General features: G+C 39.5%; 6 protein-coding genes and 1 non-coding gene across 11 annotated transcripts; 4 read left to right on the forward strand and 3 right to left on the reverse strand.

Annotated features, from left to right (window-relative positions):
* Positions 1–64192: 64192 nt before the first annotated feature.
* Positions 64193–74829, reverse strand: znf346 (zinc finger protein 346). 2 transcript variants are annotated; one of them, XM_008290044.1, is made up of 7 exons: positions 74757–74829; positions 71949–72052; positions 70159–70251; positions 68627–68774; positions 67643–67879; positions 67407–67506; positions 64193–65261 (listed from the first exon to the last, which is right to left on the reverse strand). In XM_008290044.1, the coding sequence occupies exons 1-7, from the start codon at positions 74812–74814 to the stop codon at positions 65054–65056; spliced, it is 948 nt and encodes a 315-aa protein (XP_008288266.1). In that variant the 5' UTR covers positions 74815–74829; the 3' UTR covers positions 64193–65053. The 2 variants fall into 2 exon arrangements, with proteins under 2 accessions (XP_008288266.1, XP_008288265.1); XM_008290043.1 differs by having other exon boundaries at positions 67643–67882.
* A 1428-nt stretch (positions 74830–76257) lies between these two features.
* On the forward strand, positions 76258–76330 carry trnav-aac (transfer RNA valine (anticodon AAC)). Its single transcript has one exon. It is a non-coding gene; the product is annotated as a tRNA-Val (tRNA).
* A 4303-nt stretch (positions 76331–80633) lies between these two features.
* On the forward strand, positions 80634–84484 carry LOC103363331 (15-hydroxyprostaglandin dehydrogenase [NAD(+)]-like). Its single transcript, XM_008290045.1, has 7 exons — positions 80634–80737; positions 81480–81603; positions 82193–82299; positions 82416–82512; positions 82637–82713; positions 82828–82985; positions 83442–84484. The coding sequence occupies exons 1-7, from the start codon at positions 80645–80647 to the stop codon at positions 83557–83559; spliced, it is 774 nt and encodes a 257-aa protein (XP_008288267.1). The 5' UTR covers positions 80634–80644; the 3' UTR covers positions 83560–84484.
* A 966-nt stretch (positions 84485–85450) lies between these two features.
* Positions 85451–93359, reverse strand: LOC103363332 (15-hydroxyprostaglandin dehydrogenase [NAD(+)]-like). The gene is made up of 7 exons (XM_008290047.1): positions 93182–93359; positions 90960–91083; positions 90217–90323; positions 87817–87913; positions 87148–87224; positions 86146–86303; positions 85451–86040 (listed from the first exon to the last, which is right to left on the reverse strand). The coding sequence occupies exons 1-7, from the start codon at positions 93272–93274 to the stop codon at positions 85920–85922; spliced, it is 777 nt and encodes a 258-aa protein (XP_008288269.1). The 5' UTR covers positions 93275–93359; the 3' UTR covers positions 85451–85919.
* Positions 93360–107661: 14302 nt separating this feature from the next.
* On the forward strand, positions 107662–169858 carry larp1 (La ribonucleoprotein 1, translational regulator). 4 transcript variants are annotated; one of them, XM_008290048.1, is made up of 21 exons: positions 107662–108716; positions 135489–135553; positions 138167–138232; positions 144155–144226; positions 147827–147977; positions 151224–151358; positions 151871–152023; positions 155283–155445; positions 157058–157202; positions 158417–158591; positions 158792–158973; positions 159682–159801; positions 160726–161052; positions 162123–162246; positions 163006–163211; positions 163344–163450; positions 164457–164614; positions 164758–164902; positions 165021–165130; positions 165249–165376; positions 166282–169858. In XM_008290048.1, exons 1-21 carry the CDS (start codon positions 108326–108328, stop codon positions 166477–166479), a joined length of 3321 nt encoding a protein of 1106 aa, XP_008288270.1. In that variant the 5' UTR covers positions 107662–108325; the 3' UTR covers positions 166480–169858. The 4 variants fall into 4 exon arrangements, with proteins under 4 accessions (XP_008288270.1, XP_008288271.1, XP_008288272.1 ...); XM_008290049.1 differs by having other exon boundaries at positions 159697–159801; XM_008290050.1 differs by having other exon boundaries at positions 158792–158958.
* Positions 169859–169931: 73 nt separating this feature from the next.
* On the reverse strand, positions 169932–187402 carry faxdc2 (fatty acid hydroxylase domain containing 2). Its single transcript, XM_008290052.1, has 9 exons — positions 187334–187402; positions 184940–184977; positions 181766–181863; positions 178853–178956; positions 178155–178276; positions 174707–174912; positions 174205–174310; positions 173298–173464; positions 169932–172103 (listed from the first exon to the last, which is right to left on the reverse strand). The coding sequence occupies exons 1-9, from the start codon at positions 187356–187358 to the stop codon at positions 171947–171949; spliced, it is 1023 nt and encodes a 340-aa protein (XP_008288274.1). The 5' UTR covers positions 187359–187402; the 3' UTR covers positions 169932–171946.
* A 10148-nt stretch (positions 187403–197550) lies between these two features.
* Positions 197551–221358, forward strand: macroh2a1 (macroH2A.1 histone). Its single transcript, XM_008290053.1, has 9 exons — positions 197551–197669; positions 199498–199698; positions 200389–200495; positions 200617–200808; positions 202090–202197; positions 207587–207677; positions 209929–210018; positions 217160–217334; positions 219720–221358. Exons 2-9 carry the CDS (start codon positions 199527–199529, stop codon positions 219883–219885), a joined length of 1101 nt encoding a protein of 366 aa, XP_008288275.1. The 5' UTR covers positions 197551–197669; positions 199498–199526; the 3' UTR covers positions 219886–221358.
* Positions 221359–249922: the final 28564 nt, after the last annotated feature.

A 249922-nucleotide genomic window follows, 5' to 3' on the forward strand; every position in this document is an offset into this window, starting at 1 on the left:
CCATCCACGACTCCTGCCTCTTTAAATCTGTCACTTTTTCAAACTGGCTGCCTTTCATACCACATGATATTTCATAAATCACATTCCCCTTAAAAGCATAATAGAGAATGGAGTTTAGTTTTATAGGAATGTAATTTTGTGGAGACAGGATTGGCCTACAAAATGTTACTTTATTGTATATAAAAGCACACAATGGTAAAAATCTGTGTTTAAACTTCCATCCATTATCTATACACTGCTTAATCGTCACTTGGGTCGTAGGGGGTTGGAGTCTATCCCAGCTGACTTAGAGCAAAGGCAGGGGACACCCTGGACAGGTCACCAGTCTATCACAGGGCTACACTTAGAGACAGACAACCAACCACACTCACGAACAATTTAGAATCACCAATTAACCTCAGCATGTTTTTGGACTGTGTGGGAGGAAGCCGAACAACCCGGAGAGAACCCATGCTGCACGGGGAGAACATGCAAACTCCACGCAGAAGTGTCCTCACCGGGATGCGAACCGGCAACCCTCTTGCTGCAAGGCAACAGTGCTAACCACCAATACACCTTGCAACCCTGTGTTCAAATATGGAAAATAAATATACCTTTTATTCAGAAGATTACAGGCTATAAGATTATTGTTTTCATTATTGATGCTTGAAAATGTAAGCACCATTTATTGATTATTATTATTTTAAGTATGCACTCTGTGTTTGGCATCAAGTCTATATTATATGACAGCAATATCAAAAAGCTAAGCTAGTGACTGGTATACTAAAAAATGGTCTCATACCATTGTAACTGATGTTAGACAGGTGTAGTGTTGGATGTTCACCATCTTGAGAAACTGGTGTCTGAATAGTGTTTATTAATATAAAGCTTTACCCATACTTGTAGTGCCAACAACAGATTGTATGCAAAGATGGATGAACCCTACATGGCGTCACCTGTAGGTTTCATGTTCAATATATTAGCACGCAAACATTTACTGACCAGTACCTGACAGGTGTGGCTGATGGGAACGTCATTAGTTTTGCAGTAATTTGGTCAAACTTTTGCATAGATTGACTGTTTTTTTTCTAGCTCCGGTGGGAAATTGGGGCTTTGAATTTCAAAGTGTCGCCAAAATGTTTGTACAATGTATGATTCCAATCCAGACAGCAGATATTTTACTGGATTAGTGAAAAATGTGACCTGATGGTTTTTTTTAAGGAAAAGTCAGTTCACTACCGTAATCATTAGGTTTCACTCTCTGGGAACCACGAATACCTTTTCCAACTTTCATCAAATAGTTATTGAGTTGTTATGAGTTATTTCATTAGCTTTTTTTGTTTGATTCAAACTTTCAACTCCTTTATGTCTTTATCTGACCTCTTGACTGCTTTAATGACTCTCTGTGTTTGTGGCTCTTTCATGAACTGATCGTTTTTGGTCCAGTTGTTTTCCAGTGTCAGCTGGTGTCAACCACATTTCATACTTACAGCCAAAAGTGAAAACAGAGAAAAGCACTTGGCAACATTTTAATCCATCAGCTAGTAGTGATTCGACCACAGCGGGCTCCATCTACATGGGAAGCACAGCGGGTGAGTAGTTTGTGGTGGATAGATATTCCAGCTTTCAGGAAATCCAAAACCACTTTAGGACTATTTTGTGATTGAACTGAATCGCTTGTCAGTCGGATCACGCAAAGTCAAAGTCATTTATGCAATAAATATATTTCTGTGACTGTTTCATACATACTTGCATCCCTCACATGCATGTTTGAGGCATTGAGGAAACTGAGTATTGAGGTCTGGTATTTCCTTTCACCTTTTCTAATTCAATAGAGGACAATTTAAGAAATAACATTTAGACCTACAGGGGTAATGTGCCAAAAAAAAAGGAAATACAGCAGCATTTCAATAATAAGAGGCTTTCAGTCTGAAAATTAGACCGCGCTCTTAGGTTACCTCTCTGCAGGCTCTCTTCATTTACTCAAACAAGCTTTTGGCATTTCAGTGTTGGCTTTTTTCTTCATTTCAGAGTTTTTTTCTCTTAATTTTTTCCTTGTAAATGTTCTCTAACATAAAAACCGGAGAGCCTCCTGGATAATTCAACATTTTTATGGGTTTATGTTTGGTATAGTTTCTACAATGAACATGATTTAGTCATAGGAGCTTCAGAAGAAATCAACTGGACTTCTCTTGTAGGTTCTTAAAGCTGTTTAACCTCTCATCGAAGAGGTTTCTTCAGTTCTGGCTAATGGGGAGTTACAGGATTTACAGTCACTCTAGCTCACATGGCTTTTCCTGAGAGAGCCGCCATGTTAGTCCAGTTTGAAACCCAGGAGCAGGCAGCCTCTGAGTGAAGCGTCCATCCAATCAGGTGCCCCCAATGTTTGTGAGGCCTTAGGGGGGGAAGTCCTGTGTTGATTCCTCTTAAAGATTTTCTGTCAATTATTAATCAGCACACTGCTGAGCTGTACTGCCATCAAGCATCCAATGTATCTAAAAGCACCCCAGTGGACACGTACCTTGGTCAGGTTCCTCAAGCGGTTTCTTAGCAGTTTTCGCTGTGTGGTGGAGCTCATTATCTGGTTGGGGAAGGCCACTGCTATGGAGGGTCTGCAACAAAGGTTAGATGGATGACACGCGCCAAAGTAACATCCACATGAATTCAGAACTTAAGGCAGAACTATTGTTTTTCACTTCAACAAACGGAGGAGAAAATGTTCACAATGCGGCTCTGACAGCAGTAATATTTTCTTCTCTTCTTATGGGCGGCTGTGGCTCAGGTGGTAGGGCAGGTTGTCCTCTAATCGCAAGGTTGGTGGTTCGATCCCAATGGCAGGCAGCACCTTGCATGGCAGCTCTGTCGCCATTGGTGTATGAATGGGTGAATGAGGAAAACATTGTAAAGCGTTTTGAGTACCACTAAGGTAGAAAAGTGCTATTTCAGTGAAGACCATTTACCTGTTGTTGACTTCAGCGTTGTGGCTGATTGGTGTATGCATGCATGAGGGTACTTTGGAAAGTTCACAGGAGAAAGATTGTTCTTGCATTATTTTTCAACATAATCTCCAAGTGTCCTTGGTGCAAGATGTTCAAGCGTCACTATCAGGTCGTGGAAGAAGCTCACATCTGGAGCCTCCAGATTCACCTAAACGGCATGCATGACCTCATCATCAGTGTCCCAAAACACAGAAGCCATCACCTTGCAGATAGATTCCACTTGCGGAGAAGGATTGTGTTTCCATTATTTGCTTTGCTTGTATAATTCCGGTTCAAAGTGGGGAACCAGTGTGTCATCCTGTGTCACAAATCTCAAGGAATTTGACTGAATCAGCCTGAAAATGAGCCAAAAATGTTCTCGAAATTACCATTCTGTTCAACTTCTGATCTGGTGTCAACATTCAAAATAGATGACAACAAACATTTTAGTTTTTGTAGACAGTGACAGACTTAATAGTAAACAGTTATGCACCAAAATGAGAGTTACACCCCTTGTTTCTGGGTGAGGCCGAGAACTATATGTTGTAATTCCCAGGGATACTGGGCTAAAAAAATGTTCCAGCTGTCACCCAGCGTCTATGCAGAAAATGAGCAGCCCTCCAGCTTTCTAAATAGCGCAGATAAAAATAAAAACATTGCCCCGGTTGTGACTCGAACACTGCCCTGTACTTTTTCCTCGCTCTCTTCCAGGTAAACTGACTGTGACTGTTATCAGGCTAATTATCACATCTGCTCTTCCTCTCCGCCTCACTTCTCCTGCAGGAAAACAGGAAGGCAGGATTAGAGCGACGCACTGCGCTGAGATCCGGAGAGGCCGGACGAGTCGCCGGGTGGAATGCACACACACACATACACACACACACACACACACACACAGTTTGAGTCACTCTAAACACACAGTCTGCACATTCACCGCTAAACATACTTTCTCCCAATATCTGACACACACGCACTTCCCCATTAAACCCATTAAGTGATCATGAGCAAACAAATAGCACAAACAGCTCGAGGAAAACTCGCAGGATTGTGGATCCAATAAAAAAAATCACGGGGTGAGGAGGACAAGGAGAGAGCCAAGAAACAATAAGGACCTCAGACTGCAGCCAAGAACACCACAGTAATGTTTACGACCTGCATTAGGGTTCAGACCCAGTCATTATAAGGAAGAGGTGCTCATTATATCCGTTTATGGGAGGAAACAAATAGTCTCCTGTGACTCACATTTTAGTTGAAATGCAAAAGATGCTAAACAAAGTGTAAAAAAGAAAAAAGAAAAAAAACGCGTCTGCAGTTGGCAGAGAAAACACGCTTAAAGTTATCTTGGACAGATATCTGTGACCTTGAGAGGCGGTAATTGAGCGGAAAGGGGATGTAAAACATCCGCTGGTGGGGTTTAGTGTGACTGTGTGGAGACTCACACACACACAGCAGCAGTGGCAGTCGTGTTAGTCCCAGGCTGGCCTCTGTCTGGCATTATCTCATAGCCTGAGCACTCCCGCTCCCTCCGAGGCCGGCCAGCTCCACACACAGAAGCATTACGTGCATCTGCATCACATTAATCGGCAAATTATAGAAGAACTGCGCGTCAAAAGACATTACCGAGGATCGAAGGAGAGAGATTCGGAGATCCAAGCACGCATCACAACCTTATCCACCTCATTTGTCGTCTTATTTGCACCCTTCCTTTTGTTTAAAGCAGGTTTTGTTGTAGGTATTATTTAATTTTTCATCATTTGTGAGCACAACTTCCTATATTTTTGTGTGTAAGCTTTTTTTACAGCAACACATTGACTAATAATAGTAAAAATAGGCCACGAGGGCCCCACGTCCATGTTCGCTGCCACCTACTTTGCTGGGGGGCCCCTCATGACGCTTGTTGCCATGGCTACCATTCACCGCCACATCCATGAACAGCTAATAACAGATTCTCATGACCTCATCCCAGCGCAGGTGGTTTCTGAGTCGTTCCTTTACATGCCGACCGCCGAGTGAAAACAATCAGCGGGAAGTTGCAGATTAACGATGACAGATCAATACATTTAGCGAAAAACAGAAAAACATTCACTCCTGATGGATTCATGTTCTGCCACTGGAATGATTTGCTGCAACATCTAGAAGGATCTCCAGGGAACAGTGTTTACCTTCAGATGATCACTTTATGAAGTATTCAAGATTATTTATGGTTGAAAAGAGTTCTTGCTTCTTCTCCTCCTAACTCTGCAGATCGCCAAACTAACCTTCAGCAAACTAAATGAAAGCATTAAAACTAACTGGGTTCTGTGTGTGATGATGTTTATTTACTTGAGCTGCTCCAGGTGATGACAGCTGCATATTTTCCCCTCAGGACTCTCCGATGAAATTTTAAGAATCTAAGAAAGCTGCTCGTGTTCACAGTTGCTGCCATCAGCACTTTGGATATACACACAACCTGATTCAATTTGTTATTTATCAACTTTTTTACAAGTGCAACCCAATGCAACACTACCAACGTCTTCAACATCCAATTATCTGAAAACCTACAGGTATTTTTTTTTTTTTTAAACAGTTGTGGGGTTTCTCCATTTCTAATCATCAGGGCCTTCTGTTCTTATTTACTTGACACTCTATCAGTGAAATTTTAGCTTAAGATATATCAACTATTTCTGAGGTTCCATTTTCAAAAAGTTGCCCGTCCACCCATTTTGACACATTGTTTTTTTTTCACACATTAAAATTTGAGGCTCCGTTTGAGTTCTGCTCAGTTCTACTTGAATCAGACCTTCTACTTATGTTTTTGTTTTGTGGTACTTGTACCTGTTCAATCAGTTATGAGAGTTCAACACAAATAACTTCTTCGTTTTTGTGACCAAGTATTTCAAAAATAGAAAGTATTCATCAAGTAAACATCACTAGTTGATTTTGTTAATATGTTCTTAAAGATGGGACTTTTTCTCTCTTTTTTTGGTCATAATCAGTAACTTTATGTGCTATTTCAGATTCTGAAACAATGACATCATGAGAAATAACTGAAAGACTAAATCAGCTTAATTAGCCTTCAGTTTTACATTTTGGAAGGATACTAAAGTTTACAGAGCTTCCCTCAGCACCAACACCTTCTGTGAATGTTTCAAGCTGCTGACAGACCTCATTGATAACAGACACTTTTGGCCTCATTAGTAATTTGTGACATCCATTAAATCAAATTTAATGTTCATCCAGTGGTTTGGTTTTCACCGCAGCGGATCTGTAAGTGGAGGAAACTTTTCTAGGAAAACTTTAAGATAAAGTGCAACATTTTGCAGCTGTGACCGTCCTTTTTTTTTTTTTTGCTAATCATGAAAAAAGCTCCATAAATTCTGGCAGCTTTGCTCGGTCTCTCCTCTGGTTTTGCCACTACTCTCTCATCAGGACAAACAACCAGTGTCTCTGTCTAACCGCTGAATGTTCTCCGTGGTCGGACCTCCCCGTCCCTCCCATCTCTCAGATATTTCTGTAATGAATAAACTTTCTCGCCTTCGACGTTCGCTCTCAGAGTTTGTGTTTGTCAGCACTTATGGTTTACCCGTCGTTCCCCGGGGTCCTGACTCACCCTCCGACTCGTTTATTTAAGCTCTGAAGCATCACTTTGTTGCAGAATTTTTCAGATGACACTGACTTTCCCAAGAGAGACGCTGCATGGTTTGTTTGCCCGTTTGTTCGTGTGTCAGATTTTAGACGTTGCTGGTCAGAGTTGTAGAAGAAACGTGAGGGAACGACACATTTCAAACAAAGCAGCTTGGTACATTATAAGGCGCCTTAAGGGGAGGATATAATGTAAACTAGTGACTCAAAAGCACCTTTATGAATCTGATTATCTTTATTATGAAGACTTAGGATTTACTGTTAGAATTCAAGGGGCAAGTTGCATTATTTGATTTTTTTTTTGGCTACTTGGGGACACCAGAACCAGACAAAGACATCAGATACACTATACGTTTGTTGTAGCTGAAGCAGGTTATCAAGAAAATGTGTGATAATCTGTCATATCAGCATATGATGTGATAACACAACTCATTCTTTTTAACTTTTCCCACGTGTGAAAGCAGAACTCAGTGTCTCTCTGGGTCTGTTTGTAGCTCTTTCTACACTCCGTCTTTTCCTCAAATAAATAAAGAATAAAGTCGATGAACAAAATCTAACGTGTACAAAATAATTAGCCAGATATGTTATTTACAAGGCACACAGTATTTTCTCAACCACTTATGCAAGACTCTTCTAATCTCCTCAGTTCTCTGTGTGTTCCTGCATCATCCATGAGCTGTATTTCCATCTACAGGCATCAGAGCATTTCATCAGACTTTCTGTTTTGAACTGGAAACACAAAGTCCCAATATTATCATTAACATTTTCAAACGAATTCCAGTCCTGTCTAACTTATTGTTATTATTATTATTATTATCTTTATTATTATTATCTAACTGCATCCAATCACTCTCAGTAGTCTCATTTCAAAATGCTGCAGGACTAAAATGCCTCTGAATAGAAAGGAAATGTGCACTTTTTATAGCAAATAACTGGTGTTGGGGATAACAAATTACTAGTAATTACTATAATTACATTTCGTTTGCCTGTAATGCATTAGTAGTTCTAAATTCATCAATCACATTACAGTTAAAGTCGTTACTAATGTTTTGAGGCAGCACAGCCTTCTGTCAGTGTCACATCCAACTGAGACGTGCTCTTGACTCACTCTTTGGGCTGCTTTCTGCTAACTTAATGGTAATAGTTTATTAAAGAGCATAAGAGAAACGTTCTGTGTATTTCTTCCTTATTAGGATGAAGGTCGTTGCTGATATGTGTGCATATGTACGGCTTTATGTCATATCATTAACTGGCAATTACACGATGAAACAGAAGTAATTAAATGCTGTAAGGAAATATTTCCTACACAGACTAAAAATTAATGTTTTTTTTTTCAAAAGACATAAAATAGCAATATGTATTTCACAATATTTTTGTGTAATGACCCTCACATTGCAAATTACAAAGCAGCTAAGCCACAGTAACAAGTTCATGTACAGCTTTAGTGTTTTCTGAACATGTATCAGACATGTGTAAGTGCAGATAACTACTATTATTGTTTATTAGGACTTGATCCCGTCAAACTTTTTCATTCCTGATAACTAGTGGGTATGGTGTTTACATGAAAATAATCCGTTCGTGCGTTAAAATGTCTCAGATGTAACTCTCTACAATCTGTCTGTACTCGCTGCAGCTTTGAGCACACCAGCTCACCTACAACTCTGGTCAAACAATGTGAAACTACTCTGCGCTACACAACGACAAGTTGTGTTATTGGTGTAATTCAGCGACATGTTTGACACAGGAGAAGAAGAATAATGATAATAGGATTGATTCCTTAAATTTGTTATGTATGAAACCCCAGCAGTCTGAATGTGAGTTTTTGAGACTCTGCCTTAAGGAAAAGCTCAACCATAACATCTGGCTGCTTATTTCACTCATGTTGTGTCTTCTGGAATATAAAAACCACCATATGGACATGTTAACAAGGTAAAAAAAAAAAAAACAACAACTTGATTTTCACTGGAGGGGGTCTTTAAATTGGACATATAAATATCAACAAAGACAACAGTAGAGATAAAACTCTACATAACCAACACTGTCAGTCATTGGTTGGCAGGATTTGGTTTTGTCAGGGGTCACTGTGTCTCCAAACAACATAAAGTGACACCCACACAAGATAAAATACAAATACATAATGCCCCTGCACTCTTGTCTCCAGGGTGAAGCCTCAAAACTCCCCCCTCAGATCTGTGATCGTTATAATTCCAGACCTTCTTGGCTTCATCTCTCTCAATCTCATTTACTCCCCAACAACACTTGTTGCTCATTTCCTGCAAACTCCAAAACACACTTTAATTTGCCTCGTTAAGACTAAATGTGGAATGTATGCAATGTGTGAGTGTGTGTGTTCATGTGTGTGTTTGTGTGTTCTCATGCCGTTCCCGAACCGCAACGAACACAAGCAGCAATAATAAGAAGGAGGCAGCGAGACACGAGAGGGAAAATGAGAGAGAAAGTGAGCGAAGGACAGACGGACAGATGTGGAGTAAAAAAGAAAGATCTGGAGAGCAGCCAGAGTTTATGACCCGGCGGTTAATCTCTCGCCCCTCTAACTTCTCCTGATGGAGTTCTGCTGGCAGGGAAACACCTGATGAGCCAAGTTGTTTAACAGGACTTCCTCTCCAATAACCTTCACACTCCTCATGATTAAACAGTTAATTGGGGAGAGACGGATTTAACTCAACAATACTGAGCTTTACTCCTTTATTATGTGTTTTATGTGGCACAGTATTAAAGCAAATGTGAGTTTAACACAATCAAGCAGACAACACAGACTTACATTAAAATGCTTCTTTGGTCCACAGTGTGAAATGTATTATTTTCACACAAAAAAAAAGGGTTTAAATTTATGGGATGCCTACATTTTCTGGGGCCTTGTCATCCTCACAACCTAGAAAACAACCACGGCTTTGTTTTTAGTGTTTATATGAGTGTGTTTTAACCCAAATCGTGATCATGTCCTAAACCTAACCAGGTTCATTTAGTGCCTAAACTTAACCAATAATTTTGCAGCATAAACTGAAGCAAGCAGTGTCAGAAAAGAGAGATTCAGATTTAAATTTGTCATATGCAGTTGAGCAAACAGTCAACTATGCTTTGAAATGCTTTGGACAAGAAGAACCAATCAGCTCACTGTCGCAACACAAGAAATAAAGTCTATAAACACTAGAGAAACAGTAAATGCAAAATACCCAGAAGTGTTCAAAAATAGAAAAATGTCGATATTAGGGTAGAATATTTATATATTTAGTTTTCTTCTTTCTTTTGGATACATTTCACTGCCTGTTATGCTGTATATGATTGTTTTTGTGGCAAATACATGTGTTGAAGCTTGACTATATAGATGTTAAGACAATGAATTTGTCTGTATACTTGTACAGGGTCCAGAGAGAAAAGACAAGAATGTAAAGTTTTGCAGGGTCTAAAATGTGTGTGCATGAATTGTGTGTGACAGATATGAATTCAGTGTAGATGTACAGTTGTGCAGTTTATATTGAGCTAAAATGGTAACAAAGTGCTATGTTTTTGGTTTTAAATTACTTTGTCCTTGTGTTTCATAGTTTGTCTTTTAAATTCCTTGTTAAAACATACTTTTTACCGGAGAGCCTTTCCTGATTTTACATGAGTTTAATTTTCTTGAATCGTCTTTTGTTTAATTTATTTGATCTTTTTACCGTTTCCACCCTGGAAAGACACAGGGAGAGACGGGAGACATTAAAAATAAAAGAAGGAAAACATACAGCAACTAATCCAAAAAAACTAAACCTAAAATAGTGACTAAAACCCATAAAACATGACAAAAAAATCAATCATTATTCCTACATATTAGGAAAATCAAAGAATTTTAGAATTCTATGAAAGTTAACCTTTTTATTTTAACCGCTCAGTGACTCTCAATGTAGCTGCAGATTAAAGCTGTTAAACTTTAAACTTCATTCATTTAAACATGATATTGAAGAAGTGCATGTTGGTCTGATATTGTCCCATAAGGAAGGAGACGTGGAAATCAATTTGACCAAATCAAAGTGAAGTCAAAGTTATCGATTAAATATTAGACTTAGGATCCCTTATTGTTTAAATCAACAACTAATAACTAATGCTGACGATGCTTCACACTTATTAATGAATGTTTTGAACTTCATAGAACTAAATCAATATTTTTCTCAATCTTTGCTTCAGTCTTGAGCTCCTTCTGCTCTCAGACAAACACAAACTCACACACACATGCGCACACAAAAACCATCTTTCATGGCCGATTCATCAGGTGGCGTAAACTGATTCCCACCCAGATACAGTCAGTCTTTCAGGAATCTGACAGGAGTGTGAAAGTCTCAGTGTGAGGTTTAATGTCAGATGAAAAAAAAGATTACTCAGGGGGGAAAAAAAGAACTAAATAAGCCCCAAAAACACACAGCGTGCACAACCCGACTACTGTGTGTGTTTGTTTTTGCCGAAATACCAGAAGTTCTTCTTTCAGATGTGAGAATGTGATGCTGTTTGACAAACTGTGAGGCATCAAACTACTCACTGAGTTCATCGGTGACTCTCTGGTGGCTCTGTGTCAAGTACAGGTTAAACGAAATAAAAGACTTAGAAAACAAGACGAGAACATAAAACTATGCAGCAGATTTAAGCAGGTGAATGACTGAGAACCTTCTGCAACAGATGTGCTTCATTTCAGAGATTAGCTGTTGAATCAGCCGCTTTCAGAGTGAATGAGATGTCTGAAAAAAGCCATTAAAGTGCATTTTTTTTCCTCATCACACAGCTTTATGAGCGCACACATGCATCCTTTATAACTGAATCTCTGTGTTGCGAATTGGAATGAAATAAGCTTGACTCAACTTGTTTCTGAAGGTTTAATTGTGCTTTGACTGCTTTATTACCTCCTGAGCTCCAGGTACTTGGCTCCCCTTAATTCTCTCAAGTGGTGTGTTGACAGTGAAAACAAGCCGGGGGAACAAACGCCAGGAGGGATCCAAGGATCTGATTGCGCTGCCTCAAACCCCCTACTTGGCTGCAGCTACAATGGAGGTTTGGAGGGAAAGATGGACGGTCATACAAAGGATCTGGAGGTCTGCCAACGTGTAAGTGCGCCAGAAGTTTCTTTAAATATGCCTGCTGGAATGTCGCCTCACAGAGAGCGTTTTCACGTTTATGACGAAGCGTGGCTTGATTTTCTTCCAATTAGAAGCTGTTGGATGAATGGATGGATTCAGATTCAAAGAGACTGGACTTGTGCCACCAGGACTTTTGACGCTTAAATGTTTACCTGTTTGATCTTCACACACAGAAACTCTCATTTACAGACACGTCACTGTTAATGTGCTGTTTTTTTAATCTCGTGTTTTCAGTCAAGGATGAGTCTGTTGATATTCTACACTTCACTTTTCTCTTTGTAAGCAAATCCCACAAAAAATCTGAAATGAACAGACGGGTTTTGGTCTTCTTTGGTTGTCTTTTACAGTCAAAATGGAACATAAAACATACATTTATAAAATGATTTGCTATGTTGCTACCCTAAAAAATTGGATTTAAACATTGTGGAAAATATACGTCAGAGGACCTTCACTGTCACGGTTACAATCATAAGCATGAAGTTAAGGTCATAATAAAAAGAAATGTTGACTCTCTTTTGAGAGCACAAAATAAACCCATTCTCCAACGTTCAAATCTTATGGTTTGTCAACCCATCCATCCACCCCAACTTCCACCCTACATGGACTTTTTGGCATTATAACTATGCACAACCACTGGAGGGTGCTGTCACTTGAATGTAGCATAGTTTATGGTTTTGGGGAATTGACACACATCTGCTGTTTGTTAGTGACATAAAACAACCTCCGGGTTTCTTTCATGAAACAACTCATGACTCCAAAAATGACGTTCTCTTAAAACATCATTCAGAATGCAGTTTAGTTGTGAGGGAAACATATTTTCTGCCAGATTATGTTTGTTTGTGATGTCTTTGTCATTGTGAAACCAATAACACATTATGTGGGATGGGACTCATCACCATGGTTACCCAGAAAATATGTTGCGATAGAGTATTATGTTTTTTAACCCAAACTATGATTTTTTCCTAAACCCAAATTGTTTTTCTGAACAAGCTGACCAAACCCTTTTAACTACTGTGCGATCATGACCTCCCTGATGCTTTAAATATTCACTAGAGCAGCAATAGTGTATTAATCCACCTCTGAAGGTCATCACTGACAAATGCATGATTTACTCCTACGTGAGTAACATTTGCTGAAAGCTTTTGTGCAGAGGTGTTCTAGGAAATTATTGCAGCTTTGCACAAATTAGTCTATAAATATAGACTATTTGTGAGTCATTTTTGAGAATTACTAGGCCAAAAGTGAGAAAACTGCTTATTTTATTTTGTTGACAACATAAATACATCACAAGCCTGATCATGTGACGCTCACAGGAGCAGCTGATAGATGTGATTCAAGAGTTTAACTGTGCATTTGTTTTCAATTGACTTTCCTCATTTATGTGCATTCAATTTTCATTTGGAAGTTCACACCTCACTTCAACATTTTCAAACTAGGTGTGATGATGTCAGGTTAGTCAAGGTCAAAACAAAGCTGCATTTTTACCTATTTCATCCTCTTTTTATTGTGAATAAGCACCAGAAAACACAACCCAGATGGAGGAGCGGCGATGCCAAGACCTGCAGGGAAATCTAATGATCACTTAGTAAAGACATTGTATTTTGACAAGGGGGAGAAAGGGGGAAGGGGGGGGTAGGGTTAGGAAGGGTGAGGTAGGGTGGAGGTAGTGGCGGGTTTAGAGGAGTGAGATAGAGAGGTGGTAGAGGGGAGGTAACAGGGGAGGAAGAGGGGAAGGAGGGGAAAAGCCCAAAACTCTCAGGGAACAAAGAGGCACTTATACAAGCAGCAGCAACAGCTGAAAACATCTTTAAGCTGTGAGCCGGGCTGAGAGAGAGAGAGAGAGAGATTGTGTGTGTGCGTGCGTGTGTGTGTGTGTGTGTGTGTGTGTGTGTGTGTGTGTGTGTGTCTTAGTCCACGACAAACCTTGAACCTGTTCTCGTCGTGTGTTTTCAGATAAGATAATCCTTTATTAATCCCACAGTGAGGAAATTTGCAGCGATACAGCAGCAGAAGTAGATAAAGTAAAAAACACAGGGACATCAGTAGAGACGAAAATAAACAAGAAATATGCATACGTACACAATATAATGAGCCTATGATGTTATTATTTTATTGTTTAAAATATTTTGAAGTCACACTCACACCTTGTAGCGGCTGCAAAACGTATTTCAAATTAGCAAAATTAGCTTTTTAAAAAGTTAAACAACTAGATATTTGCTTGATTTGAGATTTGACAAAAGAAATGTGGTTTATTCTCTAAAGCAGATTATCCCATAGTGTTTACAGTGAACTAGAATTTGCAGCATCCATCCCCAGGAGAACTTTTTTTTTTATCACTAAGAGGTTAAAACTGTTAAATACAGACAGATACCATAAGGATAGATGTAAAGCAGGCTCACGTTTGAAGACATTGTTGCTAAAATAACCAAGATTTTGTGGCTCTTTTGAGGGTTTGTAGTAATTTTCAGATTGAGACAGTGACCAAAATGAAAATAATTCATCCTCTGAGGAGCATGAATGTAAATTTAATGACAAACTCCTCAGTGAATGTGAACACTTTGGCTTAAAAGCTAAAGCAATTAGCCCAGCGTAATCTGAGACGCTAGGAGCCTTCCTCTGGAGACTATTAATATGTTTATCAAATTACATCTCAATGGGCCATACATTTAGTGGTAGGATAAGTTATAAGGGCAGCAGATCCATCAGTACACGTTCAGGTTTCACCTTATTGAAATGAACTACACCGTGGTTTAATGTAAAGTTCAGTTTATACCTGTTGTGACTTCACTTGAGTCGAGCTCTTGGGCTGTTTTCACATCATTCTGTTCATATGTTGTTAATCTTTTAACACCAAAGCTATAAATATTTCTACATTTGTGACCTGTAAATGGGATAAAATTTAACAATGTGTATTCTCTTTCTTCTTTGTCTTTAATCACGTCTGCAGGGAATCTTTAAACCAAACACTCCAGCTGGTCAACAAAAACTTTCTCACCCACTCCTTCACAGTTCCTCTCTCCATCCCTCCACCGCTCCTCCTCTCATATCTGCCTCCCTCCTTCACTCGTTCACACTCCCTTCCTCTCCTCCTATCCTGCCCTCCCTTATCTCCCACCCTTCCTCCATGCCAGCTGTTGTTTTGAAGGCTGTGAGTGGAAGGTCTGTAGGTCAGGACCCGGGCAGGACCTCTACAGTCATCAGCCCCGATAAAAGCTGCCTTTGTAAAGGGAGGAGAAAGTGCATGAGACGTTTTGACTTTTATTATATTCTCAGTATTCTCAGTGTGCTTCGTGCTTTTTCTGTGTGTTTGGCGAACTGTAAAGAGGGTAAAACAAGAGCACAGAGGGGAAAAAAGTGGTTGCAAGTGATTCATACGATACAATAAGCCTTTATTAATCCCACAGTGGGGAAATTAGCATTCTTACTGCAGCAAAAGGGATAGTGCAAACATTTAAGAAACATCAGTAGAACAATGACAATAAAGAAAAAATATACACAAGTACTAGTTCAGATTGTCCAAACTCCTCTGGATGTGGAATCGACAATATTGCATATATCTATGGTGTTGAACAGATTCTTTCATGAGTAGAAATACAGAAGTATTAATGTTGCAGTGATATTACTTATATTGCACAGATTTGTCCATAAGAAGGAAAATACTGAATGTGCTGTTCATTTAAATGTCATGCACTAAATAGAGTAAATCTGAATTTTACTTCACCTAAAGTAGATTTTGTGATACTGTGCCTCTTCCCTCCATCCATCATCACAGGGAATGACGTAATGTGTCATCTTAACACACAGCTTTGTAAATAGGAATATCATCATCCAGCACATCTGAAGTTGTTTACATCATACACTATGTAATCTTTCACATTAATTTATATTATTTCTGCACTGTGTATTTATTTCTATTGCTTTTGATTACTTAATACCTTGGATTTGTACTCACTGTTTATTTGACTTGTAACTTGTTTTTTACATTTTTATTTTTATTTTATCCTTCTTTTAAAATGTTCTACTTGGCAGTGTTTAGTATTATTCACCAAAACACTAAGTCAATTTCTTCATATGTGAATTTGATTCGGATAGAAATGTTTTCCTCTAAAGAAAGCAAGGATTTTTGAGCAGCTGGGTCTTATTCAATCAGGTATATTTTGAGGTTAGTTTGCCTCGATAATCTGTGGAAAAGTCATCCAATACAGAATAGATGTCACCCCACTGAAAAGAATCAGATATATGTTAGTTCACTTTGACACAAGCCTGCTAGTGCTGCTGTAAGTGAAATCAATTCACAGACTTATGAAAAAAGCTTATATACATTCTTGCTTTGGCCTTCAGAACTTTTTTTTTTTTTTTACATCTTTGTGGCATAGATGCAACAAGATGCATAGAAATAAGATTTTAGTACATATTGAAATGATTGCTGCAGTTTGCCCACAGTTGCTGCAGATTTGTGGGCGGTACCTTTACAATAAAAACTTCCTGTTCATTAAGAGGAGTTTATTAAAGTCATTGTCATGTTCAAGAAACCAGTCTGAGATGATCTGAGCTTTGTGATATTGTGCAGTATACACGTGAAGGCAGACCTTGGCTGATGGGTCCACTGTGGTCTTAAAGAGAACCACAACAGCAACATTACTCAGGCAGGTTGTGGTGCTCAAATGATGCTCAATTGATACGAAAGGGCCCCCACAGCCTTTCACTGCCAACCCCAGTCTGATCTGTCGACACAAGGTGGGATGGAACCATGCCTTCATCTTCTTTTCCAAGTGTCACAGTAGAATTTGAAACCCTACAGACCAGGAAGAGTTTGTTTTTCGTTTTTCTAATCTTTCACTATTAGATTCAGTTTAATGCTAGTGAACCACCAAGTCGTGTGATTTTAAGCTGTTTGTTTGAACTCCAGCACATCCTTTAGATCATGTCTAAATGCCTAATGTTTTGCTTCAAAATGTAAACAAAGCAGTGCTCAAAAACATATTTTCTACAACTTCTTCTTGCGGGAACGTATCATTGTCATTTATTATATTGCTTTAGAGTCGCTGCGTTTTACCTACTAATCATATATTAGATGGAGCAGGTTTTTTTCACTGTGGTAACCCCCCAAAAAATGGAGGAGAAGCCTCAAATATATTGTGGAAGGGTTGTATTTTACCCCAAAACATAATATTTTCTGAACCTTACTACAGAATTTTGGTCCCTAAACCCAGTCAAACAACGAGTGAAACTTAAGTCTAAGAATAATGGTCTCATATCAGACTCAAACTTTGTCTCCTGGGTGAAAGACTTGTTCCCAACTTAGGCCTCCATCCTCCCCCTCCTACATCCTTCATACTGAGAGCTTTTCATGCTACATCACAGTCTTACCTGTCTGGTAAGAACATACGATTCTTTTAAAACCCAACTGAGAATATTGTTTAGTCACACAGGAGCGTAATTTTTGGGAGACACAGTTGTCAAAAGAGCTGTGTTTTTCCTTTTACTGTTCATTCTTCACCACCGATAATCGTTCTTCTACTTGAATAATATTTAAGTGAATGAACAGTAGTCCTCTGTGCAGACATAAACTACTCTGCTGTTTTCATAAGCTGAAGCAGAATTGTCCCGACAGAAAATCACTAAATCCTGGAAAGACACTTTCAGAGCTCCACGGCTTCCAGGGCCTCGACTCAATGTGAGCTTTGTCCTCAGCATCAGGGAGGGGAAGGTGAGTCTGGACCGCCTGAACCTTGATCTTTGAACCCAGAGGTCACATGTCCCTGGAAGCCATGTTTGAGGCCCAAATCTACACACGGCAGCTGGGAGGTCTCGGTCTCAAACAGTGAGAGTACAGAACTCATACAAAACTTGTTCCTTGGATGTCTAAAACTGAACAGCACAACGATGTGTCGCCCCTTTACAGCATTTTAGGTTTACGTGGCCTTGACTTTCCCACCAACCAACACTGTGTTCTCTCTTCTTCTGTACAGAGGTCACGATTCATTCTGAGACCCAAAGACATGGCAGTGCAACTGATAAGATCTGAGCTTAGAACTGTATTTGCAATGGAGTGTTTCTGTTTAATGGAAAAAACTGAATACAGCGGAAAACCTTTGGGCTACATATTATGTACTCGACCAAATAAACTTGCCTGATTTTGTTGATCAGCTGTGTGCAGCAGAGACAGGTTGTGACCATAACAGTAAAATAACCTTTAAAGCTGACACGACTTCTCAGGAAAAGCATCCAGCAGTTATGGAGCATTTGTCATTATTGGGCTCATAGATGGGAACAGACATGCAAACACCAGCTAATTATTAGCTAATGAAATTACACATGGGTACTAGAAGTGAAGTGATAAACTGGATCAGTTATGAAAATATGGATGTGTGGTGTATGGTGAGGCAAAAATAGAAAGGGGTGACAACTAGTAATAGAGTCACATGTTTCAATCTCTGGCTGCCTGATGAGTCTAAGGCTGATATTCATTCTGTTTTAGCTCCGTTTTTGGTCTCAACCTGCCCCTGCTACACCAGCTAGTTGCTAACTGTGTGTGTGAGTGGTGGTGAGCAAGTAGTGTACTGCTGCTTTATTGCTGTAAAAAGCTGCCTGCTGCAGCTGAAAACAGTGATATAAGAGCAGTGCAAGTGCATGAAATGAGTAAAGCTGAAGCCAGACAGCTCAAAAAAAGATTTGAAACTAATAGTGAAAAAGTTTATAAAGGCAATTTTTATTTCAAGCATTAAAAATAACATTTTCAATATCTTAGCTTTGTTACACAGTTTATATACTCTGACAGTGTTGGTTTGAACAAGCCTCAGTCCTTCCATCAGGCAAAGAAAGGTGATCTTGGTGTGTTTGACCTTTGACATCCAGCGAGGTCACATGTCCCCAGTGGCCCAAAACTGAGCAAGTGAAAAGCTCTGACTCTGGATGAAGTTTTATACAACAGGTTGCACATTTGCATGAATATGGGTTTGATCTGGAAACCAAACAGAACTGTCACAGTATCCGTCATCTGAAACATTAAAAAAAAAAAAAATCTGTGAGCTTCTTTGAATCTTGGAAAAACTATGAAAAATGTTTGGCCTCAGTCAGTGAATCACACAGAAGTAATTTGCTCCTAAATGACATGTACAAACTTGATGCATTCACGAAATTTCTTACATTTAGAATTCACATTTTGTCCAAACCTGTTGTCCAGGTCTTCGTCTGCTTTTGACCACTAGGGAAAGAACACTTTGTTGACTAAAGGAGTGAAATGCTTTCTGTTTTACTGATAAATGAAAATAATAAAAAGATAACGTTAAATTAACATTTGTTTCCTCAACTCAGCAACCTTGTCTACAAGAAAGAATGTTTCTAGTATATAAATTTAAGTCCAAGACAACTGGTGGCTGGATTATGTTTAGACACAATGTTTTTTCCTGAATGACCGACGTGGTGTATTTGTGTACTCTACTGGAGACAACAGGGGCCTGGACTACGAAGCAGGATTTGGGGTTAGCGAGGTAACTTCAGGTTAAATCCTGGGTTTTCAGTCCTCCAATGGTGGTTCACTTCTTACCGGGGTACATCACCATGGCAACTTACACTGAACGGCTAACCTGCTCCACAGCAGGTTATGTTCGAGGTTGAGATTACTGGGTATAAATGCACCCTCCACTGAAAATCAGTTCTCTCCCGTAAAACTTCAGGAGGAGCAGAAGACGAAGCAGTTCTCAACAAAATGGCATCAGCATTTATAGAAGACCCACTACACATCGGAGCACAAATTGTGAGGGATCACTGAGGAGTGTGAGGGTTTTTCAGGACTGGCAAAACCCCTTAGTGCACCCTGACCAGGATCTCTATGAGCTCCTGTCTTCCATCATACATTTTTTTTTCCTGTTGGCTACAAGCAATGTCAAAGCTATTTCATACTTTTTTCCGTACCAGTATCACCCCACAACAGTAAACTGATTTTAGCATTAAAGCTTGTATTTATAGGATACGTTAATAAGCTACACTGCTTTGAATTATGTTTTTATGTTTGTTCTTAATTTGTTCCCACGTCCTTTTTACACCACCAGGGTCGCAGCTAAAAGTAAAAAAATGTCAGATATGCCACAAGTATACATTTGGCAAGAAATTAATTAAAGGAATCATCAGATGTGCTTATTGTCTGATACGTGCCTTCATGATGGAACAGTGATCACAAATCCAGACTGCAGTTTTTGGTTTGGTTTATGCAACAATCACCCTTTTCTTAGATTTGGGAAAGATTGATAAAGTTAACAAAGATGCTGTTCTGCAACTTTGGACACTTTGATTGAAAAATATGTAAAACAATTTGCTAGAAATCGTTGACCTACAGACAGTTTAGAGATTGTAACGCCTTTTTTTTTTTTTACCATAAGTTATTTCAAAGCCCATATATAGTGCCCTCCATAATTATTGACACCCCTGGTTAAGATGTGTTGTAAGCCTTAAAATAGATTCAGTTTTTATTGCAGAAGCATACTTCACACTGAAAATTGTAGAAAAATCAACTCAACTCAAATGAATTGTTGGCAAAAGGGGGTTGTACAAAGTATGAACATCAAGGGTGCTAATAATTGTGGCACACATGATTTGATGTAAAAGAGTTATTTTTTAGTGTGGGATTTTTTTCACACTCAATAAATGCACTTGAAGTAAAGGTTGAATTTTCCTCTTCTTTTCATTGTGGTCCTATATTATTTAGAAAAAAACTGAATTTACTAGAAGCTAAAGAACACATCTTAACCAGGGGTGCCAATAATTATGGAGTGTGCTGTATATATATATATATATATATGAGCTTTTTGCCTTTATTTTAGAGGAATAGAGATAGACAGGAAAGGAGTGGAGAAGTAGGCAGGAGAAGAATGGGGAGAGACCTGCAGCAAAGGGTCGTGAGAGGGAGTCGAACCCATAACCGCTGCATCGGGGACTGTAGCCCCTGTTTATGGGTCGCCAGCTCAACTAGGTGAGCTATAGGGGTGCCCATAAGTAATGTAGATTCATGTGTTCATTTACCTGATTCTTCCTATCAGGTGTGCATTATTTGTTCTTTTTTGTCTATTCAGTCTGTCCATTAAACATGTTGGCTCCAGTAAATCTTATCGTTTGCATGTGATCCCGTCTTGCACAAGTGTAGATTAAAGTCTGAGCTGCCATTGATGGTAAGGTCATTCCTGTCAGGTCAAGGGAGCTAAACCTTTAACCTCAGTCTTAGACTAGAAGTCACATGTCTTTGTAAGCTAAGGCCTGCTGAGAGAGCTTTCCTCGTCTGAAGACACCTGCATGGATGTATGTTCCCTTTAAAATCAAACTGATAAAGGGAGAGTGGAATGGTTTTACCTTGGATGTCTTGGATGTGACCTCTTTGCTCGTACTAATGTAATTCTATTGTAATTGAGACATCCTGCATTCTCTAGACAGAGAATGAACTAATTAGGTGATTTAGTTGTTGTTGTTTTTTTATTTCAGTTTCAATACCACATCTATAATGCATTAGAAAGAACAAGAATCCTGAAAATGATGTATGCATTTCATACATTAACTCCAAATCTTACTACTGAGACTCAAATGAAGGACACCTAGGGTTAACAAAAGTTGACATACACTTGTAAAGACTATGTATGTCATGTCAGTCTTGAGTTTCCAATTTGTATAGTTCTTAATTTTCTAAAACAAACAAACAAACAAACAAACAAACAAACAAACAAACAAACAAAAAAACTTTTGACTACAGTTGTTGGACTCTATGTGGCAATTAAAATAGGACCCAATAGAACCCACCACAGTAGGAAAGTCTAAGCAACTCAGCAGATATCTGAAAAAGAAAATCGTTGACTTGAAAGGAAGGTGAATTTTTTCATTTCAAAGATGCTTCAGATCCCAAAATGATCCATCCAAACAATTGTTTATGAGTATAAAGTGCATGGTGCAGTTGTGCCACTGTCATGATCAGAAAGAAAACAAACCTCCTGCTAAGAGACAGCTGGTCAGGCTGGTCAAGAGCTGATCTAGAACCACTAAAAAAGAAGTCTGCACTGAATTAGAAGCTGCTGGAACACAAGCGTCAGTGTCAACAGTTTAGTGTGTCTTACGTCACCATAGGAAGTTCTTCCTCTAGAAGAGGCAACTTAAAGCTTGACTGAGGTTGAACCAACAAAAGGCCCTCTGGAGGAAAGTCCTGTAGTCAGACAAAACAAAAAATTGAGCCATTTGGCCACAATGACCAGAAATATGTTTGGAGGTGAGAAGGTGAGGCCTTTACCACAAGAATACCAAATCTACCTTCAAGCATGGTGGTGGCAGCATTATGCTCTGGGGCTGTTTTGCTGCTAGTTGAACTGGTCCTTTACAAAAAGCATATAGAATAGTTGGGTGTTCAAACAAGACAATGACCCCAAACACACATCAAAAGTAGAAAGGAAAGGCTAAATCAGGCTAGAATTAAGGCTATAGACTGGTCTCCCCAAAGTTCCCACTGAGAACCTGTGGACTGTCCTGATGAAGCAAGTCTTTGTCAGAAATTCAACAAATGTAGTTGAACCGCAGAAATTTTGTGAATACGAGCGGCCAAAGATACAAACAGAAACTTGTGGATGTGTCTGGTTGAGGTGAAAATGGCCAAAGGAAATTGAACCAAATATTACATTGTTGTTTGTATCTTTTGACCCAACAGGTTTTTTCATTTTTCTACAAGATCTGTAAGAAATTTATGGAAGAGTCTTTTGTGATGGGAGTACATGTTTCAGTCACTCCGTTATAGAAAATAAGACTTAAAGGAGTCACTGAAAACTCAAGACTGCCATGATAAATGTGGTTTTAACAAGTGCATGTAGACTTCTGTTCATGACTGTATGTTGTAGCACCTCGCCCAAGTAAACACTAATCCTCACTTTCTCGCTTACCTATAAATTTGCAGGACTTCAGTTCCAAGCTAACTTTAAGGAGAAGTTAGGTGGTGATGCCTACACAGCATAACTAATCTAAAGTCTGGGTGGTCCAGTAATCAGTGGCAGGAAGTGACGATCAGCTAACGACAAAGTTCAACTCAAGCAGTTAAGTCAAGCCACGGGGCTCTGAATGAACAATGAACAAACACAAATCCCTCACAGATCCTCATAATGCTGCACTTCTGTGATGTAACTTTCCTTTTCCTACCGGCTGCTCCATCAGGATATGGCCAAGTCAAGCAGCAAAGCCACACCACTGTGCCCACTGAGTTAAGTCTAAGCTCCATTCACAAACTCTCAGCCTGCAGTCACAGTAGAGCGTCATCACAGTCCGGGGATGGAAGCTTCCTCTTTCCTTGCATTTGTGTAAGAAAAGAGTTAAGATCACTGCTGCATCTGCCACCCAGCAATACTGATGTTTTACATTTTGGATGAGCAGCAACTACCAACAACCTGCTGCTGCTCAAAGTAATCTGATATCAACATCAGGTAGCTACATAAAGAGACTTGTAGCTCAAAACTTAGCATTTTGACACAATTTATTGTATAAGTTTAGCTGACAAAGAAAATATTTACTTTATTTACATCGGACTTTTCTCAAGTAAAGCTATGAAGTGTTTTACAATCAAACAAACATCAATTTAGACCAATAATGAAAACAAATTTAAAAAAAAAAAAGAGTTTCCTAAATATGCAATATAAAAATATGAAATAGCTAAGTCAAGTCAACACATCTCTTTCTCTTTTTTCTTTCTTTTTTTTTTAACACACAGCACATTGGTGACAACAACCATTGCACCAAAGTGCCCTTCAGTAACAAAGATTATGATTACCCTCACAAAAGTAACCAAACAAGTGTAAATATTGGAATTAGGACCCTATAATGTGATTTAAGCTGTGATTTTACTCAAGTAATTTACATATTAAGGATTGAAGCCCAACAAAAATTATATGAAATACCACTTTACCATACTGTAATACCTATTTTTAATTATGGAGAATAACTATACCAGCTGCAGGTGGAAAGATGTATCATTCAGAAAACAGAAAAAGCCACAAACTTATTAAGTGAACCATTTCTTGGTTTACGTTCACTCAGTGTGCCATCACAAACAGCTTCTACTCTGTTATTCTGGGGTATTGAACAGATTTTCTCATTGCCTCGAGGAAAAGACATTTTAAAGTAACTTTACACAGAGAAAGACACAGGATGTATACACTCAACACTATTGAGCCATATGGATTTAACGAGAAAATAAATTTAACTAGTTTTCCATGAAGAAATTAATCCACTCTGTGTTTTATGACTGTTTAGGTTTATTAGTTTCTAAGGTATTTTTATGATACATACTTATTTGTGCTGTGACACAATGGCATTAACTACACTTTATGTAAAGGTGGACGTAGTGACAGCTCCCTAAAAATGAATTCTGTCACTCCCCAAAGTGAGGCGCACATGTGCGAATGTAAATGATTTATGGCACATAAGGCCCACCATCTGTAGTGGATTATATAAAAGCATGAACTACCTTCTCACAGAACTGAGTCATACGGTGGATCTCTGAGCAACAGAACCCTGGATGAACCAAAAAACAACCTCTGTCTTTATTCACAATATAATAAAGCTGGCTTTTGTGCTGGAGCAGCAGTTCCAATAAATCACCAAAATACAAAAGTACACCATGAGCGTGATACATATATACACAAAATGAATACTCAAGTAGCATGCTCTGTTGACAGCCTCGGTTGTATCGTCCCAGTTGTACTCGTAGTCCTGTTCAGCAGCTCCGGCTAAACTGACCATTTTACAACATTTTGCAGCAACAATTTACACTTGTGCGACTCATGCTAGGTAGTGACAAAGACAAAATATCTCGGAAATGGATGTTACCATCTTGCACCTGTGACATACTTTGCAACCAGAATCTGTTTGGTGTTGACACTGACATCACATCTGCTTTAAAGACTCTGGTTGCAAGACAGACAACATTTTTGGCTTCATTTTTGCACAATGGGGGGAAATCTAAACTAAATTTAAGAAACACCTACACTGCTTTCAGCCGGTGCAGGAACTGTACTTGATGTCTTTCCAGTTTTCACCGCTGTTGTATTCTGTCTGTCAGGGTGTCAGTTTCTGTTGGCTGATTTGTGGAGATTCCAACAATAAAGTGCTTAAATACTATTCAAATACCAATTTCTCAAGTATTTTTTCTTGTATTGTGTGGTTTTACTAGTTTTAAAGGACAATGCCATCAACTTTTAATACGTCAAATCCTGTTTGCAGGTGTTTCTGTTTGCTGTATAAAGTCTGTTGAGGTCTATGAAGTCTGGCAAGTTACGTCTCTTGAGTCAGACTCATTTGGGGCTAAAGACTACAAGTTCAAAAAAGGAACTGAAGTTGAAAAGTTGGAAAGAACCATAGCAGATCATGACTATATTCGCAGCCAGTTGCATAACACACCGTCATCTAGCCATGCTTCAGGTAGTGGAGTTGCATTGTGGGTAATGTAGGTGCTGGAACTTGACAAAAAAGAAGAATATGCAGAATAAAAACAATGATATCTGTGGTTCTGCTGCTGTAGTTAGTCATTTCCTGAGTGCAGAAGATGGTCAGAAGGTCAGATTACAGTTCATAGAGGTCTGATTTTTAAACTAATTTTCAGTAATTTTTGCCGATGCTGGAGCATTTCTTTGTAGATGGACGTAGGTGTTGCATTTTTAAAGGTAATTTTTACTTTGAGGCTGCAATTCAAGCCCTGAAACCTGGTGGATGTTTGACAAATCGGATTTGAATTCCTGCAGCAGATTACATGCCACCTCTGAAGCAACACTGTGGTTCTCTTTAAATTTTGTGACATTTTCTTTTCATCTAAAGATCATACTACAATACAACTTTAGATATGCATCTCATTCCTGCATTTTAACTACTTTTTGTGGAGCATAAATGTGTTTCAGTTTGAATTTTACCTTCACAGGAACATGTCCAGGTCAATAAAAACGTGATAAGAAGCATGTTGTGATTAAAGATTCATTCATTCAACTTTGATTGTGTAAGACAATCACATTTGAGAATATTTATTTGTTTCAGTACTTAGTTTGGCTTTTTTTTTTTTACTTTCCACACATGATTTCACACTGCATCTGTATTTTATTGCCTCACAACAATATGCAATGATATCCTTTAAGCTTTCCTGACTTGAATCTTTTGTTTTTTTCAGTACGTCATCACATTTTCACTGATCATTTTGTCAGACACAACTGTGACGTCCCTCCCTCTGTGTCTGCAGCTTGTAAGGTTGGATTAATTTCCTGCATCAGCAGCCAATAAGCAGAGCAGTGGAAACTGAATGCGCCTGAGTAAATTGATCCTGAGTCCTATTTAAATAGTTGAAAGTTGAGCTGAGGTTTTCTGTTTGCACTCATCACCCTCCACTCTTCATTTATGACTGATTTACCTCATTCATGTGATCAGTTTAAAGGTTTACCTTGTTTTCTTTGTGTGTGATTCTTTTATTGTCTCTGAGCTTGTACCCATTCATGTCGATATAAACACTAGCAGCCGAGAGACCCTCAGCTTCCTCCTGATGTCCGTGGAACAGCATAGATGTCGTGGCTCTCGCTGAAACACGAGGCCGACATCCTGCTGTGAATAATGTGCTAATTAGATTTGGCCTGCGGTCGTTGCCGTAATCAAATCTATCCGGTGCTGCGGGCCGAGAGGCTGAAACCTGATCTGAAATCCAAAATATGCACTCCGACCGTTTCTCCAATCTGTTTCCTCTCAAATCCTAGCACGCTGAGCTATCTGTCCACCCCAAGTGTGTGTCTCTATGTGTTTTTGTTACTGTGTGCACCAGTTAGATTTGCTCACATTTTCTTGTTCTTTCCAAGACTTTCACTATTTTCTACTGTACTGTGCACCTTGTCAGCACTGAGCTTGTCTCTTTTCTACTATGCTCTCGTCTTTTTGCTTTCTTCACAGTTTTCTCAGCGATCTCAAAGTTAAACTCACGTTTATTCTACTGTAGTCTACCTGACTCACCGTTAGTCAACGCTATTTATCTCCCCTATCTTACTTTATTTTATTCTGATTCTACTCTGTCCCTCTTTACTCTCTTAAGCTTTAGCTCTTCAAGATATCTATCAAATAGATGCCAGTGTACAAAGACACAGAAAGATCTTCATATAACTGCTAAGCAAATTTGATGTAAGTGCTTGAAATGATTGAAAAATTAAGCAACAAAACTAGTTTTCTGTCAGTCACTAAAAGACTTCCAAGATGAAGAAGAAACTGTTAAAATTTTGTCCGTGTACGAGACAAAGAAATTGAGAAAATTCTTCAGGAATGACTTTGAATCAGGAAAGTTGTCATTATTCTTTTGTCAGCTGATATCTGATATTATACGCATTAAGTCTTTTTTGAAAAAGCCAAAAACCCTCTGAAGTGAGCATGTAAATCGTTAATTGGGGAAAATTTTGCAATTTGCATTAACTTCTTAATGAGATGCTTAAAATACGATACATTAAAAAAATTTTATAATAGCAGAGCTAACGAAAATGCTGACATGCCAATAAGTTGCAAGTACAATGTTTAATGGGTACCATCAGTGGTGGAGGCAGATGGTCGTTGAGTTTGGTTCTGAAGGAGGTTTCTGTCCTTAAAATGGAGACTTTTTCTTCCCACTGCTGCCCAACATTGCTCACCTTCAGATGACATATGGTATGAATTGACGCTACATAAATAAAACTGAAGTTAATTAAGTCGAACATTTAAGCAGCAGTTTCTAATTAACACTGCACACAAAGAACAGCTGAGAACAATGGATTGATTTAGACTTAATCCAAAGATCAAGACAAATTAAATGTTTGACCTGATGATGACGGTTGACTAACAGGCTATCAATGTCTGCACCAAATTTCGAGGGACATTTTTGATTAAAATGTGGAGACATTTTGATCATTTTTAAAAATGTCGAGTAAAAATCAGCAGGTTTTGTTCTGTGAGAATGATGAATCTCTGAACCAGATTTCATGGCAATCCATCTAATAATTTGGGCTAAAGTGATGAACCAAGAAGATTTAAACATCTGGTAAAGAAAGTAGGGAGAAACATAAAGAAATGGATTTTTTTCTCTCATCATAATGCCAGATCTATGTTGGGACAGCACAAAGTTGTTCCTATACTTGGAGTCAGAGCTGGAGAGTGATGTGAGGAAAGTTTGGAAGATACAGAGTCTTCTTCTTCTTCTTGTGGTGTCTTCTTCCTACGGAGCCCCTAAAGGGACATTGGCAGATGTTTTAAAATGTAATAATTTTTTTAAATGTAATTTCGCGTGCGCACAAGATTTGTACACACTACAGGCGCACACAATAGACCAGCAGTCCATCTCTGTGTGCTTGTCTGAAAATGATAATACAGGATTTAATTGATCTTTACTTCAATCTTGGACTCGGTTATACTTTGGTAAAGTTGGAAAGATATTCACAGATTCAGACTTCCAGCATCAGTAACTCTTTAACGAAACGTCATCAACACACAAATTATGCCTCTTTACCATCAATGTGAGGTGGACAATATACTACACGATCATTTTTTATCAAAAGCAGCTGTTTTTCGTGCAGCAGTAATAACATTGGTCTCTATGTGCAGCTGCCTGTGCGACCAGAGCGCAAAGACTGTCTGCAAACTGCAACACACACCACAAAACTATCTAATAACGACACTGGTATTCACTGCAGTGTCACCAAGATCACTACAGCCGTCACTTCTCTCCTCGTGATCATACTACAACGCTTGGTTTCACAAAAAAGAAACTTTTTCATGTTTGTTAATGAATTTTTATGAATATTCATTTCAATAACTTCACTGTACTCTACTGGACACCAATGAAACTCTGTCCAGCCACAATAGAGGCTGTGCTGATCATACTACACCTGTTAGTTTGACAAAAAGAAAAACCTTTTCATAATTTTTATGAATATTTATTAATAATAAATTTTAATAACTTCACTGTACTCTACTTAAGAATCATCAAAAATCCCACACAGTAATGGTCTCCTTCCTGTCCTACATTAAAACTCAATTTGGAGATTTCAATTTTGCCTTCATTTTCATATGGATAAGGGATGATGCTGCTGCATCATGACCACTCTCTTTTAACTAATCACACAAGGATGCAAAAGCACCAAGTCACTAGCCAATCAGGGGCAACTTTTAATTAAGCTCTGCCTGAGCCATCTTTTCAGTCTGTGTAACTTTCATGAAGAAAAGGATTGCACTTGGATGTCCTGGAAATTTCATCTCCACTTCAGCTGCATCTTTATATGTAAGTAATTTATGTTTGTTTATTTATCTATTTATTTATTTATTTATTTAGAGTTGAGCTATGCTTGTCTACCTGCCATACACAGAAAATGTGTTGCTTGCTAACTGTACAGATGCCCAAGATGATGGTGATGGAATTTCCAAATATCCCACAGTCATTTGATATTGACTCAACTAACAGGTGTAGTATGATCAGCAGAGCCTCTGTTGTGGCTGGACAGAGTTTCATTGGTGTACAGTAGAGTACAGTGAAGTTATTGAAATTATTCCTCATAAAAATTCATTAACAAACATGAAAAAGTTTCTTTTTTGTGAAACCAAGCGTTGCAGTATGATCACGAGGAGAGAAGTGACGACTGTAGTGATCTTGGTGACACTGCAGTGAATACCAGTGATGTTATTTGATAGTTTTGTAGTGTGTGTCTTCACTGTCGCAGCAGTGTTGCAACTTGCAGACAGTCTCTGCGCTCTGGTCGCTCAGGCGGTTGCACATAGAGACCAATGTTATTTCTGCTGCACGAAAAACAGCTGCTTTTGATAAAAAATGATCGTGTCGTATATTGTCCACCTCACACTGGTGGTAAAGAGGCATAATTTGTGTGTTGATGACGTTTTGTTAAAGAGTTACTGATGCCAGAAGTCTGAATCTGTGAATATCTTTCCAACTTTACAAAAGTATAACCGAGTCCAAGACTGAAGGAAAGGTCAATTAAATCCTGTATTATCATTTTCAGACAAGCACACAGAGATGGACTGCTGGTCTACTGTGTGCGCCTGTAGTGTTTACAAATGGGGAATGATCTTGTGCGCACGAGAAACTACATTTAAAAAAAAAAAAATGTGCCAATGTCCCTTTAGGGGCTCCGTAGGAAGAAGACACCAAACTACATGGAGTCATGGAGTCAAGAGTGAAGACTAAAAGCTCAGACTACAGTTCTATAGTAGTGCAGGAGTATTCTCATGCCTTCAGACTGTGTCACTGCCTCCAGCTGACTGTGCTGTGGATCCACCTGTTCCTTGTGCTCAGAGCTGCTTCCTGATCCGGATGTGGGAACGTGAGAATATGGATGACTCTGCAAGGAAAACAAGTTTCTTTTTTTTTTTTTCCTTTTTTTTTTTCTTATCGGAAGAGTCTGTCTTATTATCCCCCGGATGGGTTTTGCGGCGGTATTTGGCAGAGCTGAAATTTTGAAAAGCCTTGATATGCCTCAAATATCCCGGAACAAAGGATGTTGCCTGATTCTTATGTTGTTGTTGGCTTTGTTTTCTCGTGTTTCACTGTTAAATGTGGTCTGGGGCTCCGTGCTCGGTGGGCACAACCAACACAAAGAAAAAGAAACGGAGAAAGACAGACATTTCCATAAACAATCACTTGCCTCTGCTGTTGCATAACTGTGAGACAGATTTCTTACAATAAGAAATTTTACATTCCTGTAAGTCACCTCCTTCAGTCTTTTAACTACAAAAACACAAAAGCAGACAGACTGTTATTGAGAAACTTGAAGTCTTCAGTTCCGTGTTGTTGCAACAGAAACATGTCAGACAGTGCAGAGCTGCAGAGAAACCTTCCAAAGAGGATTTCTTGCTTTTAATAGATCTATCGAATTAGTAAGAGCACTGACTTACATGTGTATCATTTCATTTCTTTATAATGTGGTTGACGTGGTCCAGAATTCATTTCAGCTGAAAGAAGTACAACACAAACTGATTCTAAGCCACATGATGTGTTTAAAAAGACGTTTGCTCTCAGCTGCATTCACATTAATCTTTCTGAATAAAGCTAAATAAGTGCTCGGAGTGTGATTGTGCTACTTTTTTCTGAGTGCACAATGATCTCCTTTGAATTGTAATAGCATCAACTGAATGTGTCAGGGTTAGCTCAAAAGATTAGTTACAATCACAGTCCCAAGACAGCTAAACATGGATATAAGTATGCGTTCATAGTAAAGTTGCACTGAAAATAGTAAGAACCTGTAGGAAATATGTTCATACAAACAATCTTTAAGCATCAACACAATCATCCATCCATGCATTATCTATACACCACTTAATCCTCACTAGGGTCGCGGGGGGCTGGAGTCCATCCCAGCTGACTCAGGGTGAAGGCAGGGGACACCCTGGACAGGTCATCAGTCTATCACAGGGCTACACTTAGAGACAGACAACCAAGCACACTCACATTCACACCCACACCTACCTCAACATGTTTCTGGACCTTGTGGGAGGAAGCCGGAGAACCCAGAGAGAACCCATGCTGCACAGGCAGAGCATGCAAACTCCACGCAAAAGGTTCCAGGTGTCCTCACCAGGACGCAAACCAGCAACCTTTTAACTGCGAGGCGACGGTGCGAACCCCCGAGCCACCTTGCAGCCCTCAACAACTGTAAAACACGACTGGACTACGGTTAAGCCAGAGATATACTTGCACATGATGACTGCCATGTGTCCACAAGATGCAATATGCACATAAACAGTAGAGGTAGAGAACTGGCATCACTGGATGTGACAGCAGCAACAAAAGTGGCAGAGAGTTTTGAAAACCCGCTGACAGTGATATGGTCATTGTCTCTTGCTTCTTTCTGTTTCTCCTTTGTGTTTCGATGTCTGGGTACCTTTCTTGCATGTCTTGGTTGGTTTTACTTCCATCTTTGACTGGTTTCCGCCCCTGTGATTTCCTGAGTGTTTCCAACTGTTTCCAATCACCTCTGTGTATTTAGCCTTGTGTTTCTTCCTTCTGTCCTTTGTCAGTTTGTCTGTTCACCTGCCTCCAGTTCTGCCTCACTCTCTGCTTTTTCTCTAACTACTGTGTCAGCATAATTAAAGGTCCAACACTCATACATTCAAAGATGCTCTACGATATGAGATGTCTCAAGTCTTGAGTTATATTTTAGGTAATTTTTGTAATATTTGACCTCACTAACCTCCCCAGTGTTTATGCCCCTCTCCTTTACTCCCACCCCAACCAGTCAAGGCATATGTCTGTCCTCCCTGAGCCTGATTCTGCCTGTTCAAGGATTTTTTTTTTTCCTTCTACTGTCGCCAAAGAGTTTGCTCAGAGGAAACTGTTTAGATTTCTTGGGTTTCTCTCTACAATATACTATAGAGTCTTCACCTCACCAAGTGAAGTGCCCTCAGATGACTGATGTTGTCAATTGGCGCCACATGAATAAATCTAAACTGAGCTGAAGTGAATTTTGGAAGCACTCAATCAAGTTTATGTGTAAAGCCAGATGTTGCAGGGCCTTAACGCTGAGAGACAACGAGACAGATAAAGAGATAAAGATGCGTGCTGTTATTGTTTTCTATACTGGGGTTGGGGGGGCGATTAAGGGGCTGAAGGTGGTGGTGGGAGGAACAGATTATGCAGAAAACCACTTCCAGAGGAAGTGTGTTTTAATGCTGACAGGGTTCCTGCGGAGGCTGTTATGCTAATCTGCCCCCCTTGTTAAACGCTGCAGAGCATCAACAGTGGAAGAGGGGAAATGCACCATGAAAACCTATAGCGCCGACCCACTGAGGGAGAGAGAGAGAGAGAGGGAGGGCGAGAGAGCATACAGTGCAATGGAGGCACACAGGAAGCAAACACGGCATGTTTTTTATCCCTCCAATGCCAATGCTTCTACTTGCTTACTCACTATGACCGGTCTGGGGGGGAGTGACATCTTGTTTTCAGAGTGGATTGCATCCGTCCCCATAACACCCACACCACTTCCACCCACACACACACACACACACACACACACACAAACACACTTCACCACCACACCAGATTTTACAGCTGGATGAAGAGCATCAATGGGAGCAGTGAGCGAGTGGCCAGACAATGGACACGGCGTCCAGGCCGGCACGCCAACTCAGGATTTCCTGGCTTAAACCACAAAAAAAAAAAAAAAAAATTGTCAGACTCTTCCGGCTGCACAATAAAGAATGAAACTCTTGTATGTACCAGAAAAACGAACATGTTGGGTAATCTCTCAATCCAGACAAGTGGTGTTAGTATCAGCTTGCGGGTTGAACCAGGCAGTTGGCCGGCAGATATCAGGTGGTTTGTTTTTGACTGTCATTGTGAGTTACTGGACGGCTCTGGCTGCACCAGCGCCGGGCAGCTCGGGCCGTCTGACACAACAGAGCTTAAAAAAAGCAAACAGAGGCGAAATGAGCGGTGGCTTCAAACGGGAGCGCCTCCCCGACATCAAACACTCTGAATCTGACCCGATCCTCCCTTTCACTGTCGCATGAGCCTGCATGGAAGCTGTCAGGCCTCATTAACGGAGAGACGCCCACCGCCAGCCTGTCTGCCGTCCCAACCGTCTGACTGTCTGCCGCTCTGTGCAGCTTTCTGTCTGACATCTCGAACCTCCGTCTGACTGCCTGTTGCCAGATTTCTGTTTGTCTGCTACTCAACACACATCTCGTTTCAGAGGTTTCAGATTAGTGGGGTGACGGAAGCTTACAGGTCGGCAAACCAGCGAGGGCGGAAGGGCAGATGTAGGGGTGACTGGAAGGGAGGGAAGGTGGAGGGCAAACAGGACGACAACAAGATTAAGTGATGTCTTAAAAGCATGGACTGGATTTAGGTGCTTGACGAATTAGCTATGAGGTCATTTGTGTTTGCTTCATTGCGCCAGTAAGCTTTTGTGCTTATTTTGAGAATCTGATCAAGAATTAAGCTGGCCAGACAATCTGCCAATTAGGCCCAATTTCAGCCTCAGACTGGTCACTTTGAACTAATTTTAGAACTGGCCAAAGTTCTGCCAGATCAGCTGATGTTTGACCTGCATTTTGAGGAGAGTTTCGATAGTCTGATTTCTTTCAGATCTAATAGAGCCTGTAGTGAGCTTGTTTTGAAGAAGTTTTTTACCTTGTTAGCATGTCCATATGGTGTTCTTTTTAACAAACTAGAAGACACATCATGAGCAAAATAAGCAGTTAACGCCATGGCTGAACATTTCCATCTTGAAGCTGCAGTGTACCGATGACAGTCTCAAAAACATAGATTCAGACTTCTAAGGTTTCGTGTGAAACAAACCGAAGGAATCAATCCTGTCAACTTGCAGAGTAAGACTTCCTGTATCATTATTCTTACTCATAATCAGTTTCCAACTGAAACATATGTAGTTAAGTTACTCAAATATTACAACTTGCCATCGTGTAAAGTAGTTTTACAGTGTTTAAGCAGAGTCATAGGGAGCTGGTGTGCTCCAGTTGCAGTGAGTGGAGACGTGACGACTTCATAGATCTGCATCTTCTAGAGGCAGCAATGGTGTACATGTACATCTAAGCCATTATAAGGAAGGAAGGGATTATTTCCGTGGTAAAAACTTCAACAGATGTAATTCTGGTACACAAAGATGAGTTTTTAGCAGTTACATAAACCTTTCATTCATGGTAGATTTGTGCAAAGTAACATCTCATTTCTCCCTTTGTAGTCAGAATTACATTAGTGTTGTCAAATAAACTTTGCTGGTTTTGTTAATGGACAAAATTAATGAAGCTTTACGTGTTTGCATTTAAGATAAATACCACTACAGTTGGATTGGGTTTGACCATCGGCATCTTGGAAGTTCTTGACTTCACCAAACTCACCCATCTGTCACTCAAATAGCCAACATCTCAACCATGTATAATTTTGAGCCTCAATTCAATTTAAACGGGTGAATTGTATAAAAATGTACCTCTTGTACAGTTGTCATGAATATTAGCTTAGAGACCAAAAGTGTTTTATGTACCAGGCTGTAAACATGTTTATTTCTGCTGTAAAGTTGAACTTTTTAACATGAGGCCCATGAGAATTGACTCACTTTTGGAGCAGCCTCTAGTGGCCATTCAAAGAACTACATTTAGCACTGTTGCAGGTATTGACCTCAGTTTTTAATCCCAGTAAACTTTGTAAACCCTCATGTTTTGGCTAATCATTTAATTAATACAGTACCAGGCTACATAGTGCAGGTAAAGACCTTTTAAAACTTGATTAATAGATCAATAAAATCCCACCAAATCTGCCCCGTTTAGGAGCCTATAAAATTCTTGTAGATCTTTGATGCTGTATTTGGGCACAACGTTAGCATGTTAATGTTTTCTCCTTAAGAGTAAACAAAGAAATCCATCTGAAAGAGGATTAAAAGATCCCCAAAGTTATTACGACATACAGGTGTTTGGGTTTCTTTTACACCAATCCCTGTAGTATCAGATATTTCATACTGGACCCACAGACAGAATGCATCCACATCATGTTCATTCAAATATTGCTCATTCACTGTGACTCAGACATTTTCAACATCACAAATGATTTATTTAACAGACCGACCCTAAACTCACTGCCTGACATGACACTGAGTCACCGTTTGTTTTCCGGTAAACCCACTCTGAGCGCTGTGATTTCCTGACGAGCAGAACATCAGGATTCCCTCATCCTTCCTGCCCTCTCATCCTCCCTCCATCCACTCATCCTTTACTTCCTCCTCCTCTTTGTAGGGGAACATAAGCCTCTTATCAACAAGGTTCAGGGAAGCTGAGGGGCTCACAAACTGTTTTAAATGTATTGCATCTGTCTTTATGGGGAAGGGAGCCGCTTCTTTGTCATGTTAACTGTTTGTGTGAACTACAATACCCAGAATTCTTTCCCCAAAACCTGAGCGATCTAATTTCAGAGCCTACATTCATTTGTCACTTTGAATACTCATTAAGGAATAAACCTAAAGTCAGTTTCGTTCCATGAGATCAAAGCAGATGATAGAGGCGTATTCTCCTTTTCCATTCTGTGGCAGATAAAGAAAAGAAACCATAGAAGTCCTGAAACACACAACATCTGTCTGATACTGGTGAAGTTGAAAAGACCAGAGCAGCTTCCTCCTCCCAGAGTATAAATCCAGGCTTACAGGTGGCTCAGTCTCACCCCAGGGAGGTGAAAACTCTCCCTCGGAGAGTAAGGAGGCAGACAGAGGAAGGTTTTGTCCTGAAGGGAAACGAGAGAAGCTGCCGATTATCAGCACCAAAGGCAAAGAGATCCCTTCATTCCTAAAACCCTCGAGGAAGGCTCTGAGGCCTAACATGCTCTTTTATCCCTCCTGATTTGAAACACAAAAGCTCTTCGTGAGGGTGACTCTGAGGGAGAGCTGGAGATGTGGAGCATATTGTGAAGAAAATCTTAATCTGTCCTATAATTACTCAAAGTACAGCAAACTATTTTCTGTTTTCTACATTCATAGAAACTTGAAGGAAAAGTTTAAATGCATGCAAGAACACAAGATGAGTTGTTATTCAGGGACCCTCAATAATGACTCCACAGGTGATCAAACCGCTCTCAAAGAAGTCAAAAATGTGAAGAAATGTACTTTAAGAAGCACATGTGTACAGGTTTTAATACTTTACTTTACTATGCTTGCATTCAATACCCATCCATTATCTATACACCGCTCAATCCTCACTTGGGTCGCAGGGGGGCTGGAGCTCATCCCAGCTGACTTAGGGTGAAGGCAGGGGACACCCTGGACAGGTCGCCAGTCTATCGCAGGGCCACACCTAGAGACAGATGACAAAACACACTCACATTCACACCTCACTAATCACTAATTAACCTCAACATGTTTTTGGACTTGTGGGAGGAAGCCAGAGAGAACCCAGAGAGAACCCACGCTGCACAAGGAGAACATGCAAACTCCACACAGAAAGATCCCGGTGCCTCCACTGGGACACGAACCAGCAACTGCGAGACAACAGTGCTACCAACTGCACCACCTTGCAGCCTGCATTCAATACCCATACAGCAGCAAAAGTTTGTCCCAATACATGCAAAATACCAGGATGTCCCATCACATCTAGTCCCACTTTGCAGTCTGCAGGACAGAATTCTGACCCACAAGCGTCTGCATAGTCGAACATTAATCACATACGTTATTGTGTCTCATGGGAACATTAAGAAACTTGAGCAAATAGAAAAATGACAGCTTATTTTGCATGACAGACTGCAACAGATACGTAAGCAGAGCGGTCAAACTTCAGGGCTCAATATTTTGAGGAGTATGTAACATGCAACAGTGCGCAATCTGCAAAGGCGGCTGCAGTCCTGAAAGTAAAATGAAAAAGCAGGGGGTGGCTCTGCAGGTCACAGTTGCCTGTTTGTAGTAGCTCTCATCCAAACATTTGATTTTAAGGCCAGTATCATATTAACCAAAAAGAGGATTGACCCTAATTTAAAACCTTTCTTTTATTCTTTTCCCCCAAAATGTTGATTATTATCTATCATTATTCAAATTCAAATTCAAATCAAGTTTAGTTTCATTTTGCTGCACATACAGCAGTAATGCAAACAAGATGAGAGAGCGTTTCTTCAGGATCCAAAAACTAAAAGCAATTAAATACAGAAGTGTTTGCATATCCGGATCAACAGTTCAGCATTCTGACAGCTTGTGGAGTGAAGCTGTTGAAGCTGTTGATCAGTCTGGAGGTTCATTCCTTCAGTGCTCTGGAAACGTTTGCCTGATGGCAGCAGTTCAAACAGTTTGTGGAGAGGGCGTGAGGAGTCCCTGACAGTGTTCAGTGTCCTGCTCCTTCAGTGGCTCTGGAAAAGTTCAGAGCTAGCTGCCTGTCCGTCCACCCCGAACGATGTCATCTCCTCCAGCTGTATGACCATCTGGGATGGTGTCAAGGAGCCATGTTTTGTGAAAGCAAACACACAGCAGTCTTTCCACTCAGCAATGGTCCTGCTGGTCTGGAAGGGTTAGCCGTTAGCCTAGCATGGATCCCAGCTCTCTTCCTCCTCCTTTGTTTATGTTTAATATGTCTTTATACCCTAGTGAGGATTAAGCGGTGTACAGATAATGGATGGATTATGTCTTTATTATAGGGATGCAAGGACAACCGACTACTGGTCAATTCTGAAAATGTTGTTTTTTTGTGGTACTGAAGGTATCTCAGACGCTGTAGGTGCCGAAGATACTGAACAATAGGACGGAAAGGCTGCAGGAAAACACCAACAAAACACCAGAGGGTTGTATTACGAAGAGAGATTAGTAGATTAGCAAGGTATGTTTAAAGTCAGAGTTTTCAGCATCACAAAGTTGGCCCTTTTTTTTCTATTAGATCTCCATGGTAACTGATTTTATACAGTTAACCAGTTACGTTCAGACTTTGGGATTTACATCAGCTGTACCAGTTTCACTAATTGTTTTCCTGATCATACTCTCTATGAGTGACAGCTTCTCAGTTGACAGAATATGTTATATCTGCGAACCTGATGATCTCTACGTTACTGAAAGACCACCACTGAATGAAGCTGTGCAGCTCTAGTAGGCAAATTGTGTGCACTGCAATACCACTGGAACCAGCGAACTTTCAATTGGTGATGCAGAAAACACACAAATATGTTTAATGTTTAATCCCGATTATCTGCCAAGGCCATTTTACTCTGCTGGTACTGCAACTGATAGAATACCAGATTAGAAAACTGATCAGTTTACTGGTATTTAACACAGAGAATATTCAATTAGTGACATTAATTGCACTTTGACTGACCAAAAACTAACTTGACCTCCATGTATCATTCATTATGGGACAGTGTCAGACCCTGATGTGCTTCTTCATTATCATATTTGAATGAATGAAGTTTAAAGTTTGAAAGCTTTAATGTGCTGCTCTCATATTAGAAATAAGCAGCTGCATTAATTGACAAATATATTCATTTACACAATTAACAGTTTTCTGCCAGCATTCCTTTTTTGCATCACTTGAAGTAGCAGCACTTTTGGTATTTTCAGGAATATGTAGAGTGTGTGTTATATAAGAAGGATCAAAAATAAAGACCTGAGACCTTTTATGAGAAGATCTAGTCTGAAGTAGATCCTTTGTCAACGTAGCAAATGTAGAGTTTCAAGAAAAATTCCGCAGGTTGAACCATTTGAAACAAGCCGATCGCTCACTCACAGATTCTGTCTTTATCTGTAATGCAACAGATTAAAGGGTCTATTAGATATTCAGAAGTATTAGCAACAATTCGTGTCACCCCTTTTCTATTCTCATATATGAATTGAATCTACGTTTAACCTGCACACACGTAATAGAATCACAGTGATTCTGCTTTTTTTTTTTTTTAAATCATATTCTTCAAGAATGCTGCTTTAGACTGGTTGTTTCCTCCATAGTTGGCAGATATGCAGAGATTTGAGCAAACAACCTCCAAGGACACGAACGTTTCAACTAGAGACAAAGAGCATCCAGTAGTCTCCACTTGTACCACTTTCAGATTGCAAATTGTTACTGGCAACTGATAAGTCTGAAGGTTTTTGCAACAAGAACATCCTTTGTTTGATGGACTTCCATAGTATCTTCACTAAGAAAGAATTCTATGAGGAGCGTTTGTCCTCACATGCATCTGAAAAGCACTACATTTAATTGAACATGGTTTTCATGTGACAGAACAAACTCCTGTAATCTTTTATTTTTATTCAAGACGGCTTTATGTCTTCGCATCTTGTCTGAACAGCGTTAATACCTGCACCGAGAAGAAAAACAGCCCCATTCTCTTTATCTGCAATAATTCGTGTTGAGCTCAGGCTTTGTTTCCTGAGTGTTTTCTGCAGGTATTTGGCAAACTGTGTAATCCCTCTTCCTGGAACAGACCCACCACCCCCAGGTGAGGGGGAGCTGCCCGGCGCAGCGAGCGGACATCCGCAGACCGTCATCCTGCAGGAGTGGGGGAGGGAAGTGACCCGTGCCTCCTTAAACACCCAGAGGTCAGCCAAAACAGAGGTGTTGGATTCAGACGGGGCTTCATTTCACCACGGTGTGTTCGGGGCTTCGCTGAGCTCTGACCTGCTGCCTCTTGAAAGGAAGCCATTGTACTGTAAGACTGAGAAAATCTCCCTCAGTCTCTGTCGCTGTTTTCACTTTCAGTTAAGACTAATTGCTGGGAGGGAAAAACACTGAACATCCTGGTTTCATGTAAAATGGTGCATATTTGTAAGATGATCATGTGTTTTGTGTTTAAAATGTTAAGCTGCAGAGTAATTATAGTTGTCACATAGATGCAAGCGGACACACAAAAACCTCAAATAGCAGAGTAGATAACTGTAAATACTGGAGGAATTGTTCATACAAGCACCAAAACTGGCCCAAAAGAGGTGCAGAAGTGTCCATCCTTGGATGATTTTTTATAGAGTTTCAAAATTAATTTCTGATATGCAATCCCATATATTTTTACACAGCATGATCCTATAAAGTGATTTGGGTTCAGGATGGAAGATCTCTAATCTATGTAACATCAAGTATGTGTAGTGCATTCACTAATTTGGGGTTTTGGTGTCAAAATATATGAAACACAGATACAGATTCTGACTCCTGCACACTCACATTCACACCTACAGAATCACCAGTCAACCACACAGAAAAATCCCAGATGTCCTAACTGGTAAGCGAACTGGGGATCTTCTAGCTGTGAGGTGAGAGTACAGCCCCTATGAGAAACATCCATCCATTATCTATACACTACTTGATTCTCACAAGGGTTGCTGAGGGACTGGAGTCTATCCCAGCTGACTTAGGGTGAAGGCAGGGGACACCCTGGACAGGTCACCAGTCTATCACAGGGCTACACTTAGAGACAGACAACCAAGCACACTCACATTCACACCTACGGACAATTTAGAATCACCAATTAAACTCAACACGTTTTTGGACTTGTGAGAGGAAGCCGGAGAACCCAGAGAGAGCCCACACTGCACGGGGAGAACATGCAAACTCCACGCAGAAAGATCCTGGGTGTCCTCACTGGGATGCGAACCAGCAACCTCCTAGCTGCGAGACAACAGTGCGAACCACTTTTCTACCTTGCAGCCCTATAAGAAACATACTAGACAAAATCAAAAATGAATCAGGCAGAAATGAGAGTCATAATTTTGTCTCTCAAGCTATAAAACAGTAATGTTTAAGCACAGTGGTGGCTGGTTAATACAGGGCGCAGGGGCACCGCCCCCACTACTAATGACCAGGTAACAAGTAGTTATCAAAAGTAAAATTAAATTTGAATGAATTATAACAAAATAATCCTAAATAATAATATTTAGTATTAAATATATAGTATAAAATAATATTTAATAATAACCTTCATATTCTTTTGCTATATTAACAATATTTGTATTATTTAGATTATTCAGATTTAAAATTAAACTGTGTGTTTACTAATTTTACATTTCCTGGATGCGGGGCGCCGGACACATTCGTGTGTATGTAGCTCGAAAAACGTTTCGTGATCATGTGACCTCAACCCAGGCTCTGATTGACAACTTTCTCACGGGGCGCAGCTCGGTGCGTCCCGGACCCGTCCACTTTTGCTGTAAGCCAATTAATTTTGTTTTGATTTGCTCTTGTCTTCTGTGGTTGGATATCAAAATTGTCCTTCAACGTTCTTACAACTGTGCTTTCTGACACAGTCACGGCCTTTCCTCTCTTCTACTAGATCACAGCTGCTGTTGTGATGGCGTAATTAATGCTTCGGCCATGCTGTCAATGGAGAAAAGACTGCTCGTAGAAAAGAGCGCGTGTAGAATAAATGTAACTCGGTTTAACGTTGAACAAATCTGACATGAGCCCTAGTTTATGATTTTTAAATTAAAAATTAAAAAGACACCACAGTCACCTACAGCAGCTACCACAGCCTGCTATGTGGGGCGTTCAGGGAGCATCAGTAAATCGTAGTGTCTATCGATAAGAAAATGTTCAGCAAGTCATATGTTTTGCTTTTGACCAGGTGGGAGGTGCGACCAAATGAGAAAGTGGGTCATACTGGTGCTACCAGTGAAAAAGTTAGTCTGGAGTCCTGAATAGTGTTTTTTTCATTATTTATGTTGTGTGTTTTGAGTTGGTACAGATCCTGTAAATATTGATGAATGGTTTTGAAATTTAGTTCTGGTAAGTCTTAATCATGTTAAATCAGATTATGATTAGAATATCCTCCAGAGGCTGAAAATTTGCATTCCTGTAAATAGTTGTACCTGATACTATTCATATTCTAATTTCTGGTTTAAAAAATAAAAGGTCATTTGCAGTTTTCACCAGCCGCCACTGTTTAAGCAGTAAATAAATGTCCAGCTCCAGGTCCAGGTGCAGCTTTTCTCATTCTCCAGCTTCGACCAACAGTTTAAAGGCATGTATTATGAACTGTAATATGGCCATAGATGGGATTGTGCATGCTCGTCTGTCAATGGGCCACTTGTTGCTCAGTGTTTTAGCCGTTACATACAGGACAAAGTTGGTTTATCCAGCAGATGGATGGATGTGAAGGTGTCCTGCAAAGGTGACGGAAGTCTCAGCAGCTAAGATCTCAAACTAATGAAAGAAAATAAAACTATCTGCAGGAGTACACAGCATAAGAATCGTAGTGTTCTCTGGTTATTTTGGTGAACACATGCTGGTTATGTTAGCACCTCTCCTCCCCCTCACGCAGATACTTTCACATTTCTCCTCTCAGGGCCTCGCCGGTCGCATTAACGGCCGTTCAGCCTGCGATCTGCTTCACATTGAGAGGATCAAAGCCCGTGGGGGGGAGCTGTGCGGCAGTAATGTGTTTCCACAGGGGAGTCCTCTCTCTGGGAAAGTGCAATAGGTTAGAATATCAATGAGACGTGCCTGAGAGCGTAACCGCTCACCTGTTGTCTGACTGCGGCTTTGGCACTGTTTCTCTGCGGTCAGGAGGCCGCCGAGGCTTCCTTTAACTCCGTCCATCCCGTGTTTCTCAGCAAACATTTTGACACTGAATAAATCATGAAGACAGCAGCTCTGAAGGCCTGGAAACAGTACGTGGCGCAAAGTCTCTCTCAGAGAAGTCCGATCATCTTGTTAACTAATGTCTGCAGGCAGGACGTGAAGCTGACTTTCAGCTCTTTATCTGGACGTAACCTTTGACCTTTATTTACTGGCCCACAGTTAGAAACACCAGCAAACTATATACAACATAAAGTGTTCAAAAATGTCCAGACTACTTGTACAATGGGCTCCAATTAACCTATGAACAATAAGTCAACAATAAATCAACAAAAATATTCCTTTTCAGAAGATTTCACAGTTGAACAACAAACTTTTTGAAGTCATTTAAATTTCAACTACAACGAGAAACACTTGAAATCAAACTAGACTAAATTTGAACTGACTAAATAAACAAAAAATGCTTCCAATAAATCTTGCATGACTAGCGTAAGGTGACAGCCAGAAACACTTTAAGAATAATTCAGTATTTTTAAAAAAAATAGAAAATGTATATGTATTATTTTATTTTTGACATGTGGTCCAAATATCATCCTGCAATGTTTTTGAATTAAACAAACATTAATTTAATTAATTAACTACAAAAACAGATTGTGAATTTACGTCTAACATTTTAAAAAAAAAATAAAAAAAAAAGCAGTAAAAACCTCAAACTGTAAATACCCAGATATTGGGGGAAAAAATCCAGTTTACATAAAAAGAGTAAGGATGCAAGGTTAGCACTGTTGCTTTGCAGATTGAAGTTTGCCGATTCGGTCCTAGGTGTCCTCACCTGGGACCTTTCTGCGTGGAGTTTGCATGTTCTCCCCGTGCAGCGTGGGTTCTCTCCGGGTTCCTCCCACACAGTCCAAAAACATGTTGAGGTTAATTGGTGATTCTAAATTGTCCGTAGGTGTGAATGGGAGTGTGCTTGATTGTCTGTCTCTAAGTGTAGCCCTGTGATAGACTGGTGACCTGTCCAGAGTGTCCCCTGCCTTCACCCTAAGTCAGCTGGGATAGACTCCAGCCCCCCCCCCACGACCCTAGTGAGGATTAAGTGGTGTATAGATGATGGATGGATGGATAAAAAGACTAATGTTTTAGTAATTTCCTTTTTATTTAGTAGATGAAACTGCAGAGATGGGAGATATATTTTCTAAAATTAGATACAATTGGTGACAGAAAAAGAAGTATTTTACACTTTACAACAATATCTATCTATCTATTATTATTCTGATTATTATTAATATTGCTATCATTCGAGGTAATTTCACTGTGTTTAAATATGTCAGTATCCTTTAATAGTTGTTAAAAAGACAACAAAACATGTGATAAAGGCAACAAACTGAATTTTATTCTGGAAATTTTGCTTTATTTTTATTAGACTGTTATTTTCAATTATTTCATAGTATTTTTTGGCTCTCCAACTGCTGGAAAATTACCTTCTTAATATTTGTTATCTTTATTTTTTGACAGTGCTGTGCATCAGCAACTGTTTCCAAGTCTATAGTGGCCACACAGGTAAACTGCAGACACATAAAGTACTGGAAAACATTTCATTCACTTTTCAACTAAAAATGGGTGGTAACAGTATCAGTGAACTTTGGAAGCAGAAAACTTTTCACTGACTGAATTATAGTCTTTATTCTGCAGGCTGCAATTTAAATCTTGTGTTTTCTTGCACATATTCAGGGAATAAGCCTTCATTTGGTGACTGTAGAAGACCCTGAGTGAAAATCCAAATCCTCAACATCTGCCTGTCAGAGTGAATCACTTCTGCGGCGGACAGAAGTTAAAACTGTTCAGTCTCGGCTAGTAACCGTCCTGACAAATCTGTGACAGGAAACAGAAAACGGAAACATTCAGTTGATCCAGCTGTTTTCTCCCTCTCTCCCCTTCCTCCTCTATCTGTTTCTGTCTCCCCCCAAACCCTCCCCCACGTATCGAGTGTCCGGAGGGGGAGAGAGAGAAGACGAGGGGGAGGAGGGTGTTCAAACAGGTGTCTGCTCGCTGACAGTCCCAGCAGCCTGTTGGATGCAGGTTTTACCTAGTGTTTCCAGCTGCTCAGCCACGCACACACACACACACACACACACACACACGCACACACACACACACATGGACAAACACACACACGCTACCATTTGTCCATCTGTCACAAGAATTAGATTTAATCCAAAGGAATTTTCAGATATCGTGGAAGGAAAGTGTGTGTGTGTGCATTTGTATTACTCATGTTGTGGGGACATGAATCTGTTTCTTCAGTCACACTGTGAGACAAAAAGCACATCGGCATCATGTAAAACATTGAATATGAAGGTGAGCAGTTGGTTTAACACTGAAAACTCCAAAAGCACATTTATCAGAGACAAAAAAAATGTAAACACACATTTGAAACCTTCAGTCTTCTCACCTAGCTAAATCCAAGTCAAACATCACAATATTTGATTAAAATTACTTTAAAATTCACCAATATTAAATTGTCCACAATAACCAGATTCTATGAAAAGCAAAAAATTCTGCATACCTTAGTGCAACTGGGAAGCCATGACTGACTCAGCTGTGACCAACAATCATGTGACAAAAATTCACGAAATTCAGGATTTGTGACATTTTAATTTTGTCACACTACACAAAACACACATTCGCGCTCGCTTTCCTTCCAGTCATGGTTGTGCTGTTTCCGTAGAGGCACAGGACTTTATGTCACAGTGAAAAATGAGCCCACAGTGAGTCAAAACTGTAACTCGTGCAAAAAACATCCAGAAACTGCTCAGAGTTCAGAGGGTTAAGGTTGCACTGAGTATCCAGGAAATGAATGCAAGTCAATGTAGTGCCGTCCGAAGTGATGGAAACTTGACTCTGTGTGTGTGTGTGTGCGTGCGTGTGTGTGTGCGTGCGTGTGTGTAATGCGACCACTCGGCCACCTGCAGCAGGCGGCTGAGAAACGCCGAGTAGAAGGAGGACGGAGTCTCTCTCCCTCAGTGTTACTGACAACCTGCCAAAGCAATGTACAGAATGTACAGGGGATAGACAAAATAATGCGAACACCTCATGGGAAACCGCTCGCAATCACATGACCTCTTCTCAGTTCAGCGACACAAACTGTACACGAGAAGTTAAACAGCAGTTTGAGGTTTCAGAAATCAGCAGACAGGTTTAGAGGTTATTATTATCACCAATATCAGTGGAAGTTAAAAAGAAGCTTGTTGTTGTTGTTGTTGTTTTGGTCTGGAACAGGTGCAAAATACATTTCACTGTGTATAATAGTGTTTGTGACCAATAAAGACCTTGAATCCTTGAATCCTCTATTTCTTACATGTGTTTGAGTATTTAACTTTAACTGAGGTGGCCAGAGGTTGTCTCAGGTTAATAGCAATAAATTACTAAACGGAAGCTTTTGAAAGTATTTTCAATGTGCTTTATGTGACATAATACTAATAATAAAAACTAAATAAACTTAGTTATAATAGAATTGATCAAATGCTTCCACCAAATCATTTGTGACTTTCTGAAATTTCCATCCAACACACTGTCAAATTAATTCTGCAATTTTTTTTAGTTTTTGCTGTTGTTGTAGTTTCAAATTTTAATGATCCTTTTTTTTATTTTACACATTTTTCCCATATTGATTCATTTTAAAATACACATGCATATCATCTGCAAAAACAGATGGTTAATTTACACATTTAAAGTAAAATAACTTGATAAACCTGTAACGTTGAATAACCGTGAACACTTCTGGGGAATTTTCATTCACCGATTTGAGCCTTTTCTGCATCACTTTATTGGAAATGGTTTCATCTATGTGAAGGAAAACACTAAATTCAGACACAATAAGTAAAATGATTTTATATTTTATTGAAGGTGGGAAGAAAAATGTACATGTTTAAATATTTAGTAGGACATATCCTCTGTATTCCCTCTAACATCTACCAGATCAGCTAAATTCCCCAGAAAAACAGAACCAAGAGTACTGGCCATAAACTATAAATTTGTTTAACCTGAATTATGAATGAATCCCAAAAAAAAAAGTCCTCTTTCTTCAGTAGCCAGAACACTTGTCTTACCTTCTTCTTTTCTTATCTGCTATTCCAAGTTCCTCTTGGCTCGTTCAGGAAACATGTGGTCCAAATATTTTCCTTTACAGCTGCACTGTCACGGTTATTATTAGTCCTGTAACATCAGCCTGAGAAGGACACGCAGTTCCTCGCTGCACCTGCAGCCGCTCACTAATCGAATGCATGAAGAACAGCTGCTTTCATTTCGCTCACTTGTTTCTGCACACTTTCTCAGTTATAAAACAATTTAAATTGTCCAGTGGTGTTATTTCTATCGTTCACAGAGCAGCAGTTGTCAGATATCAGGTGTTTAATCATTTACACGCATTGTGGGACACTAACTGTGCTGCTGCCGTCGGCGTGAGCGAGAAACTTCCTCTTTTCGCTCTCTTTCTTAGTAATAAGGAAAAGACACGAGTGAGGAAAGTGAGATTCATGTTTGCCAAGTGAAAAGTGTCTCATATGATCCCAGTATTCAATCTGACAGATGTGGAAACACAGAAGCATCAGGAGAGACAATCTGTCCTTTTATTCTTTTCATAGGTTTGTTTCCACTCATGTGGTTTTAATGAGCATTATGAATGTGTCTTAAGGTGAGAAAGTTGGATTTTCTTTCAAATTTTCATTTGATATTTCAAAAATTCAGTTGAAACATTTTAATGGAGACGTAACTTTGGTGACGAATCACTAATTAAAAAAAATAAAACACTAAAGCGTTGAATTATTTTACCAAATTTGACCTCATGCGACTTTCTGGATGCCGTGACTCGTGACTTTTCTAGAAATAAACCTCCTGTTTGATCACATTTGCACCTTATGTAGCTCTGAAACACCGTCTTCCACCAGCTTCCCACCATCAGCTGGCCAACAGGCATCGTTAGTGCCTAGCTGGTGTTGGTGGAGACCAAAAACAGAGATAAAAAAGGAGTAACCATAATGAATGTTTATGCGCATTGTGACATGTGCAATTGTCAAACAGTAAATGGAAAGGTTAAAATTCAAATAAAGTACAGGAATTTTGTAAAAGAGGTTTTCACACTTGACGTGTTTTGTGACTTATTTGAGTTCAAAATTCAAAATTCGAAGTTGTGATGTAGCCAATAGTTTTACTCACATGACTGATCAACTTCTTTTGTCGTGTCTTGTTGCCACTTGGACTGTTGGGATGATATCGGAAAGAAATCGAACTGTTTTGCAATCATCTTGCGATCATCAGTGATTAAATTAGCACAAGTCTGGCTTATCTCTACACCTAGTGGGAACTGAAAAGAGGATTGCATCAATGCTGTTTTCACAACTTGTTTCAGCTGCATCTAAGACACCCAAAGTTATTCCAGGTTTGAATCATGACAAGAAGCAGTTTGTAGATCAAAACCACACTGAGATAATAAAGGGATAAAACCCACTGGACCGTGATTCTTTTACACATAAACACCAGAAAAATCATGACATAGAGATAAGCACACATCCAGAGACACAACTGATGACACAAAGAGGTGAAATTAGCAGTGAACAGACAAAACTACACACTCTAAGCCTACACTCTGCACTGCAGGAATCAGGCAGCACACACTTCAGACGCTGGTGTTTCCCACCTAAGTGATGGGAAATAAGCTCACGACCTGCTGACCTGCTTTGATTGGCTGCTTTTATTTATTTGTGTTAAGGCACTTCATCCAGAAGCTGTTGTGGAACAGGGCTCATAAAGAGGATTGCTTTTTATTCCCATTTAGGAAGGTGCTGTTTGGTATACTTTGATTTTGAACACTTGTTATTCTGTTTACTTTGTTTTTGTTTTGTCAGTTAGTTCTATAAGATCTTTTGTCTGTTTGTTTAAGTTAACCCTTTATACCCTGTTGTCCCTCAGTTTTGTTGTTTTGGTGAACTCTGTTAAATAAATAACTTTTAAGCTAATTACATCTGGTTTTGTTGCTTCCCTTTTCCCCTTCATGAGCTGGGTTGTAACACTCAATAGTCTTGATGAGGATTGATCTGAAGTTTCCTGCTTGATAGATAAAAGGCCAATATTTGGAATCTGTCTGTTTGAAACCGTCTCATCTACTGCATCGCAGGACATCCCAGATATGAGGATCCATCCATCCATCCATTATCTATACACCGCTTAATCCTCATGCGGGGGGGCTGGAGTCTATCCCAGCCGACTTAGGGCGAAGGCAGGGGACACCCTGGACAGGTCGCCAGTCCATCACAGGGCCACACTTAGAGACAGACAACCAAGCACACTCACATTCACACCTACGGACAATTTAGAATCACCAATTAACCTCAACATGTTTTTGGACTGTGTGGGAGGAAGCCGGAGAACCCGGAGAGAACCCACACTGCACAGGGAGAACATGCAAACTCCACACAGAAACTCCCCCACTGGGACACGAATCGGCAACCTTCTTGCTGCAAGGCAACAGTGCTAACCAACTGCGCCACCCTGCAGCCCAGATATGAGGATATTGACTGAAAAATTTAAGAAGTCGTCCGTCCGCTCCACATAGACAGGAGTAGAGAAGCAACTTCGATTTGCAGAACTCTGCACATTTTAAGTCTCCATCTTGGAAAACATTCAGTGTAAAACCTAAAACTAGTCTCGTGCAACTTAACTTTTTTGATCGTGCATCTTCGTCACCTCATTTTCATGCAATCAGTTGTGTCAAAGCCAAAAACACCGACTGCAGCTGCAGTTAGTTGTGGAGAATGATTTTTATCTTATCGTCAGCCACAAGGGGAAGCAATGAAACCACTGTGCACAAAACAAACTAGACAAGGAACCACAAAGGAGACATTTAGGCTTAATCACAAGAATGTCAAACTGTTTGACCCAATCTCAGCCCTCAAAATGTAACTTTCAGACTTAATTAAATAGGCTGCAAGGGCTCAAAATGCTATAAACAGGAAAAGGGAGAACATGTTTATGTTACGTTGAGGCTCCAAAACATGTTCTGCTCTATTGTAGATTCAGGACATTTTATTTTTCTTACTTTCTTCACAGCGAAAGCACTTCAGGGAAATCAAATATAGAATTTATAATCAAGGACAAACAATTACACACAGTTGTGGCTAAGAAACATCAGCAAATTGTGTGTTTATACTCACAGGTAAACTGATTTTTAACCGGAACATAAAGACTGACTGTTCCTTTATGTGTTTTTGACGCCTCTGGGCATTCCCTATTAATCCATACACTGTATACATTAATGTACAGTGTATATATTAACCCCATGTCTAATGTCACAGTGCTATGAACTGTGGACTTACAACAAGTAAAGCTCAAAATGTCTGAGTTCAAGAGATAAGGTTTCATGGATGAAAAATAACTGGTTGATTTGGTAAATGAATGCCTGGTTCACTCCCTACAAGGTGCAACAGACTGTTACGTTGTCTATGTGAAGCTTCCTGGACTGTCTCCTGCACAGAGCGAGCTGGTTGTTCGTACACTGGTGCTGAACAGGCTGCATACAGTTATTTAAAGCCTTTTCCCACCTGCTGCTGCTAGAAATAAGTGAACACTGAAGTAAGAATCAATATAAATGTGCTATAATATGCTAAAACGCATGGAACTGAGTTGATGTGAGCAACTCCTTTTTAGAATATATCAAAAACTGTATTAGTTAACAGGGCTGCAAGGTGGCTCAGCGGGTAGCACTGTTGCCTCGCAGCAAGAAGGTTGCCAGTTCACGTCCCGGTGGGGGCACCGGAATCTTTCTGCGTGGAGTTTGCATGTTCTCTCTCCGAGTTCTCTGGCTTCCTCCCACACAGTCCAAAAACATGTTGAGGTTAATTGGTGATTCTAAATTGTCCGTAGGTGTGAATGTGAGTGTGCTTGGTTGTCTGTCTCTAAGTGTAGCCCTGTGATAGACTGGCGACCTGTCCAGGGTATCCTGCCTTCACCCTGAGTTAGCTGGCCGTGACCCTAGTGAGGATTAAGCGGTGTATAGATAATGGATGGATGGATGTATTAGTTAACTCAAAAAATGAAATATAATGACATCATTAGGCAATTTAATCAAGGTCCTCCACTAAGAATCTAAAGCTTCGTGGTTCAGTTCATTCAAATGTTGAATTAAAGCATTAAAAATAAAATCTGATGATTGAGCTGTTTTATTGCTGCAGCAGTTAATCTTCCATCTTACTTAATATAAATTCAGCAGCCTAATGTGATGGCTTTTTTTTTTTTTTTTTTGCAGTGTGCAGTTCTGCACCTGTGCCCCTATGTAATGAGGGAGGAGGAGGAAGAGGAGGAGGAGGAGGGAGGTTTTTTTCTTTTTTGTTCCTTGTTCAGACACTGCGATGCCTCGGCCTCCGGATGGCTCCATTTCGAGAAACTGATCTCTGTCACAGACTGAAGGCCTCTGTAAAACCCCATAGACTCCCTCTTTCTGTCTCTCTGTGTGTCGTTCTGTCATTTCTGGTCTCAGTGTGCTGACATGGAATTAAGAAACAGATTGAAAATGAGCTCAACTAAAAGAAAAACTACATGTTGACAGGAATCCGTCATGCAAACAGCAGAGTGCATGTAAAATAAAAACATGACGCCACATTATGCAAAAATCAGCTGATGGCTCCAAATACAAATTAGATGTGAAACATACAACTACATACGAGACTAAAACTGTTTTTTATTCTATTTCAATGACAGTTTAATGATCTCACAGACTAAATGGGGTAATCTAAACTAATTCAACCAAATGAGCACAGTTCTGCTTCCTCAAAAACTCCTCAGTGACACTGAACACACAGCACAGTTTCTACATTTTCTTCTTTACTGTATGAAGAAACCAAAAAAAAAAAGAAGCTCTGTTTCAAATATCTTGAGTTACATCAGGATTTTGGAGGTTTATACCCTTCCTTCCTGAGTCTTTTGTTCTGTGTGATTAAAGAAAACAGAGTCAGACACTATGATGTTTTCTTTTAGATGTGAGATGTGAATCAGAAACCCTTTTCCTGCAGACAGACCAGGCGAAGATCAGATGCCACAAAAGCTTCAGCAACTTTGTCGGATTGATTTTTCTTTTGATCCTTTGAACACATGGCCTGCGCAGTTCAGGCAACGGAACAAGACACCAGAGCAGAAAGAAAAATCGTGTTCTATGGTGTTTCCTCTGTGTGACCCAGAACCACAGTCAGGAATCCAGTCGCTCTTTACTGGATGATTTAGGGGAAGTTATGTGCATTTATCAGGACATTGCTTTAATGTCATTTGTGTTGGAGTTGGAGCCGTGTCACTGAAAGCTGAAAACATTTCTGGAGCAACAACTAGCAACAAAGCAAACAACCCAAATAGCTCATTCATCACCACAGAGCAACACATGTTCTGATTTAATGCATCCATCAGCCACAGTTTTTGTCTGTATCCTCCAAAAAAAATCCAAAAACAAAAAAAAACCCCCAAACAAATCATTGTTGAACAATAAATCTGTTTTCAGATAACTGATGACGTGCTGTGATTAAGGTTTGGTCGGGTTGCTTCTGTACAAAAACAACTTAATTACTGAAACATCATGTTTGGGTTTTTTTAAAAAAGCCATTTTTTTAAGGTTAATTAAGGAATCTGCAGCCTCTGGGGAGCTTTTACTTTAAATAAAAACAGTTTTTGCTGAAACAATCGCTGTCATTTCTTATGGTTCTGATGTAAACTTTACAGTTTGTGATTAAGCGATCAAGGTCACTTTTGCCAACAAGTGTTAATAAACCTTTCTAACAGTAGAAACTTTAACTTGTCAAAGCAGCAAAAGCACAGGTGTGAGATAACATTAAATATGACTTTCAGGATCCTAGTGTTGTCCAGTCTGACTCACGTGTGCTTTTTGCTTCATTTTCTATCCCCTACTTTCACATTAGAACCCAAATTAATCACCCCAGATGTTAAATCTTACAAAACGTGATTCATTGTCAACAGTCTCAGTGCTTGAGCTTGTTGAAAATAGTGGAACGTATTTGTAGCTTGATGTTTGTAGCATGTGTTAATCGATGCTGGTGTTCCTCGATTCTGCAAACCAAATAACTGCACAGACGCCAGAATCATTTTATTCCAAAGAAAAAAAAAATCATTTTATATTCAAAATCCAGACGGCAGAGCAGAAGAGCTGCTCACATCCTGGATTTCACCTGTTTGACTTGATGCCCTTCTGGCAGAATCTACAGATCCATCAGAACCAGAACAAATTTAGACTTTTTTTTTCCCAGAGACTAAAACCTGCAGAACTCCAATCTGCACCGACACCAACACATATACAACCATTGTCAAGTACATTATCCCCCAGTTCATCGTGCAACGTGTCTACAAGTGGAATTTAATTATTAGTGCAGTGTACTCTTCTACTGGTGCAACATTAAAACAACATTTAATCTGCAATATATGCTATCTTTTGGAATTTTATATACTTTGGTGTCTTTGTGGATGAAATGTCTTGGACTTAAGGAGAAGTATTTCTAATTCACTTTTGCATTTTTGTGATGACAATAAAGGCTTTCAGTTCTATTCTTTTTTAACATTTGCTTGACTACGCCCCCTATCCTCAGTCTAACAGGCCGACAGCAGTGAGACCTGCACCCTATTTCAGGTAAACATTTTTGGTACAGGAGATCAAGCTGAACTTGAAGTTATCCACAACTAAAGATGATTTTATGACAAACTTTTGAAATATACTAGCAAGGAGTTTATAGGCTGTGAGCAGGAATCACTTGTGGTAAATCCAGGGTCACTTTTCTGTTTAACACAACTGACAGAGTTAGTTTGAGACCAAATCAGTTCTATTTCAAATCACTCTTACAGGGAAAAAAAAAAAGTCATGAAGCTAAGACATTAAAGGATTTTAAGAAAAATAAATAACCTTTACTTCTAGTAGTTTCACAAAGGGCTAAATGTTGATAAAATAGTGATCATACATCAGTCAAAACTGAGCTGCAGCAACCCTAAAATGTCATCCAACATCCATCGCCTTGGAAACTGTCCACAAAGATGTAAAAAAAAAAAAGAGATGCCGAAAGCAAACACAAGTGTGATTATATTTCCTCAAAACTGAAGCTGAGATGTTCGTCCCACATGCTAAAGCTGCATCAGAAATAATGGTTTCATGCATCTTACTTGGATGTCTCACCCACAACTTTGAGTTTAGTGTCGATTTGCACCCAACACTGGATGCAAATTTAATGATATTTACAGCAATGAGTGACGCAGGTGCTTTAAAAACTGGACTCAGGTACCTGCTATTGTCTCCTCACTGTATAAAAGACATTTTATGATCCAATAAGAACTCGATTTGAAGCGTACTGACGCCTTTTACCGACTGAACTGCTGATCCAATGCTTTTTTTCTACGTTAGCAGAAGAAGACGAGCATAAGCAACATCTGGAGACAACATTTTCTGCTTTTAAAATGCACATCGGTACAAACCAGAATTGGGTTTACGGTCAGACAATGAGAAATTTAGAGCTCCCTGACAGCTGAAGTGTCTCACCAACACACTCTGGCAACCAAAGCATTTTTTAAGGCCAGTAGACAAATTTAACTGACAATAAAACACAATTTATTCAGGACGCTCCGTTAGTGGATCCTGTAAAAAGATACAGTGGCCATATGAAAATGAGATCGGGAGCATTTTAATAGTGACATGCCTCTTTTAATTGCATTACAATGACGGTGAAGCCCATTCAGCCTGCAGGGGACCAAGACAAATCATCTTGTCTGGCAGCTCTTAAAAACTATCCTGATGTAACCCTGCGTGTCCCACAAACTCTACTGTACACTGGACGCACACAGCTGCACGACTAAACTGGGACAGTCTTTCACAGTAGGATGTTAGTGTTGGTAAAAGCAATGTCCATCCAGGTTAAAGAAGTCTTATGTTCTGTGCAGACAATGTTTGGCAACTCACGGCTGCAGAATTGGACGACTTTGGTGAAACTCTTCAGGTTCTGGTTGGATCATCAGCACAAAACATCAACTACTACGTCAGAAAATATCTGATTCTTTAAGGAAAAGTTAAATGTACAATCCTGTGTCTAAACACGTAAGAGGAGGGGGTCAGGGGTGATGTCCAAGAAAGATTTTGGAGAGAAACTGCGAGCTGAAGCTGCAGATTTGTAGACTTTGTAGAAGCTGGGCACAATGCTTTGTGCTTCTGTGTTGTGTGTCATTTGCAATTTTAAAATGTTGTTCCTGCGAACTGCCTGAAAATATGAATAAGAAAGTTTGTGTTTGTGCATTTGTAGGACACCAATCAGCAGAATTATCTTCATAATGAATTCTGATGTTGATCCACTATTTGGAGATTCATTTAAGACCAGTGTTGCTCACATATTTGTATTTATTTTCAATAATGTATATCTGATTGCTTCACTATTAGAAAGTGCATTTCTTAATGTTGTGTAACTTTGTTTTCTGACACAATAATTTATTTCAGGATTAATATCTTATCTTAGCACATGTCACCATCCTAATGAGGAGGACATCTGCAAAATCTATCTTTTAAAAGCAGCCCAGAAAGCTCTTTGCAGGCTGGTAGCTGAAACTTGTTAGTAACTGTAATGCGATCACTGAATTTAGGAACGGCGATGTGGCGCCTAACTGCATTACAGACAGATGTAATGTGATTACAGCGATGTGTTACCTCCAACTCTGCTTGTGAGCAGCAGGAGAGAGCATCGGTCACCATCATGGTCACTGATTAAGGCTTTCAGGGTGAAATCAGCCATCAATCACACACATGAAGTCTGAAATGTTACATATTCCATGTCTGAAAGGGGTGGAGCTTCACAAACAGGCATTTATGCACAATAAAACCTTTTATATGTTCAAACACATAAATGTTTTTGTTGCTGCACCTACACTTTATCACACTTGTTTTCTGAGAGGAACATACATGTGTTCACACCCACATGAATATCCAGGGTTGGATCAGATTACTGGTAAACTTACTTAATTGTGTACTGGATACAAATAAACTGTAATTTTTGTAATTATTATTGTGATCCATTGGATTACAAAAAAAATGTAATGTAATCTGAATACTTTTGGATTTCTGCCAAATAAAACGCTAAAACTTTTGCATCTCATACGAGGAAAATTGAAAAAGTATTTTAATTTTTGCTTTAAGTATCTAAAAAAGCTTCCTCAGTGAAAATGAAATGCAGTTTGACTACTTCGCATTCACAGCTGGTTAAGTTACAAAAACAGTGGTACGATCTACAGCATGCTGTTTTTTTACTTAAAGGCCACATTAAAGACTTTTTGCTCTTATTACATAAGAAGAGAACTTGTTTAAAAAGTTCATCTTCCATTGTTATTATTGTAAATCAAAAAGAATTTTTAAAAAATGTAACCTACTTCGTTTAAAATGTTTCATCATTTTAAAGTCAAAGTATAATCAAATAACCTTTGTTAATGTAACTATAATCTGATTACACATCTTTCCAATGTAATCTGGGATGATTCTAGTTCCCTATTCAGTGTAATCTGATCATATAATTCATATTATATATAAACTGTTCCTATCCAAACCTGATTATATATGGCAAACTGAATCTCAGTGTGTCCCCAGGAGGCAGCAACAACAGCTATTATGAGGCTTCTACACATTACTGACTCAAAATAATGTGTTTATTGTACGTCCCAGTGTGACTTCAGACATATCTTCACAGAATCATTTCTGGATGTTGACCTGAAGATTTGTCGGATGGTCTGTGGCCCTGAAAGCTCAGTCAGGAAATTCAAAGCAACAAACTGGACACCGTATCCCACTCAGAGACGTCAGTTTTATAAGTATTTGTCTTTGTGTTGGTGGCAGATTAACACTCGCATGACAAACACGACCACAAAATGTAGAAAAACATAGTTTAGAGGCATCGGTGTGTTTCACATGAACAACTCGTCTGATTGTGTAACTTCTGAAACAACCTCACTGACATACTGAAGGTTTAAAGGCCCCCAATACTGACTTTCTCCTATTTCAGCCACTGACTAAGAACAATGAGGCCCTTCTATATGTCCGTTTCTGTATTTTTTGTACTTTTTTTTTTCAAACTTTGACAAATAATAAGTTGCTTCTTAGGTTTCCTGCACTGTTCATCAAATATAATTAATTCAAACCCCAAACCAGCCAATAAGTTGAGTTTTCCAGTAATAAAATTCCTAATAAATAACTAAGAATGTTCTTTAAATGTTGTGTTGAATTTGTTGCTCGTCTAGTTCTGAGTATCTAATGAGATAGAAAAACGTTTAAGATTTGAGATTTGGTTTTGTTAAAATGTTGCTGGTTTCTAAAGTGATGATTTAAAGCTTGTTTGTTTGTTTGTTGCTGTCATTCATAAAGAGTTTACACTGTACAGTATGGAACGTTTATTAGAAAGAACTTAATGTACCACTGTTTAGTAGAACAAAACATTACATTAAATCACTTCCCAGGTGCTTCTTTCACAGATTAATACACAAATTTCTGTCTTTTTCCATTAATTGTGTTTTAATTTTCTATAAGTGTAAAAAGTTCCTGAAGGAGTGTCCATCAACAAACACACTCACACATCAACCATGGTTGGATTATGCTGAAGGTGAAGATGTTTTCATGCAGAACAATCTAAAGCAATTCTATTTTAGTCTTGTTTTACTTTTTAGCTGATCTTGTTTGTAGTTGATTCATTTTTTTTGCTTTGCAAACTTTGTCTTTTAACATTTTTATTGTTAGTCATCCAAATTTCTCATTTGAGTGCTCGTGTCTTTTCTTTCTTTCTTACTCGACTACATTGTATTCTGAGTTTAAATGAAAGCAAAAATGATGCACATAAATGCTGATAAACCTTGAACAAGCTTTTTCATGAGCTGAGACCAGAGACACTTATTCCAAAGCAGCACTTGCAAAGAGCAACAGCCCCACCATGTGGACTGAATGACATCAGGCTGCATGGCGTCCAGGTTTAATCAGGTTTTTCATCAAAGGGTGGTTTGATGACTTTTCCTTGTTGTCTCAAAAAGCTTCATTTGGTTTGATTGTTTTTATTTAACTTTGAGCAGTGATTGTGTCAGTTTCTTGTTTCTTTCTTTCTAAGCAGAAAACCTCAACACACTGCACTTCATTTCACCCACATGACGGTGCCACATGTCTTTCCAAAACCAGAGATTGTTTCAGATCACTGAAAAGGTGTCTGGCATGGTTTCAGGTGACGGTCAATTTCCTTCACATCAGACTGAGAAATGATTTCTTCATGTGCTCAGGTCAATGTCATGTCAAACTGTGGTTGTGTGCTTTATATGTAATCTTAGATTTGGACGGGACCTGCAAGGTGGCGCAGTTGGTAGCACTGTTGCCTCGCAGCAAGAAGGTTGCCGGTTCGCATCCCGGTGGGGGCACCGGAATCTTTCTGCGTGGAGTTTGCATGTTCTCCCCGTGCAGCGTGGGTTCTCTACAGGTTCTCCGGCTTCCTCCCACACAGTCCAAAAACATGCTGAGGTTAACTGGTGATTCTAAATTGTCCGTAGGTGTGAATGTGAGTGTGCTTGGTTGTCTGTCTCTAAGTGTGGCCCTGTGATAGACTGGTGACCTGTCCAGGGTGTCCCCTGCCTTCACCCTAAGTCAGCTGGGATAGGCTCCAGACCCTAATGAGGATTAAGCGGTGTATAGACGATGGATGGATTTGGACGGTTTTCATGTGGACGTTGCTTCCTGGGGCAGTTAATGTTTTATGTTAAGTTTTTCTTGGCTTCAGTTGCTCTTAGACGCTACCACTTCTGCTACTTCAACTTAGCAAATCCACTGCTTTCTCTGGTGAGTGTTTTACAGTGAAGTAAAATTTAAGGTGTTGAAATTTAACATCAAAATACAAATGTGAATAACTTTCAATCAGTGGTTTTGCATTTGACTGTTTCACAGAAATGGTAGTGCCGTGTTGATTGCACCAACATTCAGGTGCACAAAAGCCAGTTAATGTCTGACTGCCAGGTGTAACTCGTTGCTCATTGTTCACACATAAAAGAGCTCAGTTTAACTTTTCATGTATTGAGGTTGTTGTCAGAAGGCAGTACGACGACCAGAGAATCAACTTTGACCGCAAAACAGCACGTCTGTGAGAAAGTAAAAATTAATCATTGAGAACCAGAGAAGGGACTCAAAACCAGTCAGACATCAATACCAGCTCAGAGATGACTTTGACAGGTTCTAGTGTGAGACGACGTAAACCTTTAGTATGAACAGAAGAGACCAAAACTGTGTTGGGAAGCCAAAAGTATCAAACAATCCATCAGTGAAACACAGAGGAGACGACGTCTGGCTTCTCAAAAAGACGTATGGACATTTTGACAATTTATTCCCCTTCACTACACTTTGACCTACTAATAGGCAATTTTCATTCTCTCTCTGCTCAGCCTCAGACTGTCAGTGAGTCACATGACCAGCTGCACTGAGCTGTGATGATGTCATGATGACTCATCATTCTTCATGCCCCTGGCTGAGAGAGCTCAGAGTTTTACTCACGTTCTCGCTCCCATACAGCCACAATTTTCACCAAATATGTGTAAAAACAACATATTTTTGTGGTAAATCTTGTTTGGAAGCCCACAGTGTCATTTTTAAAGCTGTAGGACCTTTAGTTTTTTGTGTAGATGACCAAATGTCACAGCATGTCAGCACATGTCCCGTAGACAGCCAAAGTATGAGCTGAGGCTACGACAGCTCATCAAATTTAGCGGCTTGCCATTCGAAAACCGTTTGAGAAACGTCAAATCCCATCAGAACTTTTGCTCATCAAGGCCTTCTCTGTCTCCTGTGCGATTTTCAAGCTGATACAATTTACGGTGTCAGACAAGATAATTTTTTCCCAAAAGATTTTTTCACCAATTTTTTTGCTTTGAAAGCGCAAGATTTGTGGGTCTCATTGAGACGAACGTTTTGGTGTTGGTTTGATCTCTGTACAACGTTCCTACTGGCTGCTAGGGCCATTTTAGTGTGTTTTTCTGTAACTAGGTGGCGCTAGAGAGCCTTTTGGGGGATTTTGTTTTTCATTTTATCAAATTTTTCGCCCATTCGGAGGTGCGTACCAATTTTGGTGAGTTTTTGAGCATGTTTAGGGGTCTAATTAAGGTGTTCGTGTTGGTCAGGAGAATAATAATAAGAAGAAAGAAAGAAAGAAAGAAAGAAACGAAGCAGGAACAATAGCAAGAAGGGGTCCTCGGACCCTAAAAATAGGAAAGCTGCCACCTTGCCCGGATTAGGGAAACCGGGGCACCCTCCTGGAGCCAGGCCTAGGGGGAGCTCACCGGGGAGCGTCTGGTTGCCGAGCATTGGGTGGAGCTATGACCTGACCCCACAGCAGGGGGTCAGGTCGTTTGCTGTTGATGCCAGAGGACAGTGTGGCAAAAAAGAATATTTTTTCGGGTCTCAGCTTCGTTGATGAGCATCTCCAACTCACACTCTGTGAAGTTCCTCTTCTTACCTTTCTTACTCAAGGCTTGTTCCTGTTATCTGATCATGCAGAAAGGGGAATCCCACCTGCAGGTCCTGTTTATACTAGTTTGCATATTAAAATGAGGGATGTGGAGAGGGAGGAGTCTGGTCAATTCCATACTGAGTGGGATGTACAAAGGAAAAGTGCTTGGATTCAGGTGTACGCTCACTTTCATTCATCTGGACTTTTGTGTGTGTACGCAGTTTTCTGGATTGAAGCGCACGCCAGGTTTCAGTATGAGTACAAGTCTTTGTACATGAGGTCCCTGATCTCTCACGATAATGTCTGTCGGCTGCCGCTCAGTTCCCAGCAAGCAAGGCCACAACATTAGCCAACATTACCCACAAATTCTGATGTTTCAAATAAAACATTTTAATCTAATGTTTGAAGAATGTTTTCAGGATATTTTGCATCTTAAAGAATATTCCTGTAAGGTTTAAAGTTAACTAGAACAGAACCATTCAGAGGATGTTTGGATGTTCTAATAAAATGTTCCTGTAATTTTACATGTTAACAAAGGTAGAACATTTTGTCTGTAAACATTCTGACGTGTCTAGTGTTTTGTTTAATGTTTAGTGTTTTTTTTTTTTAAAGAGAACACTCTGTAAACTAAAAGAAAACTTCCAACTGAAAACATTACTAGAACTTTGCAGAACAAAGGGCGAAAACCAGGAGTTAAGCAGTCACAGTGAAATGAACCATCTTTGTGGTATTTTTAGCTGGAAAACAGACACATTGTGGAGACAGATGAGACTTTCATTAATTTGCTGAAAAGGGGCACAATGAGGGACCTTTAAGGGAAACCTGAACCACTGAGAGGATCTGGTGTCTCTGTTGTGCTGAAGGAGGCATTTTGCTGGAATGGTTTGGATCCACTTGTACCTGCAAATCAAGTTGTGATCAGCTTTAACCCAGTTTTGATGAAACTTCTCTCTCCTGATGGGAACATAAGTGTGTGGAGTATGAACCAGATCTTAACCTTCTGTGGGAGATTTCAAACCAACGTGTTCAATGTCTTTTTCCACCACCATCACAAAAACAGCAAATGAGAGAACATCCTTTGGAGGGACAGTGTTCATCCCTCCAGTAGAGTTCAGAGAGTCTAAGGCCCCGTTTAAATGTAGCAGAAACGGTGATATGTCAATGCGTTTGGGCCTTTGGTTTACTCATAAACGAAGCTACAAGTCACCGAAAACGATCATATTTAAAAACTCCGGCCAACGTGGAGATTTGGAAAAACTCTTTTTGTCTTTATGTTTGCATGTAAACAAGAGGAGATGGAGTTTGACGCCACAGTATGAGACAAAAGCGTCATCAGCGTCATATGTGTGCGACCCATGTTTACAGTGTGGCTACTGTGATAAAAGACAATATTTTCAAGTATTTTACTTATGTACTCTTAACACCACAACAGGAAGTAATTCATGCCAATCGTTGTTGTGTTTTTCCAGGATTCTGATTGGCTAGCATTGCTTTCTCGTGACACTGCCCCCTATAGGTTTGGCATGCTCATAGCAGCTCTTAACGAAATGTTTATGCAGGTTTGTGTAAACGAAGATTATTTTGAAAATGATCTGGTGTGAACAATGTTATTTATAAAAGCGTGGATCCTTTCTTGTAAATACCCGGCTATGTGGTTGCTTTAGTTGCTCTGTTGCTTTACTGAGACACTTTACCAGTGTATAAATGGCCAGCTCTCCGTTTCAGCTCCTTCTCAGTAGTTTTGTGATTTTAGCCTCCTAACACCTTCATGCACACTTCCCCACTCACCCACGTCCTCAAGTACCGCTTCTTTCCTCGGCTAATTAATTTGGTTTTGTAAACAGTTTTATTTCTTTACTGTGCATCCTTCCTCCGTCCTTGTCTTAAGCGACGACTACAGACCAATCAACTGTCTCCACTGAGAAAAATCTGCCTTTTAAGACAAAAAAACTTGTTTAGATTAATAAAACTGTGAGTCAAAGAGCATGAACTGTCTTCTGTTGAAGGACAAAACAAAGTCTCTTAAAACATTTCTCTACTTTATGCACATCTTTGCAGCATTTTTTTCCCTCAACGATACATAACTTTATATCGAAAGTAAATCTTAAATCACAAAACACCGAACACACAAACGATGAGGGTGAAAACAAAAAGGCCATTTGTCGTTTTTTGTTTTGTTTTTTACACAATGTACCATACAGTATGCATGAGCCCTCTTTGTATAAATTACATCCAGAAAAAAAGACTATTTTTTTTTCTTTAGCCAGAAAGTTGAAGACATTCAATACTAAAATATTTCACCAATTGTCTTATATGAGGACAAAAGGACAAAGAAAGGTTAGTCTTATTCTTATATTGACATCACTTTCTAATTTGACATCACTTTTCTCTGCGGTAAATATTGTAATCTCTGCTATTGACAGTAGTTACAGAGCTCAGAAAGCATCTATCAGTCTCTAAAGAGTCCGTAAAGCCCCGTTTGGACAGTAATTAAAAATTTTTCACTCTTTAACAAACCAAAAATGTAACTCAACAGTACAAAAAAAAAAAAAAGCTTCATCAACATGTTCAGTAACCACCAGCTGTTACAGAGCCACTGTTTGAAATGTGACGACAAAGAATTCACATTTTTCATCACAACCCCGTTCATCTCTTCAGGTTTTCTGCACAGAATCCAGAAAAAAAAACAAAAAAACACTGCTTTAAAAAATGACATCAAACAAGCATTTAATGCTCGTCATTGACCAATTCTGGTATTTTTTGAAGTATGAAAGGATCTACTTTAGGCTCAACTTGTGTATCTGTTTGAAATGTGACCTGCATTTACATGATGTTGCCTTTTTACAGTTTAAAAAAAAAAAAAAAAAAGTGTAGCTAACAAGATTAAGCAAATAATAAAACACTGAGCCACCTGAACAGAAACATCAGCTTTCTGCAGAACTTTAACAAGAAGTGCTAGTGACCTGAACTACAGAGTAAGCAAACATTTCCATTAAAAAAAGACAACAAACATTTGTAGATATCTTGGCTTCAGATAAAAGTAACGGAAAAGAAAACAAACTGTTAAACCGGGTTCTCAACTGATATCACATTTAATGGAGTAGATCTGTTTTCTAGACAGAAAGCTGCAGTTTTAACTGCATCTTCAGCAGCAGAAAGAGACAAACTTGCAGGAGAAAAAGGAGACGTTGCAATAAATACATTCACTGGAGATGCAAACCAACTGTAAGTCCAGTGAACTGAGGCGAGAACTACAACGGTTCTGCTTGGTGGTGTTGGCTGCTTACATGTGGCTCTGGTCAAGATGTTAATACGGGTTAGATGTTAGTAGAAGCTGAGTGACAAAATACCCGGCTTTGTCTGACTGACACGCTGCAGTAAACCCAACTCTAAACACATCATTTCTAGATTTGCGCGAACATTAGGGCTGGATTTCGAACCTCAGTCTTGTTTTTGTATCAGCTGAAAAGTCCTTGACAGCAGCAAAGAAGGAAGCTAGTACAGTTGGTCAGATTTTATCTGCCCTCTGATCAGATATTGACTTGTTTAAATGAGAATTTTTTTTTCCATTTTTAGGCTGCATTTTGTTTGTTTTTGTGTATTTAACCATCTGAACAGCAAAACCTGAAAACAGATGTAGAAGTTATGTTATCAAACCATTTAAATTACAATAACAACAAAAAGAATCCTCAAGTTTTCACCTTTATGACAATGACTGAACTTATGTGTGACAGGTAGACTGACCGAATTAAGTATAAAATAGTGATACTGAACCATAATAACTGGGTTTTGTTTACAAATTGGCCAAAAAATAAACTGTTTGCAGTAACCAGTTTCTGGAAAAACAAAAATTCTGCGCACTCTGGTGCAACTGAGAAAACAGGACTGATTTATTTGTCACAAAGAGCCACATAAGAAAAATTCAAGGACTTTTCAGCTGAAATTCCAACTGTGGAAACAAATTCAAAATGTAAATAGTAAAATATCTATAGTATGACGAGCCCTCTTATCAAGTTTTTTCCATTTTTGTGAAACAAAAGATCAAAGAAATTCAACTTTCATAGTTTCTTTAGGGATTCTAACCCTTCTCTCCTATATTGCACATAAAACATGTTGGATTTCTTTTCACTTGTCGCTGTGGTTCTGCTGTTTCCATAAAAAAAAAAGCAGGATTTTAAACTGATGAAAAATGAGCCCCAAGCACCAAATTACACTCCTGAAGCGGTTTGGGGTTCAGAGGGTTAAACAACGGGCAGCATTAGACAAAAAAGATTTGATTTAAAAGAAAAATCTGTTTCATAATTTATAGTCTGGGCAAAGAAAAAGACATTAAATCAGCACTGGTGTCAACAAATGAACCGACATCCAGCCCTAATGTGCATTGTTCTGGAGAAAGCCTTTCGGTCAGTGAGTGTATTTGTAGCAGAAGCTGAACCATCAAACACCTTCTCTGTCGTGTTTGTGGGTTCAGCTGCATCCCTGCTGAAGCCTCGATCACACAATGAAGAGTATAACTTATCATTTCCCACATTCACTCATCAAACGCTTGTTTTTTTTCAGTACAGAATAAAATAAAATAAAATAAAATAAAATAAACACACACACACACACACACACACACACACACACACACACACACATCCGTTAACCGTTTTAGCTGGAATTGTTACATGTGGGGGATGTTCCAGGGTCCGAAGCGGTGGGTTTATGTGAATCTGTTCCTTGTGGAAACCTACTCTGACGGGAGCTGAAGGTTCATGGAGGTTGGTGGTTGGTTAACGTGTTAAAAGGGGGGCTGGTTGTTGTGTCTCGTTCCAAGTCCTCACTGAAACCTCCTCAGTCAATCCCAGTCTCAAGTATACTGGTACTCCTCTGAGTACTCCGTGTCCTCTGGAGCGTACTGGTTATCTCCAGCTGCGTCGTACTGGTTGTCTCCGGCTCCGTACTGGTCGTCCCCGGGGGTGTACTGGTCCTCTGCGGCTGTGTACTGGTTGTCGCTCGCATATGATTGTTCTGCTGGGTGTTGGTTCTCTGTAGTGTTCAGGCCTGATTTCTTCACTCTGAAGAAAAAAGGCACATTGTAAGATAGTTTGAGACTTTTTTTTTTTCTCCATACACTAGAAAGTCCTGCACCTTTATGGAAACAGTACAACTACGACTGAGGGAGAACAATTGATTACATGAAATTGAAAAAATATGGAATCGGTTTGTAGAGTGCTGTCCACTTAATGTCATACCGCTTTATAGGATGTATAATCATAAAATATCAAAGTCCCAAATCATTTAGTGAAACAGTCCCTTTACTGTCATAGAAAAATGTCATAATCTTGGTTTTTGTCATATCAAAATTCCCTGAAATTGATTCCAGGATTAACTTCTGCCTGTTTAAAGTCATGGTGGGCCGATCGTTACAGCTCACGGGCCGAGCATCACATTCCGGTCAGCCGCAGAAGGCAATGTGTTTGTTTTTTCTTTGTGTTGGTTAGTTGGTTGGTTGGTTGGTTGATTGATTTAAAAGTGACAGTGCACATTAATGAACAAATGTTTAAAAGACCAAAAAAAAACACATATTGTAAATGAGCCAGAGTTAGCATAAATGATACTTTCTGTTGTCCCTTGGAGGGTCATAGACTAGAAAAAATGTACTCACAAGACTTTAAAATACACAAATACAATACAATCAATCAATCAGTAATACAAAGTGCATGATTATAGGTGCTAGAGTTGAAGTACTGGAGTTTGAAGTGCTGAAGTTAAGGTGCTTAAGTTAAAGTATGTATTGCCAGTATACGAATTATCTGGAAAAGTACACAAAATCAATACAGAATTCATCATTCAGTTATACAAAAATCACCAAAGGCAGGATATGTCTACATACGTGTATGTAAACATGTAGTGTATCAAATAAGTACTTAAAAGTTTGTTTGTTTGTTTGTCAATTAGCTGCTCACCTGAGATCTGCTTCACTGAGGTATTCACACACTGTCTGACAGACTTCACAGAGAACCGTTGCAGAGCATCTCATCACTCATAACTGAACTGTTCAGCGAGTTAGGTGTGATCTCGAGCTATAAAGGTTAAATCTTCCATGAGAGACCCACAGGTGCGATCTCGTTTGTTAGAGCAAAGATACCTTTACATCCTTGTAAATATGTTTATTGATCGTAAATAGAAAGATTGAATGTTTAACCTTTTTTTATGTTCATACACTTTTTTTACAGTTTAATATTTCATAAAAGTTCAAAACAAGTCTTGTTTTCTTTCCTTAAATACTTTACTTCTCAAATACATGCTCCGATATAGGCCATGTAGATCGTGCTGGTCCAGTACATAGGCTAGTTTTCACACCCAAACTCGCTGCCATCTTGAAGCCTGCTTATTGTAGTATCCTGGATAAATAGTCATAATTCCATCCTGGACCGAGGGTATGATAATAAACGGACAGCACTGCAAAACATTATTCAAGTGCCCACAGGTGTTACCAATACTGGAAAAAAAAACAAAAGTGGCCCCAAATTCTGTAGATATTTAACTTTTCGTGCCATTTTTCACACTACAACGCTGAATATATATTCCAACAACTTGCTTCTCAATTCTTGAGCCATGCTGATTTTTTTTTTTGATCAAGTGTATTCTATGTTAAATTTGTTTTTACACTTGTCTACCCTGCTCTGTGTAAACACAGCCTGCAGCTCAACAGAAAAGTCTCTGAAATTTTGTCACGACTGTTGGTTGCAGCCGAGTCCTTAATGGCTTAATGGTTGTGCAGGGAGCAAAGAATTTTTTAAAAATATTTACAGAATCTGATTAGCAAGTTTTCAAATGAGACATGTAAAATAAAGGGATTCTGATGAATAACAAGATTTTAAGCTTAGATTCAGTTACACAATTTGTTCACGGTCCCTTGGAAATTTAAAATCCAATGATTCTCTGTTTTTTTACAGTTTCTGATGAATTGTGCCATTTTGGCAAGTTTTTAAAAGATAACCTCCTTTTCTAATTAGCCAGTGGGTTTTGGGCTTTAGAGAGTTAAAATGTGCAATAGTTACTCCATTACTAACTTTCATCTCATACAAAATTTGGCTCACATGAAGTGCATGAGTGCATCAGTTCAGCTAACAAAGACAAAACAGAAATTTAGTGTCTATCAAACTCAAAGGGTTATTTCACCTCCTTAACCAATGAGGAGAGGTGAGCGTACTTACTGGTTCTTATGCTTGGCACCGCTGATGTGAGACTGATACTGTTCCACAGAGTTTAGTTCAATATTACAGACAGTACACGGGTATCCATTTAGTGTGGAAGCTGCAGACACAGAAAAGGAGAGAATTAGTTGTCTTCAAGCCCGTAACACTGAATCTGTCTGCACGAAAGACAAAACACTGAGAACGTCTGGGTTCTTGCTACATGATGAATATGATTCCTGGTTGCGTGGTTCTACCTGGTGCTGTGGACGGGCCGTACGTCTCCATCAGTTTAAGCTTGGTCATCTGCTTTCTATGCTTCTTGCCCACGTAGTGCTGCTGAGCCATGAGCGGGTTGTTGAAGGAGGCCTGGCAGATGGAGCAGAAACGGTCCGGGTTGTTGTTGTTGTTGTTGTTGCCCGTCGTCGGAGCAGCACTCGAATCCTCCGCAGGTTTCTTCTTCGGCTGCACTGTCGGTGTCGTTTGGGGTGCTACTGCTGGAGACGACGCACAATAACAACGGTTACAGAAAGGCTGCTGTGCCATTTTTGCATCACACCAAAAGAAACGTCAGCTACAACAAAAAGACTTTTAATGGTACGAGGAGTATCAGTAAGTTCCAGGACTGGTGTCACAAAAGATGTATTTCAAACCCAAACTACAAACTATGAGTTTTCCCCTTCAGACGTTAAACCAGCACGTCTACAAAGAGATCCGGCAGCATTTGCTTCGTTCAGTGCGCGAGAAGAGGCGAGAGTTGTGGCAGGACAAGTTGTGTCTGCCTCACCATGACAACGTGCCTGCTCACAATGCCCTGAGCATCTGACTGTTCCTGACTGAGAAGAACATTGCCGTGCTGGAGCAACCTCCCTACTCACCCCACCTGGCTCCATGTGATTGTTTCCTCTTCCCCAAGCTCAAGGGGGTCATCAAGGGAACCCGTTTTGAAGACGTGGACGACATCAAGATGGCTGTGATGACAGAGCTGCGGAGGATCCTGGAAGAATCCTTCCAGGAGTGCATGGCGGCGTGAAGGCAGAGAAGGCTGGAAAAGTGTGTTAGAGTCCAGGGGGATTACTGCGAAGGGGAAAACTTGTAGTTTGGATTTGAAATATATCTTTTGTGACACCAGTCCTGAAACTTTTCCACGCACCTCATACGTACAATACGTGAGGAAGATGGAAAAGACAATGGAAGGCACAGTTCTTACATTATGAATAATTCTAAAAATAAGAACCTACCTGGGGTCTGAGGTCCGACTGTTTTCAGCCGCAGGTTCTTGGCATGAACTTTGCCCTGATAGTGAGACTCAGCGACGACTGGAGCGGAGAAGGTCATGTTACATACATGACACGCCTTCAACCGGTCTGTGTCTCCGTTGTTACAGTCCTGAAGACAAAGACACGAACAGGAACATAATTCATTTATTCGGATATGAGGAGTCATTTGCTATATTAGCAATACAAGGTACAAAAAGTTTGAACACTCATAGAAGTCAAAGTCTAGAAAGTCTAACACCCCAGAGTGAGAGGACGCAGTGTCATCATCATCAGCGGCTCAGCTGGACACCTGCACATCTGTTCAGTGAATTATCTCCACCGACACACAGGCTGTTTTAGAGTCTTGAATCACTGCTGTTTATCTTCATAGTAATATATTGAAGACAAAACTACATTTGATATTTATCACACGACCTGAAATAACTTTTAACCCTCTGAATCCAAAAAATTCAGCAGGTTTAAAAGGCACGCCGTTTTTTTTTTTTGCTTTGTTTTTTTAGTTGCCAAAATTACACCATATGTCAGAGATTTTTGCGTGACTTTTTGGGTTGGTCTGGAAAAACAACTAAATCAAAGCAAAAAATTGGGATATTTTCATATTTCATATTTCAAAAGTTTGCTTGAAATAAACTGCTGTAACCAGACTCTGTAAAAAACTAAAAATTCTGCTCTCCTCGGCACAACAGAGAAGGCATTATTGAGACAGCTGTGACCAACAGTCATGAGACAAATGTTTCTGACTGAACTGCAGACTGTATACAGAGGGTTCATAAAGACCACACAACCTCTAGTAGTTTTTATTCTTATTCATTCTAGTCACAATCTCTACATACAGTGATGCAGTACACCCAACCTTCAGCAGTCTGTCAGCAAAGTAAATGTAAACTCTAAGACCAAATTAATCTTGAATACAGGAAATTTATCCAAATATATTAATTTTAGTGAACACTCACTGTGCTTGTGTGCCCAGCCAAACTCCTCCTTCTCTGCTGCTTATTTTATATCACAGTGAGTCATTTCATGTGACTTCAATCTGTTTGGACTCTGCGTGAAGTGAACAGTCCACACCTTTCAGTCTGTTCCTCGTTGAAATGAGCGGGAAGTGGCATGTGACCACAGCCAAGACTTTTCTTTTTTTTTTTGGATGAACTACCTGGACTGTGTTTGAACCTATTTGAATTAATGTCACATTAGTTCAAATTCAAATTTGGCTTTTTGAAGAACCGACTCTGGTGAGTGGGTTCTGGAGGATCAGGCGGTTATGACAGAAACATTCAGTGACTCTTACAAGACACAAACCACCTGCACAACTGTCAGAGGAGCCCACTGCTGGGTTTGCTCAAGATCTTTTCGGAGTTCTTTTTTTTTTTTTCAAATTAACACTTAATTGATAAGTGAACAGTAGTAGTCACAGCAAGAAGCTTTCTTCATGTTAGTTTTGGTTCAGCAGTGTACTAACAGAAAACATTCGCAGCTGAACCGTTTTCACTCACTGTGTCAGACGATAACGGCTTCATCTTTTTGATCGCCGTCTCCTCAGTTTGCATTGTAAGATAACGCCGCACTTTGTTGGCATGTTTCTTGCTCTGAAAAGAGAAGCACAAGTGTTTCTCATAAAGCGGACAACAAACATCCAGCACATTAAACACATTAAATGGGTCAGCATGTGGTGAAACTCCCACAGTGAATACAGGACAACATTCTGGGATTACAGTTTTTTTTCTCATGACATTTTCTGGTGATTTTTTTTTGTTTTGCTTTTCCAAGAAACTTCACACCTAAAGTTTCTAATTTGAGTGTTTTTCTTTCACAGGGTGAAGGAGGTTTAAACCAGCATTAAATGCACCGTTCTCAACCCAGATCTTGTTGAACTTTCACATACATTAAAGTCCTATTTTTAACATACTACGTTCACAAGTAGCTATTTTTGATAAAAGGAGACGCCACATCGAACCTCAGTAGCTGAGCGTGTTCTGATAAATGCTGACCCGGCTATACAGTTTACATGAGTAGACATTGGTTCCATGCTGGTTTAATTTTATAGTTTTGCTACAGTGTGATAAAAAAAAATGCTTCCCAAAAAACAACTAAAGTTAATGCAACTTTACAAAAGTAATTATTTATAATAGCAAAAATGTTTAAGACCTGTGAGATTTGTATTTCCGTCGAAAGTTTAAAATTCAGATTACTGATATTTAGATTTTTGAAGAGTGTGCAGAAACCTTGTAACTGCTGTTGAACAACTTAAGCAAGCAGACAATAACATTTATATTAAATCCTGAACAAGAAAACATGTGTTTGTTATGGATGCACATGTTCATGCAGGGACGCTTTTGATAAAATGTAAAAATTGATTATTTACATCATGATTAGCTTGACAATTTCGCTTATGTACTGGTAGTTTCTATCATCTATCTACTACTATATTACTGCAGTATAAATGGTAAATACTACGTAATTACAACCTTTCAAACACAAAGATGTGCTGCTTTTCTTTGGGTTTAGTATCACTGTGAATAAACAGTTTTGTGCTTTTTGACTAAAACAACTATAGGCATCATATTAATCTTCTTCTTGTTGCTGTGGATTTATAGCCTGGAAAGGTAAGGCACACAGAAGGTATTATTTTGGTACTGGCACTGAAATCATTGCCCTCTAACAGTATTCAGTGCTATTATTCAAACTACTGCCTAAAATGCAGTTCACGTGTGAAAAAGCTTTGCAGACACTAAGAATTTCCAGGTGGTAGGTGTGACGATTTCTGTATGCACTGAAAACAAGCCGCAATAACAGCAAAACAGTTTCATCTATTCTTTATTATCCTGTTTTGTTTTTTTTTAAGCTGGCAAAATGGAAAACCGTGCATCAGAGTGAACATCTGGTGAGCAGCGTGACCAGAAGTCTCCTTTCTCTGCTGAGCCTCACCTGGTTCAACATCTGTTCTAGCCCTCTGTGATGCATTTAATTTGTGATTTATTGGAGCCAAAATTCTACCTGAGTTGTTTTTATTTATATATTGTTCTGTTGTCACACAAATTGTGAAGAAAGCAGTGATTTGATTATAACACAAAGACTGCCTACCAAGAACTTTATGCTTTTCAGTTTACTGTTTGATATGTGTGCTCACAGGAATAACAACACTTTAAATGTGGTGTACAGAGCATTAGATAATCAAACATTTTAGCAGATAATTATACAGTTTTCCACCTTTAAAATTGAGTATCTAAGCACCATCTAAAGTCCCCCGACACTGTAACAGCAGCAGCAGACGGGGCTCACTGACCTGATAATGAGTCAACTTCTGAGATTCAGAAATTAGGACAGCACTGCAGACTTTACACTGGGAGTCAGAAAACAGGTCGCCATGCTCCTTTATCATCTTATTTACTGCAGGAGGGGAAGAGAGAAACAGGAGATTTCAAATCAGGTTACATCTTCTGGGAAAATGTAATTATAACACAGTGTAAGGAAACTATCCATGACAACAGTTCAAACAGCAAATCCGCTCAAGATACTCCTTTCATACATCAAGGACGTGACAGCTCAGTGATGTCCAGCTTCAATGGCTCCGTGTATTACCTTTATTTTAAGAGTTCTGCAAAACAAGACCCTTTTCGAACAGCTTTCTCTTTCATCACCAGTAAATACCACATGCCCCTTTTAGTCACGGTAACGCCTATGCAGACATCTGCGAACAACATACTCCAAGACACAGAAGCATGTTTCAGACCTTACACCGAGTCTGAGTCATCCTTCTTGGCTCGTACAATCTGGAACGTTAATTCACCTTGATGCATCGACTCAAAGGCGTGACAGGGAAAAAAAAAGGAGAAAAAAAGGACAGGTGGCGTATTATACAGAGAGGCAGGGGATTGAATTTGTTTGGATAGGACGCTGTAGGAGAGTGACATGTCGTGATGTCGTTTACTTAGCGAGATAGTTTGCAGGAGCACAATTAAATTTGTGCCTTTAAGATGTTAAACGTGTCACATTACTGGCTTCAAAATCCTGTTATGGCTTTTTGTCTTTCAGATTAAGGCGTCAGCTACACAAATACTTCATACAGCGTCAGACACGGCAGGACTTTAACAGACAGCTGCAACGCTCCTGCGGTATTTGGCACTTGTGCAATGTGAGCAAATCCACGGACTCGGTTGTGTGATGTGACAAAGTGCCACTGCTCTGGTGCTGCTCCCAGACTTGAAAAGATTATTTCTCACTGTCACATCCTCTACATCTATTGCCACAGGTACACCCCAGCTAAAGACTCACTTTTACAACTGCATTCGAGCCTCCCTTACATTTACTATATGATTTTGGCATTTCTTTTTGTTTTCCTGATTTTAACTATCTTAAATTCCTCTGTAAAGCGGCATGCTGTTGATAAATGACATCTATAAATACATTTGTAAAAAAAAGGGGCATGACTTCATTTAATACCACATGTATTAAAACTGTAATCACTAGAAAAGGCAGCAGGGGACCATGCAAATTAAGTAGAGGGGAAGTATTAACAACATTGCAACACTTTCCTAACAATAAACACCTGAAAAACTAATTTGTTTACTTGCTCTCTTTCAATGCAGTTTGTCTATTTGCAGCTATTCAAAGTATGACTGTTAGCAAATTACTAGAAGTCACAATCTGACGGTAGTTTGGGGACAACATTTGGTTTCTGATAAAGTCTGGAAAATGAAAATTGGCAATGCACGTCAATGTGTGATAAACAAGCAGGTAGTGACATTCGCAGTCTACTACAGCTGCACAATCAATCAATTTCAAATTGCAGTATGAAATAATGCAACTGGCCAAAATGCAGAGGCTGCAATTGAGGATAGAGGCGATGCAGCACGCCTGACTCAGGGCTTTTTTCAATTATTATTACTTTATTTAACTTAATTAAAAGTACGATATTTTCATGCGGCGTCTGAGCCATGAATCATCTCCCTGTTTCAAAGTCAGACCATTTACAGAAATGTCCTGCTATGTGCTTGTTGGAGTTATTTTATTAACTATTACTTTATTTATTTAGCTGAACACAGTCAAGCATTTTGTGATAATCATTCTATGTCCTGTGCCATTTAATAAATGTAATATATACATGTTTGAAGCACCCTTGCATCAGAAACTAGAGCAGTGATAGTGATCCAACACGTTTTAAACCTATGACACAGTGACTATTGAAGTGAAACTAAAATAAAAATAATGGCAATAAGACATGTTCTCCAAATCTCCCAGCCCTATTATTCATTCAAATGAACTACCCAGCAACAGCATGATAAACTCTAAAAAAGCCTCACTTGGATGTAGTGCAGCCTTAAGATCAGAGAAGGAAAGCCACATAACACTGAGTGTAAGAAGAATTCAAGATATCCACTCTGCCACATCTCCAGTTACAGACACTTTATTAACTGCTGAGACAACATTTCTGGTCGTGGCCTAATGTGTGTTGATATCGCTGTCACTGTCACATCAGGAGCACAGATTTAGACTCAGAGAGGTGGACTGAAGTGTGCAAGTAGAGGATCTGTTTTACAGTCAGTTAGCACCGGTGGTTCACTCAGACAGCGCTGAAGCTCTACTGAGAAGCACGACAACATCAGATGTCACACATGTGCATCTAGAAATCACTTTAAGCTCAATTGAACAAAGTTTAGCTGCAACGCTGCCCATTCAAAAGTTCAAATGTAGCATATGTCTTGCAGCAACTAAACACACAAGTCAGACCGTGATTGCAGACATTAGCAACTAGCATAACACCTAAAACATGCGTGTCAGCTGAACCCAGTCTAACGATGCCTGTAGCGGTCTTGACTGCTCCACAAGCAGAGCAAATGATTCACAGTCATTCAGCACCAACATCGGATGCAGACATGCTCTCGTCGACCTTGGAGCCGAAACGGCTACGGCTAGCTTAGCTTAGCATACTCATAGCAAACCTCTGCGCTCATCAGTCACGTTAGCTTGGAGGAAGCTAACACCAACAAGGCTGGTATTTTAGCATACATTCATTCGCTCAGACTGTTATTGGGTGCACTGGTGCGGTGTTCTATTAATATAACCGTTAAATTAGTAAAGAAGCAGGTCATACTCTCCGCCGGTCCCGACGGTAAGTAAGGAAAATCCTCCGTCTGCATCTCGACGGCCATAATTCCCACACACGACCAGCGCCGTGTAGTGCGCATGCGCAACAGATGAGCAGACAGCGGAGGAAAGAGGAAAACCTAAGAATTCCCACTCTGTCTGTGTTTTCATGTCCTAGCACAGACTCGATCGTCATAGACGATCTTTGAGCCTATCTGTTAGCTGATTTATTCATGAATCCATGCTTTTTTTCTAGCAGAAAAGAAGGTGAATTATAGTTGTTGGCCACTTGCCATATTTAAGTTATATGTTTGGCTTGTAAGCTGTTGTCCATGTTTGGAGTCTCCGTGTCTGTATCCGGCTCCCATGTGCACATGCACATTAAATTTAAAAAAAAATGTTTTAATGTAAAAATTGGGGTTGGTTTTACATGACTTTAATTCACATGTCATGACTTTAAAAAACATTTGAATGATACCCCCCATACATTTCCCATACATATACATTATACCGAAAGTTAGAACAAAACCCCACAGTGAGGCATCTCTTTGTGTTCATTTATGACCTTTCCTTGGTCCCAGTTTCCTTTAGTTTTGTAAAGCACTTTGTCTTACATACTGTTTAATTTGTATGAGAACTGCAAATACAGTCTAAGTAATTTAACTATAGCCAGTATCTTTGAAAGTATGTTTTTTTTTCTTAGGCCTGTTGTACGCTTTTCAAATAAATTAAAATAATATAAGATTAGCCTTTATTCATCCCACGGCAGGGAAATGTGTAGTGTTACAGCAGTAAAAGATAGTTCAAACATTTAGGAAATGTAGTATTAAAATGTTGTGGTTTTTTTTTAAATAAGCCAAAATATACCTAAGTACTAGATTATAGAAATAACAGTATTGCATGTCAGTGCTATTGATATATATATATATATATATATGAAGAGTTCATTTGCAAAAACAGATAACTACATTTTCACAAACCAATCCACTTTTCCATCGTCTACCTGAGACAATATCAATCAAACTTAAGTTATCTCTATTTTTGTCATGTCATTTCTACTGAGTCGAACCCACTCAACTTCAGTTTGATTGATATCATCTCAAACAACAAAAAATAGTTGTCTGAAAATCTACAAAAACGGAGTTATCTGTTTTGCAAAAGAACTCTTCACACATCTATATATAAATATATATATATAATTAAGGTATAGTATCAAGTTATATAGAAATTGATTAGAAAACAAGCATATGTCACATCTTTGATGAGGCATTTCTTTTAATTAATGTTATAATGTAAGAATTATTTATTTAAATTAAATTTTTCAAATGATGCAATTTATGATGTGACTATAATGAGGTGACATAGTAGAAACTTTTGGAAAGCTTTAACTGTCTCCAGCAAAAGAGCTGTGGAGCCGAAAATAAAGCACATAGAATCGATTATTATAGGGTTTCAAGCCTGTTGCTCCCGTATTTGGTGTCAATTCGCCCCCCTCTGACGTATGGCTCGTTTCCGTAGTGTAGTGGTTATCACGTTCGCCTAACACGCGAAAGGTCCCCGGTTCGAGACCGGGCGGAAACATTGTTTTTCACCGCGGTTCAGTGGGCCCAACGTGGTAAAGCTGCTCTGCAGACTGAAGAGGAGTACAAGGGATATCGTTACTGAGCTGGTGCTGGCAAAAAAAAAAACACTATAAATACTGGGACACACCCAGAATGACAACTGGTCCAGTACTGCTGTACTCACAAGCCTCCCGAAGCCACTTTGATTGATTAAAATGAAACATTTTAAACTGGCCCTATATTTTGTGAGTAAATCTTTAATCTCGTCTATATTAATCCATAATAAATTTTAGCTAATGCAATCCTATGTTAAAGGCTTGTGTTTTCTTGACCCATCCATCCACCCACACCTCCTCCCTACACAGACTGGGTGGCTCTATACCTACATTACAACACTGTTTACAGCCCTTTAAGCGCTACACCATCATATAACACTGTTCTCTTTATAGCTCTACAAGTGCAATAATATAACAGTTTTTTTCTGTATAACTTCTCAAATGAAACAACACAATGTAATCTTGATAGATAGACAGATGGATAAATAGATAGATTTTATTGTCATTCAAATAGTACATTAAAAGAAATTAAAATGCACTTAGAACAAAATTACGAGCACAGGTCACAGACACCATAGAAAAAAAACCCCAAAAAACAAAAAACCTAGACGTAGACCGGCTCCAGAAGACATTGACCAAGTGCTGCACACGTCTCCACTGTGCTCTGAATAGGTAATGGCTTTCAAAGTGACCAGGTGGAATTGGAGGAGTTCCGACTTTCTGGGTAAGCAACATGGCAGATGTAAGGATCAGTGGGTTTTGTGGGTCTGTAGAAACTGCTGTGAGCGGCCGTGTATTTACTGTCGCAGTCACTTTAGCCATTAATGTCACCAAAACCTCATGTGTGAGCATTGCATTTTTGTGTTCCAGCAGCATTGCATCCAGAATATGGCGTGTGACTCCAATCATTCACTCCCAGGAGCCCGCCAAATGGGATGCATGCGTGGGGTTAAACTGCCACTGACACTGGCTGTCTTTCAGAAAGGAGTCAATTTTGGGGTTGTTACAGCCTTGTTTGTCTATTTGTAGCTCTCTGCAGGCGCTTACAAAGTTGGTCCCACAGTCAGACCTGAGTAGTTAGGCAGCACCTCTGATGGCGAAAAAGCGACGCAATGCATTGATAAATGATGAAGCGTCCATGGATTCGAACCAGAGAAAGCGGAGGTAGTTGCGATGGTCTTCTTTGACCACAAAATTGTGAAACATTTGCTCCACGTCAGTCATAACTGCATAAGGGCCGGACCGGAAACGCACAAGCACTCCCACAAGACTGTTGTTGAGATCTAGGTTTCCATATATGTGATCAGTGTTTTTGAAAAGAAGACACTGGGAAGCAGAAGGCTGAGTTGTCTCCAGGGGAGCCTGGGTGGAGACCTCAGTGGAAAGGGGTCTAGCCTGGGACTGCGCCCTAGGAGAGGGAGGTCCGAAGGACCTAAGTGTTATGATAAATTCCCTACACCTCCTCCTTATCAATTATCCCAGCATGCAGGTGAAATTGTTCCACTGGTCTCCCTCTCTGAGCCCGGAGAGGATAAGACTGAAGCTCACAAGGATGTCGACAACGATGTAGACCATTGTTGGTACCCCTGAACTCCTGTAAATACACTGATTTTGCTAGGGTTACTACATATCCATATATAGCATTACATACACGTAGTGGTGTGAGCACGCCCGCTGATAGGGGGGGACAAACGGGCCCAGAGTGGAGGGGGGGGGCCCAGAACTGGACCCTCATAGAATTATGGATTTCTTTCCCCAAAGAAGGGCTATCAATGGAAAGAAACAGTGCAATATTTGAGTTAGAAGTTTTAATTTGTTTTCATCTGAACTGTCCTTAATATCTTTGGAATTGCCCTCCACCCCCACCTCCAACATAAAATGGTTTGGCCTCTGATCAACATCTGATGTCCTTTTATTGGAAGTTCGGATTTTGCACTTCAGCACCAAAATGTCCACTCAGCAGAAGTTTGGTGCTCAGAAAAGGAAAAAGAAGAGAAAAAAAGAGGAAGAAAATAGAGGCCTTAGAGATTTGCTTAAAAAATATTTTTAAAAAAGGTGGTGACAACGAAGCTGGAACTAGTAAAGTCAACGTAGAGCAATGTAAGAAACAGCGGAGCCAGCGTTTGTCAGCCTTGTAGCGTTATTTGGCCATCTAATATCATCTTGTCCCGGGCCCAGGGAAGGCTGTCAGCTGGCCTGAGCGGTACTGATAAAGAATGTTGAACTTGAGTGCCTTAAAATTTCAGAGAGACATTTAAAGATAAGTCAATTCGCTGATGATACGGCTTTGTTTTTAAAAAATGAAGATGAAATTTTAAAAGCACTAGAGTATATTTCTCATTTTTCCACTGCTTCAGGCTTAGGTTTAAATGTTAACAGATGTGAGATTTTAGCCTTGCATAACAATCCTCCACACATTATTGGAAACATAAAGGTCAAATCAGAAGTTAAATACCTTGGCCTGACAGCTACTAAAAATAGAGAAATAAGAGAGAGAGAGAGAATATTTACAGAAACATTGAAAAATGTAAACTAATCTTGAATTCTTGGCTGCAGAGGGACTTAACCTTAATTGGAAGAGTCTTGCTCTCTAAAATGGACAGTCTATCAAGAGTAATTTATCCAGCTTATTCTATGAGCATTCCTGATAAAGCAACCAAGTTAATTAACACCATCAACTTCAATTTTATTCGGAAAAACAGGTGTCATTACATTCGAAAGATGGATATTGTGAAAAGTTTAGAAGATGGAGGTATGAATGCCATTGATTTTTCTGTCATGAATGGTGTGTTAAAACTGAAATGGCTTCATTCTTATACAACTCACAGAGACTCATTTTGGTTTGTCATTACTAATGCATTCTTTCAACCACTCGGTGGGATCGATCTATTTCTACGATGATTACTTTAAAAATAATGAACTAGGGTGTTCTCATGTCAAATTTGCCCGAGGTTAAACCGAGTTACATGTATTCTACACACGGTCTTTTCTATGAGCAATCTTTTCTCCATTGACAGCGTTGGCCAATGCATTTCGCCGTCACGACAGTCGCTGTGATCAAGGAGCAGAGGAAAGGCCGTGGGACGGGGTCCGAAAGCGCAGTCATACGAACGCCAAAGGACAGTTTTGATATCCAACCACAGAAGACAAAAGCAAATAAAGACAAAAATTAATTGGCTTACAGCAAAAGTGGACGCGCCGTCTGCAGCTACCAATCAGAGCCCGGGCCAAGGTCACATGATCACGACAAGTTTTTCGAGCTGCATACACACTCTTGTGGCCGGCGCCCCGCATACAGGAAGTGTAAAATTAGTAAACACGCATAAAGACTTATATTAAATCGGTTAATAATACAAATATTGTTAATATAGCAAAATAATATGAGCGTTATTATTTTGTTGTTGTTGTTGCTGTTATAATTCAAACTTAATTTTACATTTAAGAATTACTTTTATCTGGTCATTAGTGGGGCAGCGCCCCTGCGCCCTGTATTAACCAGCTGCCACTGATTGCCAATGACAGGGGGTAAGAGAGCAAAAGGTGACTGAATCAAGCAGTCTGGTAGACAACAAATGATAAGAGAATGAGGGGTCTGACAGAAAGTTACTAAAGGTAAGGGAATTATCAATAACAGTGAATGACACTAGGGGTAGGGGGTGTCTGTGCTACTTTCTTCATCACATTCTTTTATTGTTATTTGATCTGAAATATGGCTGCAATTGCATGTGCTGCAGCACTACTTAAAATTAGGATTGTCACTCAAGAATTAGTTCAATTGTTTGTTTGCACTTTGCAACATTTTGTTTCTCCCCAGTCCCTAAATATTGATTAGTATGAAACCAGCTGCAGGAATGTGTATTGTTTAACGTGTGTTTAACATGTGTAAATCCACTGTGTCCTCTTGCACATGCATGTTACAAAACAACCAGTCATCCACCCATGGGGGGGAAAAAAAGCTCCACAGCACAACTAGTGGCCAAAAACTCCACAGGATATTTTTTTAACATGAAATACTTCGGACAGAATTTGTATTCTCGATTTCTGTTAATTTTTCTGAACTTTGGCCACAAACCTCATTTGCCTGCACGAACAGAAATTTATTTACTTTGATTTTAAGGCGAATCAGTGCCTAAATGGCACTATACTGACATCAGTGTACCTGGTTAATGTTTAACTGTCAGTCTCTGACAGCTTGACATGGGGTGTATAAAAGGCGGCTGGTCTCCTGCAGGAATCACACAATCGTGTTCCACCTCTCTTGTTGTCAAACAGCTGAAATGGCCTTAAATGATAAAGTTGCAGTAGTAACTGGAGCAGCTCAGGGCATTGGAAGAGCAATAACGGAGATACTTTTGCAAAATGGTGCCAAGGTAAAGTATTACTTCACTTACTGTATGCTGTGCATTTTCATAGCATTACAGTTATAACAATGACAAAAGCATTTGTTTTGCTTTATATTGTTGGAATATTTAATTTTGTGAAAGGACTGATAGCTTATAATTGACACTAGCATCATTTAATGTGTGTCAATGTGTGAGTTGTGCTGATCTTAACAAGGGGAAAGAAGAATACATTCATGCCAGAGAGACCAAACTCAGGGAGGTTAAGCAAGGTCAGCTAGAAGGAATGCAGCCACACACACACACACACACACACACACACATACCTATCAGTATTTTGCACCCACAAACATACCATCCCCCTATAAGCTGACTGAGATTTTCTGAATCAGTAATGGATCCTTGATCAAGTAAAATATTATATTGCAGAATAAATAACACTAAATGAGAGAAGTAGTTTGTTTTCTATCTCAAAAGAACGAAAACGCCACAACAATATCCTGTAAAAAGATTAATTCCACTATATGTTTAGTAGTCTATGTACAGCTTACAGTGCATACAGTACACTATCACAATTTTTTATGGCCTAAAAAAGTGACACGAAAGTGATATCATATCTATAGAGTCTGCATTGAACCCAAAGCTACATTATAAAGTGTCAATGAATGTTGTTGAATGCAGACAACAGTGTTGCATTTTAATCTGCAGACTAAAAGTACAGCCACAACAAGCATGTTGTCCATAGCTCTTTGATGGACCTTCATCTGTACAGGTAGCCCTCCTGGATGTGAAGGAAACTGAGGCGAAAACGTTGAAGAAAGCTCTCGACAAACAGTACGGACAAGAGAAAAGTCTGTTCCTAAAGTGTAATGTTGAATCAGAGGAGCAGATCAAAGGTAACACACACACACACACACACACACACACACACAGTTTGCAAACATTTACATAACATGAAAAAACAACTGTAATGCTGAAGGACATTTAGAGAGGCTGATTGTAAACCAATAAAAAGGACATTTGAAGCTACAGACCATGACGCAGCCCATTTAGAACAGGATTAAAACCAGGAGTTATACAGTTTTGGTGAAGTGAAACATCTTTGTGGTATTTTGACCTGGAAAAAAATTCGAGACAGATTTTAGGGACACATAAGACTTTAATTCATTTGTTGAAAAGGTGCACAATATGGGGCATTTTTAAGGTTCAGGGAAGGTTGTGGTTGTATTAAATAAAATAAAGATTAGCAAGGGGGAAAAAAAAGAAAATGTGTTAACTGACATGGTGCATAGAAAATGTAAGCATTAATTAAATGATCAAACCTTGTTAGTGGGAGAAAAATACAGAAGAAAAACGTGTTTTGTTTTTGTGGCATCACTCTGGAAAAAAAACACTTTTGCTTCAAGATGGCACTTTTACATTTCTGTGAAGATGTCAACTTCGATGTGAAATGAAAAACTGACGGTGTCATCTTCTCCTTTGAAGCTGCCCTTCAGAGAACAGTAGAAACCTTCGGAGGGATTGACATCGTGTGCAACAACGCTGGCATCTTGAATGAGGGCGAGTGGGAGAAAACTGTCTCCATAAACCTCGTAAGAGCAGCTGACAGATCTCCAAGTGTTTTGATTCCCAAATGAACCCAGGATGCTTTTGTGTCAGTTCAGTGGAAGGTTGAAAGAGACGTGCATATTTCCACCCTGTGATGCAGGTGGGTCATATCAAGGTGGCGTTTTTGGCCCTGCAGCACATGAACAAGTTGACTGGAGGTCGGGGCGGAGTCATGGTCGGCACAGCATCTATGGCAGGTACAGACCACGTGGTGAACAGAAATGGCTGATAGCACTTAGAAGGAAAATGAGAAACTAGAGGGACCTCACTATTAATTAAAATTTTGACCCTGATGTCACGGATAAAACCTGCATCCCACAGGTCTGGGCCCATTTTTCACCTGTCCTGTGTATTCGGCCACGAAGCATGGCGTCGTGGGCTTCACTCGATCCATGGCGGTGAGAATACTATGCAGCTTAATGATACCAAAAATAACACATAACAACTTTAGTTTTATGTTTTGCTTGTGTTTTTAACTTGTGCTGAAGCATGTCTGTATGCGTCTTTTATAGATGGCCTCCACTGCCTCAGGCTACGGTATTCGCTTCAACGCAGTCTGCCCAGGTTTTGTCCAAACTGACCTTCAAGCCAACATTCCAGTCAACTTGGGACAATTCTCCCAGCTGCGTGATATAGCCAAGCAATTAGAGGAAAAAATGGGGATAATAACGTAAGTCTTTGCATAACTTTTAAAGCAAACGTTTCGCCTTTGTCTTTTTTTTATTTTTTATTTTTTTTAATGTTAACACCAGAATCTAATCTGTTTTTCTTAAGCCCATCTGTGAATATACAATAAGTTGCTCCCTATGTAAAACAGCTTTTAATGCTGTGGTGGAAGCATTTTCATTTTTTGTGTACACTTCAAAATTTGCATACGTATCATTTTCCAACCCCACTTGGTCGATTGAAAGATTAAAGTGGGTCGATTGTCATGTGAAGTAGAAATCTTTCCAAATAATATGTAATAAAATGTATTTTATTTTAGGCAAATCTGAGATGGTTGAGCAGAAATTGTGATGGATTTTAATGGAGCGTTCCAGTTGTATTGCAAGTCAAACTGCATGTAATTGCTAACAGATTTATTCTGTTAAACTGTTTTTTTTGTTTGTTTTTTTTAAAATTTCAGTCCATCTGTGGTCGCTGAGTGCGTCCTCGAGCTGGTGACAGATGAGACGAAGAATGGAGAGGCCATCTTGGTCAAACATAATGAGAAGACATACGTGCCTTTTCCCAACCCGATCTAGAAGCTCCTGGAAATGAGAAACTACAACACCATCATACAGAACCATGAACCAAGTCCAAACCAAGTCCCCTGTAAGAACCATGCAGTTAAGATGCTTCTCTTTGTGGATTTCATGTTAAATAAATCATCAAATTTCGAACAGACTTCTGTTCAATTCAGTCATCTGTTTTCTGGTTTTAGAGCCAATTACATTTAAGAACCTTAAAAAAAACAAACAAAACAAAACGATGTGACATGATAACAAATGTTAGCAAAGAAATCCCTTTTCATTAACTGGCCGTGACACAAAAACTACCAAAATACAAAGAACTTTGGGTATAAATGATGCTGTTTGTGTATCAGTTATTTGCAGATAAACAACACCTGACAGAGACAGGTAATCAGTTACAGGAGTTACTGGAGTTTTATTTGTTTACCTGCCAAAGTTCATAGTTTTATCCAGCCAGTTGTTTTATTCCCTCCGCCAGCTTTGATCAGATCATAAAGAGGCAGCACAGACAAATTAAACATTATCCTGGAAGCACCTGGACTATAATATTCTAAGATAATAATACTCCAGCAGTTTTATTAATTTTGCTCCTGATCTTCCAGCAGCTTTACATCTATTCTGACAAAGCTAATAATGTCCGTTTTTTTGATGGCATTGTTGGAAACGTGTTCACTCAGTTACATGTTATTAAGGTCACAGTTAAAGGCGCTGTTGCACTGGGTGACATTATGACAGTAATTTTATTGACATTGCATTTTAAAAACAAAGTACTTCGACTGAAAGAGCAAAAGCAGGACGTACAGAAGGCAAAAGGCAGGCACCAAGGCCAAACAAAGCAGGGCAAAATAAAAGAGAAATTACAATAAAAATTAAAACAAGAAGATAAAAGATGCAACAATACATCATGTCAGTAATAATAAACATAAAGTAATAAAAACCCTAATAAAAGATATGTTTTCACATGAAAGCAAGTCTAAAGTCTAAAAATTTGCTTTAAGAGGTCATTTGAAAGAAGTCACAGAATTTGAAAATATTAGTTTACGGGTCCCATCATGCTTGTTTGCTTGGTTTTATATAAATATATATTCTATTTCTGTTGAACCACAATTCAAAAGCAATGTCATGATTTTCATAAAATTTTTTATTTATTATTACTTTTGTCAATTTCAACTTATTTCAGTGACAGCTGGTTTTTTTCCTTCTTTAGTAGGGGGGTATGAATACATTTGAAGACCACTGTATGTACTGGCTGATCAGACCAGTTCCACACAATAGGGGGAACATACAACACCTACACCTAAACTAACGACAAAAAGCACAAAACAGTACAACTGGTCTGATTAATCAAAATAATAATAGTAAACAACCACAAAATATAACTAATTACCCAACACAAATCAAATGAGTAAAGTAATATTTAAATCAAATATACCCTGTCCACCCTTTGAAGCGGCAGCCACTTGGTACGGTCTGATTGGCAGCTCTGGTAGTACAACTTCAACTAAACAATGCTGAACATTACAAAAGTTAACTAAATGTGTGGGTTACAAACAGAACTCAAGTGCTTCAACATGGGTTAAAAAAGCAAGTGTGTTGTTTGAAATGATAAATTGTGTTATTTATGGGGTTTTGTACGTGCAATAGAAGTTTAGGTGGTGCAAATTTAAAGTGGTTACTGGGGTAACCGATAGTCATGGTTGGGACGGCTCCAAGTGCGGCAACTTTCCTCGTTGCTAAAACATGGAAATTATCTACACAATACAACTCCTGGACAACATGTGTCTAAATTTCATTTTTCAATAAAATCACAAAGAACTAGACTCTGAATCTACTTTCATGATGTAAAAAAGCAACAAAATGACATAATTCCATAGAAAACACAAAATTTCTCTCCTTTTTTTAAAAAATTGAGTGGTTGAAACAGTTAAATTCAAACTTGATTTTATAAATGAACTGACCCATTAGGATGGGTGCATTTTTCAGCTAAAGAGCAGCACCTGATGGTCAACACACAACGTTGCAGTTTTGTCTTTTTGTAAATTTTCAAATGTCCCACCTTCAGTTTGCACAATATCACCCTAACATGTGCAGATCCACATGTTTACACACATGTGAACACATTTTCTGTACTTTAGCAAAAGTGTTGATTGATATTTAGCAGTTCTATAACTCGAAAATTTACAAAAAACAGTAAAGAAGCAAATTGCCGATGTTCAAATTAATGAGGATGTTTTTATGTACAACATCTCGACAACTCTTAAAGGTATTTAAGATGGAACTCCTCATCTGCTGCTCAGTTAAATTTCATACATGAAAAGACTGAGGAACATTGATTGCAGGATTCAGTCTGAGGGATGATATTCTGCCGAGAGCTACTGGGTGAAGGATGGAAAATTCACGTATTGCCTTCCTTTCTCAAACACCATGAGTGCTTCTCCATTTTTGGTGTCATCCGTCACCAGCTCGAGGAGGCACTCAGCCACGTCAGACACCCTGAATGAATAAAGTGAAGATGCATCAACAGCATACCGTAGAACAAACTCTAGCTGCTGTGAGGCTTCCTAAAACTTTAACAAAAAGACACATGCAGGGGCTTACTTTATTATCCCAATCTTGTCTATTAGCTGATGGGCTAAATCAGCCAGGTGGGAGAACTGTCCCAGTCTGGTAGTGATGTTGGACATGAGGTCAGTCTGGACGAAACCTGGGCAAAGGACGTTGATCCGTATTCCGTAGCCCGATGCAGCAGAGGCAGTCTGATAAAAAATGATTAGGCATCTTATTCTACTACATTTACATACCTTGATTTTAAAGCTGCATTTATTTATTTTTTGCAAACAAACAGCCCTGACAGCTCCTGACTGAGTCTTCATTGCTAACTTGTTAGCAGTGTTGCTTGTGCACTAATCCTGCAGACTCCTTAATCGCAATCTAAAATGACAACAGTGCATTTACTTATTAAATAGTTCACAGTAAATGTTTCTACTTTTTCTGAGTAGCTTGTAATGGAACTTGCTACTTAAGTGGCTGCAGCAAACGTGTATTTTCACTGTCTGTCGATTATTTTGTTGATGAAACAATTAGCTGCACAGTCTATAAAACGTCGATAAATAGTGAAAAGTGTGGACCACTGTGTCCCAAAGCTCAAGACGGCGTCCTCAAATGTCCTGTTTTCTCCACAACGCACAGATATTCCGTTTACTGTCACAGAGGAGGAAAGAAACCAGAAAATATTCACATTTATAAAGCTGGAGTGAGAGAATTTAGACTTTTTTTCCATTAAAAAAGAAAATTAAATCAGTTAATTGACTATTAAAACATTTAATTGATGTTGCTGTAGAACAGCTTTGAAGCAAAAATGTCTACTTTTCATGAAATGCCTGATTCCTCAATTCCTCTCAGCTTGTGTCTTTTTCTCCTTTCTGATCACGTCTGGTGGGAAGAATTAAGATGTGAGGAGAGGAGTTGAGGAAAGGAATTAAGGATGTACAAGAAATGAGAAGAGGAGTGTGACTTAACCTTCCAAACCAAAAACTATAAACTTGAGTTTTTCTGAAATCTTTTTCTCCCTGTACTTTGTCAGAGGGAATCTTTTCTTACCGCCATGGCTCTGGTGAAGCCGACCACTCCGCTCTTGGTGGCTGTGTAGACAGGACAGGTCGGCAAAGGACCGATACCTGCAGGACATGAGTGTTATTGGTCACCGTGAAGGTTCCTGTCAACACTCCCTCCAATTTTCATGCAAAATCTTTCAGTTTTATATGATAAGGTCGAGATCTGATGGCATTTCGTAGAGATCCAATGAGTGTGCTGTTACACATGGAGATCTTTCTGTTGCGTTGCAAAAATGGTGCCAAGGTATTGCCAAATGGCCAAGATAAAGATTGTTTATAGTACATTAAATGATAAAAAAAAAATCTGAATTCTTTTTAAAACTTTTATTACAAGATGCTGCTTATATACAAAATATAAAGATGTATATTTTTCCAATCTTCACTGCTTAAATGTGTATTTATTCATGCTATTGGCTGTGTACAGACTTTTTTTCTTCCAGACTGCCTGTACAACATTTCAAATACTAATAATATTGTCATCAAAATGTTTTTTCTGCTGTACTTGCTGACTCTTCCTTTAAACATGCAGTGAGAAATCATGAGGCAACACATAAAATTCCAAATTCACAAAACAAACTAAAAAAAGGCTGTCTCTGTCCAATATGTTTCTAAATTGATGCAAGGAATCCCATTACTTGTACATCGTGGTTTTTACCTGCCATGGATGCTGTGTTGATGATGACTCCTCCTCGACCTCCGCTCAACTTGCTCATGTGCTCCAGAGCCAAGTACGTCCCCCTGATAACGCCCATCTACAACACACAGTTTGGTTTGATGTATATTTGGTACAGCTAAAAATGATTTGTTTGCTGTCCATGAACATTTGCATGCAGTCATTTGTGCATCAAATGTTGTGAAATGAAACAGGAAGCATAATGCAGCTTAAGGCTGCTAAATTTAACTGTTAGGTTTCCAAATCATGTCGTGAGAATAACCGCTGAAAAAAATGTTCAGTTTGTGGCAGCAGTTCATGAATTCACGAGGCACAGCAAACACACCGATCTGCCACAACACTAAAACCACCTGCCTAATGTTGTGTAGGTGGCCCTTCTACAGCCAGAACAGCTCTGAGGTTGATGCCTGGAGTCAGTGCCTGCATTAGGTACCAAGACATCATTGAGGCAGATTCTTTAAGATTTAAGTCTCGGAAGTTGGATGGGACTTGTTTCTCCAGGACATCCCACAGATGCTCAATCGGATTGAGGCCTGGGGAATTTGGAGACCACGTCAACATCTTAAACTCTTCGTCATGTTCATAAAACCATCCCTGAACTGCGTTTGCAGACTGGCAGGACGTATTATCCTGCTGAAAGAGGCATCAGTGAATACAGCCAGCATGAAGGCATGTATGTAATCTGCAAAGTTGAAGTAGCTGTCATGTCCCCACATAAATCGAGGACCCAGAGTTTCCCAGCAGAACACTGCACAGGGCATCACACTGCTTTCACCTGCTTGCTTTCCTCTCAAAGTTCATTCTGCTGCCATCTCCTCCGGGTAAATGAAACAAACCCGAACTACCACATGATGCTCCATTGCTCCGTGGTCCAGCTCTAACGCTAAGATGCTCTATAACAGTGGACGGAGATCAGCATGGGCACTCTGACTGTTCTGTATCTACTGTCTCATATGCACCAAATGTGTCTTCTGACAAATTTCTATTATAGCAGCGTTAAGGTTTTCAGCAGTTTGTGCTACAGTAGCTCTTCTGTGGGATCAGACCACATGGGCCTTCAGTCCCCACATCAGTGAGGTTCTGGGTGTGCATACAATACCATTTTTTGAGATAATACACATGTCAAGTAGTAGTACCTGATTGAACCATCAGGTGGAGTCTCTTATTGTTTAATACTGTTGCAACCTGAGGAGGCGGGCAGTTCTGTGTTTGCAAGGAGAGAGCATTATGGGAGTTTAGCTAGTAAAGGACCACCATGACAAAGGCTGTGTCCGATATCACCCACTATACCCTACACAGTGCACTATACAGAGTGTTCGTCACTTTGTCGTGCTGTCTGAATGTTAAGCTACAAATGTTACGCCCTATATAGTGCACTCACAATATCCAACAATGCACTGTGAAAAGTAACATACAGCCAATGGTCACACACCAAGCAACATCATGCATTGCGTGAAAGGAAACACAAACTAGATGAATGAGAACGCGAAAACTTGTCATTAAAATTGAAGTAATTTCCCGTTTATGTTTTGTTAATTTTATTTACCCGTTTCTTAGCTATGCAATAAACTGTGAATGTGATGTGTTTGTACTATGCTGCTACGGCACAAATAGCGGCTAGTGAGCAACGTAATTAATAGCTCAAGTAGCGTCCGAAATGTTAATTTGCCGAGGTGCTCATTACATAGTTCATTATATAGTGATCCCTGTATAGTGAGTAGGGAGTGAGTGGATGATTTCGGACACAACTAAAGTCTTCTCTGAGAACCAATGACTTCCAGACTATGAACTGACACATAGCCAAAATGGAGTACATCAGGATAATCATCAGGATAATCTTGTATCTTGATGGTGTCGTTCATGCTGCTAGCTTCATAAATCACTGTCACAATGATTGGGCTTAGCTTCATACAGATGCTTATTTATAAATAATTACTGTCATTGGCCCAACTTAAGGATCAGGCTTGGGACAACCCTATCCATGACCCCGTTGCTGGTTCACCACTTGGACCATTTGGACCCATTTAGATGCTAACCATTGCGTATTGAGAACAACCCACAAAACCTCTGACCCACCTGTATAAGCATCATAGTTATTATGTTTAAAGTCGCTCTGATCCTTACTCATTTTCCATGCTTCCTGCACATACATTTCAATACTTCACTATTCTCTTGCTGCCTTCTAAATCCCTCCACTTAATAGATGCCATTGTGATGAGACAAGATAACGCTGTTCACTTCAGCTGTAAGTGTTTCAATGCTGCGACTGATCACTGTATAACGTGTTGTGTAGTTTCCCCTGATGGAAGTGCAGCAGCCCAGTGCAGGTAAGTGAAGCGTGATCCCAACCAGATGCAGTTTGCTTCTCTTTTTGCTTCTTACAAGGTTTATGGAGACAGTTTTCTCCCAAGTGCTCTCATTCAAGATGCCGGCGTTGTTGCACAGGATGTCAATTCCTCCGAAGGTTTCTGCAGTTTTCTGAAAGGCAGCTTGAGGGAAGAAAATAGAGTTAGCAGTTGTCTTTTCATTTCACAACCAAACCGACTTCTTCCTTCCACTTTTGAAATTTGGCATCATTCACCACAAAGCTGCAGCGATTAGTCAATGAATCAGACTTTTTTTTTTCAAGAGTAAATGGCCCAAACTCCAAACTTCTCAAATCTGACCAGTTGCTGTTATTTCACTCTTCTGACAATAAACTAAATGTCTTTCCAGTTTTACTTGTTTGTTAAAGGAAACAAGACATTTGAAAACCATTAACATTGTGTTTTTTCTTCTCTCTATTGTTCATTGTCACCACTTCAGACCTGTAAACTATTTCTACTCTTGCTCTTTCACTATAATCAGAGTAACTGTACACCTGAGTTATAATTTCATGGGGTGTTGTCTCATCCTGGTAATAAATGCCACCTGATAGGATTAGTTCAAGACAAAATGTTTGAGTTTGTGAGCTTCCTGGTGTCTGACGAACATCTGCTGACTGGAACAAAAACGAAATTCCATTAAGACACTGTGGGATTGATTAGCCTCATGTGGTTTTGGGCATGTTCGTTTCAGAGTGCAGCTGTTTTCCTCTCTTCAGCTCCATTTCCATACTTTGTTTTTTCACAATGTGAGTGCATTACCTTTGATCTGCTCCTCTGATTCAACATTACAGCTCAGAAACAAAGTTCTGTCTGCTCCGTATTGTTTGTTCAGCTCTTCCATTAAACTCTCTCCTGCAGTTTTATTCACATCCAGGAGGGCTACCTGGGCATGTAAAAGGGCAGATCAGACAATCAGTTGCCAGTTTGGTAGGTACACTTACCTACAAAATGCAGTGTAATCCAGCAGTCCTTTTTGTTTCACAAAGACTGATTGACATTTAACTGACAAACAACTGTAGATCAGTTGTTCTACTCAATCTCTCAAATACCATTCATTGAATTCATTGAATGCGCTGTCATGTTGTAAATAGTTTCCACTTTATTTAAAAGCAAGTCTCTGCACATCAACAGTAGAGTGGGAGGAGAATCTGGGCTGGATATATTATGCAATCCTACAGATTTTAACCTCATATAGTCATTATCAGGGAGTACATTGCAAACACTGGCCTGTCCCTCTGTAGATAAAACATCTATGTGTACTTTGTACATATTGGCTTGTACAAGGTCTCAATTTTGCAGCACTGAAGCTCAAGGTCGTGCTTTTTTTTTGCAGCTGTTTGAGGAAAAGCTCAGTGTTGGACAGTATAATCATTCAAATCCTCAGTTCTGCCTAAAAAAATGTACAGTAAAAACATTTCAACATATTTTTGATAGAAATCAACTTATAATGTCCAGTTACTCAATGGAAATGAATAAGACACAAGAAATAGCCAATTCCTACAACTTACAGACTTTTCTTTACTTTTTATGCAAAAATAATTTGAAAGTAAAAAAATTAAGGCCTTAACTAACCCCCCGTTGTACGTTTTCCCCTTTTTTTTGCTTTTCAGCGTTGTATTATAGTCTATTTATGTATGTTTTTTTGGACAATATTTTCCAAAAAAACAAAAAATAAAGATTCTTTCATACCAAAGTGAAAACCGATTCCACAAAGCAATATCAACATAAAAGGTAAAATATTTTTGAAAATGATCCCTGAAACATTCACCCCCTTGACATCTAAGCCACATAACTAGTAAAATGGAGAACATCTGAGTGCAGTAAATGTGTCTCAAGTGATTGTAGTGAAGAGACGCCTCATCTGGAATTTCCAGTCACTGCTGAATCACTACTTCTGGCTATAACTAGACAAAAAAACCAAACATTTCAAGCAACTGAATGAAAATGTTATTGAAAAACACAAGTCAGAGGATGGAAAAAGTCACTGAACATTCCTTGGAGTACAGTTACATCCATCAATAGGAAATGGAAGGTATTTAGCACATGTGTAAATCTGCCTAGAGCAGGACGTTTTCAAAAACAGAGTGACTGTAGAAGAAAGAGAGCAGTGAGTGAGGCCACCAAGACATCTGTGACTCCTCTGATATAGTTACAAGCTTCAACGGCTGAGATGAGAGAGACCGTGAGAACAAAAACTGTTGAACTGCCGTTCTTCACTGGTCAGATATTCACAGGATAGTGGCAAAGAGAAAGACACTGTTGAAAAATGCTCTACTGAAGATCAACAAAGTATGAGGAAATACTGGATGCAGTCTGTAAGAGAGCTGCGATTTGGGAGAAGATTAGTTTACCAAGAAGACAATGACCAAAACCATCCACCCAAAGCTACACAGAAATGGTCTAAAGGCAGCAACATGAATGTTTTTTAGTTGCCGAGGAAGTGCCCAGACTTTAAGAGAAATTGTGGCCGGTCATGAAAATAGTTGTTTGTGCACAAATCCCTGTGTAACCTAACAGCTTGAGCAGTTTTGCAGAGAAGAATGGGGGTGAAATTGTCCAGATGTGCACAGCTGATCTATCCAAACAGGCTCAATGACAGAACTGCCTTCTACAAAGTACTGACTTGAAGGAGGCAAATACTTATGCAATCACTTAATTCATTGACATTATTTTGCAGGAATCTGTTTTCACTTTGACATGAACAAATCTTTTTAGGGGTAAACTGTTGTCGGAAATAAATAAAGGAGGAACACTTCCAAAGGAGCAGAGACACTCACTTCAAACATGAGCATGTGTGAAGTTATTTTCCTCCACTCACTACAGATTTAATTAAATTCTGCTGTGACACCGCTACTTGTTTGACCCTTTTCTCGCTTCTTAATACAGAAACCTGTTGTCTGATTACCAGTCAAACTACATGTAACCCTGCATGGACCCACAATAATCACACAAACAACAGAGCTGCGTTGTAGAAACTCTACCTGAGCACCGTTTTGCAGAAGGATCTCCGTTATTGCTCTTCCTATTCCCATCGCTGCTCCGGTCACCACTGCACTTTTACCGTTTAACGCCATTTCTCAGAAAGAAGAAAAAGAAACAGGAAGAGGTCAGCTTCAGGATGCCCGCAAGGAATGAAAGCAGCAGAATGCAGACGGTGGATGTGTTTGTGGGGAACACCGCCCATCTGGAGGACAGCACGGCGGGTCGGGGCACGCTGAGGGGCGAGGCTTCGGCTCAAACTGCAACTTTTTTACCGCTAAAGTCAAATAATGTGTTTCTCTTTGGAGGCAGAAGCGATATTAAAGCAATTTAAAATCCAAGTGGAACGAATACAACTCGGTGTGCAGTCAGAAATTAAGCGAGTTAATCCTCCTTCCTCAAATCCTCACTCTGAGGCAATCTAAAAAGCGTATTTGTGGGTTATTTGTGTGCCGAAGTTCAGAGTTTTTACCTGTTATTCTGCTGATATATTAATTGTTTCGTTAAACTGTCTCTGTTTCTGTAAATCGCCCATGCAGCGTACAATTGCAGTATTTTTGAATGGAGTTTGGAGAAATGGCACGGAGGTCAGAAGTTTCCTTTCCAAAGTTCTTTCTCTGAATCCTGATGGAGGTGAGTGTGGCCTCTAGATGGAGACAGAGAGCTGTGTGACTTGTGGACTCATACCTATGAGATACAGTTGAGCCAAAAATGTAATTATACTCATGCTAAATTTGGATTTACAGTAATATTTTTTATTTGGTCGCTAGGTTTCTTCTGGCTGGAAAGGACACGACGAAGAAACAAAAGATGGTAAGATGTTGTATTAGAAGTTTTTCTGATGAATTTGAACTATATCCCTTTTACATTTGCACTAAAAATGCAATGTCCAAAATGTTTCATACTCTTTCTCAATAATCAGTGATATCATCTTTATCTGGCACCACATAATCAAGCTGTTCTTCACCTCTGGGATTTTGGACCACTCCTCTTTTTTGCGATGGTCTTCAGGTCTTTGAGCTTCCTTCTATAGGTTCTTGATGGGATTCAGTTCTGGATTCTGGCTCGGCCTCTTGTAACTATTTCTTCACCTCTTTGGCTGTATGTTTCAGGTCGTTGTCTTCTTGAAAGATTTAATGCTGCAAAGTTTTTTGATGTTTTCCTCCACAATCTCAATGTGGTCCTCTTTTATAGTGTTGAGCTGCCCATCAGGTGAAACCGAACCACAAAGCATTACTTCCACCATGTTTGACTGTGGGAATGCTGTTCTTGAGGTTTAAAGCTTCTCCTTTTTTTAACCAAACAAAACTGCATCCAAACAAACTCCACTTTCGACTCATCTGACCACAAGGCTTCACATTATCATATGAAAGTCTTCATACAGAGGAGCTTTTTGTGTCCTGGAGAAATAAGGTCCTCCTTGGTTCTTGGTTCAGTGTCTGCTGGAGTTTCTGATTGAGATGTTGTTTCTACCACTGCTGGCATTAGTCATAATGGTTTTCCTGGTGATTCATGGATTCCACCGTTCTTGCCAGTGCAGAGGTCATATTTTGACTTCAAACCTCGACCTTTGAGATTTGTCATGGCGTGGAACTCCTTGTACTGTTTGATTCTACTTTGCACTGCGGACTCTGGCACTTGAAAACACTTGGATATGGCTTTTATAGCCTTTGTCAATGCTGGGAGCCACCACAATGTGCAACTCTTTCTCTGAGTAATGAACCTTAATCGCAGTAAGCTCTTTGGTTTTAGCAGCAACTTGCAGTTGACTTGACACTGAACAAAGAATCACTGCATCAGCATCGATTAATGAATAAGACTACTCTAAAACATGGTAGAAACGACCAGGACCACTGTGAATGGAATAGAAGCTGGATTTTTATTACTATTTTTGTCAATTTTAAGGGGTATAAATAGTTTTGAAGTGGCAATTTTACTATTCAGGCTGTAAAAACATAGAACAATTTTTAATTCATCATTAACACAGTGCCTCACCATCTTTTCTCACTTGTTTATGTCATATTATGTTTTATTTACTTCCTTATTTGTTATTATTATTATGTCACAAGAAGAAACATCCATCATCTAGACACCACTTAATCCTCACGAGGGTCATGGGGGGCTGGAGTCTATCCCTGCTGACTTAGGGCGAAGGTAGGGGACACCCTGGACACACTTCAAGACAGACAACCAAGCACACTCACATTCACACATACGGACAATCTAGAATCACCAATTAACCTCAACATGTTTTTGGACTGTGTGGGTGGAAGCCGGAGAACCCGGAGAGAACCCACACTGCACGGGGAGAACATGCAAACTCCACGCAGAAAGATTCCGGTGCCCCCACCGGGACGCGAACCAGCAACCTTCTTGCTGCGAGGCAACAGTGCTACCAACTCGCCACCCTGCAGCCCAAGAAGAAACATATTAGTTAAATACAAATTGATTATAAATCCAAATTTGGCATTAATATGAGTAATTTGGTCTTAACTCTACCTTATCATCAGTTGGACTGTTAGCTAAACAATAAAACACTGAGAATCTCAATGACACTGGAGTGATTTTTGTCGAGTTTAAATTATTTTTGCCTATCTTTTTGAAAAAAAAAATCTTTAAAAGAAAGTAATGGAGAGTTGAATCTCACAGTTGAAGGCCTTTTAAGGTCTTTTAATGACTTGCTTACATCCATGCAGCATGTACAGGATGAATTCATGTGAACTGCATAAAGCAGTTTCAGTTTTTAGTGGAGTTTAAGCAGCAGCAGCAGCAGCAGCAGCAGCAGCACTATCAGCTGGCCTCAGGTTTGACCCGCCCTGATAGCTGAGCCTCTCTGACAGACAGAACTCTGCTGCTTTATGCTGGTTAGTGATAGCTGAGTGCTGGTGGCTTGAAATGAGTGGAGGAAGCTGACAAAGTTACTATAGAGAAGTTGAAGGTCGCCTGATGTCAAATGCACTTAAAAAGAATTATTATTACCATCTAATGATATAATACTGAGGTGAGATTTAAAGGTCTCACTTGACCCGGTTTGGTCATCACAAGTCCTAAAGTTTGAGCAGAACCCCAGTCTGAAGCCCCGGGAGGTCGAATGGACCAAGATGAAAAAAGTAAAATTAACTAAAAGGGTTTTGAATTCAAGCTTAGAATTTTGAACTAATGATACAGCTTCTTGGCCTCAACATGTGTGAGAAACAGGACAGCTTTTTAAAAAGTCAGTAAAATACAATAGAAGAAGCAGATTCAGTAACATATTCACAATTCTGATGCATCCATTTGTTACACTTCTAGCACAAACTCAGAAAAAAAGATCTGTTTATCTTTTCTAACAGCTGCTATTTGTTACCAAAACTAACTGAGTAGTGTGAAATATATTTGTTCGTTGATAGCATAGCCAGAAACAAATCAGCTTAGTACTGAGCCTAAGATGACTTTGGTTGAAATATAAATTCACATATTTTATAATTTACATCATAAATACTTTCTAATAATAAAGAGCATTTACAATTTGGTTTTAAATGTACCCCAGAGAGTGAAAAACCTTTCAAGTAAAAATAAGTAATTTAACGAGGTTTATCTCTAAATCTAAGTACAAGCAAAACAAACGTTCAAAGAAAGCTTGCTAACAAAATCATGTTTTATTCCTCACTCATCTGTTTTTTAGTGCAATTGCAGTTAAAAGTTAGGTTTCAGCATTGTCAAAGTACAAGTTGATTCCCTGTTTTCAAAATGAACATGATGTCTGAGTTTTGTATCTACATCAACAAACATCTTATCAAAAACACTAGAATTACCAGCTGGTGGTTTAAAGCCTCCACTAACCAGCTCAGTTCCAGTTTACGTCCACATTTGTCCAGATTTAACCTTTGACCTTTTGCATACAGTACACAATTTTTTATTAGTTTGTTTTTTTGTCCTTTCAGACATTTGTGTGAAATCTCATCACAATTAGTGCATCAATTCTTGACTGAACATTGTCACTTCATAGTAACTTTTTAACATTGAAATCTAATCAGTTCATACTTGAATCAAAGTGGAGGTTTGTGCCAAATTTGAAGAGCATTCAAGTGACAAATGAGAAGGACCTGACTGCATAAAGCCTCCGGCCTCGACTGTCATCGGTGCTGAGACATAAAAATGATTGAAATGTGCCTGCAACCTAAATGTCGAAACAGGAAGAACTGTAAAATGTAGCAGGTTTCCCTCGCTGCTGGTTTTTCCATTGGTTGCTCCACATTTTTTCTCTTAAAATATTCACCTTTTTGCGCTTTTAGCAGCTACTCAACTTATGAAAGAAGTGCTTACAGTAAGAGGCCACAGAAAGTCTGAAATATCTTACATAATTTAACTTCTTTTCTTGCACCTTCATGTCAAATATACAGCTACTGATTTTTGCCTGAACAGTAAAGCGCCACATTACAGTATTTTGTTTTGTTTTTCATAAATAAGCATGAAAAATAGTCTCACTGATTCGTAGTAAAACAGGATCATCTGAGTTCTTTTATTACTCCTGCAGCACTTGTCACTAAACATCCAGTAAATTACAATTATTGTACTTTAACTCACAGAATGAACCCACTCCTTCTATTGTGCATTTATACGTGTATAAAAGTTTTACAGGTGCACCTCCCTCTTTTCCTGCTACAGTAGCTACTTGCATATTAGTTTTTCCTCCCAGTAAGTGTGTGTTAGGACACCTCTTGCTTAAAGGGTTTTGATAAGCATACTTGGCGTGACTGTGCATGTTGCTGTAACCGTAGAACTCAGTGAATGTGGGATTCTGGTGAAAGACTTCTGTCACAACCACGAGAAATGTGCAGAAAAGTGTTGCAACAGAAGCTGACACACTGAATACTGATATGTCGTTTTGTTTTGTTCGGGCCCTACAGCAGCAGATATGGTTCTGTAAAAGTTTAAGGTCCCCCCCTGCCTTTCCTTTATTGCTAAGTCTTGGTTGCAGCAGAGGCTAATTGCTGTTTTGGTAGGAAGGAACCTCAGACGTTAATGTGAGATAATTGGACAGACTTCCTGAACAGCAGCAGCTCAGTAGCCAAATCTTTAACGTGGACAGTTTTCATGGATCCCACTGACACAGTGAGATACATTTTCAATTACTTCATTATTTTTATTGCTTATAACGGTTGCTGTATTTAAATTTAAATGTCAATTGTTCCTGATCGGTTGTGTCTGTGTGCACATAGAGTGTTTACATCAGCTTATATGTGTGTGTACAGTTGAATTCATCATCTTTAACTTAAAAGTGATTAAAGGTTTGGGACAGAAGAGTTTTTGTTGTGTCAGTCCAGCAGGACATATGAGTTAGAAACTGTAGAACTAATTGTATAGTTCACCAAAACTCACTCTGCGCTGACTTTTAATGATCTATAGATGAGTATTATAACAATGACTACACCATCCAGTAGTTTTACTTTGCTGCCCTCCTGAACTGCCACCAGGTGGAGCACACAGTTCCCACATGGTGATTCTGGGCCTTTTTCACTGAGCATCATCCCCACAGAAAGTTTTAACACATGAAGGCATTGTATGAGCATGTTTCCATCGACCTTTTTACCAGGAGCCATAGAATGTTATATATTGTGGGTTTTATTTTCCAACACATTGTCAGCATGAGTTCAGTTGATTTCTTTCTGGAAGGATGAACTTTGTCCACTGTTTCATGTTTGTGATGCTGCCGTCTGCATGTTGTACCAAGTGAGGTATTTTATTAGGACGCAGGGTAAACTATTAAGAAAAGCAGCTTTTGACTTAAATTGCTCTTTATTTTGTCTGTTTTCATGATGTTTTTCTCCTGCATATAAGCTCAGTAGCAGAATGCAGCACTGTGCTCAGTTACCTCTTGTTCACTGTTATGAAAACAGCTCCTGATGTGAAGAGAACAGTGACTTATTTCCTTATAATTCCTCCATTTTTTTGTATTTTCAATATCGCAATCTCCTTTTCTTTCATTATTTTTACATACAGATAGTACACTCTGAACAATATCCCTGTTTTAACAGTTGTATGACTATGTTTTAACAAAAATTGTCAACAGTGCAGCATTAACAGTGTGTTTCTGTTCACTTACTTTGGAATGTCAGTATTTTCAGGTCATGTAACCTGGAAAGTCAAATATGCAGATGTTTGTTAAATTCAGAGAGAACACAATGAATGAGCAAACTTAGAACAGGTTAGAAATGAAAAAATAACATTTCCCCTTAAGTTCAATATTTTTCCATAAATGTGAAAGATATAAATGTCAATAAAAATCTAATTATGTCACAGAAGATAAGTTGAAATATTATTTTTTTATTCTCACCGTAGGTACGTCATTAACTAATAATCATAAATAAAAATCTTACCTGTTTATTTACTTATCTAAGTCCTGGTAATGAGAGGTTGTTGGGGTTTTTTTGTGGTGTTTTATGGATTTGCTTAATAATTAATTAAAATAAATAATTAACATTTTCTATATATATATATATACTCCAGATATACAATTAAATAACCACAAATATATTTTTTTTATTATTGTTTTACCATTAAATAACAGATAAGTAATTGAATTATTTTTTATTTTATTTTATTTTGTTTTATTTTGGTACGCTATTACTTTATAGAAAATGTAATTTATTTTTCATAGATGCATTATTATGAAGCAGACAGTGTTCTGTTTTTTTTTTTGCTACAGATACCCTCTTAAAAACCAAAAAAAAATTCTAGTCTTTTGTTTGTTTTTTACTATAGAGTCACCATTAAAATACAGAACATGTCCTCTTTTATATTTATTTTTATTTGTTTCTTTAACTGAGGACACTGTGAATTATCAGAAAATGCTTTGATTTTATTTTTTCAATTATTGGACAAAGTTGATGAACTGCCAGTGCTTTTTTTTTTTTTTCACAGATTTATGTATGAGCGTCTATATTCTACTCATCATTCAGCCATTGTTTTATCCTTATATCCTAAATCTGCTCTTGTAATGGAAAGAGATTCAATAAAATATTAAAATATGACATTTTATATTACTTTTATAGCAAAACTGACTAGGAGCTCGATGATCCAATTGGTTTGATAATGAAAAATGTTTCTACTCTGCTGAGTCCAATTAATGTCAGCATCAAACTATAAAATCTGGGTAGTGAGTCACATCTTGAAACTGTATTACGTTCAGTTTGGCAGACGGTCGGCTACTGTCAGACCATTTTAATTGGAAAATACTTTAATGCACTTTTATGATGAGAAGTGTACTTGTCTGGGATCAGTGTGAGGTATAAATTTTAAGGTTTTTGTCAAGAGAAATCTTGTTGCTCAACTTGATCGATGAGGGATGCCATGTAAAATCTAACCCACATGACTGGTTATGAAAAGTCTCTCCTTCTAACTCTGTTCACCCACAAACTGGGTCCACAAAGGCCCCCCGAGCTCGTCTTGCTTACAGGGCAAATCCACCATTTAACGGCTTTCAACTGTGATTTGCTGACCAGCTGCTGACTTGTGTTTTCATCCCGGTGGCCCATTGCCATTTCACTGGTGATTACACTGCTAAAGAGCTGCAGCAGGCTGGACAATGCCAGAGAGCTTTACATGTCACCAGTGTCATCAGCCGCAAAGAATAGGCTGCTGCCATAGAGCAAAATTTCAGCCTGTTTACAGTGTGGGGCCTCGACAGGCTTCGGAGGGTGTGTGTCTGTGAGCACACGTCGGTATCTACAGGAGACGGAGGCTGTGAATGCAAAAGCTTTGCTGCATGTATGTGCAGAGATTATGTGGTCTGAGGGTGTGTGACGAGAGCTTCACAAGGAGGGTTTTTCAACAATAACTGTGAATCACCTCATGTCTCATTCACACATGTTTATGACAGAGTTTCAATTAATTACATAAAAACCAACCCTGGAATGTTCACCATTAATAAACAATAAAGCCGCGAGTCGAGCAGACTCACAACAAACCTTATGAATCTGTCATCAAAACAAAACCACCTTTGTGCTATTTACATGCTTCTGCCACACATGGGCGTAGGTTTGTTTGAACACTGAAGTCTGGGCGTGGTCCCCCAGGACCCGTAGAGCATCGGACGACTTTTTATGCACCGATTTGTGCTTTTGGTCATTCCACAGTCTTTCAGTTCAAAATTGTTAAAGAAGGTGGGGTCATGATGATTTTTGTGTTGTTTTTGTGCCAATCTGTGAATCAGTGTTTGAAGTGCCATAACCTGAGAAATAATGTAGATAGATAAAGTTTGTAGGCATATGTTCAGATGGTCTTGATAGAATAATACACGGTGGTGCACATTTGGTCAAAAAAAATGTTTGTCGACTCCAATATACCACCAACCATAAAAGCTTTGTTTTTCACCCTAAGAGGCTAATTTTGCTTCCTTTCACTGGCACCAATAGGAGCTTTAAAATGTAGAGTATGATAGAGTCAGAGGTATTATGAGAAAGAAATTAATGAAATTTGAAAATGTTTTTAGCATTTATGGCATTTAAAAACCCTAGCTAGTTTTAAAAGAGTATTTGGCCTGCCACTGATGAATATCACGTATTTAAAAAACCTAGTATGATCCTCTGAAATAATTATGTTCTGAGACTAAGTCATATTGTATTTGTTTGGCGTTCCACAGAGGACAGAATACGTCGGCCTCATTCCTCAATGAGGAAACTGATCCAGCGTGAGACCGACTCAAGGTAACACAGGTCTTTACTCCACCTTGTGTGTTTTATGTGTGTCTTGTCAGTTGTGTGTTAATGTTGCTGATGTTATGAACAGTTCAGCCTGGCAGAGACAAAGAAGGAAAGAAAGATTAGGAGGTATCATCACCACAGGTGCGTCATGTCTTGTTTTTAACCAAAATCACACAAACATCACTCGATGACAGAACACATTTTCAGCACGTCACTGTCGCACTTCTAGACTTCTAAAACTGGAAATTATGAAATAAAGGACGGACATGGACAATTTTTAATTGGTCAAAGGCATTACAACTTCAGATGTTACATACTTTAAAGAAAAAAACCTAAGAAGGACACCTCGTCATTGTACAAGATATTGGTCTTTATTGTCTCTGTTATTGTCCCAAAGTATACAATTCTTGAAGTGATCCCCAGAGTGAAACTACTTCAGTCACTGCAAACACTGCAGTTATTTTGAGCAAACAAGACCAGGCCTCTATCTAAATGAATGAGGAGAGAGCCATAACAGCAATTTAAATGTTCACTGGGGAAAAAAGAGAGCATGTATAGAATCATCAGTCAAATCTGACAAAAAGAAATGCTCAAAAAGTTTGATGATTTTGAGCCAAAATTAGGTTTAAAAAGCTTCTACTATGTATATGCAAGTGCAACAACACAATTAGCCGGAGGTTTCTCGGTTGTGATGGGTGTTATAAAGTAGATAAGTGGCTTTTTGGAGGAGGGGTGGGACATGTGTCCCACAACTCTGTCTGTCTTTGGTGTTACAGAATTCTCCCATTGTTTTCTATACAGTGGCGAGTCTCCTCTTAATAAGATCTCAGACTGGGGTTCCTCAAGGATCTATACTCAGTCCTCTTCTCTTCTCAGTTGATATTGCCTCCTTTGGTTTAATTATTCACCCATAATCTTTTCTATCTATGTCGCTACACTGATGACACGCTGCTCTATTTGTTCTCCCTGCCAGTTGATCCAAAAGTCTTTGTGGCAATCTCAATAATATAACATCAAAGATTTGTCCAAATGAATGAAGAAAAGGTAGTTTTGTGCCCAGAACTCTCTGCCAAGCCTTCAGTATCAAATTAGTGTTTAGTCACTGTTTCCAACAAAGTGGGGACAACAGCGTGATGACCAACAAAAGGTCCCATGACAAAGTGTGATTTCAGGCAGTCCTATTTAAACTCACTGGTCTTCAGTCTGCACTTATTTAAGCCAATGAATGGAAGCCACATCAGTAGCTGCATCAAGACATTCAAGTCAGTTTCTAATTGTTGACCTAACCCCTAAAAACTCCCTTCCAGCCTTAAAAGGTTGCCTTAACACTGTTGCTTCATCTAGAATGTGCAGATTTACATAATCCCAACCTGTTTCTCCATTCACTCCTCCCCACTTGCTGCAGCTTGAGCACATCAGCTCACCTACAGCTCTGCTCAAACACTGTAAAGCTACTCTACAGAGTGGCAAGCTGTGGTATTAGAGAAGTTAACCCATACATGTTCGAACCAGAAATCTGGATACGGATATTGAAAGTTCCACCCTGCAATTTGGCAACATTAGTTCTTTAGGTTTGTTACGTATGAAACCCTGGAGGTTTGAATCTGTGTTTTTGAAACTCATTGGTACACTTAAGCTGCAAGATGCTTAACCATGGTGTTGACTGCTTATTTTACTCATGACTTGTCTGCTAGCATATAAAAGAAACCTCACTGACATGTTAGCAAGATTAAAAAAAGGATTTTTTTTTACCAAAACTGAAACGGCACACAAACATTATTCGCCATATAAAATGCTAGAGTGGACAGTAAAGGAAGTTATGTATAAGGTATGACAATATAAAGAGAGCAAATCTCTGATTGCAGCATCAGACAATCCAGGAGATCCACAGTAAGACTCTTTGCTGTTAAACCAGTTAAGCATCACATCCTACGCTGCTGCGATTAGTAACCACAATGTAAATGCCTGTCTATCCATCAATGTGACTGCATTTATCCAGACTTGTTCCCAGGGATGTGGTAATGTTACTGGATTCATCCTGGTGAGATTACAACAGTGTTTATTCAAGCAGGAGACTCACATGTGGAGTTGGTATCAGATTATTGGAAATGTGCACATCTGAAAGTTTATGCAATATTTCTCACAACATAGACTGTCATGGGTTAGATTCAGTCTTGGTGTGTCATATATTAATGTTTCCTATCAATAAAACCCCGAGGAACATATATATTATATATATTCTTTTTTTTGTTTGTTTGTTTGTTTGTTGTTTTTTTATTTTTTTAATAATATATTGTAGCGAACATGCAGTCATGCCTTTGTTTCATTTGTCTTCCTAAGAATTACAAAACTCAGTGACTGAATAAAGATTAGCGTTTATCTGGCACTGATTTCCACACCGTTTTCAATACATTGTGTTCAGGCAGGAATATGGCATGTAGCTGTTTGCTTTCCCACCTGAAGGATCGACTGTCTGACGTGAACCACGTGACCAAAATGTGAGTAACAGCAGCCGGAGGACGGCGGCTGGTCCAGTCTTGTCCACCACACCCCGCTCAGGCAGGGGACTTCAGCCTTGTTAGAGGGGGAATATGGGGGGTTTCTCAGTTTTGATGTTTTCATTTTCATTTTTAACTCCCTGGTGTTTCATAAACAGGGAAAATGCTGCTGGTAAATTGAACCAAAATCCACATTTGTACCTTCCTTTGGAGAGAATCTGAGATTTTCAGATGAACAAAAAAAAACAAGGTGTGTAGATTGGAACTGAGCCTAAAAAAACACAATTAAAATTGGAAACAAATGACTTTTTTTCAGATTTTAAAGTTTCTGTGACATCAAGGAGTTAACACTAAATTACAGGTTTGGTTTTATTGGCCTAATAAGTCGGCACCACCCATTAGAGTAAAACCCAGCTTTAAAGAAGAGCCGTAAAAAGGTGTGTGGGAATATGTGATGGATGTGAGTTCATATGTCATCAGTGTCATTTTAAAGTTAAACTCGTTTTTTCATTTGCAGTCTTCTCCTTCACACGCCCGTCATTCAAACACAGCAACCGATGCTGTGCCCTTTGTAATAATGCAGCCATTTACAGTCCGCTGTGACAAGACACATACATGCAGTGATCAGTGACGGCTGATCGCATATTTCAGCGTCTAGTCATGAACACACGAGGAATCCTGCCGCAGCTGAAGCTCCTGTTCTTGTTTCCCAGAGTTCTAAAGCACATTAAAGGTCACAGGTGGTGCATTTCTCATATGTGTAATATAGTGTATGTGTGCGACACAAGATAGTGAAAGATTCAAAGAAGTTTGGACTTTTTAATATCAGAAAACTGCTCGTGGCATTTGTTGCAAAGCAGCATTTCAGTATTACCTTGTATTTATGTTAGTTGTACTCTTTTAAGTAGTTTTAAAACACTTTGTACAAAAACAGTGAAAACTTGGCAGCAAAGGTGCCAGAAAAAAATAAGTTTGAAAAAATGGTAGAATGCTGTAATGTTTGAAAACTGCTAAACAAAAAGTGTAAGTTGGTTCATTGACTTCTAAAAGTTTGTCAGCTTAAAAACTTGTGTTCATAAATACGATATTTAAGTACATCACACTTAAAAATTCCTTTTAGATAATGTTAAAAATACTACTCAGACTAACTTGTTGTTTTGTTTTTTAATTAATCAACTTAAAAACTTTAAGCAAAAAAAATCATATTGAATATCTTTAATGAATTCCCCAAACTTTGTGTAGTTTCTTGGTTGTCACTAGAAGTTGTCATAACTCAAAAAGACTGATGCAAACTGTTGTTAAGCTTTATTTTTAGAGCGTAGTGACTCACATGGAGCCATTTTCCTCTTTGCACTCCACAGAAGTTCCAATTTTCTTTCTCCAAACACGCACACGTTCACTCTTTCCCAAACTCTCCAGGCCTCTCTGGCACTCTGAGGATCAGCTAGCACATGGTGACTTGAACTTGTGCTGCTCTTATATAATCAACCACACAGACTAAAAAAAGGCCCTTTAATGCTGAGCCACACAACTGGATGTCACTATAGACACACAACACGCACCCTGACTCATCACCCACACACTAACGTACAGCTGCCACTACACTGTTACCGCTATTATGGTGGTCAAAGTGTTGGAGGGGAGAAACTTCTGAGTAAAAAATGTTCAAGTTTGCTGCAAATCAGGACTGTGAGCGTGAGCGCACACGTGCAGCTCCGGCGTGGACACGTGTATGGAGTGTGTGGACGGTGGACGGACGTGTACACGCGTTTATCCTCCGACTTTTACGCGTCGCAGAAAAGAGAGAAACACGAAATGCGAGAGTAAAACACAAACAAATGTTGTACTGTGCCCGTGAGGTGTTAAGAGCCGGTTGCGGCAGTAGAAGGCTCGTGTTTTGGACTCATATTTAATGAGGTAACGGTGATTTGTGGACGCGTTCAGAGGGCGAGACCTACGTCATGCAGAGGTCCGCGGTGCGTTCATGTCTATCGGAAAAACCTGAAGTTGAGACCGTTGACGTGAACAAGTAGGTGAATGCATAAAACGACACAATAAAAACAGCTAATTTTGTATTATTACTATCATTGGTACTTGTTTTAGTCTATATTTCATGTGTAAAAATTTTAACAAAGTGCCTCCTAAGATTATTTTTAATACTACTTTGTCACGTACTCAGTAAATGGTATAAAATACAGATAAAATTACACTTAACTGAATTTTGATGAACCACATCTTTGAGATTAGTTGTACAGTCAGATTTGCTGTTCAGCTTGTCCTTCTTTAAGGTACTCTAGTATTTATGTTTCCTTTGCAAGCTACTCAATACTTCAACTACTATTTAAGCATTTTATATGTAATTTATTTTAAGAAAACGACCTGATAAGTTGCTCCCTGTTTATATTTTATTTATTGATTTTGTGAATTTTACTCTACTTTCCGTCTTGCGTTTTGCCATTCTTTTTGTGGCTGCCCATCTTGTAACGTTTACAGCACTTTGGTCAATTCATGTTGATTTATATAACTTGTGCTGTATAAATAAACTTGATTTATTTTCCAATGCATTTATTTGATGTATAGTTGCTCATTACTTTGCTGATTTAGATGTTTCAAATAACCACATGCTTATTCTTTAAAATATGATGCATTTAGTAATGATAACCCATTGGTATAATTTAGAATGTGATGTCTTATGAAAGAGGCTTCTCTGTATATTGAATGCTTGAACTTTAAATACTGATAGTCTGTTTTTCTCCCTATATTTATAATACTTACTGTTGAGTCAGGGCTGTTACAAAGGAATGTAAGATGCTTTTTTTGTTTTGATTTGTTTTACCACTGGTGGAAAAAAGACCCTACATTTCCCTTCTTCATAAATTTGAATTACAATATTGATACTTAAATGATCGTGTCAGGTAAAGGCCAATTCATGCATCTGAGTGACTATAAAAAATAAACCACCTCCTCAAGAACAAACAAAAAAACAAAAACTGTTAAAATCAAATCATTGAGGCTGCAACTAATGATTAAATTCACATTTATAAAGCTGGAATGAGAAGATTTAATCTCTTTTTTTCTTTATAATGACTGAAAGTGATTAATTGATTATCTGAATAGTTGATGATAAATCTAAAAGTTGACAACTAATCAATTAAGCGTTACAGCTCTACAAATCACACACAAGGTTTGATAAAGTTGCCTCATAGCTGATCATTTCTTGATTCTTATTAGTTATAAAAGTGACAATGACATGTGAAGCACACATATTTATTGTTATACATTTAAATGATGTATTTTAGTTGATGAGGTTTTGCTGTTTGCATGTTGAGGTCAGTTACATTTTAGCTTAATTCTGTTGCTGCAGAATACATACCAAAAAAATAAATCTGCTTCCAATTTGTGCACAGCGAGTCTTTCACTTCTCTTGCAGCACAAAACTGGATGGCTCGAACTCTCGATTTCTCTTTTTTAGAGCTGAGCTGAAGTAAATTAAACCGCCGAGTTAATCCGCGGTTACTAAAAGCACTTGAATGCGTCAGACAAAGTGGCACTTTACGACTTCCGAAATTGGAAATTAAGAGGTTTTATGACGAGGAAGCACTTGAAGGCAACATCTCGACCTGACCCAGAAGCGCGCTCCCGGCGTTACGTGGCTACTCCCCCTCCGCTCCGTGCGTGCGCGCCCCCTGGTATCGCGTGGTGGGGATCATCCATATTGCTGCTAGTGGTGGAGATCAGCCTGTAATCCTGAGAGGCCTCGGACACGTTTCTTTATTTTTTACATGTTTTAACCGAGCGCCGACCGCTCCGCGTCTTCGACTGAAGCCCTTTGGTCCGGGAGCGACCGAGGAGCGGCACCACCCCGCCGAGAAACTTCACATTCCCCCGAAAGTGAAGGCGAATTCGGGCCGGGAAGGGGAGGACTGGTAATCCTGAGGGGGGAGAAGAAAGACGGTGGTGGGAAATGGCCACTCAGGTGGAGGCTCTCCTGCCCGGCAACCCGCTCGCCAAGGCGGAGGAGCACGGCAAAGTGATCCGCGGTGAGCCGGAGGAGGAGGAGCAGGGCGGCCGGGGCGACGGGGCCAAGCGGCAGACGGGTGTCGCCGAGCAGGGGAACAGCAGCAGCAGCGGCGGCAGCAGCCCCGCACAGGGAGGGACCCCCGGAGCGGAGGAGCAGACCTCCAAACGGGCGACGGAGGAGGGCAGGGGAGGCGGTGACAGCGACGACAAGCCCAGCGAGGAGGGCGTCAAAGGCAGAAAGGAGTTTACCGAGGCTCCCCCGCCCAAGGTGAACCCGTGGACTAGGAAAATGAATGCGGTGACCGTGGTCAGCGTGAACGGACAAGCACACCACGGTCAGTAGCCTCCATACATGTTCATTTACTGGGTGTCAGTGTGTCCGTGCAGGTGTGGCCGTGAGCCGCCTGCACCGGGGCTCAGGTAGCGGTTAGTGGAGCAGAAACAGCCGAGGGGATTGATAAACAAGCCCTGTCCGTGTGTCGCCCTCTGCAAGCTGGTTATATTTGGAGTTAAAGCCCCCTCCCTGCTCATGCTGAGGGCTATTCTTGGGGTCTTTGGGTGCAACAGGGATCACACCCTTAATTAAAGTAGATTCAAATGCTCCACGATAATTTACTCCATTTAGCACCAGGCAATTCTATCATAATTTGAAGGTGTTACGTATAGATGCAGCTCCGTACACTGCTGTCGTGCACGTCCATGCACACGTTGTGTGTTAAAGTTGCTCAGCTCCAGAAAACCTGCATGCATTTCACTTGGGCCAAGTTCTGATCCATTTATTATTTTTTTTCTTGGCTTACCAGGGGAGGAGCGTCTTCATTTTAGCAGTGTCACCGTGCAACGCTGGCTGCATTGACTTCAAACTTTGAGCAGTATATGTGTCCTCATGTTGCTGCTGTATCACCATGTTGTGTGTCTGCTGCTGCCTCCCTCGATCACATCTGCTCCCACACTTCGCCCCCTGAGCTCGCCAAACGTTTAAACCACTATTTACTACTGTTTGTATGTTTGTTTTTCGGGAAAAGCTTCGACAGACGTGTAAACGAGGCATCCGCCCATGTCTCGCATTGCATCAATTAGCAGAAAAGCCTTGTAGCAGCAGCTTAGCCGGCTAACAATAGCACACACACACTCCTCTCCGGCCTAGTCCGCCGTCAAGCCCTTCCCATTCAGGTGTTAGCTTAGCTTCTAGGTGGCTACCCTCCACTTCCACTCAGTTTGTGGAAAACACATCGGCTTCTTAGTCTTTCTAAGATCTGCTCTCGACACTTAACCTCAACCCGACAGCAAACATGTGCTCGTTTATTCAGTAGAAAAGGAGCAGGTTTGTTATGAGACATCACGTGTTCTCTCCACGTGTTCCCCGAGAGAAAGGCATGGGCGCTGCTAGCTAGCTGGCTAGTTAGCCGACAAACTGCATCTCACCCGAGGGCAGATACAATCTCGGGTCGTTTAATGTGAGAGAAGCTGGGTGTTTGGTGGTTATTAAGTCGGTTGTCATGTCGTGTGTGTGTTGTCAGAGCAAACCAATCTGCCCCATAGCTTGCTCACCCAGCTAGCTTTGGTTAGCATGGAGGCTAGCAGGCAGAGTCATCATGGCTCCTGTGTGGTCCTACTCTGATCCAGACAACACATTGCTATTATTCATTAAAATACAACCTGTCAGGCACAGCTATATGATTGATTATGTGGAGTGATTATTGGTGGTTCTGGTGGAGGAGGCAGCTCCCTGATCTGTATCAAAGCAACGTGGTTTCATGATGCACAGACTGGTGTGAACCTCTGCAGTCACACAGTCAGGTCACTGTGACTGTGGCCTGCCGGTTGGCTATCTGTGCTGGCTCTTTGTTTGCCAGCTGGTTTGTTTGCAGTGTTGAAGCATGATGTGGACTTCAGGGTACAGCCTGTACCCAGAATCTGGACCAGCCCAGACGGGTTGGATGGATGTGCTCCAAAAGCTGTCACATCAGCACATGTTGTAAACATGGCAGGAAGCCAGCGGGTGAGATAGCTGGGGGTAGTGCCCCCTTCTTGATGTGGCTTTCAAGGGCCAGAGTTGTTTGAATCCAGCTTGTAACCTGGTTTGCTTGTTGTGTGTTTAGAGCAGTGGGTCCAACCTTTTTGTTTTCTTCTCAGAGCTTAAGAAGCCTCTTGGATGAGAGCTGAAACGTCTTCTTGAATCTTAAAGAGAAGTCCAGTTGCTGCTTCACTAAAACTCCTTTATCTGTCTGTCTTGTATGTAACACGTATGAGCTACTGGATACCTGGAATTTCCCCAAGGGGATGAATAAGGCATCTATCTATCTATCTATCTATCTATCTATCTATCTATCTATCTATCTATCTATCTATACATCTATACATCTATACATCTATACGTTTGTTATTGTGTAGAGCGTCTGCTTGGAAGTCATCGCTGGTTTTTTATTTAAGACTTGAGTGGCTGAATGAAAGGTTGAGTTTAACTCCTGGTTAATTGTATCGTATGCAGATAAGACGACTGAAAGGGAAGAAAGTCAAGGCTAGTATTGGCCAGTGATGGTGGATAAATAAGTTATATTGTGAGTAAATCTACTTGATGTTTTCAGCTGCATTCACACTAAAACCTTTTCACTTTAATATGCGTAATTTCTGCTGCATTCACGACCTACCGTCCACTCTACTCGCTTGAAAATTTAAGCATTATGTGAACAGACTTTTGGAGACTTGGACTGTTTTGTAATTTGAAAACTTTGAGCTTTGATTGTAGTCTCAGTGGACAGAAACTCAGACTTATGAAATAGTACCGCAGACACCATGTTTTCCTTCTGACTGGGCCTAAACTGTCATGCATATTGCTCCCTGATTTGTCAGACTTCTGTCACATGACTTTTCCAAAAGAAAACAGACATCAGCCTTGACTACCACCAAAGTCAACATTTAGAACAAATTGTTGTTCTTCCTTCAAAGTATTTTGTACAACAAACAACCAAACCTTTGCTTCACACTCAACCAGTGGTATCCATAAGCCCAGTGTATCTAAATGCTCATGTGATATATGTTTTTAGGTGTGCTAGTATGCATAGAGATTATTTCTGAACCCTTGCTAACACACTCACATAGACAGAGCTAGTTTTTGTTTTAAAAAACACAGTTTTAAAAATGTGGATGTCATGTAAAGCAAGTCAAGTCAATGCAAGTTCATTTGTTTGGCACTTTTTGACACCAATGCAATTCAAAGTGCTTCACAAAAACATAAAAAGCAGCAAGGGAATTTGTAAAAGTAACAAATCAAAATCAGCACAATTAAAAGAGTTGAATAGAGAAAGAAAAAGCATAAAACAGAAAACAAAAGTGTACAGCCACATCCTTAGAGAAGACCTTGCTTTGGTGATTCTTTACTAATGAAAAACTAAAAGCTGAGTCTTTTTTTGGTCTGTTAAAACAACAGAATGGTCTCTATTGAGTTGTGTGTGCTCTCGGTGTGCCCTTGAACAAGATCTGGACTCCTGTCGTGGTTAAACTACAAGCTGAATGACTTTAAATGTATTTTACAGTACAAGTATGTTGCTCTATGTGACTTCATTGGTGGCGAGAGAAGGGTGGATTGGAACAAGCAGTACATTGTGCCACTTCTGACTGGGTTCACTATTATTTCACATAGCTGAACCTTCACTTTTAACGTTTTCTCATCAGTGATATTTGTCTTGCAGCCAGTTGAAACCGGGACAAATGTGCAGACTTGAACATGACACATCATAAAATGCAAGACAGTGCAACCCAACTCATGAGCTCAGATAGAAAGTATAGAGAGCGACAGCACAGCATAAAACCTGTATCACATGCAGACATCACCACCCAACCGTGCAAGGAATTGTTAAAACGTCATTACTATTACCACCCACTGCTTGTTATATGCAAGACTGCTCCTCAGCTGACTCATCCTGAACACCTCGATGGAAGAAGAGATAAAATAGTTTGACTGAGCGACAGTTCAGTAAAATGCTGGTTGTGGTTGCTACTGTCAGAGCAGAGTCGGCTATGTTTGGTTGTTAGTAATACTGATGGTAAACATGACTGGGACTCGTCTTTAGGGTGTGCGGATGCATTCTTTATATTGTCCCCAAAAACCACTGTCGAGACTCTGGCATGCAGCACGACTTTCCCTCTGGCTGTTTTTTTTTTCTGCAAAGTATTGGCTACAGCCTTAAGGCCAATTCATGCTTGCCACATCTGCAAGGGTATGCGTGACGAAAATTTTGTCATCCATACAAATCTGCGAGGTTTGGCGAGGGTCTCTGCGCCGCCCAAATTTGTGACCATGTAGACGAGCAACACTACGGGCGTGATGACTGCACAAACAAGTGGTGCTTAAGACAAATGTTTGTTATGAGAAGGGAATGTACGAGGAGATTCTCGGCCGCCCACACCTTTTTAATCCATCGTTAAGAGTAGTCAGTAGAGTAGTCGCTGCCAGACTTTGGAAATGCTTTGATTTGTACATGCTTTCCATCAACGGAGCCCAGACACAGCTCTAAATTCTCCAGAAATCCTGTGCTATGGCTGCCCACTGTGCTCGACACAGCTTAGGAACATTTACTGACGCGGTGCTACAGTTAAATCTGTAAGTAGCTGCTATGTCCTGGAAAATTGCCTGTGTGTTTCTGTGTTCATCATAAGAGTCCTGGCAAATCAACTGGCCCTTAAAGGTGCCCTGTTGAGTTTTCATGTAAACAGAAGTTATGCTTACATATAGTGTTAATTGCCAAAGTACAATGTTGGTTTCCACGTGGCTTGAAAAACATGCTGAAGGGATTTCCTTCCTTAGTAAACATTTGCAAAGATCTCTTTATGAATATGTTTAAATTGTGCCTTTGTTGGGCAGCAGGAATATCTCATCTTTGTCTTCCTCGTGCACACGCATGATGCTAAACTTTGCTCTAAAGACCTTCTGTGTATAAAAAGCCCCACATGGCACCTTTAAGGCCTGATCACATTCAATTTTGCTTTGTATTGAATTGCATGGGAATGGGGAAGGACGTATTTGCTGATGGTTGCAAGTTGGTTGTGGGCCTTTGTCACTTTGTGCATTGTTCAATCAGGTTTAGCTTTGACAGACAATGACAAGCTAATGCCCTGCTTGTCTAAGCGAGGGGCAAGGCTGCGAGAGTCTGTTTGTCTACGCTACAAGAGTAGTCATTTGCATGTGTTGAATCTATAAATCCTCCCCACTGTACATGCTTGTGACTGGAAAATGATATAATAACAACTACTGTCCGTGTATTCTCAGCTGTCCATGTGTGCAGTCGCAAGGAAGTATAATCAAGGCTTAAGTGTGTGGAAATATTGATTGTCTGTGTCCTTATTTATGTTTATACATGGTGAAATAACTGATGTTCTACTGGTAAATCCTAGAGAATCATTAGATATTGAATTACAGCTTTGTATGGCAGCTTAGCAGTTCCACTGAAAAGCAGCCTTGCCAGTATGCTTAGGATGGCAATGAAGACATTTACATGAGAAAATACGAGCCCATACTGTCAATGACAACAATATCAACATCTCTTGGTCTCTGGATACTAACCTGTGGCACCAGGAAAATGACTTGTCATGCTAAAATGCAAATCAAACCACTAAAAGTTCCAGCAAGCTGCAAGAGCTCCCATACTACAAGACTAGACTAGTGCGATAGAGTAATAAATGTGCAGTAATCCGTAGAGTTTCCTTTCTGTGTAGTTAAAGGTCTCCTTGAGTTTTTATAATGCTTCTTTAATGCCTTTATGTAGAGCAACAGACTGTGCTGTCAAGTTTCCCCTCGGGGACAGTAAAGTTTACTCTGCTAAGCCGAGGTGGAGGGATGCTGCTCGCCCTTTGGGAGTGACAGACATTCATGACAGTCAAATGTTTGATAAGCAGCTCTATAATTTGCAGCTTTGTGGACTGCTGGTGTTAGTCCTGCTCGCCTCACCAGCTCCTCTAGCTTTACTTCCTGCGCCATCTACTTTTTGCCAATTCATGCTAGTAAATTTCATCAGGCAATAATGTGCTCTGACTTGAGTGTTACTGGGTCGGGCCTGACTGTAGTGCTGACGTATACTTATCAGACATTTAGCCGAAACACAGCTCAGCTTTGTGTCCTTTGTATGCTGTTTTCTGTGTTTTACGGATTGTTGCAGAGAAGTAGGGCAGTTCAACAAAATCTGGTTTTGAACTGATCTTCACAGCAGTTTTAGTGGTAGAAAAATCCAATAAGCTGCAAATAAGATCATATCGAATAAAAGATTCTGCAGAGTATCATTATCCATTGCAGAAAATTAACTCGAACGGGCAGTGAAATGGAGCCACTTTGCTTAAGCGAGTTAGTTTCCTGTCCTGCTGTTGCCACTAACTGACAGAAAAGCCATATTGAGGGTGAAAACACCCACATGTCCAACTAGTATTTACAGCAGCAGGACTTGTGTCTCTGCAGTGAGAAAATTCAGCATGAACCAGAAAGTCTATTAAAAAAGTTTCACACGTGCAAGACATTGTACAACATTTTATACTCCAGGATCTGGAGATCCTGGCTGCAATAATTTGCTCATCCATCTCCTCGCCTACAGTGTAAATAGTGGAATGGATCATCTTAATGTTATGAGGAAATAATTGATCCAAAATGTGCCAGGGCTGATTTACGAATTACGCCCATTTATGATTCTGAAGAAACTTTTTGTTGCTTGTAGATGGGTGCTGATTTTCATTTGTTTGTTCTGCATGAGTCTAAATGTTCGACCTGAACCCGGCATGTGTTTAAGATCCAAACGCAGCCCAAGATCAAAGCAATAGCATCTGTTAGCTTTATTTCTTTCACTATGGAGCGCTGGCTTGCCTTCTTACCTGCAAATACAAAACAGAACATAAAGTCAGATGTTAGGCAGAAACAGAAAAACATGCCCTGATGAATAACTTCTTATAAAGACCAAACTGGACCCTGACCTCAACCTGACAGTTGCTTGATCCCGCTCGATTCAAATAGCAGAACTCAGAAGGATTTTTGTCAAGAATATTCTGTTTGTTACATTTGCCGTTTATATTTGTTGCTTTCACTTGAGCCGACCTCTTACAGGAAAGCTTCCAAACATTTGCTTGCTGTAGAAATACAGCAAAGTGTAAAAGTGAGAAAGTGTTCTGCTATTTCTACATTTTAACTGAAGTACTTTATGCTCATCTCTTTGCATGACCACAGGCACACAAAAAAAAGAACAAAAAACAGTTCACTAATAAATGAGGAGAGGCATTGACAGCTACCTGAATGCAGTTGCACTCAGTCCCAGTGTATTAGGGCAGCACAAAATGTTCCTGAAATATTTATTTTGCAGATGAATCCAGTCAGTCGGAGAATGTCTGAGCCTCTTCTTGCTATGTGAATGATCAAGACTCAGGCTTCTACTTGTAGATGTTTGTTTAACCTTTCTGTAGGATAATTGGAGTTTCATGTAGAAATGCATCTGCTGCAGTTTGTAATGTAGATCCTGTAAGCAGGCGAAGTTTTGCACGAACACAGCAGGCACAGCTATTTGTAGTCGTCCTTAATAATTTGAAGGTTCTTGCATTTTGCAAAGAAGAGAATTCAAAAGAATTCAGCATGTTTGCAGCTGATGTGGGTATCTCTGGTCCACACTGTTCCAACCTGTGATTATGTAGATATTGAGCTGCATGCAGAATGGTAAAGGTGTTGAACAGTTCACTATTTTGGCTTTCGAGAAAAATGTTGAACACACATTTCAGTTTCAGATGTTAAAAGTGATGCATAGCCTTTCCACTGCCTTATTTAAAGTCCATTTTCTTCTCGCTGTTGTGAAGGATTCCGGCTGTCTTGTAGCTGAGGTGTGACCCTCGGCCAGAGAGTCCGGAGTGACTGGCAGGGCCGCCAGATGAATAAATGTAAATGTAGGTTAGGCTTAATGCATTAGCATTCCTTTAGCTGTGCAAATACAGCTCACTGTGAAACTCTGAGCAGAAGGAGACCGTTGAATGAAAGCTTTCTTCTCTTTACACGTTGTATCACATGACTTTAGCTTGTTTAAAATTAACTGCTGCAGCTTTTGGTTGTAAAAATAAGCAGCACCAAAGAGAGATTCTTTTTAAACTGTTGTGTTTATGACCAAAAGTCCCACGACAAAAATTTACTGACTTTTCGGCTGAACTGCAGGCTGTGTGTGATTGCACATTGTTCTCAATTAATTAGTACAAATTAACTATCATACCGCGAGTTATATTGTGTGCATGATTGAGACTGATCTGATGACTTGATATGACATTAATAATACATTTAGCTGCCCAAATGAAATACATGAAGGGAGAAACATTATTATTTTCTTTAAGAATTTGTAAAATAATCATGTTTCTTTAACTTTCTTGTTTCTCTTTTATAATTTATGGCATTATGTTTTTTTTATACTGCACAGAAGTCACTTTTAAATTCTCTCGACTTGTAACTATGGTTGTGCTGTTTAGACAGAGGTGCAGGACTTTATATTACAGTCAAAAACAAGCCCACAGTGAATGTAAATTTGACAATGAACGTGAGAAACACCCAGAAACTGCTCAGGGGTCAGAGGGTCAAGTGCTTCTTAGCATACAGCATTCGCCCCCATTTCTAATGTCTCCTGATGATGTGTGTTATCACAATTGTGTTTCACTGTATTGTCATTCATCTTCTGTTTATAAAGCTGCTTCCAGGAATGGGTGGCCACAGGAGAAGTTGTTAAAAAATACATTAGCATGTGCTTAAAACTACATTATAAAGCGTTGGTGTTCATATAGTGCCAATAGATGCTAAATGAGGCTGGATTAATTAAAGCTTTACAATGTGTTTTATGTTTTTTAACATGGAAACCTTCACTCTGGAGGGTTTTAATGGCAGCTCTCAGTTGTAAATTGCAGTTAGACGGCGTCGGAGGTGTGTGATGTTCCGAAGCTGCTTCACATTCCTGCAACGGTCGCTCCTAAAAGTAGCAGGAACCGGCCGGGGGGAGGAGGTGGTGGTTGTTTCAGAATTAACACCTCACTCGTCTCTCGCATTCGTCCCGTTCTGTGGATGTCGTCGTCTTTGTTGCATCCATTGAGAGGCAGCCCCTCGCCTTCTGTCACCAGACACCTCCTGGCTGTTTGCAGTCTGGTTTTACGAGGCGTCGGGACCCGGCAAAGGTCGCGATCCTGGAAGGAGTGCTGATGCATGAATGGATAAAGTGGGACTACAGTTGCAGGACAGACTGCGGCTGCTTCTGAATGGGTGTGGACGCGAGCTCCGCCGATTGGTCGGTCTGCGGAAAAGAAGTTGTGTCTTCATGTTTGGGGGTTAAGGTGAAAGTTGATAGCTTCTGTTTGACCCACATTTAAACTGTCATGGCTGTCGTTTTTAAAAATAATATATGTTTGTTATTGCTCCTATTGTTGTCAACAGTAACACTATTTATTGACAGAGATGTTTCTTTTGTGAAAATGTATTTAGAAGAGCTGAAATGATCACCGGGTTTCCCAGAAAGTAATTGAGCCAAAATGGAAAACTGTCTTCTCCAGCTTCTCTAATTTCAGAATTGGCTGATGTTCTCAGATTAACATTTTGAACATAAGTTGTTTTTTTTTTACTGCTGTAACATTTTAACTTCCTGTAGTCTCATTTTTCACTGCAAAATCAAGTCATGCACCTCTGTTAAAAAAACAACACAATCACGGCTAGAAGTAGAGAGAGCTCAAAAATGTCTTGTGCAGTACAACCAAGTTACAATGAAAAGAAAGTAGAATTGTTTTAATATTTATTTTACAGAAGTTGAAAAACCCTGAAATCAACATATACAATATTCTTCCAAGTGCCCACAGGTGGAACAAAATAGTCACTCTATACACAAGACATGTTTTTACTACTGTTTCTATACTTGTCTACGGGACACAGCCTGCAGTTCAGCTAAAAAATTAGTTTTAAATTAGATTGCGCTTTATTCTTCACCACCAATGGAGAAACTCACTTGCTGCAGCAGTATAGAGACAAGAAAAGAGCACAAAGAAAGTAACAGGATGATAAGGAACAAATAAAACTATAAATAGGAAGAGCTGAGAAATATAATACAACAGAGCTGTATGCTATAGACCCATATAATGGAGACTATGATTTAAAAGAAAAACAACAGTAATATTTTGCAACATGACTGAGTCAGTTGCAAAGAGGAGCGCCGGATTTTTCAGTTTCTTTTCTAGAATCTGGTGGTTAATTTTTGTCTGACACACAGCAATGAGATTTTGATCAAATTTTCAGATTTTTCAATGTGTTTTTGCTGAAACTGAGTCACACATGAAAATATGACGATTCTTCTCGTGTTAAGTGTTTCTGACTCTGATGAACTTTTTTTTGTTAAGAACATGCCTTATCAACCTGTTGGCTGGTTTTGGGGTTCAGAGGGTTAATATCAATGCAAACTCAATATTTTTTAATTGCAAATTTTTGGACAGAGAGAACAAGACATCTGAATGTGTCATCTTGTGCACTGGAAAACTTTTAATGGGCATTTTTGAAACACTTTCATTCATTTTTATAGATGTAGTCATGAATCAAACTTGACAGATATACATGTAATGAAAATGCCTGTCTGCTGCAGCCCTATAAGTGAGCGAACACGAATGAAAGTATCTAAACCATAAAAGCATTTTAAAGACTGAACCACATGTTGATTTACTTTATTGAATCTTAAGCTGTGAACTCTGTCTGATAATAAAAGTCAGAGCCTGAGAGCCAACTAACCCAGACTAGAAACGCTAAGCTACGTGAGCAGGACGGTGTGTATTGTAGTGACTCCACGCCTCACACACCCACTTATCACACACACTTTCAGCTGTTTCAGAGCAGCACTTGTCCTCAGCCGCCCAGCCTGAGTGACTTTTATCTGTCCCAGCGTTGTGTCTGGATGCGCTGATAGCGGCACGTCCCTGTGTGGAGGTTCGGGTGTGGGCGTTCAGGAGGCGTCCAGTCTGAGCTGTGTACAAAAAATATGACTAAGCTGCTGCAGCCATAAGTCATGAGTCTGATGGGGTTTACCTTTAAAATGTGTTTTTTTGGGGGAAAGTAAGTTTTTGAAAAAGTGTGTCAGTGAACAGTTTGGGACACGAGAAACAAAAGTATTGCAGTTGTTTTTTCCACTACAGCACACTTTTTGGTTGAAGTCACAATCTGACCCACACAATGTAGCCGTACACTGTACAACGTGCACAACTGACAGCTATTCAAGCGTCTAACTACACTGTTGTGGTTCTGTTTGGAAGCCAGGCTGACCTGTCCTCGCTGTCTCCGCCCTAAAATCAGTTTGGCTTCATACATGTGTGGCTGTGTTTTTGGGGGGAAAAGTGCTGTTTTTAAAAGTCGCTGTCCATTTTGTTGATTGTTGCCAGATTTTTGTGGTTTGCAGATCAGCTTCAATCCCGCATTCCTGTTTGCACACTTCAGTGTCACCATCTTTGTTGTTTGCCTCGCTGTGCTGAATGGCTCCAATGCAGAAAAAACTCAGTCTTAGTTATCAAAAATATGAACAATAACAGTGTGTGCGCTAATTGGATATTTTTTTGAAGCATTGAATTAATTTTGTCCATGAGAGCAGTTAATGTCACAAATCAGAACTTTAGATTATTAACTCTCTGAAACCTAAAATCCACAGTTGTGTTGAAAATTGCCAAGTTTGTACTATTTATCAGAGCTGGAAACTATAAAAACAGAGAGAATTGTTCGATTTACTAATTTCTGATGATCCTTGAACTCATCACGTGTGATTTTTGGAGATGTTTCTTGAAAAATTACCCAAATCTAAGCTTAGAATTGTGATATCTCATCAAAATCACTTTGTTCTACATGTCTCATCTAACAATTGGTCAAAAGTACACAGTTTGCACCAATCAGATAATGTGAAAGGCTAAACGAGGAAGCTGTGACTGACACAGTTGTGGCACACGGCAAAAAGAAAAAAACAGGGATGTTCTGGCTGAGCTGCAGTGTTTGCACAGAGCGGGCAGGAGACAAGTTAGAAATCCAAGTAGTAAAATACTTATAGTATGTACAGTCACCATTTTTCTCCATTATCTGTAACACCTATAGCACTTGGAAAATGTTGTATATGTGGATTCCAGGTATTTTTTAGTTTTTGTGAAATCATTAAGCAAAGAAATTGAGCTTTTTTTGTTTCCCCTTTTACTTGTTATGGCCGTATAACTGTGCCAAGCATCGCTCTCTCCTTCTATTCATGGTTGTGCTGTTTTCATAGAGCCACTGGGCTTTTAATTGTAGTGAATAATGAGCCCACAGTGAGTAAAAATATGACGGGAGATAAAAAAAAAAGCCCAGAAACTGCTCAGAGGGTTAAATGTCATGTTTTGGCTCTCAGCAGGACAAGAAGCAGCTCAAACAGGGTTGCAGTCAACTTTCACAATAGCGTCCCTGAGCAGATCTTAGGATTCATCCTGGAATTTTCAGCCCGCTAGTTGGAGTTAAGCTTCAAGGCTCGGTGTTTGCTGGGAGACGCCTCTGCCCTCGTCTGAGCTTTTTACTCTGCGAGAGTGATGTCACCGCTCTGGTCATGTGACACCAGGCAGCAGAGTTTTCGACATGTGTGTGTGTGTGTGTGTGTGTGTGTGTGGCGGCCGGTGTACGCTGCCGTATGCTGCCGTTTCCTCCATATTTGGTTCTTGCACAAAGGCTTCCCTCCTCTGTCGTCACTGCTCTGCTCTGCGTGTGAAACTCTGACTCGAGCAGCGAGTAAATAAAACTGGAGCGTAAGTTTGACACTCATTAAGACGTGCTTAAAAATAATAATGTCAGTGTATTTCTGCCCCCCAGGTAGGCAAGTTTCCCTGTTTTGAGGGGCATTTTCATCGCCTGTCTTCAGTCCCTTTTTGGGAAATGAGTTGTGTCTCAGATCAAACATTCAAACAAGCCCTTTCAGCATTTCTTTCAGTCCGAGAACAGCCGAGCCACTTCTTAAGTTTGAAATGCATTCATTAAAAAGGGGATTTTTCTTTTGGACCCTGGCGTCTGAAGACATTTCGTCGGATATCTCCGGAATAAAACGGGGTGCTGCTTTCCCCCTCATAACGTGCCACAGTTTGGGTGGAAATCCCAGAACATGTGCCTCAAATAAATAAATCTTTCAAATAGAATATGATCGCAGAATGTTGATAGAATACATGTGGGAGAAGGGAAAAAAAGAAAACCTTCACGATTTAGAAAACAAAAAGCCCCAGCATCTGGCTGAGGACTGGGTCGGTTTCCCAACACTGCGACTGTGTTTATCTAAGACTGCAGAGGCGACGTGGCACTAAGTTTATTTATAGGTCTCACCAGCGATACCCTGTGGGGCTTTGGACAAGGTATTGTCGTTGATGCATGCTGCAGCACTCATGGGAATCCGTCTTTTGGTCTCCACCTGTGTGCACTGTTGAGTTTGTGAGGGGGGGCTGTGATAATAGTGAAAGACGATATCTGAGGGTGCAGCGGTGCAAAGTTATGTTTATGCAAGTTAGAATTACTTGCAGCTACTGTTCTGTTTTAATCTAAATGCGCACAAATCTGTTAAGGATTAGAGAAAAACGGTGCGATGCGGCGCCTTCGAAGCAACGGCGCTGTGGAGGGAGAGACAATGTGAAGTGGCGGGGGCTGCTGGTGGATAATGTTAATGGTGGCCTCTGGCTGTCTGGCTTCACAGCAGGCTGCAACAACTGTCTCTGAGTGCTGTGAGGAATGAACACAGAGAGGGCAGTGAGAGGAGAAATGAGAGGAGAAGTGGAAAAAAAGGGGAGAAAGAGGGTGATGATGCACTTTAGAGCACTGTGGGTAAACTGATGATTAGGGGAAAGCAGTCAAATGATGAATGTAGTGTTTTCTCCACCAGCTGGAGCTCCTCCTAGACATTCACGTAAATGACAATCTTGTATGAATTTCCTTTATTTAGCAGCTACAATCTGCAGCATCTCTACATCAGTATTGAAGGTTTATTTCTGCCAGCTGCAGAGATGAAACCTGCATTCAGCATGTGAGCAAATAACAATTTTAAAAGAGTCACAACGAACAGATCACATGACTGTTTGTATCTAAAGGAGCTGCTGGTGGTGATAAACCCACACTGAAGTGTTGTCTCGCTCTGCACTTTCTCAGCTCTCGTATATTCAGAGCATGTTTTAGTTCAGTGTTTTGGGTTTCTTTGTTTTTAGCTGGGGAGTTATTGGTGTTAATGATTTAGGAGTGGAGGTTTTAAATAAAAAAAAACCCAATGTTTAACATAATATGAATGATGAATCATATGTGCTTTGTCATTTTTGTGCTTTTTCTAAATTATGTTATCTTGTTGCTTATGTTCTGGCTCTTGTTGCTTTTTGATTTGGCTTTTCGAAGGTGCTACATAAATACATTTCATGGTGATGATCATTATTCTTGTTCTTATTATCTGCAGTTAAATGATAAAAATCTGTTTTATCCTCATCAGTCAGCAGTGAAAACATGTGTAGCCTCGGTGAGCATTTAGCTTCAGCTAACCGTCAACAGCTGGACCACAGCTGGTTCAGGAAGTTGTCCTGTCCTTGTATTTTGGGAGATTTTGCCTCCTTTTAAAAATAGAGTGTGTACATTTGGTTTGCATTTCAGTTCCAGCTTACCAGCTTTCCAACTTAGACAGTCATATTCACAGGTTGCCTGCTGTTTTCATGTTTTTTTCCACTGTACCTACATGGTTTCTTGATTATTTAACAAAGTAGGATTTGCAGACTTTGCTTTAGCTTGGAGTATTAATTTTAGTGGTTTAAATTAAACAAAGATGCAAATTAGGGGAGGAAATAAGCTGTAAGCAGAAACTCCTAATGTGAGTATGCTTGAAGAGATAAAATGAAATGTGAAGACAACGATTATGTGCGATTCTGAATGTGTATGAATATGACAGTTTTGCTCCTGTTTTTGATGCAGTTACTGTTTGGTTTGTGCTCTGCTTAGCTTGACTAAACACATCCCAACCTTTGCACCTTACTGGACACACAGATGAATTTGTCTGTCTTCTCATCTAAACACTTGTTTGTAAGAATGCAAACAAACGGGTTTCCCAAAAATGTCAAAGTTTAGTAGGTTAACGGGCCTTGTGTTCATTCATTTTAACACTGCTGTATATATATATGGACATTTAAGATTGTTTAGTGAAGCCAGTACAACATTGTACAACTCATTGAGTTATGATCAAATTAACTCCACAAACAGATATTCACCACTTAGCTGCCTTTGATTGTTCAGATTTAGTTTGAAATTCTGAAATGAAGTTGGGTAAAGTTGCACAAATGTGAGATAAGTCTGTGCTGCTTTGTTGTTGTGTCTGTGTGTGTCTGATCGTGTTTCAGGTGAAGCTTTTGTTTATGCACCAGAGTGATACAGTTACAGGTCGAATAAGGATGGTGCACCGGTGACCAATGAGCAAACAGCATGTGTAGGGGGACGTTATAAGTTTATTATAGATGCATTAAACGGAGAGCTGCGTTTGGCACTGTATGTAATTTGTCTCTCTGTGATGCGCTGTTTAAGACTCCTGTTAAAGATGTTTATTTGATCGGATTTTTTGTTGGCCTAAACAGAAGTAAGTTTTTGTTTCTTTATACACACAGTGTCGATGAATTATTGTGGTTCCCTTTTCTTGATTCTCACTCGTTTTGTTGTGTTTTGGCTGCAGCCTGGGGATGAATTAGCAGCACTTGATCTCATGTAACTGATCTCCCTGATATTGCAAATGCAGCAGAATTCTCCTGCTGTTCCTTCTCCTCCTCCCTGCAGGCCTTCTCTCACTCTTTCTCCTCCATATGTTTCGGTGCCGTCGAGCCACGTCTCTGCACCGCACACACACACCTACACCTGACCCGTCCTTGAGTTTTAGAGAATATAGCGCTGTTATCAGAGCTGTCGTACAGTTGAGCACATAACGCTTAGATAACAGCCAGCCTTCACTCCTACCTGTCGAGTCACACTGTTCTCAAGGTGCTGTCACGCTTGTAGCTGTTTTGAACAAATAGCCATCTGAAACTTGAAAGTCCCCCGAAAAACAAAAAAGGAAAAAAAAGATGTGCAGGGAAAATTGGAAAATTCATTTTCTGTGTTGAGAACTATGAAGATTGGCCATATAGGACGGATACCAGATTAACCATCTGAAGCCCGAGGCAGCTTCTGGGTGTAGTTTGCTCCAATTTTGCTCATTGCAGGTTCATTTTTCACTGCAAAAGAAGAAGTAAAGAAAACTCAAACATGTCTTTTCTGTATTATAACAAAGTTATAATGCCATAAATCATAAAAAATAACAAAAAGAAAAAAAGTTGAATTTCTTTGATTATTTATTTTTGCAAAAGAAAAATAAACTGAACCAACATATACAACATTTCTCCAAGTGCTTACAGATGCTACCAAAATGTTGACATTTAATATATGTACACATTTGACTATTTACATTTTCAATATGCTTCCATAGTGGTCTCCTCTCTGCTCTGCGTAAACACAGCCTGCAGTTCAGCCAAAACATCTCTGAATTTTTGCCATGTGACTGTTGCTTGCAGTTGAATCACTGTTGGTGTTATGGTTCTGTGGCAGATCGCAGAATTTTTAGTTTTTTACAGAAAAGGTTCAGAGCGAACGGTTTATTATGAGTGATTTTTTTAATGAGACATTTAGAACAGGGTTTAGTTTATTTGAAGTATTACTTTAAGGTTAAGGAAAGTTTATCAACAAGATGGAACATCACGTGATGAGTAGTTAAAGGACTGTTGGAAAATTGATCATTTGATGATTATTTCTGTTTGTACTGATGCTCTGATGAATTGTGTAAATTTGGCAGTTATTACTTTTTTGAAATTTGCAGAATATTGGTTATATTTATTTATAAATAAAAAGCCAGTGAAGTTTATGTCTCTCTCGCCTGCCGTCTTGTATAGTTCTCGATATCGTTCTAGTTTCTGTCTTGCAGTTTTAAATATTCAGCCTCATAATTTTAATTTCAAAAATTGTTCTTGAACATTTGCATTTCCAATCTTAATAGCAGTCAAAACTGATTGAAACACAGTTTGAAATAACTCTGTAAACACTCCAGAGCGAGACGGCTGTAGTAGTGTGGAGGGTTGGGTTTGAACAGTCACCACCTCAGTATTTCCTGACTGGAAGTTGAACTCAGACATCAGAGAGTTCTTTGGGCAGCAGGAAGAACTATATCACAGGAACCAAATCTGGAAGTGGATTCCCTAAATACCGTTAATTACACAATTGCAGCGTCTACAGTGGCAAATACTACCAGCTCTAAAAATCCATTAAAACGTAGTAAAACTCTTGCATCGAAGTAATAAATAAGTAGAGAAGTTTGAATAAAGGCTCCACCAAGAAGTTAATAAATCTTTGTTGTCTGAATGCACTGACCGTGTGAATGCCCGAGGAGCAGCAGCATATAGTTTAGCTGTTGTCTTGGCCCTTGGAGGCTCTTTTCTGACCTTAAGTTATCATCTGATACCATCTGATATGCGCTGAACACTGAGCAGCCCTGTCAGTGACTGAGTGATGCATACATGGAGGATTCGACGTGTGCGGCTCAGCTGATCACGAGAATGTGGCAGAGCTCCACAAACCTGCTGTTTATCATTGAACAAGAGCTGATTGTCCCTTTTTTTTTTTGCAGGAGTTGGTGGACTATAAAATTAAATTACCAGTCAGATACAGTTTTAGATACTAGCACGTTCGATACGTGGCAGAGCTGCAACTACAATTATTACCATTGTTGACTAATCTGTTGATTTCTTTAAATTGATGGTTCAGTTGTTTAGTCTATAAAATGCCAAATCTTTGAATGTCTTGTTTGTCCACAGACCATGTTTTCAGTTTACTGTCAAAGAGAAGGAAATACACCAGAGAATCTTCAATTTTCAGAAGCTGGAATTGGAGAATTTAGTTTTGTCTTTGATCAAAAAATGACTCAAACAATTAAATCGATAAGTTGACGGTTAATCTGCTCGTCGCTGCAGCTCTACTGCAGGTCACATGGCCGCTGGTGGTCCATTCCCAGTTGCCTGAAGGCGTTTGAAAGGATCTATAGTCAGTTTAGTTGTATAAAATTAAAGACAACAACAATGCATTTGGTAAATTGTCAGAAACCTTTTGTACTGCAGTTCAATTTGAACACATCTTACCCTGATACAGGAGAAGCTGGGTTTTACGTTTGACTTTGGCACCTTAAAAGCTTTTTCTTTTTATATGAACTATTCATTCATTCACTGAATGTGATCAGCAGCTTTCATCTTGGCATGTAATCATGCTTATCGTGCTTTTTACAACCCAGTAAAATGCTGTTTAAACAAGATTAGAAGATTGCAGCTCCACTAGCAGCTCTGTGAGACTACACTTGGTCACAGTGATACGTTGAGCTTAATGCTAATGCCAACATGCCAACATGCTAACAGTGATGATGCTTACATGCTGGTGTTTAGCAGGTATAATGTTTACTGTGTTCACTATTGTAACTTAGTTTTGCACCTCTATGAAAACAATACAACCGTGGCTAGAAGTAGAGAGAGTCTGTCTGTCTTTACTACAACTTCACCCACTGTGCATACTCCAGGAAAATAAATGCTGCTCCAAACAAACCATCTGAGGAGCTTGGCTATTGTCCAGCCCTTTGTGATTCATCATTAGGAGTAGTAATTGAAGTATTGAAAGGGACTTTCGAATAGGGCTGGGCCATATCATACCGTGCACGGTAATACTGGTGTAATGTTAGGGGATGATATGAAATAAAATATGATAAAATTTGAGTGAAACGCTCATGCGCAGTGCTGTTGTTTGATGGCGATACCAAAGAAACTGGCTGCAAAGTTTTATGTTGCAAAGCAACTCTACTTTACTTTTGTGGATACTATGCATTGTTATGCTCAGGATTTGTGAGCCCATTTCCATTTGAAATGTCTTTTGACTAAACAAATTGTCAGCAAGCAATCTACAACTTATGCACTATAAATTTTGGAACAATATAGCTTTAATGCACATCAAAACCAGCTGCTTGCTAAATGGAAAAGAAATTGTCCTTTTTTAAAATTTGGAGCAATGAAGTTGTGCAGTTTTTAAGTATTTTGTCTATCGTCAGTTATATCGTTATTGCAAAAAAAAAATAAAAAAAAAAAAATTATATATATATATTTGGCCATATCAACCTGTCCTACTTTCGAGTGATGGTGCAAAAACACAGTGGAAAGTTCTGAATTCTCCAGAAATCCTGTACTATGTCTGCCCACTGGACTGGACACCTCTGGAATAATCACATTAAAACGTTGCAAGAGTCCAAACTGTAACCAGCTGTTATATTTGGAAAAAAATGCAAAATTACACCCACCCTTTGAGAAAAACATCCCAGTAGTCCTGTGTGTTTTTCACTGTTTGATATAAAGGGTCATGTAAGCATCTGTGTAGCAGACCATCATGTAACTGTTATAGTCTGATTGGAGCCACGTGCTCGTTGGCTTTTAAAGTCTGTATCAGTCCCCAAAGGGGGATGTGGAAGCCAGAAATTGGCCATTTGCATGCTAATATTTTCTAATTAGCACTTATTCATAGAGCTGTGGAATGTATGAATACGGATAGTTTTGCAGGTTTTTAATTTAAAAACTATTTAGAACTGATGTTGAAAGATGAAAGTTTATTCTGGACCAAAGTGGTGGAGCCAGGGTCATGACATCATGACTAATGAAGAGCAACAGTGTTATTAATTAATATAGTTTTAAACGCTTATAAATGATCTATTTGTAAACTTCACAGAAGCAGTATTTTCCTCCTGGCAGTGACTGCTGGTTAGCGCACCCGTCGAAGTGCTCTGTCATGATGACGAGGCAGAAAGACTCTGTAGTTGTCCCACTTCCTGTGAATGGGCATTCAGAAAACCCTTTGGAGGAAATCACTACAGTGATATAAGGAAAGTTGGTGCTTTTAACACCTTGCTGGACAGAGCTGATGGTCAAACTGCACATCTGCTGCCTGCTGTGTCTTTTCCTGTGAAACATGCTCTGTCATGCACTGTAAGCAGCAGGGAGACGTTTCAGACACTATTGTTGTTCAACACTCAGCAAACTAAGCAGATAAGAGCGGATAAATACTTCAGGAATTCATGCAGATTCGGTGACTTAATTTTGCACAAAGCTACAACTGCGGTCAGAGTTTCTACGTCAGAGCGCGTTACGTGAAATATGGGTTAGCTTGGGTCAGATATATAATGTATGAGAAGTTATCGGGTCCATGCCAAGGTCATTGAGTTTAAGTTCAGTCCTGTATGTTTAAATCTGGCCTCTAGGAGCTGCTTGATTACTTCCAAGGCTAGTTAGTGAGCTGCTGTAGCTGGTGTGCAAACCGCTAACAAGCTGTTTTGAATGTGCTGGTGCTGTTTAGTCTGCAGTTTACGCCCCTCTGGCATCGCATCATTGGGATTATACACAGTTTAGTTCAACTCAGGATTTTATTGGGGTAAAGAGCTATCCAAGCTAATAAAGTTTGCTGTCAACTAGCAAGTCTGTCAGGCTTTTAGCACCACTCACTGCTGCCTCATAACTGTCTTTACTGGGGAAGTTTATTCTCCAACAGAGGACTTTAATAAAAGTGTGCTGCCCAGCTAATGACCTATAATAGCTTGCTCCGTTTTTGACTCTCCAGTTTCCCATCCCTGGTTAGATTAGGAGTCACGATGAGCATGCATGCATGGGTCAAAGTACACTAAAGCTGAACCAAAAAAAACAAAAACAAGGAACGCTACTACCTGCAGCAGTTTTGATGAACATATTTGATTTCTCTGCAAAGAAAAAAGTGAAAATTCTGCTGTGAAAAAGTGTTTAGAATGACACAAACAACTTAGTGGGTTTGGCAGAGCTCAGGCTCAGAGACAAATGCAAACAAATTTATCTTTTTCATCATAACTGTCCGAATCTAATACGTGAAATACACAAGTGGAGTTTGAAATCTTCTTGCCAGTAATATCTGCTAATACCTGGAGGCTTACTGATCAGTAGGAAGACATTTATACTGCAGATGTAGTTCACCACCACCACCACGAAATTCTGACTTAAAATGCCAGTCTGATTCTGGGTCAAATTGCTCAGGTACTTAGGTGTGAGAAATCCTCTTGTTTCACCCGTCATTAGTGATTTTTGGCTGAATGGCAGCTTCACGTGACACTGTCAGACATGATTAGAATAAGTAGCAGACTGTTGAAGCAACGTTCAGCCTGCTGAGAAGTTATCCACTGCACCAGGTTCTAAGAAGCTTTTAGTAAACAGCAAAATGAAGTTAAGCTGCACAAAATAAACGTTGATTTATTTTTTTTACATGGCCTCTTTGTGAAGGGATGAAATTAAAGAAGAAAAATGGTCCATGAGCCACCAAGACTACTTCTGTGGAAGTTAGCAGGACAAAAGTTGACTTAAAAGCAAAATAAATTCCATTAATTCAATTGATGCTCATCATTTTATAAACTGTTAGTATTAATATCTCGTTAATCTACAGACTTTGCCTCATTTACAGTAAATTGCAAACTGATTTCATGAATCATGTTTAACTGGGATTTGACAGGTGACTTAATCATTTGCTAAATCTGCATATAATTTGTTGATAACAATAGCGAATGTGCACTTTTTAAAGTCCTTCTCCTGGCTTTGGTTAAACCCCTAAAAGCTGATCTCTGTGTAGACCGGATGCATTGCAAATATTTAACGTTGTTATCTGTCTTTGAACTTTTAGTTTTTCATTCAAATGTTTTGATTGTTTTTCCTTGTTCAGAAACTAACTGAATTATTTAAATATCGCTGAGCAAAAGTATTTTGACCTTGAAGGACGTCACAACCATTTAAAAGTCAGGATATGTACCAGCTCGTCGTGACGTTCTTCTCATTGATTCATTTAGCAGAAGCATAAACTTCCTACATTCATAAATAACATCTGGTGTTACGTTCCTGGAGGACACAGAAGTGTGTCAGAGCCCAGCAAACAAAGTGAAGCAAAGGTCAGGACTTGTAATGTTAGGAAGCTGGAGTTAAACCACTGCAGCGCCATCTCTCAACCTCATGACTCAAAGCTAAACAAACAGTTTAAAGTTCAGAAGCCATGCAGATGAAATACGTCACTAAAGGACACCAGAGGAAAGTGAAAAGTACACCTGCAGAACATGTAGTTTCTCTGCAGTATGTTGTCTCTTGTTCATTCATCCAGGAAAAATGTGGTTTGCGAACAGCGCCTTTCCAGTTTCCAGTCCTCATTAATAAAGTGGACAGTTAGATTTATGCAGCGCTCTGTTGTCCAGCTGCACCACAAGTCCCTTGTTAGTGCATAAAATCCCACGTGTGACAGCTTGATTTCAAATTGCACCTTGAGTTTTTTTATGCAGCTGTAGGATGGCAACTTGTAAAATAAAAATATTACATACTGTGTCTGAAGTAACCTTATCCGGTTTTAAAAGCCCTCTTTGTTCATTGTGATCACATCTTTTTGAAGGTTAAAACTTATTGCCCCAGCGATTTCGCTCTGCTGTTTGTAATTTTTTGTTTTCGTGGGGTGCAGCATTTTTTAGTTTTAGATTGCATCCAGATCTGACTTTGCACGTTCCATACAGATGTTTAAGGTGCTAATTTAAAGGTTAAGCAAACCAGTTGTGTTGCCTCGCGTGGCGGCAACAATTGCAAGAGAACAATCGACAGAGAACTTGTTTTTTAATCAGCATCGTCCTCTGTGTTAAGTATTTCCACACAGCTGACGTTGCATTTCTTCCTTGTCAGTGTCTCTCAGCTTGTTCCTCGCTCATTTTGCTGAACACATGTGTAACCTGCATGTCAACAAACTCGCAAATGAGACCAGTGTATGTTTTGTGTTTGAACCAAGCAGCACATGATGCGTTTGAGTTGATTTTTTTAATGTATCTGACTCTGAATCATGTAGATGTGAGCTGTGCTGATTTTAGGTGTTCACAGGTTCTTGCAGAGTGTTGCAGCGTCAGGATTTTCTCAACTGCAGAGTTCGTGTTCGTAGCTAAAGACTGATGTTAAAAAGAAGTGAGTTTACCAGACCTGTGCTCCTCAGCTCTGCTTGGACTCGACAGCTGGAGTCAGTGCGAGTGCTGAATTAGCTTCCTAAAGCACGACACACACAGAATCTCTAACCAAACTGTTGGCGATGGACTTGCATTGTGGGTAAAGTAGACACCAGGTTTTGACAAGTAAAAGTGCTGATTCAGTGAAATCCTTTTATGATTCTCTTCACTGAAGTTGAGGTGTTGTTGGCTTACACGTGTGTAGTTTGTACAACACGGTGAACCAGAGACAGCAGATAAAAATGTAATTACAGCTAAAATAATTGAAGGCGATTTGGTGGCAGAGCATTTACTGTGACATTTAGCTCCTCAGCTGTGCTCAGAATGCATCAGAATCGGCTTATATTTCCAACTTTGAGGAAAAACAACGACCAAACAGACAGCATTTAAGTTAAAGAATGGAAAATATTTACTATATTATTTCTTTCTTGCTTGTAATGACAAAAAAAATCAGGCTGAGATTCCAAAATAACGAGGACGGATGATCAGAATGAAGAAAGCCTGAACCGTTGTTTGTGTTGCTGCTGCTCAGGGGACTGTTGATTGTTCTGATTTGATTGTGAACACATTTCCATCCAGTCGTTGCACCTGCTGCCTACAGAGCCTTATTTCACCGCGCTCCAGTACAATGCTCCTTTCTGCCTGACTCACCTCGGCGCAGTCATGCTCTCTGCAAACGTGACCTCCGCTCGGTCAATGTTTGTCCTGAAGGACTGTAAGACTGTAGTTCCAGACCTACACACAGTAGACTGTAGATGCTGTGTTTGCACTTATCTCCCTCAGGGGCCCCCGCACACTTTCAACAGACTCCTTAACACTTAGAGCTGAATAATTAAAGGCTCCTGGTCATAAGAAGTTCAGGATTCTTTCTGTGAAGTACAGAGGGGGGCTGTTAATTCTCTGCAAACTTCTGCGTTAGCTTCTTATGTTGTTGCAAAATGAACTTCAGTTGGTGTTTGTTCCGACTTCACAGAATTTATTTGGTGATTGTCAACCCAAGGAGTGTAGCTCTGCACGGCGGTGATAATGTTTTTTACCCGACCTGACCTTTGTTATCGGTGATGGTTTGTCCCAGTGTCTCTCAGAAGTCGATGAAGACTCCGTTAAAGCTGCGTATGTTGTTCTAACACACAGTGGACTCTTTGTTTTGATGCAAAGATGAGCTCAGCTCAGATAAAATTGATATTAAACCATTAATTTCCTGTGACTCACACATGCACATTTAAGTATCTGTGTTACTAGGAGGGGTGACAAAGGTGTGACACGCTTTGTGGTTGGCAATAAATGCTTTCCTTTCTTGTTTCTGCTCGTTTGCCTTCATTAGCTTGTTGAGCTCAAGCTTCAGACTTCTGAACTGGACTTCCAGGGTTTTCTCTTGCACAGAGGGAAATTTGGTTTCACCCTCAAAGCAAAAATCATTGGTATCAAAATGATAAGAATTGAAAATAAAAATGGAAATTAATATTTTTTAACAAGTTTTATTATTCTGGGTTTTCCTTTACTCATATTTAATAGACATTTCTCTTTACCAGATAGTCTAAAATAAAAGGAGAATGCACACTTCTGCCAAATAAGCAACACAGACTCTTGACTAAACTATGTGGACAAATCCTGTTCACTGTTGTGCGCTGTCGCCTCTCAAAGGCCCATTGTGAGTCAGGACAAACCCTGCTTTTTTGTCCAACAGATTGACTGCAATATATCATTATTTCCATCACTGATTCATTCAAAAAAGTTATTTGATTTATTTATTTGGGCTATAAAGCTGTTGTAGTTTCTCAGAGTTCAACGAGACGTCCTCAGATTGCTCCAGAACAACAGTCAGACCCAATAAAATTCGACTTGGACTCAAATAAAAGGAAGAAAAGCAGCAAATCTTGTGAGCTTTTCCTTGATAATTGTCCAGATTCATTGTCAGTCTTGAGCTTCAGCTAATCTATTAGTTGATTGACAGAAGAATTTTGTCAATTGAACAGTCTTTGTAGTTATTTTTTATGCAAACATTGAGCTTCTTGAATTTACAGATTTGGTGCTTTTTGGACTCTGTTGGAGGAAACAGGACATCTAAAGACATTACTTTAGATTGTGATAAATTGTGGTGGGCATTGTGATTAAGAAGGTGAAAATTAAGATAGATGTAGATTTCAGTTTTTAAGAGACACCTTCTTTGTCATATGGTTGTTTTCTAGGCCTTTAAATTCCTGCTGGACTCTAAAAACCTTTTCTGAAACCTTGTGTGATAAAAACCCAGAACTCTGCTGCTGTTGTTGCCGTTGTAGCCTCGTCTCTCGTTCTGTTTCTGGTGATGTCCCTCGACGTGATCGCCCTTAAGGAGCTTACTGGGATTTGCTCTTTGGTGTAAACTGCTCCCCGTGAGCTGCTTTAGCTCCGTCGTATCACTGAGTCTGTTGCATCCACAGCCAAAGATGGCAAGAAGCAAAGACCTCCGACTTTAGGACACGATCCAAGCCGACACAATGAAGTGAGCCTGAATGCTCACCGGCAACTATAATTAGAGCTGGTCGCTGTATTTTAATGAGGAAAGCTGCATTTAAAGGTATTAGAAGACAAGCCTTTTAAAACATGATGTTTTCTGTGAAGCTTCTGCAGATAGGACGTTGACAAAAAGTAAGAGAGAACTGATTGTTTTTAGTTTTAACAAATTCCGGTGTATCTAAAGCAGACGTAGAAGTAAATATACAAATCTTTTTCTCTGATGTCTTGTGAGTTTTCATGTGTTTTAAGGATTGTTATGTAGTTAAATGTAGCTTTAACTGACTGTGCTTGTTTGAGACATGATGTATTTTTTTTTGATATATGTTGTAATTACATTTGTATTAATGTTGGATTTAACTTCATTTCTTCCTTATTTTCAATGAGTGACTTGAAACCTTGCTGTCATTACTGTTTAACTGTTGAATTTTGTAAAGCTGAGGAGAATTAGCAACCATTGCAGTGGAAGTTAATGTCGATTCAATTAAATGAACCAGAAACAGCCACATAAGTTAGCTGCAAGGTAGAAGTATGTATAAACAAGAAAAAAATAGGGAAAAAAACTCTTCTAAACAGCCTTTCTGCTAAAATGATACACTTTTCAGTCACATCACATGAAGTTAATCAACCACAGACTTACTGAATGTCACATCTTTTTTTTCATATTTCCAAGAAATATGTGAAACATTTGCTATTTTTTTTAGCTTCTCAAGTGCTCTTTTCAACCATTTGTAGAATGAGCCCCTGTTAGATGGATGTAACCATGACTTGAGGACGTCACTGGGCTCTGGGAATTTCACTGGTCTTTTTACACTTGTTTCTCCAGTGATTTAAAGACTTAAGTAATCGTTAAATTGCTCCTTATGAGTCTTCATCTCCTGAATGGTTTTCATTCACCAGACCTCTCGGATCACTTTCTTACGATCAAAGAATGATCTCTGCTGTTTGCGATTCGTCCATATTTCCTTCATCAGTTTCCTTTTTTTCCCCAGAGTCAGTCAGTGTTCTCCCATTTTGGACTCATATTCTAGTGGTTTTGTTGTGTTTTGTTTTGTTCAAATAAACAGTTGTTGATGCACTTGCTTGCAACAGCAGACAGCACAGAAAAATGTTGGTATTGTTTTTTAGTTTATCTGAGAAGTAAATGGCAGCAGTTTATTCAGCAAAGGGGAAAGAAAAGCAGCCACAAAGCGTCAGATGATGCACTGAGAACCTACCTGCTGCAGGTAGATAAGACTAGTATTGAAAATGTTAATTAAACTGAGACAAACAGCTCACTCTGGGACATGAAACAAGCTCTTCTGTGTGTAATCTTGGGATTTATTTATTTTTTTTGTCATTCTGTTCAGTTTCCCTCACAATGTGTTTTACACCAAAATCCAAATTATTTAAAAATGTAATCTGTTGTTTTCCTGCTTTCAGCTCCACGTGCTGCTGAAGCCCGATGGTTTTTATGCAACTGGTGTTCATTAATGTAATGTCGAAACATCTTTTGTGTTCCCACAGAGTCGACCGGCCCGGCCAAGGTGGTGAAAGCAGGGAACCCACCCAAAGCCAGACGTGGCGGAAAGGTAATATTATCTCTTTGTGCATCAAATATTGAGCAACAATCCATTTAAGCTTTGTTAATAGTCACAAGGTGCAACAGGACCAACATGAATCCTATTTGTTGTTCTATAAAACAGGCATACAGAGAAAATTACACTGAAAAAGTAATGTTATACGATGGTAACAGCTTCAACGGTCTCTTGGATTTGCTGCTGTTGGGTGCTGAAACAACAACTAGAAAGAAAAAAAGCAAAAACAAATCTATAAATTGTGCATCAGCCAAAAAAAGTCCATCCCTGTTCTGAAAGGAAATTGTAGCTCATAATATCTCCTCAGAGTAAAATACTGTGTTTTTAATACGCAGACTGTGATGAACAAAACATGGATTGTGTCTCCAGGTCAAATTTTGAAATTCCCCAGTATATTTGCTAGCTATCAGTCAAATCTGTGCATACTAAGAATTGTTTCCAGTTCACATCACTTAAACACATTAGTGATGATAAATAAAGTATTTTTCATTTCATTTCATCACTAATGTGTTTAAGTTTATTAAGTCAATTGTCAACTTTGCCATGAAGCTCCCAGAAGAAAAAGAAAAACAGTTAGATGTTTCTATGTGTAGTAAATATTATTTAGATATAACGTGAATGTAAAATTTAGAGCCATTAGTTGGCCTAATGAGAGAGTAGTGCTGAAATGTAATTCCTAAAATGTTCAAGTATTTCCTGCCACGATCTAAGTTGCTGTACTGGATCTACTGCATCACTCTTTGTATTATTATTGAGATGAGATGAACTTTATTGTCCCGAAGGAAATTTGGCTAAAAATGCCAGATGCAGCTGCACATATGCAACAAATACATAATAAGCACAAAAACAACCACGCACGACAACATCAGACAACAAAAAGCGCTTCAAAGGGTAAGAATTGTGTATTATTCCCGTACATATTCACATGTATTGCCAGTAATACACCAAAATACTTTGATTGCAAATTGAGAAAACATTTCAGTAATTACAGGCCCAGTTCAAACAGACTATGCTCATTAGACAGCTCAGTTCAGGTATGTGTGGTCACAGTTTTTATCTGTCACGCCTCGAGCCGTGTGCAGCCTCCTCCGATCACACTTCCTGGAATGCAAATGCGTGTTCCTGGTCAGCCAATGGGGCGGCTGATAAAGCAGACGGGCTCTCCTCGAAGCGTTTCATTCACAACTTCACACCTTCGACGGCTCTGCTGTAGTATTCCAGGGCCGACTACCACACCTGGACCGTAAACTTTATGTGTGAGGTGTTGCAGCAGCAGGAGACAGAAATGACAAACTAGAGGGAACACATGGCTGAAGATAAAAAGCAGTGGGTGTTTGACTGCTGGTAAACTAGAACAACAACAATGTGGGAGTCTTGTTGCAGTTTATTTGCATGATCTTGAGTTTTAATGTAGTTTTCAAATCCTATTTCAAGTTTTATTTTTATGCTTGGTTTGGATTATTGAGTTTTATTTGTAATTTCATTTCATTCATTATGTTCTACACTTGTTCTGACATATTATTGGGTGGCCTGTATGAAAGATGCTACACAATATAGTTAGATTACCTAATTGATGATTTGTAGAAAATTGCCTTTTTTATTGTCCACAAAGTTAATTGTTTGAATCAAGCAGACCATAAGAGTTGTTAAAACAACAAGGCATAAAATTTCAAGGTGTAGCTACTCATTGCTTTTTCACAGGGTTGTTTAAACAATAGCAGTCGGGAGAGATGAAAGGAAAATGAATAAAATGTAAATGGAAAAATAAAAAAAGTCACAATTGTGAATCCTGCAGCAGAGCAGCAAGCATTCAACAGAATAGCCCTGCACCTTTATTATTCTTTAAATATTAAATTTAATATATAAATCTAAATCAGAATCAATTAGCAAATGACATTTAGGTTTTGTGTGTTATCCCCTTTTTCACAACTCTACAGTTTGCAGGTCTGTCATTAGCTGATTGAGACACTGAGTTGACATATTGGGTCCAAAGAACTTGCATGCTCAGTTGTCTCCCTGCTTTTCAGCCTGTTCGTGTGGTGCACGTTCAGAATTTGCCTGTTTGTAAAACAGCGGTGGCAGCATAGTGTGACGGCTGATGGTTATTAGAGATAGTGTCCAAAACAACCTCACATCAGTCGGTAACAAGCTTATTTACAGCTTATCCAAACTCAGTCGTTATTAGTCAGTTACACCAACTTGCGTAATGGACGTTGACGGGACATCTCAGCCCCAAACACTGTCACGACTGTTACTTCATATTTGTCTTTATGTTTCTTAAGAACAGCTTCACACTCGACACTGCACTTCCTCGAGATCCCAGCATCGCACCTGTCGAGTGTGAAGTAGATCAGATGAAAAGTTATCAACAAATGCGGCACGTAGACTCATTCATTTATTAGCGAGATAAGTCGTGTTTTTCATTTCTTTCAGTGACGAAACGGTCGACGTTTGAAGTGAACATTTGAATTTGTAGATAAATGTTGCTCCTTAACGCACTCTGTACATCTTTTTTCTTTTTTTTTAAAAAAACCCTCTAATATCCACATCGAAGAGAGTTTCCCGCCTTCATCATCTCAGTTTTTTTTCCTTTCTTTTTTTGCTCAGGTTGGAGATTTCGGCGACACCAACAGCTGGCCGACTCCAGGGGAGATTGCAACGAAAGACATGCAGGTGGGTGTTGCTGCTTGTTTGTGCTGAGTGTAGAGCTGCAGGCTGGGAGATGCATGGAGGACACACTGCTGTCTGTTAGGGACTGGAACCTCTGCAGTTTATATAATGCATATTTTATTTCTCATATTCTTGAACAGCAGACTTTTGCAGTTTTGTCTTTCTGTTAGCTGGTCGAGTAGCTTTTGGCTGCAGAAAGATGGAACAATGATTTTATATCTAGTCTGAGAAGTTTCTGAAACAAAGCTTTCAAATACAATAGTTGCACCTTTTTTCATGCAGAAAGAGTGTTTTTTTTTTTTTTTTTGGAAGTTGTATCTATACAGGAGACGACTGGTGCTTCTGAATGTGTTAGAGGTTCATTGGTTTGCTTTGAATATGCTGTGACTGAAAATCCTCCTTCTTAAAAGTCCCATTAAAATGAAGCTACAGCATCTCTACCTTCTGCAGTGTGACACATTTCCCACGGTGAGGTTTAGTTATGACACAACCAAAATAATATTCAGAATATTTGATGACATCGCTCATAAAAGGGTGTGGCTGAGCGAGTAGTGAGATACCGACTGTTTGTTTAGCCCGCACACATGTTGTTAGATGTGGAGTGGAAGCACAAAGGAGTCGTACGTTATGAGCTTTTGAACATGTAAACAGCATTTTTGCCACCTGACACCCAAATACGCACAGATTCTCTCTGCTAGCTGACAGAACTCACAATTAAACAGTGAAGAACGGTTTGATGCCATTGGTGGAGTTAGCCGGTTGCCCATCTCCACCCTGGATTGGATAAATGAATATAAATGAGTTCAAGATGAGTCATTTAAAGTGTTTGAATGGAAGAGAGAGGGGGAAGTAAAAATGTTCAAATTTAACATATGAGAAATAAATGAATGAATAAATGGCACAAGGACCAGGATCAAAATCTGGAACATTTAAGCTAAAGATTGGATCCAGTCTCACCTCCGTATTTACAAAAGGTGTAAGGATGGTAAGACCTGAGTCAGAACTTGGTGTTTTCATACAGTAATGAGTTGAACTGTGGTGGATTGTTGTTGTAGGTAGAAGCAGACAGGATTTAGCAATTTGTAATAGTCAGACGCTTGTTAACAATGAAGCTAATTTTACTTTGGCGACAACACAGAGTCAGAAACAGATGACGGTGTTTATCAAAGCAGCATCTTAGCAGCTTTGAGTTACTCTTTACTGCAGGGGATGTGTGTAGTTTCTGCAATAGGTATTTTAGTGTTTGTGGCTGTAATTACACGGCAGCTAAGCGGCGCGTCCAGACAGAGCAGTCTGCTCCTGCTGGTCCGACTCCGCGCCTTTCCTTTTATATTTTTTTTAATGTGTGGGTTAAACCAGACTCGCCACCATCACCACCACACTGGGACCTCGTGGAGTCGGTGGAGACGAGACAAAGATGGCCGACATCAAAGCAGGCATCAGGCCAAAAACTCTAAAATCCATTTTAAATTGTCAAAAGGCATTCCATAATTTGGAAGTCAGAAATTCACAAAATCTCATCTTGGACCAAAAGAATTAAACCTAAAACATCCCTTCAGTTAAATTTAGATCTTGAATTAAAATGAGCCACTATAACAGTTTGATGTTGAATAAATTACCCAGTCACATGACCACTACTCTGCTGTTAAGAAACAAATAGGTAGTATAAGTTTTCTAACTGAATGGACAGATTAGTACATCCAGAAAGCTGAGAAACTTAAAATTCCCTCTGTTTTCTGCAGTCCTGGCTCTGATACATGGTGTAATTCTAGCAATATATTTTAAAGATAATATACCTTCCAAGCCTATTGGCAGCTTTTGGGGGTTCAAAAGGGTATTAATGGAGAAATACCAGCAAATATGCGTTGATTTTAGCCCTGCAATTTAATATTTAATGTCATTGTTAACTTAGTATTTTGGGGTTTTGAACTCTTGGTCAGGCAGCAAAGTGTACTTGGTTCTGGGAATGTTTTACTAAATTCAGTCATTGTATAAACCAACTGTAAATGAGTTCAACACACATTCACTTCATCAGTTTTTGACTTTCACACAGCAGAGGAAACAGGTTTATAAAATGGCAGAAAAGAACAGAAAAATAACCAGCAGCTATTTCAAGATCCAAGGTTCAAGGTTATCTTTATTTTCCTCGTGGGCCAATTAGTGTTGCAGTCAGCAGCACACCAATGTGGCAGACAGTTTCACCACATTCTAAAGCCACACAATAGAGCAAAAATATGACGATAAAATAGATAAAATATAAAAAAATCATAATCAGTCAGAGACAAAAGAATGGATTGATGCTTTAAACCATGTTATGAACCCAAAATCGCAAACTTTGTCTGGTTCCATCTTCTTATTGGGGGATTTGCAGCTTTTCTTACGCTTGTCTTGTTTGGACAATTTGTATTTTTGCACTTTTTTCAAACAATTAGACATTAGAGGTGCATATTGAGCTGTAAAAATAGCATGACAAACCCCGTAATGGCCACGTTTTAGCTCCTTCTTTCAGTAATGGGAAAAGTAGAAAAAGAGTGAGATAACAAGTCGTGGTGTCATCTGTTGCACCTGTTGCATACAAGCTGCAGCTCAGATCCACTCAGCTCAGGTGTCCATAGCGCCCTTATCCATACGGCCAACATGCGGAGCCCCTCCCCTCTAAACTTATCCTCGTGTCCCCTACAGCTGTTGGTCAGCTCGGGGATGCGTCTAATTTGTGTCTCCTTACAGTAGCACCAGCAGCCCAGCAGTCTATTTCTGCTCTCTGGATGATAGTGTGTCACTGGGCGAGCAACCCCGGTCACCTCCCCTATTTTAGGCAGCCAGGTCTGAGCGAACATGAGGGAGAGCGCTTGTCCCCCGAGGAGCGAAATGTGGGTCACATCATAGGCCAGGAATAACCCGCGGGTCCGGTGGCAGAAATCGAGGGTGGAGTTTGGAGATAGTGGCCAAAGCCTGGGAAAGGATGTCCTTTTAGGGACCCCCTTCATCAGAGAAACCACCCCTGGATCTGTGCTGCTGCTATTCTTAGGGGGGCTGCAGTTCACCGGCCATCACGTAACACTTGAAGCCATAAATCAGTCCGTGCATTCCTCGGATTATTTCCCGCTGGGAAATAGACACTGAAATTTGATGAAGAAGGAGTTTCTGATTGAACCGGTTGGTGACCTTCAGTGTTTGGTGCTGTGGGTGAACTTTAGTTTATGCAATAGGCTGCTAGGTTGTCTTAAGTTTGTCAAATGATTTAAAATACATTTTTAACTTGGTGGAAGTTAAAATATACACTGAGGTGACACATTTTGTGGCATGTTAGTTTGGCAAAAGAAATTTTAGATTTGTGTTTTGTGGTGTCACTATTAGTAGATTAAATAATAGACAAGGACAGTTTTAATAATCATCCAATAGTATATCTGCCTTAAAGTTGTTGCTTTTCTCTTTTTTAAATGTAATTTTAAATTGAAGTGTTGGTGTTTAGACTGTTGGGTTTAAAAAAAAAAAAAAAAAATCAACTGGGAACCTTTTAATTTCTCCTGAGCCAATTCATCGACTAGATTTAGCTGATGGAAAATTAATTGTTAACTAATTTGATCGTTAAATCAAAATTCTGGTTAGTTTTTTTTTTTTTTTTTGCTGTTTTCTGTTTCTCAGATGTCAGAATTTATTGCTTTTCTGTGAGTTATATGACAAACACTGCCAAAAAACTGTTTTTTGGGTGTTGGACTGTTTATCTGACAAAACGAGACATTTGAAGACGTCGTCTTGAGATCTAGAAAATGATATAAAGTATTTTTTTGGGTCTGCTCTGGTGACAGCCAGGCTGCAGGATTTCTGTTTTTGACTTACCTGTCTGTCCTCTTCTCTTGAGCGCGTCAAGGGATTTTCTTTATATTCAGGACAAATGTTCACTTGGACTCAAAGACGAACTGATTTCGGTCGTCAAAGGTCACTGTGACCTCACAGAGTATGTTTTTGGCCACAACTCAAGTAGTCTTCCGCTAATTATGACCCAAATTTTACACAAACTTCTAATGAGACAAAATGATGGAGTGATGACATTTTACATCCTAAAGGTCAACTTCACTGTGACATTAAAATGTTCTGCAAAACACTTTTCTGGCCATTATTCAAGGAACAGAACGAGGAGATGAATGCAAACTGCAACTTGACGGACAAGTTCAGTATTACTTAGTTTATTTGGCAAAATGATTAATGGAGAAAATATTTGGGAGATCGATCAAAAATAAAAACAACTTGTGTTAAATGAGCACTTGATGTAGTCTTGGCCATGTTGTGATTTTGGTGAGCTGAGCATTTAAAGTTGTACAAAGCCAACTTGTCTCATGGAGATGAAAGGTAGAATCCACAGTATGTGATTTAACCATATTAATTAGGATGTTTAATCAATCTGAGTTGTATAATTGTAGTTCTACAGATAAGGTGTTTTTGGTATAAATCTCCATCTTGCCTCTTGTTAGCTTCAGCATGAGGACTTTTTCATGGACAGAATGAATCATTGGAGTGACGCCCTCGCTGAGCATATAACCACATAAATAATTAATAATTATAGACTGCTGCTCATTTAATGCATTATGAAAGTTGTATGCCGTGACCTTTGCTGTGTTGATAGTCAAATAATTTCCAGCCTCCTCTGACAGGCGTAATCAAACGGATGTTTAGTGTCAGCAGGTTAAACAGGTGCAGCCACGAGAAAAGAGCCCAACAATCTTCAGAAAAATGTCATAAGAAACTTTATTTATGTAGCTCCATTTAAAGATACAGTTAAAAGGCGATGCCCAGTAAAAACACATTGTAAAAGTAGCAAGAACCAGAACTTCAGATAAAAATGAAATAATTGAAATACAACAGCTACCATCCAGTTGGAAAAAGTCAAACAATAACGGTGAGTTTTAAGAACAGAGTTTGGGGTTTTTTGCAGCAGTTACCAAAACCAAATCCACCACATCTAACTGTTTGTCCTTTCAGTTTTCATCCCATTTTATTGTCCGTTTTTGTTGTTCATCCACCATGAAGCGATTGTCAGTGTCGATTTTGTGCCAGTTCAGTCATTTTTCCTGGTGAAAGTGGCTGCAACAGAAGCGTCATCAGTGTTTTCCTGTAGTGGAATAAGAGTGAATCAGCTCCTTATGAGCTCAGTTTCGCTGCAGGCCTTTTTTTTTTTTTTTTTTTGAAGCGTCATCAGTGTTTTCCTGTAGTGGAATAAGAGTGAATCAGCTCCTTATGAGCTCAGTTTCGCTGCAGGCCTTTTTTTTTTTTTTTTTTACACCATGTTATTGATTCGAAGAGCAAACTCCAGCACTCACACCTAAACACAGCCGCCTGCTTTAATGGTTTATCTCTATCATCTCACACCGTTCTGTCATCGCTAAAAATAATCCTGCTCCTATTTGTGCAGAATTCAAAGTCATCAGCCAAAGTTGTCTTGCAGGAATGACACAGCATTAACTGTGTAGCCGCTGAGACGATATTGGATGAGCTTTATTAAACCCAGAAGGAGCTCAGCAGACTAACAGATGCAGCAGATGCTTCTTTTTATCTACAGCTTGTGCAACATTGACTTGGCATAATTTTTTTTATGTTTGAAGGCAGCAGAAAGAAGCATAATGCCACCATGATGCCGGAGCAGAGCAGCACAACACAGAAGAGCCTTTAAAGGGCCAATAATTGTGTTTTTTCACTGCTCCTTAGTAGAAAATAATCAGATTCTACCTTCAGGGCCTTGAAAGAACTTGGTGGTTACTTGATGAGCTGCTGAGACTTTGTAAATTGACTTTACGGCCTAAAAAACTTAGCAACAGAGCATGTTTCACATTGTCTACATACAGTATGAATGTGTGTGTGTGTGTGTGTGTGTACATCATGGTCCACCTCATTGTCTTCTCTAAACTGCTCTTCCCTCCCTCTGTTCAGATCGAGGCAGTGACACGGACCGTGTCCTGCCCGCCGACTGTCAGGCAGGTCAGAGACTCATGGAGATTCACTGTAAGTTCAACCTGCAGCCCATGACCCTGCAGCCTGCCTGCTGCTGACATTCAGTCACTGCTTCTGATTATGAGACCAGTAACAAGTTCAGCATCTAAAACTCAGCACCACACAAAAGACGGCAATCTCAGTGTCACTTTACTTAGAGACAAACTGAAATATGAATTCAACTCAAATAACATTCTTACTCTGATCAGCTCCTGTGCATAACTTTAAAATGTCCAAGAGGATAAAACAGTTGTCAGACATATTTGTGTACACAGCAGGTATCCTCGAGGCTCTAGGTGGGCGTTTCCCATGGTAACGTTAAAAGATGGCGTTGCTAGGATACAAATTGTCAGCTTCCATGGCGCTCTGCTGACCACAAAACGTCACAGACTGTCTCCAACATCACCCCCTCAGTCACTCACTCCTTCCTTTATAATGGGCACTTAGTAGTTTACTCAACAGGGAGCAGCAAATCGAGATTTCAGACACGTACTAATCATTGTCATTCCATTGTGGAGTTTTAAAGGGCACCATATTAGAGCTCAACTGAATCAATTTCATGGCCAGTACCAATTATTAGTTATCAAGGAGACTGATTGGAACTGATATATATTTGCAGTAGCAATGAAAATCTTGGTGTCCAAATTTAAAATGACACAAACTCCAACACAGAACTTTTTTTTGGTTTGTTTGTGTTTTGCATATGTTTAATTAAAAGAGACTTTTAAAAAGAAATCATTTATCAGTCTGTGTTAAAAGGCCGTAACTGTTGACATGTAATCAGTCAGATACCACAGAATGATGACTGCTGATAGATGCAGCAACAGAGCCAAAGTAGTGCATTTTAAAATTATTAATTTTACCGGGAATAGTTTAAAAATAACCCTGGAATATCTATATGTAAAAAAATAAGTGCCCACAACACTGAAAAAATAGGAAAACAGCCGCTCCACACTCGGTATTCAGACTCGCAAATAAAATGCTGCACAAAAGTAAATTTAGGGTAAAATATTGACTTGAATGACAGCTTTCAAACACAGTGGTGCTGTACACGGTCACAAATGTCAGTATTTTCTTTAGAAACTACGTGTTCCTATATGATATGCTGCATTTTTAAAACCTGTTGTGCAGTAGAGATTGTTTTTGTGTTGCAAAGTTGAAGCGAGATATCGCTGCTGAATCATTTCCTTCACACTCATTCATCGCATATCATTTACTTTTTAGTTCAGCGTTTTTGTTACAGTGCGAGAGGAGACTCCAGTCAAACACAAGAATTATTTCTGCTGTGTTCCTCGAGTTCCACGTATTTTGTGAGCAATGTGACTCTTTCTGTAACAGAGCTGTTGTGTTTGAATAAAGCCATAACCAACATTGATGTAATCAACCCCTCTTTCTCCAAATGACCAAAAAAAACACATTATTTTAACTTTAATAAAGATGATGACACCACAACACAATAGAGTGACAAAAACAGTGACCGTAGTATAAATAAAGTGTAAATGTAGCCTGGGTGGATCCTCGTTTATATTTAGTGGAACGCATTAAAGGACACTGAATTAAAAGGTCAGACTTGTCGTCACACACTGTCTACTGAATCTTAACCCTGCAAGCAACCAAAAGTAAAAAGGGCAAGTGTCAGGAGCAAAAAGAATGTGTTTCTTTAGCTTTCTATAATAATTTGCTGTTTTAATCGCATTCATTTTAAAACTGTTGCATTATTTAAAAGCTATAATTTGCAATAAGTTTTATTCACAGCCTGAATTGTCAGAGTTGTTTGTTCCTTTTGTTGTTGTTTGATGAGACTCACTGTTATCGATGCTGCTCACAGCTACAGTGCATGTTCAGAGTGGTCTTTGAGTTCAGTGCGATTAGATATGTGTTTGATTTAATCCCTCGAAGGCTGCGCATGTCGAGTTGTGTGGGTGTGTGTCCACCGACTGGATGGTTTGTGGGGGAAAAGAACCTGTTGTACCGCTTACTTTCTCAGCTCGAGAAAAAAATGCTTTGCATGACTCCTATGCAAACCCCTCAGGAGTGTCAGACTTTTGCAGATATGTGTGTCGCCGATAGCCGAGCAGCCATAGCACAGAGGAGAGGCTGCTTGATTTGAATGAGCTCCAATATCAGCTCTGTGAGCAAAGATAACCAGGGAAGCCGATTGGTGTACGGTGAGCTGCTCTGCGTCAGTTACTGTGTTCGCTGGAGGACAGCAGCGCTTGTGTTGCTCCACTGCAGTCAAATGTTATAAAGAGACAGAACAAAAGACAAGATAATGGAAACCTTAAAGCACATGCAAAGCCTTTTTTGTCCCAGTCACTGTAATTGTGGCCCTGAGGGGGTTTGCAGACGTTTGCAGCTTCAGCCTGAGAAGATCAAATACGAGCCTGTAACTGTTTGGTTCAATGAAAATGAGGAAGTTTGCATTTACGAACTACAATAATGGTTTATGATTGTATTCCCCCAATCTAATAATTAGATTATTTATTTTATGCTTTCACTACTGATAAAAATATATTAGCACCATAAATTTAGCATTTATAATCTGCAGTATGTACACACAGTATGTTATATATTACAGCTGCAACACTTAATCGATTAGATGTCAGCTATTAAAAACAATCTGCAATAATTTAAGTAATAGAAAAATGGGCTTAAGCAACTTTTTGATGGGAAAAAATCTAAGTTATCTGATTCCAGCTTCATAAATGTATAATATCTGACAGTAAACTGAACATCTTTGTTTTGTGGACACAGTGAGAACTTTATTTCGGTTTTATGAAATGCCGATCACTTTTTCACCATTCTCTGACTGTTTATAGACTGAATAACTAATTGATGTATCAACAATTAATTGACGATGGAAATACTCATTAGTTGCAGTCCTAATATTTGTGCAACTCCTGGACAAGGTTGTAAGGAATAGTTTCTGTGCCATATCTTCTGTTATTGCTAAAAGAAACCATACTTTCTGAAATAATAAGCCATTGATTGCAACAATAGACAAAAGAAGCTTTTCATTTCTAGCTTGCAAATTTAATTTTTTCCAGCTGAACTGACAACATTTGTTAACAGATTTTAACTATTTCTATCTCAGCCAATTTATTTTCAAAAAATATCAGATTTAGGACAAAGCTACATGTCAAAGTTTATGGTTTTGAAAAAGCACTATACTTAAAACTCCCCTGATAGCAAACATCTTACCAGATTCCCAAATTTGGTGCTGAGAAACCCATAGTTGGGTACAAATAGTATTGCACCATAATGCCTGCTGGTTATGTTACTAAACTGTGACTGGATAGTTGTTGTTTAAAGTAGGGATATAGCATGTTTGCATGTTTAACTAATGAAACCTTTAGAGCAGGTTTGAGCTCCAATTCCCCTCTGAAAAGTCAGAAATTAACAAGATATAGATTTGTGTCTGTGGTGCTAATTTCAGTCTTGTTTTCAGTAAAAATGTTAAGTGTGGAAAGATAATATTTACTATACAGGAAGCTTCCTATAATTTGTCTTTTTTTAAAAAGGAAAAAAAAAGGTTGAAGTCTCCTTAGGTGGACTTCACAGTTTTTTCTCTCCTTTTTTCTAAATGTCTGTTTGACCCCGTTTCCTCTTCAGGGCCCCAAAAGGACGACGGCTAAGAAGGAGTCGAAGGAGAAGAGGGAGAGCAATGAGGAGAGCAAGGAGAACCTGAAGGCCAAGTCCGACGACTCGGGAGAGGAGAAGAACGGCGACGACGACTCCCAGAAGAACGGGCCGAAGAAAAAAGGTGAATAAAGCCTGGAAACCTGACACTCTAGCATGCTAGCTAGTTAAATGTCCCTTAATATTAGCATGCGCTAATGTTAGCATGCAAAGAAATATTATGCGTTTCATCTTAGAACTTCGAAATATCAACACCAGTCAATGGCTAACATGCTAAATGTAGGTATTCAGCTTAAAAAACAGCTGAAGCGAAACACACCTGTAGTAGTGACACAAAATGGCCTCCATGGAGAGGATTTTTAGTTGAAGTAGCAAACACTTGCTTTTCACTGGTGCCATCCTCAGGCTGCTGTTTGACCCACAAGTGCCGCAGACGGCTTTTTACGCTTTAGCCATAGAGAAAATACATCTGAATTTCTGCATTTGTTGCCCTTGTCCAGCATTTTTTTTAAATAATACTTGCAAAAAAAAAGGTTGTTTAATTGGCTCGTTGTTCTCTATTTGTCCTCTAAACTGAACCAACTTGTTTACTCTTCATACACTTAAACTTTGTAGGAGAGCACTCCAGTCAGGTTTTCTTAGTGTTTCATCATTTTCTCTTCATTTTCCTGTGTGGGTTTTTCATGGTTTGCTGAATTAGTCACTAAAAAGTCCACTTCTCATGTGTGGAGGATGATTACAGCCACTAAAACTAATGAGCAGTTTAAAGCTGCTGTAGGCAGACATTCTAAAGGTAGAACAAGAGAAAGAACAAACAAAACTTCAGAACCTGCTCCTGCAGCTCCCTGTTTGTCGTAAGTCCCGAGAGAGGACAGATGTATGCATGAGCTTCATATATTCACAACAAAAGTTTGATCATAAGCTTGAATTAGCCACAGCGATGAGCGTTTGGTTACGGTTAGCAGAAGCTAAACTGGCAGCAACAGTCCAGTTTCCTTTCCTTTTTTTTTTTTTTTTTTTTAATGTTGCTTTGCAGTGTAGTCACTTATTACCAATGCTGGAATAACAACTTCTCCCACATATGATCAGTCTTTCCAGTATTAGAAAGGATGTGCAGGCATCTCTGATCATAGAACAGCCAATAGGAGCATCATTCTCTCTTTAAAAAGACCTGTGATTGGCCAAAGTCTCCTGTCAGTGACTATATTTTCTTCATTTTCCAAAGCTTGAAAACGAAGCCAAGATGACGTCTACTCTCCTCTTTAATTACAAAATATTGAAAAGCTGTTTCACAATTTTTGCCCAGTGGCTTCAAACATTATTGCCTACTCCAGCTTTAACGATGGTGCGGATCAAGTTTCCCTGCTTTGTTAATGAGTTTGTGTAAATTGCAGCACTTGTCATGTGTTCACTCCAAATGTGACAACAATGCGAGTGAAAGAGAACTCCTCGTTGTAATAAACAAGTTAGCACAGTGCAAGCAAATGTGCATTAACTTTGTGCCTGCAGCAGATCACTGAGCAGAAGTTCTGGCAGCAGTCAACGGTTTAAATTGTGCCATGGAGTCCGCCAGGCAGGCAGCGAGTGTTTTCTGACCTTCAGAACACTTCTAGCCTCAGTGTACACAGCAGAAGTTGGGCTTTTTGTGGGGGGTTTCCTGCCTCTCTCCTGTAGTCAGCCTCTTTTTTTGCCCCCTGAAACAACTCTGGCATACAGATATGCTGGCGAGGATTTCACCACTGTGCTGCTGATGTGTTTGTCACCACAGGGGACTTTTTTTCAGAATGTGTCTTTGTAGTTTTAGCAGTTTAGAATTCATTAAAACGCATTATTAAAGGGCATATATGTGCCTCAAGCTGATTAGCACAAACATTTTATTTACTTCAACATCGAGCGTAAACCAGTTTTGTTTGAATGAAGCAAAAGAAAACTTAATTTATAGGCTGTTGTTGGGCGATCATCTCGCTGTTTGAACAGAACTTTGCCGCTGTCAAAATATCCGTAGCGGGACAAAAACTATTTTACTTATTTTGTTGTCCTAACTACAGACTTCACTCAGTCGCCTCATAGCTATCTGTAGTTTTATCTTCTTCTTTTTATTCTTCTTGTTTGCTTTCTTTATCCCCTTTATGTTCCTCCTCCCTTCTTCTGCGTCTCCATCTCTTGCCTACACAAGGCCACGTCACTTTAAGCCGGCTGTCATTTCCTCTCCCGTTGCATGTGGTATCTTCCACTAACTCACCCACACATCCACACAACAGCGAGACAACCAGATGTCGTCGTTTAAACAGCAGGTCACTGGTGCAGCCTGCTGGCTGCCTGAGGTACTGCAGGAGACTCTATTTCAGCCGTGCAAAACTCACTGGCGATGATCACAGTTTTTCATAATGACGGTTTACTACATACACTGCTGAACATCCAGCATGCAGCGTGTGCTTTAAATCCATCTTGCTCATTAATTGGTGAGAGTGGCAGCATTTTCTGCTTCCTAACTAGTGATAGGAGAAGTTTAGTGTATGTGCTCATTAGTAAGGATTTGTTCATTTCTATGAATGAAAATGTTTTAAGAATTTAGATGTAGGTGATCATAATGCCTCCAAAATCAACAAAGCTTTGCTTTCTTTGCATGCAGAGGGCTGGTTCCAGAGCTGTGTAGAGGAAAGTGTTTGACATTAATGATAATTATTTATATTTATTGACTTAGAGAGCTAGTTAACAGATTTGTCTTCAGAAGCCTAAAGAGCTTTAAAAGGTTAACATTTACTTGCATGTTTTCAAATTTAGTTACAATTTTAAACGTTTTTGTTTTTGTGGTTTTAAAATTGTAACTGAATTGCGAACACAAACCATGAGAACAAGTATCGGGTTATAAAATAAACAAGCAACGATGCACATTTCATTATAACAGGCTTTAGGTGCCATTTATATTAAAAATGAAGATTTAAAATAAAAAGATATTATTTATAAAGAAAGAGATTATGTTCTGGAGAATAACTTTCACATTTCATCCAGAATTTTTTTCCCAAGATGTTATTTTCTGTTTATTATAGATAGATAAAAGGTTCAGTGTGAAGTTCTATCGTTAAAGAGATTTTTACTTGCAGTTGTAAAGATTTTCGTCTAATTACTGAAACTGTTGGCAAAAAAATACTCAAAATGTATATAAAGTCTGAATTTTAATGATGATATAATGCGAACACAGAATTTGTTTATTAAGAACAATGAAAAATTTGTGTTTGCTAAAGTAATAAATAAAAATAATAAAACATAAGAAAACTAATTCTTCAATTTAAAGCTGATTTGGGGACTAGATAAACAACTTCAGGTGGTTGTTCTGTAACGGTGTCTCGTCTGCGTGTCTTTAAAACAGGAAACAAGCAGAAGTGGGTTCCTCTGATGATCGAGGTGAAGTCGGAGGGTCCGCGGGAGCGCTCAGCCTCCAGGAACAACAGCAGGCAGAACGAGAACCCCCGTCTGCCCCCCAACGCCAGGAACGACCTCAGAGGTTAGTCTGTGATGCTGAGCAATGCTGCACATGTTAGACAGTGAAAGTGGTGACTGTCAGCTGTCACATATTTGAGGAGAAATCCCAACTGGCTGCTTTTACAAGAAGCTTTAAGGGCCAGAAGTTGCTACATGGAGCTGTTCGACATGTGACAGCAGGTGTTTGTATGTAAACACTGGATGTGTTTCTGTAGATCGCATGCAGGATAATGTTGCGTTCAGCTGGTTGAGACAGCGTGCATGACTCAGCAGCAGGATGTGGACAGATCTGTGTGTGAACCTAGTAATCTTCTACTTCTGCTTTGATAGCTTGACTATTTAAATGCGCTCTGTATAAATAGCTTGGTTTCTTACATTCACTGAGGAAATGAAATGTGCCAGCTGCTAAGAACAGACACAAATTCAAGCACCTACTTCTGGTTAGAAAACAGCAATAGAGCGAATTGGCTGCATGCGGTATTAGCCTGGTGCTGCTTGTGTTTGCTGATGGAAGTGTTGTCGGTTTTTGTGCAGACTGGCACAGTCAGAAGTACGAGCGGGAGTGGCGCGACGACCACGACGAGGTGTCCAGCGTGAAGAGCGAGGGGGCGCCGTTCCGCGGAGGGTTCAGGGGTCGCGGACGTGGAAGAGGACGAGGCCGGGGACGAGGCCGAGGCGGCGGCAGAGGTATGTTGTTTTTTGTTATTTTTTCCACACACAGAAACAGATGTAAAACTCTAAAAATACGGCGTTACCACCAGCTTGCTTTTCTTAGCCGTTCTTATGTGGTCATCAAGCTTTTTTTTATGTTCCTCCTCGTTGGAACTATTCTGCCATACAAAGGCTTGTGGGTTAAATGTTTGTCTTTCACCACATGACGCTTTTTTTTTTTTAGACACCAGCTGAATGTCAGTTAGTTAAACACTGTGAAGGAATGTGTGTAACAGTATTTGTACACACTAAAACTCACAATAGAAGGACAACGAGGTCATATATGAAATTTGAGCATCCGACTTGACCTGCAGACGTGCTGTAGAAGTGATGAGCTCTTCATGTCTCTTCTCTGACTAAACATCTGGAGAGAACTTTCACAACTCTGATCTCAGCATTGAAGCTGGCTAGTTCCCTATAAGTTAGTGTTCAAGAGACACTTGATGTTTGGATGTTGTCTGACTTTGAGTTTCGGAGGTTAAACACCAGATTATTACTCTGAACAGTCAGCAGTGTGGCTGCTACACAGGTTTGTGGTCGTCTATTATTTTGATGGTTATGTTGCTGGTTGTAGCAGCACCACAAAGCGGTTTCCCTCATAGCTGTTGTCAGAAGATGTGAGCTTGTTTTAGTACTGCTAATAATTGCAACTGCAATGATTAATCATTTAGTTGACAACTACTAATTAAGTCCTCAACTATTTTAAAAATTATTCAAGGACATTTTTAAAAGAAAATAAAGGCAAAATTCTTCTGGATCCAGGTTCTTAAATTTGAGTATCTTCTTTCTTCTTTCCTCCTCTGTGACAGTAAACTGAATATCTTTGAGTTGTGGATGAAACACCAGGACGTTATTGACATTTGTCACTATTTTCTGACGCTTATAGACCAAACAACTTATTGACTGACTGAGAAACTAATCGGCAGTGTGAGTTGGCAGTATCAGTTACAGTCCTACTTTTAGTGGTTGTTTACTTGTTGTGTGTTGACTTTAGTGCAGACTTTAACTTACAGTGGAACTTCCTCTGAATGTCCTCTGCAGCAGATTCTTCTGTTTTTCTTTGTTTCTTCCTTATTTCTGCTCAAAGTGAAACACAATCGTTCTCTGTCTTGTTAATATTTTGAGGATGCAGCAATCTTGCATGAAAAATCTTTCATTAAAAGCAGTTTGGGGTTGAATGTTTGCAGTCACCGAAAGCACATATAAGCTAAAATATAAAACATATAAACTAAATATCTGGTGAATGACCTGCACTTGGCTGAACAATATGCCAACAAAAATTAATCATGTTACAATTGCAATACAAATATGTATTTTGATGTAAATAGTATGTTTTTCTATTTCTGTCTTGCTGCAAAAAATATTAAAATGATGTGATATTTTGCTACAATTTGTACTAAACTTGTAGATTATGATTTATAGGCTGATGAATCTCTGTAGCACCACAACACTTCATTTACGATAGTGTTTTGTAACTTAATTTAGCTTTCTCTAAGCATTTCAGCACCTGCAAATGTGGATATTGCAGTTGGATATGTTGTTTACTTGGTAACATTTCAATTAATTGTTCAGCAACAACTTAGAGCTGACATTGGGAATAACATGGACTCATGAACAGAAGGTCCCAGTGATCAAACCATCACTTCTCCCTTTAGGGGGCAACTAACTACCTGCCAGTCAAATTAAATTATTTCCGGCGTCTTGCTAAAATGCAGGCAACAGTTTGCGCAACTTAACAAAATCAAACATGTTTAGACCATGTGGCCCGAGGCTGCTCCCAGACTGGGTGGTTGGTGAATCTGATCGGCTCCACTGAAGCTGCAGTGAAAACTGTGCAGCAACAAGCGGAGAGTGTTGGAATGAGTAAAAGCCTCATATCCAGCAGGAGAAGCAGGTTTCCCCGAAGGCCTGTTGGTTTTGGCAGGATTCTTCCTCTCGCCGCCCTGTTGTTCACTCTTTTCATACACGTTGTCGTCTCTCACTTTGCCCCCTTTGCTCGCTCCTCCTTCGCTCACTTTCTTGTAGAAGAGAAAACACTGGTAAGTGTTAAACTTTATGAAAAGGACGGAGAGTGTGACAGAAAACCAAGATTACCCAGAGGAAGTTTTTAAATCCACTAGTCTTGTCTCCTTGAGGTTCTGTTGTTAAAACAGTGTGAGCTAATGCTGAGCAGATGTGTATTTAGTGTATTGACTCAGTTCTCGTGTGTTTGTGCTGCTGCATACAGTCACACAACCACACAGTCTTTATTTGTCAGGATACATTCATTCTTTTTCACATATTTTTTCTTGTAAATGTCTTGAATAGCTTCTGAATGGAACCACAAGCAGCATACTGGAAACATTTATCTTTAATTAAATCTTCTCATACTTGTTTATATATATATATATATATCTATAGCAATTTATTGCTTTTTTTTCATTCTGCCGTAATTCATAATTCTTTCTCTCACCCTAACTGTAACTAACCGGCTAAAAGTACACAAGAGAGAAAGCAAGATGCAAGAATAGAAAACATTAAAAGCTAAAGAGAAGGGATTTTTAATGTAAGAAAAATGTAAAAAAAAAAGAATAAAACTTAAAAGTACACAAATCACATTAATTACTGTGGGTAACCAGTCTAGGTAAAAACAAGTTTTCATTGCACACACGTGTATAATGACAGTAAAGTATCTTGATTGTTTTCTTTTAACCCTCTGAACCCCAAGCAGTTTCTGGGCATTTTATTGCTCTTGTCACATTTTTACTCACTGTGGACTCATTTTTCACTGCAATATAAAGTCCTGCACCTCGATCAAAGCAGCACAACCATGGCTAGAAGTACCATAAATTCATTTTACAGAAACTGAAACCTAAAATCAATATTTTTTCAAGTGCCCACTAGGGCTGGACCCGACTATTCATGCACTGTGCTGGAATCGGGACATCAATTTTGACCCCCCAGTATGTGTGATTCAGATTCAGCAGTGATCAGTCAGAAATGTAAATGAAGTGATTGTAAAACAAAGACAAGTGCTTAAAAATAATTTTCAATGCTTCCAGATAGCAAGATTAGAGATTTTTAGTCTCGTGTTTGGATGAGAAAGTCCAGAGAAGAGACAGCATCTGAAAGACAACACAGAAGCAGCTGTTCTCATGTGGCAGCTTCACTCGAACAGATAACACACAGTGGGAACTAATTACAGGCTGCTGTTGAGTTTTAGTGATCTGAATCTAACTGCTTGTCTCTTGTTAAGGCCACTATGACTACCACTACGGCTACAAGTCCTACGACATGAAAGACGGACCCTACGGGCAGAAGTTCAGCAACTCGGTGACCTACTACTACGACAACATGAGCAGCAACGACCTTTACTCCGTCGATCAGGACCTGCTGAAGGACTACATCAAGAGGCAGATGTAAGTTCAGCTTCTCTTTTACTTTTGAAATGTGAACCTGGTAACAAATATAAGAGTTTTCTTTGTGTTTGAGTTTTGACCGCTAGATCAAAAATGCAGACGTGCTGTAGAAGTGATGAGCTCCTCATGTCTCTTCTCTGACTAAATATAAGTGGAGAGAACTTTCACAACTCTGATCTCAGCATTGAAGCAAAACAAGGCGAAATAACACAAACTTGCTCTAATTTGACATTTGTGATATGAGTTTGTGCTTTAATTCGACCCGTGCATTGATTCCCTCTCTTCACTAAGGCTGTTTAGCAGCTGGTGCATCATCATCTAGTTTGTTGAATTTTGACAATGAAGGAGCCTATTTTAGATCAGAAAAAACAGTTGGAGAGTGTCATTAAATACGAATGTGAAGGCGTTGGGCTGGGACTATCAAGCTCAATAAGATCTGCCAAAATGTTAAGACCGCCATTTTTTGAAACACCAGAGCAAGCATCTAGTCTAATCCAAAGGAGAACAACTAAAACCAGAGCTTCAGTAACAATTTAAACCATTATTTCACAGAATAAGTAAGATTATAAATTAAGATAAGTTTCCATTTTTCCAACTGAATGACATATTAGAGATGAGTAGTTAAAGGACCATTGGAAAGTTAAATAACTAATTCTTTCTGTGTTTGCTGTTTCTAATAAATGGTGTCATTTGGGTGATTATTTTGGCCTTTGAAACCTGCATCCTGGTTAGTTCTGAGAGTTAACCGCCCTTTAATGTAAATTACATTCCTTCTTGTGTGAATTGGAAGCTGATAAAATATTTCAATCCCATTTGTTCTCCTCCAGATTTGAAGCCTTCTGATTCCGCCTCTAAATTCAGTTTCTTATCATATGTAGGATTTGATTTTAGTCTTTAGTTTTTTAATTATTTGCACAACAAAAGAAACCAAAATTGGAAGGAAGCAAAAACCAGATTAGTGGTAATGATGAGGCCCTTTGTAATTCTTAAGGATTAAAATAAATGTAGTTTTTTTTCCTATTTTGTTCTTATAGTATCATTGAGAGGCCAACTGTATAATCATCTAACTCTAAATATTTAAGTGTTTGCTCAAAGAAATGTGTCAGACTGAGCTGACATGGTTGTTTTGGAGAGCCTCAGTTTTGAGTGAAGTTCATGCTGTTAAAGGCTTATTTCACTTTTTCCATACACACAAATTCCAGCATACAATCACACTCGGATACAAACATTTGTGTCTTTTGCTCTCAACTCAAACCAGTCTGCAGTTAAACTCTGAAGATAAAGACACTGTGTGTGTTGAGACGGTAGTGTTTTTTTTTTTTTTTTTTTAATCACATAACTGAAGCAGCTAACCGTTTCCTTGTGTGTCTCCGTCTTTGAAATCCCGTCAAATCATCTGTTTTTGATTAGGAGTTCTTTGGAAGGCCTTTGTTTACACGTGATGGACAATGTGTGTCTGCTTCCAGTGTTTTCATGAAGAGTTTTCTGTCTTATTAGTGCGTCCCATGATAAAGGCAAATGAGAAAATCGTGAGGAAAAAGCAGCAAATCACAGCAGCCAGTATGTCACTTTATGGTGGATCATGTTGATCGTGTTTTTCTGCGTCCTGCAGCGAATACTACTTCAGTCTGGACAACCTGGAGCGCGACTTCTTCCTGCGGAGGAAGATGGATCAGGAGGGTTTTCTGCCCATCGGCCTCATCGCCAGCTTCCACAGAGTGCAGGCCCTCACCACCGACATCAACCTCATTCTGGAAGTTAGTACTTTACTTGGACTAATTGACTCTGTTTCATAAAATTTGATCTGAGACGATGAATATGGATTAACAGATTCAAAACTAGCCGTAAATTGTATCACAGCAACAGGTGAATGCAGTATTTTAGGAAATTTTCTCTTGTTTACCTGAAAGCAGACAATTAAAAGGCAAAATAGTCTAGGAAAATAGAGTGAGGTACAGTTCCAGGTAAAATCACAGAAATATATTTGCTCTTAAAAGATAGACACGGGGGGAAAATCTGATTTTAAACAAAAGCAAAGAAAGGTTATTAAGCATCTTGTATAGCAGTGAACAGACTGCATCAGATTTGAAGAAACAGCTGAATAAGAGGTGTTTTTTGCAGCAATAGTTTGACCTTTTGGGGAAGTTTTTAATTAACCCTGTGCCACATTCACTTGCACACAACCAGCAGAGACTCGGGAAAGTTACTGGCCAAGAAATAGCTGTGAATCTGTCAGTTTTTGCACAGAATAATCAAACAAGATAAAAACATGTAAATTGGTGACCTTTACATTGGCTGGTATGAGGATTTTGTGACCACTGGGGGGAGCCAGCCCAGCTGTTACCCTGCTGTTTCCAGTCTCTATGCTAAGCTAACTGGCTGTAGCTTCATGTTTAGAGTGCTGTCAGTCTTCTTGTTTATGTCCCATTTCATTTGTCTCAGTTGAGCAATTCACTGCAGCATCATTAAACAGCGCTACTGTGACCTACTTTTCACGCCTCCTTTTATTTATGATCTGTGGTTTGAGTCTTGACTGAAGCTCACAATCACTTATTTCTTTACGACTTCAGAAAGGTTAAACAAACACATCAGGTTAATTAATTTTCTTTTTCCTCATTTGTGAAAGTCTGTGTGACGACGAACCAAACTCTTACCTAACATGCAATTTAAAAAAAAGTTAGCTTTTTTTGGTCTGGAACAAGAAAAACTGAACTTACAGGTCTGAAAGTGACCAATAGCTATTTACGTTTGGTTGGCAATGTGACAAACAAATAAATTAGAGGTTATGTTGTTTTAAACATTCGGCGGCATGTTGGCTCATTTTTAAGATCTAGATGTGATGATATTAAAAATCTGTTTCCTCGCACCTTGATCTAAAGCTACAGATCACCTCTGAACACTACGATTATGTAGCTGTATCAGTTTATGTCCTTATATAAAAGACTAACAGACTCCTCTTCTCTCCTGTCAGGCTTTGAAGGACAGTAAAGAAGTGGAGGTGATCGACATGAAGATCCGTCGGAAGGTGGATCCAGAGAAGTGGCCACTGCCGGGCCTGAATGTGCCTAATCACACCCACACCGACTTCTCCCAGCTCATCAACTGTCCCGAGTTCGTGCCCAGACAGGCGACCGAGGAGCCCAGAGGTGAGCGCTCCGACCTGCTGTTAGTGAAGCTGCACTGTTGGGAAAGCAAAGTCCATTTTATTAATTTGCTTTAAGGTTTTTAACATGCTGGGGCAGACTTTTAATGTTGACCTACTTGTTCTGCATCATCACTTTGTGGTTGAATCTTTGGTGTTAGTAATCAGATGGAATGTTGTTTGTTGCTGCTTTATCCGCTGCAGGGTCTCCCAGAGCCTCCACACCAGTGCAGCATCGCACCAAGACTGACTCAGACATCTCCAACCTCAAGACGATGCCCAAGGGCCTCTCCGCCAGCCTCCCCGACCTGGACTCAGAGTCCTGGATCGAGGTCAAGAAGAGGCCCAGACCTTCCCCAGCCAGACCCAAGGTCAGCATGGAGAAGGTGAAACCAACCAGAAAGTTCTAGTGAAGATTAGGAAGGAAGTGGATCAGCATGTGCAGCTGTGTGCTGTAGCTCTGAAGCCCTTCTGTAATCACATTATGTCATTATAATAAGTTTTCTGTTGAGCGGTTTTACATTGTCAGGGATGAGTCTTAGATGAAATCTTTTTAATGTTAATATTTCCATTTGAAGTTAATTACTACAAAAACTGATTTAAACTATGTGATTTTAATAATTAAAAAATACCGAACAGTCTATGTTTGCAGCTTCTCCAATGTTGGGATTTGCAGCTTTTAATTTTTTTCTCATTTTAAACTGAATATATTTTGAACATATATTCAGACAAAATAAATTATGTCGTTATACCAACTTGGGCCCTGGAAAACGTGATGCATGTGATTTTTCAGGCATGGCCGCACAAAGAATTTAAAGAGCTAATCCTTCATTAACTGATGATGAAAATAATTAAGTAGCAGCCCTGAAAACAATTTCGTTGTGCTGGCAAGTAGCCATCATTGGATTTCATCTTCACAGCCACACACAGAAGGGTTTTTATTTAATTTCAGTGTGAAACATTCAACTCATCTGTTGTTTTTGCATTTTTGCACAAAAAAACCTGTTTAATTTGTCATTTTATTCATTGCACATCCGTCTCCATTCCTTCATCTTCCACCTCCTCCTTCCTTCTTGGCTGGTTGACTGATGTAGGCCCCCTCATTGCAGCAGCAACAACAACAGCAGCAACAGCAGAAGGAAAAAGAAGATGTGATTCGCTCCCCGGTGCCTCAGCCCGGCTCCTCGCCCTCCCCTGCTACCTCAGGAAACAAGGTGAGTAAGAAAATCTGACTGTTATGTCATGTGTGCTGATTCTTCAGGTCATTCTCTTGAGAATTAAATCTCTTTTTCACAACTAATTTGAGAACAACATTGTTTCTTCTTCTCAAAACTTTGAATTATTTTAATGTTTTTTATGAAGTTGCAGCCACAGATATTATTGTCTGTTAAGTCAGTTAATTGTTTAGTAAAACTGTGAAAAAGGAGTCTCCTGAAGCCTAACATAAGGTCTTAATGTTGCTCATTTTGCCTAAAAGCTCCTACATTCCTCTTAATATTCCATTTACATGCATTATACTCATTCTCTGAACTCCAAGCAGTTTCTGGGTGTTTTTTTAATGTATTCAGTGCAGTAAAGCAAAGATATGGCATAAATCATAAAAGAGAAAAAAATAAATGTTGATTTTCTTCTATTATTAATTTTACATAAACAGGGGGAAAAAACTGGAATCAACATGTACAACATTTTTCCAAGTGTCCGCACATTTTTGTCACATTACTGTTGGTCACAGCTGAGTCACGAATAGCTTCTCAGATGCAGGGAGAAGAGGATAATTTTTGTTTTTTAAAGAATCAGATTATTGAATTTTGTATTTTTATTTTTTTTGAATTTCTTAAATGAGGCATGTAGAATAAAGGGATTTTGATGAAATGTCACAATTGTAGGCTTAGCCATGATGAGTTTAGTGATTGTGGGAAAGTTTTGCTAATTTTTTTAAAGCGCAAACCTGCCATTTACACCTGCCTTTAGAGGGTATAAAACTGTTTTTGCACTTTAGGGAATGTGGAAGTCAGCTGGTCTTCTATATACACACCTCATACAGGATGCTGTTAATTATTGATTCATAATATTTCCTGTCAGAAATCTGTAACTGCAGTGATCAAAGTTCTAACATTTTTGTGTTTGGTTTTGATCAGGACGGAGCAGAACAAGACGAACCGGAGGAGCTGGACTTCATGTTTGACGAGGAGATGGAGCAGATGGACGGACGCCGCAACACCTTCACCGACTGGTCGGATGAGGACACGGACGGCGAGATTGACGACCACGACGTCAACAAGATCCTGATCGTGACGCAGACGCCACCGTACCTGAGGAAGCACCCGGGAGGCGACCGCACAGGACACCACACGTCTCGCGCCAAGCTGACCAGTGAACTGGCCAAAGTGATCAACGACGGGCTCTTCTACTACGAGCAGGACCTGTGGGACGACACGTACGAGCCGGAGTACGCCACCATCAAGGTGAGCACAATCATTCAACCTTCACTGTTTTTGCTGTGGTGCATTATGAGATCTGTCCACAAGCTGCTGGAAAACACACTCTGAAGGCAACACAACCTGCGTCGATACATAACTCAAGACTTCTGACAGCTTCCACGTTACGTCAGTCATATTGGAGGTGTTTCTGCCGAAGGCCAGGTGACAAGTAGGTTTGTTCTCCTTCAGTTAGAGCTGTTTCTGGATATGGAAACAGGACAGAAAATTTTTTTTGTTTGGTTTTTTGTTACCGCGGCTGCCCATTGTTGTATTGTTGGACTCTTTGTGGGACCTTCACGTGCTCGCCGGCACACGTCCAGCGGCGTGTGGAACAGAGGACGCTTGTTTATAAATAAACCCCACATACAAGGCCTCGGCCTGAGGGGTCGAACTGACGGGCCGCAGGGGGAGTCGAAGATGGACGCTCAGAGATCTGAGGAGACATGGTGGAACGAAGGGGCGAGCGTGAGTCAAGATGTTCAAACAGGAAGAGGATTCGTTTTCCGAGTTTTCTAACTGAGCTGTTGTTGTAGGAGGGACAAAGGTGTTGTTTACAGGAGGTGTTCACCTGTGGAAACTTCAGGGTGTGTGTTGATGTGACCTGCTGCTTGTTGCACTCATGTCAGATCAGTGAGAGATATGAGGGTGAAAAGAGTGTTTCTGGCAGCCATGTTTTGCTGCTGCATCTCAGTGTCCAGACTGCTGCAGATCAGGTCTGTGGATGATCCACGTAGGAACATTTGACATGATGCGCCACGTTTTTTTATTTATTTTGTTATTTTTTAATCATGAGATTTTTCTTAACTGTCTGTGATAACAATCCTGAGTTTCAGCAGTGTGAAATGAAGACATTTGTGTCAGAGTTTACGGGAAAATTCTGTAAAAAAAAATATTTATGCTGTTATTACAGTTCTTTGGTCCTCAATATCCAGTTAGAACCAAAAAGATAAATCCTCGTGCCTCTTACTGAAGCATTTAGTGTAATTTAGAGATCTCATCCTGTCAGAGGTTTTCTCTGGTCGTCACATTAACACCTGATCTTCTTATTTTTACAGCAAGAGGTGGAGAACTTCAAGAAGGTCCACTTGATCAGCCGCGAACAGTTTGACTGCTTGACCCCTGAACCCCCAGTCGACCCCAACCAGGAAGTCCCACCAGGTCCCCCACGCCCCCAGCAGAGTAAGGACACACAAACACATGTAAAGACATGTTGGTGCAGCAGATCTTACTGGATCAATGTAGGAAATAAGACAAAACACACTTCTGCTGTGCCAAATATTGTATTTTTTTTTTTACTTGTCACCCACATTTATTGTGATAAACTGGTCACTTTTATGCCTTCAAGCGTCAAAAATTAATTAAATGACACATTTTCTAAATGAAGAAAGTGGATTTAAAATTTAGTGAAACTACTCTCAACTTCTGTTGAACATTTTCTGTCTGAATGACCTCTTATCACGCATCACTGCAACAAATGATTGTGGAAGTCTTTCCCACTGATGGGCCTTGATGTGGTTCAAATATGGTCTTAGAACAAAGTTATTCTGTGTTAGTCTCCGTTTAACAAGAACATCTTACAGTCCTTCACATTTAATGAAGCTTCACTTTATCGAACACCAATTCCAGAAAACATATTAGAAATTCTTATTTAAACTTGCAGACACTCTGCTCTTTGATTCTTCTGCAGTTTAGTCAACAGCTGGGGTTTTGCTGCTCACTGTAGTCTGTTATCATCTCACTGAGGAATAAATGAAGCTATTGGATCACTGGCATTACATTGTCTTTTTACAAGCGTCAAGAGTTTTGTTTCAGTACACTGAAAGAGCAAAACATTGTAGTGTCTGCTTGGAAAATGAAGTGGTTCGAGGATCCATGTGAAGCGTGAACACTTTACGTTTTTGTTGCTTCCTTAGCTAATCCATTCTCTCCCGTCTTCAGTCCCCACAGATGCTTTGGCAAACAAACTCTTCGGTGCCCCCGAGCCCTCCTCGATAGCTCGCTCACTCCCAACTACCGTGCCTGACTCGCCCAACTACCGCAGTGCCCGGACGCCGCGCACACCTCGCACGCCTCACCGGAAAGACCAGACCATGACGCCGCGCTTCTACCCGGTGGTGAAGGAAAGTCGGCCCGTCGATGCCAAGGTAAGACTGAGTCTGGATGAAATGAGTATCCTTTAAGAGAGCTACTTCCTGGTTTTATTACAAAAAAAAAACTAAACAACTAAACTTTGTTGCTGGTTGCTGACATGTTGATTTACTTTGTGTCCTTTCCAGACGCCCAGAAAGAGGAAGACCCGACACAGCTCCAACCCGCCCATGGAGTGTCACGTCGGCTGGGTGATGGACTCCAGAGAGCATCGCTCCCGTACCGCCTCCGTCAGGTGAGACTCTTAAATCCATTTTGATAAAACTTGACAAAAATACTAAATCTGCCAAAATGCAGCTTTTGTCACCAATTGTGATGAAATACATCAAAAGTAAGTCAAAGTCTAGAATATACATGTCATATTGCACTGACTGTCAGTTTTCATTGTGTTTAAAATAATATAGAAGGTGTTAATACATCCAGTATCTTGTCACACAAAGAAAAGCGCTGCGTATAATGTACCAGGAAGGGCTTCGGATCTTTATTCTAGGAAACTATGAAGCAAATAAAACTTGAATTTGTGCTGAAGAAAACCAGATATTTTGTATTTGTGAGTTAACTTGGGTTAAGAACTCGGCCAACATAATATATCTGCTGAAACTGGCTTAGTGTAGATATAGTTATTTATATACCAGACAATGACTAATGACAGGTTGAATACAGAAACCATAAAAATGTCAACAACAACAACAAAAACAAAAGACTAGAAATTGTGCACCAGTTTATTTTTTTAACTGTCTCAATCAGTACTTTTCCTGGTCACGAGTTTTTATAGCAAATTTAAAGGATCTTCATCAAAAACTGTAATTTTTGGGGGAAAAAATACAAATAACCAATAAATTTATCAGAAGTGTTAAACTTGAATAAATCTATCAGAATAAATGTTTCTAAAAAAATCCACTTCCCTTTTGGCTTCAGTATTTTCATTAGGTTGTTTAATAAAGGCCTGACCCTCCTAAAATAATAAGTAATATATAGTTTAGAGCCCTCAGAACAAACATGGGTTTAAGAAGAAGCAGCTTACATGCAACTTACGTGAATCTCTCACATGTAGTTATCGTTACAGATCAGTGATTTCAAGTTGAGGCTTTAAAACTGTAACATAAAGGGTTTTGTGAGTGTTAAAATAAAACTGCAGACAGTGAAGGAACACTCAGGACTCCCCAACTGAAGGAGTTCTAATGTTTGATGTGATTGTGCTCATTCTCTGTTCTAAACTCGCTCCACTTTTCTGCCCTCAGTTCCAATGCGAGTCCGTCAGAGGGAACTCCTGCTCTGGGCAACATCGGCTGCACGCCTCAGTCCCTCCCCAAGTTCCAGCACCCGTCACACGAGCTGCTCAAGGAGAACGGCTTCACGCAACACGTTTACCACAAGTATCGCCGGCGCTGCCTAAATGGTGCGTTTGTCCTTTTACTAGATGTCACTAAAATCCTGCTCAGAGATTATTTCACAGTATTTTTTAAACATGAAGTGATTCTTGATGCTTTTGTTTGTAAGCTACACTGACCACTTACGCGCTCTCCTCTCCACCAATCACAGAGCGGAAGCGGCTGGGAATTGGCCAGTCACAGGAGATGAACACACTCTTCCGCTTCTGGTCATTTTTCCTGCGAGATCACTTCAACAGGAAGATGTACGAGGAGTTCAGGCAGCTGGTGGTCGAGGACGGGAAAGAAGGATACAGGTACGAGCTTCTACCACGGACGGAGGGAGGCTCTGGAAAGCAGGCGATACTTAGATGTCAGTAACAGGAGGCGCGTCTGAATTCAGCTCCTGAACACTTTTCCCACCATGTGTTGCAGGTACGGTTTGGAGTGCTTGTTCAGGTACTACAGCTACGGTCTGGAGAAGAAGTTCAGGCCGGACATCTTCAAGGACTTCCAGGAGGAAACCACAAAAGACTACGAAGCTGGTGAGCAAACATCTCACTGTGGAGGCACCAATCATAATCTATGATGTCCGAGTTCTTCTACGGAGCAGGATTCACTTTCAGACGCACCTAATTGCCTTTTTCTGTCTCCTGATCACAGGCCAGCTTTACGGTCTGGAGAAGTTCTGGGCTTTCCTCAAATACTCTAAAGCCAAGACCTTGGAGATCGACCCCAAGCTGCAGGAGTATCTGAGCAAGTTCAAACGTCTGGAAGACTTCAGAATTGACGTAAGTGGATTATTCTTTAAGGCTTGTCGGGTTACGCACAAACCACCTGGTCATTTGATAGTGTGAATAATAAAGGAAAAGTCTAAAAAACTCTATTTAAGACCTTGAAGTGGTCACTGCTGCTTCACTGACATCTGTTAGATTTGGCAGTTTAAAATGTGAAGTTTAATTTCAGGACTAATGAGGCTTTTCAGGTAAAAAAGGTAGAATGTAGCTCCTAATATTTGAAAAGAAGATTGATGTTGAGAGATTAAATATCAAAATCAATAAAGGATTCCTTTTAGGTCACTTGACATCCTGAGCAGGACGTGTGTGATCTTTTATTTTATATAAATGCTAATAAAACATTGAGCAGAACTGAAGCTGTTTCTGTGACGACACCAAATAAAACTTAACTTATAACTCTGTAATTACGACGATCATGACAGTTCATCTGTCTGCATCACAAACTAAAACATTTGGTAAACGTAGTCTTGCACAGCCAGACGTATCTACACAGCACAATGGTTTGACTGCAAATAATTATCTTCTGCTGTAGTCTGTATTTCTTTAAACCAGTTTCAGTCATCTTGGACAGTGTCAAGCTGACAGTGCAGCGATGGTGTCCCTGTAGAGTAGTGAAGCGTTTTGGTGGAAAATCTGCAATAAAATGGCTAACTCATCCTAAACACAAGCACCCTGCCTGATTGCTGCATCCAGATCCTCAGTTTGGTAGTTTCCAGCTCCGAAGTTGTTCTTGTTGCTTCCTGTAGCTTTTGAAAATAGTAACAGACAAATAGTGGAGGGAAATGAGAAAGCTGCATTAATTACACACCGGAAACAGCAGGCGTATACCCGAGGTCAGACTCAGATAAACCCAGTTTTCCTAAGATGTGTTTGTCTAAAGTGATTGTTTCTGGTTCCAGCCGCCGATGGAGGAAGGAGGCCGCAGAAGACACTCGTCCAGCGGGGACGGTCGCCGCCGGCATCCCTCTCTGCCATCCAGCCGGCCCCACAGCCAGGCCAGCTCCGGCCCCACCGCCAAGGACGATGCCAAACCCAGCAGCCAGAAAGCCCCCGCCTCCACCGCCGACCCCGCCCCAGATGCCAAGACACTGAAGTAACTCCACAAACACTCGGATCAACTCAACCACGTCTGCAAGTCGCCGGTTCTCTCTGCGCCACAGGAAGGGGAGGGGCATCCAGTTCTTCATTCAAGCATGAGTTTCAGTTTTTTTACTTCTTTTTTTTTTTGCCTCTGGCAACTTTTGAGAAATAAGGAGGATAAATAATTAATACGGCTCAGTTTATCGATTATTTTGAAGAACTTTTTGTCTTAATGAGGCAATGAACAGATGAGGTGTCAAACACTTATTTTTCTTTACAAACGTTTCCAGTCCACACGGTGGATGGTTTTGATTTAATATCTTGGATATTATTTTTTTTTCTTCATGTTGACCCCCCTCTCTGTCACTGGGACCCTCTTTGATCGTCACTGTCCTGCTGGCTGGAACATGTTTGATTCCTCGCCCAGATCTCAGATTAATGATTATTATTTCCGCAGCGTGAGGTGCGATTGGAGACGTGGAAATAGTTTGAAAACGACTGAGTATCTGTTGCGGCCCGCCGGTGGCCGCACTGCTCCCGACATCCAGCCGGACCAAAGTGGTTTGAACCGAGCGACATTTCCATCCGCAGGGCCCCGAGTGCTCTCAGTCGAGGGGCTAAAAATGAGAAATATTTGATTTACTTTATGGCTGGACATCGAGGGGAAAATAGTAAAGAACCAAATGATTAAAAAAAAGAGAGAAAAGACTTGTATCAACCCCTCACTTTGGACAAGATCATTGAAAGTTGCCTTATTTTAATGGTTTTACTGCTTCTAACTCGTGCCCGCCACCTTATCGTCGATTGTACAGCATCAAAATCACCCGTATATCTCGTCACCGTTTCCAGCAGCCGCCACCAGGTGGCGCTTCGCCTGCCAAACTGTTGTCCATCCCCCCCTTCACTCCCCTCCGTCACCTTTTCTGAACTGTCTTCCAAGTGTCATTCAGTCTGTTACAAGTCCTGTAATTCTTCCCCGTGTTTGCAAGTCGTGGCTTTTTGTGCTGAAACACGTCAACCTGATGGAAGTGCGTCGCCTTTTCCTCCCACCCGACCAGAAAAAAAGAAGAAAAAGAAAAAACTGCAGCGAGGTGGAGAGTCAGAAGGGAGATGATCTTCCTTTGGGTGCTTCCTGACTTTCCTCCTCCGCCTCCCCGGTCAGACGAGCTGCATCCATCCGTTCATCCATCCATCCATCAGTCGACCATCAGCGACGCTACAGGACTGGAATCATCAATCTGGATTACTTGAAGAAGCGATGGTGATGAGGAGGGCCGTCGTGCTCCGTCGCAGGTGCTCTGGGTGGAGACACTAACAAGGCTCAGACATTTTTTGGCCTCTGGCTTCACCGTTTGACCGAAGTTCGCTCGGCCGACCCGCTGCTCCACAAGGCCTGATCGGGCCTCACGGCTTCCCACCTCTTCTGGTTTCACACAAGCATCAGTTCCAGGCAGGTACAGATGTAGCGCCGGCTGAAACCTCCACGTCCTGCCTCGCTGGGGACGAAAACTCAAGACTGAATTGTTTGTTCACACTCTTCCTTCAGTGTGGATTATAAAGTCTTTCTCTGACTCCAGAACTGATGATATCAAACAGAAGAGTGATTTTTTTTTCTTCCTCCTCCACTAATGTAAATGTGAATTTGACAGATGAAGAGAAATGATTACAGCTCCCTGCTACTTGTTTTATTGTTTATAGAACAGATGATATATTTGCCTTACAAGTGTACGTACGCTAACGTTTTCTTTTTTTTTCTCCCTTTTTTAAAAAAAGAAATGGTCTCATGATTATCTTAATGCTTTTTAATTTGCTGTGTTTCTAGTGTTAAGCTGGAGGTGGGCTTCGTGTCAGGCTGTTAAAACGACTGTGGATTTCAGAAACGGGAACAAAGTTCACAACGCAAAAGGGAAAGTTGACATCAGGTCTTCAGTGTAAAAGCTAAAATCTGCAAGCCGATAGTGTTTCATGTTGAAATCAGTTAACTTTACGCCAAATTGAGAGCAAACATTTCCAACGATGAGCTGTTACAATCGCTTCCACTGATTATTAAAGCTTCAGCCTCCAGTTTTTCTACAAGTAGTTTGTGTTCAAAGTCTAAAAGAAAAAAGAAAAAAAAAGCATAAAAACGATTTAAATTTTGGGGTTTGAATTGAACTAGTAGTTGGTAAAGTTCTGAAAACTAAATCATAAGTCTTAAAACACACATGGAAATCCACATGTGAAAGTAAATGACCTATTCTCTGTCTCTCTATCCTGTTGTTGGTTGCTTTTTTTTTTTTTTTTTTTGCTTCCTTTTGAGGAATTAGTTGGAAAAAGCCTGACACATTTAGATGAAGCTGTATTTGGACACCTGTGCCTGTTTCTTTCTTTTCTTTAAGTCTTTGCTAATAAGGATTCAGCCTGTTTTGATGTTCCAGAGGTTGGATGTCACGTTGTCCTGTCAGTGTTTTTCAGTTTCTTCCTTGAAATCCAGAAGTTGTTGGACATGAAAATGCAAAGTGAAGCTGTATTTGCTTTTTTTTTTTTTTTTTTCCTCTTCCTTTTAAGTTTTTGTTGGTTTATCTTCAGGGAGATTTGGATCAGTTTCAGAGGCGCACAGTCGATGCATCAAAGTGTTTACTGGAGGTTTAAAGATGGAAAAAAACTAAGAGCTACAACATATTCAGAACAGAAAACTCACCGTGAAACCGGCAAAGCTGGACGCAGACACCCCCGCCTCATGGGGGGGCCTTTTTTCCTTGGATCCTCCCTCTAATGTGATTATCACCTGCCACCACCTGTCACTGGACATTTTGGGGGATTCAGGTGGTTTTGGGAGTTTTCAGCCTTCTCTATCAGCATTGAACTGCTGCTAGCTGTCCAAACAAACTCTAGGGGGCGCCGCCTGCTCCGCTCGCCAAGTTTTAAACCGGCTTGGACGGACGGACGGACACTGGAGAGATGAAAGTCGGACGTTGGGGAAGGAAAGGAGGAGCAGAAAACGAGAAAGGAAAGAGAGGAAGAGCCCGACTGGGGTTTGCGATGTTGCTCAGAGGAATATGGCTGGTTATGATGTCTGGAGACTGAAAAAAAAAAAAAAAAAGGACAAAATTCCATAAAGCCATATGAATAAGAAATAACTGTATATGAACCATTTAAATAGTTCATTACATTACAATATCGTAGGCTTGTCATGAGGAAAAAAAGATGAAAACGAGGAAAAATGGAACAAAAAAAATATATAAAATGGAAAAATGTAAAATACTTGAATGAGATCTTGTATTATAACATTTAATATTCATAATATCTGCTTTGTAGGCTGACGTGATTCGCTATTAGTGTTATTTGTAATTTGTAGTAATTATGCTTTTCCTTAATAAAGAAAAAAAACACAAAATGGACAAAAAAACCTCAAAACACCGGCTGCCGTGTGATCATTTTGTTTCGCTGCTTTTGTGTCCCGACACCACAGAAAGAAGAAAAACCTGCATTTCTTTTTAAAATATTTTAATCGTAAACAGTCCCATCAGAACATTGTATGAATCACAGTAGGATTTGCTTTTAGTTTTTATATACAAAAAAAAAAAAAGACACATTTAACAATTGAATGGACATTTAACTTACTGGAAAAAGTGCAAATATACCATAATTCTTTCTCCGCAGAAGACTAAGGGCCTGGACCACGAAGCAAGTTTAACACAACCAGGATCGTCTTTCATTTAACAGTCGTCATAACTTTGATTTAAGCATGCTAGTGTAAAACGGAGGATGTTGATATCAGATGTCTAGTGTCAAACTATTTCTCACAAGAAGCTCAAACTACAATCCTAAATCAATGTGTGTTTAAAATATACACAGAAAAACCAACAGAGCTGTGCAGCTAATATTTAGGCATCTATTGAAAGTGCTGCAGCCTTTTCTTACAGCTTGCAGGACAATTTCAGCCTTATAATCTTTCAGCTGCAGCCCTGGTTGTGTTAAACGGTCTTGCAGGCGAGTTAAGAACAAATATATAAACATAATTAAAACTGGTAAGTAGGCTTACAAAGGACAAGGCTTTAGTGCTTTGATAAGTCTTTGTTTCAGGATTATATCGTGACACAAATGCCTGCAGAACAACGCAATGCTTTAATTGTTTGCAGTCAACAGGAAGAAAATGAAAGCATACAGCTCTTCCATCTTCACACATCGGGGAATTAAAAAAAAAAAAGCTTTGGAAAACCAAACAGGCCATAAATTGTCATTTCTCAGTTGCATTTGCTAAATAAAAATGCAGCATCCAAACTGTCGGGAGCTGGTTTGTTTGTTTGTTTTAAGCCGTGGAATTTAGAAATGACAGAACGGTTTTATCTGGCAGCTTAAAAATGATGCTCTACATGGTCACCGAGCACCAGATTCAGTCAACAAACTGTGTAAAAAGCTGCATTTTGTCTTAAACCAGATGCAAAAAAGAGGCAATTTATGGCACTCCAGATTTTCCCATATTCACCATCTGCAAACCGTTAATTGTGATGTTTTGTTCTTGATGTGTCATTTTAAACACAACCTGCTCCGGAACAGGTGAGCTGATATGTTACCATGCTCCCCATCATAAACCCAAAATCCAGAGTTAAACCTGAAGTTAGCTCAAATCCTGCTTCGTAGTTCAGGCCTCAGCTCTCCTCTGTCTGACTGGTAAGTGAACGCATCAAACAGTCTGCATTGATAAGCTCAAAGTGCTGTTTCTAAATTCTATGTATTAATAATAATAAAAAAAAAGTCTGCTCATAGGAATACATAAATCAGGATTAATGCATGTATATAAAACTACATTAAAGGAAGAACATCGTGAGTGGTCGTCTTCCAAACACAATTACATCACTTTAAACATATTTGTGGACAAAGAGGATGATGTGTTTCATCGGCATGTTTGAAAACCAGAATCTTTACACTGAAATGATTGAAAGTCATTTTAATCCGTCCCACACCCGTAGAAACTACATTTGGAGTGGTTTATTCCGCAGAGTTTCCTCAACCAGTTTAGTTGAACTTGGCAAGAGGAGAGTCTGAATGACTCCCAGCATACAAATCTGAAGTTTTATGAGTCCAGCCAATGAATCTTCCACAACTGTGTGGAAAACATGCTGATTTATTTCCTAACTAGTAATTAACTCCTTCTTTCTCATAATATTCTTTCACTATGTACAACTTTTCAGGTTTTCTTTTCGGGCGTCTTTTCCACTTTCCTTACCAGTACAGAACAGCTGACTGCTCTGCCACACCATCACAGGAGGTTCAAAAGACTCCAAATCAATTATGAACATGGAGGCCAAGCTTATAAAACTGACTGAGATCTGTACGTCTGTTAAAAGTCTAACCACACTTCTGCCGCTTCAAAGTGAGCTGGTGACAACAGAGTTCACAGTTTTTTCTCCCAGATTAAAATAATTAAAATCTAATTAAGATCGTTTGTTAGGCCTGTCTCCCCGTGCCGGGTCAGGCTGCGGTCGGGGGGTCAGGGGGTCGTCACTGGCCCTTCTTGGGGGCGTCGGGGATGCTCTCATTCAGAGGGGTGAGGCTGGTGAGCAGAGTGTGACGTTCGTACTGCTTGGTTTGCCTGAACTTGGTGTCGGTGCTGTGGAGCCGGTCCAGGATGCCGAAAACCCCGAAACACTGGTTGAACCTGGAAAAGGGAGAGACGGGGGAGTCAAACTGGTGCAGACAAGAGGGGAAACTGGCATAATGAAACTCGGACTCCATGTTTTTTATGCCGACAAATGACCAACAACGAATGAACTGATTCTACCGTCTTTGTGTCTGAAATCATTTGCAGGAGTCACATCATCAGATTTACTGATACAGTAATTCTGGAAAAACATGTATTTTAATCTGCTGCTAAAATTACAAATACAAACACACCACCGTTTACTTCTGTTTAAGTGACACTGCCTTAAAACTACAGTGCAATTACAATACTTAGTTTGCTTTATTAAAGAGATGTATGCTTCTTGTTTTCTAAAGGTTGGAATTTGCTTCACTTGATTCTTATGAGGTTCTTTTGTATCTGCAAATTCTATTACACACAACAAAAAGCAAAAACAAATGTAAATTCACTGTTTAAAAATTGTTTGACATGTTTTTATCCTGGTTTTAAAAGATTTTTCACTTTGAACACTTTCTAAAAGTAAAACAGTAAACTAAAAATACCACTGGTGGGTTTGAAATACATGTTATAGAAAACATAAAGTACATAACGAAAGGGGGGGAAACACCAACATTACTCCATTTATCAGGACCAGAAACATAAAGAATTGTCAGTTTTTTAACTTTACAACAATCTGTGAACTCCTCGTCTGTGATAAAAACTGACGCAAAAGCTTAAAATCATGACACTTCATCCACATAATTTACTCACGTGTCTGATTAAAAATTCACCAAAAAGTAAAACATTTACATCAACCAGATTCTGTAAAAAAATAAACTTCTTCCCTCCTCGTTGCACCTGTAAAGCCGTCACTAAGCTTTGATCAATGTGACGATTAATCTGGGATTTTTCAGCTGAACTGCAGGCAGTGTTTACAGCCAGCAGATAAGAGACAAGTACTGGAAAAAAATTTAAATGACACATCGAGCATCTTTTTGTTCCACCATTAGTAACACCTGTGGCCATTTGGAAAAATGTTCTACATGTTGATTCCAGAATTTTTCCATTTCTATAAAATAACCAAAGAAACTTGTGTTTTTTAGCGTGTGAGTCATGAACATCTAACTTTGTCATGCTGCACAAAAGACAACGTTTGGGTTCGCTCTACTTGTAACTATGGTTTCCATGAAGGTGCAGGACTGCAGAGAAGAATGAGCCTGCAGGTGAACTTACCTGAGGTGATGGAAGTCGTGGAACTCGGGGGAGGGCAGGAAGGGGAGGTGGTATCCACAGTGGGAGATGGTGGTGCTGACCAGAGCCAGGCAGTACCACAGCGATGTGGAGGCCAGGTGGGAGTTGAGGAGCACCGGCCCGATCACCACCGGCAGCATGTTGGAGATCTGACAGCAGAGAAGAACCAGTGGGTGTTTTCAAAAATCCAGCAAGTCAGAAACAAACTGAAAGACTTTCACAGTCCTGACCCATCATGAAGAACATCTGCCACATTTGCCTGGTTTAGAAAATGTTTGTCTTTTGTTGTGAAAAGCAGTTCACATGTCATCAGCTAATGTTGAGAAATGTCATGATTTATTGGCTGAATGCGTAATTAATAGGATACTTTGTTTTCATCACAGCTGAATTATTTGTCAAATCAGGCATTTCTCAGCTACATTACATAATTATTTACATGCTTAAACCAAAGACAGTTGTTAGTGATATATAATGAATGTGCAGATGTGATGTAACTTGCAGCAGATCCATTATTCATCAATAAAAACTGCCCTATTATTGAGACTTTTGGTATCAATCCGCTGACCTGTAACTGAACTGTCAACACGTGACTGTGGCAGATAAAAGCTGAACACAGTGAGCTCAGATTATATTATTTTTAGGGTCCAGTTTGTCCAGATTCCAGAGGAAAAATGAAACAATTTGATTTATTCGTGACGGTTAAAGCTGCTCTGTTGCTGGGTGAGAAGAGAAAACGCCTGGATCTCCACTTAAATATTCTCTCTTTTACACATCGAAAGCAGGCGTATACTGTAGTTCTGCTTTTCAATCAGAGCAATAAGGCGAGAGGTCAGGAATGTGACGGAGAGGAAGATGGGAAATGAAATGGAGAGCAGAAGGAATGTCTCACCATATGCTCCAGAGGATGAGCATAGATGGAGACGACCCCGATGGGAGCGGTCCACTCGTGGTGCTGTTTGTGGTAGTGTTTGTAGAGGCTGGGTTGGTGGAACAGCCTGAGGGAAGGAAAAAGAGGCAAAATCAAGTTAATACATTAAGTAACTGCATTCTATTTAAAGCTCTACTGAGAGAGATTTGTGGTTCTGAAAGACAAACTGTCTCTGAGCTCATGAACTCCTGACAGAGTCTGAATTACACTCCATTTAATGAACATGAAAACTAATTTCAGACAACAAAGATTTTTTTGGGATGAAATGTATACAATATATATATAATATATAATATTTCCTAGAAATGTAGTGGAGTGTAAATACAAAGAAGCAAAAAATGGAAATACTCATCTAAAGTACTTAGAAATTGCTCTTCAATGTGCTTATTTAGGTCTTACATTTTTTCCACATCTGGATGAGCCACAGCACTAAAAGCAGAGGTGTAAATAACACAGTAGCTACCTGTGTGAATAGTAAAACAGAACCTCCTCCAGGATGGAGAAGGCGGCCAGCTCCATCAGGGCCCAGTGGAAGGTGGGCAGCTCGGGGCCACAGGGGTTTCCTGTCCAGCTCATCAGGTAGTAAACCACCACCACCATCGGCCCCGAGATGAACACCTGGTTGAAGACGACGGTCTTCACGGCGTGACGCAGCTTAGCTGGATCCACCTGGAGGACAGAGGAGCAGGCAAAGTCACTGGATATGATCTCAAAAATATTAAAACTGCCTTCCTTTTTAGTGACAAACATTTACTGGGGCATTATTACAAATTTAACTGCATCCCTTTAAAACAAACAACCACAAGCAAGTTGAGAATGTTGGAATCTTGTCTGCAAATTTATTCTTCTTTTTTAGTTTTTTAAATATTTGTACTTTTGTCTGTGTTAAAATGTGTGTTATAAATATCTTTTATTACTCATTGTTTACATTCATCTACATCGTGTTCGGTGTTAATGGCAGACTTAACCATCTTATGCACATCACACATCGCAGAATAAATGCTGAACCTCAGAAAGCATCATTTTCTAATTCATCTTCTTCACTAAAATCCAAACGAGCGTCTTGCATCACATCAAAACATATTTATAACAGTCTACTTGGCTTTTTACCTTCAGCCTTTGTACTCTGCTTGTAAACACAAGATGTACTGTGATGACCTTTCCTGTTTGTGTGAGAACAATGTGTGTTGGACGTTTGCACCGACGACCTTTCACCCAGTACATGTATGTTCACCAAAGTACAAACAGCAGCCTCAGAGGAGCAAACCATGTTTATTGGCTGATTATCGGCCAAAGTTTTAAACATGGACAGTAAATGGTGCTGACCTACAACACAAGATGAACTTTGACATGAATAAACGTTTGACTTCTATCATGCTGAAATGAGCTAAAACAACGACTTCCTGTATAATGACATGAAAATTGCATTAATCAATGTGAAAATCTGAAGGTTGGGTTTAAAAGTGGTTCACAGGTTGTTTTTAATACGACCAAAGTGCCACAAACGTTCTTGTGTTACTTAGCTGTTCTTAACTAAGATCTTTCAAACATAATGAGACCTAAAGAATCTAATCTATTGCCATCAGGACGTGATAAGAGCAGTGAAGGAACGCGTTGATTGTCTGGTTCTACAACAACTCCATGTTCGATAAACTGGCTTCACGCTTCATTATTCTCTCCCTTCTTTCTCTCTCCACACAATTATGCACTACCACATATCATTCACTTTGCATCCTCTTATTTCTGTATATATGTGTAAAAAAAACAACTAATCACATCATTTGTAAAAGTCAAAAACTGAAAACTGAACGAATGGTTAGATTTTCAACAATTGTGACAGTCTTTGAACTACTCATCTGTAACATGCCACTTGATTGGAAAACCTAAAAAATCTTATATTTCTTCAAAATTATTTTTTTCTTCATCTCCCATTTACACCAAAGTAAACAAAAAATAAACAGTTTACACCAGATTCTTGCAAAAAAAATAAATAAATCTGCACTTCTCAATGCAACTGTGAAACTATTATTGACTCAGCAGCAAGCAACAAAATGTCATGCCACAAAACTCAGGGAGTGTTTAGCTGAACTGCAGGCAGAGGAGCAGAGAGGGGACAACTAGGGAAACAAATTCCAAACAGGTTTCTTTTTTTTTTTTTTAGTTTTTGTTAAATACTCAAAAGAATTATATTTTCATTTTATAATGATGTATGGCATCAAAACTGTGTCATTCTGCACAGAAGTCCTTTTTGAGTTCTCTCTACTTCTAGCCATGGTTGTGCTGTTTCCACAGAGGTGCAGGACTTTATATCGCAGTGAAAGGTGAGGTCAGAGTGAGTTCAAATGTGACCGGAGTTCAAAAAAAAAAAAAACACACCCAGAAAGGGCTTGCAGTTCTAAAGGGGTTAAAATTGAGTTTTTTTTTCCTCACAGTATCATAAAGTGTTTGCTCAAGGACATCACTGCTTTAGAATCAACGTAGTTTATCTTTAGATTCATTTATTTCAGTGTGAATTAGCTACAAAAACTGATCCTAAATCCTCATCCGACGATAATCAGTCAGCTAAAGTTGCCAAGTTGGCCAGAAACTCTGACAACTCCACTAAATCATTTAAGATAACCAGATTTATTGCTTGATAAAGTGCATAAGCAGTGTTATGTAACTTGTTCTAATCACAGCACATCCTGACTCTGTTTACGACCAACAGGTCTCAAGTTCAGACACGTTTATTCTCTAGTGGACAGAAATTCAATAGGAAACAATGACTCAATATATTACCACTGATAACCTCATGATTGAAAGTATAAAGTTTTACTACTATGGAAATCTATATCACGCTATAAACTGTAATGAACTGTGGGTGAAGCAGTTTCTTAAGGGATGACGCAATCACTGAACTGGCATCATGATAAAAAAAGAAAACTTTAAACCTGAATGTGGTGTTTGTTAGCTTCATGATGTACAGAACAACTTGATAAAGACCAGATGAATATTGATTATTTCTTTCCCATTCATGAACATGTGCTCCTCTCTATAATCTCTGAAAGGTGACTGTTTATCAGCGTTTATCTCTGCAGTGTCCAACTTGATCTGCTGATCAAACACAGCCGAAGGACTTCGGTCAGACAAATACGTGGACGCGTCAGATCTGCAACGCCAAGGGCTGCTCCTGTCTCATATGTGTGAGATGGTTATTAAGGGTCAAAGGATGTTTGTGAATTGTATTTAACTGGACCCAAAGCTGGCAGTGGACGTATGAGTGCAGAACTTGTGGATGAGAGAGTATACGATACATTTATTTGTGAGCCTAGAGTAGGGATAGATCAATTACTGTGACCAATATTTGATGTTTTTCAGAAATGTCTCTCAAACTGAGACTGCAAAAACTGAAAAAGAAACACAAGTCGTTGCCACAAGCCAGGAAATTAGCTCCTCTCAGTGTGGCTAAGGCTAAGCTAACAGCTGGCGGCTAAGTTAGAAGGCAGCCACAGATTACCTTGAAACAGAGTCTGGAAAACAATACTGAATAATACTTTAAAATATGGACCTCAGTGGGCAATAAAAGTGATAGAACAGTGAGAGATTAAAAAAACAGAAGATCAGCAGACTTAACTGCAGGAGACAAGCTGATCAATCTGAGTTGATTCCACATAAACACAGGAGAGCATCCTAACTTAATTACTCCTATTTCTAATTTACATTTTCCATTAGAGTCACTCTTATTAGAAGAAGCCTAGTTATGAATGACAGGTTCACTGCGATCACATGCTGTTAAAACATGACATTTAATTTATATCGGGTGAAAAATATCAGCTATCTGTCTTTCTTGGTTACCAATAATCGGCATTGGTATCGGCCCTAAACAAACCAATAAACAACCCATATCGGTCAATCCCTAGTCTGGAGCTTACCGGGTTATTCTTGTCCACCTGGATACGGTAACGTGTGATGAAGGAAGGTTTTCCAGTGATGTCCACCAACAGCAGCAGAGCATTGGTAAACCAGAATGACAGCATGGGAAGCAACATCGTCCCTGTCGAGAAAGAAAACAAGGCCACCGTCAAAGAAACATCCACTGAAGTTGGGCCTGAAGATTTCAAATCTGCAAAACGGAACAACATCATAACCGCAAACGGTACATGTCTACATTATATTAACGTAGTACACAATGTCTGCTCAACAAAGCAGATCGAGAACATTACACTGAACTGAAGAGGTGCTCTCATTGATACACAAACACTGTATTTCTTCTGTATCGGTAGAAAACAAGACAACATTCGTGCAGCGGCATAATTATTACAACAAAACCCAGTTTGTTTCTCATGGCATGAATTCATGTGTGTAATCTAATTTCATGAAACTTTCTTGCAGCTACCACAAGCCAGACTGCAAAATGTGTGAGCAGAAAGAAACTAATGTAAGAAATCTGTACAGATCCACTTGTGCCCAAGTGTTTTATAACAACACAGAGGATGTATTGATATGAAGCAGGTCATTCGAGCTGCTCTCATGTACGAAACAGACTGTGGAGCTCCATCTTGGCTTGTAATGATTCTCTACAGGTCAATATTGTGCTTTGGACCAGAAGCCAAACTGAGCAGTTTCTTACCCAAGAAGAACAGAGCAGCATCATGACCCTCGAATGCCACGTACAGCTTGGTCCACAAGTTCTGCCAGAAATCTCCCGAAGCTCCCCAGAATCTCTGAAGGTGCCTGCAGGAAGAATCACAGTCAAGTTTCAAGTTCATGAGACTGTTTTCTTACATAGAAAAACTCTTGTTGTCATAAGTGTAGAATTCAGAAGAGGTACGTCTTTTTTCTTGGGCATTTTAAACACAGATATGTGTGAATAGACAGAACATCACAAGTCTATTTAAGGGTTTATAAATTAATTAAAGGACTAATTTATCATCGACATGAATAGGTGCCACGTGTACATATAAAGAGTCATGCAAGAAACAAAAAAGACACAAAAGAGGACAGAAGCGTAAACTCTGCCAACTGTTTGTGTGAATTGACTCATCAGGGAAATATCAAATAATGAAAGTTGATCGACAGGAAAATAAATATTTAAAAATCTGACTGCATTATATTTCCATTGTATTTTGAAATGTCACCTGATGCCTGAAATTTAGCAAACAGTAGTTCAGGAAATTAAGTATTCGATGCTCAAAATTCCTGGGAAAATTGCTTATGGTTCTTCTGGCAGAAACATGTTGAGCAAACTTGATCCCCAAACACCTATACACCCCAACAACCTACATGACTCAATGAGTTACATTAACAAACTCATTTTTAAAAAAAAGCAAGAGTCAAAAAAGTGTATATACATTTGTCTGGATCAAAAAAGAACAAGACGACAATACTTGAAAAAACTACATATTTAATATAAGCCAGAAAAGAAAAACTGGTGTATTGGAATGGAAATAAACGACAGGAAGTAACCTGGTACATCGGACACCAGCAGATAAACCCAATGTGATAAAGGCTCAATACGCAAAAGGAACCAAAACACCACCTCAAACTCCTCGTATGTGAAAACCTACTTGAAAACGAAACAGATTCGGGTTCCGAACACACCTATCTTGTTCAGCTATGTCTTCCTACATCTTCCTTTACTGTGCTCCTATGTTCAGTCCTATCCACTGAGTCCGTCCTACCTGGTCCAACACCTACCAAATGCACCCTGTCCAGTCACGTCCCATCATGTCTTGGTCGGTTACATCTAGTCTCATCACATTTAGTCCTGTCCTGTCCCTGTTTGGTCATGTCCAGTCCTGCCCCATCTCATTATATTATGTTATACCATTTAATGTCATCTCTTGTTCCACTCTGTATTCCTGGATCAGACTATCATGCTCTCTTTGTCCAGGTGCTCAAACCAACACCTAGTAACCACCAAATGATGCAACAACAACTGACAAGGAAATACTGTAGAAACTACGTAGCAGGAACCTAAATTTCTAGGTGACACCCTTCCAAATATCCAGTCACACCCAACCAAACAAGCCTCTACACGGTAGTCCTACTATGTCGTGTCGTGTTAGATCTTACGTCCCATCACACCCGTCACATCACGGGCTTATCTCATTTCACTAATGTCAGCCTCCTCTGTCCTCAACCTGCAAATCAATCTCAGTGCGTCATCGGAAAGGACGTCTCGATTCTTAAAATGCATCTCGAGGAGCCATGAACGAGGACGCACAGGTAACTAAGAAAGAAATATAAAATTCGCAAAATAAAATGAACTTTATTATCCTGTTGCATGTCGCCTTGCCACATTTGGCGGCATCACATTAAGTCCAATAAAGTCCCGGTTCTGTCACGTCTACTCCTGCAACATCTAATTCCATCACACCCTCATCACATTACATCATGTAACTTTACGTCATATCCTCTCTTTAACCCGTCCTTGTTTTCCAACGCCAGCCGATCATGTTGTACTGAGCACTCCTCACTTTTGTCTTTTGTTCACCCAGTCCTCCGTTGTCTTGCCCTTTCCTCGCCTGCAGCCTGAACCACAAAACAGGTTTAACACAACCAGGATTGTGTGTGTGTTTTCATTATCTGGCTTTACTAAACCACACAAACTGGTTATTACATCTCTAAGTCAACCAGTGTTTCAGAGCCTAGCTATGAGCACGTTGTCATAAAAAAGGAAGGTGTTGGCATCAGATGCTAAATCACAAACGTGAATCAGCATAATATAATTCTAAACAAAAAGGAGGAATTTAAAAATAGAATACAGACTGAAAGCAAAACACCTGTCGCTGCCAAAGCCAGAAAGAAAAGCTGGCAAAAAACAGACTGTATAACTGTCAGCGTTAACAAGCTTATCAATATTTCTGCTTTATCAAGGTGCAGTAGGTCTGACTGTAATTACAATTTACAATTTGCTTAGATGTAGGTTTCTGAATCAAGATATGGTTTAATTATCATGACGCATCCTGAGATTGTAAAGCAAAACTACAGGTGTAGTCCCTTTATGCTAAACACACAAAACAAGACCAATTACTTAAAGAACTAATAACAAATATGAAACTATTTTTAAGGTGAATAATCAATCAACTTAAATCTTCTGGCATGTGAGGAAAGTTTATCCTTTCAGCTGCAGCCTTGGCAGTGTTAAAGAGTTTTTGGTGCATAAAATTAACAAATCTATAAACATAATTTCATAGACTTACTGTAAATCTTTTACGTAAACAAGTAGGTTATGAGGCTTCAGTGTTTTAATCAGTTTCTGTTTTAGGATTACGTTGCTTTATGAAAGGAATATAAATATAAATTTAATTGGAATCACTTGCAGGGCTAATCTTATCCTTATTCTTATCTGAAACATAAACGCTGGAGCAAATTGAGTGTTCTGCATTGTCCTGCCCTGACACCTCCCATCAGCTCCCTCCTGTCCAGTTTCACTCCCCTTAATGCCCTCCTTCCCCTTTCAACTCTGCATTAAAGTGGCGGTGCCCGTCCTGGGGTTCACCTCAGGACAAGCTGCTGGTTGGCTGTGTGGAGTTCCTACCATGTCAGTGAGTTGCCAAATGCAGCCAAGAATAAGATGCCAGATCCGATGACAAACGCAGCTTTCTTCACAGAGTCCCACAGTCCTCCTGGGCCCTCCTGTACAGAAAAACAGCAACAACTGAGCATGAACCGCTCTGTTAAAGTCATGGAACCGTGCAATCTCATGATGTCTCAGCGTGTCCCACTGAAACCTCTATTGGTGTAGAAACATATCTAAGACAACAGAAAGCCTGTTTTTGTAACCAGCTCAGTGTCTTTCCAAGAGGCTGACAGAAATGTGACTTTGAGTGGTTTATGTTTTCATGAGCGTGAAATATTTCGCACCAAGGGAGCGCCGAGAGGTAAAACTATATGTTATAATGGAGAAAGGGTGTCTGGAGAGCAAAATAAATCAGGCAGCAGGAGGGAAACAGTTATGAAACTCTGAAACCTTTGTCTGTCTCAAACACAATATTGCTCAAAGAAACTATGACATTAGACAACACTGTGAGTTTTCTGTTCACCTCTTGTGTATTAAAACTAGTGCAGTTCACAGCTGTATCAAATGAAATGAGATAAACAAAGGAAGCATGAAATGTCTGCTTCCTAAACATACAAATAAAATCTAAGGTTAAACATTGATTCTGTAATTTAACCCTTTGAACCCCAAACCTCCTGAAGGGTCTGAGAGGCATGTTATCTTCTAAAAAGAAAAAAATAAATAAATCACCAATATTACACTATAGTCAGAGCCAGAAACTGCAAAAACTAGAAAGAATTGTTGGATTTGCAAATTTACAGCTTTACAGCTGCCCCTGAACTATTCATTCTATTCTATTCATGTAAGTAAAATATCTAAAGTAAGTATAGTCCCCATATTTTTCCAGTATTGATACCACCTGTGGGCCCTTAAAAAAATGCAGTACGAATTAGTTCTATTTTCTTTTTTAAATGAAATAAATAATCATAAATGAAATCTCCATCTGTTCTTTTAATGATTTATGGCATTATAACTGTATCATACGGCACAAAACATATTTTCGAGTCCTCTCTTCTATAACTTATGGTTGTGCTGTTTCCATATAAGTGCAGGACTGCAGTAAAAAATGAGCCCACAGTGAGTGAAAGTGTGACGGGAGCAAAGAACACCCAGAAACTATTTGGAGTTCAGCGGGTACATGGTCATTTCTGCCCACATGTTGGCAGAGCTCCATATTTCTAAAATATAAATATAAACAAATAAATTTGGCTGCAGGAAATTCAGATAAAAGCGGCTCTTTGTATTGAAAAGTACAATGTGCCAACGTGTCGAACAAATGCACGGCGCATTTAATAAAAAATAAAATATGAGGCAGCAGGGATCAGTTCACTCAGCAGGAATTAAGTCAAGGGATTCGTGTCACAGTCACCAGACTCTCTAAAACGCAGCTTTTACACCGACTGCCCTCGGTCCTGCCATAGCAACTGTTGGAACAATGCTGCTCAAATGTCGCGCTGGTCCCACGACTCAGTTCTCACATTGTTTTTTGGAACACAATCATGCTCTTGCAGAAGCAAAAACACTGCATCCTTGTACATTCATCCTTGTGAGGACATTTATTAACTGCATGTATTACCAGCAGTGTAATTCTAAGTCTGCAAAACCTCCCAGCAGAACACAAACACATGTAGCGCATGTAAGTATGTGCAAGTTCACGACACTCTGATTCTACTTTTCTATTGTTCTGTCTGTGTTATAACAGGAACAGTGACCTCATCTTTGCTGATCCAAACACTTGTTCACATTTTTCACCATCAGGTGCATCTCTTATTTGCTATTGTCTCTTTGCTCCCCGCAGGACTCAGTAAATTTACTCTGCTCGAGAAAAAAAATGCAGCTTGTCAGGTTGAGCCTGTTGCAAAGAACAAAAAGGCAAACAGGACAGTTCCAAGTGGAGCCCCAGTTAAAAGAAGGCAGCCAGGTGGAAACTTTCTCCATGAGACAAGTCAGGTCAAATCCACTTTATATAACAAGTGTTTTAACACAACAACAATGTGCTTTGGAAATCACGCAGGGACCGATGAATATCTACACATAAGTATACAGAAAATTCACATTAATGACAGCAAAATCGCTGATGTGGATTCAGAACACAGATCAGCTAAGAGACACTCAGATTTTTCAAAGGTTTTGTAAATAATATTCCTTTAAATTAAACTCTAAGAAGGATGTTGGACTGAAATGGCAGTAAAAGTGTAATAAGTCTCCTTTTGTGAGTCTTGAGAGGCACGCAGACAAACTTGCTTGTTCACAGACCTTCATCTAAACGTTGCATTTTCACATGAGACAGACCTTGTGTTCATCCACACATGCACAGGTTTTTGTTAAGATGTATCCTTTTCTATGCATTTTGACCTTTCGTCCACATGCAAACGCAGTTGTAGGTCACTGAAAACTGAGCAAATAGGAACTGCGTTTACAGTGTTGATGTATTAACAGAGAAAACTGAACTTTAGGCTTGTGACAGTCAGAGTGTGTATCCTTAACCTACTTTTTGTGCAATCACAAATATGGCCAAAGTGAAGCTAACCTTGCAAAAAGGACATTTTTTTTTTACGTTCACACATAAATGTGCACTTAATTTGCTATACTGAGGAAGAGAGGGGCTAGAATCAGTCCACATATGATTGTTAGCCCATCGGAGCCACTAATAGCTTTCTTTCTGGCTTCGATTAACCAACGTCATCACTGCTGGTTGTTTTGGAGTAACCTGGACAGCACTTCAATCATGTGAATGGAGGCTTTTTTTTTTTTTAGGTAAAAAGTGCTTGCTTTTAAAAACACCTGTGTACATATGGATCGGGCCTCAACCACAGTAGTAAGACTATCCCAGATTTAAAGACCGACATGTCATCTGACTGACATTTACAGGAATTTGTAGGAGGGTTTGTAGCTCCTTGAAGCAGCAGGAGGCAGGTTTCACGAGAGGTTCTACACACCTGAAAGAATCTGTGAACTAATAATAAAATGACAGTACAAGCTGTACGGTGCATTTTAAAAAAAAAAAACAGAGGACCTGTAACATCTGATTCCAGAAGAAAACAAATGGACTTACGTAACAGATCAAGGGTTGTGTCGGTTGTGACTCACTACTCTGTGTTGCTTCTATTGAATGATAACAGCAAGGTGGTTTTGGAGGTGATGTGTTCTTACCTGTCTGCTGCTGCTGCTGCTCGCTGCTTTGCTCATGTCTGTAAACACAACAATCAATGCAAAACATTTATTTGTCTTTCCCATGTAGAATTAGAGCAAGTCAATAAGTAGAGTGAATATCTAAAGGGATCCCACATCATCTATTTCTACAGATTACTTTTTTTTTGTTGTTAAGTAAAAATGATCGTTAGATGGAGGATTTTGGAATGAAACTGATGTACTGTGCCAAAGTGATTAAAGATGATGTGTTCTGTTTTGTTTTGTTTTTTAAAAAAGAAGGTGGCCGAACCACAGCTGGTCTGCAAAATAACAGCATGCATAAAACCTTTTATTTATATTTTGTGAATGTTTGTAAGGGGGAATGTTCCTAGTTTTTTTTTTTTTTGTTAATCTTTTCATGGTACTTTAATCATCTAAGTGCAGTGTAGCCTGGTGCAAAATTTACAGCTGGAGGATTATAACTAATCCTATTATAATCCATCCTTACAGTGTGCACTTTTTCACTCAGATTCTTGGGGATAAACTGCCCTACATGGACTGTTTTTGTCGAAAAACTGTGACAAAAACAAAGCGCAAACATCTAAAAGAGATCTAAAGGCTGCAACTACTGATTTTCTCAATATAAATAAATAAATCTGCGCAATAGTTTGAAGTGTTAAACTGTAAAACATGTGGTGTGTAAAATGTCTATCACAAGTTTGGAGAGCTCTTGAGGACAGAATTGTCTTTTATGTCAATCAAGCAATCCAAATATTCCATTTATTATCATAAAACAGTATGAAAACCCAAAGAATGCTTCACATTTAAAGAGTTAGGACCAGGTTTATTTTGTGCTCTTTGCATAAAAAACTTGTTTAAACATTAATTAATATGATGATTGAAATTTGTTTATACTTACAATAGAAAAGCTGTGTAATCAATTAATAACAATTTAGAAGACAAGAATAGCACAACTGTAACACCAAAAGTGATGAAGTGAAACACCTTTGTAGGAATATTGCAGTTGGTGCTCAACATCACTAGACAATTGATAGTCAGAAACATTTTGATTTTACACATTTTACCTGCTTTCTTTTTTGCTTTTTGCATCTATTTTTGTAACATGAAATGCACTTTGGTCAACTCGGGTCATTTGAAAACTATATAAATTAACTTGATTTGACAAATGATATTGATTTCACCAAGCTACAGCTACAAGCTACGAAAACTATGATGGCTTATGTTATATGACTGTGGAACAAACATTCTTTTTAACCTACATATTATTTAGGGGTTTGTATTGGTTACTGATTAGGCTCAATCAGAAAAATTCAGATCAATACTTAGACTTGAATAGCTTGATGAACTCATCCATGTTGGACAAGTTAACTAAAATTACTTTTTGGTTCATCCATGCATACATGAATTATACAGAATTATCCTTCTGTGTATTAAATCAAGTAAAACAACTGATTGTCATTAATTATATTGATCTCATGAAGCTAAAGCTTCAGAAATGCTAATGATCATTTTAATGACGAGTGTGGAGAAAAAAGCATTTTACTTGCATTTTGTTTAATTTATTTATTGGCTACTGACAAGGCAAAATTTAAAAAAAAAATTCAGATCAGTGTTTGGGCTTGAATAATTTGACATACTCATCCATGCTGGACTTCTTAAAATCTAAATAACTTTTTGGTTCATGCATTCATTTATTATTTATACCCAGTTTTTCTTTTGAGTAGCGAATCCAGCTAAAAGCAACAGGTTGTTGACACTTGTTCACTGTTATTTACATTTATTTATATAACTGACTGAAATTATATGTATTGTAGTCAAGTTATAGGGGCTGCAAAAAAATGGGATTTTCTTCATTACAACTTGCAATTATTATTATATGTCATTTATTTATTTATTTAGTGCTGACTGCAAATTAGACCGAATAAGATTTAAATACAATTCAGTTTAGATTTCGTTCTTTGTGTGAACTGAATTATGTGTATGAATTCACTAAAAAGACCAAGAGATGGTCAATAACAATATTTTAACAACTACTTCAGGTAAGTTAGGAATGCGGACTACAGACACCGTGTAGAGAGAAAACTAGTTTATTTATTTATCAGCATCTCCATCAACTGTGTCCTGAAGTGCAGACAGTCTTTCTGGAGTCAACGTTAAAAAAAAAAAATTAAAACAAACAATTTCAAGAATGCGTGCTTTACTGAAAAAAAAAAAACAAATCAAAAGATACTAAACTGTACTGAGTTTGCCTGAACGCACCAAAAGCCCAAATCCACCGCTTTGTTTTCGGATCATTCCTGCAGTCAGACTCATATCTGAATCGACATACAGCTTTTTACTCTACAAAACCCGACTGAATGGGTGTATGAACGGTGAAATAAAGCTCCGACTCACCGCTGCCTGTCGTCTCCACCGACATGTTTCTGTTCTCGGTCTCCTGCTGCCTGTTTTCATGAGCACAATGCAGCGGTTTATTTACAGCAGCTCGAGACTTCTGATTGGCTGCGTCCTGGTCAGCTGACGTAATCCGTACCCGGAAGTAGCGGTTCCTCCTCTCCCTCCTCCTGGATGTGTTTTCTCCTGCAGTCCACATGATTTATCCAGGTGAAGGTTGAAGCAGAACTCGGAGGATGGTCGCTGCCGTTATTTTGTAACGTGCTGAGAAAAAAAAAAAACATTTTATCACTCTGAAGAATTTGTTCTCAGAGAGCAATAAACATCTAACAGATAACTGTCACAGCCTAAAAGAGATGAGCTTGGATGAAATCATAGAATAGAATAGAATAGAATAGACTGCCTTTATTGTCACTATACACATGTACAATGAGATTAAGAGCAGCTCCTTCAGTGCAACATAGAATAAAGAAAAAAATAAAGAGCAAAAAATAAAATAAAATAAAAATTAAAGAATAAAAGCACTGCAGTGACTTCATCATACATTATAATAAACCAGGGTTGTCAAACTCATTTTAGTTCAGGGGCCACATACAGCCCAATTTGATCTCAAGTGGGTCAAAATCAGAGCAAAATAACCCATAAATAACAAATGTTTCCCTTTGCTTTAGTGCAAAAAAAAAAGAACATTATGAAAACGTTTATATTTTCCATAAAACATTATGAACAACCTGAGATTTCTTAAGAGAAATAAGTGCAATTACAACAATATTATGCCTCAGTTTATTATTTACACATGTGCATTACAACTTACAGATCACAGTGTATCTACAAAGGCACAAAACATTTAGTCACAGGTGTCTGAAACTGATCTGTTTTACTTTATGATCAAAACAGCCTGTCAAGATCTCAAAATTATTTTAAATCTGCATTCATTTCTGTGCCTGTGTCGTAATCCAGACCACCTGAACTGACACCACACCCTACAAACTAAAGTGGGAAGTATTTAGGAATACTTTGCAAAGTCATCCCACAGCCCAGATTGGATCAACCAGAGGGTGGGCCAGTTCTGGCCCCCTGCTTGACACCCCCGTTCTAAACCATTTCAATCAAAAGAGTTTGGGATTTTACATGTCATGTATGTGCTAAATCTCAGCTCGGTCTCGGTCATTGTAATTCTAAATGCTTCAGAAGGCAACTGGACTGCCTTGTGGCTCTGTAACTCACATGTTTTAAGGTGTGAATGGTTGTGAAACTACCTGAAAAGGCATCTTAAGTATCATAAGTACCTGATAAGCTGTGCCATAGACCCCCTCCTCTGTTTAAACTGGCTGTTCCAGTTTAATTTCTCCCTTAAACCATCTGTCCTGTCTATCCAGAATGTGGACATTGCTGTCCTCCAAGGAGTGTCTTTTATGCTTCAGATAAGGTATTTGCAATTCCAATGGAGCCTTCATTAAGTCAGCAAAGCCCTGGAACAAAAAGGTCAACACAAAAGAAGAAGCAGGTGAACAACACTGAGAAACAAATAACCAATATCTCAGTGCTCTTCAGACCCACTACACCATCTGAGACAAAGACTGGTTTTACCCTGAGGATAAAACCCCTAAACGCAACCTGAGCAATGTTGCATATGCAGTGTAATGATGTGAGGAGTGCACAGACCTAAATTTAGGGGAGACTAAGCAACCACTCTACAACAACAAAGGAGAGAGAGTCCTTTGAGGAATGCAACTTTTACATTCTGGACAGAGAGGACAGGTGGAGGAGAGAAGGAAGCCATGCATGTCAATCTGGAACAGCATCTCTAGACAGAGGATGTGGTCTATGATGATGACCTTATCAGGGACTTACAACACAAGGCCCTCCTCTTACAGTTTCACAACCTTCACACCTCAAGGCATGTGAGTCTCGGGCCGTGAGATCCAGAGAACAAACACATGGGACCAGCAGTCAGTCAGAACTGAAGCAGCATGAAACATTGTTAAGAACCAAACAGAAAAGTTCAGGCACCTTCTCCTGAATCACCTATAATTATTGCAACCTGGATGACTAAGAATCTACACTTTGTTATATATATATATATATATGTAAACAAAACAAACAAGCAAATTACTTTTAGTCTTCAGGAAACTGTGGTGGACATTTTTAACAGTTCATTGACACATATGTCCAAATGATTAATTTAAAAATTAAGAAAATGATCAGCAAATTCATCAAAAATGTAAACAATTCCTCTAATCTTGCCTTTTGTTTTAAATGTTGTACCTTACTGCACCTTTTGTCTCTTGCTTCAATACGACTCAAATTTAGTAGCAGACTGTTGTTATCAAACCCAAATGCAGCCGGCAAGGCAAGACTGACACAGGAGTCTAAAATAATAAAAATACACTATAAAAAATATGCAAGCTTTCCAACAGGCTCTGCTCCCACTTAGTCTAATCGAAAATTTCGTGGAATTGCTAACATTCCCAAAGAAACCAAACGTCTTAGGCTGAATTGTAGAGAAACTTGTTTAAAATGGTGTTCAAAAAACTTTGATAGAATAGTGCAGCCATAAAACCAACATGTGTGATGTGCATTGTATTTTATTTATAAAGCATCTACTCCATCCTGTAATATCAGGTGTCTGTATGCCCCACATGTGCACAGTCTGCTCCTGGAAGTCCCTGTGGTGGAACCCACCTGAGGGAAATCAGCACTCACTATCTTTGTACTTCACACATGAACAGGAGTAAATAGTGCAGAACTGTGCTGGGGAATATTTTTATTCAGCTATTTTCAGTCTTATTACATTTTGTGTTTTTGATGTCGTCTAGACAACAATGAAGCTCTGATGCACAGATTATAAGCTATATAAGGTTTTACACAGGCAGCTGAATCAATCAATTGTTGATTCTGATTGTCTTTATATCATTTGTTTACAATAAGAACAATTGAATAAGAATAATTAAACTGAAAAACTTCTATTAACTAACCGCTTACAATAAACTTGAGCTTGGAAAGTCGAGCCTGCGGTTGGAAGTAGTTAAGATAACCTGTGTGACCGCTGCAGCTTTACATCATCAGAACACTGATGACTGAAGGCTGTACAGACACACACATGCACTTTCCTCTAAATGTTCTCAGCAATAACATCACCTGAAGTTATTACTCCCACTCCTTGACCAAGATGACCTTCAGGCCTGTCTGTTGCTGCAACGTGTGGCTCCATTATCGCTCATTATTACCTCACAGGGGGTCAGTGCGCCGTTATCATTATGTAAAATTAGTATGATTTGGAACTCCGCTGGGTAAAAACCACCTTTAATAAACGTGGAATGAGAACTGAAGCACTTAGTGTCCAGAAAACCTTCTCTTATCTCCGTAGACTTGTGGGGGGATTTATCAGTCTTCTTTTATTGTCCAAGACTTTATGTCACATGTTATGAGCTGCACAAATAAAATGGATATGATTGAACAATTGCATCCTTAAGACAACTCTCTTAAAATGCGAAATCCTGATTGGTGCTTTGTCATATTAATTAACTAAAAGTCACATTAAAGCTGTTCCTTTTTCATTTTATTGTCAGATGAGATTTTGTCGGTCATAAGATTTCCTGATGATCATCCTGCATGACTGTGGTTTGTGGTAAATAGATTTTTGTTGTTGTAATGCACAGTCCTGTGGTTATATTCTTCTTTTAGTTAGCAAACAGCTTCAGACAGAAACCCTGATGTGGTCACTGACTCAGACGTGAATCTATATCACCACATTATTATTTCACAAGTCAGCCGACTATCACTTGAAGAATAAACCAATAAGGACTTATGTCACAGCAGGACTTGGAAAAACTTGCTGCTGTGTCTTCACAAAGACCAGAAAAGTGGATCACATCACCCCAGTTCTGAGATCCTTCCACTGGATTTCTGTCAACCAAAGAATTCATTTTAAAATAGTGCTGTTGGTTTATAAAGAATGGTTTATGGGTAAAGCCCATTTCTGATCTGCTTCTCCGCTGTGAACCATCCAGACCGTTTAGCTTATCTGGGACCGGTCTACTTATCTGTTTACCGGTCCAAGCAAAGTACAGAGAGGCAGCTTTCAGTTTTTACGCAGCACATATGGGATACAAACTCCCAAAAAAGTGCAGGTGTGCTGCAGCTCTCAGCTCTGACAAATCAAGGCTGAAGACTCTTTACTGTCTATGTTAACTCATTAAAAAAAAAATAATAATAAAATAAAATCTGTTTAACTCTTTTAATCATGTAGACATGCTTTTATTGATATTTTTATTACTTTATGTTCCTTTTCAATTGCCTCATTGCTGAAATGTGCGGCACAAACAAACTTTTATAATCAAGTATTAAAAAGACAGGTTCATATGTTTTATTTTTCTGTTATTTTCTATTTTTAGGAGTGGCAATAAGAGTATATACAGTATATTGGGGCGTTTGTTGTACAATGCAACTCCTTTTTCGATGTGTGCATGTTAAAACAAGACAAAAAACATAGAAAATGTAAGTGTACATCAAAAGTGGAGGCCAAATAATTTCACGTTAAATGCGGTTACACAGATAGCAACTTTGTAATTTGTAGAGTTTTATATCCATTTTTATCCATTAGTTGTGATCTGACCCGTCTGGTTTTGATCCAGTCTGCTGAGTGACTAAATGTTTCCACGCAGATACAAACCTGTGCATCTGTATGACACCTGCAAGCACAGCAGAGTTCATAGGTCTGCATAAAGTACAGCTCTAGTGTGACCTCTGCTGAGAGGCTGCTGTTACTGCATCAGTGTGCTGCTGGGTTCCAACACACATCTGTCACATGTGGTTCCTTCAGACACACTGTGTTTGGAAAAAAAACATATTATTTATCATGAACCATTTCACAGTTTGGATGTTTGTGTTTTTCTGGAGTAAAGTGTAGTCATATACACAAAGGAGCACATTCATTTCTACAGGAAGTTGAGTTCATATGAATTCATTATGCACAGGAATGTAACTGATTTGAAGAGTTAAATGTGACATTAGGAAATACATTGAAGTTTCTAGTTGGGGTAGATTTACTAAATGTATGCAATCTCATTAAAAGTTAACAGAGGAGTCTTCAACTGATCCTCCTATATACTTTTAAAAAAATAAACGGTGCTGCATCATTGGTCATTCACTGAGGGACTTTTAATTTGATGAAGGAAAGTGAAACTGTTCAGCAGCATTTCCACTTCCTGTTAAAGTCAGTGTGCAGTGAGTTGTGTACAAGTGAACTGTCATCTGAATTATGTAATTGTAGTGATCTTGCTGTAGTTTAAACATGGTACCCAGAGGATACACCTTAATGATTATGGAGTTGGGCTGCAACTAACATTTATTTTCATTGTTTATAGTTTTCTTAATTAATCAGTTAGTTGTTTGGTCTGTAAAACGTCAGAAAATTGAAAAAAAATGTCGACCAGTCTTTCCCAAATCTCAAGACGGTGTCCTCAAATGTCTTGTTTTGTCCACAGCTCAAACATATTCAGTTTACTATCACAGTGGGGGAAGAAAATCAAAAAATATTTAACTCTAAGTAGCTGGAGTCAGAGAATTTAAACTGTTTTTTCTTTAAAAAAATACCCAATCCAATTAAATAGCTATCAAAATAGTTGGTGACTAATTTAACAGTTGTCAACTAATTGATTAGTTGACAAATCGATGCAGCTCCACTTTAGTGATGATGAATTTTCCTCTAGTGCCACCATGAGGCTCACTTTAGTAAAGTGAAATATGTGACTTTGAATCTCGTGCTGTTTGCACTCAGTTCAGAAATTCAATAGTTTAAAAGATGGTGAAATAGCAGAAAAACATATCAGTGAAATGTGGTTTTTTTTTTCAGGTTGTGGTTTCATATTTATGTAAAAATGGATGATTTCTGATTGCTTTTATGGTTTTTATGCTTTGTGACTGATTCAAACATTCAAAACAGAAATCCCAGTCGTACAAAGTGTTAAAACTTGCTGCTTCTTGTTATAGTGTGTGAATTTATGTAACTGTTACTTTTTGCTTATCTGAACTGAAGTATTTTTTTTGCATAAATGCCACATTTTAGCGAACACTCTCATCTGCACATCAGATGTTAGCTGACTTTTCCAGCCTTTTCCACTGACAGTTAAAAACAAGTATTTATACATGTCACTGTAGAAAAAGCAAATATTAAGAGATTTATGGACTGCAGTTATCAGCTTTACCTTTAGGGTCCTGTATTGAGCACGCTGACTTGCTGTCATTCCATCACAGGCAGGATTCAGCCGACCAGAGGCTCCGTTAATGTAATTAGTGACACCTGTGCTTTTCCAAGCATCCGTCTGAGTCAGACAGAGGAGTCAGAAGAACACATTATATGTCAGCGCTAAAAATACTCTGCAGAGAGACTCACTGAAGAAGCAGCACAGAAGGTTTGTCTGGAGAAATTTGTTAGAAAATACATGTAAAATTGGATCTGGGAGTTAATTTAGACCAGGGGTGTCCAATCCTGGTCCTCGAGGGCCACAGTCCTGCATGTTCTAGATGTTTCCCTCTTCCAACACACCTGATTCAAAGGATCAGGATCATTATCAGGCTTCTGCAGAGCTTGAGGATGAGCTGATCATTTGAATCAGGAAACATCTAAAACATGCAGGACTGTGGCCCTCGAGGACCAGGATTGGACACCCCTGATTTAGACACTAGACAGGCACTGGACTGGTAAATCCTTTTTAACCCTCTGTAGCACTCGCAGGTTTTGGGTGTTTTGTTTTGCTTCTGTCACATTTTTCCTCACTCAAAGTTCCTTTTTTCCTGCACCTCTATGGAAACAGCACAGTCATGACTAGAAGTAGAGAGAACTCAAAATTCTCTTTTGTGCAGTGCAACAACATCAGAATGTCATAAATCCTAAAAAAAAAAATTTAAAAAAAGAAAAAGCAAAAGTTGAAAAAGTCTAGCAAGAATGGAATCAACAGGTTCAACATTTTCAAGTGGGCACTGGTGTTACTCTCACTAGAAACACAGCAGCTCTATATACTATTGATAATTTACTACTTTTATCTTTGTTATATTTATATTTGTCTCTTCTCTGCTCTGTGAAAACACAGAATCCAGTTCAGCTAAAAAGTCCCTTTATTTTTGTCATAGGACTGTTGGTCACAGCTGAGTCAGTCGTGGCTTCCCAGTTGTTCTGAAAAGAGCAGAATTTTTTGCTTTTCACAGAATCTGATGCAAATGGTCTATTATGACACATTTTGCAATGGGAAATATATAATACAGTCATTTTAGTAAAATATCACAAGACTATTTTTGGATTATTTTTACTGACAAAACAGCACATTACATTCAATACATTCAAGGACCATCTGAAAGTGGAAATTCTGATCATTTTTTTTTTTGTTTTTGCTGCTTCTTGCTCTAATAAATTGTGTATTTTTTGGTGATTTTAAAGAAGAAAACATGCCTTTTAAACCCGCCAGTGAGTTTGAGGGTTCATAGGGTCAACATGTAACTAACTCTGGTTCACTAGTTTGTGACATTCGTGCATCTTCTGAATAAATTAGATTGTCAGCATTTACTAAATGAAAAGGGGAAGAAGCTCTTGCTGTTATTCTAACATGTCCCGATAACAGGTTCAGATGAGATACGATTCAGTCACAACAATCTGTTACTCCTGAGCCGAAAGGTCTGAAGTTGCTGCATTTCTTACAGAAAAGTGCACTAATGACAGTTTTTCTCTCTATAAGAGTTGGTAGCACCATTGCCTCGCAGCAAGAAGGTTGCCGGTTCGTGTCCCGGTGGGGGCACCGGAATCTTTCTGCGTGGAGTTTGCATGTTCTCCCCGTGCAGCGTGGGTTCTCTCCGGGTTCTCCGGCTTCCTCCCACACAGTCCAAAAACATGTTGAGGTTAATTGGTGATTCTAAATTGTCCGTAGGTGTGAATGTGAGTGTGCTTGGTTGTCTGTCTCTAAGTGTAGCCCTGTGACAGACTGGTGACCTGTCCAGGGTGTCCCCCGCCTTCGCCCCAAGCCGGCTGGGATAGACTCCAGCCCCCCCGCGACCCCAGTGAGGATCAAGTGGTGCATAGATAATGGATGGATAAACTAAATAGACTGTATACAGCAAGAGAAAAAAGCAACAAGTTCGCCCACTGGATGCTAAACAAGCCTGTAGCTGTTTTTTTCTGTATTTTAAACTTAGTTAAATAAGGATTCTTATCCTGTTGCAGGAAGGGAGCTGCACAAATAACAACCTGACTGGTTCTACATCAGCTGTGTCTTTTGTTTACATCCATTTTTTCTCTTAGGATAGTACAAAACGCACAACAGGCTATTTTATTAGTATGTGATTAAGGTGGTGAAAACAAACTGGCAGGTTGCAGAGAAGCTGATCAGGTTTGTCAGGTTGTGTTTTTACAAGTGACACAGCAAATCATCATCATTTCCAACACACGAGCAGTGAGTGACATTTTCAGTGCACACCCAGAATGAGGTGAAGCAGCTCAGCAGAGTCCAGTCCTCTGCCGTAGTTTGAACACGGTGCCCAGAGGATGAACCGAAGGCTTGCAAGAAACAATCATGTTCATTGTCAATTATTGTCTCAATTAGCTGTTTGATCTGCAAAATGTCAGAAAACAGTGAAAAATGTTGATCAATGTTTCTCAAAATCTAAGATGAAATGCTGACAAGTGGTGTTTTGTCCACAACCCAAAGATGTTCAGTTTCCTGTCATAGCAGGGTAAGGAAGACAGAAAATATTCTAATTTAAGAAGCTGGAATCGGAGAATTTTGACTTTTTCATTCTTTAAAAATCGCTTTATTCAATTAAGGGATTATAAAAAATAGTTGGTGACTAATTTATTAGTCAATCAATCAATGCAGCTCTACTTCAGGGATAATGAGTTTTCCTCTAGTGCCACCATGAGCTTCACATTATTAGAGTAAAACATTTAACTTTTAAACTCATGCTGTGGGAACTCGGTTCAAAAATGAGAAAGTTTAAAAAATGTAAAAGATTGTAGAAATGACAGCAAAGATTTGTAAATATATATTTTAAGCAGATTTTAATACAGTAAAACCTTCTAATTTTATGGCCACACATTCCATAAGAGCGAATTACTGTGTGCACAATATAAATACAGATTTTTCATGAGGTACAATTTGTTCCCCTTTTAAAGCGTCAACATGTAAATATATTTTAAAATGTATTTTTCTAGTAAACAAAGTAAAAGAATTAATTACCATTTGTGAAAATAGAGATTTTTTATGTTTTTTTTTCAACATGTAAATAATACTTTTTATTGTGGTTTTACTAGATATTATGTTAAAATAACACTAAAAAATATTTTTCAGTCATCAATGTAATTTTTATTCTAATAAGGGTAGACATCTTTAAAAATATTTATACATTTTGTTGATTTATATACAGCAAAAACTCAGTTGATTTATTTAACAATTGTGTGTTTTTCTTTTTTTTTTGTACAGTATATTTATGTCCTTTAATTTTAAAGTCAACAAAATAAACATACAAATCACCATTAATAAAGATACAGATTTTTGAAATGGACTTAATTTACAGTTTTGGCAGGCATACTTAAAAAAAAATTAAAAAAAATTTAAAAATCATTTTTAACTCTTCATTTCCTTCAGTATCTGTAAAACAATATTTTTTCTGGTTTAAGTTTGGTAAATTTTTTTTTTTAAATGTACAGTTTTACAATCAAGCAAGACTAAAGAAAGATAATGAGTTTTTTTTGGTTTGTTTGTTTTTCATGGCCAATATGTAAATACTTTATTCCCTAAAAAAACAAAACACACTTTTAACTCTTTATTTTTCAGTATCTGTACAATCTTTTTATTTATTTATTTTTGGTAATTTAAGCATTGAAAAAAAAAACATTTTTAAAATATAGATTTTTTTTTTTTTTTTTTTTAAATGTGGACGTTACTTACAGGCAACATGTAAATTCATTCTGTTTAGTTATTTTTAGTAATTTAAGAAATCTGAATAATGTGTAAACTACCAGTAAATATTGTTCTTCTCATTGAATTCTAGCTATACGGGCTGTTTCTTGGGTTCCGCTGATCTGCTGTGTTTTTAGAACGTGACTGTCGGAACTCGGGTCTCCATCGATCTTCTCTGGACTCCGTCTGAGGCCGAACCACGTGTTTACCGGAGCGGAAGGGTTAAAGATCACCGAGCAGCGGATCGTCGTTCAGCTCCCGGTAGTCGCTCGGCGGGCAGCGCTGGCTGGCTCCGATACTTGAGCTCGCTGTGGATTGTGGGAGTCGGGGACACTGCCCTGCTCGTTACCGGAGAACGGGAGACATTTTCCGCTGCGCCCTGTTCTGTAAGTAGCCCCACCGGCGTCCTCCGTCGGTGGTTCCCGCTCCAATGTGGTCGCCTGTCCTCGGTGGAGCCGGTTTCCGCTCACCGAGGACAGCCGCCGCTGTTGCCGTGTCGTGTTTTTTCCTTGCTGGCGTGGAGGCCGAGAGCGGAGAGCGGAGAGCGAGCTGCCGGAGGAGGCGGAGCGGACAGCGGCTCCACCGGGGCTTCTCTCTCCACCGGACCGTTAAAACGCCCTCCGCTCGCGTGACACCTCCGGTTTTAGCCGTTAATTCATTCACGCGGACCGTTTTTGGGACACGAGCACCGGCCGTGTCCGAGCCTCCGGCGGGCTGTTGACATGCGGAAATCGGTGTCGGTGTGGCGGCTGAGCGCACCTACACCTGGCCGGAGCGCTGAAATGCCGCAGATGTTGCGGGACGAGCCGCGTCATGTTCGCTGTTTTACCGTGAAATGACGTTAAAAGCGGCCGGTTGAAGCTGCGGTGGCCGCGGTTACCGGAGCGGGTCGAGCAGCAGCGTGGCCTGGTGGGGCTAATTGATCTTCAGCCGCTAATTGGTGTCTGCATCTGGTGCAGCAGCGTTGGTTCCAATTACAGCCCAGTCTCCTTCAAATGATATGAAAGTTATTAGAATTTCAGCCTCATTAATCTGCAGGAGACACGAACATTTAATAAGTGACCATTCCCAGGATCACAACAGTAGATGTTGTGTTATTATCAAGTCTGATCGGAGCAGTGATCTGATGATGATCCAGGCTGACAGTTATTCTGATCTCTGGCCTCAGGCTGATGCCAACAAAATTAGGATCTTTGCTAATTATCTCCCAAATAATAAATGGGAGTCATGACACAAAGCAGTGTATTATGTGTCCTCTGACAGATAAACACTGCTCTGGCTGATTAATTTTGGTTTTTACGGCACCTAGTGACACAGTGATCAGCTTCAGGACCAGAGGCAGCATCTGATCTGTGTCTTTACAAGATCAGAAGAAACCGTGATTTATGCTGAAAGCCATAAATCACTGTTTTTTTTGTGCAAATGCAGACAAATATGTACCAGAGAGTATGTAGTCTAATGTAAATCTGTGCACCAGATTACTCATTGCAGCTTTAGCACCTTAAAACTGCAATATTCTGTTATTATGTGTAATATCACTTTACAACTCGATGCTATCTGTAATTTAACACAACAGTGGAAATCTGAAAAATAATTGAAAACATTTTATTCTTTTTTTTTTTTTAACAACTTCTCAATTCTTCATTTTCCAGTATCTGTATTTTATTTTATTTTAATTATTTTATTTTTTTGGCTTTTTTTTCTTTAAACAGTCAAAATGTGAATGAATACTTTAAAAAAAAAAAAAAAAAAAGTATTTATAATTTTTCAATTCTTAATTTTTCAGTATCTGTAAAATGTATTGTAATTAATACAACAAAAATAGTGTAATTTTATTTTTGATGTGGATGTTATTTACGGTTTTGGCTTTTATTTAACAGTAAACATGTAAACAAATACTTTTTCCTTTTTAAAAAATATTTACCATTTTTCACATCTTAATTTTTGAGTATCTGTAAAATTTGTTATTTTAATATGCAAAGTGAAATAATGAATTAATGTTTGTGTAATCACATATTTTTGTAATTTAGTCTTATTTTAGCTTATTTATGTTTTCAGCAACATATTGTATCTTATTGCTTCTTTTGGTAGGCACTGTTTTTTACATTTAGAATCATAATCATATTTTAACTTTTATTATTTTTGTTTGTTTATATTTGGTAAATCCGTAATGTTCAGATGTGTTGATGGATTGTGTTCATTGTGTCCCTGCAGAGTCTGACGCTGGTTGCATCCTCAGCACCATGTCCAGCCGAGGAGGAAAGAAGAAGTCGACCAAGACGTCCCGGTCCACCAAGGCCGGCGTCATCTTCCCCGTGGGCCGAATGCTGCGCTACATCAAGAGGGGGCTGCCTAAGTATCGCATCGGGGTGGGAGCGCCCGTCTACCTGGCCGCTGTCCTCGAGTATCTCACCGGTGAGTGTTAAATAAAACATGATGAACCGGCTTATCACTGAGGAGGTTTGACTTCAGGTTTTGTTCATGAACACTGCAGTGCAGCGCAGCATCAGCTGAGTGTTTACTGTTGGCAGCTGAGCGACTTTTTACCGCAAGCGAGGCTCCATGTCAGTGGATGTTAATGGATCTAAAAGCATTAGCTGCTTCACTGCCATCTGTAGGTGTTTTAAAGTCTGATAAAGCAACACTTAACCCATATTCTCAACAATAAAAACTGCCAAATGACTAATGTAAAGTCATACTGTAGCGCAGGTGAAGCTTTTTAAATGTTTATTTTTGATGCAAATACATTATTTACATATCTTTTTATATTCAGTTATATCTACAGACAGAAACTGTTCTATAAAAAAAGGCAACTGCTATAAATGAGCTTCTGTTTGGGATATTACAGCTCCTGTGCTTTCACAGGTCAAAGGTCACCTACTGACCTGATGTTTGCCTTTAAAGTTGATCGCTAACATTTGGAGGCACACTTGCTCTTTGAGTGCAGTTCAAACATTCTACCTGCTAGTTTTTAATCTTTTTATGAAATATGAGAGCATGTGCAAGTGAATTCACTTTAGTATTCAGAGTCATAAAGTGGTTATCGTAGCTACTCTGGACTATTTATAGATGGACTTGCCTGATGCTTTGTTTTCCTCCCTGTAGCGGAGATCCTGGAGCTGGCAGGTAATGCAGCCAGAGACAATAAAAAGGGTCGGGTAACACCTCGACACATCCTGCTGGCCATCGCCAACGACGAGGAGTTGAACCAGGTCAGCTGTTGCACTTATATTACTCCAAACTGAGTTTCTTATGCATACAGAAAGCTCTCAGATTGATCTCCAACCTTCCAGACGGTGCAGGATGACTTTCTGTTTTGTGTTTCTGTGTCAGCTGCTGAAAGGTGTGACCATTGCAGCGGGTGGAGTTCTGCCCAACATCCATCCGGAGCTGCTGGCCAAGAAGAGAGGCGCAAAGGGCAAACTGGAGACGCCCGTCTCACCTGCACCCGAGAAGAAACCCAAGCCAGTCAAGAAAGCAGCAGCTAAGAAACTGAGTGGGAAGAAGGCCGGAGGGAAAGCCAAGGTAGGTCTGCATGTGGACAGGCCTCGAGCCGCATGGTGGAGTGTGTTGAGGGCGTTTAAACTTTGCTTTTCTCCTCACGAGCGCCAGGAACTTTTCATGTGTGTGTTTTGGAGTGCTGATTCACTTCTAAGCATTCAATGATCAAACCCAAACAACAGTTTAAATACGGACATGTTGATGTTGTAAAGGAAAATGCACCAAATGTCTTAAGCAGGTTTAGTTGCATAGATGTGTCATACCGACATCTTTTACCACAAGTTGTGTCTGCATTATATTATTCAGTATTTTGACAAATCATTTCTGTGGTTTAAGTTGTTTGAGTCGCTGAGAAAAACTATTTACGTTCAGGTAGCAACAGCAAATAATGAGTGAAAAACTGAATAAAAATCCACCCTCTTCCATGTAAAAGATAAGAAGACAAGATAAGGACAGACAAAATGAGGATTTGAAAGTGTAAATAAGTGATAACTATCTTTTCCTCTTAATAAAATGAGATCATGATTTTAACACTAGAAAATATTAAGTCTCGAACTTTGAGCTTCATTTTTTCAGGGCTAGAGTCAGATGTTCTGTTTCTGGGCTGCTTATGTAAACTTTACGTGACCTGTACATACACAGGATGTTACAGGCGAAAGAGTTTAAATATTTTTAGTAGAGGTGGTAGTAAAAATATCACAAAGGTTCAACATATTTTGACGTCTTTTTAGGAAGGAAAGCCAAAATAACTTTTAAAAATAGGTGAAATATACACCAGTCAGCCACTGACAGGTGAAGCCAGTAACTTTGATTGTGTCGTTGCAATGCGATGCTCTGCTGGCAAACCTCGGCTCCTGGCAGTCAAGTGGATGTTACTTTGACACATAGCATTCAGATGAACAATGTAGTAGAGCAGACACAGCGTCCCTGCAGGATAAAGTACCTGACACAACACAAAAACAGCTCGAGGAACATAACAAAGAGCCTCCGAACTGTCCCAGTCTGAGCATAATCTGTGGGACGTGCCTGAACAAGCCCAGTCAGGATTCTCTGCCAGCATCCTGATGTCAGACAACACCGGACTGGTCCAGACGTCCGGTATTCATGCCCAGACATGTCCGAGCTGTTTTAGTAACAGCAGGGGGAGGAGGTGGTTTCACTGTTGTGGCTGATCGGTGTTGATTTTCAGCACAAGACTGGAAACGAGATATTGTTATAAAACCTCCCACAGAGGAGGCGACAAGAATAAACATTAATGCTGCAGATAGAAATAAAGCGTCATCGTTTATTGTGTGTCGTCTACAGAAGCAGGGCGAAGTGAGCAAGGCGGCATCAGCAGACAGCACCACAGAGGGATCTCCGGCCGACAGCTTCACCGTTCTCTCCACCAAGAGCCTCTTCCTGGGTCAAAAGGTCAGTGTTCTGTCAGCGGAGAAATCCACTAACGGGTCCGAGCTAATTGTAGTACAGCATACAAAGATCCCTACTTTATTATACGTGTGTTGGATATTAAGAGTAACAACCTACTTTCTTTGGACTTTGTTGTGCTAAAGTGCCGTGTCAAGGCTAGTGTTTGATAATTCCAATTCAAAGAAAGAAAGAAAGACACAACATGTTCCTTTTTTTCAGTCATGTGTGATCTGATCTGTGTTTTGAACAAAATGTGATATCTCATTCCTGCTCAGTCCCGAACAAATGATCTAAGTCTGGATGAATCCGAGGATAAACAGCTCTTTTATATGTGAATAAGAAAAAGTCTTTCTGCTCTGCCACGAGGCTTCAAGTTCTCTGAAAGACTGCAGACCGTTAGATCTGCCTCCACAATATTTCCAACTGTTTTCATTCAAGTCTTTTATCTGAAATAGATCTAAGAGGAGAAATTACTCGAGTATGATGTGATGTTTTCCCAGTCAACTGCTGAGGAAGCGCCTTTGTGATATTTTGCTTAATAAAAGCCGTTTTTTTTTTTTGTTGCACATGGCACATTGTAATCGAGCTGCTGTAATTCCCAGACAGACTTCATATGAGGGCTAATCGTAGACTTCACTTCTGATATTAGAAGCTATGATCACGGTGTTGTCTGTTGGCTCCCCTTGCTTTGGTCCTGCTGAGCATAAAAAGAACTACCTTTTAACCTTTTTTTATTGAGCTGAAACTTGGAAGTAAATTTGCCTATCAAAGTTTTTGGATCATCAAGATCAGAGACTCATGAAAATAGGTATGAGCTTGAACACATGAAAGGCGTCTGAAGGATGCCGTGTGGAAGAGAATGAGTGACTCAAGAATGATGCAAGAAGTGTCACCGGTTCACGCTCACTAATTTGAACGGTGATAATTGACGACCTGATTGCTGATTTGTTATGATTGTGGCTCTTGTGCACACTCTATGTGCTGAGAATGGTTTCATGTGTGCTCTGTTTGGGCTAAAACCAGACGTCCTCATTTCTGTCAGACGGGGCTGCAAATAATCATTATTTAACTTGGTTATCATTTTTGCCATTATTCAACTTGTTCTTTGGTCTATAAAATGTTAAAAAAAGAAAGGTATAAAATGTCAGTTCTTATTGCCCAAGTCTTAAGAGGATGTCCTCAAATGTCTTGTTTTGTCCACAACCCGAAAATATTCAGTTTACAGTCATAGAGGAGGAAAGAAACCACAAAATATTCAAATTCAAGAAGCTGGATTTGGAGTTTTGCCTTTACATAATTATTCAAGCTGAGAAGTTTATAATCAAAATAGTTGAAAAATCAACGAATCGTTGCAGCTCAGCTGTCAGACAACACAGATCTCTTGATTTGTGACTTTTCACTAAAGCTTGTGGCAGTTTATTACAAATTAAACACCAAATTATGAAGACATGTAAGACCGGATAGGGTCTGCTACAGAAAATAATTTATTTCACGGTGAGGTGACTCCTGAATTATTACACAGTTTAAATGCAAATATAAAATCCCCTGTGGAGGAGAAATTTACTTCCAGAGTTTCAGCTCGGTTGTGACCTGACTTCTGGTGGCGCTGCATGCTTTGATCTGCACTGCATATGTCGATACTAATTTTATTTAATACTAATGACTTTGACATTTAGTTGGTAGTAAGTGAGGAGTTTATTCTGCACGTATGGTTCAGCTGCCATCCTTTACTGCAGATCTTAATTTATTTTGAGTCTAACTCCTTGTATTTAGAACCCTTGTGTGTGTGTTTTCAGTAAGAAATGAAATAGATGTAAATGTTGAAACTGTAGATTGCAAAGGCTGAATTGATGTTAAATTTGTGCATAAACCTGATTTCTCTGTACTCGGTAGCAGCAGTATGTCTGCTGTCATTCGCTCTCTTCATCAGGAGAATGACTCAGTGTAGCTGACCACAGATTGCAGCAGCTGCTGAAGTCAGTGGATGATAATTAATCAAATGAAAACAGTTAACCTCCTACTGATGAGGATAATGAACCCGCGAATAGAAAAGCTAGTCTTTTTCTGCTTTATAGACTTAATTATCCTAACTGCACTTTTCTTCCTCTGGCATTTCACTCGTGTTGTGTTCAGTTACACACTGTTGTGTTGTCACTGTTTCTCTCTGGGAGGATGTGGGCCTTTGTCGTCACGTCTTTAAATGCTTTGAATCCTCGCTGGTGGAATACAGTGTCTGATAACAGATGATGAATTTAACCTTTAAGTGAGAGCTGCTAGCTGGATGTCACATGTGAAAATCTTAACATTTGGAGGGATACCTTGACATTTTGAGATTAAAACTATGAGGAAACACAAAGCAAACAAAGAAATTCACCTGCATAGTGTGCATAAACTACACATTTTCCTGTGTAGCATCAACTCAGTCCAGTCCCCCCAAAAATTGCATTTGTATATAACTAAGCTGCATTTTTAGTTCTGTTTTGATGGAAACATCAATGTTTGTAACGTTTCTAATCAACATGTTTATTTTACTTATTTGATGCTTTACCAACTATATATATTTGATACTAGTCACCTCAGTAACCCAGAAAATGGAAGGAAATCTTGAAACATCCCGTGAAAGGCTTGTGTTTTAACCCAAAGTATGATATTTTCCAAAACCAAACCACATAGTTTTGGTGCCTAAACCAAACCAAAAAGCGAGTGAAAGCCAGAAGTGTACAACGAGGGAAAAAGAATGAGAATAATGGTCCCACATGGTCTCCTGATTTATTCCTTCCATCGACTTTATGTCTTTTCTGCCATGTCAGTCTGACCTTTTGGTATAAAAATGTATTTCTGTCAAATACAATTTAGTTTCTAAATGAGAATGCAGTTGAGTTGTATCGGACTGTAATTTATGAAAACATGGTTGCATCAATTCAAAGGGGACATTGTAGGACATATAGGATGTAGTTAAAATGACCTAAACAATTTGAGACTACAACGGAGGGTCAAATCAGGTACAATAATCATGTCCTGGTATTTTTCTACCTCCTACACACTGCATCCATAAAACTGGTTGTTGCTGCTTGTGACTCCTTTTTTGATGCAGTTTGTCTGAGTTTCACAAATGTGCTCCCAATTTCCCAGACTGTTTGCCTCATAAATAATTTTGCATTTTTAACCAGTGCACCTGCAGAATTGCTGTCCTCTTTTGGATTCTGTTGGTTGTTAAAAACGTACATCTGAAAATGCTTCGTCATCTCATCCAGGAGTCTGACTTGAAGCTGACAAATGCTGCTAATTAATTGGCTTTCAAGCAGACACATCACCTCTTACCTTTTATACAAACATTAGTAAATTGGCGTTTTTTTTTCATCACGATAGTGTCCTTTCCATCACTCCAAGTGTCCTCCTGTAGGTACTCTGCACTACGACACTTACTTGCATTATATTAGTGATATTGTTAATATCACTGCACACAAATGTTTTCAGCATCTACTTGCTCTGTCCAGTTTCATAATTCATCAAAAAGTCAAGGTGTCCCATAAAGCTGCAGTGTGAATCTGGTTTTAATGGCTTTGCTTCCTCACCTCTTCCTCCTTGGCTCCTCTTCCTCCTCGGCATGCCTCCCCCTCGCTCTCCCCCTGCCTCCCCCCTCTGCAGCTCAACCTTATCCACAGCGAGGTCAGTAACTTGGCTGGCTTTGACGTGGAGGGGGTCATCAACCCCACCAATGCTGAACTTGAACTTAAAGACGATCTAGGTGAGCTCCCTAAACCTCCCCCACGCTGTCTGGTCCCAGGGAGCTTTGAGATTCAAAATCCTTGAATGTTCTACGATCTAACTACTCCTTTTGAAATTCAAGTACAGGCGAATAAGGTTTGAGGCTGGTTGATGAATTAGACGAACCTTTTCATCCAGATCTGTCCATTCACACTGTGGGCAGCTTGTAAGAGATATTGATTAATTCTAGAGTACACATGGTTTAACTCACTTCTAGGGTCCGAATAAAAGATAATGTGCAATTTATTAATGTTTATTTTGAATCTGTCTAAAGGGGGGGAAAAAAAGAAAATCAATGTGAAAATCCTGCTCACAGCACAGCTAGTCTGTAATTTGGACATTTATTGCTTTTTTGTTTACTTACTTAGACTCTGATTTATAATCAGCAGGTGTTCAATCCACATTTTTCGGTTCACTTTTCTGCATTTTTTGTGCAAGAGCTGCTGCAACAGAACCTTTTTTAGTTTTATATATAGTGATCAGTGGCTGTAAAGTAAAATTAATGTGAACTATGGAAAAAGAAATCTAAGGATATTTTTGATTTAATGCAGCCATGCAACTTTGAATAAGCACAATATATTGTTTTGGCTTTGCTACTGACTTTCTAAACGTCTCGCTAAAACATTCAGCTTTTACCACAAATGAAAGCTCAATTAAATTACTGAAAGATTAGTAAATGTCAAATGAAAGATTGTTGTTGACTTCTTGATTTGCTCAGTATTTCTTAAAATATTCAAAAGGAGCAGCTATGAAATTCTTGTTTTTGTTCTTAGTGAAATGATGGCGAACTTTCCTGCTTGTCGATTCTTCCTGGTTGGTCAACTTTTAGGAAATAGAAGAACTGCTCACAGTGTGAATAAGTGATGAGATCCTTTGATTCTATGTGGACTCAAGTAACTGATCCTGCTCTTTGACTTAAAATGAAGAGCAGAAAGGTGGAGTTCGCTGGCAGATCGATAATAAAAATCATAAATAAAACACGGCTTTGAGGAGAAATCTGTAGAGACGTTCAAGGATTTTATCAAAGCTCCTCAGAGCAGTGATCCTGCTTGCTCTTCCCACTGTGTGTGTTGAGGTTCATTCCAGGTTGTCATCCTTTCAAATGGCTGCCAGAGCTTTATAACGCCTGAAGATCCCTGGAGTTTGAGGAAAATTACTGTTGTGAAACAGAGCAGCAGGCACCACAGAAGCTGACATGAACCTTCTGTTAGTTGCTCGCTGCAGCCTGACTGTGAGGTTGTTCACCTGGAGTTTGATCATAAAATTCAGGAATCAGGACGACATAGTTGGGCAGAAAACTGTTTTCTTAATTACTGCAACTGGAAATTCAAAAAATGCAGTTTAGTTGCTGTTATTGTGTTTATTTTTCGGTAAATCTACTCAACTGTGAAGTCCTGCTTCCTAATTACATACTGTGTAACGTGACCCACCATTTCCTCAGTTGCCTCCTTGTTTTCTCCTCAGCCAATAAGGAGCACTTTTCTCTCTCTCTCTCTCTCTCTCTTCTTCTCTCTCATCTTTTTTTTTTTTCTCTTTATTCTTTGTCCCACAATGTGGCTCCTGGTCACTCACTGTGTTTTTACCACCATGTTGTTTGCCTGTTGTTTGTCACTGTCATCTGTAGTTGCAAGTTGTCCAAGCCGACATTTCCATCGTGGAGAGCGACGCTGTCGTTCACCCGACCAACTCCTCCCTCTATTCAGGTGGTGAAGTAGGTAAAGGAACCACTGACTCTGCAGAGACCACGGCTGCCTGTGTTTCTCCCTCTGCACATCCAGATGATCAGCGCTGTAGTCTGTGGACAAACAGCACAGCAGCAGCACACATTTTAATCTAAAGTCCAAGTGGTTTTTCAGCGAGGAAGTTCACCGATTTTTTTTAATTTTTTTTTTAAACTTCACAACTCAACTCCCTTCTGTTCTTACTATAAACGCTTCACTCTACAATTTACGTAATTTGGTTAAACAGTTACAGAAAGGACTTTACTGTGTCATAAGTGAAAATGAACTTGCAGAGGCTTGAAGCGAGCGAGCAGGGCCTGTTATATTTATGCAGTGAGGTACTTGTGGGAAACTCCAGTTGCCAAGATTTGAAAGCCAACTGCCAAAGAGTGCTGCAATCACGCAATGTTTTCAATAAACCTAACCCTGCAGAAAAAGTGGACACTGTGAAGAGGATAATTCGAATTTAGCTGCTCGCCACATTTAAAAAAAATGTTAAAAAAAGCTGTTGGTTGGCAGCTGACTTTCTTTTCTCAGATGTCAGAGATTACTGAGGTTTAATGCACCAAAAATGAACCGTTGTCCAAACAGACTCCTGCTCACACCTGGGGGTCTGTCTCTCAGAGCAGGATTAATGAAGCTACCTGGAATCTCCTAAATCAGCGACTTGGGTTCAAGCAGAGAGCGCTTCTAGAGGGTAATGTCTGGCAGAAAAGCTGGCTCGGTGTTTACTGCGGTTAGTTGTCTCCTGTATGAGTATTAGAATCTCTTGTGCAGTGTTGTTGGGTCTGAGAAGCCTTCACACTCACGGATGCTCTGCGAGGCCGCCCCCCCCTTCCCCCCGCATTAAAACACTCGGCAGTAAATGTTCAGTGTCTAACTTTCAAGTCTTTGCAAGTTTATTTTCACATTTCACAGGTATGAGTAGCCTGAAAAATGTGTAAAAACAGAAGCACAGGGTAGTAATTTGACGTGGGAGGTCCATATGCATATATTCTTCACCTTTACAGCTACTCCCACTGCATTAAATGTGCACAGTATTTCAATGTGTCACCATTAGTGGTCGGGTTCTGCTAGTTATGTATCATGAGTGCATCAAGTAATCCATATACAACTATATATATATATATGTTTGTAATCCTTAAACGCTGCTGCTGCTGCTTGTTGCTTTGTTCCACTGGACTGAAACGTGGGTAATCTGGGACTGGCTTCATCTCGTGTGACCTGTAACCTGTCGACCATGCTGTCAGATCAGCTGGTTAGAAAAAGAGTCCAACAAGTGTCACAATAAAACCCCCTGAGGGTTGTGAAACCTTGACATTAATAAGAGAACAAATGTTTAACTACCTAAACCTAAATAACTACAAAGAACATTGGTCTTTATGTGCTTGCTCGTAATGACTTTTAAATACTTTTGAAGAGCTTTTTTTTCCCCCCACTAACATTAACTCTATTGTTTTCCTTCTCTGCCTGTTTTTAACGATACTGTAGCCAGAGCATTCATTTCTCTGCTTCTGGTCGAGTTAAATCGCCCCCTCCTTTCCTCTCTGGTTTCCTATATGGCTTCTCTCTTTAGCTCTGAGTGAATCTGAAATAGATATGATCAATGTGGACCGACTTCCTTTACACATCAAAATAAGTAGGATGAATACGGTTACATTTCCCCGTGGTCTCATTACATCTAGATGCACCTTCCTCCTCTTCCACGCTGAACTTAGGTTGCTGCCTGGATTGTTTTTACTTGAAATGTATGTGCCAATAAGGTAGACAAAGCTTTCACTTTGTCATCTATAACATGCTGCTGCAGTCTCCAGTTAGAGTGAAACTAAATGCCCTCAGTCCACTTACTGCATGTGAGCCAGTAGGGGAGGACAGAGGGAAGTAATTAGGCACTGAGGCTTTAATACATTCGTTAAACTGACTCAGAATGAGTCATTTGGAAAAAGCAGCTGTAAATCTTTGCACTTCATTTGTGAGATTTTTCCTGAGTCTCATAAATACAGTAACAGGGACTGAATAATTAGAGGCTCAGAGATTCAGAGAGAGGCCAGGTACAATGATTGACAGCATCGTTGTCTGTCTGTCTGTCCGTCTGTCCATCTCCATGTCTGCCTGCTTGCCTGTCTGTCTGCATGACACCAAACAGCTCTCTTGTTTCCTGCTGTCTGTCTGTCTGTCTGTCTGCCTGCCTGCCTGCCTGCAGTGCATGCCGATGTATTCACCACAGTCTTCTCTCCACTTACAGGCTCTGCTCTGGAAAAGAAAGGAGGGAAGGAGTTCACCGAGGCGCTGCAGGAGCTGAAGAAGAAGAACGGCCCTCTGGAGGTGGCTGGTGGTACGTGCACTGAGTTTGTAGATTTCCCGTCTTGTGGAATCTTTTCTGCTTGAAGGATCTGCTGAGTTCAGGTTTGGACTCATTCATTATTAAATTCAACTGAGTCAAACCCTGCGACTTTAAATTAGATCTCATAAAATTCAAACCTCTTTCACCAGCACATATTCAACAGATTAATGTTGGTTACAGCTTTAGCCAGTGCAACGAGGAGCCAAAGTGTTTTATCTTGATAATATTCTCTAAGATTAAAATCACTGACATGTATTTAAATAATAGGAAATGGCCACATTTGCAAATCACTGCAGGACTTTTTTGTTGACTGCCTGCTGTCAGTTGCACCTTGTTGGGTAATCCATTATATCCATTCAAAACAGCAGCAGAAGTAAATCTTTATTGTCTTTTAAACACTAGAGCAATACAAACCACAGAGACAATAACACTGTCATTCTGTGTTCTGACTCCTAAAATTTGGTTCTTCTTTGGTAATGAGCTACTTTGGTGAGACGGGGCAGCAGCTTCAGAGATGGTGCTGTATTTTCTTGAATTTACTTCTAAAAGGAGACAAGATATTTTAAGATACTTGAAACTTTGCTCCAGGTATTTTTTTTTCTAGTCTCACATAGCCAGAGAAGACGGAGCTGGAAAATGGTCTAGCTGCACTTTATGATTGTTTTGCTATTGGGGGGAATTAAGCAGTGTTTAAACCATTCATTTGATCTTTGTGGTACTAAACCCAGGATGTAGTGATAAAGTCCCTGAGAAAATGGCAATGGGCAGAATTGTTTAGGTGGAACATTAGCACGCAGGGAGATGAACATTGTTCTGAAAATGGCTAATTTACAGCAAGAACCAAGCAGGCCTGCCTTACTGCACAATCCATACCACAAAACTTACCATTTTCAGCCTGTAGGTTGCTGTTTCCTGTAGTGAAGGAGGTTTTAAAAATGCTAAAATGCAGATAGAGGATTGCAGGAGAAACCTGCAGGAAATGTGCAACAGAATTGGCAGGATTATACCCAAAGTTCACATCTGTTTCGTCAGACTTTTTTATGCTGTAGTTCAATATATTATTGAGCAAACTTATTGTAGAAACAACCTTGACTAAAGATGTCTGTGGATTTTTTTAAAAAAGAAATATGTAGTTGCTAAAATGAATTCAGCTAGACTTATTTCAGTTTCTTGAAGATGTTTAAACTCTCAAATGCTGCTTCAGCTCCTCACTGACACATCTGTTTTTCACTGAAGAAGTCTTTTGGATGAGAGGGGAAGCATCTTCACCAGACTAAAAGGCAAGTGGCAAGTCCACTTGCTCTAATTTTATCTCTTAGACCAAGAGCTGGATGACTGAGAATCTTCAGTCATATCAAAGGAAACCCAGACATTTGTTGGTGTTACCAACCATGAATCCATAATAGGGTAAGGTCAGGGATTGACAAAATTAATTGAATTTAATTATTGAACTGATTTAAAAATAAATAACCCTAACCCTAACCCTTACTGTTTCATGAGATGGACTTACAGCTTGTTTTCAGTGCTTGCGTCACAGAGAGCATTGTGGAGGTTTAGCTAGTGAAGGGCCACCATGACAGAGACGTCTATAGCACCGAATGGCTTCTGGCCGGCAGCAATGAGCATGGAGCGAATGCAAGTCAATCCGGTATGCATTGAGGGTCAGTTATGCTTGTCAAACGAAGATATTCTCTGGTTTATAATGTATAAATCACTGAGGAGCTGTTAAGACCAGGCAATTATACAACATGTAGTTCAAAATAACTGCTGTTTACTTGATCTGTTCCTAAAATGTCTAAAGCAAACCAGCTGCTTTTAAGTGTATATGGTTCAAAATGGCTAAATGAGCATATAGAAAAACTCCCCTCCTGTGCCCCTTTTCTGTTGAGTACAACGTGGAAAAAGACGTTCACAGAGTTCAGGAGATGTCTTTGCTTTGCTGCAGCCAGTGAACTTCCATGACCACTTGAGAAGAGCATAACAAGTGTGAGTCTAAACCTCACTTCACACCACAAAGAGCAACACTGCAATCATCTCTTCCACTGTTGTCATTGTGTTTTCCATTCGCGCTCCCTCTCATTTGTTTTTTGTTTGTTTTTACACTCCGAGTCACACAATGGGCAACGCTGAGTTTTCCTGACTTTCCTCCAAAGTCACACTCGAAGGGGTCGGAAAGTACATATTGATCCAGTCGAGCACCACCCGGCTCCTATGACAGTGATGTCAGTGTGTCCCGTAAATCTCTCGTCTCACACTCACAGAGAGCTGAACAGGGCTGGGTTCTGCTGGCGTCTGCTTCCACATTAAGCAAATGATGTCAGGACGCTGCAGCAAGGATTAGCTCTTTGGACACAGATTTCACACACTTGGACTAATTCTCCTAAAAGCTCAAACTTTTTTGAGAAACAGCGACTACTCGGATATTTTTTGTCACGGAAAGGATCAAAGACGTGTAGAACTGGCACATCGTATCTGTTCTTGGCGACTTTATTCTAAAACTACAGGCATCAGTCCTCAGAGAATCATATTGTTTGAGCCCTTACAGATTATTTTATCTTTCAGTCCATTTGTCTCATTCCCTCGTATTCTTTCTCCATATGTCTCCCTCATTATCCATCACTCACACTCAATTTTTCTAACGCTGCCCACCTTCAGCCAAGTTAGCTGGATCAGCATCCTAATCCAGGTCTCTATGTGGAGCTCATAAATAGATTACCAGGTGACTGAACACCGAGCCAGCAGAGCCTGTCAGGGATTCTGGGGATCTGGATCGGCCAAATAGTCGTCACGACCAGACCTGGTACAGAACAGCTGTCAGACACGTTTTTCTGGATGTTTAAGAGGAGTTTTCAAAGTGTTTGTTTATCTGGATTTGGGACGCAAATGTTGTAATTTCAAAGCCAGGCAGGAACCAAGATGAAGTTAATCAAACATAAGTTACTGCATTTAAGTTAATATTCCAAAAAGAGGTTGAACTCTTATGTTGTAATGTGTGGTTTATCCATAACAGTAATCTGCTCCATACATACAGTACGTTTAAAAAAGATATGAAGCAGAACAAGTAAAAGAGGAGGACTTGTTGGTGTAATTCCTTTTACCATTTCACCATTTCAATAAGGATTCAAGCGTTTCAATTGTGTTATTCCAAGAAATTCCTCTTTTATCATAAACTATGAATATTTAAAATTGTATGTGTGAAATTTTGGCCTGATTATATCAAACACTTGAGGGGCTTTTTTTGTTTTTTGTTTTTTTAAAAAAAAATTGCCTGGAAACCAACTTTTAGCATATTTTTTTCAAACATTGAAATTTGCAGCTATGTTTGAAGGACAATATCTCAGGAACTATTAAAGATAAAAGTCTATGTTTAAAATTATTTCTCATCATGATACTGATTCTGAATCTGCACATTGGACAAGTAGATCAGGTAGTTTGTGAGTTACAACATGAAAACAAAATTTGGAAAGTCCCTTTTTAAAGACACATTAACAAATAAACTGATTAATGCAGAAGTCATCTAGTGAAATTTGTTGAACCACATGTAGTTGGATGTCACAGTAATACAAATACATACTGATATGAAACAGTTGGTCACAAAAATTAAATACATTTTTGTTGAGCTTTCATAACTGATTTAGCAGGTATGACAACTTGTACCACAAAAACAAAACTATTATAGATGTTGATATATATACTTATAAGTATACTATATATGCTTAATCCAAGTGGAACAGAGTTGTGGAGTTTAAAAAAAAAGACTATTGTTCAAACATAAAGGTAAATTTCAATGTGTGAAAAAATATGCTCAGTGGGTCAAGGAGCATTTAAAATTTTCACAAATATCTTTATAAATGTCTATATTTTATGCGTGGGACGTTTTGAGCAAATCAGAGATGGTTTGAACAAAAATTGTGATTCGAGGTGGAATGATCCAGCTGTAAATACTCAGCAGGCTTTTAATTAGTTAAAAAAAAACAGGTATTTACAAAGAATGAATATAAGATAAACATCTATTCCATTTAAAGTCTTTGTTATAAATTCCAGTGTGAATTCAAAAGTCTGTCCGCCTTGTTGCAAAGTTTACTGACCTGTTGCTTGGCCAGGCCTGGATGTGTGTTTTGCTCTGCTGATAGTGGAGGCTGCCGTGTTGTGATAAATGTTCAGTGAGGACACCGAGGGGAGTTTGAGGTCAAGTAAACAGAACTTTGCAACGCGAGTCTTTCTGCAGCTTGTTTACCGACAGAACAGAAGAAGAGAGTCCTGAAGTCAGTTCATAAAATCTTTCACGTTTGCTGTTCTTCAAGCGCAAGTCTGGTGATTAGCAGTAAATCCCACACCAAATCCAAAAATGAGTTGATCTATTAACGAGGACTTTCTGTGAAGCCAAAGCCTGATGTGATTATTCCTCTCTGCCATAGAGCTTCACTGTTGTCCAGAAACTATAAAAACACACCAATGAGCCACACTGTAACACTGGGTGAAGTGTTCCTTCGCTGATTTAAGCACGGACACTGTAGTTTAATAAAAAACTGTCCCACATAAACCAGCTTGCGGCTATAGAGGCTCAATAAAACCAAACAGAGAAATCAAACTGTTCTACCAGAGAAAGATGTGAGTATGATTCCTATTAATAACAAACTGAAGGGATTCTTAGCAAAACGTTTTCTTTGTGTTTTTGTAATTATAAGTCTGCTAGATAATATAAATTTATGTTTTTGTTTGCTAAAATCTATTCAAGCTTGGTCAGACCATACTCACTAGTTCAGTTTTAAAGGATTCTGACATCACCTGTATCAGCCGATAAAGGCTTTAAAATGAACAAAGCATCGGTTTGAAATTAACGATGACGAGCAGAAACCGTTTGTCAGGCTGGAAATGTACAGCTTTGTTTGAAAGTGTCACATAAATTGAGGATTCTGTGCAGACAAGTTGGATTAGGTTTTAAAATTTTGCCCAGTAAATGTGCACATTTGAAAAGAATTAGTATTTTATATCTGCACAATAAGAGTAGAGGCATAGTAATGTTATTTCCACCACAGGAGACACTTGATGTTGTCTGGAACAATATGTGCATAAACCAGTGAAAAAATATCAGCAAAAACCCAATACTGTAAATGGCTCCTCTCTGCAATTCCTGATGCTTATTAGTCTGACAATAGTCCCCAGCAGTGGCCTATTTATTTCAGTAATGAGTGATGTTTGCTAAAGAATTAGTCTCCAGCTGTTTTAGGAAATCTGTGAGCCTCAAAAATGAAATTCTATCAGAGTGAGCATTTTTATTTTTTTTAAGATTTGCATGTTCAGTATAAATGGATGGGAATGGGGTGAGATCTGGGTCTTTTTTCTTAGTTTAGTTGCAGGAAGTAAGTTCACATTTCAGCAGCTGCTTATCCATATTTGCTTTGCTTGTTGGTTGTTTTTCTTTTTTTTTTTTTGGAAACGTATAAAAGGCGTTGTTAGCGTTTATTAGCATGACTGGACATCGTCACAGAATAAAACGCCAGCACAGAAGATAAAACCACTTCAACAAACCCGCACAAGTGTCACTGTGATTGTTCACACACTTTGATTGACAGATGATCTCCAGATGTGCAGCGCACAAACAGCACCGCACACGGTTCCACCTCCCCAAACCATAAAACAAATCGAACTTTGGAGGCAGCCATAAAAACCATAATCATCATCCTCTAGCTTTCCTTCACATCCAGATCTCACATGCAGCGTTTCTGCTGTGTGAAGTGTCTCCATCCTCTCTGTGGTCCATCTGGAAATCAGCTCGTCCTCAGCTTTGACTCCGGTCCAGTCAAACGCTTCGCTGTGGCCTAATAAACTCTGACTGGAGGCTTTTTCACTTCACAGAGTCGGAGGTTTTGGCTGAGTTACACTTTCTACAGCTGCTGGTTGATGGAAGACTAAACGTTAAACTAGGAGAACAGACGCCTCGCTTGTCTTTCTTTCTCTTGTCTTCCTCTCACTCGTAATTTTCTCCTCCTCAGCTGTCTGGAGAAGCGATTTCTACGGCCCACCTCGTTGTAACACCCTGGTCAAACCACTTTAAGCTCTTGGAGATTTGTTTTATACGTTTTCCACAAAGCAAAGTGCTCTTTTAGCATCTCTGGCCTCCAAACTCAACTTTAGGGTTTTGAGTTCTGACAAAACTGATTAATGAAGCTGATTTTTTGACTTTTGACAGTGAGCATGAATGACGTGATGTGAGAAATCCCAGCTGCATCTGACTTAAGAAAATTAACACAGATGTTGCAAAATACGACACGGTGGCACAATTTGTCTTTGCAGCAGAATTTGCAAAACACCGATGTGACTAAATACAGGTGGCAGCTGTTGGTGACTGCATGTGTTCTGTTTTCATTTTGTTTAATACTGTTCTCAATTTATGCAAGTGTCATGTAAACATTTATTTCATATCAAAATATTTGTTGGAGGTTAAAAGTTGCAACGGACTTTATTATACTCTCTCTAAGTTTCCTGTCAGCTGTTGTCTCATAAATGAATCTCATGTCATTTTTGGCTTCTTTTGTTATAGAATATTTAACATGTTGTAGCTTACTGACTGGCGTTTTTATAGCTGCTGTATTAATTGTGTTTTCTTGCTGAATGGGCAATGCGTTCATCACATAGTCAGTTAGCTGATCTGCATGAAAAAATTGAGGTTTTAAGCCACCAGTTTTGGCATTTTTGGTGCTTTTTCTGCTGCATTTTATTGCAGAATTAATATATTTAGATTTAGAACTGCTTTGCTGTCGGCTTTTGAGAATGTTTCTTATGTTTTTTTTCTTATTTTCTGGCATATTATCGAGTAAATTGGTAACTGAAAAATATTAATAACATTATGAAATAATTTGTGGATAAAAATGGGCTTTTATCACAATCTAAATTTGATTCAATATGAATATTTGGTTTAACATAGGACACAAGAAAAAGTTCAAACATGTTTCCACTACAGTCTTGCTGCAGTGCATGGTGTCAGTTTGTTCAGACTTTTGTCATCCTCGCTTCTTGTCAGCCTTCTACTAAACATTTCTACATTTCCTCCTCTGCTTTGTGTCCACCTGTATTTCCTCTTCCCTCCATTACTCACTTCACTAACCTTTATATTATCTCTTTCTTTTAGCCGTGTTGACTGCCGGCTTTGGCCTGCCCGCCAAGTACGTCATCCATTGTAACAGTCCGGGTTGGGGCTCCGACAAGTGTGAGGAGCTGCTGGACAAGACAGTGAAGAACTGCTTGGCTCTGGCAGATGAGAAGAAACTCAAGTCCGTGGCCTTCCCTTCCATCGGTAGCGGAAGGTAGGAAAACACATCTGTAGCGGAAGATATTGTTTAAAAGTGCATTGTTACCTTAAGCTTTCTTAATTATTCCAGAAAGGGCATTTTTATTCTGTCAGTTTGGTCTAAAACTGGATGTGTTTTACCAAAAGTAAAGTCACAGACCAGGAACATGTGCCTGAGTTCAGCTGGAAAGGTTCTCTTATGTCCTCATAAGACCTCGAGTGGCACTTGTGCTTCGTCAGCAGTAAAAATGTTGGTGTCATGTGTGTCTGCGCGCCCAGACATTGTCCTCCATCCTCTCTGTGTAACTTAAAAGTGGGAGTTGTCATGGTTTCCTGGTAACGGTGGTAAACACCTGCACTTTGATCAGGCAAAGTGAAGCGAGAGCAGCACTCGGAGGTTACAGCAGGTTATGGCGCTTTTAAAACGGAGAAAGATCGAGTTGTGAAACCTCTTCGCAGGTTTAATACTGTTTATGTTGCAGCAGTTCAGCTGGTGAGTGACGCTCCCTTTGTAGATTGTTGAATAGTTTTCGAGGCCCGAGAAGGTAAAACGCCAAAGGATTTAACAAAAAACAACAAGGATTAAAAAACAGACTAAGCTACAGATTTGTTCACGAGCAGTACAGTGATGTCGGTGGTGTTACTTTGGCTCAAACATTTGGTCCAGGTGACATGCTTCTCAGTGAAGTGTCACAATTTTGTTGATCCCTGAACATTTCCTACTTAGAGCACACAAATAAGTCAGTTTGGTGTCATGTATGCTCAACATGGTAATGTTGCACACAGACACCACAGATGTGTAGTTGTTGCTATTTTTCTGCTTTTTTCAGTCCGTTCAGAAGACTCTCTTTCATGCATGAATAGTCGTTGAACATCTGTGTTTTCCATGCATGAACACTGACTACTGACGAGCACGTACCACTGCTCTTGTTGAGAAGCTGCTGCCACTTTATTTTAACGGTGATGCCTTGTTTCCTAGCAAGTTGTGCTGTCACGATTGTGTTCCCTATTCCTCCTTTTTGTACCAGTTGGAGTCCTCATGAAATCAGACTCCAGCAGTACAGCTGTGACATCTGTTAAGTCTCTGAGGGTTTAAGCTTTGATTGTACTTTATTGCTGATGTGCACACAGACAACTTCAGACGCCACAGACACTATTATCACTCTACTTCCTCGTTCCCTTAGAGTCCACTGGAAGGACTCTGTTCAATACGTACGTGGTAGATCTGCGTCTACTAAGGATCAACTGAAAAGTGTTTTTCAGGGTGGATGCGGATTATTTGTAATCAAGAAAGACAGATATTTGGAAATGATACACAAAACTGGTGTTATATTTTACCACATGTGATAGCAGGGGAGCTGTCATTCATGAGTAGGTTTCTTCATTCATGAAGTTTACTATTGCCGAGTATGAACAGTAGAAATAGGAGCGCTGATGTCACAGGATGCACTGTTTAATCGGTAACAATTTGTTTCCTGTGGTTCCAGCTGCTGTTCTTCTCTGTTTTCTTAATATTTCACTGTTCTGTCACTTTTATTGCTCACTTAGGCCCAAATCCTAAAGCATTATTTGTTACTGTTTTCCAAAATCGGTTTTAGTGTCATCTGCAGCTGCCTCATAACTTAGCTGCTAGCCGCTAGCCAAGGTGAAAGCAGTTAATGTCCTGGTTCGTGGTGATGACTAGTCTTCATTGGTCAGTTTTTGCAGATTTTGTCTCTGATAGAAAGAGTTTGCAGATCAGAGTAGCTACAGACAGAGAGAGGTGGCTGCACCATTGACCAGGCCGACAAACGGTTCATCCCTAGCGTTTATATATTCTGCACATGCACAACACTGCCAAGGATGTCCACTACTTTGCTTGTTCTTTCCAAACTTTAGGCTGCATGGACTTTTACAGACTCAGGCAAATGACAACATTTAAGTGGACACGGAAGCTGTAACTTGAACCTTGTTCCCTTATTTCCCATCTCAATAATCATTTTGAAAAACCATAGATTTATCCAGCAAACCCTGGAAGGTTGGAAACCACTAAATGATAGAGCGGCAGCCAAAGTTCTGGTTCAAAGAAACCACTTAGACTGACGTGCAAAGATTTCACACTCCAGAGAAACTTGGAAAAATCATCGATGTGGATTCTGAGAAGTTATGAAAAAATACAAAGCTTAAGATTTGTTGTACAGTGTTCACGGTGGTGTGAAAAAGATGCAGTCAAGTCTTTTTAAATTATCCAAGTGTTCCCAGCTTCAAAGGGAAACTATAACACCGCCCAGTAAATAACTATATTTGTGTGTCTGCCCACTGTCCACGTCACGAATGCCACAGTCATGGTGAAGTGAATAGAAGATGACAGTCTGTGCAGCGTGCGACCACATTTCACTAAGTGTGTAAACTCTCCTGTCAGGAATGGTTTCCCGAAGCAGACGGCAGCTCAGCTGATCCTGAAGGCCATCTCCAGCTATTTCGTGGCCACCATGTCTTCCACCATCAAGACCGTCTACTTTGTGCTGTTCGACAGCGAGAGCATCGGCATCTACGTGCAGGAAATGGCGAAGCTGGAGACGAGCTAAAAGTATGGAATACTCGCCTCCTTATCCTTCTTCCCCCTTCCTGTTTTTTCCTGCAAGGAAAGAAGAAGGTGTTTACGAGTGATTTGTTAAATATGAAGAGAAGAAGAATCTTTCTAAAGGCCGGGAACTTGATTTTGCATTATGTTTGTATTTTTCCTATATTGTTTTTAATTTCTTATTTACTTGTCACCTCTGGCGTTTAAATGTACAAGTGCACTGGTCATTCTTGCGGTCTTTTAATACAAGCAGTGCCACACAAAACAGAATTCAGCAAGTGAGAAGACTCACTGTCAAATTTAATTTTCAGGATATATACAGTAAAAAAAAAAAAAAAAGATGTTATAAGACGTAGCTACACCTCAATTACAAGGCTTCCACAGAAGTCCGATAAATACGGGTTAATGCATGTAAAGGCAGTAAAGATATTAAAAAAACCAGATATTCTCTTTCTTTTGAGCTCAATAACACAAGACACGTAATTGTGTATTGTATTTTTTCGTATCGATTCAGCGTTTTGGGACATCTCTGTTGTTAGTACTGTATAATGAAAAGGTAAAGAAAAGTTCAGTTGGCTCAACCTTGGTCTTCAGGAGACTCATATAACAGATTAATGGAATGAGTTTTTGTTTTTGTGTTGTGTGTTGCAAATTCCCCTTTTTGCCTTCGTTTATGAGGCAAAAAGTGTTTTCTTAGTGTTCTGCAGAGACCTTGAATTTCCAAAAAAAAAAAGAAAGAACATAATTAGAAAAACTAATGATTAGAAACGTAAATGATATATCTTGATGTTATGAGTTTATTCTATAAACTGAACATCTGTTGGTTGTTAATACAGTAAAAAATGGATTAATTTATGACCGAGAGGTGGAGATTGGAGGTTTTTGCAGTGCACCGATGATTTATATCGTGTGTTCCTAATAAGTGTTTATATAGATGGAGTATTTGTGAAATGTTATAGTAAAATATTGGACTGTAACATAGATTTTTATTTTCTATTTTAATTTTCACACTGATTCTAAATGGCACAGGATTTGAAAGACAAAAAAATTGTAAGAGGTTGTTTTTTTGTGTGTGTGTTTTCGTCTTTGTTAAGCCATAAAACAAGTGTACTCATGTTTTCGCTGGAGGCTCTCTGCTGTTGCTTTTGGTTTTGCTCTTTCATTCAGCCGCCACCAGATGGCTCCCTGTAATCAGCAATTGGATTTTTCATCTCAGCCATTTTCTGTGCAGCAGCAGCAGCAGACTTCACACAGACGCTGGTCGATTTGAGTTGGATTTGAATTTGGAACTGACAGATATATATATATATACACATATATATGAGGAACCCGACTGCTTTGCTGCATTTGGACTTTTCGACAGCCTAACTTTCTTATTAAAAAAGAAAAAATTAAAATGCTTTCTAAAGAATTGCTACAATTGATGATTCTACAAATGGTCTGTACACACTCCGGTAATAAAATACCTTTAAAAACACTTTGCTCCTTCTGGAAATCCTGAGATCATTTTGTGTTTCATGCAGACCTGTTGAGGATGCTGCCAGGGCCTAATAAAATTTCAAAAATGTGTGAGTGTGATGTGTAATTGAAAGAGAAACCTTCATTGTCCTTCACGGAAACAAGTGTGTGTGAGTCTCAAATGTAATAATAAATCTGCGCCGTATGAAAGGCAGCATAATTTGAAGTGTTGAAGAACAAATGGCAGAAAGATGACATGCTACATTTATTTGATTTGACTGAGAGCCACAGTCAAAGCCTCACAATCCCCAGCTCAATAAGCCTGCGTGTGTCTCTGTGCTGTACTTACGAGGACCAAAGAGTTTCTGAGTGCAGCTTTCATTTCTGTTCACTTTTAGAGGCGCAGCTTCAGGATCGGTTAAAGCTGAGCACGAATCACTGAGGCTTAAAGGAACTTAATGTGCGTTTTACACTATTGTTTGGGATGAGCGAGGCCTTTGTTGCCCAACTTTTACTTCCCCTCAGATAACATTTCTGGTTTTTACCATTTTGCATACAGCCGCGTCACACCTGATAACAAAATTAAACAGCGCAACGGTGGAACAGATGGAAATTAACACCAAATATCTCGACTTCTTATTATTAGATTGAAAAACTAATAGCAAAAGCAACACCTCAAGGAGAAGGATTTAGCTGTAAACCAGGTAAAATATCTACTCCAGCTTATTGCTTGTCATCTACAGGTTCCAACTAGTTGTCTTCAGATGTAAAGATGTGTGACAAATTAAAGGAAAAACCAAATTAAAGTGTCTTAGTAAGGTCTTGAGTCATCATGTGCCTCCAGAACAGCTTCGATGTGTCTGTTGGAAGTATTTGTTCCTTCTAAGTGTAACTAAATAAACCAGCAAAAAGTCCCACTACAGCATAAAAGAGCCACCAGATCTTGTTGCTGTAAGTGTCAAAGGTTCAGGTTTTTCCTTTAATTTGTCACATTTGTACATTCCTGCCATTAAGGTCCCAATCGTGAGTGCGCAACATGCCTTGTTATTGAAGATAATCTGAGAGGAGAGAGCTATTTGGATGTAAGACACCTTTCATCTGTGTGAAAATGCCAACCTTCATCTTTAAAACTAACCATGTTCACTTAGAGTTTCCACTGCAGACTCTTGTGGTGATGCAAATAAGGAACTGTGCTTAGGTACAATTTTGAGGAATTTACACGTTATATGAATATTTTAATTATATGCTGCTTTATACTTCTACTGTGAGTGAAATACTGAACATTTTACTTCAGTATATTTATCACTTGTAGTTACACGCTACTACCAGCTGCTGTTTGTCAGATTCACATTTGATATTTCAGTGTTTCATTTGAAAATGTGTTCTCAGTATTCAGTACTTCTTCTTCTCACAACCGCTCAGATGTATCTCGGGACCCTTCAGTGGGGCTTGAACCATAGCTTGGGAACAAACTTCACAAAACTATGTCCACACTGGTGCTGCACGATTAAAATCTAATAATGTCATATATTACAACATAGCAGTCAAAGGTGGCAATTTACTGGAGAATGAGCACTTATACTCTTGAGGCTACATTTTTCTGATAATACACTTGTTTAACACTGTTATTGTGTTGTATTTCTGCTTTTTAAGTACATTTTCTGAGGACGTTTTCTACCTTGTGGCGACGTGGTTCATGCTCCTTCTCCTATTAACAGTCAGTGTCGGCCTCTTGTAAACATTAAGACCATCTTTTTCCGTCCGTAATTAATAAAAACGCTACTTTTTAGGGTAATCTCGTGGGGAAGTTTCCCACTCTTGTCAACCTGGCAAAAGCAAGACCAAACTCTGGTTGGGTCTCCACCACCTCTTGGCTGCTTTTATTGTCCATTTGCTGTTTGGTGCTGGCCAGGTCTTGAGCATTTGTAGTGAACCAAAACAGTAAAGAAGAGGGTTGTCAAATCAAAATACAAAGTTAAAAGGTGCTAACAAGAAAACGTGATCTACTGTTTATCAAAAAATACTGATTATAGTTCCTTGAACTGAGTAGGTTTCGTCGTCTAAATAGTGAAAAGTGCAGCTGGCTTGTCTTCTTCCAAAGGACTGGCAATTTATAGCTAGCCGAAAATTGCTATTAGTAAAGTTGTGTAATCTTATATATGGACTCTTACTGTGAGTAAAAACATTATTCTCTGCAGTTCTGTGGCCACAAATACAAACTGATGAAGAGTTTCGCTTATAAAACCCCAATATGTCGCGTTTTTGCACCATATGGTCAATACATAACAAGATGAATTTAAAATATATTGACAGAAAATCAACACTTATTCTTTATCTTACTGATCTTGCATGAAATACAGGCCTTTATTGATGCTGAGTTTACATATGTAACTCGAGTAATACCTTATAACTGTCGTGTATTAGACCTAACGAGCATAATACGGCACTTAGCTCATGAATTGGCCCTTTAACGCTGAGCTTATTATGCAATAATTTTAGCTCAGGTTTTATTTGTTGAGATCAGGGAACTTGATGACATTGCTTCAACAAATCAACATATGAGCTGATCTGATGCACTGTGTTTAGAGAAGGAGTAGCTGCACCTGAAATGAGGTAATAATCCAGTAGATTGATAGAATTAATGACCAAAACTGCAGCACAGGTTCACTAAACTTGAGCTGTACTTTGAAGAACACAATAATAAGCAGCAAACATTTGAGGTCTGGTCCGGCCGGCAGGCAGGCCGCGGTGAGCCTGCGTGGTTATCGGACAGAGCCCAGGCCTTAGTCCTGTCCCGGGGCTACATGCTGGTAGGGAGCAGGGAAGACCAGGGAGTCAGATGGGGGTCAGTTTCCCAGCCATCCAGGGAGGCCGGGACCTGAGACCTCCTCTGAGGGCGCCCATCTGACGCCTAATCCCCAGGAAATACAGGCAGGTTTCACCCCCTCCCTCCATCTCGCCATCCATCCATCCCTCCATCCCTCCCTGCTTCTACTAGCAGCCAGAAAAGCCCCGTAAATTCAAAGCATCTGTACGGGCAAGGGCCAATCCGAGGGCCGCCTTTCCCAGAGCCCGCGCAGATGAAATTTTATTCTTTGCACGAAAAAATTACAGGGGGAGGGGGAGAGAAAACAGAAAATAAAGTAAAGCAAACAGTGTGGGAAGATCAAGGAGGAGAGGAGATGAGGGGTAAGGAGCTGGTCATCAGAGATCTGCGCCGCTTTGCACTGTGTTCATAAGAAGAAAGCAATATTATGTTCTTTATGGCCGTGAGTCCCGACTGGAGCCTGATAACAACAACAGTCTGCTGCAAACTGCCACCGGTTTCGGACATTCGAGTGTCGGCGTTGGGCTCGATGTTGAACAGGAGCAGCAGCAGGTCAAAGAAAAGCCCAACAAGCCTTGTGTTAACTTTAGTTATTTTAGAAAACTGGCAACAAAAAAATAAGACTGTGAGTTGAATTTCTATTCAAATGCTAAAAAAAAAAAAAAAAAAGCTCTACATGGCCACATATTGCATATTCACGACATACATCTGCAACAATTAATCGATCAGTTGTCAGCTGTTTGATAATCGATTAATCTCTGAGCATATTTTTTTAAAGAAATAAGAATCAAAATTCTTGGATTCCAGCTTCTTAAATCTGAATACATTCTGATTTGTTTTCTGTGACAGTAAACTGAATATCTTTGGATTTTGGACAAAACAGGACATTTGAGGACATTTTTACAATTTTCAGATATTTCATAGATCAAACAACTGATTTTGTTTATTTTTGTTAACTGATACTAATGAATTCAGGCTTCAAGCTGCTAATTAACCAGGTTAAAGTATCACTATGAGGATTAAAAGGGCAGAATAAACCCAGTGCTATGGAAAAATATATACAATACAGGCAGCAGAAAACAAATCAAATCAAGTTTATCTAAATAGCATGTTTAAAAAAAAAAAAAAAAAGAACCTGAGTTGACCATCGTTAACCGTAAAGAGCAAAAAGCAGTTAATTTGTAAACTAGAATAGAATTGTATTAAATGTGTATTAAAACAAGAAATAACCAAACACTATGTTATGCGATCAAAGTTAAAGATAAATACTAAAAAGAACTATCTATTGAAAACATCTTGAGATTTTTCTTTAAAAAGTCAACAGAGGAGGATCTTTAAAGTTATTCCAAAGCTTTGGAGCAGCTACCACAAAAGCTCCAGTAACCATCCCCCCCCCTCCTCAGAAATAAAAACAACCCAACAGGCACTGCGTGTTTTCAAAAGTAACTTCATCAAGCACAATCATTTCTGATGATTTTTCAATTTGTTTTCTTCCTGATGTTGTGCGTCGACGGTTTAAATCACTTCCAGCTGTGAGTTTCTGCTCCGTTCCTCTCTGTGGAACAACAGAGTGTATCAACAGAACATTGAAGAATTGAATGTTTTATAAGTAAATTCAGTTCGGTCGGTTTTACAACGTGAACTCATCATGTGTTTGGAGTCAGTCTGTTGCATGGACGCAGCTCGTGTCTCCACCGTGACTCCCGAAAGGTCCAAGGACCTCACTTTGGGAAACCTGTGTCCCAGACTACTTCTCATGTTTGAATAAGTTAATAAAAACCTCCTAAACCCTCTGCGGTGGAACTGGTTTTCGAGTCGAGCAGGAAATAAAGCCTCTGTGAAGTATATTTGTGAGCGCGGTCGGCGTCTTGTGCCTCTCAGCGACGGTTAAACAGTAGCCTTCGGTTGTTTTCGGTCGGGGCCGCGTTTCATGTGGTCGAGGACAAAGTGCGGAACTAGAAATTCGATAATTTCCAAGAACTCAAGAGATGGATTTACACATGAGCAAAAAAATATTGGATGTGACCTCATGTGACCCAGATGGGTTATTTTGAGATGCTGAGGAATGTGGGCTCAAAGCAGACCTGAGTCAACTACAATGAATCGCTTGTCGTGTAAATTTTAATTTCTGGGATTATGGCCGAATCTCATCTCAGGCAAGTTTAAACCAACAGCACCTTCCACTGGATTTCCACCAGTTGTTGTAGTTAAAAATTTCTACTCTGACTTGAAATATTTGATAATGCTTCTGTTTCTGAACATGAATGAGTAAATACTCATCAGCTGAGCCCCTCTGCAAGAGCTCATGTATATTTATCACCATGTTAGTGACCCAGTTGAGAGAATCTGCTGAGTAAGCGTCTAAAATCTGAATCTAATTGCAGCTTTTTCTTCTGCATTTTGCAACCCGCTCACTGGACCCAATATTGATATTGGCTGCCTCTGCAAAACAAGGATCACGTTCAGTTGCCAGCCTCTATGAAGGTCCTGAAAAAAAAAAAAATTCCCCTCCCAGATAAGCTTTTTCACTTTAAGTCATGAGGTTCCACATGAACAAACAATTCTCTGCCAAACAATTTTGGTTATTTCACATGAGAGATTTCTATATTTCTTTTCTTTCTTTTTTTTAAACTGTGATCTCCTCGCTGGTTTGAAGTGGTCAGAGTTCTGTTGGGGAAGAGGCAGATGTTAGCAATATGGGAATCAGAAGCTGACGGCAGTTGTTGCTGTTTTGCTTGAGCCGCCAGGAAAACGCCACCGTCAGTCAAATCTGATCAAATCACACCCGCAGAGACTCGATGAAGCTGTTTGACTCTTAATAATAACATTTCTATCCGAACGTGGTGACACAATCTGTCAACTTCAAAAATCCTCTTAAAAGTCACATTTTTAAAGCTCCTTTTAATGTTTGACTCCATATCTGTGTCTGATCTGTATTGTGTTGCACTGGATTGAACATTTTAAGCTTTTTTATGCAAAATGTCTTTAAGCATCCAGAAACAGACTATATAAATGACATATAAAGTGCATTAACATCAGGTTTAACTGTGATTGTTGCTGCATGATTACAATTTTCTGATGCTTTAAATGATTATAAATGATTTTACAGCATCTACACAACGCAACTACAGCCTGGTAGAAACTAATTAAACATTACATCTATGACAGTACCAGACAAGAACATCCATACTGGACGGTTCTACAAAACCCTGAACATGACATTATCGTAAATGTTTGCTCTTTACCTGCATATAGATAACAAAATATGGTTACATTTAGGTAAAGTTTGTTGATTTTATTGAAAAGAAACTACGGTTTAGGTTGGACAAATGCAACACTTTGCTGGGGAAAGCTTAGGACGGTTGCAGAAAAAGGTTAAAGTTAATTGCAGGATACAAATTCCCATCTCGTGAATGAAAGTGGGATTCGTCAGTTTCCGCCTTGGTGCGCTGGACGCACTACTTCCTGCGTTGGCACTGGATGAAACCTCGAGGTGCAGAAACGTCCAATATGGACCTGCAGTAATTCTAAGGGATGTTTTTTTTTTTTTTTTATAGCCATCCACCCCACCGCCCTCACCGCCTCAAGTGTCCTGTGTTTTCGTGCTTCACCCTATAAAGAGCAGACCGTATCCTGCGTGGATATTGACTGTTGGCACTGGATGTAAAGTGTGTCATGCTGAATCATCCAGAGTTGAATTCCTAGAGAGACCCTGCTGGCATGTCAACAGGTTACTAAAAAGAAAGCCAGGCTGTGCTCCTGCGGCCCGTGTCCCTTAATCCCATGATCCACATTAAACAAGGCTAAAGATCGGGGTATCCAGCATCTACCAAACACTGGGAGGGAGCGATATTCATCCCTGCTGTGTCACTGTCAGTGCACGAGCTGCCTGCAGCCTCCAAGTGTCAGGAGATAAATTAGTCTGGACAAGGAAGGCCGCTGCTTCTGACGCTCGCCTGCCACCTCGAAAGGGTTAAGTCGGATCCCCGGCTGGCCACATCACACTGTTGGGCCATTTAGTGCAGGAAACCTGATAGTTTGGTTCCTTTTGATGGCCTGATTCCCAGGCTTAGGAGAATAAATTAAATGCAATCCCCGCCTAGGCCTCAGCTGCAGCGGCAGGGCATACTGATTTAGGATTTTCATCTGGGGAGCTTTTCCCTCCCTTCCTGCTCCCCTCATCCACAACCCCCCCTCCTCCCATCAATCTCCGCCTCGCCGAGGAAAATGGTAAATATGGTTTAAAATATGGCTTTTGTGTGGCAATAATGAAGGCTCAGTGCAGCTGTCAGTCAGTGAGAAGGAGAGCTGCTGCCTCGGAGACGGCAGGGATGGAGACGTGTCACCAAGTGGATCAAGAGTCCGAGATTCAGAATATTCAGCCTTGATCCTCGGTGCCCTGGTGCAGTGTGGGGGGCTTTAGTAGAGCAAGGAGGGATGACAAGCCTGTAATATGTGTTTAGACTACTGAGCAGTGAGTCACTGTCGCCTGTTTTTCTGACTAGCTGAGTCCTATCAGGAGTTTCAAGGGATGATGACACAAAAACGCATCCCTGAGGTTAAGTGCCGGTTGTAAAGCTGCATAATCCCACTGTTGTAGCCCGACAACAAAACTGTAACAAGCCAAGTTCTGATGATTTAAAATCATTAAAATATTAAAGCTACAGTGCAGGACTTTTGCATATAAGTGAAGCTCCGTTACATTCAAGGCCTTTAACAAGTTGACACGATGCCAAGTAAATCTCTCTGCATCTCACAGCGCACTGAACTTTTAAATCAGGCTTCTGTAGGACACCATGAGCTGAGGAGGAGAAACAGATACAGCAACTAAAACCTCGAAAGCATCCAAGAAAAGTTTCTGATGCTCCAGATTAAAAAAAAAAAAAAAAAAGAAATCTGGTATTCAGAGGAAGAAAACAAAACAAAACAATAAAAAGCGAGGTGTATGTCATAGTTGTTGCTCTCACTGCCATGAGGGGAAGGTAAATGTGCTGCACTGCAGGTTTTAGCTAATATTATACGTTCATTACAATCAAAATAAGCTACAGCTGCATAAGTTACAGCAAATATCTGTTAAAACTGCAGAAAAAAAGTATAAATTACACGTTGACTGCAAAAAAATGTTTTTACAAAGAGTAATTCATTCTTTTACAACATTTGACTGTAATGTTACTCTATTTTTTTATTGTATTTAAAACAGTAAACAACTACATTATTTTACAGACATCTGCTGAAAAATCATATATATTATGAGCTGAAAAATTAAAAATGACTTTTTTTTTTTAATTGTTATTTTTCAGATTTTCCCAGCTTTGGTAAATTACACATAATATATAGTAAAATCAGAGGAAAGAAAGCTGTATTTGAATCTGCGTATTTTAATTTTCCATTATTTTGACCATTTCGTCTATTTTTTGAGTGTTACAGCATTCTGCCATTTCTAAACACATTTCTTTGGGCAGGCTTGCTGCTGGATCTTCACCATGGTTGTTGCAGGATTTTTTTTTTTTCTCATGTTGTGTAAATCTTGTTTGAAAGAAAGGAGACTTTGGCCTTACAATGACACCAAGTAGAACACATCTGTGCTTGGCTGTGCAAGTATATACAGAATGAGAAATGTAGTCGCAGTTCCCAAGAGCCAAATACAGATGAAATTCCACTACTAAGAGATCGCATTAGCAAAACTAAATATGAATTGAAATCTAAAACAATAGACAATACATCGGCTATGAAAAGCTGGCGGCACCTCTGTGGCCAAAAACTGAAGCGAACACGGACTGCAGTTCCTTGAATGTTCACTGAGTCAGTCCCCAGAGAACTTCATGTTAACAGTATTAAAAAATAATGAACAATATAATATACTATACACTACTAAATATGCATGTTTGGCAGAAATCCATAAAAAGTCATAAATATATCAAAAGAACCAAAAAGGAAAATAGCATTTTCACTGTGGCTGGAGAAATGATCCAGTCTTTGGTAACAAGAAATGCTGCTTCTCAGGTCACACTTGTGATGGAAAAACCAAGTTTGGTCAAAACAGGTCCAGCAGTGTCACCAACAGGAATATTTTTCAACATCTCTAAAATCTTTGCAAGAATTTGATCAGTTGAATTTCTTCTCGCTGCAAAAGAGCTAAAACGTCCAGAAAGCTGCTTATTAAAGCTGCAGTCCAACATCAGATCAAGGCTTGTTAAACATTACAGTCAAAAAAAAAACTGCTCTAAGCCACTGTGACTGATTGACTGGATGACTTCTCATCAGTAACCATATCGGACACCAGGAAGTTATTCTGGCAAATCGAGCGAATCTCTGGCCGTTCTGTGGAGCAGCTTTTCTTTGTGAATCCGGCTGAGAAACAGGGTGTATTAAAAACTCTGGTATAATGTGGCTCTCAGGAGGGGAATTTACAAACATGGTCCAAGCCAGACATGTTCAATTATGAATTTAAATGAGTCATCAAATGGTGATCTGATATCAATCTTTGGACGGAGGCGTACGGCTGGTTCTTTCTTGCTTTCTTGCTCCGTCTGTCAGCAGCAGACAAACACGGACTGTGTGCTGTTGCTGTGTGATACATGAGCAGCGGTGGGTGGCCGACGTGATGTCTTCATCCACAGTTTGGTGAGCAGTCAAACCGGAACACAGTTTCATTATAGTGGAATAAAGCAAAACCAGTTCTGTCCACTGAGGACATGCAGCCTTTGGGCTTTAGTGCAAAGAATGTTGGCCTTGTATATCCACATTTAGGGTAGTTCTGTTGTCTGTGGGTCCAGTTTTTTTTTTTTTTTTTACCTTCAGCCTTAATTAAATACTTTCAAAACACACTGAGGTATCTAAAAGAAAACATACTGAATAACTCAAGTGAAATGTTCAGTTCCTCCTTTAACAGTCGGTTTCAGCTCAGTAGAAGTGAAAAGAGTCTAAAACAGTTATTACTGGATCTCACAAACTTCACATTCCCATTTGATAACAATCTGAGGATCATAAACTCTAACACCGTCTTAAAACACAAGACAAATCTGGCAGCATCATTAAGCGTTCTCTTCACGAGCTGCGTGGAAAATGATCTTAACCTTTCAGTTTTAGCACTTGTCTAAGCAGGTCAAACTAATGACTGTCCCATTTAGACGTAATCCCAGATTCACCAGAAAAAAACTTATATGAGCATGTTTTTAATGTGGTAAACAACAAGTGCTTTTTTCGTTGTTTTTTTTTTTCTTGAAACCCTGCTGGTTTTGAAATTGTGGCAGGTTTCTGTAAAGGTTTTAAACACTTGAGGATTTTACAACCACAGACTTGAGTGACTGACTGGTTTTTAACAAGACCAACAGTCTGACTGATGCACAATTACACCCTGAAAATGTAACATGGAATAAACACGTTGACGTTACACAATTTGTAGAGTCTTATTAGTCCTGGGACTAAAGATGGAGTTTGTCCTGAGGGTGGCACTACAGGAAAAGCTGTAGGGTCTTTAAAGACACCGTGATTATGTCCAAAGTTGACAGCTTGTCCTGAGGGCGGTGCTAGTTTAAAGCCTAATGAGTGTCCAAAATGAAAAGAGTTCATCCACTGGGAAGCAAGAATGTACTCAGTAAATGTAATGGTCATCTCCCAGAGAAATATAGAAATTTTGAGCCCAGCTTTGTAGCTACAGAAACCCAGTAAATGTGGATCAAACAGTGTTCCTGCTCAAAAATGGTCTTGTTTTTTTTGCAACTTGGTGATGAGCTAGACAGCCAATAATGGTCCAATCAGACCCTTTTATTGCAAAACAGGAAACACTGATCATATTAATGCCATGAATAAAGCAATAGTCTGCATTTGTGTTTGTTTAAATATGATATTTAATTGATTTAGTCATGAAACTACTATGATAAAATATCCACAAGTGACGTCCATCCTTCAGGGTAAAACTGGTATTACTTATGCCATATATGTACAGTACTCAACAAATGTATTAGACCACCACCCAATGTAAGGTTTATGCCCTAAATTAACAGCATTGGTAATTACCAAAATCATTTTTTATGTCCCTGTAATGGTTAATACACCAGTATGTAGAAGCTCTTTAACAAAAATGATATTTTTAATGCTAAAATATAGTTACTATTGTTGTTATCCATGAATTTCAAGTTTACTGTTATACAAAAAAACCCAGAAAAAATAGTAAAGCACATTGTAATTTCTTGACTGAAGATGTCAAATTATAGTTATTTACTTGTATTCCTCTAAAGAAAAAATAGTTTTAATGGTTGAATGCTATGCTTGATTAAAAGCCCAGTGGCTCAATAGTGGGTTTGAAAAGGTGATTTCAGTTTGAAATTCCTCATTCCTGTTCCAAATGGTAAAACGTCAAGAGCTGAGTGTGAGTTAAAGCACTTCATGAGATTCTCTGGACCATCACAGTGCACATTCGTGGTCCCTCCATCCTTCCAGTATAAGTCTGTGGTGTGTGTTACTTCTGTGCAGTGACCAGTTATCTCAGTAGGTTAGGACAGGTGTTAGTCATTTTTGAAATATGAGTCTGATCCCCTGTAAGACTCCAGGTTTTTTTTTAAATGTTGTTCTTTCTTTTTAACTTTCACTGCCAACCTCTTCAAAATCTTTTTTTCTCAGCTTTTTACATTAGTCGAAGGGGTTCAACAAACAATTCTCTTCCAAAGTTAGAACAGTTGTGAATACAGGAGTGAATACCGAAAGAAAACATTCCCCCTCGTCAGAGTAACCACAACTGGACGACCAGCTGATGGTCCTGTAACATCTCATATGTCGGCACAACCTTCATTTTGGCACAATTTTGCAAATCTTGACTGAACGTTCAAACAAACTTGAGTGGACGCACCAGAAATTTAAAATAAAAAATGTGGAAAGGCTACAACAACAAAATGCAACAGAGCAATGAAAACAGGCTTTGGGAATAAATCCTGACAAATCATGTGACTTATTAGCGCAGCAGTTTGAAGCCAGAGTATGAGGGATCATATGCAGCAAGAGTAAGCTAGATTTTAAAAACACACAACCAAAAAAATCGAAACCTATGAACATGTACTGCGACTCCAACTGGAGGACTGATCCAGAAGTGAGCGCTGCTGGGGAGAAGATTTCACAGCATTCAGACTATCTCATGTCCAAAAACACTCAAACAGGCAACGTAACCACAGTTGCAAAGCATCCCATTCAAAGCCAATAAAGACAATACTATCAAACAACGCTTCCTCACAGCTGGGCTACAATACAGACAGCAAACATACTGTAAACACAGATACATGTAAACATGCTCGAATAAAACTGGAGCTGGATGGAAACCACAAAGACCACCGAAGGACGCACAAATACACAAATGGACGCAATCATGTGGCAGGTTTAGTGGAGCAGCACGTTGTAGGTTTATGTGGAATTGTATAATCTGCTCTTGTGTAGGAGTCTGATGTTGCACAATAAGAAGATTTGACAGGCAGGTAGGCCGTCCAGTTATCTCATGCAAACTAAATGCAATGATTGTTCAGGCTTTACACAGGCCTGACTGCCACAGAAAACAGATGGTTTTTCTTTTTTTTTTTCATTATAAAGCGCTCGATTTGTTGTTATTGTTGTCAAAAAACTGAGACAGAATTTGAACAAATGCAACAAAAATGCTTCTGAAATACAATATTTATTCTAACTTTGCTTCCATGCTCCTAACAACCAATATTCATGTAACAGTCGAACGGTTGAAACAGCTATTGTTTCTTTTGCTTTCTTTTGTTTGACTTGATTGTGGTGGCAACGAAAGACTCAGCGGGTCACCGAGGAAACATCTGGAGATCATGAATATTCTGGGATTGAGCTTTTGTTGGTAAGATATAGCGAAAATATATCATAGCAATTTTTTTACAAGCTCTTGTTGTCCAAATTGTTTATCCCTCTACTTGCTGCAGTGATGCAAACTGCAGTAGAGAGAGGATCTTTAAGATCAAAGACAAAATTTGTACATTTAAGTAAAAAAAAGATGATCTTGTATGTTATTAAAGCTGAAGAAACTCTATTAAAATCTCTAAATCAAATTGAATATTGAATCGGAGGTCAGTGTTTGTTCAGAAAGTCAGTCCAGATACTGTGATGGATGTTTACAACAACAGTTTGTCTTATAACTACCCAAATACAGAAGGTTTGGTGAGCTGTGGGGGTTTGTTTACAGCCTGTCTGACTGTTTTACGGTGTTATTTTTACTGATAGAGTGTAATAGCACAGTCCTGTAGTTTATTACGGTCTAGTTGATCTGCAGATGTTTTAAGTCCTAAACTTAGTTTTTTTTTTTTTAAATTTCATGTCAACAACAAAAAAAATAAAAATGTAACCCTATGAACCCCAAAACCTGCTGGTGAGTTTGAGAGCCATACTATCTTTTTAAATATGCCAAAATTACACCATTTATCAACAAGGACCTGCAAAAACAGAAAGAACGGTCAGATTTTCAGTTTTCAGATGTTGTACTAATCAACTGTGACAAGTTGTTCTGTTGGTAAAATTACCCAAGTCCAAGCATATTCTGTCATGATTGCTTTATTCCATATGTTGAATGAAAAATTCTCCAAAAATAAACACTCTGCACTGGCCAGATTCTATAAAAAACAAAGCAAATGTAAAGCCTTGATCGACAATCTCATGTCAAAAACGACTATTTGGCTGAACTGCAGGCAGTGTTCACACAGAGCAGATGGAAGACACGTATGGAATCAGATCTAAAATGCAAATAGTGAAATATGGATGTATGTTGAAGCTTTTTTCCTTTTTTTTTCTTAAATGCAATTTTAACTCCTGTGGTTACTTGAAAAAATATTGTATATGCTGATTCCAGCTTTGAGGAATTTTGTAAAAATAAGTAATTGAATCGTCTTTTTTTAATGATTTTAAACTTATATTGCTCATATATGTTCAATTATAACTCACAGAAGACATTTTTTGAGTCGTCTCTACTTCTAGCCATGGTTGTGCTGTTTCCATAAAGATACAGGACTTTATGTTGACGTGAAAAATGAGCTCACAGTGAGCGAAGATGTGACACGAGCACAAACCCCATAAAACTGCCTGTAGTTCAGAGTTAATGTGTGTCATTGTATTAAACATGTATAATATTCATTTTACCGTAACTTTGAATAAAGTTTGTAACGTTGTAAAGTTGTAATATTTTGAATAATGTATTTAATATTCAGATGAATTCATTCAAATCAGCAGCATTACTCTAAGTGTGAGGGTGGATGGTAAGTAGTTGTCTAAATATAGTGTCTTATGTCACCATGTTTACGTCATGCAGCTTATTAAACAAGAAACATTGCTGCAGACGTACAGATAAGGTGTTTACATGATGGACAACAGACAAACATGACAGTGAATTTCTCCTGGGAACGGGACGGCAGGGTCACGTAACGCATCATCGGTCAGTTGTAAATCGCTTTTATTGTCCTCGCCAGGGTCTCAGGGTTATTCTGAGGTTATTCAACACTCAAACATCTCTACACACATATTCACACACGGGACATATGCTCACAAGATCTTTGTCACTTCTTCTACACACAGACAGACACACACAGGCTCTATCTCTTTGTGTGCAGGGTTAATCTGTGGGCCAGATCAAAGGGTCAGGTCCAGAAGATAAACTCCGGCCCTTGGGCTTCCAGCCCCTCTTCTCTCTGTATATCTGCAAATCATTAAGCTCAAGGTGATTCACTGCAGCTCACCGAGGAGCCCCGGAGGATTCTGGTCCAGATACAGGAGGATTTGTTCGAGCCGTTGCTGTCGACCTCGCTGCCACTCACACCGACTGTCGCTCGGCTTTGTGCCTCTGATGCTCCGAACCAGACATGAGAGCCACTCAAGACACCCCCAGAGATAAAAGACCCTTCACCCCTGACAGGACGGGATCCCGCTGAAAACACACCACGCAAATTATATTCTCCCCCGGCTTTGTATGAGGGATCTCCAAGGAGGAATCCTTTTGAAAAGGCCAAATATTCAGCCGGTTGAATGTCTGGAGGCTTTATTGGGCAGAAAATTTTCAATGGGTAGCAAAGGGCTGTGCTTGTTGCTGCTTGATTTGGAATACACTTCTAACAATGCGGACAGGGGCGGATGAATGGGTGCATGTGTCAACGCCGCTGACACGCTAAATGAAGGGTATCAAAGCATGGGGGTTTGGCATGAAGGGAGGGCCAGAACGAAGAGAAGAAAGAGGCAGAAGGAGAAGCATAGGAGAGATAACAGCCAAAAAGAAAGAGTGGAGAAAAGAGAATGAGCCAGGAGAAAAAGGTACATCTGGGAGGCACCGGCAGCTGGGCAGCCTTTCAACCAGCAGGCCGCAAAAATGTAAAGTTTCCATTATTAATTTTAAAAAAAAGACTGGCAGCTGTAACCTTCCCTGTTGGTACAGTTCATCACTGTGAAGCCTGTGTGGGGAAGGAGGCCTCCGGCTAAACTGGGATCCAAACCTTCTTTAGACAGGGTCAACGCTTTGACACCTTCAGACAGGTGACGCCAGGGTGCCCCCCACCCAAGAAGACAGGAGGAAGGGTGGAGGTAAGATGAGGGTTCACCTCAGGGCGAGCTTTGGCGCCGTGACTCAGGTTCATCTCTGTTTGCTCGAATGTTGCTTTACCTGCATCTCATTGTGTGTGTGTGTGTGTGTGTGTGTGTGTGTGTGTGTGTGTGTGTGTGTGCGTGTGTGTGTGCGGCATATACCTGTGTCAGGGTATTCATGCATATACGTGTGGAAGCCTGCACACTTTCAACACAGGGAGGTGAGTGTGTGTCCGACTGCGTTGCTCATTCCTGGTATTCAGCAGGGTGTGTAGCAGGGTGTGAACACAATGACAAACGGTTTCAAAATTCATACAGCACTTATGATTTCTTCGAATTGAGGTTTGATGACGAAAGAGATCACAGACACATACGTACATCGTTTCAAGTACAGTTGTCACGGAAATGTCGCCTGTTTGGTAGATCCAAATGGAAAAGTTTTGTTACATTTTCTAATTTCTGAATATGACGTTTCTGTTTAAGTAAATTATAAATTCCGTTTTAATCAACGTATCTTTGCTGTTTATATTAGCTTTTAGTTTTGCTTTCGCTCCTTTGCAGCCAATTTTAGATTTGTCAAGACTCATCACCATGGTAACCCAGAAAATGGCGGAGAAGCTTGAAACATGTTCAAGATTCAAGAGTTTTTATCTGTGCTCATAGAGCATGTGCAGTGAAATGCAAAGTGACTGTTCTCAGGGCTGTGCAATGACGATAGAGATTATATAAATAGCTATTCTTTTAAAAAGATAGAAAATTATACAAAAAAAAAAGATAAAAGTCACAATGTTGTACATAATAAGGAGGCATAGATCTTTAAAAAATGTAGTAAAAGGGATATTTTGACCTACACTGAGCTATTTGCTTCAACTTAACCTTGTAATTTTGGTGCCTCAAACCAAAGCAAACAGTGCCTGAAAACAGAAAGCAGACAGTGACAAAAAAACAAAACATGTGTTTAAGAATAATGATCACATATCAGAAACTAGCTCCAGCCTGAATAAGACCTGATGCTGACTTATCTCACCTCTTTATGTAAACCTGGTGGCTCTTTCAAAGCATCTCCTGCTACTACATGGATTTACCTTTCAGTAAAGCTTCTTTCTTTTCTTTTCTTTCAAAACATAAGTGAGAACGCAGTTTCAATGTGTAGGAATCTGTAAATGGATCAGTGGCAACCTGGTGCCTGGTACAAGGTTAAAAGTAAAACAAATAAGCCCCCTCAAAAAAAAGAGAGAGAATAACTCTTGTATTTGACAGAAGTGACATTATATTCCTTGTTTTATATTTTGTCTTTTCACTGAAAACAGTATTTAATTTGACTGTATGGACGCCATGCAACAGTTAACACCCAAAAGCTGAATTATAATCTAATTCTCTGCTATGTTGTATTTAAAAAGCTATTTCACACAGGCCTAAAACATGACTGGATCTGAATGTGTTAATGGCAATATTAGTAAAATATATTACATAAACCATGTTTTCATATTAAATTTCATTTTCATAAGAGAGGGATTTTCAGTATTTATTCTGTCCCGTTCCCAGGCCTTGAAATCACTTTTATGACAGAAGATGGACAATATTAAAAGGTTTGCCTCTTCCAAGTAGAATATTGTCAGAAAGCTGGAGACCATTTGCAGATTACATCTATCAGCATTTGGTTGGCGTTAGGCTGGTGTTAATTTCAAACACTGGGTGTGACCTTAAATCCACTCAGGCTGGTTTTAGCCACGCAGCCCCACCGACGCCACGATCCTCAGCCAGCTGATTTCCTGAATCTCCTGAGGCCAGCGGTGAGATGGCAACAGATGGAGGCAAGCAGATAAATGTGGACGAGAGAACGGGAGCTCTGCAGTTACATCACCGCTGTCTCCTGCAACCATGTCGGCATCGAAAACATAAAATAAAAGACCATGTTTACAGTCAACCTGCTGAGATTATCTATTAAAAATGACAAGTTGTTTTGCGTCAGCGTATCTCTGTGGAGTAAATGTTGCTAAATAATGACACCATCGATTAAATTGGTTCCCTCGAAGCTCCAGTTTCACAATGTAATGCTGCCTGACACTGGGTCTGAAAGGATTGATTCACACAAACAACAACTGGAAAAACTGTGGAAAATGCCTGGCAGAAGAAATAGATGTCACAACAACTAATAACGCTGGAAGGAAGGAGAGACTGAGGTAAAAGCAACACAAGAGAGATGCTCTAGAGAAAAAGAAAACTGCTCAGTAAAGATTCAAATATAAAATGAAGATATAAAACTGAAATAGCCTGTTGGGCAGCATTTACAACATCCTCTGTTTTGCTCTCAAGTGCTAGGGGGGAAATATTTGATTCTTTAGCAGCGAAATGCTCCACCGTTGTATGTGCACTGGCATGTTTCTGACTTGCTTTGTCTGCTGTTTGGTGCTGGACAGATTTTAGACAGAGCTGTGAAACTTAAAGTTCGAATGTAAGACTAAAATAATGAGCTGCAGAGTTGGGTGATACAACTCTATCTCCACAAAAATGATCCTTCTGTACAACTAAACTCCAATCTCACCTACATTTTGGGATGAAAACATATTTATTCAAGATCATGTTTGTATCACAAATACGTTTCAAATCAGTGCAACTTTGCTATTTGTTTAATTGCTTTGCTGTTCCTACTCTTAAGCCATCCAATCTTACATTAGATGGAGGAGAAACTTCAAATGTTTGTATTTAGAACCATGATATTTTGCCAAAACTAAACCCTGAGTTTTGGTGCATAAACCTAATCACAGAGCGAGTAACAAACAAACAACAACAAGGTAAAATGAAGCTTAAATCGGAGAATAACGGCCCCACATGGTCTCCTGGGTGACGGTTTTGTGCGTCAATCTTCCCTTTCCTATAGCGTCAAAGGTCAAAGAAAATACATTTGTTCGGGGGAATCAGCGCCACAGTCTGCAGCATTTAGCAGTTTTCCATTTAAAGCCTCGGCTTCATAAAGTTTAGTCCCAGTTGCTCTCATCGAATCGTCATATAAAACTAGAAGGGCACTCCGAGAATGTAGACCTTCACCATAGCCAGTGTTCTATCTCCCGGTGTTAAAGACAGTCAGTTAGATGCACACCTAAATGTAACTGGATCTTCCGGTGTTCATGCTACACCTCTAAACCAACTTGCTGACAGACAAATGGCACTGAAAGCACCAAGTCCAGTACTTTTAATGGAACCTTCCTTTGCCCTTGTTTCCATTCTCCATAGGGTTTCACGGCAGCCGGCTTGGTAGTTGCACTGTTATCCTGTTGACAGCCAAACTAACATCACTGAAAACATACAAAACAGTAAAACCTGCTCCTAGCGACACTATTCCTGCCCAAAGTTAAACAATGGGGAGGCTAAGTGGAGAAAATGTGAATAATGTACTCAATGATTCCCAAGTTATTTTGCAACTTGATGCTCTCAGGCAGCTCTGATAATAAGCAGTCTCATTAGAGAACACAGTATTTGCAGAAGAAAGCAATTGGATGAGAAATTGATAAGGTCTGACAGTTTCATGTGAATGTAACTTCTGATTTCACTGATTTCCCCCCTGGCAGATGAACCGCAACTAAGTCAGTACAATTAAAACAAGACTTAACTTTACACTGTATGTCTTTACTTGCACATTAGCACAGTTTTGACAGCTACGGAAACACCCTGTCAAGGCTACATTATAGATGAGCATTAATCATTTCTCGTGCAGGAAGAGTCGGGTGGTATAATTTATTGGGAGATTACATTGTGGTGTTGAGACATGAGAATATTCATCAGTCCTCAGGGGAGAATGTAACAGCAGGGGTTGCATTTATATTAATTTGTCTTGGTTTTTCCCTCAACATGTAACCGGCTATTTTGTGGTTTGCGTTGCAGGTAAAGTAATGTAATTGTCAAACGAGCTGATTTGCAGGATGCTGGAGGGTTAAAATCCAATTAAAGCTTATAAAGGTGGAAAAACATCCCCCCAGTGCTGAAATCCACTAATAGGTTTGCCTCATTGTATTAGGTCATGGATCAACCATCTTTTGTGGGAAAACAACACCTGTTTCTACGAGTAAACAACAAATGCTTTCGATCAAACAGTCAGCGGGTGATTTGTGCTCCGTGTTTATGGCCTTACACCATCGTTTAACCACAAAACTGCATGAGGACTATTGGGAAAAAAAATATTCCTGGCATCAAAGGAGCATCAGATTTATCTGCACATGGAGCAAATGAAAGAGTCACCAGATCCGTAATGAGCTTCATCTGGATCCAAAGCTGCTCAATCCGGCACCTACATATTAATATCCCGACTATACTGGCAGTAAAAAACAGCAACATATGCACTGATGGAAAATGTAATTAAGTGTAGACGTCGTAGCGTGCAGCAAAGTTTCTTCACCTTCTAAATGACTTATTGAACCGTGCATTGTGATACATGCAATATTGTTAAAGATCCATGGTTTCCCTAACAACAGATACAGCAGGTGACCTAATAGGACACAACAACAACAAACAGTAACCAAGACGTCTACAAGGATTTTTCCACAGATTGCTTCGCTGCAACACTGACACATGATGTTCACACAAAGAGAGAAAGGCCTAATCGGTGCCAAACTCTGCCTTTTTCAAATCTGCAAGCCGATGTATACAAATAAATCCAACCCGTTGGGTAAGGAAGGTTTTTACATGCGGAACATCTCGGCCTGGCTTTGCCCTGATGCCACATAAGTCAGAACCTGTCAGCTCATTGATCCTCCGACATCTGGAGACACGTCAGGCGTCAAACGATGACACAAACTGGCAGGTAGGATGGACGGAGGGAGAGGAATAATATCACCTCAGTGGATATTCTCTGATGCAGCAGCCAAATTTGAATAAATAACCCATTCAGATGTAATGCACCATGTTTGGAAGCAACAGCATGTGCAATTTTTATATTTATAGAACTAAAAGGGAGCAAAATACATTTTCAGAACGAAGTTTTAAACTCAACACAATAGCTGTAATTCCATGTAACTGTCTAGTGAAACTAAAGCACATTTTTTTGAAAAGAAAAAAGAAGGAAAATGTATTTTTAAAGTAGAGAGTCAAAACAAGAGTGACAGCAGATCAGCCATGTGGTTTTAAAGATTCCAACATCAAACACCTAAAAAAAAAAAAAAAGTTCTATTTCCCACAGAGTGCACTAAAACCACCAACAAGTGTATGAAGTGCTTTTATAAAATTGGGAAAGTTTTTTTTTTTTTAAATTTAGCCAGTTTCATTAACTTTTTCTTATAATAAAAACAAAACAAAACACAACATTATAGTAAAAATATGTTATGTAGCTTAGCAGTAACTGACTTACAAATGCAGAAGATGCGAAGTAACACTAGTTTCAGTTTGGAGTTGTGTTATTGGCCACATGATGAATCTAATTCCAACGTTTACTGTCCTTATAGCTCTGATTTGCTCTCCACTAACTCAAAATATCTGACTGTTAAAAGCTAAATGCTACTTGCTGATGTTGTCTTAAAATAAGATGCAATAAAAAAGCTACACTCCAGTGACTTAGTGATTGAAACTAACATGTCCTCCATAACTGGTCAGTGCCTTCATTTTTTCACTCTCCGTGAAATTAATGGTGAAAAAACAGTCAGCACTGGAAAAATATAAAGAACTAAACCTCCTACATTCCTGTTTCTTGATACAAATATGTTTCACGGATGCGTCAGCGCCCCCAGACAGATGTGAACCACAGTGATGTAAGAAGACGCCCCCGAAGACAGAATATGTCTGACAAGATCTTCCCAGGGAGACGGACAGGTGGAGCCAAGCTGGTGGTCTTGGGCTGGGATGGAGACTGAACCAAAAAGACTGCGGTGTGGGTGTGGAAGTTGCGTGTATTTTTCACACAGGAGTCGTGAGTCTGTGCGTCGGCGTCGTGTTTTCCTGCTTGCTCAGGCCACACATGTACGTCTTTGTCTGTGTGTTTTGGGTGTCAGGGTCTTGACACTTTAAGCCGCCTCCTTTTGTACCTGCAGGACCTGAGGCCTCAACTCATCCGACAACCACACACACACACACAGACACACACAGCAGCCCTGGGTGTCATCTATTACCCCTCCGAGTTCAAAGTCCAGCACGACAATGGGACACAATTAGGAGCTTACAGAGGGGATCTGGGCCTTTCGCTGGCGGCTGAACACGTACTGACAGAGGAGCAAAAACTCTGCTTGGGTTTGTTTGTTTCTTTCGATTAATGTCTGTGTTTGTTCTGCTCTTTGCAGAAGAAGTAATGTCTTAAAGAGGAAATGATGACTACTGGAGCAGAGTTCCTCAGAGGTAATGGAAGTGTTGTAATTGTGAGGAGGGATCAGGAATCCTCACTAACTCCCCATTAACATGATTACTTTCAGGAAAACCTGGTGGTCTGGGAGGAAATGGGCTCATTTGATTACTGAGAGTGTGAATATATTTGTTGAACGATGTGTTGAATGTGCAGGCTATTAATAAAAGTGGTAAAAATACTTAATTGTTCAAGTTTTAGATGTGATATTAAAGTGGACAAACAAAACACAGGCTACAAACCGAAGTCTTTATGAGCTTCTATTAACAAACATTGGGTGAGTTGATTAAATTGAGATTAAACTTTCTTTTACAAGAGTCCTGAATAGAAAGTAAAACATTTGTTGTCAGATCTTCAGTCTAGAAACCATGAGCACAAATAAACAAAGTCACACAAGCTTTAAACAAGAAACAGCAGAAATAAACAACTACAATAAACAACTGATGTATATTGAATTCTGGAGGAGTCATTCTTACATATATTGTAAGTTCTGCCATGAACATAGACCCTAGGGCTGCAGCTAGTGTTTATTTTATGAATGATTTATCTCTCCACAGATTTTTTTTCTAATAACCAGTAAACTGGTCCATAAAATATTGGAAAAAAACAAAAACACTCGTGTTAAAATCACCTAAACATTGAATTTGCAGTGAGATAAAGCAGAAGAACACATGGAAATCTCACAGTTTAGAAGCTGGAAATATATTAGTTGGTGTAATCAATAACGTCGATGCCTAAAAAAATGTCTAATTGTCGAGTCAGGATGTCAGTAGATTTGTCTCTAGCCGTTAGTCTGCTGCATTAAAGTACAGTAAAGGATGACTGCTGTGTAAGAAAGTCCAAGGTTTCAAAAGTTGGGGAGTATTTTAAATGATCACAGAACAAAAATGTGGTTTTCACACTGTGCAGAGTTTTGATGGTAGAACGCACCAACACCATCTGTTTGTGTCTCTCCTGCTCTCTGTGCTCAGATATACTGCATTTTAATAAACCTGAATTCCCGATAAAGCTGTTCTCATGAACTTTCTCTGTTTTTGTTGTCAGACTACAGAACAAACACATACTACTATATTCTAAACAAGCTGCTGCTCTGCACTACTAAAGCCCTGATTTACATAATTACATAAACTCAACATACACATGAGTTAAAAACAAGTGGTGCTGTGAAATTGATCAGTTACACAATAAAGAAAAAAGGAGTTGCTTTAGCAGCTCTGTGCTTTGAAAATATCCACCGAAAACATCCACACACATCTGACTTTTTCACTTTGCTCAGGGCTTTAAAGAAAACTTTGATTTCTTTAAAAGTTGCAGTGCTGCCTTAATTTTCCTGTATTGTCATGTTGGATCTCCTAGTTTAATGATAATTTTTTGTACTTTCATACATAAACTTTTGTTTTCATTTTGCACCGTGTTGCATAACACAGCAGCATGCAGTTTGTCAAAATGAAATTTACTTAAATGAAATGGTCATTTTGCTATTTTTAATGTATAATTTAGGTTAATCGGCTAATCCGCAAAATAGTTCAGAAGTTAATCAGCAGCAGTAGCCTTTAAAATATTTGGCAATTTTTACTTGTAAATGACTCAAACAATATCAAAATTGTTCATTCATTCTTCGTCAATTAACTAATCGCTTTTAACATGACTTGTATTCTGTGTAATTCATGAGACGACAGACACTATACAGCAGAATACATATTCTCAACACACACACAAACGCACACCATACACTCAGTTAAACACACACATATAAAACACACACACACCCACACACACGTCCCCACCCCCTCCACCCATTAAGCATATTGTCCATGGTGTCCCCTCTGTCTGCGTCCCACTCATTGTGTGTGTCCACTGTAACTGGAGACCAGTCTAGACTGGCTGGCTACCAGCTCTAATCCTCAGAAACATGCAGCTGAATCAATCTGAAACCGGAGAGCCGCCGTCGCCCCTGTTAGCAGCCCGACAACACAAACACTCATTATTAGGACAAACATACAAATAACAGACAACAGGCAGGAGCTCATGTTGCTGCTGCAGGACCAGCGTCATGATTTACTGGTTTTAATGGTTGCAGTTGGAGTTATATTAATGCAGGAGCCTAATAGTGGTGGGAGGTGTAGTAGCAAATAAAGTGCAACTTCTAACTGCACCTTTTACTCATAGCTCCTGACAACGGTGTCATAAATAATCCATCAATAATAGGTTTTTAATTGCACTGAATTTATGCCTCAGTCAAGCGGTTTAAATCACTTTTAAATGCACGTTTATCAAGTTTCAATCATTCACTTTAAACTGATTTTCCTACTTAATGAGCTAAATATCAGTAAATTACGGCTTACACGGAGCACAGTTTAATTTATACATGGAAAAACTACAAATCCTCAAATCCACTTTAGAAAATATCTCTGAATCCAAACAAACACTGACCGATGTGCCATCAGAAGTCATTTCTAGTTGTGGAAGAATAAGTGGTACCATGTCACCAGCTAATGATGATCGGTTTTGCCTGGAGAACAAAAAAGAAAATTTAATTCAGAAATGTTGACGAGCAGAAACACATGGTGAGGAGGCCACAGGTGACCAGAGAGAATGTCAGCGATGTCTAGACCTCAAGAGGCATTTGTGGAGGTTTTTTTTTACCACAAGCCTGAAAGACTTCAGATCATCTTTACGCTCCGTCTTGATGTACAACATGACACCGAGAGGAGGGCAGGCATGGAAAGGATGGTATGACAGTCAGACATGGTGAAATGACTCAGCCTCATAGACATTTAACGCATGTCATTTGTCTCTCCTGGACTTTGTTGTTGAGTTTCTGTGCAAAGATGAATCTGTTGCTGAGGAGGATCATTAGTCTGTAACCAAAACCTCTGATGAGCCACATGCTGCAGCACGGAAGATAAACTGTATGACAAGTAAACCAAGAACACTAAAAAGCAAAGATTGGGGATTAAAAAGAGACGACTTGCTTTTTGATTAAAACTTGAAATGCATTGTTTTTCTTCAAACATGCCACTAAAAGAAAGTAAAAATGTTGAGGTTATTTGTTGGAAAATGCTTCTACTCGTTTTCTTAAAGACTAGATGGAAGTTCAAACCCACAAACCTCAAGTTCAGTCCTGCTGAAAGTCTCCAGAAGCCTTCAGTGTGTCAGACTGGATTACAGAGAAATGCAGAAAATGCTCTATTTTATGTAATGAGACAAAAAATCATGTGAGCAGTAGATCTGGTGTCAGTAAAAGACATGCACTGTAGATACTATTGATGTTAGAGCACGACGACAAGCAGCACTCGTTAGACGTAACTCATGTTCTATGTGCATGGACGAAACAGAACAATGAAGGGTTTGTTATGTTAGAAAAGACGATGAATTTAGTCTATTATTGACCATATTTGAGACCAATGGCACTTGTTGTTCTGTCCCAGTTCAGCCAATCAGCATTTCTCTTCTCTAAATTTAACCAATCAGTGTTGAGAGTTTTTCAGTGCCGCTCAGAAGTTTCTTTCCCAGAGTAGTTAAACTTTTAAATCGCTTTTTAAAAACAGTTTCCTAGATTGGATTCAATTTTATTGTCAATGTCCAAGTACTAAGGCAACAAAGTGCAGCTGAGCTTCTCACCAGAAGTCCAAAAGCAGCACTGAAGTGCTTTATTTACTGCATGTTACATCATAAACATAATAAATAGTATGGACAAAGTGGTATGAATATACTGAATATATAGTTGTGGATACAGTATAAAACATATAATCTAAATATAGAAGCAGAGATAAATAGTGGAATGAACTGTGAATTATTTTCGTCGATTTACAGATTTTCCCAGTTTTGTTAAATTACAGAGATAATTTTCAAAATTATTGAAAAAAAGTATTAATTTATATGTTAACCGTAAAAAGAAGTGAGACAAAATAGTAAATATTGTCCACATCAACAATCTGTATTTTTACAAATGGTAATTTGTTGTTTTACAACATTTGACTGTGAAATTACTCTATTTTTAATGTTGTTTTGCAGATATTGTCCACTATTTGAAAAAAAGAATTTGTAAGTAGACAAAGTTTATAAAGTTTGTATATACAGATTTTTCCTGATTTGGTAAATTACAGAAAATATCTATTATTTATTTATTTTTTAAAATATTAATTTACATGTTGATTAAGAAAAAAACAAGCCAAAATTTTACATAATGTCCACATCAAAAATATGTATTTAAATTATATTAAGAACGTCATCATTTTACAGACTTTGGCTGTTATTTTCACCACTTTTACAGTTTTTTGATGTTCCAGTATTCCACCATTTTTTAAAAATGTGTTTTTCTTGCACCAAGGGTGACGGATTTTTTTGAATCATGTCAAATAAATCTTTTGAAATCAGTAACAGATCATTGCTGACTGCAGATTACTGATGTGACACCTCTGCAGTTATGGATTTTGGCTTGAAAACAACCAGATTAGGGAAATAATGGGGTTTAAATTTACAACAATTTCTTAAATAAACTTGGAGAACAGGGATTGTGATCTTAATTAAGGCTAAAACAAAACAAAGTTGACTGTCATGAAGTGAGAAGCAACATTTGGTTGATCAATTTAAGCATCCTTAACATCTTTGCAGTGATTTTTATCGCTTCATAACGAAATCACACCATTTTCTACTGAAATAGCTCAGAACAAGAATTACTTTTTTCTCGAAAACGGAGACCAAGAAGATGAAAGAAGTATATTTAGGTAAGGATTACTAGGAAATCAAGAAGTGACAACGCAGAGAAAGCAAAGTCAAACGATTTCCTCTTTCGCTCCTGATGCACAAAAGTCATAAATCCCATGGCTAATAGATGGCTTTGTAGCGTCAATGTAAACATTCTGTAGGTATTTGCTAGAACAACTGATGCTGTTATTTTCTTGAGTATTGTGTCCACAGTGCTTTTTTTCCTCTCTGTCACTATTTGCTGTCTATGAATGTGAGAGGTGATGTTTTGTTCTCTGATTGTTTCTGAATCATTTTCAGAAGTCTTCAGAGGTAGAAACAGTCTCATATTTCACAATTAAAGAGCAGAGAAAAGCAACGTGTCAAGTTTTCTGCAGCAAAAAGATGCAGTTTAATCATCTCATGTCACCAATTTCCCCACAGGGACAAATAAACGTCTATCTGTCTATCTATCAGTCCTCTGATTTGTCTCTTATCCACATTTTGTAGTTTTTACCACCTGCTCTTGAAGACCAATGCAGAGGAATTTCACAGCAGAAACTACAATAATTCAGAGTTTTGTCTGGATCAGGAACAAGGCCTCGCGGTTCACCAGAACGCCTGCCGTTAGATCCAGACACCCTCATTTGTTTATGACTTGTCTGTTTGTTACCAGACGTAATGCAAACAAGCTCTGTGGACAGACGGGAGGTTTTTGTGTTGTGACGGAACAGGCCCGTCTGGAGACTGGACCATTGATCCAATCAAAGGAAATTATAGACAGAGTGGATGAAGGCTCTGAAACACAGAAACATTACATTAGAATAACTCAGAAGTAATTCCAAATGGAAAAAAAATAGGAATAAATTGTGTTGTTTTGTTATACATTTGATGAATGGATGACTTGTGTTCAAAGTCAAAACAGGTTTTACTGTTTCACTGTGAACAATGAAGCTTTGTCTGTGTTTATACGTTTGTACTTGCTTATTTCCATCTTGTTAGCATCACTCTGATTCCCTTTTATATATATTATACTATATTTGTATGTGCGGCCATGCTAACAGCTCTGTGAGGCTGCACTTAGAAAACCAGCACTAGGAGCTAACAAAGCACAACGGCAAAGCTGTGACAGTTGGAGGAAGAACTGAGGATTGATCTGTGATGGTAGACGGAGACATGAAGTGCTTTTCACTGTACAAATACAATACCAGAGACTCTTCCAGTTAAGCTTTCCATCTCTAGTGTGACATTAATTCTTCACCCACTGAGTTATTTCACAACTTGGCAACAAAAATCAAACTAATGCTGGTTTTAGTGCTTTTCCTCGTCCACCGAGCCAAAGAGAACCACGTTAAACTCTCCCTGCAGCAGAGAAAACACCAACACGTTACCCCGAGTTTGACTTCCCTCCTCACAAAGAGCGGCTCAAGGCCTTGGAGGATTGAGTTGTGTTTACACTGCGACACCCTCCTACCTCCCCCCTTCTCATGTCAGTCGGCCATCGCTGCCCGTTTTAGCTGAGAAAAGCTTGTTTTTCACTGTATATCCTCGGCTGGCAGCGTGACTCCGTCGCTCTCTGTGAGGGGAGATGAAAGCGTCGGGGTCAGACGTGTATATTTGACTGAGGGGGCGACCACTCAGAGCCGGTCAAGATAAACCAACACCGCCCTCCTTCCTCCAGTCCTCCATCCATCCATTCAACCTCCCCTCATTTCCTCCAGCCCTCCTGTCCTCGCTCCAGGTCAGCTTAGTTCAATCTGATGAGGATTATGGATGGACCTGAACTTTCAAGCATCTCAATGAAAATAAGAAATACAATCAAGTGGGAACTTACTTCCTGTTTTCTTGTTGCTTGAGCGCCTTCATATTCAGTCTGTGTAATGTTTTATGGTTACAACATCGTGCAGTTTGAAGACAGTTTAACAGTAGACTTGTTTACATTCTGTTCAAGGAAATAGTTTTTCTTAACTTGGTTTTTGATTGATTGACACGTCATTGTCATTAGTATAAATAAACAAAGATGAATCTTATTAGGATGCTGAACTTGTGAACTATTTTTAACCTTTGAAATATTCCCACCACAGGTATCATCCCTTTAGATGGTGATCCTCTTTCAGGACTGTTGACTAAGACACAATAGAGAGAAGATATCACACCTATTTTAAAGTCTTTACATGGGATACCTGT

The sequence above is a fragment of the Stegastes partitus genome, unplaced genomic scaffold (genome assembly GCF_000690725.1).
Source record: "Stegastes partitus isolate 25-593 unplaced genomic scaffold, Stegastes_partitus-1.0.2 Scaffold653, whole genome shotgun sequence".
Taxonomy (NCBI): domain Eukaryota; kingdom Metazoa; phylum Chordata; class Actinopteri; family Pomacentridae; genus Stegastes; species Stegastes partitus.

Excerpts from the sequence above, each read along its gene's own strand:
- znf346 (XM_008290043.1), bottom strand. The coding sequence starts at position 74,814 with ATGGCCGTCGAGATGCAGACGGAGGATTTTCCTTACTTACCGTCGGGA. Across the intron at positions 68,775-70,158 it reads AGCCGTTATCGTCTGACACA|GACTGTAACAACGGAGACAC; the intron begins GTGAGTGAAAAC and ends CTTTGTCTTCAG. Across the intron at positions 67,883-68,626 it reads AGTCGGACCTCAGACCCCAG|CAGTAGCACCCCAAACGACA; the intron begins GTAGGTTCTTAT and ends CGTCGTCTCCAG.
- LOC103363331 (XM_008290045.1), top strand. The coding sequence starts at position 80,645 with ATGGCCTTAAATGATAAAGTTGCAGTAGTAACTGGAGCAGCTCAGGGC. Across the intron at positions 81,604-82,192 it reads ATCAGAGGAGCAGATCAAAG|CTGCCCTTCAGAGAACAGTA; the intron begins GTAACACACACA and ends TCTCCTTTGAAG. Across the intron at positions 82,986-83,441 it reads GAAAAAATGGGGATAATAAC|TCCATCTGTGGTCGCTGAGT; the intron begins GTAAGTCTTTGC and ends TTAAAATTTCAG.
- LOC103363332 (XM_008290047.1), bottom strand. The coding sequence starts at position 93,274 with ATGGCGTTAAACGGTAAAAGTGCAGTGGTGACCGGAGCAGCGATGGGA. Across the intron at positions 87,225-87,816 it reads CAACACAGCATCCATGGCAG|GTATCGGTCCTTTGCCGACC; the intron begins GTAAAAACCACG and ends CATGTCCTGCAG. Across the intron at positions 86,041-86,145 it reads GACAAGATTGGGATAATAAA|GGTGTCTGACGTGGCTGAGT; the intron begins GTAAGCCCCTGC and ends TTATTCATTCAG.
- larp1 (XM_008290048.1), top strand. The coding sequence starts at position 108,326 with ATGGCCACTCAGGTGGAGGCTCTCCTGCCCGGCAACCCGCTCGCCAAG. Across the intron at positions 157,203-158,416 it reads ACATCAACCTCATTCTGGAA|GCTTTGAAGGACAGTAAAGA; the intron begins GTTAGTACTTTA and ends CTCTCCTGTCAG. Across the intron at positions 164,903-165,020 it reads GACGGGAAAGAAGGATACAG|GTACGGTTTGGAGTGCTTGT; the intron begins GTACGAGCTTCT and ends CATGTGTTGCAG.
- faxdc2 (XM_008290052.1), bottom strand. The coding sequence starts at position 187,358 with ATGTCGGTGGAGACGACAGGCAGCG. Across the intron at positions 181,864-184,939 it reads GCAGCAGCAGCAGCAGACAG|GAGGGCCCAGGAGGACTGTG; the intron begins GTAAGAACACAT and ends TTTTCTGTACAG. Across the intron at positions 178,277-178,852 it reads TGCTGCTCTGTTCTTCTTGG|GGACGATGTTGCTTCCCATG; the intron begins GTAAGAAACTGC and ends CTTTCTCGACAG.
- macroh2a1 (XM_008290053.1), top strand. The coding sequence starts at position 199,527 with ATGTCCAGCCGAGGAGGAAAGAAGAAGTCGACCAAGACGTCCCGGTCC. Across the intron at positions 200,496-200,616 it reads ACGACGAGGAGTTGAACCAG|CTGCTGAAAGGTGTGACCAT; the intron begins GTCAGCTGTTGC and ends TTTCTGTGTCAG. Across the intron at positions 210,019-217,159 it reads CCCTCTGGAGGTGGCTGGTG|CCGTGTTGACTGCCGGCTTT; the intron begins GTACGTGCACTG and ends TCTTTCTTTTAG.